This window comes from Anopheles nili, chromosome 3, assembly GCF_943737925.1.
Source record: "Anopheles nili chromosome 3, idAnoNiliSN_F5_01, whole genome shotgun sequence".
Taxonomy (NCBI): domain Eukaryota; kingdom Metazoa; phylum Arthropoda; class Insecta; order Diptera; family Culicidae; genus Anopheles; species Anopheles nili.
The window spans coordinates 56,752,712-57,036,455 of NC_071292.1; the positions used below are offsets into that span (position 1 = coordinate 56,752,712).

The 283,744-nt window shown below is 48.2% G+C and overlaps 18 protein-coding genes and 1 pseudogene across 20 annotated transcripts; 11 read left to right on the plus strand and 8 right to left on the minus strand.

Annotated features, from left to right (window-relative positions):
* Nucleotides 1-3,913: 3,913 nt before the first annotated feature.
* Nucleotides 3,914-5,456, minus strand: LOC128724663 (probable chitinase 2). Its single transcript, XM_053818385.1, has 6 exons — nucleotides 5,369-5,456; nucleotides 5,117-5,296; nucleotides 4,946-5,046; nucleotides 4,762-4,869; nucleotides 4,444-4,698; nucleotides 3,914-4,381 (listed from the first exon to the last, which is right to left on the minus strand). The coding sequence occupies exons 1-6, from the start codon at nucleotides 5,454-5,456 to the stop codon at nucleotides 3,914-3,916; spliced, it is 1,200 nt and encodes a 399-aa protein (XP_053674360.1).
* A 1,172-nt stretch (nucleotides 5,457-6,628) lies between these two features.
* Nucleotides 6,629-7,801, plus strand: LOC128725833 (ADP-ribose pyrophosphatase, mitochondrial). Its single transcript, XM_053819605.1, has 2 exons — nucleotides 6,629-6,989; nucleotides 7,066-7,801. The coding sequence occupies exons 1-2, from the start codon at nucleotides 6,686-6,688 to the stop codon at nucleotides 7,716-7,718; spliced, it is 957 nt and encodes a 318-aa protein (XP_053675580.1). The 5' UTR covers nucleotides 6,629-6,685; the 3' UTR covers nucleotides 7,719-7,801.
* Nucleotides 7,802-10,200: 2,399 nt separating this feature from the next.
* On the minus strand, nucleotides 10,201-11,215 carry LOC128726109 (CUE domain-containing protein 1). The gene is made up of 2 exons (XM_053819897.1): nucleotides 11,054-11,215; nucleotides 10,201-10,989 (listed from the first exon to the last, which is right to left on the minus strand). Exons 1-2 carry the CDS (start codon nucleotides 11,213-11,215, stop codon nucleotides 10,201-10,203), a joined length of 951 nt encoding a protein of 316 aa, XP_053675872.1.
* A 2,531-nt stretch (nucleotides 11,216-13,746) lies between these two features.
* Nucleotides 13,747-107,329, plus strand: LOC128724665 (netrin receptor DCC). Its single transcript, XM_053818386.1, has 10 exons — nucleotides 13,747-14,014; nucleotides 101,466-101,777; nucleotides 101,867-102,623; nucleotides 102,710-102,825; nucleotides 103,731-104,337; nucleotides 104,406-105,187; nucleotides 105,254-106,537; nucleotides 106,604-106,805; nucleotides 106,888-107,021; nucleotides 107,091-107,329. Exons 1-10 carry the CDS (start codon nucleotides 13,747-13,749, stop codon nucleotides 107,327-107,329), a joined length of 4,701 nt encoding a protein of 1,566 aa, XP_053674361.1.
* A 2,582-nt stretch (nucleotides 107,330-109,911) lies between these two features.
* LOC128724666 (uncharacterized) lies at nucleotides 109,912-119,949 on the minus strand. Its single transcript, XM_053818387.1, has 7 exons — nucleotides 119,890-119,949; nucleotides 119,762-119,812; nucleotides 119,569-119,679; nucleotides 119,221-119,497; nucleotides 119,107-119,157; nucleotides 111,900-112,006; nucleotides 109,912-109,920 (listed from the first exon to the last, which is right to left on the minus strand). Exons 1-7 carry the CDS (start codon nucleotides 119,947-119,949, stop codon nucleotides 109,912-109,914), a joined length of 666 nt encoding a protein of 221 aa, XP_053674362.1.
* On the plus strand, nucleotides 113,951-117,834 carry LOC128726296 (probable cytochrome P450 301a1, mitochondrial). Its single transcript, XM_053820098.1, has 7 exons — nucleotides 113,951-114,252; nucleotides 115,757-115,907; nucleotides 115,983-116,095; nucleotides 116,446-116,841; nucleotides 116,909-117,074; nucleotides 117,163-117,411; nucleotides 117,497-117,834. The coding sequence occupies exons 1-7, from the start codon at nucleotides 113,951-113,953 to the stop codon at nucleotides 117,821-117,823; spliced, it is 1,704 nt and encodes a 567-aa protein (XP_053676073.1). The 3' UTR covers nucleotides 117,824-117,834.
* Nucleotides 119,950-120,237: 288 nt separating the features above from the next.
* Nucleotides 120,238-121,235, minus strand: LOC128726093 (uncharacterized). The gene is made up of 5 exons (XM_053819882.1): nucleotides 121,114-121,235; nucleotides 120,993-121,034; nucleotides 120,812-120,922; nucleotides 120,464-120,737; nucleotides 120,238-120,395 (listed from the first exon to the last, which is right to left on the minus strand). Exons 1-5 carry the CDS (start codon nucleotides 121,165-121,167, stop codon nucleotides 120,337-120,339), a joined length of 540 nt encoding a protein of 179 aa, XP_053675857.1. The 5' UTR covers nucleotides 121,168-121,235; the 3' UTR covers nucleotides 120,238-120,336.
* A 1,460-nt stretch (nucleotides 121,236-122,695) lies between these two features.
* On the minus strand, nucleotides 122,696-124,622 carry LOC128724667 (uncharacterized). The gene is made up of 4 exons (XM_053818388.1): nucleotides 124,611-124,622; nucleotides 124,431-124,547; nucleotides 124,061-124,351; nucleotides 122,696-123,007 (listed from the first exon to the last, which is right to left on the minus strand). Exons 1-4 carry the CDS (start codon nucleotides 124,620-124,622, stop codon nucleotides 122,696-122,698), a joined length of 732 nt encoding a protein of 243 aa, XP_053674363.1.
* Nucleotides 124,623-125,419: 797 nt separating this feature from the next.
* LOC128725818 (uncharacterized) lies at nucleotides 125,420-126,521 on the plus strand. The gene is made up of 3 exons (XM_053819590.1): nucleotides 125,420-125,650; nucleotides 125,717-125,974; nucleotides 126,051-126,521. Exons 1-3 carry the CDS (start codon nucleotides 125,426-125,428, stop codon nucleotides 126,339-126,341), a joined length of 774 nt encoding a protein of 257 aa, XP_053675565.1. The 5' UTR covers nucleotides 125,420-125,425; the 3' UTR covers nucleotides 126,342-126,521.
* Nucleotides 126,522-128,175: 1,654 nt separating this feature from the next.
* On the minus strand, nucleotides 128,176-138,736 carry LOC128726143 (palmitoleoyl-protein carboxylesterase NOTUM). The gene is made up of 7 exons (XM_053819932.1): nucleotides 138,695-138,736; nucleotides 132,676-132,678; nucleotides 130,175-130,604; nucleotides 129,791-130,087; nucleotides 129,502-129,708; nucleotides 129,041-129,431; nucleotides 128,176-128,941 (listed from the first exon to the last, which is right to left on the minus strand). The coding sequence occupies exons 1-7, from the start codon at nucleotides 138,734-138,736 to the stop codon at nucleotides 128,176-128,178; spliced, it is 2,136 nt and encodes a 711-aa protein (XP_053675907.1).
* A 22,253-nt stretch (nucleotides 138,737-160,989) lies between these two features.
* Nucleotides 160,990-165,575, plus strand: LOC128727630 (molybdenum cofactor biosynthesis protein 1). 2 transcript variants are annotated; one of them, XM_053821559.1, is made up of 2 exons: nucleotides 160,990-161,512; nucleotides 163,896-165,575. In XM_053821559.1, exons 1-2 carry the CDS (start codon nucleotides 161,107-161,109, stop codon nucleotides 164,579-164,581), a joined length of 1,092 nt encoding a protein of 363 aa, XP_053677534.1. In that variant the 5' UTR covers nucleotides 160,990-161,106; the 3' UTR covers nucleotides 164,582-165,575. The 2 variants fall into 2 exon arrangements, 1 of the variants encoding a protein (XP_053677534.1); XR_008410846.1 differs by lacking the exon at nucleotides 160,990-161,512 and adding an exon at nucleotides 163,572-163,712 and having other exon boundaries at nucleotides 163,896-163,934.
* On the minus strand, nucleotides 164,663-165,295 carry LOC128727631 (B9 domain-containing protein 1). Its single transcript, XM_053821560.1, has one exon. It carries the CDS (start codon nucleotides 165,293-165,295, stop codon nucleotides 164,663-164,665), a length of 633 nt encoding a protein of 210 aa, XP_053677535.1.
* Nucleotides 165,576-166,219: 644 nt separating the features above from the next.
* Nucleotides 166,220-167,458, minus strand: LOC128723332 (probable prefoldin subunit 2). 2 transcript variants are annotated; one of them, XM_053817061.1, is made up of 3 exons: nucleotides 167,427-167,458; nucleotides 167,119-167,351; nucleotides 166,220-166,953 (listed from the first exon to the last, which is right to left on the minus strand). In XM_053817061.1, exons 2-3 carry the CDS (start codon nucleotides 167,277-167,279, stop codon nucleotides 166,641-166,643), a joined length of 474 nt encoding a protein of 157 aa, XP_053673036.1. In that variant the 5' UTR covers nucleotides 167,280-167,351; nucleotides 167,427-167,458; the 3' UTR covers nucleotides 166,220-166,640. The 2 variants fall into 2 exon arrangements, with proteins under 2 accessions (XP_053673036.1, XP_053673035.1); XM_053817060.1 differs by having other exon boundaries at nucleotides 167,119-167,445.
* A 2,077-nt stretch (nucleotides 167,459-169,535) lies between these two features.
* LOC128724668 (uncharacterized) lies at nucleotides 169,536-171,840 on the plus strand. The gene is made up of 2 exons (XM_053818390.1): nucleotides 169,536-169,661; nucleotides 169,743-171,840. Exons 1-2 carry the CDS (start codon nucleotides 169,536-169,538, stop codon nucleotides 171,276-171,278), a joined length of 1,662 nt encoding a protein of 553 aa, XP_053674365.1. The 3' UTR covers nucleotides 171,279-171,840.
* A 497-nt stretch (nucleotides 171,841-172,337) lies between these two features.
* LOC128725502 (uncharacterized) lies at nucleotides 172,338-173,216 on the plus strand. Its single transcript, XM_053819255.1, has 3 exons — nucleotides 172,338-172,464; nucleotides 172,533-172,730; nucleotides 172,808-173,216. The coding sequence occupies exons 1-3, from the start codon at nucleotides 172,380-172,382 to the stop codon at nucleotides 173,125-173,127; spliced, it is 603 nt and encodes a 200-aa protein (XP_053675230.1). The 5' UTR covers nucleotides 172,338-172,379; the 3' UTR covers nucleotides 173,128-173,216.
* Nucleotides 173,217-174,205: 989 nt separating this feature from the next.
* Nucleotides 174,206-174,819, plus strand: LOC128724669 (uncharacterized; annotated as a pseudogene).
* Nucleotides 174,820-175,444: 625 nt separating this feature from the next.
* On the plus strand, nucleotides 175,445-176,216 carry LOC128726609 (uncharacterized). The gene is made up of 2 exons (XM_053820424.1): nucleotides 175,445-175,532; nucleotides 175,603-176,216. The coding sequence occupies exons 1-2, from the start codon at nucleotides 175,445-175,447 to the stop codon at nucleotides 176,157-176,159; spliced, it is 645 nt and encodes a 214-aa protein (XP_053676399.1). The 3' UTR covers nucleotides 176,160-176,216.
* Nucleotides 176,217-176,623: 407 nt separating this feature from the next.
* Nucleotides 176,624-177,862, plus strand: LOC128724670 (chymotrypsinogen B-like). The gene is made up of 2 exons (XM_053818391.1): nucleotides 176,624-176,966; nucleotides 177,060-177,862. The coding sequence occupies exons 1-2, from the start codon at nucleotides 176,624-176,626 to the stop codon at nucleotides 177,860-177,862; spliced, it is 1,146 nt and encodes a 381-aa protein (XP_053674366.1).
* Nucleotides 177,863-178,118: 256 nt separating this feature from the next.
* LOC128724671 (uncharacterized) lies at nucleotides 178,119-178,898 on the plus strand. Its single transcript, XM_053818392.1, has 3 exons — nucleotides 178,119-178,200; nucleotides 178,268-178,465; nucleotides 178,549-178,898. Exons 1-3 carry the CDS (start codon nucleotides 178,119-178,121, stop codon nucleotides 178,896-178,898), a joined length of 630 nt encoding a protein of 209 aa, XP_053674367.1.
* Nucleotides 178,899-283,744: the final 104,846 nt, after the last annotated feature.

The following is a 283,744-nucleotide window of genomic DNA, read 5'->3' on the forward strand; positions in this document are numbered from 1 at the left end:
AAACGGAAGCACCGCGCACCGGATGTGCTGGCGGTCGAAATGGGTTAGAAGGCGGAAATGGAAATCCCTGCGCGCGCGTGAACCCAACAAGGACACGAGCTGGCGGGCCAGGCATTTGCAACCCTCGGCACACGAAGGGCATCGCTAGCTCGCAACAACCGACGAAACCGTGGCTTCAGCCACATGCGGGGGTGGGTAAGAAAATAAGAAAAAGTTTTCATTTAAACTTTTGTCCTTGCAACCCGCGGATTCGATTGTGTTCCCCGGGTTGTGTGGGTGGGAGCGCCTTCGGTCTACGAGGATTGTTGCCACCGTTCAAAATCAAGCCCGCGAAAGTTTCCACCGTAGAGAGAAGGAAGATTTGTGCCTCGCTCGTTGATGAGTTGTTATTGCTCGTTGCTCGATTCGTTGCAGATGCAATTTCAAGTGTCGTGGACAATCTCGGCGCCGGAATTGGCACCGATCAGCTCGACGTAGAGCCGCCGTCTGTCGAACGAGTCGTCTGTTTAGAGTTCAAGTGGCAGCTCCCGGATGCCTAATCATGTTATAGTTCGTCAGCATTCAGTTTGTTGCTCGTGATGGTTCGGACTTGGCTCAAGTGAAGACTCACTTTGCAGCGAACGGTTCACGTCTGTATAAGAAAACGAACAGCTGGTACCGGTGCCGCGTTGGACGGTGACCATGTCGAGTTCCTTTTTTATCAAGCCATCAGCCCACTGGAGAATGTCTGTTTGGGAAGGTTTCCACCGGTTATGTTTTTCGTGCTGGTGCTGGCATGAATACCCAGAAAAAAAATTCGTGAAAAGTACGTTTATCTTTTAAGATAACTTTGCCCTACTTCATGAACAGTGAGAGCACATAGCGTATTCAACAAGTGTTTTAAAAACTCGAATCCAATTGTAAATCCATTTTGGCAGCGTTTGGCTCTTCCATTGCCCATGGTGTACGGTCGCACGGTCAAACTAACTCCGGTAAGCAGGATGGATGCCTTCATCCATCTCCATCACCATTTGCTGTTGCATACAGAAAAGGAAAAGCGAAAACCGTGCAGCTGGAACTAAGGAACTATCCGCTAACGCCGTGTCCGGGTGCTGCATTTTATCAGTGCATCCGTTAACGGTTTTTTTGTTTCCCTTTTGGAACTCGACTTCTTTTTATCGGCTTCACTCGTCCCTACGATGGTGAGATGGAAATGGGTTACCCCATTCGTCTTGGCGGCCAGCACGAAAAGCGCCCACCACCGGCACAAGGACACGGCCGTGAGAAAACACCCATCCTGTGGGGATCGTTGGGAGGTTAACTTTCAAGCTTCCCATTTACACGGTTCTTCCGGCTGGTCGGGTGCACGCTCCAGGCCAAGAATCCAAGAGGCGACCCGGGCACTAAAACAAACTGGAATGTGCACCGGGCTGCATGATTTGCCGTGTGATGCAATTTATTTCGCTTCCCGCTTTACGGTCACTGGCCAGTACAAGCCACGGGTGAAGGGAAACCTTCCGTGCGGTTTTTATCACAAGCTGGATGTGTACGTTTTATGGCCGCATACACCCTGGTATGCTCCCGGATGGAATCCTTCGAATGGGTGAAAGCGAACCAGACACTCCGCTCGATGAATGCACAAAGAACGGATTGAGGAAGCTACTCTCCTTGGTTCCGAAATAAAAACGGAAGTGGTAAGTAAGCAATTTTTTTTAAGCGAGCTGAAGCGCATCCTTACAGCTTTTACAATCACCGAAATGGAGCGAGGCTTAACAAAGCCCCGTCGGACACTAACAGGCCTGATGTAGCCTTGCTTTTGAACGACCTAGGCCGCATTTGAAAAGGCTAAAGTCGGCCACCTACCCCGGAAGCTCACCCAACGCCATTGGAATGAATAATGACGTCCATGGCCGGGTTACTGTTGGGCTCGAGTTTCACCTTAACGCCTAGGATGCCATTGCCGGCCACCATCTATCACATCCTGCATTCAGCAGACATTCCATTCGTTCTGGGAAAACGCAACCCACTGGCCAGAGCACCGACGGACTTCCGACGGAAGCAATAACGATTTAATTGTTTCAAAATTAGCCAAACCGTCTTCGGCTCGGGCTCGAGCGCTCGCTCAACAGCTCCCAGTTGCTTAAGATTAATATACGGGAAGGAAAAGAAACACAACGGAGCGAGTTCGACCCGGAGAAGAATCACCGACGTGCGGATTGTGGGTCGTTTCAGTTGTTTCAGTGCACTTTTATTGCTCTTTCAACCTGAATGGGATTCATTCCCTTTCCCCGAGGAAGCCCACAAACGACGACGGGCCTGGGAAATTGGCCAGTTCCTGTTGGCGCTCTTTACATCTAGCCTAATTAAACGCAAGTTGTTACAACTTAATTAAGAGTAATTCCATCTGTGTGAATCCGACCGGTCTCATCCCACAACGTTAGGTGAGATCTTGCCACTAGCCGCTACTGTTGGCCTACTGCACCAGTCTCACACCGATTGGGCGTGCTCCAGGAGCCACTCGGCGCAGTTCCTCTTCATTCTTCAGCTCTCGGATCTGCACCTGATCACCCTGCTCGGGACCAAGCAGCGCACGGATCGCCTTCCGGATTTCCTCGTTCAGTTTCTCCTCCGATGGGTTGCCTTTCACCACAAGCACCTGCTGTTCGTACTGGCGTTCTGGGGTGCCTGGACGGGCCGCGGTTGCTGGTGCAGGAGATGCAGCCTTCACGGTGCTCCGAGTAGCCAGTGGTTGCTGCACCGTCGTCCTTTGCTGTGGAGCCGGTTTGGCCGCACGCATCGCTCGTACACCGGTCCTGGAAGGGATCACCGGTTGTGGCTGCTCCTTGGCGTCCGTGATTTCCGTGACATCTTTGGAGGTACTTTTGGCCACCGCCATTGTCGCGAACGCTGCGATCAGCAGCACGGCGAGCGGCAGAAATCCTCGGCACGGAACCATCGCTGATCAAGTGGGAACTGGAAACGCGAAGCGAAACACACAAAACAGTGATCTTCCGTGGAGCGGCACCGAACGGTAACTAATGGCATCCCGGGACGGATCGGTTCACTTTTATAGAGTTTATTCTGGGCGCGCGCGCACACCGTGGGGAACCAAACCGGCTTTCTGCCACACCACGCGCGATCCGGGCGTGCCGTTTTTACTCCCCGCTTGCTTTCGGGTTTTACGTAATCTGATCGATCTGGCCGCCTCGCGCAAATGCGCGAATCTCTCGTGATCGATGGGAAAGCAAATGGTCACCAGGGGGCTGGTTTGGAACGAAGCAAAAGATGAACCATACAGCAATGGGGACACATTTACAGCTGTTGAAGCGTTTGGAAGCCTTTTGCAAGACACGAGACGTTTCCGTGACCACGGCAGGCAGAATGAAAGTAAAATCTTGTTCCTACCAAGAGCGTCTTCGTTGGGGGCATATCTCGGCCTGATCGTTTGCTGATTCTTTGTGATTAGAATACAAAAAAAACCGGTTCTATCCCCCCGAAAGTGGAAGCTGGTCCAAAAACCTCGTATGCAAATAAAGGATCCATTGCCAAGGTTGGTTCGGTGATCCGGCTTGTTCCCGCCGAAGATGGGACGATTCGAGCCACATAAACCAGAACTTTTCAACCACCGATCGATACAGGTTTCGAGCGGTCACAGTAGGCTGTATGTATAGGCCGAATCAAAGGAAGGATCTACTACAGCCTCACTTGGCCGGGTTTTCTATTTGCTCAGCAAATTGATGCCCCCAGGCTGTTTGCATTCGAAATCTTGCCAGTGAGCTAGAGTAAACTTTCGTCAGCCAATCGTTCGCACACAGGCCTGATGTTGGGCGCTTTCGATTGCTCAATAATAAGAGAATGAGAATGTTTTTTTTGCTGAATTCATGCGCCTACATTTATTGTTCTCTTGCAAAAGTTTTCTTCTGGGGAACCATCTTTAAGCTTTCTTCACATAACCAAGTGTTCGGAGTGCAGTCAGCAACAGCGGATACGCCTCGTTATGACAGTCACCCTGGAAGTCGTCGGTGTCGATGGTCCAAAACATGACCCCACCAAGCTTCTTGTCCATCGCGTACTTTACCTTCGTGCCGATCGTTTCAACGCCGTCGAAAGTAATCCACTGATCGTCCCGGTACGCGTACTTGACGGCACTTTGGGCCACCAACTTGACGTTCCACGGGTTGGTGGCGGTTCGATTCGGTTTAAGCATTTCACAAACCTCGTTGTAACCGAGTGAACCTTCGCTGCGAGTGTACGGTCCCGCGAGGCCAGGTCCAAGGGCGTTAATGCCCGGAGCCATCAGCCGCCCCGGTACGACGGTGTACGTCTTGGCGTGGGTCGTTATGCCGAGTGTGAACTTGCCCATCGGGCAGCCACTCCTGCTGATATACGCGATCGTTGTGTCCTGAGAGAAGATGAAGTCGTTAGCAAGTGAAGGAAAACAATTCGGCCCTCAAAATGACTCACAATCGATTCACGCGTGTTGGAGTCCCCATAGAGGGGCGCATCTAGAGTGGCCTTATCTTTGCTGGAGTAGTCGTAGTTCATGAGACTGATAAAATCAAGCTCTTCGCAGAGTTTCGGTAGATCGTAGCCAGCTTCAAGGATCTGCTTGGAGGCACTGATGGCCGCTGTCAGGAGCTTCTTGCGAGGTGCAAACTTTCCACGCAGCGTCTGGACGAGGAGTACGAAGTTTTCGCGATCCTCTGGAATTCCACCACGCTAGGGAGACACATTTGTGGACGTTAGAAAATGACACAACGCGTTTTTGGCCGGTTCACGCACCATCGTAGGGTACTCCCAATCCAAATCCAAACCATCGAATCCGTAGTGCACGAGGTAGCGTAGCGTTTGATCAGCAAAAGCCTCCCGCGTCGATTCCCGTTCCGCCATCTTGGGAAATTGTGGAGAAACAAATCACGATGTTATCACCTCTTGATAGTGAGCACATTTGCAGATGATAACGCACCAGTGAGTACTTTTCCGAACCCTCGTTCCATCCACCGATGGCCAGCATCACCTTCAGGCACGGGTTCTCTTCCTTTATCGCCACAACCTTTTCATATCCCTCTGGGGTGCAAAAAAAATTGGCGAATTATGTTTTAATTAAATGTTTGACTACTCGAACGAATTGGCGTACTTTTCACGTTTATATCGTTGTAGTAATCAAGGGAATCGATCCCACCACCGATGTTCAATCCTGCAAACGTGTATACCAGGTGCGTGCAGTGATCCGGTACGATGTAGCTGATGTTGAACGAACCGCTTCCTTCGCGGTACGTTGACCAGCCGGCCAAGTAGCACACAACTCGGTAAGGTTCTGTAATTGAAACGGGAAGACTTATCGATGGGTAGAATAAGAACTCTGTCTCCCACGCCAATAGATCCTAACTTTTGGGACATTCCGTGGCACCGTAGGCCAACACGGCGAACCCACAGAGCAGGAACGCTCCGATGATGATTGATTGTAACGGTTGCATTGTAACTAATTGACAACTTGCTTACGGCATGCTTATGAGCCATTACGAGCGTCGAGATAAGGAACTATCATTACCGAAAAGCACATCATTTCATTGGTACAAGATCTCCTCGTAACACTGATAGCAGTACTACACGATGATAACGGTGGCATGGAAAATTGTAGCGTTTTCTGTTGAATTAAAAAAAACCGCCAATAGTCCATTTCGTTGCCCTTATAAGATCTCTACCGTGTGGGCATCCGCGATTGTGGAATCGTGCCAGCCGCTCCGATTAAACACAACCTTGAAACAGATACCCAGAAACGGGCAACGATCTTCGCACGTTTGACATTTTCGCGCGTTTCCGCGAAACGTCGTCACGCGACCCGAAAAAGCTCCGGGAGCTGCTGAACTCGTTATTCGAATGCATCCATATCGCGCATTAGCGGCGGTCGTCCCTCCCACGGCGGTGCAATAGCCGGTTTTGTGGCCGACTAGTATGAGCCCCGCAAACGATGGCATTCAAATCAATTTTCAAACTGGCGCAGCGTGCTTTCGTGATTTCTTTGGCGGGCTATTTTCGTTCCACCGCACGATGGGCGATTGCTTGTGCAATTCGCGCATCGTGCGGGAAACGTGCATTAGACCGACACGAGAGATGTAGATATTCAATGTTTTATAAGGCCAATAAACTGACAATAAACTGGCATAAATTATTCCATCGATTCATGTGGCGTGATTGATCGTCAGTTAAATAAAAACGAATAAAACTGCATCGATTCGTGTATAAAAAGCTCAGCTGCAGTTTTGGCTGCACTGCAAGAAAGCATGTGTGCGTGCCCGCAGCTTGGAATCGAAGCGATTGTAAACACTCCATAGTCGAGCCCATGCTAGGTAGCGCATTTCAGCGTACTGCCCTAATGTTAGAGCAGCACAGCAAGCGTGGTAGCTACGCGACCTCGCATGGGGTTCGACTGCGGCCGTCACGAAAACAAACCCTACAGCACGTAAACAAACGGTCCGGGTGGCAAGGACGATGCCGGGTGAAATACGAGGCGCGTCATAAATCGTACTCATCAACACGGAACGGCGAATCATTCTTCGGAATAAGTTTCACGGCTCGGTTGAGCGACGGCCAGCCAAGTTGCCTGGCATTGGTGTGTTATTTATTTTCCTATTGATTCCGACACCCGTGCCTCGCGGGGTTATGTAACGGTGCCGCAGGATAATCGGCGGATACGCGATACCCGATGGCGTTACGGCAGTCCGCGGCCAGACTGCTCTCGGCAGCCGGTGAAGCTGGTGTGTCTATCGTTGGTGCAGCTGGCGTTTCCACACAGTCAGAAGCGAGTTGCCTTTCGGCCATGGCACGGATCATACCGGGAATATTTAAGCACTCGCGCTGCCGCAACGGTGTCTACCCGCAGAGTGACGTCCGGCGGTATCCGGTGCCGGACGAGTCCGTGTTCTGGTCGCAAAACTACTCCGACTATCAGCCACCGGTTCACGAGTCACCCGTGCTGCAGGGCAAAGAGTGGGCTGATTTGGATGTCGGTAAGCGCCGCGGGTGCAAGGTCAAATGCATCCTAAGGACACCGTTTAACGGATCCTTTTCTTTCTCCCACCGTAGAAGACCCAGCGTTCGCTGCGAAATGGAACGAGCTGGATGGCAAGGTCAACCGCGTTAGCTTCGTCGGGACGTACGAAATACGCGACAGCTGTCCGCTGAATCCGTTCGGTCGCACGGGAATCCGCGGACGAGGTATCCTAGGCCGGTGGGGCCCTAACCATGCGGCCGATCCAGTCGTGACGCGGTGGAAGCTGGACGAAGCCGGCCAACCCGTACAGCACCCGGCTAGTGGCAAGCGCATCCTGCAGATGTGTGCCATCGAGCGGCAGGATTGTGGCGAGTGGGCCATCCCGGGCGGTATGGTCGATCCGGGCGAGAAGGTGAGCGCCACGTTGCGCCGCGAGTTTCTCGAGGAAACGATGGATAACGACGCCGGCGAGATGGCGGGCGAGGTGGAGCAGTTTTTCGCGGCCGGCACCGAAATCTACAAGGGATACGTGGACGATCCGCGCAACACGGACTGCGCCTGGATGGAGACGGTGGCGGTGAACTTCCACGACGAGTCGGGTTCGGTCGTCGGACGGTTTCCGCTGCACGCGGGTGACGATGCGGCCAAGGTGCGCTGGATGGATGTTGGCGAGGAGGTGAAACTGTACGCCAGCCACTCGAACATCGTGAAGCGCGTGGTCGATATGCTCGAGGCGCACTGGTGAAGCGCACCATAAAAATGTGGGCGGGTTTCTGGGTTCAGGGAAAACGCGCATCACTCCAAAGGGGTGGGCCCCACGATTTACACCTCGTTTGTGACGCACGGTTCGGTTAAACCGCAACAAAAACACTGTGAAGGACTGTGAATGCGTGTTTGTTGGTGATTAAAATAATCGTAACATGTATTTGTTTCATTCATTTCAATCTTCAAACTCCCTGCGACATGACCAATCCGCCCTCAGCTGGCGATTTGTTGGCCATCACTTCTTCCATGATATATCTCTTCCCTCGACATATCTTGATACGATACACGCTTGTTCTTTGCATGAGATTCATTATATTAGATTAGTTTCTTCGCTTATACTTGGATTGGAGATTGTTACTCTACGCGCTAACGGTTGCTGGAGATTTGCTCTGTTCCATCGGTAACCATCGGTTGGGGTTTAGGTTCGCGGGGTACACTGATTCTCACTCTCTCCTGTTTGTGGTTTCAAGTGGCCTTCCTTGGGCCACTTTCCGCACCGTCATTATTCTTTCTCTCAGAGCCTTCCGAAGCACTCTGTCTGATGCGAAGCTTCCATTGCGTTCATACACTATTTGGTTGGGTTTGTTTCCTTCGCATCCTTTCGGTACGTAGTACAGGTATACCCCAGTAGTTGTGGTTTGTTAAGTTGGGTGATTGATTGTGAAACGATTAAGACGAATTAGTAGCTACATCAGCGGCTAAGAACGACGGTTAACTAAACGTGTAAGCTAGGTATTCTCCTACATCCTCTTCGCTAAGGTATGCCAGATTTCTGCAGGGGTTTTAAAATAATTCTATAAACCGTATACTAAATCATAGCCCGCGATCTATCAGTTTGATATATCTGCTTTACGGCGATGCAAACGATACAGCTAATTTCTGATTAAAGTAAATATTCGACCTCAATCAATAGGATTAGTTAAACGTAAAATTTGGCTTCGAGTTGCGTAAAGGATTCGGGTATATCAAGGTTCGGCTAGATTCTATCATCGAGATTGCTTAGTTTTTTTTTGTTTTACACATAATCCTCATGTCCCATCCAGCTTCCGCCCCGTGTTTTGAAATGCAAAACTGAACAATCACACGCAAATTAAAATTAAATTTACCGACTATTGCACGGTTCGGTTAGTTATTATCGTGTGCACTGACTGATTGCACTTGTTTTTGTTTGTTTGTTTAATTTCCGTTTTTGCACTATCGATTGCGGTGAAATGTCTGACTACAATATGCTTCATGCCCGCTCTGGTTAGTGACCAAGCCGGGTGCGACGGCTCACGGCCGTGTATCTCAGTATGACTAGTACCCATTTCCATCCATCCACTACGTTCATCGGGGGTTTGCTGAATTTCGACTGTTTGGTTGCTTCAGTTTTGTTTTTGCTTTAAATCTACCCTAATTGCATCCATCTATGTATATATAATATATATTATATATATTTGATTTAAATATGCATGTAAATGTTTCGTTACTTGTTTTTTCTCTCTCTTCCTCTTCCGCGATCGTCCTACCTCCTTACGTGATGGTGTTGACTTAGCTTCGTCCTTGGGGACAAAGTGTACCGAGGAAATCAGCACAATATTAGCGCTAACGGTATTTTTAAGTAGTGTAAAATAATATTACCAACAAAAACTAAAAACAAAACAACTAAATTTGCTTATCTACCCGTCGTAAAATGTCAAATGAATGTACTTTCAAGGCGCGTAAAACAAACCAACTAAAACTCAACAAACGGCATCGAGATTCGTCCTGATGGTGCTATGGCAATAGCAAATTATGCGAAGAAATTTCGCCAATCGGCTATATATAAATAAATATGAATAAAATACAACAGAACGGAAAACATGTAGGCAACGCAGGGAGGAAAACTGCCCCAAGATGCTTAGGCGCTTAGGACTCATTAAATTATCACCATCAACTATCACGCTTTAGCTCCTTCATCTCATGCTACCCTCCTTACACGCTCGAATGTACGTAAAATACTTCTTGCTCCAGTCTCCGGCGCTTTCGTCTATCGAACGCCATTCAACCGTTCCGAGATTCGTTTACATAATCACCACGCGCTCGACATTATTAGGCTGCTTGCCGCGGTATTGGAATCGCGCTATCATTTCATGTATAAAAAAAGTAACGTTTTGAAAACGGACTGCAGAAGGGAGTGAAGTAGAACGAGGAGAGAAAAACGCAGTCTCTTCATTGCCTAGTTTAGGGAAATTCGTACGCACTACGGACTAACAAACAAGGTAAGGATTAAAAATTAAAACTCTAAAATCGATTGCTAAACTCGCGGTCTCGTGCTTCGCGCCCCGTTCCTTTCAAAAACATTCCTTTAGAACCGTCCGTTTATCCGTCCCTTTTCTTGCGCTTCACTTCCGGCGCCTTCCACCACTTCGACAAGGTGGTTTGTGCTGCGGCGGGCGATGAGTTTCACATTCCGAGCTGCCCTTGGGTGGTGAGGCGGTGTTCTACTTTTTGCCCGAGGCCACTCGTTTCGGTTCCGCCTCGTCGTCACTGTGTTCCTCCTGCAGCAGCAACGAGTCGGGATGTCGCACGGCGCTGGCCTTTTTGTTGCCGCCCCGCTGCCACGTGAACACGCGTGCCAGCTGGGCAAACTTCTTGCGTGACACCTTGCCCATGTGGCGCAGCCGCTCCTTAAACGCCGCATCGTCCTGCACCTTACCTTGCTGGTCCTTCTCGAGCGCGGACAGAAATTCCTGATTCCACCGCAGCTCCGCCATAAACTCTTCGTTCTGCAGCATCATCGCAAACTGCTCATCTCCGAGGTCGAACTCGGCGCTCCGGTAGGTACCGTCTGGTCCGATTGTGCCTCCGGCTGTGCCACCCAGCCGCAGAAACGTAGGTGGGAGTGGTCCGACGAGAGGTGGATTCCAGCGGCGATTCATCGTTGGTCTGATCGTGGAGAATCCGCCCGGGCGCATCCCCGTCCCATCGCCATCCCTTACCTGTTGCGATGGCAACGCATGGCCAGCGTGTGCCCGGGGACTGTTGGAGGCGCTCCCAGTCGCACAGCCGGCGGCCCCGGTAGGTGGTTTACGAATTTTTGGCGAAGCGCCCAGCTGTTGCGCAACGATCGAACTGGCGGCCGCGCTTGGGGATGTGCTGAGGAACCGGTCCGTGCCGGGACCGGCGTCACTGGACAGATCGAGTAGTGGGCGATCCGCGGACTGAGCGATCGCCACACCCGATCGTGGACCACCCGAGTCCGTTTCCAGCTCGTGGCGCAGCTTTTCGTTCTAAAATTAAACCAACTCCATCCGAGTTACGACACGATTTTCCTCGCCGGAATAGCGCCCTTACCTGATTGTCCGTGCTCATGGCCAGCAGCTGATCGATGGTGGCATCGACGGCGCCCTGGTTTGCGCGCAACACCGCCTCGATCACGTCCCGGTCCATGTCGGGGAACATGTTCTTGAAGTCGGACATGGCCTGCGAAAACTCCAGCTGCATCGTGGAAGCCATCCTGTGTGGTGACCTTTGGGTGACTTCGTACGTTTTATTTTCGTTCGTCACCTGGGTAAATGGTGCCACCGGAAGGTCGAATGGCAACTGGCGCGACCTTTCACACTTTCGTATCGCACGTTACGTCGACCCGGGAAGAGCAGGAACTAGAACGCGAGCCACCCTGAGGAACAAACGCGTCGTCGTATCGACCGCGTTAAGAAGACCAAATTGCACACTTGTGGCGGAAATTTGCGACACAGGCGAGTCAACCCCAAGGCGAGTCATGCGACGGTTCCCGGATCATGTTTGCTCATGAATTACGCTCGCATCGCAGCAACCGCAGCCGGAGGATAAGAACGGTCGCTTCTTATCGCTTAATCTACGAATCACACCGGAGGTGGGTTTTTGTAAGCAGCTGGGACACCTACCGCCTCCAGTGTTTACTTGCGCATACGCACGCACCTGCACTGGCGATTTCGATGACGAACGAAAAAGAACAACACACTGCACAACTATTGCGTTTAAAAAACGATGTTCACCCTGGCGGCAGATATCCCCGAGAGACGAAGGGTGTACGTCGGGAAAGCAATCAGAACCTTATGGAAAAAAAAGATTTTCCTGGCTCATAGTCGTTGACGTGACCACTTGGCTCGGGTACAAATTTTTTAACAGAGAGAAAAAGACACTTAACAGTCGCAATTCGATGCAAAAGAAAGACCAAAACGCAAACACAATGTCGTTCGAATAACGATCTATAGGTAAAGTTGCTGCGATAGATTATTCGAACAGTTGTCGGATGAATTCGTGCACGGCTTTTACTTGCAATTGAGATTCGAAATGGGAGCAGGGATGGAAATTTACTTATAATCATGAAATTTACAAATTCTCCTATCTGACAACAATTCTATCCAAAACAATCGCACCTACACACACCTAGGCAAATCATGCCAAACGACTCGTCTTGTCAAACGCGAAGTATTTAAATAGTGATTTTGTCAAATATATGGTCAGTAGAAAAGCGCAATCGCAAATGTTTCTTATTTCTGTTCACAAATTTGAGAGATTTTAAAAAAGTACCATGGTTTTGCAATTTTACTAAAGACACTCGAATCAAAGGTACAAAATGGGAAGCCGATTTAGAGTAGCGAGATTTAAGAGGTTAATTGCTTTGAACTGAACAATGGTACTTCTTGGTTCGTGGTTTAATTTAAAGCCCTAACTGGTTTTTTATTGTTTTATTGACGAAACACAGCTGTTTTTCTATTTCCCTACCGTTTTTAAATAACGTTGAAAGTTTACTATTTTCTGAGTTGAAAACTGTTCCGGAGCAATTAGTTCCGAATTAGAGCAGATTGGTTAGCTCTTGTTGGTGTTCATTTCAGAATTTGGATGAACTTTGATTGCTTATCTCTATTAGTATATTTTTGATGATTTCATTAATGTTTAGCATAATGATCAGTACATAATTGATTTGCAATAAGCAAATTTTTACAGAACGTTATTATAAATATTGTAAATCGTTTACTCAGCACTTTTTTTGCGTCATGAATGAACACTGTTCCGGATGTTTCTTGGGAGAAATGCTTTTTGTTCAATTATGTACACTCATATGTACAGACGTCGGCTGTCAGACGCCGCCGTTGCTGTCACTTTTGTTGTCGAGTATTGTTGTCATAATTCTGTTTGACGCCACGCGAGTTGGACGTTGGTTTGCATGTCGTCCCGTCCGTTTATGATATTGTGAGGTTTTTCGTGTGAAAATTCAATCATCGCAGCCCATGCATAGCTGCAATCGCGACGGACATAAGACGACGACATCCTGTGCGCATTGGTCACGCGAATCAACGTCAGGTGTTTGCGACAGGACTGCGCCCCGTTCCGAAGGTGTCAGTGCATCAGTGTCCCTCCATAGCGGACGCCTATTTCAATCAGATGGAGGTAACTTTTCCATAAGCCCAGTACGGTTTTGTTGAAAATTGAAGCATTGATTCCTGTCGGGTTGTGATATTTGTCAAGCAAAGTGCATTAGTCTTCGGTTCGGTCCGAATCCTACTAGAAATCCGGTGCATCTAACAAAGCGTGATCTCAAGAAGAAAGGTTGAACCTACCGAAGGTGCTTGGTGTGGAAAGCACCGTCCCGAAACGGGCAACAAGCAGGTTTATGCTGCTCTGCTCAGTGCAATCCAAAACACGACTGCGGTCCCAGTGCGTATCGGTGAGCCGGGCGTAAAATAAAATGGCCAATTGAGAAAAAGAAAAGGAAGCAATTCGGTTGGTTTTGTGTTGTGATTTTCCGGCGTTTTTTTACAACACCTCTTGCAAGGTGATGAATTTATTGAGTGGCTGAGTGGCGATCTTCAGATCAATATCACTTCAAGCGGGCGAAAGAATTGAAAGTGTGTAATGTTCGTGTAGTGAATAAGTAGCGCAGGGTTCGAAAAGAAATACCTCCAACTCATTCTAGGAGTGCAGTGCGTGAGTGCGTGTAGATGTGCGGTGGGGGTGGTGTAGTAGGTGTGAGGGAAGGTGCCGACAGAAAACTGTCCACCATGCGTCCTGCTACCGGTAGTGAGGTTATGTGCCGTACGGTCGTGAAATGGCAGCATTCAGTGGGAAATAATCGTAACCACAGCAACGGTAGTGCATTGCCTAGCAACGACACCGACAACTACGACAGCTGCAGCATCCGTACCGGCAGTAGCAGCAACAGCAGTCGCATACGACAACGTTCCAGCAGCACCACACGGTGGAGCCTAATCGTATGCATGACGATGGCGCTGTTTTCGCTAATGTTTACAAAATGTTATGCCAGCCAAGGTAAGCCAGGGTACAGAAGTAGCTTGTCCGGGTGGGTAGGGAGAGAGCAAGGAGATTGTTGTTTCGTTGATTGACGCCGCTGATGGATGGCTGGCATGCTGGAGGGATCGGTGGGGACCGAGGGGCCAAGAAGCAAGGCCCGTAGCAGCATAGATCGATAACCCACACCGCCGGGAGGTTAGCTCCCCATCTGACATCGGTGGCGTCTGAATAGGGTGAATAATTGCAAAGCCAAACAGACTTGCCTTTTTTGGGGAAAGAAGTTTGCGTTTGGTTGGTGAACGAGCGGCTGGGAGCCTTGTGAGGGGTTTTTGTGGTTCCTCCCTAGTTATGGAGCTGGTTTTTGGAAATCCTGAAAGCAACCGGCGGTCGCATGTCGCGCCGTGTTTGAAAACAAATCCTAATCCCCAATGGGCGAATAAATCGAGCCCTGGCGGGGGGAATATTAATTTCGAAGCAGAGCTCCGCTTTGATGAGATGGAGTCGCGAGGTGACAAAAGCCGCACGGGGTGGAAAGGCGGGAGCAAAAATTGATCCCCGAGAAGTTGCCACGAAGGAGTTGACACGTTTTACTTTGGATTCACAAAACTTTCTAGAGAGTTTATTACATCACGATGGCGCAATCATACTTTCGAAAGCAGTTTTGGCATGATTTGCGCACTGGAAAGGTGCGGTGGTTCGTACAATTCTTGAAGTATTCGCACCTCTTGCATACGACACTTATACGAGTTTCCGCAAGCTAAATTATGCATTAGCAGATGATGATCTGCTTTTGTGGCTCTACCGTCCATTTTTGGGAACCAACGTATAATATTTTCTCATTTGTGGTTTTGCACGCCATTTGCCACGATTGCTCGATGGACTTCTCGTCGCAGTCAAATGTGTGCCCAATCGAGGGCAGAGGACCTGTGAGTCGATTCATCTCGGATGCCGAATGGATTCAATAAACCACCGAATACTTCGATGACGCACAGTCTGAGGGTCGAAGAGAACGAAGCCGAAGCCCAGCCAGGAGCAAGGAGGTGTTTTTCCAGCACCGCATTATGTCGCAGAACGTCAGCCACGGTCGAGACTTGTTTGGTTGCTCTGTTATTGCCTTGGCGTGTTTCTCTCTCTCTCTCTCTCCAACGACCCTTACAGCACCAATCGAACGCTGAAGGGTGGTAATGATCTGCTGGAAGCTGTGGCCAGAAGGTTGGCTACGGTTTCCCCATGCTGGAGAGACACCCAACCCGTGTGCGGGATTGTAACAAATGGTAATAAAATGAAGCAATTAGCCATGTTCGGACCGCACTGGCACCGATCGCAGGTGATAATCGGGCAACGGATCGGCTAAATATACTACTTACGCCCCGGCTTTTATCGTCGCTCGGATCGGGTTTTAAATAAATAACTTTCGAACCGACACCGGCGTGGAGAGACGCATTAATTGAATCGCTTGGAGTTCGCCAATTGTGAAGGACAGCACGATCGCGCTCCCCGCTAGGTGGAGCCATTTAGGGTTCCACTGGTGAAAGGCAGCTACCGTGGCGGTATGATAGGGCTAATGTAACGGCAACAATAAGTGTCCCGTCTCGGTGCGATATCGGGGAGCGTTGGCATGTGTGTCTGGTGGCCAACGGCGGCCGAAAACTCCTGCAAACCCCACCAGCATGGAGAGTCCTATTGAGGGCGCGCCTAAAAAAGGCAAACCCTGATTGCGCATGGCTTCCTCCTTTCGTTTGGTCAATCTGGAGCACGGGGCATGTTCTCGTGGCGTGGTCAGTCACGCAAGTGGTGCCTGCGAATCTTCGAAAGTCCCGACGGGAGTACAGTCGTCCCCCATGGGTCCAGCGACCGCGAGGGCCAAAGGAGACAGTCGGGAGAGAAGAAGAACAAAAAAAAAACAAACCGGGCATAAATTGAAACAATTCGAAAGTCTTCCCCGGGAGACTGGCCTCGTGCAGTGGCGGCGACACTCGTGCGCCTTGAAAAGGCGGAGGAGGACGAACCAGTTTTGCCGTGTGCCATCTAAGGGACGATTTGTTGTCCGGCGTCAAGTCGTCGCCACCGTCGTCGCCAGCGGCTCACAGGAATGGTTGCCTGGATGGCGAGATATGATGGCAGCTTCTTCGGTGTGCGCTTCTTGCGGCGTTGCGGAAAATGCCGCACGTTTTGCACGTGGAACTCTTCTTGCGTCTCTAGCGACCCTGCAACAGCTTCTCGGCCGTGCCCACTCGCGGGTTGAAGCTTCATTTTTGAATCCTAACCGCCGGTCTCCACAAACCAGTTCCATCGCGGGCGCTTCTCCGGAAGAATACGCACTCCCAACCTGATTGTGAAGCGTGTTGGGATGCCACCGGGCGTGTTCGTGACCGCGTTGTGCAACGTTGTAACATGCATTTAAGATTTGCCATTCGCCCTCAGGTTACTCAGCTCTTGTTGGCACTGCAACAACGTAGTAACATGCAGATAGGCACGGTAGGACCATGAATGGGGCAACATCATCATGACGCACCGAACGACGAGCCCAGGGTGATTCGTTTGGGTAGCGAGTGTTCATTGACGGGCAGATTTGCCTAAACGATGCCTGCCGATGCTTGAATAGGGCCATTCCGACCAGCTGTTGTTTGTGTGCCGGCTGAGATAAGAAATGCTATCAAGTGGAGGGCGCGATGCTGGCATGCCTGAAACGTTTAAGCTGCTTATGCTTAGCAGCATCAGGAGGAGCTGCAGGATGTGTGATTCAGCGTTAACTGGCCTGCTGCATGCTCGCGTGGCTAGTGAGTCGACCGAAGATCCGTTGCGAGGAGATTTCTTATCAGCGCAACAGCCGGTTTTTTGCTGCTATTGCTGCTGTTGCCTCTAATTTATTGATTGAGGAAGCGTAGTTGACTTCTCACCGAACACGGACGCGTTCCGTGGCATTACGTCAATCGGTTCGATGCCTTTGTGTGTGATGCATTAAGCTTTGTTTTGGTTGATATTGAAAAAAAAAGAAATCGTTAATCTAACGCCAACGTTCTCAACGGCGTGTCCGGTCGCCGTTCGCTGGAAACAACAACACAAAATATCCCCGCTTTATTAGTGCTCAGTCATATTAATTTTTCCTGCAATAAAAACACCGTAAAAAGGAATTATTCAAATTGCTTTTTATGTTTTGGAACGATATCCGGTCCAGAACAAAAAATGTAGCCTCATCCGCACTGTACCTCGGGCTGGTGGAATGCTTCCAATGAAGCGAACATCAAAGTTTTGGCTATAAACGGAACAGAATTTCGTTCCGCAACCCGCAAAGACGGAATTATAATTTTAATCAAATAAACCTGTCGCCATGAATACGACCGAACCGGATCTCGCTGTTCCATGAAACCTGGAGATCAAAAAATTGCTCGATGATGTTTTATTTCGATTCTCGTTTCCGATGCTCCGCTTGCCGCTGTGATTGAGCCCGGGTTTGCGCGATGGGTTTTAGGGGCACGCGCTTCAGTGTCGTGCTATTTTGTTTGCCTTTTTTCTCATCGCCCCTTGAGCAAGTAGCAGTGAAGAAAAACCCGGCCTTGGTTTGCAGACTAAACTTGCCACCGCCTTGCATCCGCGTCTTGGTGGTCGTGGATGGCGGTTTTTGCGAATCTGGCGCTCAATTGGGTAACCCAAATTCCGCGAAGAAAGCCGCCGTTATGACCCGCTAGAGCCCTCCGGGATGCCGGCTTGCTTTGCGGATGTTGCTGCTGCTTTCTTGGGATGGGTTTTGATTAGAAAATCCACTGTTTACCGTTCGGTGGGATGTTTAGCTTCACCGCCCTGGCTTATCACACAACCATGGGAGAGCTTCAGGCTGGTTGGAGCTGGTGAAGTGACGAACGGCGTTGCTTTGGCAGCTGAGATTGCAGTGCGGACGGTTTTGATAAGCCGATTCGAAGCCGACCTTCTCCTCAAGGTGTTAATGCGAAGCACCATACCAACGGCGAGAATTTCGACAATCTTAAGGTCATTGTCAGTGATCTAGATGGGCTCGGTTGTGCTGCAACTGCTGCCACAATTCATTCCCGTTGGCAGTTATTGTCCACAATTTTATTTGGGGGTTTTTGGATTTGTTCCGATCAAGCTGAAATCTGAAATGCTTCAATGACAGCAAGTATAGGTATGCTGCTATCATGAAAATTCGATTTCTTCACCCCTGTTCTTAGGACATCGTGTGTGGCACGTGTTTTTCAAATTCTTGTCGCATATGAAGTATCAATTCTTCACTTCTGTGGTTTTCCTTCATCGTCTTGTTTTCAATGCAAATCGTTTGATTGATGTAGTTTCAATATTATTTCGTTGAGTTACCCTGTCCCACAGCTGGCGGTGTGTTGAGATAGTGTTGGTTGGCTGATAATTTATGCCATCATGCCAAAAGTGTATGCTAACAACCACCCTCTTTATGCTAGCTCTGGGGCTGATGTTGGAAGCGATATCGGAGACATGCTGTAAAACGATGCAGAAAAATGGAAAGGAGATCGATGTTTGCTTATGATAATGTGTGATACCCCTAGTATTCAGTCCCGATACCTGCCAGCCGGTGTGCGTCGTGGCTCCGTATCCGTATATGGACATTTGAATTTTGTTATGATTTGTGATTTGTTGGTAGTGAAACAAAAAGCAAAAAACACCTTTCAAAATCCCTGTTTAGCCACTCACACACAAGACAACACAAGATGGAACAGATTGCAGCTTAAATAAGCTTTGAAGAAAAGGATAGTAATAACATTTGCAATAAGTTTGTTTGACGAGCTGTTTCCGAAAGATACCGAATTTGTCATAAATGTAAAAAGAATTTCACACTTTCTGATATCAAAGGAACTCTTCAACATAATGCTCTTATAGTTGGTTGATAAAATAATTTCATTTTCGAGTGTTAAATACGCCACTCTTTGTAGCGTATAAACTCGGTCGAGTGTTCGTTGAAGCGTCGTTTCATGAAGTGCTAGCGCCAATTCGTTGGGAAACCAGAAAAGCGTGGCCAGCGCGTGAGTGGTGTGTCGCTCTGCATTAACAATAGCCAATCGTCAAGAGGACGAAGCAGATGAAGCTATGTCGAGCTCATCAAACGTGCCCGTGGCACCTGTCCGTTTGATAGCGCACTGTATTCGATAGCTTTTAAGAGAGCTGTGTCCTCAGCGACGATTATTGTCTTGCCGATGGTGGAACCCTGTAAGACGAGCACCGTAAGGGGCACTCGATAGAAATGCGTGTCACCAAGCAGCTGACAGCCACTCGGGCACTGCATTCCCGTAGGTCAAATTCGATTATCATCATCATCGTCGATGGTGACGATGACACAACGCCTGATAAGAAAACCGCTCAGTGAACGCTTCCCAATCGCTTGAAATCACGTCCCGGCCAGCGGAATTAGATCCACTTAATCCCCTGTTTGCTGTGGCAGGATCAATTCCGACGGCATTCGGTCTGCCGAGGAACTGGAAAAAAGAAAATCACGTTCACCGCGCGAAGGGTTACCGCACATGTGAGGTTAAGCGACGTTTTAGGGTGCGTGCTTTTCGAATCGCGGCAAACATTATATCGAACGAGCCGTTGGTCTTTCCGCGGCTAATCGATCGATTTTGATGGGTAGAGGGCGGTCCGCGAAGGTGTTGGATTTCGATTTGATTAGCTTTTTATCGGCTTCGCAACGTTTGCTCAGCGTGTCAGAGGGGCAGATGGCTTCCGATGGGAATAGATGGTGGCAAACTCGGGTGCGTTTTAGCTGCAAGTGCGCAAACGTGTCGATTATGTAAAACGAACACGTAAAGGGGGGTCTCGCGAGGGTGCTGTGGGTTTTTTTTCTATTTATTTTCGGCGAACTTTATCGCGCCTGATATTGTTGGGTTTTGTTATAGACGAGCAAAGTTGCATTGAAATTGATCCAGGCTTGAGTAATTTGTAGTTTATGTAGTTACAATTTGCATACCTTGGTTGGTTTACCTCTATGGATGGAACATCTAAAATTAAGCAGTCCAATCGTGCAGTAGAAGATACGTGTTGTGGTTAAACAAGAATTGTATATTTTTACGTATCTTCCACAGATTTACACAAAATGTGTCATTTTCTACTTACTTATTTGATTCGTGGGGGTTGTCTAGTTTTTGCTCAATCTTCCGCGTTCTCAAGCGAAAATAACCGTTGTCTGTTCATAGCATACGTTTTCTGGCATTTGAATGCTTCAATTATGCAGTTCACTCCTCGAGTGTCGCCCAGGCGGGCCGCAAGCTGCCTTCGTTAAACTGTCTATGTCCGCTGACCTTCTGCTATGGTTGAGGCGTTTGTTCTAGCTCTCCGTTCTAGCTCCTGCTCTGAACGAAACCGTTCCATCAAATTGCAAGGGATTGTTTCGTCTATGTCGTACATGCGCGCATCGATTAGCATAACGGAATTGGTTGGTCTTTCGCTCGGTTAGAATGCCATTTTCCGTCTGTCGCTCGTCTTGGGGATCGCGCGCGCACGCGGGACGTCAACAATTCAATTTGAATAATTTTTCAGCGCTTAAATCGGGCGACGGTATATTTGTTGTGTGTCGTCGGGCGGTGTCTGTCCGTCGTTTACATGTACGACCCTGTTAGAGGGCGAATTTATGCAGCGTTTGCCCACGGGTAACCGTTAGGGAGGATGTCGCTTTGTCCGTTGCCCGTGCATTCGTAGGTAGTCGGTGCAAATCACCCTTTGAATCCTGCGAAAGAGCGGCTCGCGGACAACCCCGGTTGATAATAATCGATGTCCGGAGTGTGAAATGTGTTCCGGAGGTTCAATTCCCACTCGGTCCGGCGTTCGAGGCTTAGTTTTGCGTACATGTCACACAGGAAACGAGCGGCGTTGTAAAAGTTGCTCATGAATGTCCTTTCGGTTCTTTACAACACCCCAGGCCCGCCCGGGATTGGGGACAGAATTGGTTCGTTTTTCCTTCGTCCATTCCGGCATCAGTTCAACTCGTACACGCGCCCAGTTGCGCAGAAGCGAACGGGAATTGGACACATTTTTGTTGGTTGGAAGGGCCTTTATGTAGAAGGGTTCGATGGTGTCTACTGGGCGCTTTTGGGCAGTTTTGCGGCGGCAGTAGCCAACATCGACTCACTCTTTCTCTCGTGCTGACGGCTCATCAAGCCAGCGTAAACATACCCTCAAAAAACAACACGCCACCATGCCAAGTTTCGTTGTTTTTTGTTACTTTTTCCGAGGTTCCTTTGCTTCCACATCCTTCCGATATGCCACCCGACGCGCGTGAGTGTGATTTTCGGGCACGAATTGCCCCCAGGCTTACGGGTGTGTAGGCATTTTATCCTCGAACGACAAGTTCGCCCCGGCCTGGACGAATGGGCGACAATGTCGTGGAAGTTGTTATTCACCCTGTGTTGTAGGCGCTTGGCCTTTTTGTTGGTCGCTTTTTTCCTTCGCACAAGCGTGATCCTCGTTTAACCGAGGCCACAGAAAACACATGTTCTATCCTTCAATGGACAGCCCGTTCGGAAGTCGGCCCTCATATTGAAGCCACCTTCTACGGTTGCGAGGCATCGTAGCACCGTCCATAACCGTGGCTAGAATCCGCCCGGGATAGAAAGCAATAAAAACCAATTCATCAGCCGTTGTACGCCTTCACTGGTGGATTTGTGTACCGGGACGTTCCGCTGCCGGGACGACGCTCTACAGTGTGCGACGAGCGAATGCACCACATCTCGACTAATTGATGAATATTAGCTCGTGTTTGCGACGAACCTGGTCCTACCGTCCTCTCGTACGAATTGTGTTTCTCTCGCAAAAGCACATGACGTGCTATAAAATCTTTTTGCATGCTGAGGCGCTTTGTTGTGCCGGTCCCACCGTAAACGGGCTCGTTGCACTTGTTCTGCGGTGTATCTGGGTCCGTCGGCATAATATCTGCGTGTCGCTGCAGTAACGCGAGCGTGTTCTGCATCTTTCGACCTCATAGCGCTGTGAATGGGTCCGGACACAGGACAACCCACTGACGATGATGAGCTGCCTTCCATCTCCGGTTGACACTCGTATCCTGCTACGCTTGGACCGGTCCAGTAAGGATTGCAAGCGCTTGCGTGGGCTTTTGCGTTGGTAGTATCGCCTAGCGGTGGTTGGATCATGGTGTTCCGTGACACTGCTCGGGTTTGCACAGGATTGGAAGATAGGGAAGCAACATAAAAAAAGCAGATGTGAATTGCTGTTTATTAGCCGGCTGGTGGTGGTATTGGAAGCAATAAATCAATTTCAGCACGACAATGCGCGGCTCGACGCGATGGTCCGTCCGTGCGAGTGTGATTCTAAGAACGACAGCCTGTTCCATTTAGCCAGCGGCGGCGAGTTGAATCCGCTAACGAATTTCGAATGACCATTTTGATGGTGCGGTCGTAGATAAACCGGGACACAAAACACGGCTGCATTGGTGGCGTGATCGGGGCACGTGATCCTGCGCGTCGGCACGCATTAGTTTGCATTTTCGCCCTGCTCGAATCGAGGCACGGAAAATAATGCACCGGGAGCTGGAAAATGCAACAAAAAATGAGCACTTCTCGCTCAAGCAGCAACTTTGCTCGCTTCATCGAAAGCGACGCGTTTTGCATTCGGTTCGGTACCGGCGAGCAAATTAGATTGCATTCGCGATTCGCATTGGTGGTCCGAAAAGCGAGTTTCGGGATGCGCGAGTTTTTTTTGTTGAATAAAGTGCAAACAAATCTACCTCCGCGTGCATCTCATCTGCTTCCACGGGGACAGGGACAGTATCATAAATGAATACGCAATTTAGATTGCATTTAGCGAACCATTCAAGGGTAGTTTTTTTATCTGTTCCGTTGGGAGTGAAGAAATTAATAAACGCAAATACCACCACAGAGCCTGCACGGTCGGCGTTGAGCGCGAAAGTGTCTTTCGCTTCATTTACCGCCTAATCCTTGAACTGGAATAATGCCTGTCGAATGTTTTCCGTTTGCATTAGCATGAACCTGGGAGGGAAAGCTCGAGCCCCCTGAACGACACGGCCCTTTGCTCGTAATTAACAACAATGTATCGCGTGTGCGCCCTTCCACTCCGATGGCACCATTACAGCGCGCTATTTATTCGGTATCGGGTTTCGATTGGCGGCTTTTCCGCGGAAAGCCATCCCTGTCGGATGTGCCATGCTGCTGTACAGTGTTTCCGGTGTGCGTCCGGGCGTCGTCGATCGTTATCCTACCGCGTTGCGATAATCCGAGCAAAAAATGCAAATTAGCAAATAATTATATGAATTGAATTTCTATCATCACCGCCACCACCACTATCACGGTCTGCATCGCACCGGTTCGCGTCGTGCACAGAGGTCGTCCGTTGTTTGGCCGCACCGGAACGGATGGTACAGGATACGCGAAAGGACCTGCTCCGCTGTACGGGGCCCGACGAGAGAAGAGGGCATTTTGCGCGCATCATAAAACCGCCATGCTGTTTGCATCGTGCAAATCGCGTGAACGCCAACACGCAACGCGATGGTCCCTACCGATGGTGGCATTATTAACCGCCATCCTGGATAGCTCCGGTGGTATACGTGGTGGGCTGGATGGGTCCATAAAATTGTGCCATTATTATTTGTTTATTAAGCGTTATGGCAGTGGTAAGGGATGGAAAGTGGGAGCATAATTTGTGCCCGGACGTTGCTACCGATTGTGTGGTCCTTTCCGAGAGGGCCGCTAGATTCGGTCTCTGAAAGCTAGCGCCAATCGTACCGCAAGGATTCGATGGTTGGTCCTTGTCGTTATGGCGATGGTGCTACTTGAATGTATACACCTCACAACTCACCGATGCTTTGGGTAATAAATAGACTGGAAAGGCGTCGTGACGTGCTGACGCGGGCTTGGAAAGCTATGCAAATCATACGCATGTCATTAAAAATGAGGCTATGGTACACGGTAATCCGACGAAAATTGATATTAATTGCTTTTTGATGGATTTGCGAACGTTATTGAATGTCGATCTAAATATTTGGCAGTTAATCACCGGCAACATTGCATAATGATCGACACTTCAGGTCGTGTAACTAGAGCCATTATCTATAGTGCGTGAATTTGTGTGCTTCATTGCTCCTACGGTGGAGCTATGTTTCTTTCCAAACGGAGAAACTGTTTCACACAGGTCGGGAAAAGTTCGTCGGAAGCAGTTTATGAGCATCCCGGTTTAACTTCGATGCTAAGGAATTCGGGAAGTTGCTTTAGCAGCCAGATTTAAGGAAGACGATCGGACCACTTGCTGCTGGGTGTTCCTTCCATACGGTCATAGTTTAAAAAGTTCACTCGAAAGTTTTACTTTGGTGCACTTTTTATTTTCCTTGAATGCTTTCGCCCGTCGGCGCTTGCAAGGTTCGTTCTTGTACAGCTCCAAACTACATTTTCTGCATCATGTGGTAGTTTGAGATAGCGGATCTTTCTTTTCCGTTGTTGTCGCAACGGTGTCGGGGTTATGTTTTTCACCCTTTACTTCCGTCCGCTCGGCTAAGAACTTCACTGGCTAACTCTTTGGCATCGGGTCGCCGCTGAGTCGTCCGGTCGCCAGTGCATGCCTTTTGGCGAAAAGGTGAGAGCTTATCAAATATTCACTTTACTATAATGGGTTTTCTTTTCCCCCAGAACACGGCGGACTTGAAGTGGGTTTTTTGGTTTTGGTTTGGCGTCCAGCTCAGGGGGTGAAGAAGTGGCATTTTTTCCGGAAGTAAATTTGTTTCAATGAAGTGTTCCGCATATTTAAGTGCATATCTCAAACAATTAATGAACATTTTCAAACAATGTTCTGAACAATGTTTTCCTCGTTGGCTGTGGTCTACCAAACTACCAAGGCATAAATATTACACAGTCGTGTGTGCTCGTGTTCGCCCTAACTTGCGGGCACCGAGTGCATAAAATGGAGGTGAATGCAGATCATGTCCTGGTGTCTCTGTTGCAGCTTTGCGATTTAATTTAATTTGTATCACCCAACATGTGCGGCACGGTAGAGGCTTTGAAGATCATACATGCACGTTTACGCATACTCATTACGAGGCGTCGATGAAGATGCTCTGATCATGCGGATGCGCCAGGCATGGGTTGGAGTTTCCACTGGCTTTCTGTTGTTCGTTTTCAAGGCGCTTTGATGGCGCTCGCACGAGCCATGCTCGTGGCTTTAGATTAGTCGTGCATGATTATTAATTAAATATCCGTGGCACTCGAGTACATACCCTTACGGACGGGGTTGCAAAGCGAAGAAGCTTTCGGTCTTCTCTCCCATCCATACGGGACTGGAGGATACGGTTGTTTATGGTTATGCAATTAGCACAAATTCAGATCCGTCCGCGCATATGAGATAACTCATCCTGCAACATGTTAGCATGGTCTTAAACTATAAGATGGCTTTGTTACGAATCGCTCAAAAATGCTCACAATTGAACTGAGCAGAACATTTCCTGTCTCGAAAATGAATATTTCCTGCACTGGCATGTCTTTCGGCGGGTAAATTCAATTCAATAATAATTAGCAACCCCCATCCATCGTGCTACCGGTCGTTACGCCATAATGAGCAACGGATCTATGGGAAGTAAACAGTAACCTCACGAGCAGTGCGTGATTTATAAGCGAAACATCAACTTCCGCTTCCGAGAGTATGTTTGAGCGCGGAGGAAGGAAGTAAGTAAAAGGGATGTTTCTCCCGGACTTCCCTCGTGTTGTTGGGAGGCTTCCATCCGAGCCGTAATACGACCGCTAGAGAAGTATATCACACTCAGGGTCTGATCAACCTGCAGCAACAGCAGCACCACACATCAAAGAGACAGACGCGCTCTTGCGTCATTTTGTCGATTCAGGCACAAGACGGGACTCCCTCGGGCGGGCTGAAGAATACCACGGCGGGCAAATACTGTCAAAGTTGTCAATACACGGGAACAATCAGCCTTTTGGGCGGCTCCATCAGGCGATGGGTTGGTAAGACGTAACGAAAGTGGTCGGAATTCCACAGGAAATCTAAATATCTATTAGCCTAATTGCTCGTGCTTGAAGCGTGCTGGGTTGCCGTATGTTATAGCGTTGAGAATTTAGTCTGCGGGCTGAAAAGGACGACCGAATTATTTCCTCCACCTTTCTCTCTTGTTGTGGAAAAAGGGACGATGTTCTGTTATCCCCACGGAGCGCATGAGTGCCAGAGAGGACAATCAACGGTCGGAAAAGTTCCTTTTGCGGTGACAAATCTAAATAGAGGAAGATGCACACATGTCACGTCACGTCAGGACCATTTGCAGGAAAGGCAAGGACCTATCACTGCACTACTGTGGTCTAGAAATATTTGAAGCATATTTTTGGTTTATGATAGTACTATTTCAAAATGAGAGTGCTTTTTCAAGTAGTGCTTTGTCTTATGATACTTTATTTCAACTAATTAACCGTGAAGTTTTCTCAATTAATTTAGGTACCTTTTGATTTATGTGTTTTTCTAATTATTGTTCTTATTTTTCTCTCTTGTTGCAGGTATGTTCGCAATGGAATGGGTGTGGTTCGGTAATGTGTAGATCTATATTTATCAGAACTGGTACATTCGCAATGATAAACGTTTTATATTTGCATACGTTAAGCTCTCCGGCGAAGGTACTGGCAACCGAGCGATAGCTTATTCCATTTAGCTGATTGACTGCTTAACTTTTTTTTTGCAACGTTCTCTAGTAGGTCTTTAACATTTTCCTCGCCTGAGGTGACTCTATCGGCGAGGCGTGAATGTAAAGGAATTAATTTGCCCACCTAAGCGTGCGGCGGGAACGTTTTTCACGCTGCATCATATCAAATTACCATACCGTTTTCACAACTGAATGAATCTTCCGGTTCGCTGCGGGTCGCTTTCTCGGGTTTGGATTGTCCCTTGGCAAACCCCTCACCCAGCCAGGATCCCACCCGGTCGTCACCCGGTCCGTCTCGAGCTCGCTGTAAAAATCCTACCTCCAGGGGGAAATAAAGATCAAGAATAATTTGCACTTTTGAGTCCGCGCCGTCGCTCCAGTGCTCGGTGGCGGGCTTTGTCTCCAGTTTTTGCCGGAGCTGATTCCGCGCGGAAGCATCGCGCAGGGAGAGAAGAAACGCGAAACCCTTCGTAGCGCGGGCAAAAGTTCGCCCGGGCCACGCGGTAAGAGAGCCACTCAAATAAAAGTCAAAAAGGCGCACAAAAGTATGAAGAAAAATAGAACGGATCCTTCGCAAGCGCGACTGCGAAAATTAAACGAACCTAGCGGAAACTATTCGATTCCGGTAGGAAAATTCGTCTCCTCGTCCTGCCTGTAGTGGAAGCTTCCGTCCGCACGCTCGCACTGTCGGGGTGGCGTTGCTGTTATTTCCGTCAGCCACCGCGGCTTCCGCTCGACCTGGGAATGGTCCTTTGGTGCTACGGTTCTCGGATAGCATCGCAACCAGCATGACACGCTCGCGCTGGTGTCTGTCAGGCGGAATTCCGTTTCTTTAGTCATATTTTTTATTCGCCCATTACACGCCAACTTTTCCACCCGGAGGCCCAGCGTTCTTCCTTGCTCCCTTAGTCGGCCTCTGGTTAGTCCGTTTAAAGCGATACTAAGGCTGCGGGTTTTGGCCTGGATTGTGTGTTTTTTTTCTCTCATCCGTTGTCCTGCCCAACGACGCTAGCCCGCAGGCTTTTCGCCAGCACCAGTTTTGGGCAGAAAGGAACGCCTGGAACGTTCTCACTCCCCAACCATTGGCGCGTGGACCAGTGGGCAAGTATTGTTCGGACCGGGAAATGCCGTACGCCCGTACGACGGTAGCTGGCATGTGGTGTCGTTCGTGTGGTTGAGGGCGAAATAAATTATTTTCCCACCAGCCGCCGGGCTGGCACAGAGATGTGAGCCCAGCGCTGTGCCGTGCACCGAGGCAACGGTTGCCATCGCTTATTTACTTGGGAACGTTTTAAATTCGATCCTTCGCCTATCGGACCGGGGCTCCACGGTGAGAATTGGCTGTATGGTCGCTTTCGGTCACGGTCAAGGATAACAATGTGTGGCACATGCTCCGGAACACCGACCGTACTGCAGTTGCGCTTATTTCGTTTAACAGCCAGGTAGGATGCGGAAGGATCAGTCCTTATAAGGATTCAGACCAGACCAACGAAGACCGTGCTGCAGTGGTGATTTCCGGGATGACAATTTACCATCGGCTTCGGTACGGTTGCAGCAATCGGCTTAAAAGCCGGTCGTCTGCTGGAAGCCTCGCCGGCGTGCTCTCTAAAATCAGGCATAATTTTCCACCGGCTCGGCATGGCGTCGTTTATTGTCGGGGAAAATTGCTTCTTATCGACGGCTGAGCAGATGCGAACAGTAGCGGTGGCGTACCCGTGACAACGAAAATACCACGGCGAGGGTCTACTTCCGTTCTCTTTGTTGGCAGGAAATATATGTTCATTTTTCTTTTCTCTGTATTTTTTAAAGCGAATGTACCGTCTTTTCCCTTCTAACCGACGGGTGACGGTTAAGGCAAACAACATCACAACAGACTCCATCGTCGTTTGTCGTGAGTGAAATTACGATTTTCACCATTTTCTCGTCATCATTACGGTGGCGTGGTAGCGATAGGGGTGCCCCAGGTGCTGGTAGTTGGGGGCGCAGGATTTGCTGCGAATGTTATGCATTGAACTTAAAAGTTTCCATCCTTTCACGCTAGCTCGTTTTCAGATAGAGCAACATACTGTTGTAGAATAAAATGGAAGTAAAAAACCAAGACCCACGGTGCTCGTTCGCCGGGATGCGGAATGTACACTGACATGTAATGGAAAAGTGGAAAAGTTGTGTCGAACGAGTGCGCGCGTATCGTCGAGGCACTGTGCGCGTCTCCGGAGCGTCTCGAACGCACTGGAACGAACGATATGGATGGGAAGCTAAATTTGACGGTTGCAAAAGGTCGTCGTCATCGTACGGATCCGCTATCGCTGCCTGCGCCAGCCACGGCGGCAGGATCGCAACCGAAGGAGACGTGTTCGCGATTGCCCGTGCGAAGGAAGACACCGACCGGAGGTCGGCGATACGGTTCTTGAACGCGTCGAACAATTTCCTTCATTGCACTGCACCACTCGGGGGCCGGTTACACGGGCCCTTGACACGCACACTAGAAAACTTGCCAGCTTTTCCAGGCACCAGTGGCACCACCGTGTACATAGCTGGGGAGACGCCTTTTTTCTCAGACGAGCTGGCGTAAATGAAATTACGTGGGGTAGATATGCAGAAATGCGCGACGCTAAACGTCTCGCAGCAATGTACCCCCGGGACGAGCTTCAACGATTTTTGGATGAGCGGCGAGGGAAAAAGACTATCTTCATAAAAAATGCTCATGTCAATCAACGGTATGGTGGGCGTGGAACGAGATTTTATTGAGCGTCAATTATTACCGTTGTAAGTCATTGCTTAAATGGAGTTTACTTTGAAACAATCTTCACCGTCTCTGCATGCATATGAGGGTTTTGAGTAGCTTTAACAATTTCATTTCCTTGTATGTTTGCCTTGTTCGTTCTTTTTTCTCTTATGGAATTTTCCTGACGTGATTTGAAAATAAATGGCAATTATGTACGATAAACTGGCAACTTAGAACGTTGGCCTAAGGCAAAGCATTTGACGAGAAGAAAAAAAAATCAAACAATCGTTCAATTGCGTATTTGCTGTTGCGTTCATCCAGTTAAATCCCTTTCCGAACGCCGTAGAAAGACTCGATTCCTGCAGTCGGTCGTCGAGTTCCTCATGTACATGCCCCCAGGAGTAAGCCTGCATGTGGCTTCCGAGTTCGAATCTGACACAATCTCGAATGCAACCGACAGCAAAACCGACACCAACGCAAACGCGCTCCATAAACACACACTCAGCCGGCGATTACGTCTGCGGTGGCTGCAGTTTGTGGAATCATAAGTTGTTTTTCTCTCTATCTCTCGAGGGAAAGATGATGGGACGATGCCGATGCCAGGGTCCCGCCCAGGAAACCGACCGAGGATGATGATGGCAATCACGATGCCGCCGATGCCAGCGATGTGGATACGTTGCAGGCTGCTGCATGTACGCCTTCCGTCTAGCACCGCCACCGTTGGTTCATCGTTGGAAACTGCAACTTTGACTTCGCTAACAACAGCTGACAAATGGGAAAGACAACCCTCATCACGGTGCTGTTTGTGTGTGTCGGTTTTTAGTGTCCGCCCGACGGTGGCCGATGGGCGGATGTCGCGGGTGGTTCCGTTTGGCGGAAGAAAGCATGTTTTCCTGCTGCTGGCTGCTGTCAAAAGCGAGATAGCGGCGAGATGGGAAAAGCGCACCGAAAAAGTGTTAGCATTTTACGAGATTGAGTAATTGCGTTTACATTTCCCGCCTTCCGAAGGCGGGCGGTTTTGATGCTGTACAGGACCTGTGAGAGAGACTCCAGGGGAGTGGGTGCGAATGGTGGTGGAGCAAAAATGTTTTTCCAAAGTCGCGTTTTTCTGGTTTGTTTATTTTTGTCCCATCGCTTGCCCCAAGCCGTTGTCCCTTTTTAGCCATCGCCATTCGTCTGGAAAGTCGAGCCTGCTTTAGTTTTCAGGTATGCACGGCCGGCCTTTGTGGCGTTTGCCTTCACGCCGTAACACAAGTCTTTGAGTAAAAAAACACAATAAACACCTACGAAGAGGGGTGTTAAGAGTTCGGTGTTATTTTTCCCTAAAAATTTGGCACTGGCATCCTGGCTCATCGATAGGAGAAAGGAGCTCTAGAAAAGAGGTTAAGATGCGTTCCTGGAAAGTCAATAACACCACGGTAACGCATAGATTCACCGGTGAAGACTGATTTGATTATGCCTTCTTGGCTGAACGCACGTGAACGCATTTTTATTCCGAGCCGCCGAGTTTATCCAGTCCAAACAACAGTCCCTTGCGATCTGAGTCGATCCATCTTGAGACCACCTAGCACTTTCGCTGTGTAAAGCAGTCCGTTATTCATGTCCTGACATCGGAGTCTGGGCTCTTAGAACGAGCAGTGGTGTATGTGTGCTGTGGAAACATAGGTGGAAAAGCGCTTTGGATGCCTCGTGTGAGGGTGTGAAATATTATGCAAGGTGCTTTTTTTGGTGAATAATATTAGCATGGAATTAAATTTTCGTCTCGCGCGTTTGTTTGTTTGGCTCGTTTTCCTGGAAAAGGGATGAATGGAAAAAATTATAGGGCAGATGTTTTTCCATCCACCTGGAGCTTTTTTTGTTCTATTGCCCATCGAGCAGTCCTCATCAGTATTGCATAATCCGACGTTGAAATATTTTCGACAAGGGACAAATGGCACAATTTCATTCACTAGTAGTGACGTTTCGTGTAACTTCATTGGGCTTTAGACTTCCTAGAAAATACAGTTATCCTTACGCGAGTTAAATGTACAAATTGCGACATGCGTTTTGCTAGTATTCTAGCATAAAATGTAGCAATTGCTAGAACGTGACCCGCCGCCGAACTAAAGTAGCATCTTCAAGAACTTTAATGATGAAATTTCAACACAATTATGCCAGGCACAAAGATTATCGCCACTGGTGCTCGAGCTTTAAGGCTTTAGGCCGCCTTTATTGCCTCCATTCTGCAACAGATTCGCTCTTCGATATGGCTTTAGCTCGATACGCCAACCTCCTCGCGTTTTTCGCTTCGTCCAGCTCATCCGCAGGATGCGGTTCCGTGTCCAATGGCGGTATAATGCAACAATTAATATTCTCGTTCGCCGGTCGGCTTTCAAAGAGCGGTCGGCAACGGTTTTGCGTTTCGAGCGAAGAAGGCAATCCGAGGGTTCGCTACGAGTGCTCCTCCGAACGTCCTACGCAGACTGTGATTTCACGGTAGAAGCTTACCAACTGTAACCTTTGGCTGATTTTCGCGTCTTAGCAACGCTGAAAGTTCGTTGCGTCCGCCCAATAACTTATTCGGCGGCACTTACTCTCCGAAGAGGCTTTGCAAATTGTTGAGCAAGTGGTGTTATCCTTTCGTCGTAGGACTCGGAAGCGAAAGGTCTGCCCCACCAGCCGCTTGATGCTATCTTCGTTGGCAGAGAAAGGAAACACGGTCTCATCCTTGCTCGCTTGTTGATGAATGATGATGAACTCTGCGCCTGTCGATCGATAAGCACCGAAAGAGCAACCCGACCGAGAAAACCGAAACTGCTTGCTTCCTAGCAGTTAAAGGCCTCGTAATCCTTCCCGGATCGGATCGGACGGATAAGGCTCGGGGATTCCTAGATTCGATCGAGCGCTTTGCTAGATGGCGTGGTGGGGTTTCTTTGTTGCCGACCGGGAGTTAAAGTGATTTCCTCCGTTTCGCACCGTGCTCCTACCCTCAGACACGGAGGTCCTCATGTTGCATCGTTCGTGGCATTACACTGCTGCTGCATCCCGTCGGTGTTGTTCTCGTTGATCGTGATAAATCTTTTCAATATTTTCCTCCACATCCTTCTCGGAGGGATCTGTTGGTCGGATTTCCACCGTCTCCAGGCTGGCTGCGGCCGTCGTCCCGTCCGGAAAGCCGGGGATGGTTAATCGAGTCGACTAGTTTAGTCCCGGGCGAAAAACCCACGACGTCGACGGTCCATGGTCACAGCAAAGGTTCCAGGGACTCGGGAAAAGGTTCTCGTGTGCCAGCAAAAGCTGCCAGGAGGGATTAGTAATGTACGAGCAACGCCGTTGTCGAAGCCGGTCGTACCGGGCCGTTTTCGGGTTCGCCCGGCTATGGCAGAATTATGCGTGTACGGTCCACGACCATGGTAAGCCACGACGATGGTAGTCATTACTTGGGGCTTTCTATCTACTTATGGTTCGTTCGGTTTCGCCTCGATGTTTACCCGAAAATTGTGTATGGAAACAATTATTAATGTAGAACATAAACTATTAAAATAAATTACAGCAACATTTGTAACCGCCTTGCACACTCGCCGCCCGGTCGCGGGTATCTCCACACCGGTACAATGTGAAAGCTGTGTAGCTTGTCGCTTTTTCTATCGGGTTCTCCTCCATTGGACGTTGGATTTTTGGAGACAAACATAATCCGTGTGATCTTCGACGATGCTGCCTGCTGGATCGGATCGCTGCTCTAGGTTGGCGTTCTTTCTATCTAGCCTTTGGCTGCCCTTCGCTCGAGGGGAATTTATGTTGTGGATTCGGAGGAAGCGAAGAAACCTCGTAGACTAGACATTGCTGAAAGCATTCTGTGCGGATGGTATTGAATAAAAAGAGGGGAAAAATGAACACGGCGATTAATTACGTACTTTTTCCAGCGGTGATACATAGCTGGTGGTGAGGCAGCGGTAGGAGCAGTGCACAGTACTTTGATACTTTTGGTTCTGGTCGCAGTGGCTTAGTGTCGTTTTGCTTTCATACAATGATAAATTAAGGTGTTATAAATTACCTTGAGAATTTTACTGCATCCGAGGCATACTCAATGTATCGTTTGTGATTAATTTATTTTGATAAATTGCATAAAACGCATAACAAACCGCGTAATATAGCGTAATGCATTTTGTCAACACATATCAAAAGAATCTAATTCGATAGATGAGTTCCGGAACAAATTACAAGCATAAAATGTTCAATTGTCCATTCGTTACCGATTGGTGGTCATCTTGAGCTTTACCTTTGCCTCAGCCGGGCAGATCCATCGGTTATAACGCAATCACGGGAGGGTTTCTCTGACCCATGTGCCAGAAAAGAAATATTTCGGTACAAAAGACCTTCTACTGTCGTACGAGCCATTGGGTTCCATTTGTCAATTTAGGCCAAACATCGGGTGTCGGCTTCCCCAACGGGCGGTCGGTCCATCCGTTTCGTATCGGTCAGATTTGTAGGAATTCTTTCTTCTTCCTGCATCCCTGTGGCAGGACCTCACGCCAAGCTGCCCGCATTCGACACCCCCGAAGCCGGTCGTCGCGCTAGACGTTACGGTTCGAGCCCGCAAGGGCAACGCCGGAAGAATCACAGCCGGTCATCACCGTGACACAACAGATTCCTTCCAGCCACTCGCTCGCCAGTGGCGCACGCTGAACAATTGGCTTCGCTGACCCTTGGTTAATGGACGTGCTGGAAGCCGGCCGTAAACAGAAACAGCTGCGACCGACGGAGGGCTCGCATAGACAACTGCGCCCGTACGATGGTCATTTGTTAGCGCGCCTAAGAGGATCAGCGATAATAAAGTGTCAAAAATCTATTTACGGGACTTGTGTGCGGTGGATGCCGTGTATCAGAGGGCTGCCGCACAAGACAGCTTTAGCTGCACAGCGGTGCTGTTGATGAAGCACTATCGTTCACCGTCGGCGGTGGGCAGTTGGCCCAGTTCAAGTGGCGGATTGCAAACGAAGGCGTCGTTTTGGAAGTGTCAAATTTCCCAGCGGGAGTGAATATCCAAAATCGTTTTCCTGCCAGCTGTAGGCTCGTACATGATGCGAACACGATGGGTACAGGTCAAACGAGCCCTCTACGTATATCTGGGCCGTGCGAATTTCGCCCGTGTATTTCGACTCCAGATGGTGGAGGTCCCTTCGGAGCACTTGGCATCGAGAGATAAGAAAATTGAATGATGGAAAGTAATGGGCAACGATTTTCTCATACAAACGGCACCGCGCCGTATGACATTGTGTTCGCCTGTGGGTGGGTGAAACATGGGACAGATATTAGGTTACGCCACCGGATAGGGCTTCCTCGGGTTTAGCTTCGGCAGCGCGTGGTTTCACTTTCGCCATCGACCAGAAACGGACAGACCCACGATAGCATCGCTCTATATTACTTGTCATAAAATGGATTTATCGAATTGATTGTGGTTTATGCTTCGCCGACGATGGTGTCGAATGGAGGCCTATTCCGTTGGCTTTCTTATCGCCCAACGAGCGCTGGGAATGCCGCTAATGGTTATTTAATTTGACTCCAGTATCGCACGTGCTCAGGCGAATCGAAGCGCCCGATCGACTATTGAAGTCCATGCTGTAGCGGCCTATTGTCTTCGCGTTTGGCTCCGTTCGGCTTAAGGACTTGCCGATATGACAGCAAGGAAGCAGACCGACTCTCTCGTGAATGGAGCTCGCATTTATGAAGTGGAAGCTCGTTTGCAAAATAACAGTAATGAAATGAAACGGTGAAAGATTCGATCGGTGGTGGCGGCATGATATCTAGATGCTATCTTGGCAGAGGACGCCGTGGAACGCTTCGGTACGCCGGAATTCGTGCTCGCCGTGTGCCCAAACGTGCCGCAGTTGGGCCCGGAATGGTTCCAAAAACCTGCCGTAGGCCATCTCGAGGAGAAATGTCTATCGATGAAAGTTTACGAAAGAGGTACACGACGCCACTGAAAGGCGCGCGCCGTACAGCGTACAAAATTGAAGTTTCGTGAGATCTTTTGGCACCTTTTGGCATTCTCCCGTGTACGTGCGGAACACTGGAGGGAATGCACAATCGAATTCAGTACACAGTGCCCCGGTTCAGAAACCATACCGGGTCATGCCTCCGTCGCTCCGGTAGCCTGCGGCCGTTGGAGGGATTATGCTGCTGAATGGTAGCGTTTCGCCAAAATTCACCACTTTGCCTGCTTTTTCTCGTTTGCTTGCATGTGTTTGCCATTAATGTGTAATATGGCGCCACGCTTTTGACCGTTCGTCGTTAGCTTACAGGCAATTTTGTGGTGGGCGGACTAGACCGGACTCGAAATCGTGTGAGCCAAGGGGATGGAAAACGAGAAAAATGTGAAGAAAGTTCGTATCAAAGCATCGTAGCATACTATACCTCGGTTAAATTAGCCTAAAAGACAGGGTGTATTTGTTGCTTGGTGGATTTGTACGTATGTTGAATGGTTAAGTGGTTTCAGTTTTAAACTGCACAACTGGCTTCACTTACCAAAGTTTTGACCTATCTACCACCAACGGCGATTGATTTCAATGCTCTGGCATTTGAAAAAGGTAGCAGTGTTGACAGATTTAATCTTTGAATCGCACCATGAATTTATATGCTGCGGTACCTCGAAGGCGTCTAATGTATGTTTCACTTTTTTGCATTTGACGATTAATAGAGTGGAATTCAATTTGCATTTATAATGCCAATAGCGCACAGCTATCTTTTGAAGAATCTGTACCACACAATGAGTGCGTTAGCATGTGGGGCGTGCCCTACGTGCACGTGAGCACGTTGGATTTGTTATAAAATATCAAGATTTGCGCTTGCTGGATTACCGCCTTTCGGAGAAGGCATATTTCATTTGCTCCATGGTTACAGTTTTCCTTTCATTTGATGAAACATTTGCGTAGGTGGGTGTTTTGGATAATCGTAGAACACGTGGGGGCAGCAATGACTTTCAAGAAAGGCGCAGCTGATAGCAATGAAAAAATATTGTCCTGGCCTACTTTAGTTGGAAATGTCAACGATAAAAGAACGATATTATTTTAAACGGAATCGAGATCCAATCTACTTCTTTTTTGTTGATTTGATTAATGAATCTGAATCGATTTGTTAGTTAAGCATCTCTGAAGAAATCTAATCAATAATTGATAGTTTTTGAAAAATTTAACTAACTCATGGACTGTTCGTAAAATAATGGCTAATAAATATTGACATTAAATAGATACATGGTAGATATTAAATTTGAATGTATTTCTGCTTTTGCCATATTCATTCGGTTGTTGTACAATAACCTTTAATTATGATGCTGCTACTAATGCCGTTAAATCTGTTCTGCTTGATGAAAATGAGGGCTTGAAGGGTGATTTCCTATCGGTCAAATTTGCGTTTTTGCCTCTCATCCGGCTTGGCGATTAGTGACGGAATTCCGGTTCAACACCAGATTGTATGAGTAGACCAGCAATAAAAACAGAAACCTTAACCTTAGTCCAATGCTTTTAATTTTCTCCACTGGCAGTTCATATTCGGTTGCCTTATTGCCGGAACTTTTTTTAATCACACCCCATTTGACAGCTCAGAGCTCGCAAGATTTTTTTTCACGCGCATCTGATTCCGCTTATGCAGTGGTTTTTGACATTTGCCGTGCCCCTCAAACGTTCGTTTTTTTTGGGCGTCGTAACTCAACTTAACCGTGTGTATTCCCGATCGCAATCTTTCGGCGGAACTGTCAAATGAAATCTTAACGAATAAAAAAAAGCGCAGGAAACAAAAGGAATGATAAAAAGGGAAACGAACCGAAAATGCCCACTTTGAACGGGGGCCCTCGGGCGATGTATGGCGATGCCGGAAAGCCAAACGGAACGGGCGGAATGCATCGTTTCGTGAACAAGCGAACGGGATTGCGTTTGCGACCGCAGCCATTCACAACGTGGCCAGCCCGCGGCACTCTACTGGGGAGCCAGCTTGAGGGAAACGTGCTGCTGAATGTGGCCGCATGCCACCGTCGCCTTTCCGAACCGTGGTCGCGTTGGCAATAAATAATTTTTATTGCCGTCACAATTTTCCACCAAGGGGGCTCCAGATAAAGGACGGCTCCACCGCCGAACTCAATTAGTCCGATTGGTGGGTCGCTCTATGCGCGTCAGGAGCTATCCATGGATAGGCTTCCGTAGGCGTTATATTTCTAAAGCGCTACTTTTTACATCATTTGGCAGTCCCGCTTTGTATGCCAAAGATGGAGTTTGCTTTGTTAATTTTGTGATTATTGAAGTTCGGATGTCAACTAGAAATTTTGCCTTTCGAATAAAAAATATAGAATTTTACCTTTATTTTTATCATTTTATTCTAGCTTCTAATCCTGTTGCTAGATCAATCTACATAATAGGTTTTTTTTTTTCATTTTTGTTTTCATAAGAAAATGTATCCCTTTTGTCTATGCTACCTTTTTCTCTTCCGGTACGCGTTTGCTAACAGTTATATGTCCTTGTCATAGGCCTAGATTTGTTTTTTCCACCGGAGCTACATGGTTCTAGGTGTGGTCTCGCCGATTAATAACCTCTCGTGCCTACTGTCCTACCCAGCAGTAATTAATGTTCCGTTCTTTTGCTCTCTTATCTCTTTCGCAGGTCAGTAAGCTTTTCGTCATCCTGCTTGGAGAAAACATAAAAAATAATGATACCATCTAAAGGGCGCACCATAACATCCCTTTTGGTAGAAGCGGTGCGAGATGCCTTCCGCTCGCAGTCTCAGACAATGCGGGAATTAGGTTATTGGTTTTGTAGAGCAAACCAATCGAGATCGCGCCCGGAGTGCTCATCACGCGACAAGTACTTGGTGGAGGAAGCAACCGACACCCAACCAAAGAATGTTTCGTGGGCGCATCCTTTTCTGGTATCGTCCTTCGATCCTTCTAACCCCGACCGTTTCATTTTCCCATCCGGAACGACGTTTTCATCCTGACCGAAGTGACATCATCTGTTGATGTGTACCTCGGGAGAGACTGAGGGTGATCTGGGTGTTTCTGGGTTGATGGGATAAAATTATGCTTCCCTTCTCGGGCATCCTTGTTATGCCGCTCGGCTCCTCTTCCTGGTAAATGGCTCGGGATACTTAGGCCACAGATCCTTGTTCCCATTTCTACAGAGATGGGCATTCGATCTGGTGCTTTTCCGGTAACTGGGTTAATAAAGCGATGGGTTTGTGTCGTCGTTTATTTTTTTTTTGTATGAGTGTGCGATTTGATTGGATTTCGGCTCCCGTTTTTGCTGCCGAAGGCAAATCGATATTTTTCCCTTCGTTCTTACGAATCAGTGCTGTGTTTCATTGCGTGAGATTGTGCTGCCTCTTGAAAATTAACGAGGTGGGTTTTATACCAGTTTTACGATTTTCAAATGTAACGTGGTGATTCGTTTCAACTGCTTATGCTGGACGATTTTTGCAACGAATACAAATTTGTCGATAAGAAAGTATTTAAAAAGTTATTTCATCTTTTCTGTCAGCCCGATAAAGATTATATGATTGGCATTGTCTTTTAATCATTATTTTCGCTCTATCACTTCTATCACGTTGGTTGTGTTGCCGAGCAATTCCATACGTTTCGCAGCATTCTATGCGAGAGCTTGGACGTAGAAAGCAAAACGACACAACTAGAAGAAATGGATGATATGAACCGAACATTCTTCAAAGTCGTGAAACGATTGTTCGATAGTTTCTGCCCCCGAAATGGGGACTGGGGACCAGGGTGACATGAAAATCGAACGTAAGATATTAGGTGAGGGACTTTTGTGTCTCTTGGTGCAAAGGAAACTTCCCGAAGTTGCCGATACGGTTCCATTGGACTGGGCTCGCGTTCGATTGCAGAGGACGCTGTCAGTTAAGTTTCTTTGACATCAATAGCAGCCTGCTCTGTGAAGGTTCGTATCTAACGGTGAAAAAGCAAAGACTTCGAATGCTTCATATACCTTGGTTGGATAACATATCTCACTTTTTTTCGTTCCATTTTCGCACACGTTTTTTATAGCTCGTTCTACGCTATTCTGCTTTTTCTCTTGATGTTTGTCGTTTGAAGGCTTACCTTACATCTCGAAGGGTTACAGATCGATGTCTTATCGATTAGTTTTTTTGTGGATATTTAATATTAAAGGTATCGTTTTTTCCCGTCAAATTTTGGCAAGGTGTCTCAGTCTCGATGAATTTTGACATCATGCAGATGTGTAAATTTACCATTTTAATGATGTTCTTGATAAATATAGATCAATATTATAATGCCAACTTAAGGGTTATTGGTTAATATTTTCCTTTAGAAAACGGAGTAAATAATGTTTAATTTGTTAAAACTTCTCGGAACATTTCGGTATTATTTCTTACGTCTACGCCTGAGACCCAAGGTTTCAAAGATTCACCATTGTCGTATTCGTTTTAAGCACTGCACCGAATTGAAACCTATAATTTTGGAAATCACAGAAGGGTTATGATCGGAAATCGGAATCTCAACTCGCCATGGTTCAGTGATGTGCAACGTGACGAGAATGAATATTTTAAGGGGAAAAGATACAGTCTCAAGGGATGTTATCTGCAAGCGAAGGAAAATTGATGTAGCTAGTTTAAAGGAATTTATACAACGACAATGTTTTACATTTTCCAGATAAAATGGTGTAGTTTTTTTTTCTAATACTACATCTATCATGTGCTTATAACAGAATCCTCGCAATTGTTTAGCTTCTTATGCTTTTGTGGTTTGGAATGAAATAGTGGTTCGTTTTCCTCATTTTGGTAAACAGTCATGGTCTAGCAAAAGAAATCCATTTTCTGCCACATCCTCAAACATCTACAAACACAAATCTTGCTTGCATGGAAGGCTAGTATGTTGTAGAAGTATATAAAGTAAGTTTTAAATTTAAACACGCATTCGGGTGGTGAAACAAGAATTCGGTCTATCACCGAAAGTGACCCTTAATTTTCTTTTCGGTGATGTTGAAGCCCTTCGAAACGAGCGTGTATCACTCACCAATCCTGGGTGGTAAAAATGGCCTTTCCTTCATTTTCCGCATCGTATGTAGGGCAATATTTAAACAAAAAGAAATCTCTTTACTCCGATCGCTGAAAAGTCGGAATAAAAACACCGCAGCTCCCGTGTTTTGGTTCATTTTCGGGGTGAATGTTTAGAACTGAATGCAACATCGGTTTTTTGTGAGAGCTATTGGGTGGATTCGACCATTTGAACGAAGTTGGTACAGGCGGGTCCGCGAGTGGTGGACTTTTCTGGTGTTTTTCACGGGTCTAACGCCCCGAGCCGAGAGTTCGTAAACAAATAAGCAAGCAACATAATGAACCAAGCGAGAATTTCGAGGGAAAAAGCTATGTTTTCTTTTCAATGGAGCGCGCATGCTACGGATTCGACATTTACTCAATTCTGCCTGTTTCTTTCTGCCACAGCTTCCAGAGCTATTGACACAGCATTCTAATGGGCCATGTTTCAGTGGCCAATCGGGACGATAAAACTCATTAAAATAATGCCTCCCTGGTTGGTTCTCGAGTTTTCGCGGGGGCGTTAGTCGACCTATCGTGGCTGAAGTGTATCGGAGAAAAAATACCATTCTTCCGACCACGCCATCGTTAGGGTGAAGCATGAGGATTCGGTAAACCTATAGGTCGAACATGGGCGACTGCGCTCGGCGGAATTCATTTAGAATGTGTCTCATTAATTAACGCTGCACGTCTTTGACGCTCGATCGAGCAGCTTGATTACTTGGGTTCTTGTCACTGTCGCCAATGCAGTGCTCGGTGTTGCAGTAAGGCGCCGGATCTATTTTTCCTGTGTGCGTGTATCGGTACGTAAATAATTTGAACCGGAAAAACCTTGACCAGTGCCCGTGCCGCATGCGCTAATGTAACAATTTTGTCTAGCGATGATACTTCCTAACCGGCGCCGGCTTGAATCATTGATTCAATTTTCCTCCTCTCTCATCAGTGGAATTGCATCGGGCGCGCCAGTAGAGTTGTTAAGGATCACAAGATTGCGCTGGAACCGACAGTATCCTCGTCACTCGCTGAGAAGAGCTATCGACCGTTCCGTCGTACGTGACTCTAGCTAACCGGAGAAGCGTTTCTGCGGAAGCAATAATGATGTTTCCCACCCAACCGCCACGATTTTCCCGAGATAGAATCGAGACAGCTTCCATCGATGCTAATTTTCTCCGTAGGCAACCTTCGCTATCGATTTTTGTCGTTGCTTCTGCCACTAATTAGCTCGGCCCGTTGCTGGAGCTTACTTTTCCAGGGTGTTCGCTGATGTTGAAGCTGGTGGGTGTTAAAAGGACATAACATGTTGCTGGGTGGTAGAGTGGATGCAAATTCAGAAATGCTTTTACGGTACTGCTTCTGACGTCGGCTTGAGGTCCTTTGGAATACGCCCTTTATCGACGGTGCTTCGGGAGAATGTATCAATTGTGGGTGGTTCATCGAGTGGGCCAACGCTAATAAGAAGTTTTTCGTTACGTATATCATTAAGGGTGCACATGCTTTTCCGTCGTTTTGACATCCCACTGTAAATTTTCCTTCAAAGTAAAATCATGCTTAGCAGAAAAACGATAAATTCTTCTGTTACGCTACTACGCATTATGCATTCTGTTTCCGCTGTACAGATGCATCTTCCGGTAATTATGCAAAGGATGCCAATGCCATTCTTTCTTCGGATGTTGGGATTTCGTCAACGTTGCATGTCCTACGATCTTTTTCCTCTCTCATTATGTTTCTCGAGCTGTCAAATGCATTCATGTGTCATCACAATGCTGGCACAAAACTTCACGGAAGATTATTCAAAATCGGTTGCGTGGCAGTGGAAATGGGTTGTGGCTTTATTGTTCCGAGGGATGTCCACAACGACAATGGAGCCTTCATCAGGAACCACAGAGTAATGCTTACTTGCTTTGCCAAGAGGATCTTATTATCCTTTTCAGCGTGGAGGCTACCAAAAGAAATCAACAAATGAGCTCGACCGGTTTGAGATATGCGTTGACATTTTTTTCTTTCTCTCGTCACACCCTTTGCGTTCTTCGGAAACAATGGCGGCATTAGATTTAAAGCCGACTGAACGAGCAGCAAGTGCTGACTAGTTTGGGGATCACCGGCTTGATAAAACCTTCTAAAAGGCGTATAAAACAATGAAAAATATACCACGGAGTATGACGAAAGGAGAAGAAAAAAAGGTTGTAAATGTAGATGGAATCTTTTATTTTGCCTTGGTTTTGGCACAAGTATTGAGGGATGATGGTGCATTGTCCGCTCTTTGATGACAAAAGATAAAATTCAGGAAAAAAAAATTGCCACCATACACCGGGCGAATAGAGGTCCTGTTACTGAAGCTACCGTCGAATGAATACCGTAAAAATCTTAGTCAAAGTACTGTACAACATTTCACCAACAGCGTGCTTCGTTCCTGAAGAAACATTTTTTTATGATTGCTCTATAAGTAAACTAAATTTTCAAATTATTCTGCGAACGATCTCGCAATAGTTTCAGGTTGCAGCAGATTTTTATGTCTCTTGGAATAAAATTATTAGACATTTATTGAGACCCTCATTTCAGATGGTGCCTTTTCAGATTAGGTATTTTCGGTTCATTGTATTTGCGTCCATGAGGGTGTGTACCGAAAAGATCAGCCAGCATCCTTATGGTGTTGTCCCATGAGAGGAAACCCCGTACGGTCGAACATAAAAAATAGGACTTTAAATAAATAATGATAGAAAATCTTACGGCACATGGTCGGGAGGAAAAAAGGAGTCGTGCCGTGAGTATTGTGCACGATTTCAATAAACGCGGAGCAATGGGAAAGGGTTGAGTGCCATTCCCAAGGCTGAAGGTTAACGAAACCGAATAAAAGCCTTCGCAGACGAAGGGCGCAAGGCAAACGAGAACCAGTGATGCTCACTGCCACCTCTGTGCCATAAAATGGGGTTGACCGACGCTGTCTGGCATGTGGCTGGCCGTTGTAAGTCCTGGGTAATGATTTCGTTGACAGCAGGAAATGGTGATGGTGGTAAGCAAGTGTCTTTTATTTAGATTTTGTGCTCTTTGAATGGTTGGGATTTTTCTTTTTGTGGAATATGATCGCAGGAGGCACCATCGCGACCTTTCAGTGCTGTGAGGTCGATGCCAGAGGATCTTGGTGCCAGCACAAAAAAAAACGCTTATAATGTTCGGGGAGATGCTCTCCATATCGTCCGCAGAATTGCCTGACGACATCGCCAAAAGAGCATAAAGTATGGAATTAAATGTATTCTGTCTTTTGTTTGCAATCGTTATCCCGCTTGGTAAACGAACCAGGGGATTTCTTTAGTGTTTCATCGGTCTGTCGCTGTTTCGCCGTTGAACGAATTGCTTAATGCTCGTTTTCAGATGGTAAGCGAGTATCGTAGGCGTTTCGATGGTTTTTACGATCAACGGCGCAAATTCCTGTTGCTGTTACAGTGAAACCTAACTAGCAGAACGAAAAGCCCCTCCAAACAGCCTTGCAGATTGCTTGCTGACTGTCCAGAACAGTTGGAGTCAAATGACAATTCGTCAAGCTGGTGTAGTGCGGCCAGAAACGTACGGAACTAAATTGAAAAATCTCGTTTAAGCTGGCCATGGGCTTCTCTGCAAAAAATGGATCCATAATGAAACCATTTGGAGGCTTTGAAAGATAAATCGTGTTACGTGAAGAATCTTCAATAGGACAAAAATATTATTCAAAGCGCTAGATGCAAAATTGAAAATTGTGTGTCTGAAAGCAACAGTTATCGCGTAAGCTTACATTCGCTTGGACGTCGGATCCTGGGAAATATCTGTGACATTTCTTATTTCTTAGAATCATTGCAGTTATCCGTAATAGGATTTGTGAGAGAAATGTGTTGGAGAAAAGAGAGTGCTGAGCAAAATTCTAGCAAAAAAAAACTTTATTGCTACTGAACAAGCTGAGAAATGTGATGAAGACTCATGATGTGATCTGAGCGTTTTGTTCATCGTTTCCAAGTCTATAATAGTGCTTCACTCTTAATGCTAAGCTTATTACAAAAGGAGTCTTTTCGAGCAGTGCTTGTGGGCTTGGATCATTTTTCCAGTAGACTGTGTTCTTCGCTAGATAACTCTCTAGCATTTCCACATTGAAATATGAATCCTATCTTTGCATGTCATCTCTACTGGGGCAAATAAATCATCAAAAGACTCTCATTACTAAAGGCATTCAGTTAGAAGACATTTATCATGTTATCTCTTTAGAAAGCTTAACACAAACTAGTTACCCATTCCGTAGTAGTCGTTCATTTTCTCCTTTGAACGGTAACCCGCACCCTCGCGAGTGCCGCTTTAGTGAGTTAATTTACACGCACTTGCTCCATGTTAATTGTGCCTCAAACCGACAATTATCCCGGGCGGGATGGCGCCCTCTAAACAAAGACACTCCATCGTCTTAAGGTGTGTCCCAAGGCTCGGCTTTTTCGCTCACCGGTTTTCATTAGCGAGGGTAAATAGGCGGGAAAGAATGGGCATAAATTACGAACGGGATGATATGCTCGTGATTCTAGCGGAAAATCCTTTTGCTCTCCTGTAGAGGAAAGGCATTGCGGTGTCGCTGGGACGTGGTGGGTAATGAAGCGGTACTGTTGTATGGAATTCGTTCACGTGCGCTATTCTGCACGTGCGAAAGTGTAGCCCACGTGCGTTAGCACGTGGATGTTGCATTAAACTCGACGGGTGTCGGTTTCGAGTGTTTGAACATTAAAATATTTTCTCCCCTTTTATATGCATAACGGTGCGTTCCGAAGCAACCATGGTCGATGTTTCTTTGCAAAAAAACATTGGTTATAAAGACACCGTATTCTCAACCTTGGGGTCGTGCAAACATTTCGGCCTGCCATGAAATGGAGTAGGTTCCCGAGGTACATTACTCAAGCCTGCCAAATGGTAAGCATACTCCGGTTTCTCTAAGAAAGCGCTGTGATTAATTAACTGTGTACCGATATCTCAGATAACTTTCCTCGCTTTTTGGCTTCGGTTGCCTCGGGTTCTGGCACGGGGCAAGTGGAAAGTTTGAACTTATTTGCAAACAACAGATTCCCTTTGTGACAGGAAAGGGCTCCGTGCTCGCTCGATCCCCGGCCCGGGTGGCAATGGTTGTATTTGCGCTGGGATCAGACACGCTATATATTTGCTGAACATTTATCATCACTTTTCAGGCGGCCACCGGGTAAGGTTGGTCGGCATTTGGGAAAAAGGGGTGTTGCCAGATAAAGCCACGATGCGAAACGGTAGCATCAGAAGCCGACCGGCTGAATTCCGTTGGATAAAATTTCGTTAGAAAAATAATCAGATTTTATACCACGCCGTTGCATTAGAAGCGATGAGTTTTTCTTTGCCGTGCAGGATTAAAGAATGTGAAGCCGCGCGTTCGGCAAACGGATTCGCAGTATATCGAAACGGGTACGCCGTCTTATGGTGGAAGGAAGCGTAAAAATCCATAGGCTCAACCGGGGCATGCGCCATTGCCGTTTGTTTGTCCCGAGCGGTATACGATGGGACGGAATTGAAACATGGAAAAATACTTACAACCCAGCAAGCCGCAGCCGTTTGGTGGAAATTTGCATAATGAAAATGTATTGTGAATCGCTTTCTTACGTCCGTTGACTGTGTTGTCCAGGCTGTGTGCCACGAAGAGCGATAGATATAGCGCTGCTGGTGCTTTATAGATGGAGTTTTAAACGGCAGCGGAACCGAAGTTTTATTAGAACGATAATTTAGCAGCTAAGCTATCCTTGCCGCCAGAGATTTTATGTTATTGTGGATTATTGTGCACCGGTGCGATGTTCCAGCGAAGTTTAGGTGACAAAGTTTCCGCTAGAAGTTGTATTCTTTCTTGTCAACTTAAATGACATGCATTAAGGGTGCCGCGGTAGAATGATTTTCTCTAAATTGCTGGTTCTATAAGTTCTACTTTTATTTTGATTCGTTTATTTTCTACATTTTTCTTTGAATCGTCTTTTCCAAGTCAATTTCGACATTGCTGAAATGTAATATTATATTTTGCATAATCATACCTTGTCAAACGGCCTGATGGGAATTTTTACTAAAGGTACCACGGTGTCGACAACAACGACGAAGGTCCACCTGCGCTGCCTGTCGTGCTGCAAAGCAGCAACCCTTTCGCACCTTTTTCGCTTCAGTCAATCAGTTGGTGGTAACGGGCCCGCTTCGACGCTGAAGGATGCTCTTCACCTGTCATCAATATGCAAATGTGACAGTGTCTGATGAAGTTACTGAACCGGCAACGACGGTTCATGGAAGGGTTTTCCCTCATCTCACTGCCTGGACGATCACGTTACACGCGCTCTGATGGTTACGGCCGTGGAACGCGACCAGCACCACCAGCTCTTACGATGCTGGTGGCGTTAAATGTGTTTAAAAAAGCAAACTTCACACCCTAATGCAACACCACCGAACCACACCCTAGAAAGAATGGTGCAGGAAAAGTAAAGTCCCTCGTCCCTCTAACGGAGTAAATATAGCGCTTCGTCCTTCTCGCTGACAGTTTGCCAATTTTGGACGACAAGTTGCGAGTGCGTTCGATGCATATGGCTTATGTGTTACTCCTATCCATGCCGACTATGCAATGGTAATGATGTCTTTATCGTTTGTAATTGCATTCTGTTATCCAAGATATGAAATTGAGTTTCGATGTTCAGAATGGGGTTAAGAAAAGTTTCCCCCCTGGTAGCAAAATAAGAATCATCTCCTTTTGCAAGCGCGTTGTTCTTATGCGCAGCGATGGTAAACAACTGTCCACCAGCTGTATTTGATGTGTGTTTGTAATAACGTCCTATGCATGTGTGACGCATTGGGTGCAAACATCAAACGCCTTCGACTGAGCTTGGGGGAAATCGTTTCGATTTTCCAACCAGGCCCCCGACACATGGCGGCGGGTTGTCTCTCGTCACTGTGGCAGAAAAGATACGCGCCGTCTTGGTGGAAGTTGTTTGACAACTTGCTATACATATTTCATTCGCGGGATTACACCTCGAAACAGGCGATCGATCGGACCGACACGCTCTGACATACGACATGACGGAAGTGAACATCTGGTAGGCTAGCAAATTTCCCTTTTCGATTTCGACCGGTAATATTGACGAAACCGCGCACTCGATTGCATCGTATCGTGGTGCCAGTGTTGATGGCACATATTCGCACCCCCCATGACTCGCTTTGGTGCAAGTGCAATCGATAGCCGCCATGACGCCCCAGTCTTGAGAAGTCAGAGACCGTCTGTCCGGCACCGCAGGCAAGCATTGCTTGTCGAAGGTGCGCATCATAATTTATGCACCCGTGGGAGATTCTCCGATAGCGTGTCGTTTGCCTTTCGATTGCACATGGCGCGATCCTTGCCGGTAAACGATGGATCGCTTGGCACTTTATGCATTCACTTGATTTATGTGACGGCGTATATGAGGTCGAAAATTGCTGATAGTGGAAACGTGTCGGGTTGGAACTTTTCTTCCTGTGCTGTATCTGGGCGCAATTTCACAAGGCCAAAGAAGCTATTTTGAGGCATTTGAGCATTGTGAGTTTCTTCTGTTTTTATTAAAGAGTTTTTTTGCTGGTAGAAAGCAGCAGTTCTTCTGAGTTTCTGAGAACCTTGACGTGGTTCATTTTGTTCAGTTTTGCTTTGCCCTCATCCCATCACTCGGCACTTTCGTTCGCCTGCGCACGTTCGTTGGCATTTGTTTTACATTAGCTTTACGGTTTAATTACCACTCCTACTGAGTGAAAAGCTTATCTCGAGCACCAATGCCGAATCGCGGGAAGTCTTAGTGGCTCCCGACCGCGAAATGTGGAATGAAGGGAAGCGTCTATTTTAAGAAACGCCACCGAGTGAAGGATTGCCTGGGAAGTCTCGGCGGGAAATTGTGGATTCGGTAACTCTAGCCCGAGCGCACGTGCTTTCCAATTAACTTCCCCAGTCGACGACGGATCCGAGATGCACCGATAGCAGCGCAAGATCCCAGGGAGGCGCTTCCTGCTGTTCATGTTGACGGCGACTTGGCGTTGAAAAACATGCCCTGTGATCTTCATTACCGATTAGACGCGTTTTTCGTACGCGCTTAGTTGCACTTTCTCTCGGATTTGTTCCACGGTGCGGGGCCTACGAGACTGGATCGAGTCAGGAGTCTGAGATGATGTCGGGTGTGTAGCAACCATTCCTCGGGGGTCATTCATTCTGGGGCAAAGTATCGCTCTGCATTTACCTACCAACCCATCAATCCAGCCGGAGAAACCCGTGGTGGTGTGCCTTACGGTTTCGACTCCCATAAAGGGAGCCTAGAGGAAAAGTTAGCCAGAGTAGGAGCAAAACACACCCAACATAACGGAGTGATGAATGATGCTAGCCACGCTGCTCGCTTCTGGCGTTGCCAAAATTCACCTTTGCCATTCGTTGATGGGATCGGACGGGAATCCGATGCTGTGGTGAAAGATGGCTACCGATCATGGTGCGAGCCATCATAGGGTAGTGAGTTATGTGGATGCAAAGAGAAAACCCATTCCCTGCGTTTGCGAGGCCAATGGGTTTGAACTCCCCTTAACCCGGGCGCGTTGGCTCCGGGATCTTGTGCTCGTTGCTAATGCATATCGAATGCAACACTCAACGGATGTTTACGTCCACCTAATTTACCGCCCGTCGGTTCGGCGATACGATGGAGGCTCGATGACCGTGGAAGGATGTGCACTTACGCTAGCATGGATGCGATCGCAGATTGGGAAAGGAAATAAATTACGTTGAAATATGACCGAAATGCAAACACGTAAAAGAACAAATTATAGATGGTCGGATGATGATAAGTGGGGGTTGGTTTTAGGAAAGCAGGATGCTTCCAATCCGTCAAAAGGGTGTGTTGAACTTTTCCTTCAACATTTTTCCTTGATTTTCAAGCGTCACAAATAGCATCCAATAGCCTCCTAAATTACTAAGAACACATCGCATATTAAATACGATTTTAGCACCTCTAAGCAGTAAGCTGTGTCGTAATCCATTAAACCACACCACAGTGGAAGAGTTGGCAAAAAGTTGAAAACACACAAATGGGGTAAACCACGCAGGATGTGCTAAGTTAAAAGCTGACAGGGGACGAAGCAAACATTGACTTGTCGAAGTGAAACAACCGGGCGCTCCGTGCGACGATAAACGATCGAAAGTTTGTTCCGGCAACAATCGGCATCGTTTGCTCTGCATAAACTTTGCGCCCATCATCTTACGGTGCGGTTCGGTGGTGGTTTTGCCTCCTCCCTCACCGAGGACATTCTTGCCTCGCAGGGCCACACTTCAAACTCGCGAAAACAGAAGACTTCCCCGCGGCGTCGTGTCCTGTCCGAATGCCACGGCCGGGCGCGTTTCTCGAGCGCTTTCGCGCCTGCTGCGTGCTTCGGAACGGCGGGTGGAGCTTTAGCGGATTTGCACAATTACGGTCCATCACGGTTGCGGTGATTTTATGGGACGAATTCCCATCAGCGCGAGCACCATCTCATTCTTCATCGCATCTGACGTTTACACCACCATGAATGTCATCATATGATTTGTGTGTGCTTGTGTGTGCGAAAGGGCGCTTTGTTCCAGCATAGGTCGGGGAATAATGACCGCAAGAACGGTGCTGCCATCACCGCTGATCTTCCGCTTCCGGTGCATCCGGTGAGCTTAGAGCCGTAAGCCCCATCATGCAGGTTCATGTTGGCGAGCTTCGTATGCTGAACTGTTGCGCTTTCGAGGTTATTTTTTGGAACCCTGCCAACAGATATTGCGACCCATATGAACTCCATTCGGGTGGCTTTTAAAATCACCAAAAATTAGGAGTAATAATTTTAAATATTGCCCAAAAAATATGAATTGCCAGAATTCGAATTCTTTTGGTTTTCATATATTACTCTATGCGTAGCTTCGTTTTTGGTGTAAAAGAGAATTTTAAGATTACACAACGAAGCAAAATCAATACTCTGCCTTGTTGCAGCGAAATTTATAAATCGACCAGCGACTACAGCTTTGTCGCTACCGACACAATCTGTCGCACAATGTCACGTTGCCGCTACGTGCGGGGTAATATTTTTACATTAAATCCATACATAGATAAACGAAGCTGACGGTTGGACATCGCTCAATGAGATACAATGAAGCACCGATCAGGGCGCTCCTTCACCACCACACTGTGGGCGTGTGGTTTATAAAAGATGCAACTTTTTGTTGTTTCTCTCGCGACTCCATCGCACATCCGGCCAGTACCATGGGTTTTCGAGCAGCAATGTGCACATCAGTATGCCGGAGAGCAGCATAACCGATGCCGACACAATGCCAACTCGGAAGCTTACCGTGACATGGGCAGAACGCCCGCATCGCGGTCACTATCTCCGGTATCGCCGTGCATCGGATGCACCCAGCGGCTGGGCGACTAGGCGACTGGCCTGATGGTGTCATCTGCTGCGGTGGCATTGTCACCGAGTCGGATGAAGTTAGTTCAGCTCTTCACGGTCCGGTCCGTATGTAACCGCCAAGCTAGCGCTGTCACCCACACACTGGGGCTCCTTTTTTTGTTTCTTTAACGTTTCAGTCCCCGGCGACGCAAGGGACTGACGCGAATAGTAATCACTTCCTGGAATGCAACTGCACCGGCGGTCGGAGACAAAGTTCGTCCCAGACTGCGGAGTGGCATTGCCAGCAACGGGTGGATGTGGAAAAAAAAGATAAATACTTGGCTTATCAAGATAAACGCCATCACCTAAATCTGGCACCGGTTGCACCGACGTTTTTTCTCGCTTTTATTCCCTGACGTTTGGTTTACAGCCAAACAGCGTTCTCTATGGCTTTATGCGACCGCGCTCAAATATAGACATTGCTCCGACATCCGTTTCGGCTATCGATTCCCCTAATAGTGTGGGGCTGGGGGTTTGGTACACATGCCGGGCCACACCACCGCTAAACCGAAGGGATCGAACCCCAGTACGTGACGGTATTTCAGATGTATGCCATTTTTCAGCATTTTCCTCCGAGCAAGGGAATGAATTTGGAGATTTTTTTCTTGTCGTTTGTGTTTTCTTTCGTGTTCGTGTATTTCGGTTCCTTGATACTAGAAGACCGTGCGGTGGAGAATCTCAACACATACCCGCCGTCGGTTGCTGTGCTGCTAGAGATAACTCTAACAAAACCGTTACGTTGAAGTTATGGAATTTAATAAACTTTTACGGCATGGTGATATTGCTTGCGGTGAAGCATATCGAAAGGGATGATAGCTCCTTTTGTTTCACCGGGACGGTCGGAATAAATTCCCGCTGTGCCGACGCTATGGAATGGATAGTGATTGCGAGGATTGAAGGAAAACTGTTGTTTTGTATTTAGAATAGAAAGTTTTTGTTTCATATATCACAATGCCGTGCAGTGTGTATTCAAAGGCAGCTCAAATTTTAGACTAAAATTGAAAATTTACAACTAAATTGGAAGTCACAGACATAGGAGCTAATACGAATATTGTTTTCTTTTCATTCCAGGTGTGTGTCTTACAAAATTGAACAAACGTTTCAAAATAATCCAACGGTCAAGTATATGCATGGAGTGCAGAGGAACTGTTTCATTCGTTTTCCAACCAATAATTTATACATATCAAAAACTTTATTTTATATCATCGTTTATATTAATTCCTCGTCTTGATTGCCACTTTTCATTTTTCCCCTATTTATCGTTCATTATTGATCCGTTACAGTAAAACAAAATGATAGGAAAATGGATGAACTCGAGCATACAAAAAATATAGCGCCTCAGTCCGGGCGTAGGTAATCTTTCCGTTCACACTCCCAGTTTCGGCATTCTTGCATGATCCCCGCGTGCAATTTTTGAACCCAACCAACCAACCAACCATTTATCTCACGTCACATTTGTCACCGTTTGAATGGTTTATGGTATGCCTCCGGGAGGAAGTAGCCGTGGCCACGCCATGGGTGAACGCTGTGCCCATGCGCCATGCTAGTATCGCTGATGGTTCTGGTGAAAAAAGTCCTGCCGGACAGGAAATGCCCGCTGGTTGGAAAATATTTACCTACCTACAATCGATTTGCTGGAACCGAGGGCGACCCAGTGCAATTAGGGAAGGGCATATGCGCGCTGTAGCGTATTTATACTTGGCCTAGTACTTAACGATTTTCCCTTCACCTTCTCGGCTGGTCGGAGTTGAGTTTGTGTTGTTGTCGATGTCGCCGTTCGTCGCTACTCTGTTGCTCGAATATTTATTTATAATTTTCCATCACAACAATTTATGCACCCGGCAATATGCTTGTTTTCTTATCGCTAGCTAGGAATATTTCTTTCGAGGTTCTTCCCTGCTGGGCTGCATCGGCTGGCGAGCGGTTTATTTTGCTTTCGATCATCGCTAAATCCAACCCAGCTCAATGGAAAATCAATCGACAAACTGAGCCCCGGACCAGCCCGGACTTGCGTACGGTTCCGTCATCGGATGACATAAAGTTTTTATTGTTTATTTATTTGTATTATTTATATGACACTTTTCTCAGCCTGCGACTGCGATCGCTCAAGTGGAAGATTAAATGCTTCATTGGTTGCGTATCAGCCAAGGAGCCATCATGTCCTTTTGCTGGTCGCTCGGTAGGCGGGGACATCTGGTTGGTCGATCCGTTTGTTGTTTGTATTATTTTAGGATAATTTCGTCTACATTTGGCGTAAATATTTCCCCCAAGGAAACTCTACCATCGTATGTATGCTTTAAATGAAAAACATACCTTAGCTCAACAAATCAATTACAGTGCCTGCACCAACTCACAATGCAAAGGGGACATGACAAAATCAATGCTACATTTTATTATGACAGTTAATTGCATTCAAAAATTGTTTCAGTAACGATCGGTTTTTTTTTCCGAGGTCCGAGTTTATTTCATAGTTTTTAAAGGACCCTTATCAGAATTGCCTGTGGTGCCATATTTTTCACAGTCTAGCCAACTAATCATTTTGATGGTCGCACTGCTCGCCGACACCGCAACCGTAAATTGGTCAGTGCGGAAACCACTTCATGGGTATTTTCCATACCTCAGCGGCTGCTGCATCATTGAGTAGAAGTAGAATGCTGCATGATGCAGTTCTGCGTTGGTTCGATTTTTTTTTGTTTGAAGCCTATATCTATTGAACCGTGTTTCGGTGTCGATGTGGAGTATGGGGTGTGAAATTTGATATTTTCTACGATATGGTTCGCTCTTCCACAATTTTTCCTCTCCTCAGCAACGGTGCTCTCACGTATGCGTGCATGCGCGGGGAACCATTTTGTTGCAGCATATTTTTAATGCTCGACCCGCTCAACTCCTCTGCCCGGTCGTTATTCTCATCCGATTTGGTGCCTGTTCAGTAGGCTTAGTTGGTTTTGTTTTTCCAATTGCAAGCGAAAGTATCTCTTTTTTTGTAAAAGGGAAAACACTCCCATGCGGTTGATGTTGGTGTCTATCGTCTGGCGCGGGTTTCTAGTTTTATTTTCCAATTCACCCTCTCTCGAGCGTTGCCGTGGTTATTTTGTTTTACGCCCGTTTTGCCTGCACTCGAACCAGCGCAGGATGGCGCGACCGCGGCGACGGTGGATAAAAAAAACCACCACCGTGTGGTTTTCCGATAATAGTACGGGAAAATTTTCTGGAATAACAAACGGAATTATTTACGACCCGCGAGACTAGAGCGTGTCTGCGGCGTTTTTCGGTTTATTTTGATGAGTGCGGTTTGGGGGTGGCTTTTTGCTCCATCGTGCATTCGCCGCCGCTAGGCATTCAGCGTTTAAACCACGCAACAATAACCCTAGGGATGGACGATGGACTCATCCGATCAGCATCTGTTCATACGCGCTAGGATTCCCGTGATTTGACAAAAAAGAGGTTTCCACCATCCAGTTGCGTGGTTTGGCTATCCTTTTATGCGTGGTTTACGCAATAGGCGTGTGTGGAATATTGTGCAAATATTGCCAAAGCTCAATGTTGAGAAATCTTCCATTGCAGCTGGATGCAATCATTGTAATGTCATCAATCTTCGCCTGCTTGCTTACCGCTGGGTCAATCCATTAAGCGTCGCACATCTCAATCGGTTAGCGATTGATTGGTACTTGACCTCAATCGGCTGTAGTTTGCCATCGACAGCCGCGAAAATACACAAACCCGCCAATGGCCGGGCATCAAACAGCTGGAACCGCGCGCGTTCGCAAAGTTACTTCAGCACGTTCGCCCTGAGGGACCAAATTGGCAGGTCTCGATACACTCGCTTAACACACAAAACCGAACATGACACACTTGTCGCAAAGTCATCTCACCGACTGGGATGGCTACATCGCCGCGGCTCTCGAGTTGTTTTAATTCAATTTTGTCCTCGAGTACCCAGCTAAATTGCGCTCGCTCGCCCATTTCGCTGAGTATATGACGCCTCGGGCCCATTTGCAAGGTGTTTGCCACGATCGAAGATGACCGAGTCGATGGGATATCGAGCTCGAGTAAACAAAATCTAGAAAATAGGATTCGTTTGCAATCATCTCACCTTGAGCGGAGTGTTGAGCCCTGCCGAGAGGAGAGTGTCAGGTAGACCCCGGCACAGCAAGCAGCAGCTGGAAAAAGCCATCCATGCTGCCGGAGATGATTATCTTTGCCGACGGAACGTGTGCTCGGCCACATTATGCAGAAGGTTAATAAAGTTTCAAGGAGCGGAACGAAGCCATTCACACATTGACCACTGAACCAACAAATGGAGATGATACCCAATCTCTCGCCCAACTCTTGCATTGTCCTCGTCGCCCTGGCAGATCCTGTAAGCTCGCACGTAATGGAGTGAGGGTACTGTGCGATAAGCCTGCACCCGGAGGCGCGAATGGCCTGGGAATCGGGAACCAGACCGGCAGACGAATGAACAAAGTGTAAATTTATTGTGCTCATTGTCCGGTGTCGAGGGACTCCTTGGGACGTGAGTGCGAGATAGATACATCCATTATGCAGGCGTATGCAAATTCAAATTTAATCTGTGAATAACAGTTTTTCGAGGCGGCTCTCTGCAACCGGCAAAAGGGTAAGCTTCGGCTAAACAAATTCTAAAATGTAAATAACAACACTGGGCCGAATCCCGAAGAGGACGAGTGCTGCACGGGCGCACGCAATGGTGGCAGGAGTTGAGTAAACAGCCACGAACATGCCGACGACTCGGCGCACGACTGGTTGACTGGTGCAGCTCGTGGTTGTGGCTGCGTTATGGATGGTCATGTCGATACCTCGATGTCTTTCGCAGTTCTCGCCCGGTGCCTTCGACCAGCGGGCTGGCCCCATGTTGGGTTCGACCGAGGCCATCGCTGTCAGAGGTTGGGCACAACGCCGTCGCACGTTCTTTCGGGGACTTCGGAGCGCTATCTGTTAATTCAATCAATTTTAATTGAACATTGAATTGATAATGGGCATGCTGGGGTATGACCGAACCATACTGGGATCGAGGAGAGATCCGCTGGCTTGACCCAACCACAAAAGGGTTCTTCGGTTAGGAGTCAGCTGGGATACCAGTGGTGCAGAACGAAGGCTCTCTCGAGGATGTTCTTTTGTCGAGCTGCCAGACTCGTTGTGGCCATTGTGGCCTTGTGCTCCACACGCTAACGCAGTCGCATTCTAGGGCTATATTGTATGATTATGTCGCGGCGAAGGTATTGTGCCGTTAGGGTGCGCTACATTCTGTATCGTTCACTACCTGCGGCGTATGATGCCTGTTGCCGGCACGCAGCTCCTAATCAGCATCCAGGTATGAAGGTACATGCATCAACCGACGGCTGGAGTTCGAACCGTTTGGTCAACTGTGCACGATTTAATGACATTAATCCTTCCAGACAAAGATCTCAAATTGGGTCCGTTTTTGTGCGCCAGGTTCCGTTGGCTTTTGCATACGCAGGAAGAATAATGGCCTTAATATGCTCCCAATCTTCGAGGCGTTTCCATTGATCACGCGCTGGCCAACGTAACGATGGCATCCATGGATGTAAACCATTTATCACAAAGGTTTCTTTGAAGACAATAGCCAGTCAGTTAACACGATTTGTTGGTGAATAAATTTGTAATTCGCTTCTGTGTTGGCTAAAAGGTTACCAGAAACAAATATGTTACGCACCGTTTCGCTTGTTGCTGAATATTTTAAACTCTGATGGCTTCAAAAACCCGTGTTTGTAAGTTGCTCCTTCGTCACGGATATGCAATGTGTTGATTTACTTTTCGTGCAATAAACAATGAGCTTACCCAATTTTCTGCTGCATCGCTTTTCCTCACGACCAATTTTGTTACAAAAAATGCAGTACATGCCAGCACAATCGAACGAACAGCAACACCGAAAGGGTGAGAATGAATTAATGGAACTTTCCATTACGGGAATGCTTATTACAGCTCTCCTGGCCACGTTGAGGATCCGTTGTTGTTCCGGCGGAATTCATGATCACGATTGTAGCAACGTTCTTAGATAAACCACCGAATTTATGAGCTCCTAATTGGAAATGCTTCGGTCGTTGTCTTAAATCAAATTTGTTATAATCGTTTTTGGGGATAGCCACGGACGGCGAAACGCGGTAACACGGCCGGGCAGGGTGTTGGGTATTACCCATTTATCTATTTCCGGTTCGGGGTGGCCATCGAATGTGGTTTGAATTTTTATCCGCTGCTCCGCAGGGTTGCTTGAGTTGAGCACGAACGAACCGCACGAATGGTTGCACTTTAGATGCTTTTATTTTTGTGGCCCTGTTCGTTTTGCTTCCGATCGCGGGTGATTGCACGGGAAGCAAACGGGTGACTAGAGCTGCTTGGGTGGTCTGCGGTTTTATCGCTTCCCGCCCAATATTTGTACGAGGGCAGCATTGATTCAATTAATCAAAGTACCGCCAATTTATCGCCTGCATTCGTTCGCTCGTAATGCGTGCTGGTTTGATTAGCTTGTTGGTTTTGGACGCCGGTCACGGTGCTATGCAACGGGTTTGGGATGGCAAGGAGACGCCTGCTAAACGTACCCAACGAGTGCAATAAACAGCGTGATAAACTTTCAACATAAACGAAGCAGCGCAGCTGTTCCTCCCGCGAGCGGTCGGCTGCAAACCGACAGCTGCATTTGTAGGTGCCGATGCAGTTGTGGCCAGTTCACACTCTCTTCACCACGCCTGGTACACAAGAGCCGCTCGAAGGATAGCGCGAGGACGACTATCTAACAATTTTTCATGCTCCTCGGCGCCACCTTTCAGCGGTGTTCGTGCTATCGATGCGCGAGAGGGGCTGGTCAGTCTCGCGTGCATGTCCGAACAAGCGGCAAAGAGATTATCATGTGCTGTGTTTTAGCGTGTTTTTTCCTCGCATCGAATGTTCCATCCATGTTCGATTCTGTCCCGGCATTCGATGCGGTGGAAAAAGTTTTCGGAACCCGATTTCGGATCCTTCCACACCACGGCACTATCCCGAATTCGTCTCCCATCCTTGCCACGCTCTCCAGCCCGAAACGGGCGCACTTTAATCCAACACTATTGAAGCCCATCGGCACCATATGTGTGAGGCATGTGCCTGGTGTTCGATTGAAAAACGATGCGCTGCTAGAGAAGGAATGGAAGGCGAATGAAACCATAAAAGCATATTTCTTGCTCTCTGCCGGGCATGGGTTGGGATTTTGGTTTGCATTTTTATACCGCTCGAATGGCTTAGGGTCCTTCCAAAATGGTGGACCCCTTTTTTTCAATGGAAAAACAAACGAAAGGCGTTACCGACGGTGTCGGTCGAAGCAATTGTTGGGAATCATCCTTGCATACGATGCACATCCAGCAACGGCACCGCATTCGGCGCATTCGGTTGCGAACCGTTTTCCACACACGCTGACAGCTGACAACTGTTTAACAAACTGCATATGCGTGCTCTCGCATGTTGCACCTTCCATATTCCCGAGTTACCCCGTACCGAAATGCATGGTGCACCGCGATGCATCTCTTGTTTTGTATTTTTCTTGTTTCGAATCGTTTGGTACCCGTCGTCCTTTAGGCGCTCGCGGTGTTCGTAATTAAGCCTACTGGATATGGAACCACCTCGTGAAACGAGGCAATGAACTTCTACATTATTCTCATCCCTTTCTCTTTCGCGGATTATCAATGTAGTGGAACATAATATCCTTTTTTACGTTGCGCCCATATAATATGTTTTAATGTGGCAATTTGTAATGAAGTCGTGCTGTTTTTGCTCGTGCTCTTTGTTATCTGGTTCCGTTGGGAGGTGTGGATGTCGAATTAAATAATTTTGTGGAGCGCGTTTTTTTTACAATTATTGCAAAAATCATTATCCAAGTCGTGGTTATATTGTTGATGTTATTCAGCGAATGATTTAATTAAATCTAAGTATCGAAGTGAGGTGTCGGAGAGTCAACCACCGATTTCTGTCAGTGTCACCACAAAGAAATAAACCCCCCTTGGTTGGGTGTTGGGTTTCATTCAAAGAACTTCGTCGACTCTTTGGTTTATTTACAGCGCACTAAAACGCACTCGACGCATCCGTTGAGTAGATAGTGTGGTGAGAAAGTCGATAGCGTATGGTAAAAGCAGCTCATTGATGGCGAACGTTTCCTAAAACTGTAAATCTCGAGGCTCTTTTGAATAGCAACGGTTGTGTGTATAAAAATTGCTCTTCAACCCTCGTTTTCGTAGGCTGCTGAGATCGGATCGGATTTCCAATCGAGCAGATGTAAGATTCGGTTCGCAGGATTCACTAAACTGTGCGCATGGTTAGGTCGACTGATCGATGTTGAAGGCGAGCCTGTTAGCATCGTTGCATGAAGCTGACATAAAGTATTATCTTATATTTGGCACGTGTCTTTGATGTGCAATAACTGTTCTGTTTGAAATTCAGGACAACATCCTACACCGCAAACTTTCGTCAATGGAACAACGCTACACAAGCATACTGTTCTAGATGCCTTGTTTTTAAGTACGAATATTCTGAAGCACGATTAGAATAACGACCAGACATAAGTCTGTCGCATTAGTCGATTCCCATACCCCCTGAAAGAACATGCTGGCTATCTTTCATCTACCTCCGGTAACAGAATCGAACCGTTTATTGAGGGTTAAGTGAGGAAACAGCGTGGTTTCGTATTTCCTTATCTGTACGCTGCCCTACTTCGTTAGAGAGCAAGGCTCTTGAATGGCTTCTCGGGGGTGTCAAGCAGTCTGCTGGATCGTTTGGCGCATGTTAGCTGACATCAAGAACAGGCCACCGAAGTCTGTCATTCGTCACATGTCACTACAAGATGAGCTATATCCGATTGGGTGCTAAGTACGAGTTGACGCCTTACGTGAGGTATTGCATCGAATTCATTGTTGCAATGTCATCGGTCGCTAGTGTGCCGATGGCCTTTCTGTCTTTGGTTAATCAACACACGCTGTCGAGTGTAAATTGTTCCATAGCACTCATGCGTCGAGCGTCTTATTGGACATATTTTGTTCAATTACACACTTTCCGGACCTTATTTGGCACTTATTCTGATTGTTCATCGGAGTGATCTCTACTTTCCAGCGAGCTATTGTGTGTAGTTTTCTGTCAAGTGCCTAGAAGAACGTTCGCCCACAATGACACAGATGTTCTCCGTCCATCCAACACCCGATGAAGCCGGGAGTTCAATGTTCTTCTGGGAGTAGTCGTGGGCGAAGGAGCAGAGATAGATCAATTGAGCTACGCACCGTGACCTAGCGCACTGATTGCAAACCCACGCCCGGTAGCTATCGTTCTTCTTGTTGGCCATCGCTTGACTCTTGATGTTTGCTCGAATTCGTGACCAAGCAGGGTGGAGCAGGCGTTTGCGAAACAATTTGTAATGGATGAGTAATTATCGGTTCGGTTCTTGCTAGGCCAGCAACCATCACCGGCCGGTCGAAGAGGGCAGATCAATCAGCTCGACCGAAGGGAGAGCACGATGGAGTAAACTTTCCGTTCGAGCAACTCCCGCAACTTGGCACGATTGATTGCATCGATAGCTACGCCTCTGCTTTTGGATGGATTGAGCTCTCGGTAGCGGCAAAAGTGATCCTGGCCAAGTTTGCCGTCATGCTCTGCCGAGCACGAGGCGTGTTCCGTAAAAGGCAGTAAGTTTTTCGTTCTGCCATTGTGTTGCGGCTGCTGGATGTTTCTCATCATGCCGAGACATTCCTTGACGAATTGGGGAGTGTGAATTGTTGTCGATTTTTGAACTCTGGTTTACTGGGGAAGTAACCCAGTGCCCTTTAATGCAGTGTGCTGAAAAGTTTGCGGATATTTGTAGCGGCATAACTCTCGTTACAACTTTCATTTCGCTTTGCTGTAGCCTCATTGCTGTCAGTGAAAATTTCCAGGAAATTTTAAAGTGGATAAAAACATTTATTTTCCATTCAGTTTTGATCAAACAACGCCCTCACTGACGCTTGCACCGTTCCACCAATATGCAACCGTCGAACAGGAAAGGTAAACCAATTCGCCCCGGATGGTTGGCCACAATGGTGTCCGCTACCTTCCGTTGCAGACTGACCACCACCATCCCGGGGGTCATCAGCTCACTCCACCCTGAAAATTAATGATGTCGAAATACAATTATTTGCTTTTAAAATTGTCATAATTTCGGCGTCTCCGGCGTTTCCGCTACGGCACGGTGCGTCCGGACGCTGCCAGAGTGTTTAATTTATTTATTTGATAGTTTTATTTACCTCTACTCTTCCGCGTAACGCATCCCGAGAGCGGACTAGCGAGATACGGCCAAATGGAGATGACGGGTTTTTTGTTTTGTTTGGAGTTTCTCTTCAATTGGGTTGAGCTGTATTGGGGCCTGGGCATGGCTGGTGGGATCCCTCATATCTCCTGCGTCTTTTATTTTCTCATTTGCATTCAAATGCATCCGTCCGCGTGCGCTATCTGCGTCACCGTCGTCGAATGCACTTACACGGTCTCCACCGCTACATTCCTCGAAGATGCCGGCCAGCCATCGGACGGTTGTGCACTGGTTTGGCTCTATCAGTTTCACGTTTCCTGTGGAGCTCGGCATCATCGATCCACGCTCGTTATTACTATTGTTGTTGTTCTGCTCATCCTCAGTTTAGTCAAACGCGTGACCCATGGCGAATGAAGACATTATCGATGATCACTTGCTGCTAGCAGCGGGAGGTCGCCGTGTCGAGAGAGAGCTCCATTATGAATCCTCGTTCCTAGACCCCACTCTGGGGTGAGAAAAAAAGAAGGCACCACGCCACATAATTGTCAGCCGCACACGCCCGAAGCGTATATTTTATTGAGAAGATTTTTTTTCCTAGCCCGTGGATGATGTTGTTTTTATCGCAATGGAAGATTTTCTCGTGTCTTCCAAAAAAGAGAAAGAGATTAAACCGCAGACAACAACCGGGGAGGAAGCCCAAAGGCATGCAGTCGGTGGGATAGGAGTTTTTTTTGCTCGTTACATTCTTCCGAAAGCGCTGCTTGAAAGCGGATCCCAGCACTCCCCGACCGTGACGATTATGGTGGAGCAGATTTCGATGAAAACGATAGCCCACAACTAACGACTACTGCAAGCTTACAGTGTCCCAAACAAACCCACGCCATCGCGTTTAGGGATAGGTTTGAGCAGAATTTATTCGGCCCAACATTGCTACTTCGCAGCGAAATTGTGTATGGGAAAAAGTTTTCCCCAAGCGTTTCCGACGAAGAAAGGTGTCTCAATGAAAATTAAATTCTTTTTCCCGTTCTTGTTCGCGCGCGCGCGCGCCAAAAGAAAACGTTATTTATTCGACTAGAACTTTATTGCCACGCTCGTGTTAACTTTTACATCCGAGACACCTCACCGAGCGAATTATTAAAACGAACGAATTTATGTTGCATTGTGCGGAGAATTGCTGTGGGCTCATTTTTATGTAAATATGGCCTATGCTGGCCTATGCTGGTCGAGAGTTGGATGGAAAAGGTCCGATGCAAGCTTGCGGGTGTTGGGCGAAACAATGCGGAATAAAAATACTAGACAGACGTGTAACAACACCACCGTCGTGGCATTTGGGAGTCAATGTTTCAGCATGAAATGCATTTTTTATGAAGCCGAATGGAATCATTTTCGAGGCGTACTGTGTTTCTATTCCGTTTGTCTAATGCGACTTCGCAGGGTTGTTCGAGTTGTTGCGGCCCATGAGCCAGCGTTGTACGAGAAAATTTGTTGATTTTGGCCTTATCTGGCGGCCCCCGAAAAATGAAGGCAATGAAAATGAAACCACCGTGTGCTGTTTGCTTTCTCGTCTTTCTTGTGTGCGAGCGCTGGCTTCCGGAAACGCGAGAGGAATTATTTGTTTTTCCACCCGAACCGGGAAAAGCTGGCTAGCGCAAGCAAAGTCTCCGAATTTAATGGGTCTCCCGGGAGGCGGCTCGTAATACGTCAGTTTGCTCAAGCGACGATTTGCCGAAGAACGATCTTCATTGTGGCTTTCCGGTTCCAAATTCCACGCTGCCTAAACTGCCCCGGAATGGAACGTGAGAACTTGCCCGGCTCGCTAGTTTATGTCACTTCGTTGTGCGGTATGCTAGCTGTGTAGGCGGTGAATTTTTCCTCCGTACGATCCGGTTGGGATGGTGCTACGAACCATTCTAATTGCTCTTTGTTTGTTTTTTCTTCCGCAGGTGAGTGTGTGACGCTAAAGTTTGCGAGGAACCAACATTCTTTCCGTCCATTCCGACGATGCGTGCAAGCAAAGAGAACAGGACGCTCGTTTATGTAAGCCGCTAACGGTGCGCTCCATCGCAATTGGAAAATGGGTTGGTTTCCTTGGAGAGATGTTTAACGTCTCTATCGATCCTCTCCCCGACGGTAGCATTGGCTCCAATCAGCGATAGTGAAAATCCCCCAAAATATACGGCCTCCCACTCGGTCGGGTTGGGGGCTTTTTTACGAGGTGGCTTTGTTAGGAGACATAAATAAGATGCTTTGAACCATCTGTTGCCGCTTACCGGTGTTCATTAAATCATTTTCATCCTACTGGCGCATGATTGCAGCGCCCGTGCCACGGTTTGCAACCGTTTGCCGCATCATCCCGTGCGTGCACGTTGCCTCGTAACGCAAACCCACCCAGTAAGTGGAAAATAAGGTTCGAAAATTGAGTCCGAAGTCGTGCCGCTTCGAGGAACGGTGATAAATGGGCGAAAATAAATCTTCACCGCCTTGTCAAAATACCCAACCAAAATGACTGGCTCACGTTCGTCTCGGCCGCGCTATCTGGCTAATTTGAAGAAGTGCATCACCAGCCGCCAGCACGTGACGACCAATCAGCTCTTCGATTTTCCTCCCGAAGACATTCATCGCATTGCAGCCGCTTGCGAGATGTGGCATATGTGTTCGAAAAGAAGCACATGAAAATGAGCCCGCGACGTGCCGCGAGTAGCGCGCCATGGGTTTAGAGATTGCTCTGGCATGATTGATTTCTGTTTCATCAGCCCGCGTGTGCGTGTGGCGTGGGTTCGCTTTTGGGGGAAGCAGCAGAACGTAGCAGTTGTAACGAATTTGATTTACGTGTGAATTTAGACGCAATAAAACCGCCTAACCACGCCGAAATTTATGAAGATGTTACCACATGCTTGACCTCTGCGTGCCCTATTGGCTTAGTCCTTAGGCGCTTGGAAACGTTTGCTGGGTGGGTGCTGTTTGGTCGATGAAATCCATGTCACACACGCGCGCTCGATATGCCGAAACACAGAAATAGGTCCTGCAGCGGTTCTAGCACTCCGCGCGGCATGGCTGGGTTGCACGGTGGTGCGTGCCGCTTTATGATAGGTTGGCCTGCAACAGCACGACGAAATAACCTTTTCTATTTTACTAAAAGCATTTGTGGGGAAAGTTTGAGCTCTGATGGTTTTAAAGAAATGGGCATGCTTATGAGCATCCAGCAACCGGTGGACGAAGCAAGCGTTACTAGCCCGGTAGCCCCTTTTTTGAAGTGAGGAAGGCCTTTACGACCTAATTTTACGAGGAAAGTGCAAGAAAGTACCGTCGCTGCCGTAGGGACGTCAGGCATCGCTTCTGCAAAATGGTTCACGCGAGAAAATGGTGTCAATATGTTTCTTGCAAGAATCGTGCCCCGGCATTTTATCCCTTTTGTAGTTCAGGCCTAAATGGCTGCTCTTTAACGAGCGGTGGTAACAGGCGAAAAGTGTAAAAAGGTTTCCTGGGAGAAGAAAAAAGTGCCCATTATGACGTTCATACATAAACCAAAGTTATCGTTTACGTACGGTTCTCGTTTACATGTTGAGAGAGAGAGAGAGATTTTAAGAGAGCTCATAAAAATCTGTCACAGCATCAGACGATCAAAAAAGCGTGTGCGGTAGGAAAATATGCCCGCGGTGGTGTAAATTCGAACACTTTTCCACGGCACGTAAACAGATTGTTCGGATACTTTCAATTTTTCCGTTCAAAATTACCGATCAACATGCGCATGCAAGTGCGCGCTCCTTCGGCATCGATACATAGATATCCACGGACTTTTTATGCCAAGCTTCTTTATTTTTTGCTCCCATTTGCTTCAACGACTTTGGGTACATTAAATTACAGATGCACAAGCACACATTCGCTCGAATGACGAAAAAATGGAAGATGCAATGCTCCAACCCAAGCGTGCATGTGGTCGGTTAAACGAAATGGAGCTTTGTTCCTTTGGGAGCCCGCTTGTGTGAAACGAGTGGTGGTTCATTCAGCGCCATAAAACGTACGCGACAACGGTTCGGGACAACTTGTGCAGTTCTTCTCGTGCACCAGTCTCCATGATGGCGATATTTTTGTGCTTCGACGCTCCCTGTCGCGGACAATCGAACTCTGCTTCGGTAGCCACTCAAGAGCGGAATAGAGAAGAAAAAAGCCATCAAGAAAGCGCATGTGTGTGAGCGAGAGAAAGGCACTTTTCTAATAATAAAACTTTTCAAATCGACTGGAACCAAATCGATCGGTATTTATATCGTTCGTACGCTGGGTCTTGTGCGTTCGTAGTACGCCGCATGATGGTGCAAACGGTGTGCTAAATGGAATATGCTTGGGATGAGGCAATGCCTGCCGATAGAGAAGGTGCCCGTAACGACACTCACTTTTGCGGTCAGCAGCGTTGATGTTGATGCTCCCAGCGCCCTAGGGCGCGGCGCGGCATACTCCGAGAAGGTACAGAGAAGCATAAAGAGAAAAGGAAAACTTTTCACTGCACGAAGGACTGCTGGCATTCAGTCTCTTTCGCGCTGGTGGTGGATAATTTTTCGCCCTTTGACGACGGCGCATGATGTGATCCAAGCTTCAGCCGGGAGCAACGCACCGTTGATGATATTGGGGAGGATCCGCGACCCTTCGTTGAGGATCGATACCAACACGCGGTTCGGGCTGGTGAGATGATTTTTCTCCCTCATCTCCGGCCACAAGACTGGTGCTGACCCAGTGCGATGAGCTGGCGCGGCCGGCTCAAATTGGCCGTATGCCTGCAGAACTCGCTTCCCGCCGCTGCCGCCGGTATGGCTTGGTTTCGCCTTTTCCGTGCTTGAACGCCGCGCGACGAAAGCAATTTATTTGATGGGTTTTATGTGCGTTATGATTACGATCTCACACTTGAGCCTCGAAGCGGTTAAGGATGTCGGCTGGGGCACCGGAGCCGAGCGGCCGTACACCAGTGACGGATGAAAGCGCTACAATGTTGATGAGAGGCGGTTGCGGACCCCCGAGACGCCACCGTGGCGATTGCAATCGGTCGATTTGATGAGGGCAATATTTTAAGAAGTTTTACGAGTGCTTGAGTATATTTTGCCGAATGATTTGGCGCGCTCGGTGGCCAAAGGCGAAGCGCGTGCTCGTGGTGAGGAAATGGTGCAACGCACAATAAGCAGGAAGTGATGTTTATGATAACTAGCTTCTCCTCGGGAATGGTCCGCGCTCGGTCAGGGTATTAATTTTGAGCGCGAGTGTATGGCGGATATTTATGAAATGTGCCCGATTCAACTCGTCGCGAAGGGGGCGGACGCGTGCTCGAGTTGAGCAAACGACGGCCGTAACATTATTTAGCATAGTTTATGAAGCATAATATGCGATTATAAATCAATTTGTAGCTTTCCTTATCAATTTGTTGTAAGTATGCAATAACGCCGTCAATGGTTGTCTGTTTTGAAACAATCATCCGATTTTGGTATGCTTTCATTATCGTCTCCACCAAAATGGCTTGCAATCATCGGTAGATCCAAATGAGAATGGACGCATATTAGCAACTTTCCACGCGCTCTCCATTCTAACAATATCGATGACAAAAGAACCACTTAAGAAAGTTTACTTGGCGTTCTTATCGGATGCGACCATTCGCAGTCATCGTCTCGCTGCTCCGTTCAAAACGGATATTAAGCGCACTTTTGAACTCTCGCGCGCTTTCTCTCTTCACCGACGACGCCATTCCAGCAAACTGTGGCAAACAGTTCTTTGTTTTTCGTCGCACCACCGGCAGCACAGAAACTCGTTTAAGACACTTGGGGGTATTTGACGGGCATCAGCGTCGCACTTTTCATTTTCAATCACTTTTCCTGTGTCTGCGTTGTCTACGCCCCGCGGCCCATCATCTGTTACAGTTTCGTCTCGTGCACCGTGGCCACGAACACCTCCCGGGTTTGGCGGTACGGTGATGATGGAACAGCTCCCGGAGCTAGGTTTATGTTGATCAGGGTTTTTTTTGTGTGTGCCTTTCTTCTGCGCCCATCCGGTGGGGATGGCGACAAAGCGTGCCCTCGGGGCGGTGACATTCGCAAAGCAACCCTGAAGTGCATCGATCAGATCGATTTGTGCGCCGTGCATCTTGCGCACCATAGTCTCGTTCGGTAGTCCCTACGGGGCAACGTGTCGTACTGCTACTGACGCTTTGAATCACGGAGCCTTCGGGTGGCAGGATCCTTGCAGCGGTACGTGAGCAAATAAAATCCGAAAAGCGGTGGGCTAATCCATGGTCACACTGCGGGAAAGAAATGTTCAGCAAAGCCAATTCAATAAAGCAGCCTGCTGCAGGACCGGAAGGCCCCGGGTGAAAATAATCCGCCGTCGTAAGGGCGCATGAAAGCATCGTTACGAGCCGTCGAAATAAAGGCTGGCAGAACGCCTTTTTCATAACTCCCTGTCGCGTCGGCTCGGCATAATCGGGCTTGCGTGCCCGGTCCATTCCAGACGAGCAGACAAACACGCGCGCCAGGCCGGGTATGATGGAGTTGAGTGGCGTCGATGGTGGCGGTGGCATGTGTTCGATTTCGGCACGGTGTTAATGATAAGTACCGTTGTTCCACCCTAGTGTTGGAAAATGCTCAACCAATCGCACCATCCAGGATTCGGAGTTTGAGCCAAAAAAAAAAAAGGAAACGTAGAGGGTGACTAGTATATGGCGGCGTTGGCGCACCCTGTTCATTTCATCGGGTTTGCACTCGGATCCGGAGCTGGATTCTACATCGTAGTGGAATTCCCATTGGGGGAGATTCCTTCCCATGGATCCGTCGCTCAGACTCATTCCGATTGCAGTTAATTCCTCTCTCTGGCGCCGTTGGCCGTAGGCGATTGAACCAGGCGTTTCCCTTAAAACCATATTGTCCGTGTCGTGGCACTCGCCGCAGGGGGTTTGCCAATTCTTCTCGTTCTGGTGGTATCAAGCTTCGAAAAAAGGGGTAGATTTTGAAACGCCGATATCCACTCCCCGCTGATAGAAATGATTATTTGGTGGATTTCATTAGTGCGATTGTTATCGCCGTTGTGGATTGTCGCATGAATATGAATAAATATACGCATTCTTGTCGCAAAGCTCGAAATTTATTTATGGACAATAGAATTAGATTTAATGCGTACCCTTTCACCACGGCCGTTTTGTCCTGTCAGGGTTGACAAAGTTTGCTAATTTCATTAACTACCACCTCTATAATGATTACCAGCTAATGTGTCTGTTGATACTGCTTTTCATATTACTGAAATCTATCCTTTAATGGTAACTGTACGGTATAAAATTCTGATTTATGGATCAGTTCCAACATGCTGTCTGTAGGCGTGGTAAATTTATCATTTCTTATTCCAAGGCCAACCATAACAAATGCAAATAAAGGATCTTGTCCTTGAGTGAGGCATTTAGAGCAGTCGAGCGTGCTTAGTGCTTGCATTTTTCAAATCATCTTCCACCACACATGACGATGATGATGGATAACGATGGAGTCATTTTTCTCCCATTTCTTCATTTGATGGAAAACATTCTTTCGCAGGCATTGGATTGACGTTTTAGATTATTCTGCAACCATGGACTGATGCTGATAGTCATGAGCATGAGAAGCGGGATTATAAATGATGGTTTAACGAGTCTTGACGGTGGTACGAATCATATTCATCTTCATTTATGGCACTGCTTCAACCATCATTTCCCCATTGGGTCGTGAAGGAAATGATCATAAAACTATGTACGCAATTCAGCTGTGAGATAGGTTCTTTCTCTTTCCATCTCCAGTCATAATTTAGACTCATGCTCCAATTTTTAACTCAAACCATTCGCATTCTTAGAGTAGATATCATTGCTGTCACTACGACAGAAAAGTATACCTTAAATGCCAATGAGGATGGCAATTTGCTCAAATCCCTTCGATTGTTGATTAGCTAGCTGAATCCAAAAACCCATGCCATCCCACCTAAAAACACACCGCTTAGTAGGAGAAAGAATTTATTCTACCATACCCAACGACGCAGTGTGAAGGTGGGCGGAGAAATAAATAAATAATCAGGATTAGAGGGAGCATTGTGAAAGTCAATTTAATTTCCCATTTTCCCCCCTGAAAGGAGAATGTACCTAGCCATCCGTGTTCACCCTTATGTCTTATCTAAAACGGCGTTTTTGTAAATCCAAGGGAGGGCCAATGAGGTTATTTTAAAAGGTTTTTTTTTGCTCTTTGTTGGAAAACACTATGAATTTTATGCTGGCCGGTTGAATGTGCGCCCTGCATTTTCATGTTCCCTTCTATTGTCTAACATTGTAAGACTTCGGTCGGTGCAGGCGTGCTCTGACCGGGGATGATGTTCTTGTAAGTTGAACCTAATTTGGATGTATATTGGATATTTCCCGCGGTGTTGCGAGTCATTCATTTGTGCAAATCTAATTTGAACGTTTCCTTGATACGCCTTTCTCGTTCGGCTAGCTGCATGGTGCAGATTGTAGGCGGATAGAATATTGATTTTTTTTTTATTTTAGGCTGAATGCAATTCCGGTTTGGTGTTTAGAAATGGGTGGACGTGGGCTGATCCGTAGAGGGGAACTAACCTAACTATGCCGTGATTATAATTTAGATATGGCCCTGGCAATTTGGTGTCTGATCTGAACCCTAATATGAGCCTGGATGATGTCATATTAAATTACTCATGCTCGGCGGAGTGCGCGTTTATCAAAGTTCAATAATAGCTTTAGCAGGTGGAAGCAGATGAAACCGAACGATGAGAGGATAAATGATGATGCACGCATTCCATTTGTGCGGTAGTGGAATAATCATGCCTATCAAATACATTTAGTTAGGCTGGTACTTGCGTTGTGTCGCTTGTGACGTCCCCAGCAGATGTCCTTTAAATAATATTTTAAATAAATAATGAGATAAGTCCCCACGGTTCGTTAGACTTCGCACCTTGATTCGTTTAAAATTCATCCATCCGTTGCAGGATCTCATCAACTCAGGTAGCCCCTTTGGCAATTTGTTCATACCTGAGCGATAAGCTCGTGAACTGGTAGACTTTTTTTGTCTGACAACGCAATGCGAACTAACTTGATACTGTCGGCTCGTTGAGAAATTTGACTCGCCTTATTTTTCTCATCCGAGCAGTCGAGTTCATCCCCACGTGCGCAACTAACCGCGTTAATCGCAAATGAAATCATCACAAGCTTTGCTTGCCGCCGGTGCTCGGGTGATATCGAAATAATTTCGTTCACTTTCGCGCGCTTTTGCGACCGAATCCTATTTCGTGCTTATCGAAGGAAATCCGAAATGAAAATCTCTGCACCGATGATCTCTGCTATCTGTAGCTCAACGGCCTGGAGAATGCGGGCACTTCTTCTGTGCTGCTTCATCTCGCATTGTCGTTTCGCATCTGCCACAAACGGTGGCCTCTGGTGGAGCTGGAGTACGACGGAAGATATATTCAACCTGCCGTCATCCTTTGGCCCGAATTGTTGAGCTCGGCATTCGCTGCGCCTGGCAGTCCGCCCCCACAGGGGAGAGTACATTAAGTGAACACTTACGCAGGGACGGTGTGCTCGCGCAATACTACGTGTCCTCACGCCATACAGATGCTTTGGCACACCGCGCGCTGCCAACACGGTCGGAACGTAATTTATTCTCAATCAGTGAGAATTTGAAGAATTTGTCAAGTAGAAATTTATTAATTTAATAGAGAATCTCTGGAAGAAGGAGACGCTGGCAGAGTGTATGTGTGTTAGATTGGGTGGGCGTTCACGTTACTCGCCTGCGTCCTGAAAACGGGGAATGACGCCACGCGGAGATGCTCCCGCTGTCGGATACCGTTCATGCATGCGAGTTACTTTAAATTACTTCCATCGTTTACGTCCGCTGGAGCAGCCCATTCTGCATGTGCGCTAGAAATCGCCGAAATGCGTTGCGCGTAGGAGGGGATTGAAAATGGGGGGCTGAAGGTGAAGATGAGATGACTCAACGCAACCGACGACGTATCGTGCCGGTAATTCCTATTCGCTGCAAGATAAGGGAAGCACTCTGGCGCGTGTTCTGTGTCGGTCGGCGGATGGGTCCTTCATCCTCCAAATCCTACGCCCCGTGGCTCCATTCGAGCACATTCTAATGGGTTGCCGTGGAGCGGAAGCCGTGAGGTGAAATATTTCGCAAGAACCTCGGCAGGGCTGGCGAATTTCCTCAACATCCCGAAACACAGAACCCCCTGAAGGGGAAGCGTAGAGATTGGTACCCGAGTTCAAGTGGATTGCCTCCCGGACAAGACTGCAGACCAGTGGCAGGGGTTCGCAAATATGGCGACCTGAAAAGGGGGACCAGTCTTCCGCCGGGCTAGGGCTGTTCGGATCCCGGGCAAAATGATTCCGAGCGCGTGGAAAGCGCGAACGGGCAAAGGGTGTCGTAATGATGCTGATTGTTATTTTAGGGGTGGCTTCTGTCGAGTCATCGGATGCTGGTATGTGTGAGTGTGTGCATAGGTCGTGCAATTCAACCGAGAGGGATCGGTGCTGCTGCCTAGCGGGCAAATAATTGATCCCGGCAGCGAAGGTGCTCGTCTGTAAAATCCTGTGCCTCAGGCAACGGCCTGACGAGGGGCCAAAAGGTGGTCTCGAGTGGACGACAATTTCAGCTGCAGGGTTGTGCAGTCTCAGGACGAACGATTCTAATGGTGGGGAAATTTAGTTACTCATTGTTTCATTCCAGGCATATGCTACGGTCGTGCGTATTCTGCGTAGCATGACTTCATTTTGTAAGTTGGGTCGCCATGTTTCGACCTTCGAGTATGCCTTCACATCAGTGCAATTTTTGAGTTTCTTTAAGTCCTTGAACTGTTTTTCAAGTTCGTGGTGGTTCATAATGCCTCCAGCACTTGCTACCAATTGTGCTCGATAGCTATTCGGGGTCCGTTACGAAAAGTTTCAAGCACCGCACTGTAATCGAATCGCTGGGACCCGAACATAATTTCTTCATATCATCAGCCACGGTTGAGATAGGTTAGAGAATGCCTCGTTCCTCGTTCCGAATAGGGAAACACAAAAACCCATTTTTGCCGCACACCGACACTTGTTCAGTTGCCATTCAGCACCCCTGGAACTCGCGGTAAAAAGCGTGACGCTGCTTTGCGGTTCATGCCTCTGCTTCCTCTGCCGACTAGGGAAAATGAATGGAAAATTCTTTAATTTAAATTGTAGATGGTGCGAGCCATAATATATCGCAGCATATTTCAACTCCTGCGACCGTACTTCAATTTACCGGATAAGCTCAACGGCAAACTCACACTCACGAACCCCCGTGGTCGCGCCATGGTGCCAGGAAGAAAGATTGGTAATGTTCACCACCAACGCCATTTATTCCAGCGATGTCGGGGGTGCTTTTTGAAATGCAAACGATCCGAACACGCGGGCCGTTCTCGGTGGTGGCTTTAGTCTGTTTGACGTATGCAAACCGTATGGTCGGATCGGCAAATGCAATAGGACAAGTGGCATGTTCCTTTTTTTTGGTCAAATGTGTGCCTCATTCCCGTGAGTCGTGGAGCATGTGGAGGGTTTTTTCTTTTTAGTAGCTATGTGGTGCGGGTTATGCAAGCAAATATTTCATATAATTTTCTTTTTTTGAAAACCATGGATTGCCCTCTTTTTGCATTGGCCTATAATCTTGTGTATTCTCAGTAAACGGTACGGAAGTGTGGATTGAGAGAGTATTTGGATAGAGCAAGACCCATCGATTTAATTATTTTTGGCAGGTGTATTCAGCCGAACGATATATAACCAAAAACCCTCCAATTTCATACCAGGGAAATATTAAATCATGTAAAGGCTTTACCCTCATCACTTGTAATCCAACTACACCCTGCTCGGTCTGTGGTATATATATCCTCTGCTTTATCGTGTCGAAGCGACGGTAGAAATGATCAAGAAATTAAATTTTCATCCCGTTCCTACAGGACAATTCTGTTCGAAGTAGGGTGGAATTAATGGGTGGGCTTGCTTTCCCCTATCAGAAATTTTAGGAAAAAAGGACATGGTCAAGTAATGACGCTCGCGCTGTAATAGGATAGTTTCATCGAACCATAGCCAACCGCGTGTTTGTCAAAGACGTATATTATATTGCCCTGTTATGGGATAGGGTAGCTGTGAGACTAACGGAGCGTTGTAACTATGCACCCTTGTGGGATATTCAAATTGGCCACTGTAGAAGTTTCAATGATTGGTCCCAGGAAATTGAAGAAAAGCGTCGAAGGTATTATCGGATAATGTTTTTCGTTGGGCCGATAAATAATTGCAAGTGATATGAGCTGTCAGAATCGTTGTATTCCATTTTCGTTATATATACGTAGATATGCCTCTTATTACGCTATAACGTCTCATCATAATTGTAGATTGCCAATATTAATTATAGGTTTATTAACATTTATCATGACGGTAAACTATCCAGTCTTTTTACATGTAATACATATTAATTCATGCCAATCAAGAATTATGGCTGCATGCTGCAAATAAAACTAAAAATTGCTGCATACCAATTTTCTGCATCCGTTCCCTTGATCAGATGGTTTTCCTATATGCAAGGGTCAAAGTGTTTCATCCTTGTGGTGAGCTTCTGCCAATTTATCACTTATAACATAACCAATGTGTCGGGAGTGAAAGGAGTGGCATTCTAATCGAATCATGTTATTCCGGTCTGTGCGTTTTAGAATGTATTGTTTTCATTGGTTTGATGGCTAGTGCTGGGTTGATTCTTGGCAAGCGACGATAACGAAAATTTGATTGTATTATCACCATAGCTTTTATTTCTAACAATGCAGAGTAAATCGGTTCGTTACTTTGCATATTTGCTGATGAATCTTGTCGATATATTATGTGTCTTCGTTGCGACATTTGATGCACTCTACATTTTACCATACTATTGCATCTCTGTTTGATAACAAGGTTAACAGGACGGTTTGATAGTTGGAATACTTGAAATCAGTAACCCAATGAATAGTAGCTCAATGATGCCAAACAGCTTAACAGAATGAATAGTTTTTAGTTTTATCAGACCTGATTACTTTGTGAAGAAATTTAATTATTTATTGAGTTCTTTAGTTGATTGATTTTAAAAAGGCAAATGCAATGATGATGTTGTAATAACCATGAGCTTTTATACATATAAATTATATCGTGTTATTACCGTGCAAGATAATTACGCTTATGCATGACTGATCACTAAACTAATTCGTATACTCTTCGCAAGAATTTCCATCCCAACCACAGTGCACATTTCTTAAGTGTATCTTAGTCTATCTGCTCCCGGCTACGTTCGGATTGCATCTCAATTTTCTGTATTCACAAGTTTTGTTGCCAAGATATAGCTTAGCTATCTGCCATAGAGAAATTGCTTGAAAAATGTTTTCCGACCGGGATTTTATTTGTGAAAAATTAATTACTTTTCATTGCAAATTTTGTCGCTCTCGCTGAGGAAGTCCTTTATTTTTCCACTCCAGCTATGGAATCTTTTTCTACTTTCCTGTCTTACTGTCCTCCGGCGCTTTGTGTCTATTGCCGCGAGATTCGCTTGCCGGTCGCAGCCGCTCTGTGCTCCAGGTGATAATTAATTTCTTCCGTTTTTCTCGTGGCTCGTTCTATCTCTTCTTTTCCGCTTTCCAAGTAAAATAGAAATCTCACCTACTCCCCGGCGTGCACCGCCGTGCTACTGGCATCGTGAGCGCCTTTGAGCCGGCTCGAGAGTGTTTCAGTGAGCTTGTTAAGGTGTTGCTATTGCAAAGTTAGTTTCAGCTGCTTTGCCAACACACCATGGACGAGCCAAACTTTTATCAAACTAATGGCAACGACAAACGAATCGGTTGCCGCTTGCAAGCTGCAGACGCTTCTTTGAAGTAGTTAATTTATCAAGTGGATTACGTGGATGTGCAGCATGCTCACTCTTCATGAACCGCGCTGTGTTGCGGTATTCTGAAATGGAAATTGCTTTGGCATCAAATTGTGTTCTTTAATTATGGGAGCTAATGCAAAAATGACGGCTAGTTTGCTCTGCAATGTTTTATTCAATTCCATCAGCTTCCGAGAGTAACGAATAAAATTAGACAAGAGTTACTTAATTTTTTGTTTTCACCATAAATTTATTCAATTTTTACAGAAATGGTTGAGTTGTCTTTTTTGACTTCATTCATTTTCCTATTTTATTAGAGAAACTGATAGGAAAATGTGAACCATTTGACGACTGTGTGTTGTTCGATAAACGGAAATCAATTTTTCATTCCACAACCCTATACTTCTAGCTTCAAAGTAGGTTAGAGCCTAGCAGTATACCCCAACCATTCTGTCGGAATATGTGGGCAAGGAGCAATAAATTCAAACAATACCTCTTCGTCGATGGGATATAAATGTTCTAATTTATTGTCACGACAGATGGTAACGGTGTGGGATAGGGTGTCCTGCGTTCCATCTTTAACTCGTGCCGGTGTGATGGGCGTGTACATCCCGGTTGCGGTTGAGTGTAGATGTTCCTGATGGCGCTCTCCGTACCCACCTCAACCCCTAATCGTTACATGACCGATTAACCTGGGGCTTGGTCGTGGTCATTCGTATCAGGAAACTTAGTTGCAGCCGTTTGGCGGCTTCGCACGTTACGTCACGAGAGCACCGCGTGATGTTCTGCCGATAGTTATCGAATCATGTATGCAGTCGTGGGAACTTTAGCATTACGTGTTGTGCCATAGGTTGGTGTGAATTGATTGTGGCTATTGTTGTATTACGTTCCGCGAAAATGTGTTTTTATCCTTGTTACAAATAATCTAATTAAAATGAACTATTTTTTTTATGTTGATTCCAATCATAGTAATCAGAATGTTTCGGTATTATTCTACACCAACTGATTTGCTATTCACTTTGGTTTCTCATTACGCTAAAGAAGCTAATTAGTAGCAAAGTTTCAAACTCGATATAATTATTAACTCTCGCAAAACGGTCTGGAAAGTTTTCTCAAAATGCTATAAAAAGCGGAAAATATTCTGAAAGTTCTTGCGTGTACTAGTCGCGCGATTTGTCAACATTTCACTCGTGCCCGTCCTGGCGGTTCAGGTGAAAGTTGATCGTTTTTAAATGAATGTCCTTTCCCCGACGATGAGACCACCGTGTCCGGTCGTTTGGCGAACCATTCGCACGGCTCGTGTGGTGAACCTTTAGCTAGAGCTGCTGAAATCATTCATCATGTCCTTTTTTCAAGCAACCGTATAATTCCCATACCGTACCATGCCATCAGTAGCGTTTGCTGTTTGGACCGTGGGCTCGATGATTTTGTGGAACCACACCGTTCCACCAACACGCTTGGGCGGTGGTTTTTGCCTCACTCAGTTGTAGTGTCTTTGTGGGCGCGGATGATGCGATGTAATGCTTTGTCAGCCATGCATTTCCCAGTAAGAGGCTTTTTTACACTCCGTTTCGAACCGTCGTCGACGGCAACGGTTCGATTGGCACAAGGATCAGAACATCATTTGCGTTTCCGTTGTGAGCCGCCAACGGCAGGCAATGCTCGTACGCAGTACGCAGCTGGACAGTCACTCATTTATCAGCGGGACATTGGGTTTTCCATCGGATGAATCCGATAAAAATCTACCCTTCCATGGTAGTTTATAATCAGCTTTTACAATTCATCAGCATATCGTGGACTGTGCCCGATGCTTCTGCGTTACCCTCAACTTAATCTGTGCATGTTTGAAGTTCAATTTATTTGTGATTTTTATGATTGAAATTATGAATGTATGACTCCTCTCGGTAGGGTTTTTTTCCTCATTAATGTAAACGGATAAAAAATATAGATTTACGATATATTTTTTCTTAAACCGTGGTTTCTTGTGATAAAAAAATGATGACAAAACTAGCTAAATGTAAAAAATCTAAGAGGTGATAACATCGAATCAAAATGTATAAAAATTAAAGCTATTAAAGTTTATCTCCTTATCTAGACGCAATGTTTTACGAGCGGTTTTGAGCTGTCATATAAGGGGACTCGTTTCACCATTCATAAAACGGAGGCATACGACCGTAAGGTCCTCGTGCGGGATTCGATACACTTGTGGTGAGCTTATCTCCATCACAGCATCACGCATAATGGCTTCTCCAGAGGCAAAACAAAACCTAGTTGCCCTAACCGTGTGCAGCCCTGACGCCCTTGCTTGCGTCGGGCATGCCGTCGGGGGTGAGCTTGGTTTTCCGCAGCCCTCGCTTTTTCCCCCAGCGGACTGCATGTAAACATAGCCGATAAACAATAATCAAGTATGGTATTTGCTCTTGCCTCAGATGGAGATCATGAATGGGTAAACATGTCTGCTTTTTCCGAGGGGTGTGTCGTCGGTCATCCACCGATGGTTTACGTGGGCCTCGGTTCTAGAACGGGTGGCTTGTTAGTACGATGCGGCAATAGGGCTTTTCGCGGGTTGAACGAATGCGAATGATTGACAGCGGTTTCGCAGGAATGTTTACATCGATTTAGCGCTACATTTTTTTTTTTCTTTCGCTAGTTCCTTTTTGCACAAGAAAGAAGCTTCATTAGTCATGTCATATGAATTACGCGTCTGGATTAAGAACTTTGCCGGCAGCAATGAACGTTTTCATGTACACTACGGAAAATTAATAGAAACAAATAAACTCTGACACCAGCTCATCGCGCTTTAATTACTCGAGAATTTTTAATGGAATCCCCTTTGCGTACACAGCAAATAAAGCATCTCTTGTAGTATCTCGTAATTGGACCCTAAACCTTTGTGGCTTAATCTGGCAGTATCGCTTTTTGGACAACTTGCAAAAACGAAAGCTCTGCCGAAACCAAAAACCAAAGCTTCATAGTTCACAGAGCGCAATACACTGTGAAATGGGAATCCCTTGCAAATCCGTTTACTTTACTCCGGCACTCCAAAACATCCCACTTCGAGTAAGTGGATTAGGGGTTGGTTTCGTCTCGCAAGATTAATTAATAGTAATCCTTTTCTGAGTGGTGGTGCATTTTTGGTTGCAACCGTGTAACCGAATAACCACACCCAAAAGCGATTTCGTTGCACTCGCGTCGTTACTGCTGAGTTTCTGCAGCACTTTACCAAAGTCTTGCAAGCGTTAGAGCTCCTAAATGAGCTGGAAATTGCGAAAGTTTTTCAAATGAAAATCCTTTGTTTCGCGTGCGTTGCTTCGTGCAGATTTGCTTCTGCTGGGAGCCATACTCTTTCGAGTTGTCGCATAGGCATTTCAAGCAATGAGTGTGTTTTCGGGTAACTACTTTCCAAGTCATTGCAATGCTAGAAATCGCTTTCCGCCTCACCTCACTCTCTCGTTTGGGTGTGCGAAGGATATGGCTTTTGTAGCCTTAGCTTAGCAAACGTATATGAGGTGTAATGTAATAGAATCCAACTAGGATGCTGTGAAGAGCTCAACATTACGGCAACAGCTGGTGCGGGGCCCATTTCTAGGTGGTTTTATTTTTAATTAGTTTTTGGAGCTATTCAGTATGTGACATTAAAGAAAATTGCCGTTTTTTGTGCTAAAACTAATGCGTTTAAGCAAAAGCCCTTAGAGGGTTACAAAAACTGCGATGTATAAGGTATTAAACAGCTTCTTTAAATTGAAATGATAATGTGCTCAATATACTTAAGTGTGTTCATAAATCCAATGCTACTCCGTCTGTATGACTAGCAAAAAAGCACGACTGCACTTTCAGCAACCATTCATAATTTATCTCACGACCGGTTGTTAGTTAAATGCAATGAATCCCCACGGACAAATCGTCCCAAGTATCCTTGCGTACAATGGAACCATAAAACGCTTACCATTTGTAAGGAAGCGTGAAGCTTTTATGAAGCACATTCAGTGTTGTAAACACCTTCGAATCTCATCTCAGTCGCCTGCCAACCTGCCCGGTATGGCAGCATATAACGGACGTTTACTTCATGCAAACAATTTTCCGCTGTCACCATTAGACAGCCACAGGTACCGGTACATGTTAACTTACTTTAACGTCAGCCGAATGAAAGCGCGCTTACTTTCGCGCTTACGTGCGACGTGAGAACGCTGTTAGCGTAAGCACCGTAGTGCTACGATTTGTGTGGCTTCATATCGAATAACAGCGTTTCAAGTGAGACGCTCTGTATCCAGGTATATCAAAGGTGGGATCCTGCGCCTGCGACAGTTTATTCTAACGTAAAAAATGCCTGAAAACTAATGCTGTCGAAAAACTCAACCACACCAAAAACCAAAGCTTTCGTTCGACGGTTTCATCCTGCCCTTTGGCAACAAAATCGGCAGAACGTTAAAGATACTATTCGGTTCATCGCGGTGCGTCGTTAAGCAGCGTTTTTTTCTTTTCACCCCCGAGGATCGTCCCGGCAGCTGCCATCATCATAGTACCCCGATATCCATAAAAGTATTCCATGGAGCTCAAAATACAGGTGAAAAATAAACATCCACCCGTCCGGAGGGCAACCTATTGGAACGTATCGAGTCAAAAAAGTATCCTTCCCCCGTTCATGGCAGCTGGAAGAAGAATCCGGTCGGATGGAGGAGCGGGTTTTGTCCTCGGGCTTAAAACCTGACGCAAGGTGCGCATGCCGGGGTATTAAAGGATATCGGTGTGTACGCGCGGTGTGTTATTAATATTGTTATTGTTGCCGTGTCGCTATCGCCATTACACGAGGGCTTTCCATCCCGAAATGTTGCCGAATCATGTCATTTGCAAGCGGAGGGTTTGCGAACGTCTTCCAGCCTGGGGTGAAACTTTTGAGCCAAGGATTTGAGAGTGGTTCGTTTAGTCGAGCCATGATGTTGCGATTCGTTACGGGTGTGTTTTATCGTATTTTCAGAGTGTTTACAGTTAAGACAAAAATGTACATATGTTTATATAGGATTTCACTTATTGAAACTAATTGCATTATATTAGACAAAATTTTATGCTTTAACTGTTGCTTATTTGTCATTTAATTTTATGAAGTAATCCTCACAAAATCATTGCAATCCTTCGTAAGATTTGATGCAGATCAACTCGAGCCATAAAGTTATTACATGACCAACATCCTCTTAGAATTTCAGATATCTTTCTGCTCACAACATGCAGATTTCTAAACATGCTCACAAGGTTAATAATAATCTTTATATACCAGTCCGTGTAGAATACTTATTTAAAGCAACCCTCCTTTTATGCATTCGCCTTGTTCAAATTTGCCACCAAGCATCAAATCAAATGTAAAAAAGAACCCCTCTGAGTTTGCTTTTTCAAGGATTTAAACTAAGAAACTCCACTCGACGGTATCAAGTCAAGTATAGATACGGTGTTCACTTTGGGTTGCGTTTTTTGTTCTTTTTCACGACAAAAACCCAACGACCAAAACCTTCTCGCACATAAAATGACCCACTCAGCAAATCACGCGTTTTGCATCAAGTATGGCGTCGACGGTGAAGACGACAACGTCGACGACGGTAAACGACGATTTGGTCATTATTTACTGTCCTTTATCGTGATGTCATTTGCATCATCCGTCTGGCAGGACCTTCTCCCTGTCTTCGTTCCAATGTGGTATGACTCCGGTTTAGGAAGAAAAATGTGGAATCGCGTACCTTTGCAAAATTCATTCCGTTCACGGTCCTTTTTATTATCATCCTTCGTGTCAAAACAGTGCAAATGGGGATACACAGAGAGTTTGAAATGGAAGAAGAAGAAAAAAAAAGCACAACCCTCATCCGCCATCTTCGACTTAGATTTTTTTACCCACCAAAAAGGACAACATATTTCCGAAAGAGAGACATCGTTGGAAGGGAGGCTAAGTGAAAAGTTCGAGGCTTTTTAGCTGGTGGAAAATTTGTGTCAAGGGAAATGGCACAAACATCAGCTATCGGCCAAATATAAGACCATCGTTGGTTTATTTTCTTTTTCCACTTTTTTTACGCTCAATATAGGGTTAAGTACTCCCCTGGGTCAAATGTATCTCGAACTAAAATCATTCCCCTGTGCAGGCCATTACCGTTTCTATGAAGGTAATTTACAGCAAAAAAGAGCTGTCAGGAGTATCCCTCGTTAAATAATTAGAGAAGAGGTGCATTTTTTCGAGCAAAGGAATTGTGCGCGACCAGTGGAATGTTTGTGAGGAATTGACCAAGACCCAGAAACCAGGGTACCTGCTTTCGACCGATTCGCGTGGTTGGAAGTGGCATGAAACTGTAAAATGCCTAAAAGAAGGAAAGTTCGTATATTTTTATCGACACACTGCGCGCCTTGTCCGTTTTGTTTGGACGGAAAATGAAATACACAATAACAAGAGAAAAAGGTGCCAACGGGAAACAACGTGTCCTAGAGGAAAAATAGACAAAATTCAGTTACCGGAAAAATGGGCTTTTCAGCACTGCGGTCCTTCTCCGAAAAATGTGATGCACTAAACTGGTAGAATGTTTGAGGGAATGTGATGGAAAGTGTATTTAACTGATGACCGAAGAAAATGTTTTAGCGATGGATTTTGGAGAAGGTTTTCACTTCTTATGCTTTCATGCACATTATGATTTTATGTAGAAGGAATCATGAGTAGTTTGAAGGAATTTTGCAGCGGGTTACAATTTTATATATTTTCGTTTACTTGATACAGTGCGCCATCCATATATTAATACACCCTTAATCAACTTTTGCTTTACGCTTAGAATCACAATTCATTGCGGGAAGATTCTCTTAATGGTTCTAGATCAATCTTTGTGCGTTAATATCGGAAGTCAATTTCTATGCAAATGTTGGGACCTTTTCTCTGTTCATTCCCTTAATTATCTCGGGTCAATGTTTATAGTCGTGAAAAATGGCCTGTCGTTTTTCGTTTCGCACAACGAATGATGGAAACATGACATTGGGTCCCGTGTGGTTCGACTAATGGTTTTTTGAACCATTTTTTTCATTCCGCTTGCAAAAAACGAGCTCCAAAACAACACATCAAGCGAAATTGATTTCCATTTTCCGGACATTGGCAGCAATATCCGATTGATTCGAGTCACGATAATTCCACAAACTCTACGTCGGTGTTTGTTCTACGACACTGTTCTTGTGTCAATCAAAATAAATAAAAGCATTTCTAGATCGTTTAAGTGTAATGACCACCGGCGGTTGCGGTGAAATATATGAGAGAAAACTGTTCAAACGAAAAAAAAAAACAATTCAATTATTTATAAAGTTTCTAATTAGTTTCTGCTGTCTATCAATGTCGGTTTTATTGGCGTTTTTGCTTATGTTTTTGATTTATTCACTAGAATTTTGCCCATACAAGAACTCATGTTGGTAGTTTAGTTCAACATTTTCAAAACGAAATTTCATTCTTCTTTAGTTTACTATAATATTTTCAAGCGCTTTTGCATGTAATTCACATTAAGTCGTATGTTTACCGCATTATTGTGTAGCGTGCTTGATTAAACAAAATAAACCAACTTCCTGTTGATTGCCATGAAAGTGGGTGGGACCATGAACTCTTCAAACGTTGTCGTATCAGTCCCCCTTTTTTCGGACTGTGTTCTCCCATTCGAGACGGTGTCCCTTCCGGTTTCTTTTAATTAAGTTTTCATTGTTTCATTTGGGCACCCTAGTGAGTTGAAAGTTTTCTTCTTGGTCTGTTTGCTTACGTCTATGTTAATTCTTTTCATTGCTGCCTTTTCACTCCGACTTTATGCATCTCCTTTGGGAATGTCTGAACCCATTCGAAACGATTATTGTTTGCACATAATTAAGCGCATTTAACTTTGTGCTGGAATTGCAAACAGAAAATACGCTTTCATATATGCAAACAATGCACAGGTAAAATTGTACAGTTTAAACATTTTTTTTAATCTTTTCAAAAATTAAAAAAAAGTTGAACCAAGCTAGTCCTTTTTTTTCAACGGTTATTTCTGTGTGTGCTAGCTTGTAAAAAAAATCAACAATCTTTTCTTGTGGCGTTTCTGCAATTAATAAAAAGGATTGGCCTTCCGGTTGCGAGTAATTACAAAACAAAACCCAAGTAACGTTGAACCTTTAGAAACACTCCTTTTGGACTCACCCTGCCCCAAAGGGAGCGCCGGCACTTTCAAACGAAACTTTATCGCTCAAGCGTTACGGTGGAGACGCCTGGTAGCGCTCTTTTTAAAGCGAATCCAACGGAGGTGTCGGCATGTCGTTGCCAGTTGTCTAGCCGGCTAGCTACTGGGTGGCATGGTCATGCTTCAGCCGTAAATTTAATTAGGGATTATGGCCCGTTGGTCATCGGCAGACAGCCCGCGATGGCAATCTGTTTCAGTAAGCAATCCGCAAAGCCGGTGGCATGCGTAGCCTTAGCTGCCACATTTCGAATGCTGCATGTCGACCGCGCCATGGTCATGCGCAACCATGTTGTAGCAGGGCGTCTTGAGCGCGTATGTCGGACGTGCAGAGAAAATTAGTAGGATGAATTATTGAACGTTTGCACACACTTTATGTGCACGGTTCTCAATGGGGCGTGCGGTAATCGGGCGTTAATATTTACGCGCCATTTCCGCTGGCGGCGTTTGCTTCACGCCTTGGCCAGTCAAAAAGGAGTTTGTGGAGTGTTGATTTTTCTTGGGACGATTTGTTGCTGTGTGCAGCGGATCAAATCGAAATCTGAAGAACCTTGAGGCAGTAATGCATCTCGTCGGGTCACACACGCTGCGCGCTATCTTATCTGTGCAGCCCTGAAATGGTCATGTGAACGTGGTGTGAAGCATGTGGCATGTGAATCGCCTCCAGTTACTCTTTTTTACGCTGCTGTTAGTGACATCATCGTGGAGTGAAAGTCAATGAAAAAAATACTATATCAGCCATATTGTTCGAGCAACTTTAGTTTTGATTTGTTAGCATCGACCTACGGTCCTAGTAACAAACTGTCCCAAGCATCTTTAATCCACATTGCACAAATATTCTCCGGCAGCAACGGATGATGACGAGTGGCGTGGTAACGATTGTAAAGCAGATGCAGCAAAATCATGCGTTCTCCTTTTTGTTGTCGTTCCATCGGAAGGGAATTTAAAGGGTCAGTCTCGGAGGGGCGTTGGGGAAGTTGAAACAGAACAAGCTAAACATGAAAATCCTTCCAATGATCACTGTCCCGTTTGTCGCTGACCGGGCTTGGGCGCTGTTTCGTTTGTCCCGACTCGGAACAGTCCCCGCACACCGCCGAGGTTGAGCCCCTTTAGCTTCGTCCGCGCTGCTTACGTTTTACATGCGGACATTTCCCTGCGAAATCGGTCGTCAATGCTCGTTAGCGAGAAAACCTCTGTCCGGAAAGGGTGGTAACAAAGTTGTTCCTTCTGGGCGTCCCTCTTTGCTGCAGTGGCCACATTGTTTCTACGTCGGCAATATTCTCGACAGTGTATTATCCATCCATCTGCAACATAAGGTTGCCGCTTCCGCACAGCTGCAACCATGAAGGGAAGGCGTGGACACACGTGTGGACATTAAACTGCAACCCGAAGGACCCGCCCGTAGTGTGTATGCTACTGGTTTTCAGTGAGCTTTTATTTCTACTGCTCGTGTGACCCTCGTTAGTCGTGTAAGCGGGGGAGGGTCTCACTACAGCACGCCATCTCCACCCCCCAAACGGATGCGAAGCGAATACGCACCGGCAGTTTTGCTCCTTCCATCCTATTCGTCTATCGGACCGTGATCTGTGCCCGTGTGTGCCGGAATGGGGAAAATATGCCAGCAAACGGTTGTTAGCAGCCATCCGCCTACGACGTGTCCGTGTCCTGCGGGGATGGGACAATCGAAACCGTTCGAATTGTTCCTTATTCGGCAGATTTGTGTCCCGTCTGCAGCTGCCAGCAGTATTACTTCTGGTTGTTTAATTTTATGATTTATACTATTTCCTTCGTTGTGCGTCTTTGGGGAGCATTTCGCTGTGGTGGGGCAGCTCTGGGTGGAGCTCGGTGGGGCTTGAATAAATTATGGCCTGGATTTCGTCTGCCTCGACTCGTTTTGTTTTCGCTCGTTTGGGGTTTTGGCGTGCCGGAATGGAACGCACGCTTCCGGATGCGACATTTGAATGTGATACGATAAATGTTGAAGCTACGATAAAACACGTTTATTGTGTAAGAAAGTGTGAAATTGGATTTGCAAACAGCATCGATGAAGGTTGATTGCAGCCCTGGTGAAAATCCCGCATGACACTGTTATGTTTTTCCAAGTACATGTTTCAGATTTATTTTTTTACTGATGACGAAATTTTGTTTATCACACGATATTATCGCATGCAAAAACAGTGCTAGCCATGCTCAATATTTGTTAAACAACATTATAATATAATTAAAAATAAAATCCTACAAAAAGTGCATTTATGTAAAGCGATCGGCCCTACCGAGACTGAAAACAAAAGCGAATGTTGGCATTTGGGAAAAAATTGTGGAACAACATCGCATACACATCGAGAGTCGATTAATAATTTAATTAACTCGTCCCACCACAGGCACGTATCGATCGCCGAGTCACGGATTGACGCGAGCGCCAGGGTGTGTCGGGTGAGATTTATGTGTCCGCAAACCAACGACCAACGGCCGGCCACCCCGTGGTCGCATTGATGCAGGTTGCAAAATGTTATTGCACCTCGGTGACTGCAGCCACGCTTATGATGGTTGCGCCTGAAGTAATAAACCTGTCAACAAACGGCTTGGTCGGGTTTACGCCACTGGAATACAAAATACGAAGCTGAGCATGTGAAGCCAGCGCCGGACTTCAGAAGAGTCCAGTTATATTTGCCAACAAAATGTTCCGACGGTAATTTGATTGCCGATTATATGGCGCCGCAATTGCTGCCGGTTGCCAGTTGATGGTGTTGATTCGAGCCAGTACCCCCAAGTCAAATTATCTTCGGACCATCTCGGAGGCGCTTTTTCGGGCAGCACACCAGATGAAAGTCAATCCCCGTTCCTTGCATAGTGCCAGTGGATGTGCGTTCTGTTTTTGCTTTCTCGATGCTTCGGTTCAAGATCCACATCAAACAGCCAGACTGTGAGCTAGGAGCTGTGGCTCCAAACTTTTACCGACCATACCATATGGCTCCGACAGGTGGATTTATCTCGTCCACACCACTGGTTACAGCAGCCGAATCGAAGCCTCCTTGAAGTCGGCTACAGATTCTGCTGTATTGATCTTCGACATTCAAAATCAAAACATCGATAGCGATTCGAGTAAAATGTATTTATTTCTCCCTTCCTGCTGGATGGCCGGCTCTCCCAACCGTACATAATCGGCCACGTAGATCATGCCCCCCTCAACGGCACTGGAAGGAAGCACTGGCAGTGGGGAGTTGGGTAAACACTGAAATGGTATCAAAATTGGATTTCTGCATCGTAGAAAATAATCGTTTGATGTTTAAAGCTGGTGTTGCTGCCGCTTCCAATGCCGGTTCTAGCGCTGGGCCAGAGCATAACGAGAGTGAGTAGAACGTGCGATGAGTTTCGTTTATCATCTACCGCCCGTGTCCGATGAAGCGAGACGAGCAGTTACAATCCTAATGCAGTGGAGTATGTTCCATAGGGACGCTGTTTTTCGATTTAATGCCGCTGTCTAGCGTGGCACGGTGAGGTCTTCAATTAGAAGCTAATTTCAATTTGTTTAACGTTTTCAGTTCACATTGGGATGAATTTATTGTCCAACAGAAATTCGTTTTTTTTTGTTATGAACCATTCATATTTTTGATGAAAATGAGTTTTTTCAGCTAGTTGTAGTATTTTGTATATTTTGGAAAATAGAATTTTCAATTTAATTGATAAAGCCTATTATTTTTAAAATTTTCCAATGATAAAAACATGTTTTCCGCTTGCCAAATGAAATGGTCATCTAAAAGCACATTGTGCGTTTAGCGAACATGGGTAATACAATTTATCCTGGGCGTATCCTGGTGGTACAACAGGCGGTTGTAAGTCGGTGCCGTTTCATTTATGTCGAAATTAAATTTTTATTACCTCTCCAGCTCGAGCAAATGCTACATCAAACGAAGTGCAGTAAGTCGAACCGTGTGCGAAATCGCTGACTTGTTCTGCTCCACTGCTTTGCTCGAGCTCGTGATTGCAGTAAAAGCATTTATTTAACGTGTTTCTCTTCTATTTCACTTGCAGGTAAGCATCCGCGTTCCAGGACGTTATCGGCCCCCAGTACCATCGCAGCCATTGCAAGAAGCATCGTTACGTGAGTTTTTAAGTTTATCTTCCGCACGGTGCTTGCGCGTGTGCTGGTTTACGTGCGGAATGATAAAACCAACTGTCGTAAGAAATTAATCATCGTCAGTGAAATTGTTTGTCCACATAAACACAGTGTGTTCTAAAAACATCGTAAGAGTGTTACGAGCCTTGGGAAGAGGGAGAAAAGCAAATTAAAAACATTGTCAAGAAACAGGACCGCTCTGGAGATTTAATCGATGGAGCTTCCCATCAAAAGATGTCACCGAGCAATGGCCGTTAATGCGCGATGAAAGTTAAGTTTCGAATTTTATGCGATAGCCATTTGGGTGTTCGTATCGAAGACGATGACAGCCCGAGCTCGGGTGCATTCGATGCCGTTCCCCTCGAGCTTGATTGATGGAACTGCAGGCTCAGCATTAGCATACGCGTAGTTCTATTTGTGATCATATCTTCGAGAGCGTGTCATGTTCCGTGTGTTTTGACAGCTAACGACGAGTTTGATCGTCTCGTAAGTTTTGTTCACGCCCCTGTATGTATCTAACTTTCTAACGTTTGCTTACCGTGCTGCTTCTTTCCTGCGGTTGAAACGTAACCCACTGACAGATGACAAGCCACGATTGGCTTTTGTAAGCGGACGGAAGCGATGGGTTTGACATCGAAGCATGTCGTTAGTCTTTTTTTTTTGTATGGGAATTTTATAATATTTCACATGACTGACAGCGACTGGGGAACTCCTGCTTCGTGGTAACCCTTTTTCCCTGGGCGCGATCAATTCCCTTTTCGAGCGAAGATCCCACCACACGGCGATCCGCTGGTATCGATCTCAAAAGGGTCAAAAGAGCTACATTTTCGAAGCTTCACGACGACGCACGGCGATGACCCCACAACCAGCATCAGTGCTCCAGATCGGGTGCCGGGTTGGCGTTTTGGGAAAGAAAATTCGAACCAAATGCAGAAGCCCGACCATCTCTAATAGCTAATCGGAATCCCGTTCGCCGTGCGGGTTAGCTGCTTCGAGCAGCGCTCCATACATAGCTGGCGTGCATATGCTGCACCGTCGTTGGCGAGCGCGCTACTGCAGCTGGATGGAGGCTATTTTTGGAGTGAAAACAAAACATAACTGGTTCGGAGCCGCGGTCACAAATGCCACCGAACTGCGTTCGAAGGGGCGGAGAAATATGAGCAATTGACTGCGGATCCGCCGTGTAGCTCCTTAAAAAGGCGACCCGAAAAGGAGCACAACGAACGAGCACGCTACCGGTCCGGTGGTACGCTGTCCGCGTATACGGTACTGGCATACGCAGCCAGCCGGTTTTCTGCCACAACGCGGTCACAGGACGGTAAACGATGCTGCGATACAGGCATGTAAGACACCCGCGGTACAGCGCGACTGCATGGTGAAGGAATGCAACTGCATGCTGCACGGTGTCTGTAACGCACCCGTAGCTCCTCGACGGGGCGGCTCGTGGGATTCGTTGCACATGCGAGCACTGCAGAGCGGGATTAGATGTTCTGAGGTGGTTTGCTTCACACGGCAATTGTATCGTTCGCGGTTGCTTCCTTCCGTTTGTCGGTGAAACATGACACCGGCAAGCAGAAGCGGAGTTTTGGGCGTAATTAAGAAACAAATGTTTAGGCTTTGAATTTCGAGATTCTTCGTATTGTGCTCCAAGCGTGCGGTGTACGTTGCACGCACATTCCACCATTCATCTTTTGGCCCGAGTTTGGCTTCGAGGCGACATCTGCTCGGGACAAGTTGGAAAGAACGGATGGAAAAGTTTAGCGAGTATTCTAGGCATGTTTGGTGTTTTGCTTCTGATCCGCATGCGATGCATAGGAAAAAGTTTTCGTTTAGTTTTTAATTACGGGATCTGTCTCGTGGCCTCAATTTAAATGCTAATGTGCTTGCGTCGTATTTTTATTGCTTTCATAAAAACTATGCAAAAGTTTACTTTGCGGAAAAATTGGTGAATATCAACACCAATTCACAGGTAGTTGTCTTATTTTATAACATACTTTTTTTAAAGATTAGGTAACCTCATACTGCCTTCAAAGCATCGCCATATTATTTGTCAAAAGCCTTATTAGCTCTGCTTGGTTTAGTCTGTTTTTGCCAGTAAATTTGTATTAAAAAGGGCGATTGGTTTTCCCACGCCTACCTCCGTTTCCGTCTCATTCGATGACAATGCTCTTACAACGGTTCGTTCTACAGCTGTTGTACGAATAACGTCATCATTTCATTCTACGTGGCATACATGTTATTTTGCCCCTTTGTCTCGAACATTTTTCCCACCCAATCGTGCATGGAAACCATGCTCACACACACACACACACTTTCGCCCAACATGGGGGGATTCGGGCGAGAACGATCATTCGGGTTTCTAAACGGCATTCGGTCACGATTTAACCTGACCATTTCGTTGCCACTATATGGCAGGGGTGTTTTTTTTCTCTTTCTCAACCAAGGATTGATGTCTGCAAAATTAAAAACTCTCCCACCATCAGGACTACTCGAATGCGAATCGTATGGGCTGCGCTGAATGGCTTCCCTTGAAGCGGATATGAATCCTGCAGCGTGTAGTAGATTAGTTTTTAATAAACGAGAACGTTCAACTGCACCTGTTCGGCTGGGAAGTGGTGGTGGCCGTTTGCTGAACCGACGCGACAACGGCAGGCATTTGGGAAAATCCTCATATGAAACAGTTTGCGCTTTTGCTTCCTTTCAAACAACGCTAAAGTCTGACCCTCGAGGGCTCGACAGGTGCGTAAACCCTCCGTCCAGCGGCGAACGGAGTAAGGCAGCCATCAGGAGCATGGGCGAATGTGCGAATTCGTTAAGGGAAAAAAACAGTGAACCAGAAAATTGGCTACCCTGAGCTCCAGCGAAGGTGCTGACAATAAATGTTACCGTGGCATGAGAGAACCTCGTCCGTCGACGGATCGCTTCCAACCGTGGCGAAATGCTTCCCGTTCTCACGAAAACAACACTGCTGGTCATGGAGAATTGAATAAAGAAAAAATACACGCCTGTCGAGCAACAGTACAATTAAAACAAACAGAAAGATTAATTAAAGCAATCGGTTTAAATTTGGCGAGCACGCTGTGTGCTCGGTCCGTTATGTGGGAAGGGCATTTGTGAGGGCCCCGGAAAGAAGTGGCAAAAGTAATAATCATTTGATTTTCCCGCTTTCCTTCCATCCTTCTATATCCTCCCATGAAGGAGGCACCGACCGGCGAGAACCGGAAGTGGGCACGCTGTTTCTCGCTATCAGTGCAATCGCTTTAGCACATTGGGGCAATATTTTTTCCTTCTTCTCGCTGTCTCTGCTCATCGGCTGATCCACCAATTTCACATCGCTCCGGCTTGGGAGCCCCATTTATTTGCTGCTCAATAAATCAAAATTCTAAAGCGGCTCATTATTTTTGTACTTTGTTGCTCGCTTTTTGCTCGCCGTCAGATGCTAAACAGTGGATAAGCGCCACGGCCGGGCACGGCTCACGCCTCTCATGATCGATTATCTTCCGTTGGAATCGCAATCATTCATAACACCGCTGACAGCAGTGTCAACAATATTTGCGTTCGCCATTAGAACGGCCCTTCTCCGCTGGGCATGGCGCTGGGCTCTCGGGAGACAGCGAGAGAGGGGCTAATGTTTCCCAAGTAGCATAAACCCATCGTCAACGACAGCCATCCCAACACCACGATCTTGTCTTGTCGCCCAGCCAAAGCGAGTCATGGGAGCATCATCACCGGAATGGCGGGCGACTCCGCAGCATGGCGGCGTGCTCGTGATCGGTTCCAAATATCACAGCGTGAACGTGATTAGCACGCGTTCGACTTCTCCCCGGGATGTGGCACACTGGCGGCAGACACACATTACCATACTCAGGGGCTGGTTCGATGGCGGGCGGCACTCGAACTGGAAACTAATGCTAATGCTCTTTTGGCATGCTGCGAGCAGAAGGACGGTTTGTGGTAAAAGCGTATTTTTTGCGCCACCCACCGCTCCAGCCATGCCTCGTGAACTTGGTTTCGTTATCTTCGCCGGCGACGTCGTTTGTGGTTTTGTACCGGATCCGTTTATGGTGAAGTCGTGATCCATAAAACAACATATTCGCTAATTTAATGACCAAAAATTTGATCAACCGATCGCCGCACGAGATTTCACAATAATAATAAATTGAGTTGATTCTCTCCCGCGGATAAAACAGACAATGTTGTCATCTATTCGCATCATTAATTTTGAGTTTATACCACATTTTTTTGTTTATGTCCAATAAAACAAACTTGATACATGCAAAGTATCGTAAGAGAGATAAAATTGATGGATAAGTAGCTATGATGCCGTGGTATAATGTTCAAAATATCCGCTCAGTTAAACAATTTTTCCAAAATTCACCTATCAAAAGCAGGCCACTATGCTAAGCATGATGTTAAAAAGCAGCGTTTGCAAAAGCTGCTATTACGTAGCTTCTTGTGACGGTGAATATTTTTTCGCGTCTAATTGACAGGCTCGTTAATCGTGGTAATTGCAAACTATTTACCGGACCCTGGACGGGTGACTTGCGATGGTGTTTTTTCTCGTGCTCCAGATCTGTTGCTGATCCGGTTGATGGCTTGTTCATTTTTTTGCGCTTCACAGCACGACCCGTCGGTGCAATTTTATCGACAGCGTGGAAAGTGTTATAGCAAATTTCTGATCCTGCAACTTTGTTCATGCATCCTGCAGCGTCCTTCCGTGTCGCCCTGCGTCTGCCACGCGCCTGCAGGATGGGTTTTCACCTCATTTCAACCTTTTCGCCACCTTTCAACGCATCCACACTGCACCGTTGCTAATTTGCAATTAGCGGTGTGCATGATTCGACGCCAGCAGGCTCCTGAAGCGTAGCCGAAGCCATCATTAGTCCATCAGCAACAGCAGCAGCCGCTGCAAACATAGCGCTGTCCCCGCGCGTCCATTCGATTCAATCAGCTGTTTCCGCTGATTCGACCTGATTGCGCTTTTTACCGTAAATAAATCAACTTCCACACGGCTAACTAACCGAAAATGCGAACGCCCCAAACGGGCGCACCAATTCAGTGGCCATTATTTTGCTGATAATTTTGTAGTTTGCTCTTCAATTAATAATTCTTTCCTCCGTTTCTCCGGGGAGTGCACCGGCAGCAATGTGGTGGCCGGTTCCGGGCGCGAGAAACTTTTTCCTCTCGCCTTGCACTGTCTGCTTTTCGTGCGGACTAGCAGGAAGCCAGAAAACTACCAGACACGGACCGGGAAAACCATTGCTCCCGGGTTTCCTCCCTTGTTGGTTTGGTGCTAAGTTTGAAACAGCATTTTTTTTTTCTGCGTCTGTTGCGTTCGTTTCATTGCTTCTGGTTCGTTTCCGTAATGGTGGCGCGAACAGAAACACAAACGACAGTCTGTCCCAAACTGGACCGGAACTAAGAAGAGAATGAGAATAAAATAAGAAAAAAAACAGCACGACAAATCTTGAGTTTCACGCTACGAAACATCATCCACAACTGCGATCGCAAGGTAAAAGAGAAAGACGAACGCCGGCCTAGCAGAGGGGAGTTGAATTGGGGATTAAAGAAGCTGTACAAAAAACTTTATGATAGCCCACCTATCGCAAGAAGGATCTCTCTTTATTTTCACTCTAATTTGGGGTTTTCGTTTCTGATCATCGTGAACGGGGTTTTATTCTCGTTCCAGCGTCTCCGTGCAGTGAATGCAAAGTGAACGAATCTTACGTTTGAAATGGTTTTGCCACTGAGCTTTAAATTCATCGTTACCGAATTTTTCCTTCCCACCCACGGAGAAAGTGTTTGTGATTAAAGTAGTGGCCCTCCGAAAAGCAAGACTAGCACAGATTGGCTCGGGAAAGCATATTCATTAGAGCAGAAAAACTTGAAGGAAAAATAGTGCCGAAGACTGGAATAATATGGCACCGGGTGGCTTTTCATTTTCCTACAAACACTCACAGCCGCTCCGGTAGCAGCATATGAAACTGAGTGTTGAAGCTGACCGGAAGGAAACGAACGAAGGCGCGTCGTCCCACGCTCCCACCGGTCGCCGTATAAATCCTTTTCGTCTGGGCGTGTTTCGAGTGGCTCGAAATAGTTTGCACTAGTCTCCCGAGCGCCCGGCAAACAGTCTGTGGTCTGTCTGGTGCGTCTGTCGGGGCAGGATCATAATTGAGCCCGGAACTTTTCTGCGTCCAACTTCAAAACTCGAGTGTTCCGATTTCCGATCCGATTCGGGTGAAAGTGCCGACTCAGCTCGCCCCGGAGCCGATCGAAATCAGCAATGGAGTTTGGTTTCTCGTGCCATACCGATGATGGTCAATGGTTGTCTAAGGTTAATGGCCCTTTGGGCGAGCGCCGCAGGGGAACCGAGTCACCATGAGTCGATTCATTTACCGACCAAAGTCAAGGGGCATTTATGGGGTGCTTGAATCATTCTGTGTTGACTTTTCGCAAAAGATCCACGCGATCGGCGAGTCCTGTGGCGCGTGGAGAAGACCCGACGGGCAGACTTACAGTGTATAGTGCAGTACGTTTGAGAGGGTATGATGCTCTCGAGATGCCGTATTCACTTTGAAGTGCTACTTTGCAGCTGCAATAAAACTGCGTTGCAAAAGCTTTCTAGGAAATATATTATTGACACCGCAGATGAGAAGGAGATGGGAAGCCATTTGATTAATCCTTTGATTATGGGGTGTACATTTGTTACAGCTTAGCTCTTTGGGAATGTCTGCGTGTGTTTTATTTCTCGATTTTTGCAGTCCATTTATTACTCTTTTTGACTATGCATTTCGAATATCCTGCACTCCTTAACGATATTCCGGAACCCTTGCATAGGAGCGTGTGATAAAAATATCAATTCATTTGTGAAAGTCCTTCAGCCGTACGAATAGTGGTACCGTACGAATCCTGCTCCTGCAGCAAACGGGACTCTTCCATTCCGCTATCGCCACGCAAATGGATGTGTTTTCCTGTGCGAGTTGACAGTTTTATGCGGTATATTTCTTATTTATGCACATTCTATCACCCCATTAATGAAGAGAAATGTTCCAAATGGTGGCTCCAATCCCTTCCAACCGACGGGGCCCACTCGCTAGGAAAACGACCAATCGCTCTGTGCACACATTCTCCAAATGGTCCGGGAAGAAGGACTCGCTCTGAAACGTTACCATGCGTTTGGTCACTTGACCATCCTTCGGTGGCTGCACTGGATGGGAAAGTAAATGGAATGCCAAACCATCACTGGCAGTCCCGCGCGCTCTCCTGCCTGTGCCGGACGTGACGACATCGTAAAACGGAGAGTGCTGGAGCAAGGAAGCAAAGAAAAAACCCATCACAATTGTGGCCGCTGCACAAACGACGTCTTTTGCCGGGCGCAGTGCGCGGTGATGCGGTCAGCAGCAGCTGAAACAATCTGCTGGTAAGCCTCTCCATCAGGAGCGGTTTGACTCCTGGATTCCAGCGACAATGGGGCGCCTCCATCTTCGTGTGTCGTTACGCGTTTCTACGCGACCCACGAACCGGAGGGTGCAATAATTCTTCATGTATCGTGATTTTCCATTTCAATTACTTCGGCACGCCCTCGTGGGAAGAGGGTGCCGACGTTTCGGACGAATGTGTGACCACCCAGCACCGATAATGGCGGTTGGGCGGTAATTTCTTCGCTTTTTCCCCAAATAGGACGCTCCGTGTAATGTTTGATGTTTGGCTTTTGCACAGTCACATTCCGGGGGCGAACGTATTTTCTTACTCCACCCACTGCGAACGGAAGTGCCTACGCACTGGCAAATCCCTTGTCAATGACGGGGACACGTGCCGTCGATGTTGTGTCTGTTGTTCAAACAAAAACCCGACGGGCTGGAAACAAATGGCGGGCTGCTAACTGATCGCGTAGTTCTGGTAGTGATGTTCTTTCTAGTTGCACCGGAAGCGGCCAACTTTTATTGGCACTTTTTGCAGGAATTAGGAAGGGGACTTTGTAGCGAATGTGTGCTGTATGTATCCCCATTAACAAGACAATCACCTAGAGGCTCCGAAGCAGCGCTACACAAATGAAGATGTGCTCGATTAATAGCATCTCTTTCAACGTATTCAACCGCACGTGTGGATTGAAGCAGGGATTCCAGCAAAGCCACAATGAAGCATCACGTTCGATGCGGCCCGTTATCGGATTGTTAATTAGTATCTTCCGGCAAAAGCGGCACTTTTCCGAGTTGCTGGCTAAAGAGAACGGAACCCACCTTTCTTCAGTCGTTAAATGTTTGACTAGCCGTCAAGGCGTAGGCATCTGCACCCACATACGTGAGGTAAAATATGGACTAACTTTCTCGGCGCGACATCCTGTGGACGGTTGCGAATCGGTAAGGGAATGTTAAAGGCGTACGGCTTATGGTTGACAGGAGGAGGCACCAAGATTGCTTCTCCTCTGTCGCTCGTGTACACAGTTTGCCAGTCGTCTACTATGCCTCCGCGAATGTGTCGGTAAACAACTGGGCACGCTGGCATTCCGGGAGAACCTCGGGGCGGCTGAGTAGGTAAAAGTTTTCCCGTTCCCGATTTCATGGCTCCCCGGGTGTACCACGAGCGGGAGCGTCTATTGCATATGCGAAAGAAGGTGAACCATGCATACAGAACAGCAGCAGCAGTAGAATAAAAAAGAAAGGACGAGAAGAGAAAAGAAAAAAAAAACCACACATACACACACACGACGGAACCTTGCCAAAAGAAAAACAACGGCCCGGAAAAGCATGGAAAAGTTTTCCTTCCGCGGGAAACGAATCGCGTCGGGGGCGTTGTTTCGTCGTTCCTCCGTTATGATGGTGTGCCCGGGGGTTGTATGGCGTTTGTTTACCGGTTGAATAAGAGGAAAATGAGAAATTGATTGCAAATTCCTGCACGATTGGTACCGCCGTGAGGGCGCAATGTCGACGCCCGATGGTTTGTACTCCCGGTTTACGCTGATTTCACCGTCAGAGCGAGGTGGTGGCTGATTGGTTCCTACACCCTCGTCCAGCCAGCTTCGGGGATGAAGCAAAAAGTGATGTAATTTAGATAGCGCAGCAAATGGAGAATAAGCTAACTGGCATCCCGGGACGTGGCGTGGATGTTGGAGCGCGTGCCTTATTGAAATAAAAGTGTTAAACATCGTAAAGTTGTGCAGCAGTAGTGGCCCCTCATCGGCCACATACGAACCACATCGGGCGCGTAATGGAAAGTTTTTGCCTATCAAGCTCGTAACTTATCGTACCGCTGAACGAAAGGGCGTGCGCGTCCGGTGGCGGCCACATTCCTTTGTTTGCGGCTGGCATTCGATTCTAATCAGTGCTTAGGGCAGCACAAACAGCGGGGCCTGATGACTGTCAGAAAATCGGGAAAACCATGGTCGGGTAGCGGTGGGCAGCTAAAATAAGTTTTGCGGTTAGCTCCGCAATGACCGCAGGAATCGCTTTTCCACGAAGCGACGGCCTGGTTTTCCACCCCCACGTTCCAACGGAATGTTGGAGTGCGTGCGCAGTGCCCTCCCAAATCATTATATTTCATAGCACCAGCCCCGAATGGTTTATGCATGACTTTCAGCCGGAAAAATGGGAGCAACCGTGTGGATGGGGAGAAAATTGTGCTCCTTTCACTTCACTTCCGGGTGAACCGTGACCCCTCGTCGATGGACGATATCGTGTCAGACACTCCCGTCTCGCTTTCGGAAGGGGAAAAGCGCGAGTAGAATAACCCCTCAGCCAGTGTGTGAGTGCGAGTGCGACACATCGTGATACTCTGAGGAACCATTCTGCAAAGGAATCTGTGTTGCTGTGGCCCATGCGATACCACCCCGGAAAGGACGAGGATGCATCCTTGGCTGCGTTCGGAAGAAAGCCTCCCAGTTCCGGGTAGAAGTCTACCTACGAAGCGAGGTGGGAGGAAAACCTCTCACCCCCAGCTGTCAAGGCTGTGTTGATGCGTGAACCAATAGAAAGAGATAAAAAAACATCGAAAAGAGCAACTCCCGCGGCGCCAAGATTCTGCCGACGGTCACCGGAAGCCAAGACGGCGCTGCTTTCAGCACAGCCCGGAGGGAAGCATAAGAATTCATTAAAGCACCATCATTTGTGCTGCAAAGTAAATAAAAATCAATTTCGATGAAATGGCACCCTGCGGGGAAGATGAAGAAGCGTTCTTTCCTGGGAGTGGGAGCTTCGTGTTTCGGAATGCACGTTGCCTTTTATCCGTTGCGTTCTCCTCTCGGCTGTTATCTTCGTGTTTCAGATTTTTGATTTGCTATCGATACTTTCCCCGCTACTCCCGGCTCCTTTTTGACCACTCTTCCTCCCAAAAACCGATTGATCGAAGTGCGTAACCGAAGAAGCGACGCCTTACGATAGGACGCACACCGCGTTTGATGTTGGCTCACCCCGGGTGAGACTGCCCGGGGCGAAACTCCAATTATCGAAACAACCATCGAAAGTGAAATGGTACGGAAACTGCTCCACCGTAGGGCACCGTATCTCGGCATCTCGTGGGGTGTAGACAAGCGGACGGAGACAATCATTCCACCGGCTTCGATACACCAAGGCTCACATTCGATCACCGTGGTCGCATTCTCCTGCACCACGAATGGTCCACATTCGGCGACATGAATTTGTAATCGAACACGATACGAGCGCGGTAGATCGTATCACCTCACACACTGACACCCGAGTTGGTTGCCGAAGCAATAGCTAGAAAACCTGCAACACACGGCGGCGGTGCGTTTGGCTTACGAAATTTCCTATTAGTGTAGACTGTCAATCAGAGCCCGTCTGGTGTGGTGCCCCCATCGTCGAGGTGTGTTCGAGGCGGACAACTGTCCCTGTCGGTGACGATTTGTATCACACGCGAGTTTTAACGCGCCCTTTCCCGAGCCGGCCGTTCCAAAATCGGTGACCAGTTATACAAACCATCCGACCCGGGTCTCTGATCGCTTTTGGGCAATTGAAATAAATTAAAGACTCGTCGCTACATGCGAGTCATTTTACGCGTGCACAAATCACCCGCTCTGGAATGGAGCTCTGATGGGCTGCAGGGTGGATGAAAGAAGAAAAAAAACACATCGTTTAACTAATGAACCGACATTTTTATTACGCTGCTGGGGGACCATTGTCATGCAAAACCGGGCGTCTGTCAGCGACAATCGAACTGCATACGATGGTTGGAGGTTGCGCTCTGGTTTAAAGTGCGCCTTCCAACGGCGTACCCCTTTGCGTGGGGCTTTAAATCGGACAGATAATTTATCTTAATTGATAGATTGGAAGCGATTTACGCACCGTCGCGTACCCTCGTTCCAGCCGAGATCCGCTCGATGTCCGCCTACCAGCGTTTGATGTTTGGGAAGTGATTTTCATTCCCGCCACACGTGGCCACAACCTCGAACGTGGCGGCCGTCTCCGGTTTCCCCAGAGGTACCGACTCAGCCTATCGGTTAACGATGAATAATGGCAGCAGGACGCATCGAACGGACGAACGACATTGTCGAGGAGGAGGACACCAATTTCACAGAACGCCGTGGATGGACAAGTGGGCAGCGCACGCTACTTATTAATTACCGACCGGAGGCAATATGAATTGCGGTTTAAAGGGCGCCCGGACCCGTCAATCAGAGCTGCTAAACGAAGGGAGAACGAAGAGACAGAACCCGGGACGGTCTCTCGGGAGTCCCGGGGACGTTCAGATTTATAAATTGGCATTGAAAATTGCCAACAATCACAGACAATCCTCCGCCCGGGAATGCACCTCCAATGACCGGAACGTGCTTATGCTGGCTGAGCGCATGATCGAGCGGCAGAATATTGAATGCTGCACCCGGTCTCCGAACGTCCGGTCTCCGGCCAGACAACGCCGTCGGCATTGAGCGGCTTTGCACGCGGGCTCTGTTTTGTTTCCCTTTTCCCTGTCAGAACGTAATCTGATTTTCCGCTCCGATGCCATTCGAAGACATTAATTTAATTGAGAAAGCAGAGCCGAATGCGCACCAAACCCTCGCGCCCGCCGATTAGTGCGCCTCGGAAAAGTGCGCCGAAACGTGCGCCGGCAAAGGGCACACGAGTGCGCGGCCACGGCAAATGCCACATCCACGCGAGAGTAGTTGCCTAAATAACAAGGGCCAATTATGGTTGCGGCTCAAGATCGGTGATAGTTGCCGGCACGGCTGGGACGTTCTATCCGAGCGCGCGAGGGCTTCAGTCGAGAGATGCTTTAAGAAGCAACCCATTGCGGGATTGGGGATTGCGCGCAGCATCAGCGTGTTGTGTCGGGGCCTTAAAGTAGGTTAATTCATCATGCCCCGTTGTGGGTGGAACGCTGCCTGCTGTAAGTAGAGTAACACTCAATTGATGAAGTTGAACTATTAGCTGAAGCGCTAGAACGGTAGGCATTCGGGTCCGTTTCCCTGGAGCTCGTTTTCCGTTTCGGCTTGAGTGGAGAGTAATGAATCAAGCCTAATTGTGTAATCGTGTTCCGCTTTTCATCTAACCCGTTAAGCATGTTTTATTTGATTTACCCGTGTCTGTGCACGGATGCGGACGTTGCGAAATATGACAGATGCCCAAAATGGAATCGTTGTGCTGTATTAATTCGCATAATAATTATGCCATTTAGAAGTCTTGCTAATTCCGTTTAACAGACAGTACTAAAGCCATCATGTTGCGCTCACGTCTATGCTGGCGGCTTAAACATGCATCAACGTAAAACGTGAACTTTGCACAGCTAGGACGAGTAAGGGATTTAATTAACAGCACACTTTTACCGACCAAACATCGTACGACATCCACTCACTTTTTTTGCCTATACGACATCCGTTGATGCGAAAGTCCTCGAACCTGCAGCTTAACTGCATCATGCTTCCATGCTGCGCAGCCTTTTACAAATTCGATCTGATGTGTGTGGAACATTCTTTTTTTTTTAACTCCCATCTCGGTAGAGATAGCTTTCCCATCGTATCAGATGCAAGCCCTCCAGCGTGCGTATAGGGCGACGGGCACGTAATGTTGTTTGTTGTTTGTGAAATTTTAATCACCTCAACCGCAGGATTTTGCACACGTACAAACACCCTATCAACCCGCCTCCCGTCCCACGGGGATATGTCACCGTCCTTCGTTGGTGACCGCTGTGACAGGAGAGTAATTCCCAAAACTAATTCCAGTCATGTAAATAGTGCTGCAAAACTTACCACTTGTGCGAAGTGCAACAGGCTCCTCTCGGTGCAAAAGTACACTGGGCGTGCCGATCTCCAGCTACGGTTGTATTGCAACGGATATGCTTGCGGTTGAGTAGAGTGTCCTAAAATTAGACGTTCGACAGCCCCAGCGTCAAGTGCTTGCGGGATGTATTACGAGATATATGTCCGATAAACGCCCAACCGCGGTACATGGAATGTGTGTGTTTGAAGGGTGCGCTGTTTAATTTCCACAACAGAGGCACTACTATTGCGTGTTTTCCAAGCGGGGGAACATATGCTTGCGAAAGCACTTGTGATTAGGTGGAATACTAACAACAAGTACGTTTCAACTATCAATTAACACCTGTTCGCCTCACGCCTGTAGAAATGTGTTTCATGTTTGTTTGATGTAGCTATGCAGAGAAAAAAAAACTCCACATTTCTTATGCTGTCTTCAGCAAACATGCCATATTTTTCACACTTTGAGAGAATTCGCTTTTTGCTTACTGTTGAGCGGGAGCATACATCCTGGAATGAAAAATCGAAAACATATGCTTTTCATTAGCTTTCCTTGCTTAGCACCCTTCAAAAGAAAGTGCATTTATATATGCCGACGACGATGACAGGACAAGAATCAACGCCAACAGTTTAATGAACATCACCCACGGTCAATGGCAAACGTGGAAGGAACACGTCGTCCCATCTGCCGTCGGGTGCCCTTGTTGGACGACGCGAGCTGCGTGTAAAGATAGACCACAGAAAATGAAGCGCACGATGCCAAACGGCCGTCGGAAACCGGAAGCCACTCGACTAATCGCACCCTTAATTGAATAAACTCCGCGCCATTGATTGATTAATCATCCTGCGAGGCCTTGAAGCTGTGCGAACCAATATAATTAATTAGTATTTCTTTTTCCAATTTCTTCCGCTGCTTTCAATTTTCCCTCAGCCCTTGAGTTTACGGTGGAACCTTCGGATGTGATGGTGCCCGAGGGCAATTCGGTGATGTTGCAGTGTGCAGGTTTGGCCGACCGAAAGGTGCTGCAGGATGGCAAAACGGCACCGAACATTCGGTGGCGTGGTCCCGACGGACAGGACATCGGTATCGTTGGAGATACGTTCCGGTCGCAGCTGACCAACGGGTCGCTGTACATCAGCTCGGTCGAAAGCAACCGAGGGTTGACCGGATTCTACCACTGTCTGCTGAGTGTGGATGGTATCGGGACGATCGTGAGCAGATCCGCTCGCGTTACGATAGCAGGTGAGAGTGAAGTCATTTGCTTGCCACACAGAAAACCCCTCTAATTATCCTTGGAAAACGATAACGTGTGCTTCCTTTTTTTCGTCCAGATCTTCCCGACATTAATCAGGACTCGCACGAGATCTACCTGTACGCTGGCCAGACAGCCTACTTCAAATGCATGTCCAGCCTGTTGCCTTTCAGTGTTGAATCGCGCTACCACACCGAGTGGCTGAAGGACGATCTACCTCTGCGCATGGATCTCACACGCATGCTGTTGCTCCCGTCCGGTGCGCTAGAGATCGACGAAGTCGTCCCGGCCGATCGCGGGACGTACCAGTGCAACGTGACTGCAGGCACATTTTCGCGCCTAAGCAGCAAGTCAAACCTCAACATCAAGTCTACCGCGGGGCAGCCGCAAAGTTTCGCCCCACCCGCTTTCGTGATCGTACCCCAACCGCAAACGGTGCGCGAAGGAGACACCGTCATCCTGGACTGTGCCGCTAATGGCAACCCAAAGCCGACGATCCGTTGGTTGCGAAACGGCGAGGACATCGACTTGAACGACCTGGACTCACGGTTCCGCATCATGGGCACGGGTTCGCTGCAGATCTACTCCATCCAGGACACGGATGCCGGTGACTACCAGTGCCGGGCGAGTAACACCGAGGATTCGCTCGATGCTTCGGCCACGGTGCAGGTGCAAGTGCCACCGAAGTTCATCCACAGCCCCGAGGACAAGGTCGCGTACGAGAAGGAAGAGCTCGAGCTGGCTTGCTCCATCCACGGCAAACCGACGCCCGTGATCCAGTGGCTCAAGAACGGCGACCTGATCACGCCCAGCGAGTACATGCAGATCGTTGGCGGGTAAGTGTCTCGCGGCGATGGCGTCTTGCGTGTGTTCGTCGTTCATTAATCATTTTCATTTGCTCGCTTCCTGCGTGCGCCTGCAGCCACAATTTGAAAATCTTCGGCCTGATCAGCTCGGACGCGGGCATGTTCCAGTGCATCGGCACGAACCCGGCCGGAAGTGTGCAGGCCGCAGCCCGGCTGGAAATAATCGAACCAGGTAATTGATTGCTCCGTGCCATTTTCTCTCCGCTGGGTCGCAGACCGAGCCCCTTAGCCACGGTAACACTCTGACGAAAGGGACCCGTAGTCTGGAGCGTGTGTTTATTATTTTGTTTTCGGTCTGGATCTGCCTCCTTGCCTTTTAGCAGAATATTTTCGCAGACAATCATTTTAATGTATGCTTTTTTTTCTTTATCGTAATTGTTTCTTTTCTTTTCTTTCGTCTTTTTTTTTTCTTCGTATGATTTACCAACCATCCACCACGGCGGCAATCGATTTCGTTTATCTTCCGTTCGAATTGTGTCGTGGTCTATTCCATTTCACCCTCGGAACCTCCGGTTTCACGCTACCATCCGGCGCACCCGGCTCGTGGATGAATTCATCGTTCCTGGCAAACAAATCGACTCCTTCTCTCGTTGATTATGATTTATTACCATTTTGCCCATTTGCTGTTTGGATGACTTTGCATGCAAAAACGATTTTCTTTCTCGTTTTCGTTGGAACCACGGCATCGCTCATGGTTTATGGGCCTTTCCGCTCCATCCTTTGATCCCCTGGGTGGCTCTACGTATCACACGCCCGATATAACCCGCTGTGTTTGCGTGTACGTTACTCTATCTCGTTTCGTTCGGGCCAAACTCTCTCACTTGGCTGTTTGCAATTTATTTTGTGTTACGTGACTTGTTACCGATTTACCCCGTCACGTGTCTCGGGGGGGAAATGGATGGTTCTTTCGTTCGGCTGGTGCTTACCGAATATCGAACCCCTGCACGTGATACGCCCGTGCCCTGTCTGTCTGCGCTCTGTGTCCGTCATTGATCCTTGACCCACGACCGACCGACCGCACTAACGGACCGAATAACTCCATCTAATCACGTGACGCACTCGACGTGGCGAGAGCAGGTTCACCGAAACGACACAAGGGTAAAAAGTTTCAGCAGACGCAATCGAAAACGAAATCGTACGAAAAGTCGCCACTGTTGCTGCAGTCCGACCCGAAACTATCGAAGTCGGTCCTGGACAGCCTGGTGTCGCGAACGAAGGAACGGCCCAACGTCAACCGGCATCAGTTCCAGTACAATGAGTACACCGACGATGACTACGCCGATCACGACCGCATGCTCGATAGTGACCACGACGAGGACGGTGACGATGACGAGGAGGACGAGGACGATGACGATGAGGAGGAGGGTAAAATCTACCCCCTGCGACCGAACGAGGACCCGAACAAACTCTACCAATCGCTGACCGGTTCAAAGTCCCGGGAGGATGGTGAGGTTGGCCATTTTTCTAATCAGAAGTCTCCCGTTAACCCTGTCACACGGAAACACTCCAAACCGCTCGTAGACGGAAATGGTAAGTTTACGGCACCGCTTCCGGGACCTGCCCGGGCTCTGCAGGCCCAGATAGTGCAGTCGCGCTTCATCACGCTGAACTGGTTGGAACCGACGAAAAATCCGGACGAGGTTATCTCCTACTCGGTGTACTATCGGATGCACACAAGCGATAGGTGAGTATTTACATTCATGCTGTGGAACGGTAAGCACAGTATATTAACTTACTCGTGTGCCTTCGTAGGGAGCGGAAGATAACGACGAAGTCACGCGACGAACAGGAAGTGAACATTCAATCGCTACAACCCGGTAAAAACTACCACTTCCGAGTGGTGGGTAACAGCAACCACGGCCCCGGTGAATCCTCGGAAACGCTGGAAGTGCGAACGCTATCCGAAGAGAATATTGCGGGCTCTCCGCAGAATTTGCGCGGCTACGCCATTACCGAGAAGGACATCCATCTACAGTGGGACCCGCCGATCGTAACGAACGGGCTGATCTCGAAGTACCGAGTGTACTACACCGAAACCGAAAACGGAGCTGAGTTGTATTCAGACACCACGACGACGGAGATTATTATCAACGAGCTGCGACCGTACACCAAGTACACGATGTACGTCGTCCCGTTCAACCACGTGGGCATGGGCGATCCGTCCTACGAACTCGACGTTAAGACTTACTCGTCAACGCCTTCGGAACCACCCGCAAATGTGACGCTGGAAACGACAAGTGCCACGACGATCGCGATCCGTTGGGAACCACCGGCGGTGGAGGATCGCAACGGGCAGATTACGGGATATAAGATCAAGTATCGGAAGAACAAAAAACCACTGCAGGTGGAGACTACCTCAGCAAACGTGCGCTACTACATACTGAAGAACCTCGAGAAGATGTCCGTATATCAGGTGAAGATCGCTGCCATGACGGTTAATGGGACAGGACCGTTCACCGAGTGGCATCACATGGAGACGTATGAAAATGATCTAGACGAATCGCAAGTTCCCGGCCAGCCAGCTTGGCTAAGAAGTAAGTATTTAGATCGCTTGAATCGCTGTATGGTTTAACTAATCAATTGCCCCTTCCTTTTTGCAGCCCGGCCCGGTGCCGACAACATAACGGTTTCGTGGAACCCTCCGGTGCATCAGGATATTAAGGTGCGAAGCTACATCCTCGGTTGGGGTAAAGGCATCCCAGACGAAGATACGGCGGAGATTGAGGAAAGGATGCGCTCGTTCGAGATTACCAATCTGGAACCGAACAGCGAGTATGTCATATCTCTCCGCGCTCGCAACGCCATGGGAGATGGTGCGCCCAAGTATGACACCGTGCGTACACGAGAGGACGCACCGACCGAAGCTCCGACTCCTCTGGAGGTGCCGGTAGGCTTACGGGCCATTCCAATGTCGGGAACGTCCATCGTAGTATACTGGACGGATACGACGCTCAGCAAGAGCCAGCACGTGACAGACAACCGGTACTACGTTGTACGGTATAGCTCGAATGGATCGAATCGGTTTCGGTACCACAATACGACCGTCTTGAGCGGATTAATCGGTGATTTGCGACCCAACACGCAGTACGAATTCGCCGTGAAGGTAGTCAAAGGACAACGGCAGTCCGCGTGGTCCATGTCGGTGTTGAATTCCACCCAGCAAGCCTCACCCGTGTCCCCGCCCAGAAACCTAGAAGTGACGCACGATCCGCGCAATCCTCTCACCGCGATTTTGAGCTGGTTGTCGCCAAGGCACATAAGCGGTACGATTGTCGGCTACCAGGTGTTGTACACGATCAACACCACCAAACGCGATCGAGATTGGAACATCGAATCGACGACTGGTGAAGAGACGTCTGTGGAAATTCCTCACCTCGAAGCACACACAACATATTACTTCAAGGTGCAGACACGTCACTCAAAGGGATTGGGTCCGTTTTCGGCCATGGTATCAATGACGACCGGCGACGAGGTCGATTCGAGCGGGAACCTCACGCTTGAGAAGCCCTTTTCTAACGAATTGATCTACGTCATCGCCGGTTTCGGCGGGCTGCTGATCGTCGTAGTGTTTACAATCACGATAGTGAAGTGTCGCAGTAAGGGCCCAGAGGGTACTCCTGAGCACGCGAAGAAAAGCTACCAGAAAAACAACGCGGGAATCATTAAACCGCCGGACTTGTGGATACACCACGATCAGATGGAGCTGAAGAATCTGGACAAGGGCAATCACAGTACGACGCCCGGTTCGGTGGATGGAGGCGCTTCGAGCAGTGGGACAATGACGCTTCCTCGATCAGTGGGCGGACATGATTATGACAGCGAAACGCCTATCACGCACGTCACCAATTCGCTCGATAAGCGAAGCTACCTGCCTGGTTACAATGGTAAGTAGATGAATTACGGATGTCACTTTGGCTTTGCTTACGGAACTAACGTTGTGCCTTCCTTAGGAACTACGACACCGCTCAGCTCTACGATGGAGCGACCGCAGTATCCCCGCACGCAGTACAGCATGGCTGCTAGACCTCATATAGCGATGGATCAGCAAACGCTCTCGCAGCAAAACCTTCTCCAGCAGCCTCCGCAGCTACCGCCTGCCAATCCGCTTGCACAAACGCCGGAAAATCCGTACACTTACGACAGTAGTTACAGGTAAGTCGGTGGAAATACGTACGATCCGATGAAACCTCAAAGCGGGAGAGAATTATGAACTGCTTGCATTTTTATTTTTTAGCCCAAATATTACCTACGCACAAGGTATAACGGTTGACGCCCCAAAACGTGGCCAGGGACATCCACTGAAAAGCTTCAGCGTACCTGCACCACCTGCCTCTACTCCGATCATAAGTGGTCAAATCAAACATGGCAGTGAGTATCCTGGTGTCCTAATGAACAGATTCCGAATTGGTGCAATAACGCGTGCTTCTTTTTGTTCAGCTCCGACGCCTGCCGTCACGATACGTCCACAGAATTCGTCTCCTTACAAGAAACCCTCGCTCTCATCCGGTTCGCTCACCAATCGGCTGCAGACCGGTCCGGTGGTAGCGCACTCGAACGACGAAATCCAGCGGCTGGCTCCGTCCACCTCCACCGAGGAGCTCAATCAGGAGATGGCCAACTTGGAGGGACTAATGAAGGATCTGAGTGCAATAACAGCGAACGAGTTCGAGTGCTAGATCCAGCAGTCTTCGAAATTCCCTGGAGAAGAAATTCACATTGGTGGCATACTGAAGGCGGTGCAAAAACACGCGTGATGAAAACTGATTAGTCATTATTAATTTTAATTTCGTGCGAATGAGTGAGCCAGTGATCGAATGCGTGAATGTGTATGCAAGCGTGTTGCGTCTTGTACGGAACGTGACTGAGTCTGCACGGTTGTTTGACAGTTTTAGCGTTAATATTAGTATTGCGATAATTTCGAAAACAAACAAAACTATTCCATCGGTGTCGGCACAGGTGTGACAATACGGCACAGTGCATCGATGGCATATTGCATTATGTAACTGACATTAATTTATTGAATTATCTTTAAGGTCTAACCCGTAACCCTTTCCTGTACTCTACGTCCTAATTCGGAAAGACGCCACTCTAGAAGCGCACCTCTTGCAAGTCTTAGATGATTTAGGGAAATTATTTCTCATGCGAGAAGCGATACGCGCAGCGAGCGAAGGCACAATTATTATAAACGGAAACTATTCGCGCGGTTAGGTTAGAAGTACAATGCGAATTATCCTCTGGAAAGCGCACGTGACTCACCGATAAGGTGTTCCTGGGGACACATGTACTCTAGATTCGGATACGGCTCTCTCGTAGATTAGCTACTCACATCCCTGCTTCAGGTTGTACATATATCCGGGCGCAGAAGAGACTAGGTAGCTTTTGTGAACGATTTGTGTTTATTTAATCGATTTATGTTGCACTAGTTTAATTGAATGTACCTAGCCGATGCTAGCATAAGGTGGTGAGACAAACGAAGTTCCCGTACAGTACAAGCGCATAGCATGGTTTAGATTACTATTTTATTTGAACACAAATGCAATGATTTTATCGCAGTTGTATCACACCAATCGTATACCAAAATGCTTAGGCCCAGTGATTTGTTTTGTACATTTAGTCTGGTTAGTAGCTCTTCGTTTTGACGGAAAACTTGGAGCGGATTTCAGGATGCATTTATTTTGATGCTAATGTAGAACAAGGACATGATACCGTGCAACGTGCGAAACAAGCGAACAAAACAAACAGGGATCAATTTTACATGCCGCCGCTCCATCGAACTCTCCAAACTGCCATACTATGATGGAATGAAACGGTGTTTCGGTTGTTTAGAGTAGACTAATCAGTTGAACGGTTCCTACAGCTTCACTACCAACTTTTTTACGTGTTCCCAAATTGTGTTCGTGTTTATTTCACTCACTGTCTTTACGTTCATAACATTTTTGTGGTGTGCATTGTCCATCATATTTGTATAGCATATATGTCACTAGCGATTGGGAGCTTAGATCCCGATAGCCACCGTCTATGTAACCCTTATGTATAACATGAATATGTAAGTGTGTTGTAAAACTTTTGAACGTTTTTACACTGGCCCGTCGGCATTGAGCGGATGATGCCCAATCGGACTGGAGCTGGAGTGAAGAAGGAGAATCTTACCTTATTTTTATACACCGACAAAAGAACTAATTACACAAATCACTCAACCGTAGGGCAGGCAGGCAGTACGCCTGCGGCCGCCAACCCTCACGTACATCACAATCACACCAAGAATAGCTAGGGTACATTGATAAATAGGAACAAAATGAGTGTGTAGCTCTCGTGGGAAGTGGCCGCAACGAGTCTAACCATACACAACATGGAATCGAATAATCTATCACCGACACAGCGAATTTATCACGAACCATAATCACAGTTTTCATAATGGGGTTTTAGGGGAGCGAACCACTGCAAAAAGGATGTTCTGTGCAGTGATCAGCTAGCTCATTTACGAAACGAAAAATAATGCTTCTTTCTGCACTTGGTCTGTTCATTTTTTCATATATATTTATATATATATATATATATATATATATATATATATATATATATATATATATATATATATATATATATATATATATATATATATATATATATATATATATATATATATATGGGACTACTGTTTTTCGAGAATTCGTATCGATGCTTAACCGATCGCCATTTGTCTTGACATCACCTCGTTCGAGGGCCTAAGGTTTCTGCATTGTAAATTTAAATTCATTCTCACTCTCCACATAGACAAATTCTTCCCACATTTCATTCCTATCGGCGCTTATCGTATAGTAATGCTTTTCTAGCCAGCAAAAATGTACGTTGTGATACAACCGACCTGTTAAGTATCGTGGCGAAAATCGCACATTTTGTATGATTTCCGCACGAACAGGCTCCCGATCACATAACTTACATGATTTCAAGTTTGCCCAAAGGATCGTAATACGGTGTACGGAGAAACGAACACATCATGCGCGCACTATTCTATTTTGCAAGTAAGAAGCAAACCCGCTGGGAAAACGAAATTGCATTGAGATTCATCTAAGTATCAAAATCAACTGCTCTTTAGTGTATTCAATCTCGAGAAAGTTCCCGATGCAACCACAATACCTAACGATATCATAAATGCATATAGGAAGGAAAAACAAGAATGTTGCAACAAAGGATATAACGAACGCCAACAAAAAGCGTTTGTTTTGACGAGTATGAGCCTAAACTGGTAGCATTTTTTCTAGTAATACTGTATTTATACACAAGTAAACACAGCAAGAATGAACAAGAAATAGATATGAAAAGAAAGTAAAACAAAAATTAAACCAATTCGAAGGCAAATGAAATAAAAAAAATAACGTAATGATACTTTTGCTTGCTCGATTGCTTTACATTTGCTTAACTTCTGTTAAGCTATTTTGGTTCTGTAGCTATTTTGGTTTGCATTTTTTCCCTAGTTTTCTTTCATTTATTTTGTTACAACGTACACCAACAGTCCGCCCCTGTGCCATGAGGGTTAACACGCGTATTTTCTAACTTCACAACGTAGTATCGCTCTCTAGACTCACAGCCTAGTTTTTCTCTATTTCTCTCTCTCTCTCTCTCTCCTCAACACGCGTTCCCTTCTTTTGGGCTCCATTGGGGCCAACCGACCAGCCCCGTTGGGGATACGCCACGCGAGAAGCAACCCCATGCGTTCAGTGTTTCTCGTGCGTTCGATCATTGAAGTCACTCGTTTCGCGGTCTCCGCAAACTCGTTAGTGTTGTGTGAGTGGGGTTGTTTATTTTTTTTGTTGCTTTGCTGTGCTTCCATCCCTCTATCTCGTCTCTATTTCTATCGCGCGCGATCGCCTGAAAGGAGAAATTGAGACCAAACGTGCGTGCTCCGGTGTGGCGGCGATGGATCGATTTCGCAGCCCCCACGAATGGGCGATTGGGCCTGGCTTGCTGGCATCCGGTTTTTTGAACCGTACGGTGTCCAAGATGTGGCTGACGATTTCTATTCGACTGGGGTGGATATACGCCTCGTTGTGTGCCGTTGTGACAGCATGTGACTTGACCTCCAAACGCGAATAAAAACATGCCCCATGAATGAGCCAGCTCGTGTCGCGATTGTGTCTCTAGAGGGGCTATTGTTCGAGTGGAACTAGCTTGGTTGGTTCAGGCGTTGGCTCGCAGCTAACGGCCACCAATTGCGTACCGCGGTCAAGGTTGATATTTCGAGTTTAACTCGAAGGTGACGATGGTTTTGCGATGAGAATGGCATGTAGTAAGGTTGTGTGCAATGTTTCTATGCTCATGGTACGCGATCCCGCTCCCGAGCGGCCAGGAAACCAGTTCTGCAGTGCGTTTGCGAGTGCGCTGGATTAAACCGTACCTAGACGAAGTAATAAGGTTTCCTCCCGGAACGCACCCTTTCGTGGGGCATCACATTCCAAACCTTCCAACAACCCTCTAAGGGGTTTGTTTGCCCCGCCACGTGCGCGCCCGTACCTTCAGACGGGTTGTTGTGCGCTCGATCAAACAATCTCGCGCCGCGCAGAGTGGTCGACCCCACGGGCGTGGTGAAATCTTCGACGACCGCGCGAAAGATGGCCCCACTCGATATATTTTGGGCGCGACGTGGCAGCAGCAGATCGTGGCAACGCAAACTTTTCTCACCCCGCTTTTGCGTCCACTGGCTCGGGTGGTGGCATGGTGTTTGAAAAAGTGAAACTTCACCGTGATCACCACCACGATCGTCCGAATTCACTTTTCTAACGCAGAATGCACACAACACTGGTGGTTTCGTGAAGGAGATTTAATGTGGCTTCGTTTGGCTTTTGTGCAAACATTCTAAATCATCAGTTAGCATACCGATGCCACCGTGATGGGGATGGAGAGGCCGGTAAAAGGTCTGTCTATTGACCGATCAATTAACACCTGCAACGGTACGCGATCGCTAAATGAGTTTACTAACGTTGCGAATAAATAGCAAGCGCGACAACAGGAACTCTCCTGACACCTTTAGGGACAGTTTTGGGCACTAAACTAAAATTAATGAATTTGTTTCTACATTTATATACATTAAATGTTAGGAAACAGCACCGCAAAAGTTAACCACTTGGAGTAATATGTAAAAAAAAAACATTTTTCTTTGGTATACATCGTGAGTTGACTACTTGCATGTACAAACAATTTCCCACAGCTACAGGGAAGCATTATTGGCATTATCCAATGAGTACGTACGTACTCGAGTGTCACTTCAACCACGGTGGAATCACTTTCATTCGAAAGGCAATCCAATCCCTTCATGGTGTTACCTTCTCGAGTGTTGACGGCCTTCATTTGCACCCGTTCCACGCCACCTCAAATACAATTGTCTTCAGCGCTCTCGTTCAGAGATGTACCATGCTGGCTCGCCCGAGATGTTAACCTGCAATCCGTTCACGGTCGGACCGCTTCCATCATTCGGCACCAACCCAGTGGGACACGCTTAAATTATCGCGAAACAATAACACCTGACGAGGCGGCGTACCAGACCCCCCGGTGTTGTTGCATTACTTATTCACCATTACCAGTTCGTCCAGTTGCAACGCGTTCGTGCACCAAAACGTGCGTTTTTTTTAAATCCACCCAACTTATGCTGCAAATGCATGGAACCGGTTGTATTGCCGTGTTCGGGAACCAGTCTTTTTTTTTTCTTTTCCAGCCTCGCACTCTGGCCGTCTCGCGTATCCAATTGAAAGGGAAATTGACTGGTTAACCTTGACTCGCTCCAAATACCAATCGCCGCACCGGTGAAGTTGCACATCAACTCGTGATGCTGCCAATGGGCCGATTACTTCATACTGCCGCTCGCGGGCTCAAGAATTTTCCCCTCGATCGTGTGGTGCAACTTGTGCTGCTGATCTCCTCCGGCTTCATCCGATCTTTGGCGATCGGGCTTGGGTGGTTGAGCAAGAGTGTTGCAGAAATGTTCCACGATCAAACACAGGGTCTGGGTGAGGGTTGCGAAATTTAAATACGTACTGGCTGGCAGTCTCTTTCTGGCTTTGGCTGTAATAATTGCGTATTTTCGAAAATCAAAAAGGTTGATTTTGTGAAAGTACCCGCATTACGTAAAATTACTCATTTTTGAAAGCACAGCGTCGTCGGCATGGCTTCTTGTAACGTATATATATATATTTATGCGTGAGGTTTTTACAAAAAAAAAACCAGCTCGTTGAATGCGAAACCTCCAATTGTTCTGAAACCCAATTGATGAACTGACCGCACGCACTTTCAACACTTTATCATGTTTCTTGCGACACTGGAGGGCAACAGGGAAAAAAATCAGTCCATCAAACCAGTGATAAGTGGCCCAACCAAACGCGCCCTTATAACGCGTTTGCAATTAATGGCGGCGCGCGCGCAAATTGCATATCGGTGAAAGCTGCGATTCAATGGGTGAAGAAACTCGATTCCCCGAGCCGGTCGGTTGCCGTTGATATGAACGGGCAGCTATGTGGTGTGCTTCGAATTTTATCACGTTTCGCCCACCCCACGATGGGCGCATCTTTTTTTTCTGTTAGTTTGTTTTTTTTTCTTTCAACCCCCATGAACGCCACAAACGACGGGGTGGCGAATTAAATCATCCGAGGAAAACCTACAACGATCGCTTCGCAATAGAACATACCGGTGGCGCATTCTGGCACGTTGTTTAATCACACCGTGTCGAACCACATAATGGTGTGCTAACAAATTAATAATCACCGCCTATCCAGCCCGTAGCATAATGCTGCTTCCTAGGCCCTTCGTTTAGCAGCAATTAGCGCCAAGGTAGATGTGTCCAGCGAATATTTCCTGTCCCAAACAGGGATGCAAAAAAAAACAAGCTATAGACACCCTTCGGGCATCTGTTGCGGATAAACCGCGAAGTTGTTCAAACCAGCTTACTGAATAACGTTCGAGGAGGGCACAGTTCAAGGTTAGCGCCTGAAACAATCTCAAGTTGAACCTTCATCTTCGTGCGTGTGTGTTTGTCTTTCGGTGGAACTGCAGGTTTCGGCTGCAGGGAAACGTTTCTCGAGCAGTTTCACGTTTCATGGGTGGTTTTTGAAAAAAAATTTCAGTTTCAGTTCATTCGCAAACCAAACCAGTGCCTTCCATTAGGTTCCCGTCGGTATCGGTGCCCGGGTTCCGTTTTCTACTCGTGCTTGTGCCTGTGACAGTGATCCGTTGCGGTGTTTGACGACTGGGCGCATCCATTTCGAATCGCTCCTTGAAGTGCCGTGCCGTGAATACCTGTGACACCAACAATGAACCACACCCGGCAACGGTTAATACGTGAGCTGACTGCGGCAAGGACCACGTCCGTACAGCTGCAACAGCAACGCCTTCGGCAGCAGTTCCGTTGCAACAGCACAGACAGACCGATCCGGTACACACACTCTACCGCCTCCTGTCCGCACATGGTGGAGGCGCTAGATGTCGCCGTTGGAACCAACAGCCAGCAAACGCCCGTCAGCAGTGCACGTGGTGCGATCCGGCTGGAGGATGCACGACCCTACTCGGAGGTTCCCGGTCCGAAGCCACTGCCGATATTGGGCAACACCTGGCGGTAAGTTTCACGAGTGGTAGTAGAGAGGAGGGGGTTTTCTAGAACAGGTTTAACGAACATCGAATTGGTATTTGGCGTGCGGATTTGCGTCACAGCCGCTGGAAACCCGCGATCGTGATCCACAGGGGTTGTGATATTTGCTTTTGCGTCACCTTCAGCAAGAAACCGAAAGCATCGATTTAATTCTTGATGAAATGCTCCAGCCAAAACCAACACCCATTTCCAATCGGTGTGACGCAATTCGGATGGTTGGAAAATTCATAAACGTGAAATCCAGGGAGCGTTCAAAAATACCTACCACTTGAAATGGTCAACACCGGTTGGGCTAAAGAGTCAATGACACGGAATGAGGACGAAATTCTAGAAACCGGTATCGGCGTGGAGCGTTATGAGAACACAATCATAGAACACGCCGACGGAGAGATTTGATAAATTGCACGCCATTAGGTCGTTACGCAATTTACCGGTTGAATCAAATACGTTGCCATCATAAGCGTTAAGTGTGTTCAAGAGTGATTTTGTGACTAAGAGCGGTTTTCAAAATTCAATGTGACAGGACAATAACTATACGAACATTAACCATTCATCACTTTTTTGTAGAGAATGAGGAGAGAAGTAAAAAAATTTTAGTTGATGAAAATGTCATCAGTGATTTCGATAGTTGCTGTGACGGAAAGAACGGCAGGAACTGAAGAATCTGTGATGGCTCTCGTCCGTACATCAAACGTGCCGCATTACTGTGTACTTTGAGCTGCGGCACGTGAATTTGATTTTTTTCTTGCTTCGTGAATTCGCACTACCGGTCATTAAAAATTCATTACATTTATCTGCTAGTGAAGCACTGAAGAGCTGGAAAAATTGTATAGACATAGAATACGTAAACCGGCATGCCTTTATTTTGACGGGTATTTTTTGCATTGAAAATGTATTAAGCTTTTTGCGCTGTTTGTCTCGAACGAATCGATATATTTGTCAACAAACACAGTGTTCATCGTACGAAATCATGCTCAGTAGGCCGTTCTATTGGATGTGTTTATAATTTTTCCATTTAACTTTCTGACTTTAATCATTTTTCGGTTGGGTCTTTTAACAACCAAATTCATGATAAATTTCTACACATATGTTTTACAAATATTTAGCGGCTTGCCGGTTTACATACCATACATTGCCATATATTTTTCAATTGCCAACTGCATCGCCTTCTGCACGACTATCATCGTCTAAACGCTTGTTTTAACGCTCCATTAGCCACGTAGGGCGTTCGAGGTTTGCAAAAGCTCCCGCAGTACACAACAGCAGCTCCTCAAAACTTGGCGTTTCTTTGCTGTAACATCGACTAGCCAGCAGGGCATCGGACTGTTAAAAATGAAATTGAAACCGTATCATACTAGATTCGCGTGTTGCTTGCGCAAGAAGCCACGTGGCGCTGCTTCGCGCAATGAAACCATATCCACACCTGACGTGAATGTTCAACTAACGCTCTTGATTTTTCCCTCTTGCACAGCGTTTTTCCCATCATCGGCCAGTACAAAATATCGGACGTGGCAATGATATCGTTCCTGCTGCACCGTGATTACGGCCGGATCGTGCGTCTCGGTGGACTGATTGGCCGTCCGGATCTGCTGTTTGTGTACGACTGTGACGAAATTGAGAAGGTAGGTCGTCGTGTGATGGATTCGAAGATTCAGCTCCTTTTTAATGACGTCCGGTGTGCTCCATTTCCTCTGCAGGTGTATCGTAATGAGGGCCCAACACCGTTCCGCCCGTCCATGCCGAGCCTCGTGAAATACAAAAGCGAGTTGAGGAAAGACTTCTTCGGTGAGCTGCCCGGCGTTGTCGGAGTGTAAGTGTCTGATTTAGTTGCCGACTTGTGGCCACCGCTAATGGCCAGTAATTAATTTGGTGCTCTGCAAAATGAAACCGCCGGATGGAACGTAATCCACTGTTAAGTTCGAGGCTCTCGGCTGTGATGAGCTGAATTTCAGTTAAAGATTACGAAACGAGCTTTCCCAGCGAATTATCGAAGGCGTTTTTCTTCCAGTGGCCTCTTCTCTTGCTTGTTACTCGAGCATTGCACAGCTAAAATGAGATGAGCCACTCACTTAATAAATAGCAATAAAATTCCCGCATTCCGGATTATCCCACATTTCGCTATTCTAATGTTTTTTTTTATCTTGCTATTTACCTCTCCAGGCACGGTGAACCTTGGCGTGAGTTCCGTTCGCGAGTCCAAAAACCGGTCCTTCAGCTCTCGACAGTCCGGCGATACGTTGCTCCGTTGGAGCAGGTAACCGAAGAGTTCATCGATCGGTGCCAGCAGCTGCTGGATGATCGCCAGGAACTTCCAGACGATTTCGACAACGAAATCCACAAGTGGTCCCTCGAATGCATCGGACTGGTTGCGCTTGACGCACGACTCGGTTGCCTTGAACCGAACCTGGACCCCAAATCGGAACCGCAGCAGATCATCAACGCGGCCAAGTACGCGCTCCGGAATGTGGCCACGCTAGAGCTGAAGGCACCGTACTGGCGTTACTTCCCAACGCCCGTCTGGTACAAGTACGTCAACAACATGGACTACTTCGTAAAGTAAGTAAACGCTTTCGGTGCACGCCATGATTGAACTTGAAAAGCTAATACCTTGACCTTTTTCTAGAATTTGCATGAAGTACATTAAAAATGCCACCCAGCGGATGCAACTGAACGAAGGACGTGCTCTGGATGGTGAACCATCGCTGTTGGAGCGTGTCATCAAGAGCGAAAACAATGAGAAACTAGCCGTCGTCATGGCGCTGGATATGATCCTAGTTGGCATCGATACGGTGAGTTAGAAGGACCCATGCTTCTGGGCACAAATTGTTTTCCGACATCGCCTACTATTGCCACGTTGTACATTATGTTCTTGTGTAGATTTCCATGGCCGTGTGTTCGATCCTGTACCAGCTTGCGACACGACCCGCCGAGCAAGAGAAGCTGTACGAGGAGCTGAAGCGGCTAATACCGGATCCGAAAACCCCACTCACGACCCAGCTGCTTGACCAGGCGCACTACCTGAAGGCCTTCATTAAGGAAGTGCTGCGGGTGTACAGCACCGTCATCGGCAACGGCCGCACGCTGCAGGAGGACACTGTCATCTGTGGCTACCGCATTCCGAAAGGGGTAACTAAGAAAAACCAAACGAGACGTTAACCTGTGATTCAACAACTTGATCTGGCCGTTTATTTAACACTGTGTGCTATTTCAGGTGCAATGCGTATTCCCGAATCTAGTCCTCGGCACGATGGAAGAGTACGTGTCCGATTCCCAGCAGTTCAAGCCGGAACGCTGGCTGAAGCCGGCCCAGGGTGGTTCCGGTGATCGGCTGCATCCGTTCGCGTCACTTCCGTATGGCTACGGGGCGCGTATGTGTCTCGGACGACGCTTTGCCGATTTGGAGATGCAAATACTGCTGGCAAAGCTGCTGCGTTCGTTCAAGCTCGAGTACCACCACAAACCGCTCAACTACGAAGTAACGTTCATGTACGCGCCCGAGGGTGCCCTGAAGTTCAAAATGACGCCACGAGAGCATTAGGGGATAGGTCGCTGTATCATTTTGCCTGAGGTTGCTTTAGGTTTTTGTTTATGTTTTAATGTACTTTAATAAACTATTGGAAAGGACAGAGTAACTGGCCGACACATAACGAAGGCTCGGAAAGAAAGGCTTCAGAGAGGGCTAGGACAGTGCAGGATAAACTGTTTCAAACTATTGCAGTGTTCACTATTGTTCCACCGATGCGCAGGACAGTTCTAGAAGAAGATCGGAAATAGACACCTTTGTACAGTTCGGAATGCGCCTCCAATAAGCGCTTAGGGAGTAACTGACCAGAAAGTTCCGTATGTTGACACAACCGACAAAGTCCACGCCAAGCTTGCTACAGCCCGGATTCTGATCGTACACTCCGTTCGCGACACTCTGCATGCAGTGCAGGGTGCTGCTCTGGAACAGCTGCATGACGGCCGGATCATCCCGCGTGGCAGACTCGATCACGTGCAGAATCTTCGCCTGGTCCAGCAAACCCGCCACCATCGTTCCCGTTGCATTGAGCGCACACTCGACGAAGCACTGCAATGAAAAGGACGTACATTTCGAGGGAGATGATCCGTTTATGGATACGACACGCCACCTACCTTGCCACGTTCGTATATCAACGTACGCTGGAGCGGTTCCCCACCGTACAGGGTTTTGCAGTTCCGCAAAAGCTCCTCATCGATTAGGGACGGCAGCTGACAGCAATCTTTCGGGTGCTAGAACGTCGATACCATCACGCATCGTTAATATCCGTTGTTAGATTTCCGGCGCAAAATGTGGTTTAATTACCGCTTCCAGTGGTGGCTGATTGCAGTTTATTTGATCGGTGCCAAATTCGATGGGTACTGCGGTGGTTAGGCACGATGTGGCAAGCAGGAAAAGTAACAGACCGGCCACTGTTCGATGGTCCCGGACCATCGCAGATACCCCCGCGCGTCTGTGCGGAGTGGCGGACAGGCGATGAATGGATGTTTGACACAATTCGGGGACAAGTGAATGTCTCTATTTGTTGCTGCGCTGTGGTTTTCCCACCACCACACATGATAGTACATAGAATATGGAGAGTTTTTTTAACCATTCCCCTCGAATAATAGCCTCAAAAGTTGGCGTCACGAGCAAATAAGTTTATTGTCCAAATTTGGTTCTATACAAGAAGAACAAAAAATATTATCCACGCCGCTATAATGCGTTTTCATGTGCCTCAGGGAGGCCGAGCCAATAACACGTGCCGCCGTGCCACGTTCAGTGTTAAATTGTGTCATACCCGCGTGGTCAGAGTATTGCAGCCTTGCCATACTTCTGTTTCATTACTTCGATCAATTTGTCACACATTGAAGCTACAATTGAAAAGTAAAAAAACGGGTTAACCAATCGAGCTGTTCCTTCCCAGTGATTCTCACAGTTCATCCAGCGATCTTTCGGGCAGTTGACGACATCGACCTCCGACAGGCACCGGTTGTAGAAATATGGTACCGGGCTGCACTTGAACTGCTTCACGCGGTTGCCCAACAAACGGAGGGCTTTCGAGATGAACGCAGCACAAAACGTCATTGCGTGCGTGAAGGGCTTTTGTAGGGCGGGTTCAAGCGAATCTCTGTAGGCGCGATATTTATCCGCCTGCAGCTTACCACCGTCGGTGAACATCCCGATCGCTTCGTAGTAGCACTGTTCGAGACACTGGAAGTAGATGGTAGAAACGAAAATGCACAACTCAAGTGGAACCGGTTGCAAAATGGGGCAATCTTTACAATGACCGTGTCGTTTTCCATCTCGGGCGTTTGGTGCTTGGCGTAACACGCGTCGAACGGTTCCCGTGGGAAAGAGTGCTCCACCATGCAGCACAATTGGTAGTCGGATTTCTATGAAGGGTAGGTAGGTTTAGCAAATAGCAAACAAGAGTTCAGGCGGTCGGGGTGTGTTATGGTGCGAGGACATACTTACAGGGTCATCGTCAAAATTAAAGTCTAGGATCGCAACCGAATGCAGCGGAAACTGCAATAGGCATTAGGTAGCTCATTAGCACGCTGGTTGAAGATCACTTTTTTGTGCAGAAAAAAAAACCCACTCACCCGAACGAAGGCAACCATCATCAGCACCGTAAGCGCTCGCTCGAGGACAGGTGGATGCATTTTTTCGAACTAAACCCAAACGAATGCCTGCTCTGTGGTCAGGGTCTCCACTGGAAACGGAAGCGATTGACAAATCGCACTCACAGTTTATCGCATTTCGCTGTCATGCGGTAGCGGGCGTTAATAATTATAGGGCTATTGGTGATCGCCGTTACTGATCACTTTGCACGTGTCGATTTACGGTTAAAAAAAAGATACATGTGCTTGATGGTAGCCCGCTAAGCCATGAGCTCAACATTTAACTCAATGTCATCGGTTGGAGAAGAGCAAACTCGTGTTTGAATTGATTCTTTACAGGTATATAATGTATTTCCATTTCCATCAATCGTCCACCTCGTCTGGGATGATCGTTTAGGCCATCGTTGGGGCGCAGTCACAGCTACCGCGCTAGTGACCACCGCGTTTTTTGAAGCACTCGCCGCTCTTCATTTTGTTGCAGAAGTTGGCTGTGGGCGGATAGAAAGGGCAACATTATTAAACCGTTCAAAAAATGGAAAACCATGGGTGGATGTACTGTTTTGCCACTTGTCTGCGGGACAATTATCCATCGTTTCCTTCAGGAGGCACATCATCAGTATGCCTGCGACTGGCGAACACTTCATCGATTGGCCGTGTTCCTGTATCTTGGTGCTCACAATGTCCACTTTCTCGAGACAGGTGTTGGCCACCGCGATCGCCTCTTCCTTCCAGTCCTCGCTTAAACGGTTGGCGTACTCAAGCACCTTCTCCTTCACAAGGTCCTTGCCGTTCATCACGCCGATGGACTCCAGCTGACACTGGATTGGGCACTGCACGAGAAAACGGGCGCGTTCAATCCCCACTGATATCCTTGCGCAATAAGTGCATTGACTTTCGAACTCACCATCATTTTTTCATGCTTATTTGTCGCTGCTTCCGCGGCGGCGGAACAATCGGCTGCCCCGTCGAGCGGGATGATCGATTCCACCTGGCAACACTGAGCCATTTCATCTACCTAATTGAGCACAAGTTGTGAGAAAGGATTACGCATTGTGGGCGGAGGATCGCTTCAGGATCGGCCTTACTCTATCGTTTAGACCTTCGCAATCGGGATCGGCGGCGGCCAGCTGCGAGATGGAATTAGTGTTAGGGAAATGATACACCTATAGTATCCTTTTAGTCCTTCCATCGCCTACAGGATCTTACCAGGAAGCACGCTAGCAGTACGGCTGGAACCACAAAGCGTTTCAACTGACCCATGGTGAATGAATGTCCCTTGTAAATAGTTACACACGAGTTATCAAGTACCCTGCAAAGACACGACTCGTCACTCGGAAATAGTGTTCATGGTCAGGTTTTTAACGCTTGTTTTATAGAACTCCGTCGAACGGTGACAAAACGGTTCCCGTTGCATTAATGAGTTCCGCCCACGAGCACGGATGCCGATAAGGAAGTCACGAAGAGACAGTGACTAATTCGTTTGGATTATATTTTTTAATACTCTTCCCTTGGGTATGGTTTTATTTTTTGACTCACGCTCATTATCGGAGCATGGCATGAACTCGTACAAAACGAATCGATATGTTTGCAGGTGACAATTATCATTTAAACAACGGAGTTGGAAAATAAAACGTGTTTATGAGTATTCGTTTGTGTTTTACTTTATAAATTGTATAACAAAACGTGTGTTTCAGTTTATGGAAGTTAAAAAAGATGTAATTGGTAATGGAAATAGTTAATTTTACTTTACTTTAATTCTTGATGCGAAATTTGTACAATAAAACGTGTCCTTTTCTGTATTTGAATGTATTTTATTTTAGTATACTTTAATTGGAAATAAGAACATTTACATCTCATTAGCTGAATGTATTTTATTATATTTTATATTACGAAATTAATTGAATAATAAAACATATTTTGTTACAATATTTAAATGTATTTTACATTAATTATAACCATCCCAACTATCGAAATCACGGTTGAAAAAATGACGCATAAAGGCTTCCCGCGCAGTACATTTACATCTCATTATCTGAATGTATTTTATTATATTATAAACTACGAAATTAATTGGATAATAAAACATTTTTTTTACAATATTTAAATGTATTTTACATTAATTATAACCATCCCAACTATCGATATCACGGTTGAAAAAATGACGCATAACGGCTTCCCGCGCGCATAAATCGAGAACGCGCGCGAACCTCGTTTTTCGTCTTTTCGGCGCTCGCACGAAATTGGCCCAAATCAACTACACATTTTGTCGAAGTAACAGGAGCGCAGGGTTTTAGCAGGTAGCTACGACAAACGCCGCGATCGGCAATGCGCGAGAAAGAGAGAAACGATAAGCCGGTATCGGCTCGTCACCGATGAGCGAGAGCGCACGTCAAGAGAGCGAGAGCGCAACAGGCGGATGGCGCGTGAGCGCGACAGACGATGAGACGGCTAGCGGTATCGAGCGCACGCGAGATTGTGTGCGTGGGCCTACACGTGGTACCAGCCTAGTGAGACCTCCTCGATTCCATGCAACCCTAGTACTTTAGCAAATCCCGCAACGCGACCGAGCGCATTTTGGTTTTTCGCCGTTTTAGCGTTTTTGAGCGCGTTTGCGCGAGATGCTTGCAGCGGCTCGCGCGTGTGTCATCATGTCGGAATAAAGACAGTTTTAAGGCAAATCATGTTCATTAGCGTAACAGCAGCATTTATTTTCAAGATTCTCGATTATATGTGATACAAAATATATTTTTTAAACCATATTTCAGCCCCCCCCCCCCCCCCCCCCCCGTTAACAGTACGCAATGCCGCTGCGATGCTTGTTGCAGGCGATGCTTGCCGTCCAGCGGGACGCGGGACAATTCTCGAAGATCGTCGTGTCCAGGCAGATCTGCACCATCCGCCCGAGGGGACTGCACGGACTGTTGACCTGTTTGATCTCTTCCATGACGCGCCGCAATCGTATGGTGCAATCCTCGAGGGCCATACGTGCCACGTCCTGGAAGTCGGGTGGAAATGCATCCGTCAGGTGGTGCAGCTTGCTCAAATCGATATCGAACCCATTGATGCCACCCAGCGTCTCGTACATGCAGTTGTGCTGGCACTGGTTGTGATAAAACGATGTTCAAGATAACGTGCAAGTGGCGGTGCAATTGCACCGGATTACCAATTCGTAGAGAAGCGATCCTGGGTTATGATTGACCGATGCCGCCTCCTCACATTGCGTGTAAACGTCCGGGGGCACCAGCTGTTCCATTTTGCAACAATGTTCTATTTCGGATATCTTTTAAAAGAAAAAAAAAACACAGTCAAGCTCCAATGCCGTCAAGCTAAGGTACAAACACTCGAAGGTTGTCTGATTTACATTACTCCGTGGTATGCAGTTGTCCGAAGGCTTGAAAACAAATCAACAAAACCTATTAGTATCTATTCTTAGGCGCGCGAAAACACTGCTCGTACCTCGCACATGTAAATAAAATTCAAAATAAGCATGACGTTAAACACCTGAAGCAGAGTCATGTTGATCGCAACCGTTCACGCAGCTTACTATACTCGATTGGGTGCTAAATGGCAAAATATATACACTTTTCCTACCGGAAATTCAATTTGCTCAGGGGAAAATCAATTCCCATCCTTAGCTAACTGATTGATAACGGATGAATACATTTTAAATCGCATTTAATTTAAATAAGTATGCAGCATTGATCTAATATACATTGTCAATGACAAGGCCGGAAGGTAGCATTCATTTTAGGACAACACCGCAAATACATATCGCATTTAGCAACTCAAAATTATTTAGCCTTCCAGAACCATACGATTTCTGCTATTTTCAAATCTCTTCTGTCTGGTTTACGAAAGAAAACTTGCATAATTTGAAGCTAGCTAAGCAACGATGATAACTTACTAATAAACCAAATTATCTAAATACTTTTACATAGAGCTAATAGCAACCTATCTTTTTATAATACAATGGTTTCAATTTCCAAAACTAAAAATGAAGCGTTCCGTTTACTTGCGTATTTGGTGAATACAATTCGTTTGCTTTATTGATTGGACTACAAAATTAACGAGCGCTGGTTTTCATCGTTGCCATGTGTTTGTTCCCTGGTTGCTGTCGCCATCTTCATTCGCATGGCGGCGTTCCAGCCTTAACCATCTGGCAGATTTCACTCGGATTCCAGCGATCGGCCGGACAGTACCCGATCATCACCTGGCGTGTCACGCACATGTGGTACATGAACGAGAACGCACTGCAGCTGGACCCGATGCTTTGCACGTCCCGTCTGATATCGTCCTGAATGGAGGCGCACGAGGCAACGGCCCTTGCCACGGCTTCCCTGTAGGCGGGATCGAACGACGCATGGTACGAGTTGTACTTGGCCTCATCGACGTCCTCGTGTGCCGTCACCAAGCCCATCTCACGGTACTCGCAATCGATATAACACTGAGAAGGAAGCAAAGACCATTTCCATTAGATAAGCCGATCATACTTTTCCATTGCGTCGAGCGGTCTCCGATCTTACCACAACGAAATCTGTCGTACCCGGTGGAAACTTAGCGCTGACATCGTGGAAGCATTTCTCGGCAATGGCTTCGTCGAAGAACGGCTCCATTCTGCAGCATCCGTTGACTTCTCCGGCCTGAAAGAGAAAGGGATTTTTTAGTATCAGAAATTGACTTTCCTAGACCAAAATAATGCTTACATGCTTTTCCATATCTATGCAGTGGCCAGAGACATATTTCCATTCGTGTTGGAAGGCAAATAGAAGTAAACCGCTAACCAGTAGCGCGTAGTTCAGGTTGTACATGATGATAATGTATCCAGGACTATTCTGAAAATGGGCTTACCTTCCATGGGGGGTCTCATACTTATAAGCTTTCCATCGGTCTTCATCTAAACGAAGACATTGCGAATTGCTGTTGAACCAGAGTTTTTTTGAATACCAGCTGGAAAATTTATAATACGACGTAACGAAAAGTTTCGCATTGATTTAAACTCTGATCTCTCGATGGAAAAGCCCGATTTAGATACTCAATTTAAACTTAGTTCAAGCTCGGTATTGTTTTCGGTTGAGTTTCTTTCTGTTGTTTTAATTTCCTTATTTTTTTTACTTTCTTGCATGTTTTTTCAGGAGCATTCAATAGGGTAACGCATACTCATTCAAACAAAACTGATTTAAAAAATTGAGTAGCGATCATACAGCTGTAATCAAACACTTCCAACTGAGTCACCATCACGCATCGAGCATCCAGCTTATCTGGAGTTTCCCCAGCACCCAAAGGTAGGATGAATGCGCTCTGGTCGATCAGTATCACCACACGGTGGAAATGTCATGCGCAAACATGCATAATTTAATTGCCAGCTGTTGCAGCTGCAACTACGCGGTTTGCGCAATCGAAGTGCGAAACGGTTCTATCAGCTTCCTGCGATCGAATCCAGCACGCCACAAGGCCCCATAAATCACCCTGCTAGCGTTCGTCACTGGGTCAGTTTTCGTTTGAGCAAGCCTTGGACAGAATGTGTTGGTTGCGGATGTTCACCGCGGTGCTCGCCATCTTCGTGTTGGGAGCCACCGCAGACAGCGAGGAACTACTGCGTGGCAAAGAGCACTGCCTGCGGCACAACGATTTTCCCAGCCCGAACGAATGCTGCTCGAAGCCACAGTGGATCAACCGGTATGCGGTCCGAAGCTGTCGGTACATCCACGCCGAAGTAGACGGATACCGGTACGAGCGAGGTTCGGTAAGGATCAAGGATGTCACGTCCGTGTGGCACACTTCTAATCGAGATGTTTCGCCTCCGCGACAGTGTGCTGCAAAGTGTGGTCTGTTCAAAATCAACATCACGATGACGGATCGCATTCACCGGGTGCGTATTTTCCGGCCCAGGCTACAGACACGCGGTGTCGATCCGGCGTGGATCAATGTCGTGTTGAAGGCGCTTAGCTACTGCAAGCCAAAGGTAACACAGCTGCAGGGTCGTCATGTGCGCACGAACGAGGAGATGGAGCAGTGTGAAATCGCTGAAGAGATCTTCGGCGATTGTGTGCAGGCGCAAATGTTCATGGTAGGAACAAACACTACACCCGCACCAAAAGCACAAGGTTTCAATCCGTATTCTTCTTCTACTTCCACCTTTGCAGCATTGTCCACAGACGACCTGGATCAGCTCAGGCACGTGTGACTCCATGCGGGAGTTGCTGGCATCGGGTTGCCCGTACAAAACGCTTGGCGATGTGATCGTACTGAACGACGAGGGACACGTGCGAGACTACCGACCACTGGATGACGAATACGATCGTCCCTATCATAGCGGTGGACATGGAGAAAATCCCCGGTATGATGATGAGTACGATCGTCGGGATCAGAGAAACAACAATCCGCGTCGAAACGATGGAACCTACGGAGACACGGATGATGGATACGTCGTATAGTAAACGTTTCGTATGATGCATTTTGTTCGAAATCCAAGTATGCGCGCAATGTTGTGTGAAAAGTTGCACGCAATGCAGCTTCTTCCATGATCAAGCTGAACAGCAAGAAAAGTGCCGAGAATATAAACTAATGTGCTGGTGGAGTTTACCTAAATTTTCTCTCTCGCTTACTTGAGACTTTCCCTTATTCGGCAAACATTAACCTATCCTAATACAGTCGACTAGTACCTGGTACAGATTAAATTTGAGTGTTTTTTTTTATTATTTTAAATTATTTGTCAATTACTTGCCGGTGAGTTTGTGTGTTAGCCATCACCAAAGAGCCACCCACCGGAAGGTGCGCACTTAGTAATGGTCGCAGTAACGACACATACTACCGGCAAGCTCCGTCAGCCTAAATGTAACACCGTGTTGGGTTGCACTGTCTCGCTAACTATAAATAACGTCAACACTATATTTACAAACCGCTACCTATGGATCGCGAAATCGTAATCGCACCGCTGGCAAATACTTAAAATCATGCTGTCTGATTCGGTCGCTCGCTACGAAATATTACAGAGGTTGAGTGCGTGAATGGTGTAAGTGGAGAAAACGATCCGGTCTGTCTTACAAAAGATAAAATAAAATAAAACACATATCTTCCGACTCGTAAACGATGCTGCTAAAACGTATGACTAAGCGCAGGTACAGATAATACAGATTAAACCTATCTTACATAAACGCATACATTCGCTAACTCGCGCTACTAGATACCTAGCCCTAGCGGACGACAGCCGCCATGAGATAAGTCGTTAAGCTCATTCGCACATGTTCGTTCATTCATTCGGTGAGGTAGTCATTTCGTTCGGGCTGCCTTACAACGCTACGTGGAGGGGGCGATCGTGCATTACAATTTGTACTTCCTACTTTTACCGCTATTTACACTAAGCGCCTTTGTTGCATTCGTTGCAGTTCATCTCCTCTCCGACGGATCACCCCAGGATGGTGGGGTGATCGAAGGCAGTGATCAGAGGGCAAATAAATATCGGCTGCCACACCGGCGGGGATGTGAACTAGAACGAAGCTGGCGTTTCGCCGCAGTTAAACCTCACTGCCGATGGTGGGAGGCTCGACTGTTCCTCCTCCATATACTACCTACAAATACTGGGTCTGGATTTACATCTTGAGTTCGAATGGAAGATATTCGCTTGTCACTTTTACGCTCGGGAGTATTCACAGGTGACTGTGCTGCATTACATTTAAACATCCCTTTTTCACCACTTCTCTCACTCTCGCTGTAATATCAGTTTTTTTTTCTTCCTTAAACAAACGATAGAGGCAAATAAATATTTCGTACATGATCTTACGCAACACTATACACCTAAGGGTTTAAACGCACGCGCGCGCACATGTTCCTCTTCAGTCTAGGAGGGGTTCAACGAGCAACACTGCACAGGTACTGGCGCGACACGTACACTGGAAGAAAAAAGGGCTGAACGATGGCAGCTCCACAGGCCATCTAGTAGTCATTGGGCAGTGCCGCTGACGATCGAACCCTCTCCCAAGAGGATGCTGGGACGCTCGGAAAATGCGGAATACAAGGTAAGTGATCATTGGAGGGCAACAGTAGTAGGTCGCGGGAGTGGGCACTTAACGCTTAAGTACGATCTTTTGGCTTGTTTTGGAATGATGAAGCCGACGTCCTGCGGCACGGTCCATATCTCCACCCCCGCCCAAAGAATTGGGGGTGGGAAAAATGGGGCTGGGGTGGTTCAATTTTCTCTCTCTCTCTCGCTCGCGCTAGCTGTCTATCTCACTCTTAGTTATGTTTCGGCTGACGATGAGCTTCGCCTCGCTACGTCACCTGCTGCGTGAGCAAATTAACCAGCTCGGCCTGGTCCATGTTGTTGAGCGTCTGCATGTCGACCCCGAGAGCCGTCGCCACCGCGTCCATGTCGAGCCCGAACGAGGCCAGCAGCTCGAGGAACTTCATCTCCTCGCCCGTCAGCGGGTTCGTAAGCGTCGGGCAGGAGTGATTACACTGCGGCCAGCTACATCGCTCCAGCAACCGCAGCGAGCACTTCTTTGGTTCGGCAATGTTCACCGCCTGCGGTGCTCGATTCCGACCGCCTCCGCCGCCGCCGCCACCACCGTTCCGTGCCTTCCGGTTGCGATTCCGGTGGCCATTCAGCCGCTTTTTGTTCTGGTTGCGCAGTTTGTGAGGCGTCTGGTCGTTCGATTGCGCTGGCTGTGGCGAGTTCAGAGTTTCCAGTTCCAACTGCTGTTGCGGCTGGTGCTGCAGCTGCTGTTGGGCCGGATGGTGGCGATGGTTGTTGTTGCGCTTCGGTTGATTGAGGTGACCGGGGTTGCCGGGGTGATTGCCGTTGGGATGATTAAGCGTGATGGTAGTACTATTTTTTGGCGATCGTTCTAGGTTAGGAACTTTCGTTGTGTCGGTCGTCGAGCCGGCGATTGTGACCACGGCCGGACCGGCACCGTTCGACTTGCCATTGCCGTTCTGCTTCTGACGTTGGTTCTGCAACTTGCGCCGTTCCTGCCGCCGTCGCTCTCGTTCTTCTTTGGTAAGCTTCGGACGGGGCGGCCGTTCCGAGGGCGACGACTCCGGGTTCGCCGGATCGACAGCCTGTTTCTGCTGCTGCTGAAGTTGTTGTTGATGAAGCTGTTGTTGCTGTTGCTGAAGCTGTTGTTGCTGTTGCTGGAGCTGTTGTTGCTGAAGCTGTTGTTGTTGCTGTTGCTGAAGCTGTTTGTTCTTCCGACGGGCGCCATTGTGCTTGCGGTGCAGCTTTTGCGGGCTCCGATTGATCGAGCGCCACTGAGACTGACGTTCATCGACGTTTGCCTGCTCCCAGCACCGGAGTGCGTCCGCGAGCGAGATATCATCGATGCGAATCTTCATCCAGTCGCGTTTGGTCAGCACCGAGTGCCCAATGCACGAGGGCGCGAATACCGCCGACACGTTGTTGAGTGATTCTCGCAGCGCACCACCCATATCGTGGATGTAATCCCACTGTTGGGGTGTTACTGGTGCTCCAACACTGTCCGCTCGCATCTGCGCCTCATCGAACAGCCATTGGAACACGAACAGCGGAGCTAAAGCGAAGAAAAAAAAATGCAGTCAGCAAGGAACCGTTCTCTATTCAGAAACCATGCGGTTGCTTACATTTCAACGTGTTGTAAAGCCGATACCCGAAATAGCATCGCCACGGTTCCTGAGGGTGTTCAGCCACACAAGCCTGCGGTAGGGCGCCATCCCACATTTTCCAGCCCTGCCGGACGGCTTCGGAAGCTGCGACCGCACCGGGTGTGTACGGTTCCCGATCGAGGAACCATCCGGAATCGCTTACACCTCGTACGCTTACTTTCAGACCTACGGATCACGACACACGATTAGAAGGAATCTGCCTGTAGAGATCTCGATACGGGGGATTCTTTTCCCTCGGCTAACTTACCTCGCTCATTCTGCAGAAACGTGCGCACTTTGTCCAGGTTCAGCATCACGCCTAAACCACCAGCCGACGAGCCGGCCATCAAAAGGTCTGCGCCCTGAGAATGCCCTAACCCCAGCGGCACCAGATCCGACATCACCTGGCGCACGATGAGCGATCCCATGAACCGCAATCCGTCTCGCGTATCGGGCCGGATTTTAGTACCACTCCACGAGTCACTGCTGCAGTACGGCACGAACACGTGATTTGCGTTATACCAGTACGGATTTTCGGATGGCAATGCGGACAGTAAACCACCAACTGCAAAAGAGACATAGAATCGAAGGTAAGAGGTTGTAAAAAAAAGGTCCTTTTTTGGCCTAATGAGCAACTAGCCGACAAACTCACCATCACGCGTTTCTGGCCACTGCACCGAGGTCATGAGATGGCGCTGCTTAAGCCACCGCGTTCGGCACGACTTGTGATCGTAGCAATGCCAGCCACCCTCGAAGAACACCACCCATCGGCGGGAACCGGGCGATTTCCGCAGGTAAAAGCCGGCCTGCGAGCCATCGTTACAGGTGACGGTTCGGTTGGAGAGGAACACGCGCTTCAAGAGCGGTGGTTGGGTGGCCATCGCGTTGTAACCACCATTCCCGTGATGTCCCGGCTGCCGGTGATTGCCATATGCGTCCAACCGCTGGATAGAGTTGCTCTCGATGGAGATGTTTGACCGGTGGTGCCGGCTGTGCGGGTGATTCGGGGAGTTTACGTTGACCGATCGACACCGAACGGTGGGAAGGATCGCGTACGCCACCAGAAGGACCAACACTGTCGCCTGAAATCGGAGTTGAGAACGAAAACGCGAAGAAATCGGTGAGTGCGTTACGTCCGAGAAACGAGAGACTACAACGATCGCGTAAGCGACGAACGTCGATCACGAATTTACGAAAATCAATATGAAGCATGGAAAATACTCAATGATTAGAAAATAAACCTCGCTTTAGAAGATGCATTTGGTTGCTCTAAAAAGGTAACGAGTGTTTGGAAGTGTACGTAGACATTTTTAATCAGCTCGTTTTCGTCGAAAAGGAAAACCCCATTGGTGCCACCGGATGTGGCGATTGCTGCAAATGCACCTCAGCTGGTGGTGTGGCAGTTTTCAACGCTCCCCCGTCGGCCCAAGACCGGGAACATCTGCACACGCTGCGTGCTACCCCCGGGCACTCGAGACCCAGTCGGTACACAACAAACGAAATAGCGGAGGGCTATCAATCCGTGCCGGCCTGTCTGCGGGAAACTCAATCGCGCCGGTACACATCTCGGCGGTGGATGAAAACTCGGCGAAAACCCCAGGATATCCTCCTGCTGGCTGCCGCTGAAATTCTTCCAAATCAGAACACCGGAGAGAGAGAGAGATAGAGGGAGAGAAATTAATCCGACTACCGTAAGGCGGCTTTTCAGGCGGGCCGTCCTCCGGTAGCAGACGCCATCGGACAATAAATCAATCTTCACGCGCACCCCACGAGGGCCTCCACACAGGGAAGGCAGTCGAAGGCCGGCCGCCTAAAGGCCGATCTTGCCGCTGCTGCTGGTGCTGGGTCCGCCCCAGGGACCGGACATAAACAAACGATTAATTTACCTCTGTTCGTCTGTCTTATCTTTGCCCACTCCAATTTATCTACTCTCCCGCTGATCGCGAGACGGCGGTCTTTGGCGGCCGCAGGTCCCGGATCAAAGAGCCCGGCTCCTGGCTCCGTTGGAGTGGCGGGGGATGAGGATCTTTCAAGTGCGGAGGCAAATCCGGTGGATCGTCGAAACATGGAGGATCGGAAAGATCACGACACGGATCAGGATCGGAGGCGCATCAGGACGCCTCGCCGCGGGTAAGCCGAAATGCGTGTGTGTTTGTGCAGGAACCCCCAACCGGCGAAAAAACGAGCCGGTTGGCTTCAGGTGAAGGTGGTGAAAGAAATCAAAATAAACAACTGTGGCCGCCACTTCGGGAAGGGTTTTCGCGCAGCCAAACTCACCCTCGGTGGGAGGAAAAAGGAACCACACGGTGCCGGTTATGGAAGGGGGGGGGGGGGGGAGGGGGTGGTTGGAAGCGTAAGGGCAATGTTTATAAATCGCCTATCGCCCTCCCCAGACAGGTAATTAATAATACCGACAGACCGTTCGGCGGTAGTGTGCGCCATTCCATTTGTTGATCCGGTTGCGTCGTCGCCGTCTGACCCCGGGGGTGCGTGTGTGTGTGTGTGTAGTGGAGTGGGTGTGAGGGGAGCAACACTCGGTAGACACGGCGGGAGCGCAAACAAACACACGCGTTATCGGGAGTTGGGGTGGATTCCTGTTTACCAACCGTCTGACGTGCTGCTGCTACCGAAGGTATTTTTGTGTGCCTCTTTTTTTTGTTGTTGCTGTTTTGTTTGTTTGTACACCGGAATTGGAACACGCTCTGGCACGTCCTCCCACCCACCCTGCGAGAAGGACATCTCGAGTGAGGTAGCGTAATTCAACCCGCTACACCCGTAAGTGGCGTTAAAGCCCGACAAACAAACGGCCCCACTTGGAGGTGTTCTAATTTAACGCAGTGTCGGTGGCCTCGTGGTGACTGTTGCAGCATGCCCCATGCAGATGCAACGTTCAGGTTTCATCCTTCTTCCATTTCAGCTGCGTGGTACCCCCTGTTTCACGCGGAGATCACCCCATCGCACCTGGATCTCGACGCGATCTTTTTTGAGCGATGGATACATGCGCTTCTGTGCCGGGGTGGTGTTCGCAGCGGCAACCCCAACGCAAGAAATACCGAAAACAAAAAGGCGGCAACTTGGAGCTGAGGATGAGGATGAGAAACAGAAAGAGAGAGAGAGAGAGATCCGACGGCGAGAGGGCAAAATGATCGAAACGGTCTCGCGTCTCGGTCGAGTTCCGCCGCCCTCTGGAAGCACTATATACAGCCCCCGGGCCAGTGGCACCAAAACGCGCAGACTCGAACGCGAAGGATAGACTGGAGGGGAGAGGGAAACCGGTGGCCGTGGGGGGGGGGAGCACCGAAACCGAAACATAACAAACCGAAGATCAAAGAAAAATCACCGACAAAATAACACTCGACCGGCACCCATACCAGCAGGCGATGTGCCTCGAGCCCAGGCAGGATGTGGAGGGGGGGAGGAGGAGTAGAGGAAGAACCGACGGAGAGAAACAAGAAAAAGAAGAAGAAGTGAAAAGAGGAAGGAAGAACGGACGGCAGGCTCCTCAAAAACCGGCCAGCCCGCCGTAACCGTGGCCGGCGTTTCGTGTAATGGGTAAGGGGCAGGGGGGGGAGTTGGATGGCGCGAGAGGAGTGGAAAAGGTAGCGGGGAATCCCTTCCGTCTTCCCGCATCGATACCGGGCCGCCCGGAGGGGGGGCAGGCAGCAAAAGGGTTTCGCGACGGAGAGCGATTCTCTCGTTGCGCGGGTCAAACTTTTACACTAGCCCAAGCGCTGAACGCGGGCACGTAAACGCGCGATGCCACCGTTCGCCGGTGCGCTGCTGTCACGCACGCGCTTTGCATCGGGATTGTTGTTGTTTTGCTTGCGAGTTTTCTCTCTCTCTCTCTCTCTCACACCGTGGGTGAAGGGTGGCTGGCGCCGGATGGGTTTAACAAAAGACAAAAAAAAAACAAAAAAAAAAAACGGAAGCCGCGGAAACGATCGCGATCGTTGTATGGTATGTGTGCCATTAGATGGTACACGCACTTTTCCATCCTCACGTGGTGCTCTCTGTGCACACGCGGCGAGGTTGTATTGTGTGTTATTTTTATCCTCGCGCTAATCAACACCGCTGCTGGTGTTGTTTGGCGGTTTGATACGATGCCCAGGAACGAGCACGATTATGATCGATCGCTCGAACGATTGATGGCACCACGTGGCGTGAAGTGAGATAAATGCAATGAAGGCTATTTTTGGAATGTCTTTCGGCTGCTTTTAATACGTTAAAAATGTAACACACAAAAAAGACACTAAAATGTGCAATCGTGATACCACAACCTGCAGCCTGCCCGCATCCAGTGATGTAGCAGGGAAAAAAAATGATCCCAGCTTGGAATGAAACATTCCAAAAAGAGTACCAGGAGACCGTCGGGCAGCTTCTCTTGTCGGTGGCAAAAATCCACCCGACAGCTTGCTTCTTTTGTCCGTGCCGTCCCTGTTTTGTTCCCTTCAACCGTACACCTTTTTGTACACCTTTTTTCCCCGCACTCGAGATTTGCATTCGCACCTAAGAAGACACAAAAGAGAGCCAAGGACGAACGCGACGAAGCAGGAAGGCGGCCAGACACGCGAGTGTGCCCGCGAACGATCCACGGAGCACACCACCAGCAGCAGCAGCAGCAGCACCCGCGGTCGGGTTGGGTGCTTTTTTATTGTAAAGCTAAAATTGCACGTAAATTACATACATTTGCACGACCCTGACCGTATATTAGCGCGCGGCCGAGATGCAGTTTTGCATCCCTTCCCGGTTGATTTGCCGGCTGCTCGAGCCCACGGCGGCCCACGTCCGGAAACTTCTGCAAATCCTCCCAGCAGCGCCCCCAGTAGCACGAATTCTGTTTATGAAATTGCCGACACTCTCGACCCGCCAGCTCGCACCATTTGCATTTACGCGTGCACTTCCCGGGGAAGCTGTTTGCAGGGCGATGGACAGGAGCGGCAGGATTCCATCCCACCGGGACACATCAACGGTGGGCCCCTCTTTCGGGTCGGCAAAAGTTAAAGCACAAAAGCGGACCGCCGTTCCGCGTGAGCGTGAGCAAAAAAAAAAGAAGAAGAAAAAAGGGCCCAACAACAACAGGTGCAACCAACAGTATATATGCATGCCTTCTTTGAAGCTTCCGCCGCCGGACTTGATGTGGTAGGATCGAACGGGGCGAAGGATCTTCTTTGCCAAATCGGTTTCCTTCGCGTGCGCCTTCGCCGTTCATCTTGCCGCGTGCGAGCATCAACTCCACATGCCTGCCTGGGCTGTTGAAGGTCCATTACATGGTCAGCCAGCCGCATTTGTTGGCTCGCGTGCTTCGTGGACCGGATCGCCGGATTTAAGGACGAATCCGGTGGGGCGAAAAAAAAACAGACAAACCTTCCGTTGAGCTTCTCGAATTTTTATGGAGTCCTTTTGGCCCACCGGCAAACCAAATTGGCGATCAATTCCGTCACTCCAAGTGCACGGTGGCACTGACAATGTCGCACTAAGCGCCACTCAGCTGCATCTGGCGCGCGCGCAGGTAAATGCAAAATAAATGCACCACAAAACAATCACAAGTGCACAGCACCTGTGGGTTAGCTGCTGGGGATGGGACAACGTTAAAACGCGTGCGCCAACGTGCGATTAATCGTCTTATAATTGGCCACCCTCTCCCGGGCTCGAGCTGTCGGTAATTATAATGTAATTTAAATAATTTTCCATTTAATTAATAGCTGTCAGGGGTGCAACCATCGCGCGCGCGTTGTTGTTGTTGGGAGCCCTTCTCGGTCGAGGTTGCCTCTCTCACAAGGATGCTAGCGCGAAAGCGCGTGGCGTGACAGATCAAAGCAAACTGCGATTCCTTTGGGCCAACGACCACAGCCACATCTGCGACACCGACGCCGGGAGTGATTGCGCCAGTTCGTCGGCCCGTTTTTGCGCGCTGGACGCGCTTCGGAACCTTTGGGCATCACGCGCACGCGTAGCACGCCGACCGTACATGGCCGTTGCATGTTTTTATTCGCCGCTTGGCTTTATTTACACGAGCGAGACACCCCAGGGATTCTCCCTGACGCGCTCGGGATCGTTTGATCCTCCCGGGCGCGGAATGCATTTCGCTCGGGAACATTAAAACCCAAAGGGGGAAAAAACATCAAAGAGCATTGCACGGCCCCGTGCGAACGGTAAATTTCAAAGGAGAACTCTGTCTGTGCACGCACACGCGCGTGTGTGTGTGTCTGTGTAAGATGATCTTCGTTTGAATACTCAAAAATTAACCGGACCGTAGCTCGAAGGGCGGGCCGTCTTTTCCTTGAAATGTGTAGAGCTCCATTCGAATGATGTCCTTAAATTTGCACACCCCGAGGATTGCTGCAATTTTGCACTCCCAAAATAAATTTAGACCTTTGCAGTCAACTGGCTGTTGGTAAGAAATTCCACATAATTTCGTGTTGATTAAACCTCTAATCGATGCGCCGCACCAAAAAAGACTACTAAAGGACCAATAGTGCGTGAGATATTTTTGTTTTTTCGCTACTCTACTGTCCTCCCCCCCAAAAAAATGGGAAAAACTCCCGATCGTCACGCGCCTCCAGATGGAAACTTTGTAAAGAGCTTTCGCTTCTCGCTCGCACGTTTCTCTGCTCCCTTTGTTTTTTCGGGTGCTGGACCCATCTCGAGCCACGCATAAGTAGATATCGTTGTACGGTCGGTGGGCGCACGCGCTTGTCTCGGCCGCGCGATCTTGTAATCAAACGGTGCCGCCGACAAAAAGCAAGCATTCGGTGGACCCCGCCCAAGAGGTGTGAGAAAGGGCTCTGGTGGGGGGTGGGGAGAGGGGGTGGAGGCCCGGATGGGACGCATTTTTCGGTGCGCATCAAGATTGCGCGACCGGCGGGCCATCCCCTAAAGGTTTCCGGTTTCAGCGCACGCGAAAGAGCGAGAAGATCACTCCACAAAAAGGGCTCCGAGCGTCGGCACGGGCATGGGGTCGTCTGGTTTTCTCTCTCTCTCTCTCTCTCTCTCTCTCTCTCTCTCTCTCCCTTGCAAGGGACCCTCCCGTCCACCCTTTCCCACCCACTCATAAACCTTGCTCCCTCTTACAGAAGGGGCGCCATCGACCGATCGCCGCCGATCGATTGGGAAACGGTTGTCAACTAGCGCTAATGATCACACACTGCCGCCGCCATAGTCGCGCGGATTTTAATTGAAACATCCTGCCGACGACCACGACAACGACGACGCGCCTTGGTCGAGCGAAAAGGGCCCACCACCACGGGCATGCGCGGCGAGTATCGTTAATCATAATCCGCCCGCCCCTCTCGGGAGAGACCTTGGCGGAGGGTGAAGAATTATGGGTGGTGGGGGGTGTTGGGAGGGGGGGAGAGGCCATGCGGCGCATCGGATCAGATGGTAATGGCGGAGAGCTCGCGAGCGAACTCGTGCCCTGGACCTCAAACGATACGACGATCTCGTTTGGTTCCAACCCAGCCTTGCTTTGCCTTACCTGCCCTGGTACGTCCCCCAAAACCCCACCGGTTGGCGGTCCCTTTTTGATCTGGCGGGCCCGCCGACTTTCCCGTACCTGTCCCGCGCGCGAACCGGCCGGCCAAAGATCAAAGGGTTTCGTTAATTTTTCCTTTTTTGCACGGCAGCTCGTTGCGGTGGCGTGCGCGCACGTGCCCTCGCATCACGCCGTCCTTTTCTCTTTCTCTCTCCCACTCTCTCACTCTCTCGCTCTCACTCTCTCTTTCACTCACGCCACGCCACAGTTTCCCTCTTCTGGGTCTTTCGCTGGCTCGGAATCGGTGCGCGCCGTCTCGCTCGCTTTTGGGCGCATTTTTCCAATCGATCAATTTCATGGAGCCGCGGTTCGCTCAAAGCAAAGCAGAAGAAGAAGAGACCGATGCGGGGCAGGGCGAGACGGAACCAAAGGCGCACCGAATCGTAATGGCGAGAGCCCCAGGATGGAGAAGAAAAAGCACGGAGAAGAAAATGGTGAAAACCGGCAGCCGCCGCAACAACAAATCGGTAATTATTTCAGCGGAATCGAATCCGCGACCGATTTTGCGGCTCCCGAGCGCGCGGAAGCCACAGCCATCGCCGCCGACGGAGATTGGGCTGGGTTGGGTTCGGTTGGGGAAAGGCGTGGAAAGGCCTCTCCTCCTTTCCCCGGTGCAGTGCCTCAACCTGCTCAACGAGCCCACGACCGGGCGGGCGCGCGCGCGCCATCGCAGCACACACAAAAAAAAGGAAAGGGAACATCATTAATGATATAATAATGATAGTAAACTGTACCTGAAATTATACATAATTTAGTAATAAGTGACCGGCCACGGTGGTGGTGGTGGTCGGGGTTGGCGCGCACGCCCGGCATCTTCACTTTTCAAAGGCCTACCAGCCGCTCTTACTCTGCTGCCCGCTCTGGCTGTAGGTGTTGCGAAGCCGAGTTGATTGCTGCTGGCTGCCGCCAAAAGGCGGCAGTTGCAGCTTTAAACCTCCTCACGGCCACCACCGCAGGGGGAGTGGAACCATTTTAGAACGATTTCTGCACGATGAGGATTTTCCACCCGTTAGGGTGTATTCGTTTTTTCTCCCCCCCAAAAAAAATAGCTATAACCGACCGGTGGTGTGGCTTTCTTGTGATTCCCAGCCACAGTCACCACGCGGAAAAGCGTACATCAAAATAAACAACTCGATTGCGATCGTAAAGCGAGGGTGGACTCATTGGCAGTCCTGTGGGGGTGGCTGAAAAGGTACTTCGGACCAAAAAAAAAAACACCACACACATCGCCTGCTGATGGTGCAATGATTGGCGTCGTCGGCAGTAGCGCGAAAAAGGGCAGCTCCAGCGATAAAAACCCATGCGCCACACGCACGCTTGGCGAAGAACCTGGCGGTTTGTTTGATCTTGGGCACCTTATCATGGGTTCGGTGGCCCCCAGGCGATCCAGACGCACAACCTTGCTCCCGCGCAACCCTTATACGCACGCAACATAACACATTCCGCGCCGTCATTGCCACGTGGGTGTGAATTGGATGCAATCGACGCGAGTTGTCTCGGTCCTCGGCCACCTGTTCCGGTGTTGAGAGGACTCATGGCCGCAGGTGAGTCCTAACCGCAATGGTCAGGAGGGATGCTCTAAATTTAACCAGCAAACGGGTGGGTTTTTTTGGCGCAAATTTGGGCACTACATTCACTTACCAGTGCCGTCCCGTGGGTGCTTTGTCGACAGTAGAACGCCATCGCTATGGGCGGAGAAAATTGTTTCTTCTGCTGCAACGCTCACTGGATCTTGTCTCGAACTTGACACCACGACGGTTTGGTGCTTGAGATGTTTTGTTTGAGATTTATCGCCTCTCAAAGCATTACACACGCGATCGCACACGCACGCACTATCGCCGGTTTTGGCGATTTTTCCGGACAATGTATTTTTATGTGTATTGCTTATCCTTGCTCCTTCGCTCACTTCGTGCACTTATTTGCAACGATCCTTGGGGACCCTTCGAACAGCGTTTAGTTAGAGAGAGAGAGAGAGAGACTGCGCGCTCGCACGTGTTGAGAATTATTTTTCTGGATAACCTTAGCCAACAGGCTTCCCAAAGCCACACGACACCTTCTGGTATACTTCGAGACACTTTTCACAGCATCCACCACCTGCGTACCCGTTGGAATCACCCTCGGTGGCCATTCGAAGAAAACACACCACCTAACAGCTAAGCACGCCCCACGGTGTAGTGATGGCGGGTTTTTTCGCACACTCGAAACCACCCTCAAGCATGCTAGCTTAGATCGGTTGCTATGGTGATGCGACAATTACCACTTCACGTTTTCTTTTTGTTTTACGACACCCACATTCAACACCGTCGTTTTGATTGGTGATCACACAACACTAGAGCTGCTTGGGAAATCATCCTTGCCATAGATCTACCTTTAAAGCGCGCACCGGAGAGTACGAAGGAAAAGGTTCCCTTTTTGCAATGTAATACCACGATATACCGGCTAGTGGACCAGCTTGCCTTTAGAGGAAGCAATTTTACGAAAGCATCGAAGTATCGATCATTTCCTCGCGGGATGCTGGATGCTGTTTTTCCTTCTCGTAACAATTTTTCACTGCACCAAGCACTCTCACTTATACCTTTCGATCCTGCTCCGCGCGATCGTAGTCGCAAGGACACTTTGTGAGTTATGTGCGTTTTTATTTTTTCTTCAGATTTCTCGAGCCACAAATAACGCTCCGAAAAGCGCGACACGCGGAACACACCACGGGGCAGGTTGTGGCAGCCTCTGCCGGACGATGAAACACACTGAAATTCCGCTTCAGAAGCGAACCTCACATCTCACCCGGTCGACGGACGGTTGGAAAGTGCGAGCGAACCGCCGCCTCTGGAAGCGGCCGTCCGTCCGTTCGGGGGCCCGTTTTATGCTTCTTCGGGTGCCGTTTTCGCTCGTCTCGCGCTCTTCTCGCACAACGGGAGCGTAACGCTCTCGAAACGGTCAACGAAGGCCCGGGTCCCGGGTCCGGAGAACGAGGAAATTGAACATGGTTGGTTCTTGCTGGGGCTTTTCCGCTGCCTCCGCGGGAGTGGTTTAAGGATATTGGATTCATTTTCAGTATCGGATGCAAGGAGGATTTGGTTGATTGTGAGCTGATGTCTTCTTTGCATTTGATGGTAGTTTAGCTTGAGTTTTAATAATTCGTAAATCATATTTTAAAAGCGAGGCTTCACGTTAGTTGATTGTGAACTGATATCTTCTTTAAATTAAAAGATTTTGCTTGTTTAAATTTCAATCACATATTAAACGCGAGGATTTACTCTAGTTGATTGTGAGCTGATGGTAGTATTTGAATTGGTTTATACCGTGAATTCAAATATTTTTTGTTTTAATCCCATTTTGAGAGACATTTTTCATAGTTGTAGCAACCATAAGATGGGATAATATTCCAGTATTGCTTGTACCTCGCACCTGTAAAACACATCGTACTCACAGGTAGCTAGCTGATGATCAGGGTAAAAATGTAGGGAAAGTCCAATGGAAAATCCCGCAGAGTGGAATAATTTTCAGACGAATTACCTTTAGGCAGAAGTTAACGAAAGCTGCACATACTGTTTGATTCCCTGCTCAGTCGAAAATATCTAAAACAAATAAATAAATAACAATAAATGAATTTAAATATGCTTTTATTTGAAACATAAATTTGAATCTTATCCTTTCTGTCCACATATGAATGTGCTAATGTTTTCATAAAAATGCTCTCAATTTACTTCAAAATAACACACAACAGCAGCCTACCAAAGACGAGAGTTATGCAGAAAACCTCTGCCGTCATCAAAACCTGCCCACAAACCAACGTCCCTGCATTGCAAAATTTAATTGACACAAAATAAGACCATAACCGTGATTGTTGCATCGCGATCGCGATCTTCGAGCAAGTACAGAACTGCGCCTTACTGCTCGGGCAACGACATAACTCTCCTGCCAAGCGAGGCGCCCAGGAACAGTTACCAGGTAGAAACACAGCCGACCAAGAAGCCGGCGAATGTGATCAATTTCACCAACCGATCAAACGCTTCTAATGATCGTGTGGTTCGTCTCGGACGAGTTTAATGTACCCATCACGCGCTCTCTCTCTCCCCCGGGGAGCCACATTGTAACCCGGCTGGAGGAGGCTGAATCGGGAGATAAACTATTTTTCAAAACGGGCTTGCGCAACCGACTGACCCAACCGGATGCACCGGAGTTGCATCCCCCACTGTTAGGGAAGGTTTTGAGCTGGAGAAAAGACGTGACGACGGACGAGAGGCCGCTGCCGTAGAACGTACTTTACAACCGGCCAATGCATCAAACGTGCATTACTCTCTCGGTTGGCACACGTACACGAGTCCCGGCACATACACACATACATACGTGCGCGAGACGCATGACCGCCAAAGGCCGAGCCGCCAGCCAAAGGGCGGCACGATAAAAAAGCTAACTTTATGTCTATTTTATATATATTAATTAATGGTGATGATCATCGTTAAAAAATTTAAACCCCCATCTACCCCCGCCACGCAGGGCACAGGTCCTTTGAGGTGCACCGCAACCGGTACATCGCCACCGGCATTAATGTGGCGTTCGAGTTGCGGACCGGAAAAACGGTGCACACCCCCGTGGTGGGGTGGCGGGAAAAATAGTTTCCCGCGTGTGCGAACTCGTTTGCGCGAAGAACGCGAGCGCGCGCGCGCGCGCGCGTGAGCACGCGCCTCATGACGGCGGCGGTGGCGTCGGAGATGCAGTAATGAAAAGAAACCCACCCAAACCCTTAAGACCCTGCCAATGGAAGAGACGTGTGTGCTTCGAAAGCGGGGGGAGATCCGCTAATGAGCGCACGCTTTTCTCGCGTCACATCAATCCACCAAAGCAGCAGCAGCGAGAGAAGGTCGATTGTAAGTGACTGGGGCTTTTCGTGGCGGGAAAAATGCACCACCCCTTTTTGGGTTGCACTTTCGTCACCGACGCAGGAATTCACACCACTGAGTGGGTCTTCACTTCTTTCTTCCTTTCTTTTTTGTTTGCCCATCAAATATTCACATTCCCATATTTTACGATCCTCGATCGCCTCTCTGGACCGCTTGCGAGCGCGCCTTTGCGGGTGAAATATATGGGCCATTTTATTATTTTTAATTCCGTAACGCGTCCATTCCGGCCGGCCATAATCCCGGTTGTAATGCGTTTTTAATGTAGTTTTCATTTAAATCTAGCTTGGCCGCGCCAAAGAGGTGGCCGAATCCTTCCGCCCTCGGCCAGCTTCTGTCGGATGGGGACGGAACATTTTGACTACTGAAGATTATAACTCGCCTTCTGGTGGAGCACGCGGTTTTAGGTGCTTGGTTTTTTTTTATTCTCCTCTCACCTAACCGAGGAACCGGGGTGGTGGTGGCTCTCTCCAGTCCGCTAGAGCCCTCCCCCGTCCACACCGAGAGGAGCCCGCTAATGACGCTAATAATCTTCGCCCCGAAAGCACACCTTCGTCCTCCGCACGGAAACTTCTCCGTGTGGCTAGGGGTTGTGGCCTTTTCAGGAGATTATTGCGCGCATTTACGGGCGGGAATGGGCGGGAGAAGCAAAAAAAAAAGACGAGATGGGGCCGGGCCAGGTGGATGAAGGCGAGCGCTCGGGTGACGCGTCAGGTTTATCGCGGCGTATAAAATAGCTTGATGAATATACAATCAACTACTAGTTTTACGATTTAATTTATGCTCCTTGTGGTGCCGACGCCGCCGCCAGGATGGTTGCAGCCGGTCGAGTTGGTCGGTGAGGTGGTGGAGTAAAAAAAAAAAAAACGGCGCCCCAGCTCGCCCAGGGCGTCAAGGTGACGCCTAGGATTCGTCGGCACTTGACTGATGAAGACGAATTGATCAGGCTGGCTGGCGGGCATTATTTCGATAAATTAAACTTAAACTTACTGAGCAAGCAAGTCGGGAAAATCCAAAAAAATAAGGGAGCTCGGCGTTTTTTTTTTTGAAAGCACGCCTACGATCTTCCTGATTTCGCCCAATCTCCTGGCACGCTCCGGGTGTCCTGGTACGGCTGATGATCGCTCTTTTGTGCCATTCTCCATCAGCTTACGAACACGTTAAGCTCGCCGTATTTTGGTTCATATTTTGCCGCATTTCTAACACTTCGTCTTCAGCGTTTGACATGCCATTTGGGAAGCCCCTCGCGCGCACGGCCACCGCTCAGCATCCTCTTTCCGCTCTGGTGCCACCAAAAAGCTTTAGCCCCAGCATATCCCGACGACCGGTTCCCTTGATGAGCGCGAGTGGAGAAATCTCCCACCCGGGGAAAACGAATGAAAAAAAAAAAACACGGCGATCTACCCACCGAACCAAAACGAGAGCAATCGATAAGCGGCCACCGAAAGGGAAGCAGAGAGAAACCGGAGAGAGAGAGAGAGAGAGAGAGAGAGGAGAACCGGTGGGAAGAGTGCACCAAAAAAAAATACAAAACAGGTCGTTAAAATGAAATAGTAATATTGTATAAATGAGACGAAAAATGAGTCCGTCCGACCCCTGCCCGGCTTTTCCTCCTGACTGGCCACCTCCTCCCTTCCTGCCACCCCCCCCCCCCTCATTTATCTTCCATCACTTTGCCCACACGTTGGCCCGCGCGGACGTGCGTGCGTGTCGGTGCCTTTTTATATGGCGGCAAAGTTCAAACGGCTCCGTTGTTTACATAATAGTGGTCTTTTGATACGGAAACAATAGACTGACAGGATGAAAGAAAAACCGCCGCCAACAACAGCTGTACTAAATCGCTCACCTTTTTATACCGCCAACTCGTTCGTTCTCTCTCATTTTCTTCTGGTTTGCGCCTGGTTGTTTTGTGTGGCTCGGCGGTCGGCTCGTGGAGTGTAGCCTTTTTTTCTGTTCTTTTTTTCCTCACACATCTCTTTGGTTTGATTCTTTTCGTTCACTCTCTCTCTCTCTCTCTCTCTCTCTTTCTCTTTCTTTTCCTTTCTCTCGTTGTCTCTCTTCCGTTTTGCACGTCTCTTGCTCTCTTGGATTTATTCGTTTTCCTTTTGTTTTTCTTTCCTTCTCGTTTGTTCACTTTCCTTCTTTCTATCGGTGGGTCCTCACGCAAGAGGAGAAACGATTTAACGCTTTTCTCTCGTAGTTTTTCTTCTTTTTCCTTTTTTTTTTCTTATTTCATCGTTATCGATCTGCTTAGTTTTCTTTTTCGTTAGCTTAGTTTCATTTTCCTTCCTCATTGACACGCTGGTTCGAACGTTTTCTACCTTTATCACCGTGATGATTTTCAAACTCGACCGCAATTTTCATATGGCTTGGATCGAAGGCATTAGGCACGCGATAAGTGATAAGACGGTGAGCGATGAAGATTAAATACCGCCTGAATGTGCTCGTTTTATCGTTAAATTACATTACATCCTCTCGTCTCACGGAACGATCGTTTCCGATCGAGTGTGAATGAACTAACTGGCCACTGTATGTTGATTTGTTCTTTCGCATTTTTCCGAAAACAATTTAACATTTTTTTTGCGCGCATTCCTTCTTCCTGCCCTACCATAAATCGCGCATTGCTCACCACACCACATTCCATTAACGATAGGAAACAAATTCCACGTCCCCTAAATCGCCGTTCATGGAGGAATGTTAATTGGGGCGAACGAAAAAGCCACCAAACGAAGGCCAGAAGAAAAAAAAAACCTCCCCAACCGAGGGAGGCGCATGGTGATGCATGTAATTACGCTCCCCGATCGAACCCCGGCTGGCCCTGGTGTCTTACCGGCTTACCGATCGGACCGGTGCTTTGCTCTTGCTCCAAGAGGGGGCGCGAGTAGCTCGAACGAGCAGCCTCGTTAGCACTGCCCTGGGCCGGCTCCATCGGGAGAGGATATTACGAATTAAGCGCGGCACATCCCACCAGAAAACAACAACACCCAAAATTCCACCGTAAACCCAAAAGGAAGCCCCCACCCAGCTGGGGTGGTGTATCTTCCTGCTGGCTCCGCACAGGGCACGATAATTGCTCGTCCCGCACGAGCTAGGGGGGCCCAATTTTGGCTGGGAGCCGTTTTGGGCTTTCGCTCTTTCGACAGAGGATGAAGAATTTCCCGACCTGACCCGCCACCACGATCGCCTCCGATCGCTCGATTGATCAATCTTCAATTACATCCCTCCCGGCGTGGCCCGAAGTGGCGCTTACGCTGACGGCGGTTCTGACGGCGTGTCGGAAGCGACGCTTAGCGCATTCCACGGATGCCAGCGGCGGGTTTTTGGCGGGAATGTCGGATGTTTTCCGGGCGCGGAGAAATTCCCAAATCAAATTTTCGTTTTCCTCTCCCGCTTGGGTCCCGATTTCCGGTGCTAATTGACGCCGCCCCGGTGCTGAAGGGCGCGCTATAGGTTCAGCAGCAGCAGCAACAGCAGCAGCAGCACCAGCAGCAAGCGAAGGGCAATTATGGTGCGGTAGCAATTATGGCGCGCGTTGGCTCGTTATTGTGGTGGCGCGGAAGCGGACCCGATGGCGTCATGCCAATTGCTTTTGGGCCGGTGACTCAAACTTTCGGCACGTTTCGGTCCTTCCGGGTGATCGAGGGTGATGGAAAAACCGTCGATCGTGAGAACGGACTGGGTGGGAAACTGTCGTTGGGTGGCTTTTTTCACGCTGGTCAGGGTGACAAGTGTGTGTTTGCTGCATTTAAAGGAAGATCTGAAATTGTTTTTCACCGACACACGATCGTCCAAACCGACAGGGTGCCTGCCCATGAAACGAGGGAAAACTCCGAACGCCAAAAAGAAACTCGAAAGCTGCTCGAGTTCCAGCCAAACTGACTCCAGCTGACTGACGACACCCTTGCTTGTTGAGCGCACCTCTAATGGGGAAAGCCCCCCCAAAAGCAGCCCCACATCGAGAGGCCATTGGGTTCCGTTTCGGTTTCGTTCCGTTCCACTTCCACTGGTGCTGGACGGAAAGGGCGCGTTCTCTCGCGCGTTGACGAAAGCGAGCGAGAAAAGGAGAGAACATTTCTGCCCCCGTCGGCTGGTTTTCCTTTGATCTTGAAAATGGCGTGTGCCCCGTTGAATTTATACCTTATTTATTCGTTCCGATACCCGGTCCCGTGAACCGAGCCCCGCAGCTCCTCCCAAGCGAGGGGGTGGTCATCTCCACCTCTGCGACCTCACACCCCGCTCGCGCATTGAAAGGGTTCAGGGGCAGGGCCGCCGAACGCCGGGGCCGAATTTGATGAAGGTTTAGCTCGATTTCGATTTAATTGCGAGCATCGGCACAACGCGCGGTGTGGCATATGGGGCAGCAACGCACTCACACCTGGTTATTATGGGCCGTGAAAGGACGATAAATTAGAAACGCCAAACGCGCGAGGCAATCAAAGCGACGATCAAAAGAGTATTAATAATTGCGGCCAAACATGTGGCCGTAAGCGGGTCAAGCGAGCTGCTGGGCACAACAACCGGGATCAGGCAACTCTTCAGGCGCTTCAAAACTGCGGCAACTTATCAATCAAGCAAGATCACACGCAAAGGACCAACCTGAGAGGGCGACAGTGGTCAGGGTTGGGCTGCTGATCGCTGATCACCATCGCGTGGTCCTCGCGCCCTACGGGGAAGCGTCATCAACAACGGCAACAACGACACCACCGGCCGGTGTGAAGTGAAGGTAAGCGCGAGAAAAGAGCAACCTTCCGTCCTCGAAAAGAAAAAGAAAGAACCGCCAACCAGAGCCGCCGCTTTCGTCGCATTTCGTTCGGGTCGGGTGTTGGCAGCAACAGCAGCATCAACAGCAGGAGTAGCAGCAGCAGCAGCAGCAACAGCAACAGAAGCAAGTAGTGTCGGCCTTAGCATCATTTCGATGCTGCGACCGAGGAGTGACGATCGGTTGATGCGGTTTTAATGCCGGCACAACCGCGTAGAGCATACCCTGCGGGCTCCAAACCCACCCCCAGTCGCCGGGGTTGCCCTGGGGTTGGGAAATGATTGTGCATAACTTTATCATTGTGACCGTTTCGGCGTGTGCCTTTGATGTTGGCGTACCGGCGCGGCCCCGTTCCGGTGTCGGTGGCGACTGTTCTCTCTTTCTCTCGCACACTCCCCCCTGGGTCGCTGTCGTAAAGGAGTCAGTCGGAAGCATAATATCCCTTTGGGATGGTGCGGTGAGTCGCGATGAGATGGCTGGTGGTGGCTCCGGAGAAATTGACCGGTTTAATGTTGTTTTATTTCTCGCTCGCCGCCACAGTCCGCCTTTGACCGCTAATATTGCCGGCGGTCCGGCCGCGGAGCCTGTTGATTTTATTAATATTGCCTTTTTCTTGCCTTCTGTACTGTTGCTGTGCGGAATTGGTTCGGAATTCGAGGCCTAGGTGGGACATTTTTTCGGGTCGGACGCGAATTCGCGCCTTTGGTGCCACCGGAGCCAGCTATGCATAAACGAGCTGATGCGTTTCGGGTTGACTCTCACTTTTTATCGGGCACTTCCTATCGCAGGGGATCTTTAAGGATGCATCTAGGGATGCATTTAGATGATTTAATGCCACCATGCGCTAGAAACCGGCGTATCTTTGCTGAATGGAAGCTCCGAGAATGATCCTCCCACTAAAGATCGATGGTTGCATTGAAGAGCGACAAAATTATTATCAAATATCGGTGATTTGAGCTTTCATACCAAAAAAAATTGTTCTAAAACCCGAAATGAATCAAAAAATGAAACCAACAGCCGTTACCTTCAACCCGCTGCGTACAGCTCATTCAAAACAAGTGACCAAAGCTCCGATTTTCGCCTCTTCCATCCATGGCTCATCCTCCTCACAGTTCCCTATCTTTGTTTCAGTCATTTTCCCCGTGTCCCACATTAATGCTCATGCCCCGGTCCTGCCGATGCTACTTGTCTTGTTTTTTTTTGTTGTTGCTGTCCCGTTTCGTTTCCCTGCCTCGGCTTCACCAGATGCAAACCCATCCGGCCGGCTAATGCTTCGGCACCGATCAAGGCTCCGGCGTGGCCGTGGCGCGCGTAGTACGGTAGCTCTAGTGACTAAATTGCTTCTGACATTAAGATTATATGTGTATACATATTACCTCGTTTGGCGCACCCCGCCCGCCACCACGCAACCCTGGCGGTAAAGTGGAGTGTAGAAAGTCGTTCCCGTCGGTCCGGTGCTCGGAGTTCGTTTTTTTTTCATCCACCTCCTTTTTTTTTGTAACTCCATCGTTGGCTCTTTCCTTCCCGGCGTTATGTTTTTTTTTTAACTTCTTCTGTAATCCTCATCTCGGCGGCACCCTTGCGCCCAGGCGGTGATTTTTCGCTTTCCCGTTTCATTCTCGCGCGTCCCGCGGAGAGTAAAACCGGTGGCAGAGGCCCGATGACCCGCCCGATTCGATCCGTCGCTGTTCTGCCTCCTGCCAAGCTCTTGGCGGGTACCGGCGGGTTACCTGGCGGGTTCCAGGCACTGGCAACAGCAGCAGGAGTAAGGCGTCATCGATGCCGATGGATCGCTGAGTCTAGCGGTTACCCAGCGGATGAGGGAAAACGATGCTGCAATTTTAGGAATTAAATTCAAGTAGGTGTTGGGAGTTTCGCATACACATTGAAATACGTATAAAAATATATGTAAATAATTTAACAAAAGAGCCCAAATTCAATGCTTTATATTTGCTACAGCATTATGAAAATTACACCGCTAGATGAAATGAAACAGTTACCCCTTTTAATCAACGAAAAAAAAACTCATCCTAGCCACTCTCAAGCCAAAAAAGAATAGTTTCCTAACCCTAGTCGATCTCCTGTCGATCCTAGCCACTCAGGTCACTGTTCGATCCACCCTCAGCGCGCCCCGATACCGAAACACCAAACAGAAGCCGGCACTTGCCGCGGTGCCAACGAGCAAAAAGGACCGGACAGGGCCCGGGCCGGGCCGGCTTCCCGCCTTACGCACCACAAGGAGCGGCTGGAACACGAACGAAGCACCACCAAACCGGCAAGGAGAAGGAAAAAGCCGGTCCTTCTCTTTGGCTTTGCCGCGTTACCGGCTTAAGACACGTACGGACGGTTGCCAGCGCGCGAGGCGAAGCATCGATTCGACACACTTCATTGATCGATTGGACGCATATATACGGTGACGGTGATCAGAGAGACAGAGAGAGAGAGAGAGAGAGAGAGAGAGAGAGATCCCCTTTGGCGGAACTTCAGGTGGCTCTCGCCACCCTAGGGGTTCCTGTTCCGAGGCCAAAGCGCAACGGGACGATCCAGCGCGCCACCGGCCATCGCTTTCGGGCGAAACTAATTATGTAACGCATGCCTGATGAGCGGAGCTAAGTTTCCCATTGCTTTTCCTGTGGATGCGTGCGTGCGTGTGTGTGTGTGTGTGGGTGAAGGACGACGATACCTGTTCGACATCCGATACGGTTCCAGCCAGCGTCGTGGGTGGCTGGTCAAGTGACGATCGGCTCGGCTCGGAGATCACCATCAGGACGCTCTTTCGTCCTTTCGTCGTTTTATAGATACATCAATTCGACTCGCTGTCAAAAAAGGGAGGACGACGACAGTCCTTTCGAGGCTGGTTCTTAATGCCGTGAAAAGCGAAACACACCATGGTTCCATTATGCAGCACTGGTACGAGCCGGTTGACGGTTTACGCGTTGCAATCGTCCCGTGGTGTTGTACCGTTGGAATGGAATGTTAATTTCGGCAATGCCCAATATCGCGATAACCGTGAGGATGTTCAACCGTGGCCCGCATATGTCGCTTATTACGCATGCCCGGGAGCTGCAGTGTTGCATCTGCGGTGTCTCGTAAACGGGTGTTTCTTGGCGCAGCATTTTCCCCCACAGGTTGGCCAACAAAAAAGCCATCAAAACCCAGCGTCCGACTGGTGGACTTTGGATGGGCTGGAGGAGGCATAAAACGCACGCTATGCGGAGAAAAGCGATACAATAACGGGCCAAGCGTAACAGGCGTATTATACGTGAAAATACTACACACGAATCACACACACGCGTGCACACACACGCACGCTAAATAATAATGAATATACACCGACAAAGTAATAAACCAATTACGAAAAAGATCAAAGAAGCCGCCGACTCACCCAAAAAAAAAAAAAGGGAGCGAGAAAAGTTTCCCTCCGCTTCCCGCTGTGCCGCCGCCGTCGTCGCCACCACACCGACCCCGAAGCCCTTTTCTCGAGGGCCCTTTTCCGCACCCGCTGGGCCACCCCACCCGGGGTTTCGCTCCTCTTCCTGCGTTTGTGCGCTCGTGCGTCCCTGAAAAAGCCGCTTTTTCTTTCTCTCCATCGCTCCCGATCGCTCATTTGTGGGCCCTTATTTTTCTGTGTGTGCGTTTGTGAGTGTGTGTGTGCTCCCCCCCAGCCATCCAACGCTAGGGCAGTGGGTGTGAAGGAGAGAGAGTACCTTTTTCACAAAAAAAAAACACACACGCATGACGCGGTGCGTATGTGGTAATAACGAAATTGCGTATTGCCTTCGACCTCCTCCTCGCTAGTGGCTAGTGACTTTGGGGCTAGGTTTCGCGATCGCCAGCATCAGAAAAGGGCCGCTACATAGCGGGTAGCTTGATTGCTCGTTTATTGCTCCAATAATACCCACCCCCACAATCATAAATCATCGCGTTCATACGAGCATAGATAAGGGTGTTATTTCTTCTCCAATCGTGTGATCTTTTGTCGATCGATGTGCACGATCAAAGCATCAAAGCCACCTTGTAAAGTGATCCTGCACCACATAAGCCCCAAAAAAGGTCTACCTTCCCTTGTTACGCACCTAGCGCAGGCCCGATGGGCTTTTACCGGTCGCCTATCGCGTTGGGAGGTGAAAATTTTGCCGCATTTAACGCGCCTAGCGTGAGCCGGAACGTTCCCACAAACGCGACAAAAGCCGCTAAAGCCGCTGGCTCAGCCTAGGCCTAGGACCCACAGCCGGGCGGCGGATAATCGCCTTAAGCTGGCAACAAAAATCCTTCCCAAAAGCTTACCCCACCGGCTGCTCGGTTAAAAAAGGGACGGTTATCCTTTGACCATTTCCCGACGACGACGACGACGACGGCGGCGGTCATTCTTCAGCGGTGGGAGTGAGCGAGACATTCAAATTTCCCAACATCAAAGACGCGCCCGACACATCCGCCCACGACCCAGGTTTGAAGGAGTCACATTAGCAAAAGCCGTCACCGGTCATAGGGACTCTCGTCGACCTGAAGGACCGCGTGATAAAAGTCCGCCGCCGTTGCCACTGCCGCCGGTGCTTATCTCATCGAGGGCAAAGGGGGCTGGGAAGGTGCGGCGGACGGAGTTTTCCCCGCTGGGCGTAATTGCCAGGGGTCCCTACGCTCGATAATGCTCCCGCGGCCGATCCCGACGACCACCCAGGAGACCGTCTCGGTCGCGCAATTTCCCCCACGATCGGTGGTGTCCCTAGATGGTACGGGAAGTGGCACGAGGGGGAGAGGGAAAGGAAGTGTGTGTGTGTTTTTTTCCCAACCGCCCTTCCGCCTTTTGGGCCCTTAATCGAGTGCTTCCTTCCTCGCGTGCGCGCGCGTCCACATACCGCTGGAGTTTCGTAGCCATGCGGTGGTGTTCTTATTCTTTCGAAACGATTATCTCATTTGCGGCATCAAGTTCCGGGTCGGGAGGGGGTGGAGAAGGGGACTAAAGAACAGGGCTGATGGGTGGAGGAAGATAAACAAAAACCGCAAGAGAAGAGCCCTCTCCGATGCGGGTCCCCGGAGATGAGGGCATCTGTATGTGTGTGCGTGCGGAAGTAAAGCGGAAGTAAAAGTCGGAACTATCATTAAAGATCGGCTGGGAGGAAGCTGCGGTCACCTCTCGCTCCCGCCCTCCCGTCCAACCAGGTAAAGGAGGGCGGCGGTGAGACGAGAGAAGAAGAAGAAGAAAAGATAAAAAAAAAACAGAGGACGAGGCGCAAGAAAAAAAAAGAACAAACGAACGAGCGGATGAGAGAGGGCCACCAATAACAACACTTCTTCCCCACCGAGGTATTTATCTTCGTAACCACCGACCAGGGGCTCTCTTGCTCTCTCTCTCTCTCTCTCGCTCACTCTTGGCCGGCTCTAGCGGGGCCGTCAAGCGAACCGGAACACAAAAGAACCGGACTGATCAAGGGAAAAGGCCGCTGAAGTGCGCCCGGATTTATTTACAATCGAGATCAAAGGAAAATGCCGCCCCGTGTGTGTCGCCGGCCGTCGCTGCTGATGACAACGGGCGGGTGTAGTGTGAGAGAGTGAGAGAGAACCAGAGCGAGAGAGAGAGAGAGAGGGGGTGTCGGAAAACTTAGAGAGAATTAATTTACAAAGAGAGAGAGAGAGGGAGGAAGAGACACGAAAAGAGAGCAAATGAGTGAAATGAGCTCGCGCTCAGTTGGTTAGAAATTTCCCGGCCGCAAAATAGAGCATAAGAAACGAGGATTTTCCAACCGGACCGCATTGTAAATGATGGAATTTTCCAGCAATAAAGCGTAATTAAACGGGCGGGGCAGAGTGCGGACTTGAGCGCAGGGAAAACTAAGCGTTAATTAGGGGTAAACACGCCGTCAAGGACGTTTCGTTTGGGCGATGCGCTTTTCCTGTGCTGCGTCTCATTTTTACCTCGGCATGTTTGCTGGTAAAAAAAAGAAAATTGGTAGGATTAAAGCTACATGCGAGCTGGAATTAACGCTGTTGATTAGCTACAACAATGTTTTTTTTTTTATTTATGCCAGCGAAATTCGAGGTACTAACATATATGCTTTCCAGGAACTGTAGATAAAACATAACACATTGATCCTAGCTGTTGATTAAGCGTCTAAAAAATTAAAACGTTTGTGAAAAGCGTGAATAAAAAACTAAAGTTATGACAATTTGTTTTTCTGCTACTCAACGCGGGATATAGCGAACTTCAAATCTAATCAAATGCACAAAACGCGCACCTAACTTAAGCTGATCTGTTGCAGAAACACCCGGCTCCATGATTTTGATCATTTGAACATGATCCTTCCCGAAGTGATCGCTCTCGAAGTGTTACGAAATAGATGCTCTATTTGCGCGATGGGAAAACCTTCAAAACGGCCACCACGGCCACATCATAATCCTTCAGCTGAGATCGGCTCGATTGCGGTTGGCCACACCGTGCGTTGATCTAGTTGCGACGAAAGTCGACACCATCAAAGAGAGGGCGCACTCCGACGCCCACCGGGCCAGAGGCCAGGGTAATTGGTATTTTGAACGGTTTCTAGAAGCAAAAAGGAGGAGTGAGAGAGAGAGAGAGAGAGAGAAAACAGACACGCCACCAAAAAGAAAACTGTCCCGAACCCGGGGCGCACGCTCAACGGGCCCTCGGGCGAGATGATCGGCAGCATTTCAGGGCGCAAGCACACAAACATCACAGAGAGATACCGACGGTCCGATTACGGCAGCAGGGCGAAGCTTCGCAGGGCGGGTGGAAGAAAAAAAAAAGAGGGAGAAGATAACAAGCATAAATAGATTATGTTCTTGTTTTCCTCCACCAGGGCTAAACCGCGCGCGATCTCAAGCTTGATCTCGATCGTCGGCAAACTCGCCTGTTCGTTAGAGGCCCTTTTGCGTACGAGGCCTCACTATCTCTTCATGCTTCTCTTTCGCTCTCTCTCTCTCTCTCTCTCTCTCTCTCTCTTTGTTCAGGCGTATCTAAAGGGTTTATAGCGTGAGTGGGGCAAAACTTTGAAGATCTAAACCCCGCGGTGCATCGGGAAGCCGAACCGGGAGCCTCCTCAAACGAGCGCTAGACGGCGATCGCGATCGGGCAGTTTAGAAGGCGTCTTTTCTAAGCCCTGCAGGAGTCACGCGGTGAGATTTGAAGGTTTTCTGCGGCTGCGTTGTTTTTTTTTGGCAAAACAAAAAAAAACCACCCTACTTTGGGTTCGCCTTCCGCCTCACAAATCCCCGAAAGCCGTAGGTGGTCGGTAAACGATCAAAGGATTGAACGGCCCTTTTTTTGCCCTCGTGGCCTCAATTTATCGTTGTGGGTTTACGAGCACAATCGGTGATGTGATTGTGCCGCTAAACGGCTGACTGTGCTGCCCATCGAAAGCCTGGCGAATGGGGAAAAAAAACAACCATTCACTTTCCAATCAGCTATCCCGCGAAGGCTCCACTGTTCGGGAGGGTAGCAATCTTGGTCAGCATAAAATCGGCCACATGATTTACAGGCCCGAAGGGGCTCATCCCAACGATCACTATCTCGTGGCGCCGTCTAAAGGATACGCTCGCTCAAAGGCTGCGGTGGTGGTGCGTTACTTACTCATCAGTTCGGGCATCAGTTATCGGGAACATAAATCCACCGGAAATGCTTGTTAGTCGCTATAACCGCCATGGCACGCTTTGTTTATGCGGTATTCAAGCTATTTCTCATAACACACACGCACACGGGGCATGTGGTCATAAAAAGGGGCCTTCCAAGAGGCCGCCAGAAAGGAAACGAATAAACCAAAAAAAAAGAGAAGATGTACAGCAAAATCAATAATCCTCCCTGTGGAGGTGGTCCGCATCCTGTGCGGCACAGGACGAGGGAGAGCCTCGTCGGGTGGAAGTGCTCAATCACCCGAAATCACCTGCCGGGCCAGGATTCCGATGCCGCGACGCAGTTGTGCCCGGATTCCCGGTACTCCGCGCGTACGTTTCTGGCACCATTTGGCCACCACGATGGAGGAGTCCTTTCCACGAAGCCCGATCACCGGTTCCGATTGGATCCCACAAGCCCACCAGGGCAGGTGAGTGAGTAAGCCAGAATCCGAAGTCCGGTCGCTCGGCGGGATACCAAGCGTGGGATGAAATCGGTACGGTTGAAGTCACCGAAAACAAACAGACTGCGACGGCGGCGCGATCGATGACGGCGGCGACACGATCACGGCTCCTTGAGCCTTGGTTTCGCTCGCTCTCTCTCTCTCTCTCGCTCGCTCGCTCGCTCTAAGCCCTTCTAATGCCCCCGAGCTGCCGCCGTCCCGGGGTATTGCCGACATCCCGCTGGGTTTCTCAGGAACAGGAACACACGCACGCACGGTCTTCTCAACGCAATGCGACTCCGTGTGCTTCCATTTTCCGGCCGGCGAAAGAGAGCGAGAGGGTCGACGAGCGAGAGCGATCGAGGGGAGACAAAGGGTGATTTATCTTGATGTCAAAATATTTAACGAACCATGTTCATTTGCCTCATAACAACAGACACCTTTTGCTAACGATCGCCGCGGTCGATGCCGGTGGTAACGCGCGGCCTTTCGATGCGTTGGGCTTCTTTTTCTTACGCTTTTTTGTTGTGTGTTTTTTTCCCCGATTTTTATTATTCATTTCACTCCACCCGCCGAGATAAAGGACATCGCCGCCGCCGCCGCCGTCCGGTGATGTGTCATACCCTTCGCAGGGGACGAATCCCCACGAACCAAAAGGAACCATATTGAACGTCTTAATTTACAGCAATACCGTTGGGACATGTTTGCCATCCGTGAGCGTTACCGAATAAAGGTCCTTTTGTCATGATCACATTCTCATAGATACATTGTTGATTTGTGTTAACAGTCAGGCAGTTTCAGGGAAAGCAATCAAACATGCGAATCGAACGGAAGATCTCTCTTTCGATAACTTCTACGTCCTATTTCCCGATGAAACTAAGCGAAGTTAGATCTTTCGAGCTTTTAGCACAACGCAGCCGGCATATACCTGGCACGGTTTCCACCACCACCGTATCACCCGTGATTGATGTGTTTGTTTAACGGAGGTTTCTGCTTTCCGCGATTAAAACGCGCTCACTTTCCCGGGCCCGCCATCGACCGGTTCGCCTTTGGGGCGGCCTTCGTGTTTGCGAAATAAAATACCGCTTGACAGGAACATATTTCGCCGATCCAAACATACATTGTTGCGGAAGCCGGGACGGTTCCAGCAAAGCCGTGGTTTGTTCACCGCGCGAATCCCGCCAACCCGAGCGCTAACCTGAATGAACAAAAATCAGAGCAACCACCGAGCCCAAAGGCTCCTTTGATGGTTCCGCCGCGTGAATCAAGCGGTGTGTGCTTTTTTCTTACTCTTTCTTCTTCTTTTGCGATAGTCCCACCAGGCGGCTGCAGCCTGCAAATCCTGGAGCGGTCTCTGACAAATGTCCTGGCATTTGGCGCGACCGGCGAAGGCCGTGTTTCATCCTGCGTGCGCCCAACCGGCAGGATCAATTTATGTTTTGCATGCAAACAAGCGGAGAGCAAGGGGATTTGCTCGAATGCTAATTCTCCCTTCCGTTGGCTTCGGTTGGCAGCGAATAAATCATCCGCGATTTCGACTGCCGATTTCTAAGCCTTTCGGGACTCCTGTGATGGTGGTTCGTCCTTTCCTAGGCATCGGAGCCCCCTCTTCCCTTGGGGAGAGCCACTTCTGGGCCGGCCTGCATGTCGTGTACTGCGCCGTATTGAGTTTCAAATCACTCCGCCGTTTGCCTGAGCCACTTTTCCTTTTCCCTTTCACAAGACCGCGCCCGATGAAGCACCGGAGAAAGAGCGCATCTTTTCGATGGTTCCGTGCGCGGTGAAATGTCGAGTGTGTGTGTGTGTGTGAGAGAGAAAGAGAAAGAGAGAAGCAAGAAGAAAATGCAAGCACGAAAAAGAGCCCCGGCGAAGCGAATAATGAATCATATCATCGGCGGAGATGAGGCGTAGCGAAAGAGGGTAAAATGTGTCTCTCTACGCAACGTTTTTCCCCCTTTGATCTCGTGCCGCCTGTGACAGATTGCGTATTTTAGATTTTCCTCCGACCCGGCCCGTTCCGCTCGCTTTCCCCTGTCAGCCCTTCCCTCAACGTGCGGGTTTGCCGCACACTTGGCGCGCGGGGTAAGACCCGCTCTTACGTTTAAGGCATCCTTTTTTTCGGTTTCCTCACGTTTCTCCGCACACTCTGGAGCAGGGTGAATGCTAGGAAAATCGTTAAGTGCGTGCCGACGTTCCCCGTACGCATTGGGCCCGGCCAGAAGCGGCCACTACGCGGGTTTGTTCTCTCTCGCTTGCGGTCGGGGGGTTCGTCACTTGGATGAAGTTTTTTGTTTGCGTCGTTCCGTCGGTGGGTTTTGGTTACGTCGTACGATTGAATGCCGATAGAATTAGCTGGCAGGTTTTGCTGATGGAAACCGGTGCGTTTTAGTAACGATAATCAGCACCTAATTGTTGATACTTTATGTCAGTGAAATGTTGCCTTTCACATGCTTGGAGAGAATGTATAATTCAATTTTGAGAATTTGTTTTTGGTCCCAACGTATTATATTCATCCCAAATTTCGGAATCTTTTTCAGAAGTATTTGTTTGAAAGATTTTTACTTTATGTAACAGCCCAGGAGGATTTATTCGTTACTTGTTGACGTGAAAATTCAATAAAAATCGTCCCTCGCCGACCGAGCGGCGTTTTGCGACGCAGTAAAAACGTACGATCGGAATTTGCCAGCTCAGCCGCACAGCCCCGAAGTCCAGGCGTTCGCACCATCATTTCGATGCCGTGCGGCGGTGTTTGGCCACACGAAACAACTGTATCAAATTTCAATTGTTTTATTGCCAATAAGCCAAAACGAGAGGAATTACGAGATTCGTATGGGATATGCCGGGGTGGGGAAGGCTCGTTCGGCGGGCCGTTTTTGACCGGTGATGGTTTTCGGCCTAAGCATTCCGTGGACCGAAACTACCATCTGCCGCCGTCACAGCCGATCCGCCGGTACCGAACACGGCCCTTGCCGCAAATGAAGCAACATTTTCCCAAACAAACGCGGCACCGCGCGGCCGAGGGAGCCAGATTTATGGCCCTAATCAAGACACCTATGGTGCGGCTGTTTGATGGGACTCGCATTTTTTCGTCCCGGGTGTTGTCTTTCGCCCGGGCGAGATTTAGCGGTGGTGGAGAGGACGACCACGGCGGAATCCAGTTTGATCGGGTGAGTCGTCGGTTTTTTTCGCCGTATTTTTATTTTTTTATTTTGTCGTATTTATTTTCCATCCCGGTGTTTAATTTTGTAGCAATATCGAGATGCTGAATCCGAGATATGATGGATAGATATCAGGCCGACCCCAACGCATTCGACCGTTGGGTAAAAGGACCGCCACACCACCCGGGAGTCCTGTGCGTGCGCAGGGTGAGAGCCGGTCCGTTGCGGCGTTTCTCACGCATTCAATCGGAAAGCCGGCTTCGGAAATCGTGCGACTGGCCGAACCGTCATAAATTTTGCAGCTTTAATATCTGGTCCAATGTTATCAGCGGCGCGTAATCTTTGCTCGTCGATCGTACGTTTTACATATTATTTGGCACGGCCAGCCGCGTCCGCTTGGGAGATTTCGGTAAGATGAGACGATTGTAGCGCTAACAAGCCGCCCGCGTCCAAAGCTAATCGGGTGAAGCACACGGACGCCCGCCGTACCGGGATAATTAGATACCGAATTTTACATTTCATCAAGCCTTAATGAATCATCCGTTTTGTTTTCGGTGTGCTCATCCTGCCCAGTGTGAGATTAGGAATGGAGAAATGAAATAATTCATAATCATCCCTCTAAAACAAACGTACAGGTTGATGAAGCAATGTAAATTCTCTGCAACGCAATTGGATTTAAATCGTTTAGATAACTTTGAACAAAAATGAATAAGTATACTTGTTTCGATTACCGTATAAGCGATGTTAATATATTTAAAATCATACGCTGTACTGCTTCCTCTGATAATTGAAATAAGCCTTATTATTCGAAACAAACAATTCAAAATAATCATTAGGAAAGACGTTTGAAGGGTCTTTACGACAATGAAAACCTTTTCAAACACGTGCTTGTTCCTTTCCGTTGAGCGACAGCGTGTTTGAAATTCACCACGTTTTGGGCCACAGTACCAACCGGTTGAGCATCCCTGACTGAAAACTGACAGCATGTTTCAACTGTGTCAAACCCACATTGACAGCACGCTCTGACACTTGTTGCTTTGAACCCCGGACGAAGTGCTCTTAAAAAACTCAATGTGGTAGAGAATATTGCGGAAGTTATGCTTTAAGCAGAACGGTTTTAAACTGATGTGATTTAGCGTAGCAACAATGTATCAATTGTTGAAAAATTCGTGCCGTGCGATAGCCGCAAACGATAGCTCCAAGCGACGATGGGTGGTCCCGGTCCAGCAAATGGGCGCAGCATTTCTTCACACGACACGACGGTCGTGCTTATCGGAAATCGGCGGCAAACAATCGCAACCTTCGGAAACTTCTCCGTCATCGTCTGCGACGGAATCTTTGGCAGTTGATAACGGTGATAAGGTAACGATAGAGAGCATCTTCTTTGCGTTGCGGAACGCATTGTTTACATGCTGTGAGTTTGTTTACGTCGTTCGATTTGCCACCCCCAAAACACCACCACCCCATTGCGTCGTGTATGTGGAACACTTAAACTCCGTTCCCTTGAGATACACGTGCACTGTTGGGATTTGGCCACGCTGCTAGTGGTCAACGTAATTTTCTGCTTTATTTAAATTATCTAAATTCTCACATTTCACTCAGCCAAATTAAAATATGCACAACAGACGTCCGAAATTCACTATTTTTATAGCCAGTCGATAACGTGATCGCTTTAGCTTTGTATTTTTCAAATCTGCTTGAGATTCACCTTGAAAAGTGGCATCAACAAAAAATCGACCTTGTAAACCTGTTGCACATAAGACATAGGTGTATGCCTCAGATCCATCGTATGCGTCACTGCATGCTTTCTAGCTACCGTGCAAGCGATTCAAGCTGTGTTAGTGTATTTTGTTTACAAGCGCGATCTGAATCATAAGTAACCGCAACACGCTCGCACTCCAAAGAAAACCGACATGGTAATGAATTTTGTAAACTTTTGCAAATGCAAATTGATGGCACCCTCGTCACAGAGTCTCTCACTGTCGCTAAGTGCAAAGTCCGAACGATGAGAAATGTTTTCTCATCGGGTTTTCTCCCCCTCGTTACCAAGTCCCAGGGTGGCCATTAACATCGGGCGATTGGGGAGGGAGCTAAATTGTGGTCTCATTCAATTAGCTGCCGCTGTTAGCGTCCACATGCGATGGAAAAGCTGCTCAAATAGTCTGTTACCAATCTGATCGACGGGCCAAGAGCCGGTGCAGAGCACGTAAACATCAATATTTACCATCGCTGCATTGGAGACGTAGACAAAAAACTGGCTCCGGAATGGCAAAAATAGATCTGCTTTCATATTGGTGGGGGCTCTTAAACTTCAGCCATCATCAACAAACCAAGGCTTTTCAACGGGTCACGGAAAAAAAAATAATCCCATTCAAAAAACCGGCCCCTCACAAAGCGCGTAAAGGCGAACGTAAACACAAGACGCAAAAGCAACAAGAAACAAACTTTGTAAACGCGCTCAAAATTTCGCAGTGTGCAGTGTGTTGTGCATTATGTAATACGCACCACCCTTGCTGCACAGGGGGTTGTACATAGGCCTACATACACACATTCTCGACGACCGCAAGCAAAGTAGGCGCCGGTCGGAAAAGAAGAACACGCAACGCAGCTGCATTCCCTTTTGGCCCTTCTGTGCACTTGGTCACGTCTTCACTTTCTTCACGGCGCATGTGTCTCGCTCGCGCAAAGCATCCCTCATCCCTTAAAAACGGCTCGCTTCTTGTTCTTCTTCGCCACCTTCCTCCGGGGGCTGGAGGCAGCTTTGGTGTGCGTGACGCTCCGAGTACGGCGCTGGTGTGTGCGTACGTGCCGGTCGACATGCAACGCGCCGTGCGTATGTGGCGTTGTTTACAAATATAGCGTAAAAACGGCCATCATCTCTCGGCCAGCGGAAAACAGGGGGTGCGAAAACTAAGAAGCCCCCGTGTGACCATGCACCACACCTTACCCCCTCTCTCTCTCTCTCGCTCTCTCGCTTGTCCCTTTGATCCAAAAACGGCAACTCGACGCTTCCACTCTGGTTGTTGTGCGGTGTTTCTTTCAGAACCACTCGGAAAGTCAACGCGAACGGAAGCAACGTCTGCTGACCTCACCGCTTACCGACAGCTTCGGACGGTTTCACAGCTATCTGCGGATTTCGCTCACCGAACGGTGCAACCTACGCTGCAAGTACTGCATGCCAGCGGAAGGCGTGCAGCTCACCCAAAAGGATCATCTGCTGACGAGTGCTGAGGTTGTGCGACTCGCGAACCTCTTCGTAACCGAGGGTGTACGCAAGATCAGGCTCACCGGTGGTGAACCGACCGTGCGCAAGGACCTGACCGAGATCGTGAGCCAGCTGAAGGCCACCAATCCGCTGCTCGAAAGCGTCGGCATCACAACGAACGGACTCATGCTGACCCGGCAGCTCGTTGGCCTGCAACGGGCCGGACTTGATGCGCTCAATGTCAGCCTCGATACGCTCCGGGCGGCTCGGTATGAGCAGATTACACGCCGGAAGGGCTGGGACCGGGTAATGGCCGGTATCGATCTGGCCATTCAGCTTGGCTATCGTCCTAAGGTGAACTGTGTCCTTATGAAGGGTAAGTAGTAGATGCGGTGTACAGTGTGTGTGTGTGTGTGTGTTTGTTTGTCGTTTGTGTGTCGTGCAAGTGTCCTTGATCATCCGGGTTTTCGGAAGGGTCCCGGTGGGCGACAGTGAAGGCAAAAAAGGGACACGAAACGGTGTTTGTTGCGCGGACGAATGCAAAAAAAAAGAACACATACGAAATCAATCACGTCTAAAGACGAGGACTGGATGGCAACGCCATGTTAGGAGGGTGGATTTAAAGTACAACAAGTACATTTCTCTCGCTCTCTCTCTCACTATCGCTCTTCCTAATCCGGTCCACCGTGGGCCCTTGGGAATGCAGTTCAGGTGGTGGTGCATCGATAAGAGTGAGGATCGGGCGATAAGAAAAGAAAGAATGCGCCCAGACAAGTTTAATCAGCGTCGAAATTGGGCCAAACACACTCGCTGGTGATCAGTTCGAAGCGATAGGACCGTACACTGTCGCTGTGTGATGATAAGTGGGACGGTCCATCAATTTAAGGACCGGAAACCGGCCCATTCTCGATGCGTTTGTTCGGTTGTTTGTGCATATCATCCCAGACGCAGTAGTGCCCTTTGAGCAAGTGGCATTTGAATATGAGGTTGACACCGTAGGGCCCGTGACCCTCGGTTGCACCTTTCCGAAAGGGCAGTTAAGCGCCTACTTCGATGGTTCGCCTTGCTCGCCTTCGATGTTGTGGCTTTGCCCCGGTCCAGTCTTTATTGCCGTGAGGGAATTTGTTGACCATTTGCACGCTCGTGACGGCGATCCTGTTTTTTGTTGTGTCGAACCCCACGGGTCTCACCACGAACCCGGGTTGTGATGGGTCGCTGGTCGCAGAAGGGCTGACTGACAAAAACAAAAACAAAACAAAAAAACCTCCCATTTTCCGCAGGTTTTAACGACGACGAGATTTGCGATTTCGTCGAGCTGACGCGCGATCGCGACGTTGACGTGCGGTTCATCGAGTACATGCCGTTCACCGGCAACCGGTGGGACACGGACAAGATGGTGCCGTTCCGTGCCATGCTTGACACGATCCTGGCCCGTTATCCCGCGTTCGAGGCGCTCCCGAACGGACCGCACGATACGTCCAAAGCGTACCGTGTGCCAGGCTACCGGGGCCGGATGGGTTTCATCACTTCGATGACCGAGCATTTCTGTGGCGGATGCAACCGGTTGCGCATCACGGCCGACGGGAACCTGAAGGTGTGTCTGTTCGGCAACACCGAGGTGTCCCTGCGTGACGCCCTTCGCAGCCCGGGTTGCTCCGAGGACGATCTGAGGTGTCTCATCTCGGCCGCCGTCAAGCGCAAAAAGAAACAACATGCAGGTTAGTGAGTGCGACGGGCGAACAGACCACGAACCCCGGCCGGCAGAGGGTGGTGGGTGGTGGTGAAAATGCACACCACCCGTCTCAGGGGTGGCCGCAACAGGTTTCGCAGCGGTAGCTTCCCTCTGGGCGAAACGTGGCGAGCCCTTTAGTCGTTGTTGTTGTTGTTTTGTTGTCGTTTTTCTTTCAACCCATTTTCCTCCGCAGGCATGCTCAATCTTTCCCAGATGGAAAACCGCCCGATGATACTAATCGGCGGGTAAGAGTTCCGGAGGCACTCCTCACATCGGCCCTCCACCTCCCCATCACACGGAGACACAGCATAGGTTTAGCGCGAGAAAGAGCAAGCAACAGGGTAAGAAGCAGCAGCAAACGTGCGCTTTTAATGGAAGCGATTGTCGCCATATTTGCCGCCACATAAACGGAACCAAGGCCTGAGGCCGGTGTCTGTCTGTACGCCATTAGGGAAGGTTCTATGACCTCGTTAGTGGGGTAGGGAAAGGCCACCCCATGCGCTGATCAGCGTGTATGCGTGATCTTCGCCGCCATCGATCGTGTGTTGGGGTGTGCGTGCAAACGTGCGGTTTGCGATCAACAACAAAAATGGAGAGGCAACCCCCAAAGGCAAAAGCGATTGACTGTGGGTGTCGAAAGGGGTCATGGGGGTTGCGCAACCGAGTGGAACGAAAGGGGAGGAGTGGTGCACATCTTTGCAACGGGGGGTTGGTGCAAAAAGGTGAACCGGAAGCAATCGGCAACCCCTCCCGTTGACCGTTATTTCAAAATGCATATCAATGCACTCGCGCGTGTCAAGGTTGTGCGATTAAACGTGCTGCGCAAAAACACAACGTGTAATCGGTAACTTTGGTCGGCTAAACAGCGCAAGAGAAGACTTTCCCACATGGGAATATGATCGCTTGTTCACTTCCCCAAACGACGGTGCCCCACCTTTCGTGGGTTGCGTCAATCCTTCCGCCCGGTTTCGGGATGCATTTTGTCGTCTAATTAATGGCCACATTTTCTCCGTTCCATTCGATGCAGGAGCACCGGCACTTTCGACCTCATTTGTACAAACACACCACCGCACCACCTTCTCACTGGCACAGTTTCAGCGCCCATACTCCTCGCTAAGCCACGTAGACGAACACACCGGCCGGGCGACGATGGTCGACGTAGATGACAAGGTGTCAACCAAACGTGTGGCCAAGGCACAAGCCACCGTGTACGTTGGCCCTACGATCGCGGCATTGATCGAAAACAACGAACTGAAGAAGGGCGATGTGCTCTCGATCTCACAAATGGCCGCGATCGTGGCGGCGAAGAAAACCTCCGATCTGATACCGCTCTGTCACAACATCCCGCTGTCATCGATCAAGGTGGAGACGAGCCTGAACAGTTCCACCAACGAGGTGCACATTCTGGCGAAGGTGAAATGTGACGGCAAGACGGGTGTGGAGATGGAGGCGCTTACCGCGGTTTCGGTCGCGGCCCTGACCGTGTACGACATGTGTAAGGCGGTTTCGCACGAGATACTGATCAAGAACATCATGCTGGTGGAGAAAACGGGCGGTAAGAGCGAGTTCTACCGGAAGCAGTTTAATCACGAACCGACGCTGGAATCCCGCACGATCGAGACACGTGAACGGGAGCAAATGCCGATCATCACGCGTGGCTACCGGACGGATCCAATCGTGACGAACGAACCGTTCGTGCCGATGCACATTTGAGGTGGCCCCAATTCAACAACTGCATTCATCTAGCGTGTTAAGTGCCTTTATTCATTAGCAGTGGGTTGTCAGTGGAGTACGCTAGTATCGTTCGTCCGCGGATCCTTGTCCCCAGTCGAGTGCCATCTGGTTGCTGCCTCGTGAAATGGTCTGCAATCGAACCACCAGCTCGCCGTACGTCTCGCACGAGAGGCCCTTATGTTTGGAACCGTCGGCCAGAATCTTGGGGTCACGCATTTCCGGATTCACGCCGCTTATCCAGCTCATTGCCGCTGCGCACATGTTGGCGTACTTCGGGATGAACAGTGGCGCACGGATGGTCCGCTCGGCCGATGAGTCTCCACTTCCGGTGGCACCACTGAGCGGACAGTGTACCCGTGCGTATCCTCGGTTCGTTTCCACGTTCCACACGTTGGCACCGTACAGGCTGAAGACGATCTGCGGCCAACCGTACGGGTTGGTGGATTTCATCGTGAACTCGATCGGCATGTTGAACACCACCGTCCGGTAGTCCGTCTCGGTTCGAGCACTTTGCGTGACGGCAGACCGCAACCCGGACACGAGCTCCCAATCCGGACCGGCTACGATGTCGTACCGGCAGAACAGTCCGTTCCCGTCCGGACCCATTGGGAAGTAGGCTGACTCCAGCTGCCCAGTGACGGTGAGGTGGAAAAAGCTTTCACTTTCACCGGAAGTTAGCTGTAGCTCGAGCATAACGGCGAGAATTAGATGCAAAAATTCCAGAGAAAAACACTCACACACTAACACACTATAGATGCGGATCGATTAGATGCGCGGAAACAGAACGAAACGCAAATCCACCGAAAGGATGCCGACCCTGTTGTGTTATGGTAATGCATAACAATTTCCATGGCAACGCACCACATTAGACGTAAGACACACATTGCTTGGGAATAATTGGGTATTTGTTAGGCGTGTTTCACTGTACACGAGAATTGTAACACGGACTATAGCATTTAACGAAACAAGCGAACCGAACAAAGTAAGTGAGTTCGAGTTTAGTTTAAGCTCTTAATTCATCACAAAATAAATCACCACATCAAAAACTAAAGTAAAGTCCGCTCAGATTGTTAGTTCTTATTTGTGAACTTATTGTGGCAAACCGGAACCGCTTACGATCGAAATCAGGATCGCAACCAATCTGTTATTTTTGGTGAACCTATCAACTCTATTTTCCATCTCAATTCTGGCCTACCATATCGCTCTTGTTCGGTCTAAAAGGACAAACGGAACGAACGACCAATCGGAGCCTAACAAGACGGTTTCGCTGCAAAAACGGAGAGTATATCGTGCACAAAGCTAGACATCGTAGTGATCCGTCCATTGGTTTTCCACACATACGGAGTCAAAAATCCTTTTTAGCATCTGCTTCAAGCGTGCCTAAAATAGGTTTCATCCGCATTGGATAAGGTACTTTTTTTAGGCGTCTGTCACTATAAATGACCTCACACTGAAGTATGATCCGTGGCAGAAGTAGTGAACAACTTTAAATGTACGTTTATCTTTACGTCACCCTTGCATAGATTTACATTTATACCCGTCAGTAGAGCTACACGGTACTGTGATATGACATAGTTCATAGTAATGCAAATAAATACTCAATATATTTTTGCTTATTCTTCTCTTTTGTTCAATGGTTTTCATTAGCTCGTTAGGCGACCTTAAAGTAACAATCAAGAACAACACCTGGTGATTTTTGTTTTCGTCTCCGTGAGAGCAGCAAAGCACGAGCCGATCCGTGAACGAGGAGGATTCCAACGAGTAAGGAAATTGCACAGCATGCGATCATTTTTGCCGCCATATCGTTTCGGCGGGCCTGCTCAAGCCTTTGGGATAAGATGTGGTGTAAATGTTGTCTTCATGATCATGCGTTAAGTAATGATCTGTTGCACATCATCGCCGTGCTGGTGTAACGTTGCCGCCGCAAGCAAACGGTACAGAAATACATGATATAATGAATGCGGTTGGGGATTAAACAGGAAACAAAAGCTAGCCAGCTGATCGGACGGGAGAGGAAACACGCGGCTCTCGCAACCATCTATAAGTTGCCCACCAGTACGTTTCTGTTGGTGGTAGGTTTTTCCTCGCTTGCGTCTTCCTTTTCGCTGGCCGCCGATTGAGTCGGTTCTTGGCCTCGCATTTTAATATTGTTTTCCTCTTTAAACTGATTGATCTCCAGTCCCTTCTTCGTGATCTGTTCCTTGCCTTCATCGATCAGCTTCTCCAGTTGTCCTTTGTTCAGTTCCAGCTGCGGCAGGACGACTTCGACCGTCTGCTCGACTAGCACACCGCCAATTAATCGGAAGCATTTTCGACTAGATTCGACTGTTTTCAATGTATCAATCACGGTTCTGAAACGAGCAATTCCACAACATTACCAACAACCGATGGTCTAGGGAAATGCGGCGGCATCATAAGAAGACTCTGGGAAGAATATTCTTCCATCCCTGCGCTCCGCGCCCGATAAGGCAATGGAACGAAGCTGCACGGGACAGTACGATTTAGGCCCCACTTACTTGTGCTCTTTGAAATCCATCTCGATGGTGCTTAGATTATTAACCAAATTTCGCTGTTGATTTCGCAGCTGCTGGAATTCGGCATAGATATCCTCTTGACTTTTCTTTTCTTTTGGTTTACCGCTACCGCTGCCGGCCGTCGAGGCAGTTTGTGTTGCCATCGTTCAGGAGTAATTTACGCACCGGGATGCTGGATTGCAGACGGAGTCAAAGGCTCGCCTATTTGCCGCTGGCTACAAGGGGTGCGGGATGGGATTCCTTAATTTGGGAAGGTTATTTTCACGCCGTTTACGAACTATTTTCTTTACCGAAACGGTGTGATTTTTTGAGCACTGTTTCTTCTTCTTCTCACACTAAGAAATGTCACATGTAGAGGCACAATTCGATGTTGCTGCGTTTTGTTTATACTTGCAGTTCAGGCACTGTTTCGGTGCGTTTTACTTCGGCGATATTAACGTTTCGTATGGTGAGAGACGATAAATATCGCTGATTGTTAACATTACATATTCATATTGATTACACAGCTCACTCTCAATCAAACCTAATGTAAAATGCATTCAAAAAGTGCATCCGAGACAAATCTGTTGTAATTTGACGTATCGGTAGGAGAGTGTCGTTCCGTCTGAAACCATATTCACATCACCGTCGCGTCAAATCGGTTGATTTCTTTTATTTATTTTTTATGATTCGTATGAGTAACACAATTTCTAAACATCCGATTTATCACTAGCACAAGCAGGGTCACAACACCAGTAGGGAAGAATTACCACGTTCGATTTGGAGGAAGCGAAACCGACCGACCCCACCGACCACAGACGGCATCGCAGCAGTAAAATGAATCAACTATTGGACAAGGTTTTAAGTTTCATTAACTACTGGTGGTTTAGGTACCTGATGATAACCGAGCTGTACATGGTTGAGAGTTGGGAACGAGTCACAATACGTGAGTATCCGGGAATCGAGCATCGAAGCATAGTAAATAACGCCATTTCACGGATTCCCCAGATTTTCTTCTCTTCGCTATTTTCCTTGCCCAATGGTATTTCAACTGTAAGGTAATTCTTCCCTTTACTGGAAGTCTACTGGGCATTACACCCGTGGACCCGCAGAGTGCCTCGGTGTCTCGAATATAGGCAATCAAACAGAGTGCTGCAGTGGGTGGAAACGCATTCCTTAGCCGGCGGCACGAACAAGGAATCTTCTCGCAAAGTATTTACACATTTTTCGCGGATTACCACGGACAGAACAAACCCAGTTAAATCTCATCGACTTTAGCAAGGATCTGATGTTTTGTATCGGCTTTGTTTGGTTTAAGTGAACATCAATATTTGTGTTTTACTCTAGTGTTAACGAATGTGTCTGTCGATATAAGTGAAACGAAATATAAACAAATGAAAAGCATTTTAAACATTCGCGGTCTCTAAAAGAGCATCTTGAGGAAGCGATTATTTTTTATCCACAACCCCTACGAAGCACCAGCGCTATTGCAATTATGCTTAGGGTTAAAGCTGTCTTGCTCTTTCATAATACACCATATGGTGGGAACCCCGATAAGGCGATAGCAGGGCGGGTGGAATCTACGTAGAGCGTAGATTCCCAGGGCATTTGGAAATCAAGTTTCCTTATCAGAGGTTCTTTACTTTACACGTTGATTTCTTAATACACCGTAAAGATAACGGTTAAATAGGTTGTTGAATTAATCCCATATAATGATCGATGATTTTTATTTTTATCTAACAGCATTTGATGAGAATACATATAAAACTGCAGCAATATGCTAATATGTTTTACTATGAAAGGATTTATCTTATTCCTAAAGGGTTAGGTTCATTCCATATACTTTAAAAAGTTTAAATTGAAAAATAACCATTTTATGTTTTAGAAATTTTTGACCTTTTCTGGAAGGTGTCTGAAATTAAAATGCATTTAAAACCGCTAGCAGACGATATCAAATATACATTTCGTATCAGGGTGCCTATTGTATAGAAATCTAGGAATCTAGTTCTGCATTTTTCTTTTCTTGTAAAATTAAGTTAATTTCAGAAATAACAGCAGAATGTTTCCATACATTTGATTCATTATTATGTAATTAAGCTTTCTGAGCAATAACTTGTGAAATTTGAAAAGGTTTCAAGAAATGCTCAGCACAGACAATCTGGCTACCGACGCGTGGAGTATAGAACTATGCGTATATACAAGAGATGGCAACAACAGTTTTATTATTTTTCGTCATCTATTTTAATCCATACTGAAAACAGTGCTCATCAGCTTCTTGTTTTTCATAAAAGTTGGAATTTTGTTGCAGTTTGTGGAACGCACTTAACAAAGAACAGAAAAACGGTGCCCATACGCTGTAACTGTGGTAATACTAAGAGCACTGCAAAGGTCGTCGGCTTCGAAACAGCTTACTGGCCACGATGGACCTAACCACCAGCGGTGTGGCCCGATCCAGCGAAAGCTTAAATTTCCTCGATTTGCCCGACTGTATGATTGAGCAAGTGTTGGAGAATTTGACTTACGATGAAATAGCCAAGAGTCGAATAGTAAGTAACATAATGATTAGTAATTAAACAAGTCCAACATCTCATCATATCATTAATATTTGGGGTTTGTTTGCATTACAGATATGCATGAAAATAAATATCATCTGCCAGTCGTTGCTGAACAGGGGGTTTGTCAAGATAATCCGGCGGCACAACGCAAACTTCAAGGCCATCAAATCTCAGCTACCTCGGCGTGAATCGGAGCGGCGGAACCATCCCCTGGCAAAGCATGCCGACATACTGACATGCATCGAAACACGTATCTCCATGCTCTCCATGACCTACTCTAAGTACATCGAAAAGGAGGTGTGTTGTTTTATCCCGGGCAAGGTGATAGATGAGGTAATGCAAATTCTCTTTCTGGTCGAGAACATTTCGTTTCCTCTTCGGGCGCATGATGTGCTACAAGAGTTGCGTGACATATCTTCCATGGCAATCGAGCACTTTGATGAACACATCGTTGACGGGCTGAAGAGGTTGATTGGTGAGCATATATGTCCCAAGAACGCATTCGGCCATCCAGATCTATCATCCTTCAACTTCGATAGTAATATTGAAACGCCAATCCCTTCTACGCCACCTGCGGAGCCGTTATTCGATTCCAATCTTTCGATGCCGAACATTATTCGGCAAGGAAATTGTTCGTTTTACAGCGCCATTTCAATGTTATCAAACAGACTGCCGCAGAATCCTTTTACTTTGAGTACGTGCAACCAGAGTTCGAAGAACCACAGCCCGTACATCCCGAACTCGTATAACCAAGCTTCGAATAGCCAGAGCACGTATAACCCAGGCACGCTCGGCCAGAGCTCGTTCAATTCAGGTTCGCTCGGCCAAAGTTCATTCAGTGCAGGAACGCTTAACCAGAACACGTTTATGCAGTGTTCGCACAGCCAGAGCCCAATCAACCATGTTCTGAACAGTCATAGCTCGTGCACTGCGAGTTCAAACAGCCGCAGTTGGTTGAATCAGAATGGATGCCATATAAGCTGTAGCAATCCGAGTACATTGATTCAGAGCTCGAACAACCAGAGCTCTTTCGGTATGAGCTCAAATAAACTGAGTGCTAACAAGCAGACCTCGAGCAATCAGTGCTCAAGCACCCAAATCTTGCCCAGCTATAACTCTAGCAGCATTGCAACCAATGTGCCGAGTGGAAAGGTGTTCAAGAGCAAGTCGCGAAAATTGCGCACCGATATCACTCGCATCGATCAAACGATCTCCATCTTCAAGGCGGAATTTCGCAACATGCGTCAGCAATTGCTCCGACAGAGCACGGAGATAAAGGAGTTGCGCCGTCGCCTGGACGAATCGGAATCGAAGAATCTTGAGCTGCTGGCCAACATCAACCAGCTCGGATTGGGTGCTTCACCGGTTGGGGCTGGTTCCGGATCGGCGTCCGTGGCCATTACGCGGTGCTCCATAAAGTCCCGTGCGTCCTCGGGCATGCTGAAGCGTTTGTATACGGAAACAGAATCTCTGCCGATCACAATTGCGGTTCCTCGCTCTCCTGTCAATGTGCCATTGCCAGTAGAATTGACGTTAAACGAACACGAGCAGCAAGTGGCATCAACTAGCGAAACAGGTATACTTAAAAAAGCAAAGTTGGACAACTAGACAAGCGACGATAGCAGGGACGAGCTTTGACTTACTTTGTTCGTATTACTCGATCGTGGAAACTAATTTGCTGGTTCACTTCCCAGCTTTTATTTAGTCTGCAACGTGTTCCGTTTGTAGGAGCAAGCCGTTCCATGAGCAAACCCTTTTTTATGAATTGAATTTTCTAGATTTTTTGTCTCGAAAGTACGACCCAGCTAGCTGTCTGGGACGTGGCAATATGTATACTAACACTAGTTTTTAAGAAACAAATCATCGTATAGGCAGCCAACTATCCTGCACAGGTGAACGTGGAAATTACGCACTGAGTTACACACCTCGTACAGAAAGATGCAGCATGTTAGATGCAGTTACTAGCATAAGCAACAACTAGCGTAGTAAAGAAAGAAAATACGATCACAACAATGTTGTATTGTGAAGCTAACCTTTTTTTATAACATTTTTTTTAGATTAGTATCATCCATATTGAATTATGCATATTCAAAAGGCCAGAATCGATTGTATTGCGTATCGTTTTAATGATAACACGAAAAGCTCGCTACAAATTTCAGAACAAGCAATTGCGAGCAAAAACAAGACACGAAGATAATAAAATTAATTTTTTCGTGCATGGATTGTGTTTCAATTTCATTGAGTGTAGTAGAAACCTTTTTTCTTACGAAATGCGATACGCCTTGGTCAATCGCATATCAATCTGTAGTGGCACACGCCATGCGCCATGAGTGCTTGTTAGTAAAAGTGCAAATTTACCTAAATTCCGTAAGCGTTTTATCTTAGTTGGTATCCATACCGATAATTTCATAGTGTCTTATCATATTTGTTGCACCTGCGTTATCATTCCCGGCTGGCGTGTGGTGTGTACGGATAGTTCCTCTCCGAGTACTTCCCAGAATTTAATCAAAGCTCTCAATAAACGAACAGTTGTAGTATGCTGTCGTCTTCTTGTTCAAAGAAGTGGATTGATTGCACTGGTTATCAGCGATTCACGTGTTAGAATTTCTAAGATGTAGAGATTCTAAATTTTCGTACTTATAAGGCAGTTCGAGCTGAATGTGGTCACAGTTTCCATCGAAGCGCTGCTGATTTCAAACCAAACGCGATATGAAGTCACTTGCAGTAGTTTGTATGCTGGTGTCGGTTTATTTGCTGCACGTAGAAGCATTTTATAACAGGAATTCTTTTGATAGTAAGTAAATGCACCAGCCATACTTGTTAGCAAAAAATTATACCTACTCGCTTCGTATACTATTCTAGTAATCGCAGGCTGCAAGCAACACGATCATGTAGTCGGTTACGACGGGTCAGTCCAATATTTTCCCACAACAAATTTAGCTAACGTCGGGCGGACAAGCAACTCGAAATATTTCAGAATCGCTGTTCTCGGAGCTAACGATGGAATCATTCGATTTGGCGAATCCTTGTTTCCGTATGACAGGGATGTTGTAGAGATCGGTAAGACAGAGTCATACACTTCCTATATTTATGAGTCCTTTTTTCATTGTGGGTTCCTTTGAAACTCTACCATTCAGTTCTGGGCGGTTGGGGTAATACAAGAAGTGCCGGAAGACGGCAACGCCGATCGTCTGCTAATAGATACTCAAACACGGTACTTTCCGAGACGAGTACGCCTAAACTGCTGTCTGAGTTCCATGCTACCATGTTCGTACTCGAAGTGTTCAACAATGGTACGGTGCAAGTGAAAAAGGACGGACAGTTGCATCCTTTCCTGTCGTTTTTCGACATCAATCGGATTCCCGTCAATTACATGGCCCTCACGAGGTGGGATAAGCAGGTGATCTACTTTTATGATTGTCCTTTGGAGCCACCAAGAAACTGCACCACCCCTTAATAGCGAACAACACAAAAATAACAACTAGATGGGAGCCGGCATTCCGTATTCAAAAATCAAGTATCATGAATATATATATATATTGTAGAAACAGCACATTAGAGTACCGTAATTAATACTAAGAAAGAATCTATACGTATTAAAAAGGGTAGTAAAAAAATTTCAGTAGAATGGTTTCATTTATCTAGGGTTAATATAATATAATATAATATACGTAAGCTTGCAACCTCCAGATTTATTTGACACCATTCAGAATTTAATTATTTCCAACCGCAATGACGCGATCATGAGCTGGCTACGATTTTCCTAAAGAGTATCGATATCTTACTCTAAATAATACGTATTGAATAATGAAAGATGAAAGTGATAGTTTTCACTTTACTCACGAGGTATACTTTCTGATTGTAAAGCCACTAAGCGTCGTGCTTAAAGCGTTCTGCTACTGGAAGCCCGTACCTATGATTTTATCTCCTAGTTCAATAAAAAATCTTTTGCCCCCGAAATATAGAATTATGTTGCTCTTATGCAATGTGATCCTGCATGTCAATTGCATATCAGTTTGTAGTGGCACACGTGATGCACTTGATTGTTTCTTTGCAAATACTGTAAATTTACCTTATGTCCATTAACGTCGTATCATAGTTGCTATCCATATTCAAATATTTTGCTAGCTTGCTATCATATTTGCTACACCTGCGTTATCACACCTAACCAATGTGTGCGGATAGTCCGAATACTTCCATGAATTTGAATAAAACTTCGAACATTTCGTGTACAGATGCTACCATGTTCAAAAAAGTGTATTAGTGATACTGGTTAACACTGGTAATTTTATCGTTATCGTTTGTTTTCGGAGATGCGAAAGATCTCCAAACTTCGTACTTATAAAGAAGGGCACGCCGGACGTGATCACAGTCTGCACAGTTGTGACTTCGTTTACAAATCTAATTCGATATGAAGTCACTTTCAGTATTTGTGATTGTGGCATCGGTTTACTTACTTCACGCAGAAGCAATTTATAACACAAATGCATTTGATAGTAAGTAAATGAACATAAGCATACAGCATACATAAAAATATGAATATTATTCCAGTAATTGCAGGCTGTATGCAATACGATCATGTGGCCGGTTACAACGAGACAGTTTAATATTTTCCCATAACGAGCTTAACTAACGTTGGGCGCACAGGCAAGTCGGTGTATTTCAGAATCGCAGTTCTGGGAGCTAACGATGGACACATTCGGTTTGGCGAATCCTTGTACCCATATGACAGGGATGTTATAGAAATCGGTAAGATAAGGTCACACAGTTCTGACCTGTGATCCCCATTCTTTATTGTGAGTATTTTTTTTAAATTATACTTTACGCAGCTTTGGGAGGTTGGGCAAATACAAAAAGTGTTGGACGACGACAACGCCGAACGTCTGCGAACAGTTACGTGAACGAGTTACTTTCCGAGACGAAGACACCCAAACTGCTGTCGGAGTTTCATCCTACCATGTTCGTGCTCGAATTGTTCAACGATGGTACGGTGCAAGTGACCATAGACGGGCAGTTGTATCCTTTCCTGTCGTTTGTCGACATCAAGAGGATGCCCACTAACTACATGGCCTTTGCGAAGTGGGACAAGGAGGTGGTCTACTTTTATGATTGTCCTTTGGAGCCACCACGCAATTGCACCAGCTCTTAAAGCTCGTGGAGGCTCAAACCCCCAAACTTTTATGCCATTATGTTCGTGCTCGAAGTATTCAATAATAAAACGATCTATATAAGAAAGGAGAAGCGACTGTTGCATATCATTATGTTATACGACAACGGAACGCCATCTCCTGTTGACTACATATCGTTAAAGGGTTTTATGAGTTAATCTACTTCTACGATTGTTCACTACAAAACAAGTACGATCCAGTGATGCTAAACTGCGATGTTGTGTAGATTAATATAAAAATATAGCTACTTGAATCGTTTTTATAGGTTTTTCCAACAAATTCTCCGAAGGCACGTAAACAAGACTGTTTAAAGTCCTTTTATATATTCAAACCCATTGGGAATTGGTCCCTTTTCTCTTCCCATGATCTAGCTGATCCATTGGAAGAACAATGTTTTCTCAGCTTATTGTACAAACGATTGCAATACTCATTCATGCAAATGATGAAACAAGCAGATGATACATCACAATATTTTCCTGTATTAGTAGTGAGTGTCTCTTGTACGCTGTAGACTCTACATGCTGGTGTAGAGCAGCGGCACTTGGAATTTCAAGATCATTTCGGATCGCAGTTCAGCGGCAGCAGTTACCTAGAGCTAAGCTGAAGATGATCGCGTACATTTCGCTTCTGTTGACGATCATTTTGTCGCTCAATCCCAGCACAACCGCTACCGCCCACAGTAACTCCTTCGATGGTGAGTGTGATCGGTTTATGCTGCAGCGATCGCGTGACGTGATCCACATTTTTTGTCCGTTTGCTTCCAGCAATAAAAGGATGCCTTCAGTTCGACGATGTTCCGGGCTACAATGACTCGCAGATGTACTTTGCGACGAGCAGCTTCCGCAACGTGGGTCACACCAGCAACTCGCGGTACTTCCGGATCGGCATCGTAGGTGCCAACGATGGACATATCCGTTTCGGGCGATCCGCGTACCCGTTCGACGAGACCGTCATAGAGCTTGTGCTGAGCGGGTGGAGTAACACACAGTCCGTGGCTCGACGGCAGACACGTCGCCGGAATCAGAGCTTTAACAATGTGCTGCTGAAGGAGGCTTCCACGCCAAAACTGTTGTCCAAATCGCGTCCGTTCGTGTTCCGGATGGAAGTGTTCGACAACGGGCGTGTTCAGCTGACGAAGGATGGCGAACGGTATCCGTTTTTCGAATACAACGACACCCAGCCCGCGATTAGTCCGGATTATATCGCGTTCACCAAGTGGGACGTGGATATGATCTATTTCTATGATTGTCCCCTGAATGAGGATGGCGTGAGTGGAAATGCAAGCGAGGACTCGGTGCTTTTGCGGTGCAGCTTAGCATAAACCCGCACGGGGACAACGAAGAAGATCTTTGGTGCGAATGAATTTAGGATGCACCCACTTATGGTGTAAGGGAACAACAAAGGAGTGCATTTCACCCAATAAACTCTGCTGATATGTCAGTAAAAGGCGTAATTTCGCGGATTACTATCTCCTCTTGCTCAACCTCTGACCCACGGGGGATTTGGTTCTGTCTCTGAGTTCCGCGAAACAAATATCACACAAATCCGCGTTGTGTTCGTGCGTGGAAATTCCGGTCGTTAAACAAACTCCCGGGAGTTCTGGGGCTTTGGCAAACCGGTCTATCTCTTCGGGTGTGTATGTTTACGTTTCTGGCTCCAGCCGACTGGATGCCGGCGAAACAGCTGATTTGAGCTGGATCGACCGCAACACTAACACGTGCAGCCTCACGACGCACGTCACTTGTGTGTGGCTGTGGGGATTCCTCTTTGGGATGCGAGCCAATCATGCCTACGATCATCAGTAAGCTTGATACCGCCGCTTTCGTTGCCGTAAGACAATGTTCCACTCCATTCGAGGTTAGTCAAGTGATCGGCAGCAACATGGCGTGTCGCCGGTGGAGCGTTGTGTTGCTTGCAATCGCTGTTCTTTCGGTGGTGAATGTGGAACTGGGGGCTTCCCAGCGATGCGGACAAGTGCAGGTCCTGAAGCAAGGACTTATCTTCGGTGGTACGAGTTCCTCTCCGGGCATGTGGCCATGGCACGTAGCTCTGTTCCATCGGGAATCGATTAGGCGAACGACCTACAAGTGTGGTGGTACCATCATCAACACGGACACCGTGCTGACGGGTAGGTTAATGACGCCATCAACCGCTCAAAGGCCGTGGCCACGCAGTCTGATACGTTCGCAACCCTTAATCTACGTTCCCGTTTGCATTGTAGCTTATCATTGTGTCCAGGAAAACCAGCGTCCAATCGCGGCGGGACGGCTGGTGGTTCGAGCAGGAATATTTGACCTTGACGTCGGTGGTAGTTCCGTGCAGGAAAACCGAGTATTTGACGTTATCTCGCCACCGGGAGCAAGCGCACGCACCTTCAACGATGACATTACGATCCTGAAGATGCAAACCCAGTTCACCTGGGACGACTACGTGCAGCCCGTCTGCATTCAAGGAGTGTCCGAGGACATCGAGCGGCTCGTAGGCACGTTCGGGACGGTGGTTGGGTGGGGCTGGACCGAGTACAATTCCACCTCGGCCACCCTGCGCCAAGCCAGCGTTCCGGTGGTAAGTGCCGAGGATTGTCTGAAAAGTGACCGGAACCTGTTCAGCCAGGTCCTGACGACGAAATTGTACTGTGCCGGCAGCCGGAACGGTACCTCAAGCTGCAACGGTGATAGCGGCGGTGGCATGTTCTTCAAGATGCGTGGCTACTGGTTCCTGCGCGGCGTGACGTCATTTTCCGCGGTGGACGAACAGCAGGCCAATATCTGCAATTCGCGCAGTTACGTCGGCTACACCGACGTCGCCAAGTACGTCGAATGGTTGCGCGAGAAGGGCGTTCGTTTCGAGGATCCGCTGGAGCAAACGGTAACGACGCGAAAACCTGTTCGAGGAGACGCCAACACGGCGCTACTGCGGCTGTCTGTGGATCCTAAGACGAAGAAGTTTCTGCAGCAGCATAAGGGCAATGTATTGTTGAGAGTCCAATTGAACGGACGCCGGGTGGAGAGCTTGTTTCAATAAACGAAGGAGGGAGGAGCTGGACGGGATGCGCAACAGAATGTGACCTTGTGGTTGTGCCGGTGGAATAATTCGAAACGTTTGAAATAATTCGATTCGGAACAGGTTTAGCAGGTTTTCTACCACGCCACCGCGTGGTGTCATCCCGTTTTAAATAATACTGTTTGATCTACTCTTAGAGATCGTTGTTGGCCCTCTTTTCTGTAAGGCCTCAGTCGCTTTCCGCTGGTGCTCGAGTCAAGTTCAGAAGAGCGGCCTGATGTCGTCATTTTCGCGCAGCTTCACTGTGTTGGCCACTCTGATTGTGTGCATTTCCGCTCAATTTCGTAATCCATTCGAAGGTAAGCAAACACTGTGTGCGAAAGAAGTCCATCTTCTCAGAGTAAAGCTTCGTGTGTGCATTTTTAGCGGTTCGAGGATGCCTACAATATGACACCGTGCCTGGGTACAACGACACGCTGGAGTATTTTGCGACAGACAACTTCCAGCACGTCGGTCGCACTCATAATTCCAAGTACATCCGTGTCGGGATGGTGGGACCCACGGATGGGATCATCCGCTTCGGGAAATCACGCTTTCCCTACGGCGACAGTGTTAGCGAAATTTGTGAGTTCACTGGAGACCGATCAGGGGGATCTTACGATCGTCCCGCCATAATGCATCTTATTTGGGCGTGCTTTTTCCTGTAGGTCTCTCGGGGTGGTCTAACCAGAAGACGGAGGTTAATCGCCATACGCGCACTAGTAACAGTGAATACGTGAACACCCCGCTGAAGATCACAATGACGCCCAACGTTCTGTCTAAGACGCGCCCTTTCATGTTCCGGTTAGAGGTGTTTGACAATGGTAACGTTCAGCTGACAAAGGATGGCGAAAAGAGACCGTTTCTGGAGTTTGACGACAATCACAGTAGGCTGGATTTGGATTACATTGCGTTCACCAAGTGGAACCATGAGCTTTTCTACTACTACGACTGCCCGCTGGAGGTGAATTCGAACGGTGCTGATGAGACGGTGCTACTTAGATGTAATTTAGCGTAGTTGCATTAGCAGTTTTAATGCATTTTTCAAATTACAAACGATCGTCATACAAGCTATACTATTGAATGAAATTTAGATGACCATAAAATGTTTTTTTTTTCGAAATTAATTTGTATACATAGTGCGCCATGTTTTTTAGAGGTTTTTATATCTTCAACCCTACGATACGTACGGGACAGGAAACGTATAAAATAACACCTTGAAAGGCATGTTTTTTGGGCGATTCAATTAACCACTCAAACACATAACACCATGTGGCAAGGTACGCATCAAGCAACATGTATGTCTCTAGCGTCTGGCTGCAAAAAAAGAAGCACAAACAATTGAGACCAAAATCATACACTTGCGTGGCTTCACGGACCATGAAAAAAAAGACGCCTTTGACGCAAAGCTTTCCTCCCCACCTGTCTGCAAGGTCCATCCGACAAGACAATCGGCCACCACTCCTGGTTCTTCGGCGTCCGTCAATTGGTTCCGTTCGGTTGAAAGAAAGAAAACCCTCTTCGGCAGCAGTAGCACAACCTTAGAACCTTGGCAACACTAATTTTCACCCGGCCCTGCTCGGGGGAGGCGTGCCGACTTCCGAATGGGTGGGCACCCAAAGGTGGAACGACGTGGCGAATGTCTGATTTTACGGCACACCTGAAACGGAACCCGTTCCCGAACAGCCAGGGGCCCGGTGGCGCAGGTTCTGGTGGTGGCAGCATATTTATGCTTTGTGTGTGCGCGCCTGCGGTCATTGCTGTCACCGGCGGTGGTGATTTGCTGGACGCATCCTCAGTCGACCGCTGGCAACGACGGGCGAGTGTTTGCTGTGTCCAGCGAGCCCGGAATGGATTGGAAAACAATATTCTACATTATTCCTTCAATCATTCACCATCGTTCCCGAACGCTAGGCGTAGTTTGAGTGGTTGAAGTGAATCGCGAAAGTCGCATAAATTCTGTTAAACATTCGAAGCCTCCAGGGCAGTATGGCCGGCTTTATGGATCACTTCCTGATACTGCTGCACACCTGTCACGTTTATTGCAGTGCTGCAATCGACTGGTTGACCGGGTTCGGACGGAAGTGCGCCGACAGGACGGATGTAGTTTGGCAACACGTTCTCCAGAGGGTAAGTACGACCGTTCTAGTCCCGAAACCCCTCATTACGACACGTGCGTTACATGGACGAATGAATCTGCCCGAATCGATGCGATGAAAAGGAAAGTTTTCACCGGGTTTGTGCCCATTAGAAAGTGAATTTTCAAGCCCAATTGTAAAATAAGCAAAGGCGCTGATGGTCCGTACCGTGGTGGATATTTTTCCATAGCCCCAGCGAGACCGGAGCGCGTGCTTATGCCGGGTTTGCGTCCGTGTGTGCGTTTTGGAGGAAAAGTAGCGATGATTATTAATATGCCGATAGCGGTGGCCATGCCCGGTTATTTGGTGTGCTGAGGACCGGTACCAGTACGTACAACACCGTGGCGGTCCCGGAGGGAAAATAATGAATTAATCAGTCAATTGATTAACACATTAATAATATGAGCGGGCGCGATTTGGAGGGGGATCCAATGGCTTTAAACTTTCTTCCCAACTTGCATTAATGGTGGCGAGAGGATAATGCGTGTAGAATCAGTCTTTTGGTTATGCGCTATCCAATCAACTACTGCACTGGGTTGCAGGTTCGAACTTTTTTCGTTAAGTGTTCCCTCAAATTTTGAAGGTGATTCATGCTTAATTGAACTATACAACCCCATCGCTTGCCCTACACAGCGCCCATCGCTGATTCCAGTGGCTGGAATCGAGATGGGCGGTAGAGCAACGAACTTTATAAGCGAAACAATTCGTGATTAGCATATTTAGCAAATGCCAGAGCGCGTCCCATAATCGCTGGCCTTCACCGTGACCGCCGGCGGGTCATATTGGCGGAGTTTAGCGGGGTGACTAAATGGTTTCCGGTTTTTCTCGCGAGAGTTATAGATTTCGAGAGGTTTCAGACATTTTGTATCGAGAGACATCAACTGTCAAAATTGTAACGTTAATAATTTAAATTACTATAGAGGAAAAAATCGTGATAATATCTCAAGAAGAGATAGATATAAAGCGCAACATATATGGATTAGGTGTATACGTTTGTAGATGATGATGATAAATGTAAGAACAACGGCACAACCGTTGTAAGATTACGTCTAGACAGTGTTATTCTGCCGAAGGCAGCAAATTTAAACAAAACAAAAAAAGGAAAATTTACATACCAGTTCTAGCGCCAAATACGGTGCAAAGCCATTTGTTGACGCATGTATTACACCCCCGTTCCGGACACTCGAAAACGAAGAGAAGCAAAACGTCGGGATCGCTTTCCACCCTCGCGCAGCTGCCCCGGTGGTCCATCCATCGCTGGTCCAGCGTGTGTGTTTGTGTGCTCCCCTTGGCATAAGCATAAAGCAACATTGTTCGCTGACCGAACCAACAGTAGCCCCGGTGGTCAGCTAGTGCGCATCCGACTGGCGATCAAAACACAAAACTCCCCAAGAGGAAAAACCACACCGCCCTGCCCGGCCACCACCTTCTGGCCAGCAGCAAGCCGACCGTGCGTCTCCCCTTTTTTCCACCACGCCATCGGGCGCTTTAATTCGCTTTTGCGTGGGTCCGCAAGCCGGGAAGGGGCACGTTTTTGTTCGGCTGCTGCTTCGGCTGTTGTGGAAAACCATCGGACCAGGTCGAGCAGAGAGAAGAAAATAGAAAAAAAAGGCAAAACTGGGTGGCGCCGCCTGTTTCGATGCGATGCTTCTCCGCGCGCGCACGGTCGATTCAGTTAGCGATTTGATGTACGCCACGGACGTCCACGGACGGACGGATTCGCGCGAACGATAGTGACGCGACCGCGCGGCGTGCTGTACGGCTTCACCGACGCGTGCTTTACCGGCAGAAAAGAGGGCCATTGCGCTGCCCTACGCACGGTACGATCGATTCACTAAATAACACAAGACGCACAATACAGCGACCACGGTAAGGTGCAGGTGGTGCACACCAAAAAGAATCACAAAAGAACACCTTCACTGCACTGCACGAAGAACGCATTGCACGCGTGACGATCGAAGCACGCCATGACACCATTTTGAAGTGACAGCCTCGAGCGAGTCACCTGTTTTTTTTTGCGTTCATCCGGTTCCGAGCCACCCTGTCGCTGAGAGTGACATATCGTTGATCAATCGCCACAGTGCGCCGGTGGTAGTGCTTTTTGGGATGAAAAGAATCTAATTTGTGCCGAACTTCCGCCCAGTATGGGTGCCGTTGCCCCTCGCCTCCCTTTCCCTTACGTACTTTCTTTCGTGTGCGTGCTGTCAAAGACACCGAACGCGTGGTGTGCGAGCGACGGAGCGTGCAAGGCTTCTCCATCGTCGGTGTGGTGCGCGGATCCTGTAGGTAAAAATCAATTAGTCGCCGGGTCGGGTAATCGTACCGGCACCTACCGTGACGTTGCGAGGTGTCGGGTGAGTTTTCACGGTTCGAAGCATACGGCTCGCGGACTCTCGAAGGAGTTGCCGCCACAAAAGCAGCAAGCAACAGAACAATAACAAAAAACAAAACTTACCGCTCCTTCTGCGCGGCCTTCTCGGTGTGATGTCATAGGCGCGCGCGTGTGTGTTGTGCACTTGCGGGTTTTTACTAATCCAAACCCTGTTTAGTACGCCGTACTGCGGCTAATCTGCGGATTGTCCGTGCCTGCTTTCTTCAGTTTCTGTTCTCGTGGGTGCGCGTGCAAATGGGTGCCCGGGTCAGCGACGTGACGGTGCATTTCGTGCTCATTAATGTATTGGCAACGCACCGGCGAAGGTGTGTGATGGGTTTTTTCTGCGTGCACAGGGTGGCCTCGACTGCAGGTGCCCACTTTAATTGAACCTCCATCAAACTGACAGATGACGACCGGATGAAGCGTTCTCAATGACAACAGAGTAGTGCATGAATGGGGCACTCGATAGCAACCTGGTGACTAAGTACGATCCTTTCAGTAGCCTGCGTAAGTGTGCGTTCGTTGGGAGTTGCTCCATCCGGTAGGCGTTTGGCGGTGCTAAAATTAATCCACATCAATCCGATAATTATGATTGCGCGCAGTGAAAATATAGGTTATGATAAGTGTTTACCGTGAATCCGATGGCTACGGTCAAGCAAGTGGCCGAGGCAGCGGTGCGTCCGCATTAGCCGAAACCGCATCGCAGTGCCGTGTGGTGAAATGTACGTGATTGTGTGTGGCAGTGCGTGCGTACCGAAAAGTGTGGATTGTGGCTTAGCGAGCAAAACAAAATAAAAAAGAAGATGTGAGCAGCGAAAAGGAAATGGCGCGAAAATTTGATAGAAATATCGAGAGAGGCAAATAAAAGGAAAGGCCGTGGGCAACGCGTGCGCGGGGCGGCCAATTTACGGTGTGGCGCGCATTGGGCAAATTAGCGGTGAAAGAGAAACGAAGTGAATTCGGAAAAGCGCCCACCGGGAGTGATAGTGGCGAAATGCGGCGTGATTAGTGCAATCGGTGGGCATTTTGCCGGTGTTTTGGCTGATAACGTTGCGTTGCCCCGAAAGGGCCGCGATCGTGTGTGCGACGGATGAGTTGGAAAGGAAAAATTAATATAAGTACAAGTGAAACAGAAGCAAAAAACTTTAATCTCAATCAAAACCTAAAGTGTAAGCGGTTGATTGAGCTGGCGCTACGTAATGGATGTTTGCTAAGAAAACTCACTATTGCGAAATACGTGCGAAGTACCGTAGCAGATAATAGCTAAGCAAGATGGCGTACGTAGTTTGGCGCGTGCTTTTGAAGCAATATTCAAAGGTGCGGCTGGGCATTCAGCGAAACCCATCGGTGGAGGATGAAGTGAGTTCGATCGACGCTACTCTTGGTGATGGACTAATACTAGCTTTAGAGTGAGGCTTAAGTAAGCTTCCTGCCACTATGCTAACACTTTATTTCGTCTCCTGGCGTAACGATAGCTCTTCCTTCGCTTAAATGCACAATTTATTAAACACTTTTAAACAATTTACGGTCTCCATTCCGCCTCCATTACGGGATTCGCACATGGGGCTGCGATCCCGGAACCACTGCCCCAATTCGGGCATCATTGCTGCGCTTAATTGGTGAAATGGCAAACAGCTCGTCCCAAACCGAGCTGCACCGCAAACTGTCTTCTCTTCTGTGAGGCCTTACACAGCAAGCGCGGGCGACAATTATGGCATGTATTTTCTCCTGCGCTGGTGCAGCGAATTTTGCGATCGCCAGCGATCACCAGTCATCACTTTACCTGCGAATGGGGGGTTCGCAAGGTTAGCATGAGGGTGCGCAATTAATACGCGGCGGCAGAAGTTTTGCTTCCGAAAACCCATAACCTAATATCCAATTTCACGGCCGTGGGCACCAAGCCGCGCGCAACGCATGAGAGGATTCGCTCTTTTCCACAGACCCCTTGGGGCTTGCTGCTCATTTCCGTGCGCTCTTGCGGTGCTTTGCGGTTTGCCTTCCATGGCTGAAAGAAAGCGCCGATGCAGCGGCGAGAGAAGGAGAGCGAGAGAAAATTAGGGGCGGAAAAGCTTGCTCGGTTCGGACAAACGCATGGACACTTCTGGCACTGGTAGAGTGGTGGGACTAATAAAAAGAAAAAGAGAAAAAAAACATCAATAAGAAAACCACACATTCCACCCTACCATCGCGAGACGCAAATGTGCACTTTCCCGCCCAATCGAGCTGAAATGGAAAGATAGTGAAAAACAATAAGTAAAGCCTGTGGAGCAAAAAAAACTCTCCCTCACCAGCGCGTGCAGAAGATGCAAGTGAGAAGATGCTTGCGTATGAATGGGGCCGCCTGCGCGTACCACGTGCGATCTGACCATGTGGGCGATCCGCGCACCATGCTTGGACTGCTATTTGTTTGCCGTCCCCAAAAATGGGACCGAAATCATCTTCGCTCAATTTTAGGGCCATTTAATGGGTCCACGCCGCATGGCCACCCTAATGGTGATGGGGAGTGCACGCGGTGGACGCCCGACTCGGCAATGGATTTATGATTTCGATTTCATCCTCCCGGGGGTTGATGATGGTACGCCGGTTTGTCGTTTTGTCGTGGCCGCTCCACCAGTTAGAAAGTGCGGATGTGAAACGGTACGAGAGCCACCCAATGCTGGAAGGTACCGTCAGTCGTTGATTTTGTGGTTCAATTTTCAAAAACAATGTCCAAAATCAAATGGTTCGACTAACGATACTAAAATTGCGTTAACCCCGATTTGTCGTAAATTGCTGCTCGTCGTTCCTTCACGTGTACTATTTTCACTTAACCTTCTTATGATCTATCCTGCAATCACGCAGAGAGCTTAGCCCTCAAGGTTGGCTTTTGGAAAATCAATTTTAAAACCTTCTGAACCGCTCGAAACAACCGTACATTTCCAATCCGGCTGATGGATCGCCCAATCAGAACACCAAAACTACTCCCCGTAAAACGTATTATATTTCCTTCCATGAAGGGCCATTTCCTGCCTGTGCTAATAATACACAGATAATAAAGGTGTGCCCGCAGAAGTTTGTCACCGGTTGCAGCGGCATTTGGTTCGATTGAATTAGCATATTATGGCTCTTTTCCATTACGCTGATGAAGAGTGCATGTGCGATCGATGGAGCGTAGGAAAATGCTCACCCCACCCGGGGCCCGGTGAAAGAAAGTCGGGGGAAAAATTCAAGAGCATTGAGTGGAAAATGCCGCTCGAACGTGACACAGGGCAGGGCGATTGTTATGCAATGAGCATGCGGTGCATGGCGTGCCGGAAGAAAGAATGTTGCACGGGGAATGTTGTGGGTGGATACGAGGATTAGGGGGTTGCAGTTATCTGATCAGATCCCTTGCATGGCATCCACGGCTTTTTCACTCGGTGCCCAGTCACCCCGTTGGCCTTGGGGACTGAATTTCAATGCTATACCGGCGCGATCAATATATGCTGATTGTTGTTCGCGTGCGGAACGAACTGTGAGTGAAATTTTTCTTCCGCAGAAGCCAACCGACCACGGACCCGCACCACCATCACACGGTTGCCTGGTGGGGGTGACTTTTCCCACCCCAAAACGCAACCACTCCCCGCGAACCATCGATCGCGAAGCGCGCTAATGGTGGCTTCGCTGCACGCTGATGGACAGGCCAAATAGAACGGAAAGTGCTCCACACCCAAAACGGACCGCGGTCGGTGGCGTCTTCAATTTCACTGAACCGTGGCGCTGGGGTAGTCACCGAACCCCCTGGGGGGGAATTCGCAGTATTTTTCCGTTGCCGCCTGTTGGTGCTGCTATTATTGTGGCTTAGTTTATCGCCCCCCATCCCCAATAGGTCCATCGCGACGGCCCACATCGCTGTTGGGAGGGTGTAACGGATGTTCCCGGGTGGTGTGGAGGTGAAGTTGGCCACTCCCGAGAAGAAGCCGGCCACAGTCGACTGGACGGCCGGAGGGTTTCCTAATTGGACGGTGTTGTTTCCAGCAATCCTTGCAAAGGATGGTCCGGACGGCTTCTGGGTTGTGCGGGCTTGCTGGTGCGTTGGGGGTGTGATTTCATGAGCTTTCTTCTTTTTCGCAACACCCTCGTTGAGGAAAATGTTCGATTTTATTTCACCTTTCCACGCAACGCGCGCGTACTCTCATATAGTAATGGATGTTTCACGTGTGGCCAGTACCGCCATGTGGGAGCGATTGCTATCTATGGGCTGGTTTTCGCAAGGCGTGGCGCAAGTGGGTTAAGAATTTTTGCTACTATTTTTGTGATGCGGCTGTTGCGTTGATTGATGGTATCGCTACGTGTTCGGTGGAAGCCGTACATTGTGCTGTAAGTGTTCTGCTATTTGCGCAAATATAAGCCCTTTATGTGGGGTGTTTCAATTTGTATTTTTAGGTCAATTAAACAATTACTAGCGTACCTGTTTGGCACTGTTGTAACTAGTTTATGGAACCTTTTAGAACGTTTAAATTGTTATGTGCGCACACGAGTCTGATGGCCGTTTAATGCGATATATGTAATGCTCCTCAGAACTCGTTAGTTTTAGAAATATTGTGCCGTATACTGAAGGTGTACGGCGAGAAGCCTTTCAAGAGGCAAGGTCTTATTTTCAAATGACTTCTCAAGACATAATCGATACCCAACCGCTGGACGAACACACAGAACATACAAATGGCTGTGCAAACAATTTGCATCTCACCAAAAACCGAATGTTAACTCCACGATCCTCGGTCTATTTTATTTGCACTTTTAGCCACTTTCTAACGAAGGGCTCAGGGCAGTTTTCCCAGCAAACATTTTCTCACCTCATCATCGTTCCCTGTTCCACTAGGCTGAACATTCATTCTTACCGAGGGGTTCGGCAAGGAAAACAAAAGGAAAGTTTCGCCGATATTTTGATAAACGAGAGAAATCACGCTGCAACGAGCGGTGATCTCATCACGATTTATGATAATGAAGCTATCGATCGATTTTCGCACATCAACCGTTTTGTCGATGCCAGCGGCGGCGATCGGGGCGATCATGGCTGGTTGGGTGGTTGGTTGATTTGTTGGTTGGGGCGCCAGAAGGCAGATACAAAGCGAGACGCCACCCCCTTCTAAAGCCACCCCATCCGTTGGGTGGTGGGAGGAAAAATACGAAGCGCAAGTAAGCGATCGATCGAGCGCCACTGGTTTCTGCTGCTTGGGGACCATTTGCCTTACGGCTTAAATGTAGGTGAGAGTGCACACTGACGTTCATCGATGCCGTGCTATACCGTCACTTCCTTTCCGGCTAGTTGAGCGTCATGGCGTAGCGTGGAATGCGAACGTCAGTAGAGGTCGGCCTCTTTCGGATGTTCTCCAGCGCGTTGCCTGTGAGTTGGGCGAGCCCAAAGGGACTTCGTCCGGCATTAGAATTTCCCCCACCGAACTAGAGAAGATAATTTAGCAACAGGGCGCGTCCGGACGGTAGTTGTGGCGACCACTTTTAGACGCTTTTCTGCGGTCCCGTTGGGGTGTACATTTTCTAAGCGCGGAATATGAGGCTATAATGGTGCCCAGAAGTTCTGAGAACTGTGGCGGCGGCCCCATATACTTATATTTACGAGCCGCGTCTTCCGATCCGCACGGTCGGTTGGGGCGCTTATTTGCCAGCGTATGTTTTACATCTCTTTTCCACGTTCATTTCCACCGGTTTGAACGCGCGATCTCGTGCTCACCTTGTGTCGTCCGCTGGAAAGCAATTCCATCGATTGGCGGTGCGTTTATGGTCACTGGACACGTGAAATAAATGCAAAGTTTAGGAGAAAACGGTATCCATAAATCAATCGCGAACACATTCATTAAGATAATGAACCTAAAACGGCAGTACCGGGACCGATTGCTGCTCGGGCTACGGTTGGATGGCGCTTGGTTGCACCACGTTTACATGAACGAGTGGAAAATAAGGTGGTTTCGGATTGGGCCTAAAAAAGGCACTATTTTTTTATGCTACATTTTTAGATCCATCGCAAGCTGTAGAATTTATACAACCTCGCGTCCTACGAGCGCATATAAGCCGTTCTATTGCAAAATTGTTCCTTCATGATTAGTAATTGCTCAGATGACGCCGAAGGTCGGTGTGTATCGATATAAATATTGTTCGCTCCACCCTTAATGGCTCACCGACTGTGCGGCAAAGTGAGCGATCAATTTAGGGCAATTTTATCACTGCTCATGGGTCGACTGGAATCGTATACGATAATTGCAAGTTAATGTTACACTGCAATGGATCGCCGTTGTTGCAATAACAATGATCGCATGGGTGAAAGTATCGTGAAACGGTAACCTAAAAATCAGATTCCTGCCCCTAAACACACCACTGATAGCGTTTAAATGTTAAGGAAAATTAATGGAAAATATGTATTGAGTAAGTGAAGACGTTACCGTGTGATGAAGCCATGCATTTTTTCCCAGTTGAGCCTTGAATTATCGTTGGCTTACCATATCCGATTCGGGGAAACATTATTTTCCTTTCCGAACCATCACCCTAATTATCGGATAAACGTTTCATCATCCATTGTAGTGATACATCATCATTCCAAGGCACCGTTTATTGCGGACATCTTAACCCTTTCGAGCGCCGTGTATAAGTTTGCACCACCGAGGGCGCACGTAACGCAGCAATTGTATCATCTTGGCATGCACCGCATTGCAGCCCGCAATACATATTGTGGGGTTCATGAATTAAACCTCCCCAGGTTAATTAACACCTGGTGGCTTGGTGGCCTTTTGGGTGTTTTTGTGTTTTTCGCCCGTTTGACTCACGTTTCCAAACAGCGGCTCTTACCTCGATGGTGGTGGGTCGACAAACGTCGGTACACATTGTCAATTGTCGTCGAGATTGTTTGTCCACCGCACCGGGTTTGTGTGAAGAAAGGTGAACTTTTTCCCAATAAAGCAGCCTGAGTTTAATGGGGTTTTTATGATCCTCAAAAAATGGTGATAATCATCCAGCTTAATCGCGGTCGTAAATCGACACTGGAACAGCAACTGTTTGTTTTTCTCGGCGTAATGATACAGAATATTAGGTGCAGATATTTATAGGATGCTACTACTTTTGAGGATGCGATAGACCTTGCAGCTAGTTTTAGGGAACTACAGTGAAACTGTCGTCGTGATAGGGTTCATTTTAACATACTTGTAGCCAACGGAACATCGTGCCTGTTGTGACCCAAACGGATCGTGCCATGCGAGGTTTATGAGTTTATTGTGCTATTATATCGTCCCATTCAACCGTTTAGCGGGTGATGGTGGTTATGAATCATACCGTGTGATTTAGACGCGTGTATTTGGGGCAAACGGGAGCGGCTTGAAAGATTTGTCTTGTACCAAACTACGGGCTCATTATGCATAAGCGTGTTTACATGTTTGGTTTGGATCAGAACCCGTTCCATCTAGAACGCAGCAGCACAGGCTGCTACCGGCCATTCTCTAATGCCATGCAATTAGTTCCCATCTCGAGGGGTTCTTTTAACATTAGTACCGGTTCAACACGCTGTACCGTTCTATGTTTTACCGTCGAATGGAGGAAGCGAGGCAAAAACCCCGACAGCCGAATATGAAAATAATTTGATGGTTTGTTGTGTGTCGAAAAAAAAAAGAGAATGTCCCTTCTGCAACTGTACACCGGTGCAAGGAATTGCAGACGGAAAGGAGCGACACAAATATTCCCAGAGTAAGGGTTTTTGTGAGTCATGCCGCCGAGTGGCGGCTGCTGATGCTGATCATCGGGCTATGATACTAGTTAGTGGCACGCTGCAACTAGAGCACCCTCTTGGGACTGTGAAGCAGCTTGCGAAATGGTTCGCAGGGCAAGAGGGCAACTTGCGTCCATTGGACGTTAGGGCGGGTGGTTGAGCATTAGTAGCTGTGCGGCACTTCGGTGCTTAATGTGCCAACACGCTGGCACGTTGTTCTTGAACCTAATTAAGCTTTGTTCCGATCAGTCATCGGTCGGAGTGTGTAGTAGATCTGTTTTTTGTTGTTGTTGAAGTTACTGTTGCTAGCTCGTGTTTTAGTTCCGACGATGCCGACTCACATGCCCTAAACGCTAGCCATGCGAAAGGGAAAGGTGGTTACGCTGATTTACGGTAATGGTTATTGTCAATTACTACGTGCTAGCTGCTACATCCGTTTGGGATTGCAAAGCTCACGGCAGACCATGCTGCGCCCGTGTAAGCCACAGTGGGCAAACAAATTCATTAGCAGTTGGTAGCGCGAACACAATAAAACTCGATACGGCTCGCGATTGATCACGCGATTGCAATCTGCATGCTATTGTTGAATTGTTGAACATTTCCATTTCCAATTCGAATTTTCACGTCTGTTTATCCGTATTGTTTCGTGAATTAATCGCATATTAAGTTTGTGTGCTTCGGAGGAAAAACAGGGAAAGAAACGCATAAAATAATCCGTAGCCATTTTCCAACATCCTCTCTAAAAACCGATTTGTTAGTTTTGCTGCCGAAGCTCGTTCGTCGAGCAGTGCGGCCACATTCGAGCAATCGTTCGAGTAGTGTAGTCGCGTTTCCAACGGTAGCTACTAGAGGTCGCTAGTGGCATGGAGGAGAAATGCGATCCAAGAAAAAGTGATGGTTCATTTTCCGGAAAATTTTCTAGCAGCTTTTCCCTCGTGCATGGTCAGAAAAGTGTGAGTGAGAATTCCATGCGTTATGTTTACGATCATTTCGAATTTTTCACTAAGAATTACGATGTTTGCTCAATGAAAGGTGGGCTTATAAGTAACGTATACAATAGTTTTAAATTGCTCAAGTATTAATTAATTGTATTTGATGTTATTTTTGCGGGAAAATATGGATATACGGATAGGGAAATGGTAGGATATTGGAGAACATGGATATTGTGGAGTATTTTTGTTTAGTGAGATTAGTAATGTAGAGATAGTGTGAATAAGAAACCCAGAAAAATTGTTCTCAAAATGAAGTTAAAAGTATGGGTTATATGCGGGGACGTTTTATACTAGATTACATATTTATTTGGCGATTAAAGTATAATGCACGTCAAACGGAATCCCTACTAAAGCTAGAAAAAATAACAGTATGACCCTTGATCAAAACCGTTACCTGGATGGGATATGATTTGACAATTATCTGCATGCCGATGCCCATTTGAATGCAACATTGTTGACGAAAGGGCATTTAAATCGAGAGCAGAGGCCGGCTTTATAATTGGCTTCATGGCCGAGGTTCCAGGGTTGGGTGGGATCAATTCGATCTTCGCGCGCACGTTAGTCATCGCAAAACCAGCCTTACTTCGTTTCCAGCCCAATCGGGAGCGCTAGCTAACGGCAATAAATTATGCCATTTTGAATCCGAAAAATTCACCAACCCCTGAGTGCCACAGCGGTGGCGTAACGTGTCACAATTTTTCCAAACCATCAGCAATAGCTACGACGGTACCGGTGGTAACGATCGATCACGAGATCACGACGAAACCTACCGCCCGATGGTCTGGCGAGGCCTATTTTGTCACCCAAAGCGGAGCATTTCGGCATTTCCTGGTTTTCTCCGGTGTGACCGTGCGGCTTTATGGGTGGTTTTTTCATCGGAATCGGGTCGGCTTACACCTATGTGGCCTGCTTTAAGCCCATACCAAGTCGTCCGCTCTCTAGTGGCTAGCTTCTCTCTGGCATCAGAACGCACACCCCGTAACAGGCCCGGATTCGTCCGGAAGGTGCGCGACGTGCTGATGGTGATCTGCCATCCCACAAGCCCCTTATTGTGCGTCTCTTAGCTCGCTGCAAGAATGCAGCGGATGCCCCGTAACTGTGTCAATCCGGGAGTCAATGCAAACATCATATTTACCCGGGCATACCGGCATGCGGCACCCCGTGACGTTTTGGCACATCTTCGGCGAACGGCTGTGCGGCATTTACACATGCTAACGAGCTTCGACAGGCGGACATGAGATGTCAAGATGGCTATGGATGGCCAGTAGGCGCGCGCTCGCTTGCGGATTTGAGGGTGTACATTTGTCAGCGCGGTGGCGAAGTGTCTCAGGTCGGGTGCTGACAGGCCGGTTGGGCATTTCGCGCTCGCCGTCGGTGCGTTCGCGCTCACGCGTATCTTCGTTTGTCAATGTGACAGATCTTAACGAATTGCCGTTGTTAGGTGCAGCCGTCTCCTTATTGTTGGGCAGCGCGCCGCAGTAGCAGAATGCGCACACATTGAATGCACCCGCGTTGCAACTTGTTTCCCGCTGCAAAATGCAAATTTCGATGCAGAACTAACAGGAAAGGTGAATGGTGCGTTGAGTGTCAAGGAGATTCAGGGAGAGAATGGAGATGCTGCGTTGAAGAGATGGATTCCTTTCTAACGGCTCGGACAAACAATAGCTTCTTGTGCGGGTGAAAAGTGAAAGCAGCGATCTTGAAGATGAGCCAGAATGGTCACTGCGAATAGGCGAGCAATTGGTTGTTAGATCGGACGTTACAGGAGCGATTGTATGTCAAGGGAGAATGAATACTTTATGTTTGCTTTGTGTCTCGAACGTACTCGATTGTTCCTTGACAATCGACAGGATACTTCCTCTTACATTAGTGTTTTCCGATAACTGCTCAAGATCACTACTGAACTTTAAGGGAAATAATCGAAAGGATTTTCCAAATCATAACTCAGCTGCATTGAACAAAGCAGGCCTTCGAAAGATTCCGAGCATGCAAACAGCTTCTACTTTATTCGAGCCATATTTCACGCTCGCCATCCCTCGAGCGCTATCGTCGTTTGGCACAGATCCTGAATCCGACATCGCGAACTTTATGATCGGCCGCGTTGACAGATCCTAATGGATTCGAGTGCGTAAAAGTAGGTTTGAAGGTTATCCGACCCAGGCAGCCGGCCGTGCCGCGGCCGAGGGTCATTAAAATGTAGAACAAACTATCGCTTTCCGCACGGGGGCTCGCTGCCGGCATCCTGGTGAGAGGCTAAGCTTGATGCATTTGCACCGCGTGAACCCATCAGCGGGCACACCAGGGGTGGCGGCACATTTCGCCTCACCGTGTCCCGGAATGATGTCCCTTTCTACGGGCGAACCATGGGCGCTTTCGCCTATCGACGGTAATTCACTCAGCTTCCTCGATCCCGCGTGCCGATCATTTATTATCTCGTCCAGGGGCGCGAGATATCGCCATATCGCGTAACGGTGGCAGGATTGGGTGGTGAGATATTTTCTTTTCTTCCTTTTTTCCTTTCTCTCTTACCCTCGCAACTGTCGCTTTCTGCCCGTTCTGGGAGCGTTTAATTTCACAGACGCCAGAAACTGCTGGTCCTTGCGATGGAATATGGGCTCTTTTTTCTCGCCGAGCTTCACAGGGCCAAAGGTACACATGTTCATTTGCTGCCAGGGCAAGGAGCTTCCCGAGAGCCCGCTAACTGGACCCGTACGGATCGTTCACTGCTCCTGGGGCTGCCGGAACTGGCCATAACTCACTGCGTATCGTTAATGCATTTTTGCTGCGGCGCGCGATCGCCACATTTTGCCTCACAGCGCCACCCATGATCGAGTGATCACGAGTACACACACCAGTGAGAAAGAGAGAGAGAGAGAGAGAGAACAAGCACACGAAAAACAAACAAACCGAAGCCCCAAGCAGTGTGTGTGTGTGAAGAGAAAGAGGAGAAAGGAGGAAAAATGCAGGACAATGAGGTGCAAGCTGCACTTGGGAAGCAGTGCACTCGTGCAAGCATCGTTCATTCATCATTAGATGGCCTAGATTTATGCGCGAGCCCTTTGGCCGGAGGGTGATGGGTGACTGGGCGACCGAGAGCCCCCAAATCGATGCTCACCGTCGATACCTGGCTGCGAAATCTCGCCACCGTCGTTGTCGTCGTCGTCGTCGAGTGCGATTATTTTTATCTCCACTCGAGCCCGCCCGTCGCGAAGCGGTTTAACCTCGCACAATGTGTGTCTTGGCGAGAGTTTCATTAAAAGGGTTTTCCCACCGGTGCATGCACCCGGGATCGGTAGCGTGATAGTGAAATTGGCAGCCCAACGGAACAGGGGCGATTGCGTTTCGATAGGTACAACGCGCTTTGTGATGTGTTCGGAACACAGAGTGGAAGCTGCAGCTGTTTTAGGGTCAGTAAGAAATGTTTTGCGTGCATTTCCAATCGCCATGTTGGCCACTTTTATGTTGGCCGCGGTTGTGTTCTTAACGACGTGTGAATAAACTTCTTTTGATCGTGCTCAATAGAAGTGGAACATATGTGGTTTTTTAACGATTTCATTTTCATCTCGTAATATTCACGGGTTTCGCGCCACCGCCACGATCATAATGCTTTTTCTTTTGGCTATGTTGTGTCAGTCCCGGTCATGTCTGCGCCTTCGCCAATACAGCCCTAGCATGGGGGTGGTCTATCCCGGTTGGCATATGGGGTAGGTTCCTTACGTGGAAAGCAAGCGTGGCCACGAACCGAAACCGAGCTGATCCATATCCAGCGATGCCACTCTGCCGGCATTCGTGGTCCCGTTTTTGTTTTCGTTTCGTGTGGGCCTCCACCATACGAGATGTGATCTTTCAATCGCTACCGAGGAAAGAGAGATGCTGCCTATCCCGTACGCTGACCGTCGCGGTAGTAAAAGTTCTGAAAGTGTACTCACTAGAGCCGTGGACCCAGCTGTTTTTGCTTTCAGTGGATGGGTTTGGGTGCGCTTTTCCTTTTGCAGCAGTTCTTTGCGGGGTGCACATTCGTGCGCGAATGCATGCGCCATCCGATACGGGGTGGGTGGCATTGGGTGCCTGGTGATCATCCCCACCATCTTCGGTCCAATGGGATACCTTGCCATTGTTACCGACGCGCAAAGGCGATCTATCTATCGCACCACCACAAGCGTTGGGCGCAGGCTTGTTATCATTTTTGTGCCATAAAGGGTCGAGCAATGGGGTGCATCGAAATTGAATTTTCCAACCTTCGGTAGGGAAGGACATGGGTGCATGGGAGGAAAATCGTGAGAATAGAATTGAAAGTGAAAAATCTATTCGACCTGCCAGGCCAGCTTATCTGGCGTGGGAAAGCGTCGATTCTGAGCTGGACGCTTACATTACACGGATAACGAGCTTTCTGTTTGGTGGAGCTTTTCACTCGATTGGACGGGATGGATATCGTCCGACAAGTGATTTTAGAGAATATAACTTCAAGGCTGAAGATGAACAACCCCGATTCTGAGCTGAATCTTCAATTCTAATAGCACATAGCATCAAACCATAGTACAACGAAGTGTACACCCTTGGTGATAGGCTGTGAATTTAAACGGACATGCATCTTTCCTGCAAGCGGATAGAGGAAATCTTTAAGCCATGCCATATACGTTCACGTGGATGTGGAACCACTTGGATCATAACTGTTCCAAGCGTGTCAGTCAATTGTCAGAATTAGAAATCCTCGCCCGTCGACGGCGTCGTCGGTTGCCTCGGTTGTCAGTTGCTTTCCGCTTCTGAAAGCGTACCGCGTCCGGCTAGTGGCCAATCGCTCCAGAACGGTGGTCACTTTCTGGCCTTTGAGTGACGCAGGCGTGTGGTTGCACTTTCTGGCGGCACAAGAAGGGCTTAGCACCGAATGCGGCGTATCTACGTGGGGTGGACGGTATGATGGTTGCGCTTTTGTCAAAGGAAAACAATAATTCATGTCATCTGCCAGGTCATGTCTAGCGGCACGGCGCGGACAGTCAGCTGATGGCATTGGATTTCGCTTTTACTGGATGATTGGAGCGTGAGGGGAATTTGAAATAGCCACACAGAGGTTGTTTGACCTTTAAATGTATGCCACTGTTGCTGTCTTCCGATCAAAAAAGTGAACCACACATAAAAAGGTTGAGCTAAAAATTTATAGAACGAGATATTTTAGCAAATATGGAACAAAAAAAAAGATCAACAGGAGATTAATTCATTAAATTGAAACGGTACCAACGCTTCGAAGTATGTTTTTCGTATTGTACACAATAGTACGTTTTTTCGATAAGAAATGGAAAATGGCTTCCTTTTACGAGTCACGGATATAAAACCATAAATCGCGGAAAAAACGGTTGATAACTTTTCGACGTAAGTTGCAGACAAGTTTGCGAGCTGAAATAAACAACCCAAAACGTGCCGGTAATTTCCTTTCGCGACAGTCATCCTGGCACCGGGTAAACACATTAATTTTGCCCTAGCTTGTTGGAGGGTGATAGGTGGTGATATCGAGCAAATATAGAACTGAATTATTATTCCTCCTTCTACGGTAGCCTATGCGTTGTTAGGGCCAAAGTGGGTTGGGTGTGGAGGAGCCAATATTTTTCGCATGCGATATGATTGGGGTTTCCCGCGGTTAAATTGCTGCCGATGAAAGCTTCCTTCTCAGTGACGCTCTTGCTGGTAAACAGCTGATCGATAAACCGGGGATTTTTGCTCATGCTTGCATCACAAGCCTACCAATGTAATATTGTGAATCGGTTATCGTGGTTGGGATGGGTATTTTATGGCGTAAAATTTAATTAAAACCTCAACGTCTGTGTTGTGGGACATATTTCCTGACGACGTTGCATGTTGCGGTATTCTTTTTCCACTCCCGCTCTGGTGCCGACGCTTGCGCACCAACAAAAAGCTCGTTGTGAAAGCTCCCTCAGCTGTCACCCAGAGATTCGCTTTGATATCGTGCTGGGGAAAAAGTAAACTCAAGCAAAACAGAGCGGTTGTGTAGCTGAAAAGCCTCTCAAATGTACAACCAAATCACTGTTAGCGGTTTTTTATCGCCGCCCAGTTACCTAACACGTACAGAACCCTTCGGTTATCCTGAAGGCGGGACTCATTTGTGTGTCAATTGGCTGATAAGTTTAAATTCCTCCATTCTGTGGGGTCTGTTTAGTGCAAACTTTGAAAAAAATATTTTGTCAAACAAGTGTCACTAGTGCGAGAGAAGGTTCGAAGAGAGTGAGAGAACGATCGACCTCTAAACGTTATCAGAACAAGCGGGTTGGGAGAAAAATAAATCCTCTACTGAAACGCATATATCGTACGTTTGGCTCTATCCCTGATTTTCCGCCACCTGCTGGGAAAGCCCCAATGAAGCAATTTTAAGGTCACCCCACAGACACAATGAGGCGCGGTTGACCATCTGCGATGTTTACATGTTAGTGAAAAGTGGTTACTGGATTTGTGGTCATGGCATTGGCCTTATGCTATTAAGACAGTGAATGTGGTTCAAGCAAATAATAAATTGTCGAAGGAAAATTAAAAAAAAAACCTTTAATGTGCCACAAACATGAAAACCTGGTGGCAATAAAGTTCCGACTTTCCGGAAGACGAAACATGACATACTTTGGCAACCGCGGTGAATTGCTGATGGAATAATTTCAATTTATTGCGTATATTTTGCGTGACGTTGACAGTAGTTAACATGGACTATCGCCCACAACTCTAGCTGCTGTATTGGTGCACAGTTGAGCAGCTTTAATGAGTTTGTAGCTTGGCTTGGTTGCCTCACGACGTGTCCTTCCAGCCGTTGCTGTTGTTTTGGGAGTGGTTTGCCGAAAGTGACCCCAAATTCGAACAAAGCGTCACCAGTGTCTTCCTTTCGCAGTGATCCTTCAGACTAGTTCTAGAAAAAGGAATCCTCAGGGTAAAGTGGTGTGTTTGGCTTGTATATGGTGCACCAGTGAGTGTTGCAAGCACGGTGTGTTTCTCCAGGGCATTAATGATTGCGGGCGTGTGTGATTTATTAATATTAATGCCCAGTTTTGTTAGTTCCTTGATATAAAAATATATGAGAGTTAAGATTTTACCAAACAAAAGATCTAATGTTCACTTCGAGTGGGTTTGAACACATACTTGAACCATGCTTGGATCCTGACCTGCTTGTGTTGGTGGTAGCTAGTAAAAACGTGACGTGAAGAAAACGATAACCCCTCATTTTTTACATGGGCGTTTTTGCCGCTATAGTGTCTTGAGAAGGTGTGTACATCAATGTAATCTAGAAAATATTCGGAAAATTCCGTTTTAAATAAATGATACTTAAATAATGTTGGGAAACTGAAATAGACAGATGTAACGTTATTGGTTAAGATTTTCCCGTCCCTTAAAAAACAATAATAATAATAGTTCAGATTTTATAATATCATTTTGGTTCCATAATTGTTTATTAAAAAGTTTCACAATAACTTTATAAATTGGTTTCATCATCTCCACAAAAATGCAAAGAATATAATCTGAGTTGTTATACAACGGTTGGGCTTAGTTTTTCGCTTGCGAAATGATAAAAGAAGCAGAAAGAAAACCAGCACTTTTAAAGCTTTCAACACCCACCCTGGTGGCGTGGGGTGTCCAGGACCACCACCCCGTGGTGGTATGGCAAATCGTTTCTACACACGTGAACCATTTTTCACGTTGTTTTTCTGCGCGGTTTACCCGGCACCAACCGAGCGCTGTTGCCGGGGAAAGATCCATAGTGGCAAACGCTGGAAGGATGATTGTTGAATATTGTATTAAAATAGGTTCTCGTTTGTTTCGCAAGCTGAACCTTTGATGAGGATGCTCGGTACCAGAGCTCAGAGCCAATTGGAATTCTATTTTGAGAAAGCTACGAGAGTGTGGAAGCCATGAGTGCTGTTACCGGAGAGTCGACCTAGCTTTTAGGTGACAAGGTTTGATTAAAAATCATCACCAAAATCGCTTCCCATGAGCATGATGCTGATGTGTGAAGATGGAAAAGCTACGTGGGCACACGCTTTCGATATTTGATCTAAATTTATTTTCGTTCTCCTTGTTCTTGAAATGTAAAAGAATATTGCTTTGTTTGTTGCAAAAAGGTGTCTATGAATTGTGGTCCCATTGCATGCAAATTCCTCCGTTCAAAGGAATGCAACCTTTTTTTTATTTCGTTTTGACGCAGTATGGCAAACAATTGCAAACGTGCTCGATAGTTGCATGATGTGTTAACCGGAAATGAAAGAGAAAAAATAGAGGAAAGTCCTTGAAACCCGGTTGGAATTTGAATATAATTGTGATTGCATGTCCTTATAGGTTTAACGTTTTGTTTGTTCTTCTAACTGCGTTCAGTGCAACGCGAAGGTTAACTGCTAATGGAGCACTTCGCGTGGCATTACTTTAATGAAACTTAAAGATATCGCCTTTTTTTCACCACATGTACATAAGCTGCTTTTCTCGCTGATTTATTTAAACGATTACTGCATGAAGGTGGATTTTCCCATTAGCACAAAGTAACGCATCCGCAACGCATTGAGCTTCTCCCATTCTGTGACACTGGACGACACCGCCTATCGTTCTATTGAGGGGAAATTAGCGTCCGTCGCTTTTCATCCGGTGCTTTCACGTTAACCGGGCGGTACCTGTCGCCGCCCTTACGACCCGCCGGGCATATGTAATATGGCTCGCGGCGTGGGCTCCAGGCGTTTCCCGGTGGAAACCAAAAGTAATTTAACTGTCTGTCGACGATTGCGATCGGATCCGGGCGGCGAGAGGGTCCGCGCCTAGAATACAACCGTCATCGTTCGCGGTGCACCGGAATGCATCGGTCGCGGTGCACAATAGTGCACCTTCTAGCACGAGTGGATAGGGCCAGTGTGTTTGCTACTCCACGGTACACTTGGGCGAGGCACGCTAGAGTCTAGACTCTAGCGGGCGACAGGCAGGTCGAGAGCAAAAATCAATGCACCCTGGAGTCAACCTGTCTGGAAGAAGGGGAGTAAATTTTAATCTTTCTTACGTCCCACGGGCTTCGCGAAAGCGGGAACCCTGGACCTGCCCCAACAGGCACTAGCTTGACCTGGCCAAAGGCATCCGGAGGACGTGTGCCAGCGAAAAGCCACGTTCTGTCCGAGTTTCAGGTAATTCTATTAGATTCGCGGGATGTGCGGCACTGGTGGCGAAAGGAAAGGACCGAGTGACATTGCAATGCCAGACCGTACCGGGTGGAGCAGAACTACAGGACCAGCTCTGGATGTGTCCTGTGCGACAAGGAAAACTAACACTAGCACACCCCGCTAACGGGGTGAATGTACCGGGAAAACCGTTCAGTATATCACTGTGTCGACAGTTTAAATACGGACGCTCGTTTTGGGGTAGCTTAGTGCCTTTAGTTCGCACTCCGACCCAGCGGGGGATGTGCGTTTGCACGGGAATAAATCATTCCGAGTCCCAGATAGCAGGAAGCGCGAGGGTTTAATTTCAGCGCAACCCCATCGGTGGTGTGGCCGAGTGCAGGATGAACTTTTGATTTATGGAGGTCCCCGGAAACACTTTGGGTATGGTTTGCTGGAAATGGGATTACGACTCGTGCAAGCTCATTCCGGTTTTCGCAATCAGAAGAAGCGTTCGCTGTGCAAGCTGGGCTTTAATTAATTCCCATCGTTGCACCGCTGCATGAATGGGAAGTGCTTTTTTACAGCGGGCAAGAGCAATTTTCTAACGCCAAAAAGTTCTGCAACCGATTTCATTCATTGCCGACAGCAATAAACAGCATTTGAATGTTATTTAGGACACATGTGGTAAAAGTTCTCACTGATCGAGGTGTATCACGCGTGGAAGCGCGCTAACAAGACGCAAAAACGCTGGCAATGATTGCTGATAGTGTCTCTATGGATCCGTAGCTTCATCAATCGTCGCCGGTGGTCCTTCCGTAATGGTGACCATCGGTGCCGCCTCCGTACACCATCTTAAGTCATCGATGGTAGCATCTTTCGTTAGCTGAAAACACGGGAGAGTCGCCCGCCGGTGGACATCGAAAAATGACCCATTAACATATGTTAATTCGAGTAGTTATTGGCAGTTGCAGTGCCGGCGGGGAGGGTTTTCGCTCATTTGTTCCTCATAAGGGCTGGTTGTACGACAACCATGATGTGGTCACGAGCGGCACGGCTTGTGAACTGCTGAGAACCGCCCGCGTGCTTGGGCGAGCGCTGAGGACCCGCGGCTCGATTAAGGAAGGATATAAAAGTTTATGAAATTTTCGTGAGCGAATTTTGATGCTCGGAAGCGGACGCCCGGCGGGAGGATCGCGGTAACTATTAGGTATCGGAATCATTTCACCTTTTCCCGCTTAAGCAGCTGTACTGCTGATACAGCATAGCACTGCGGACACGGTGGTGAACCGATCGTGCACGATTTCGCCACGATAGGGAACCATGGGGACGGCAAATATGATAGAGTAGAATGACGGAACAGATGTAGCATATGCGATAAGCGTCTTTATTTCGTCGAAACTGGCCGGTTACACAATAGGACGCATTTTGAAAGCGAACGCCACCAGAAACGCAATTACCCTGCTAATGGCCCTACGGGGAGAAACGGAGAAGGTTCCGGAAAATTAGATAACTCGCAAAAAAAAACCGCTAAATATATCTGTCCAGAATCTACTGAACTGGTGAACACGTGCACCTTGTGTCCTCCGTATGAGCGTACTCCGGTAGTGGGTTAGAGGTACAATAGCCGTATTTCTCTCTTTCTTTTTCTCTCTCTTTCTCTTTCATTCTTTTTTACTTCTTTTTTAATGTGAGGCCGGTCGACGGATGCGAAAATTAATTAAAAACTGCAGAGTTCATCCGCGAGATTAACCCACCGATTTGCTTCGGTCGCGCGTTTCTATTAAGATTTTTGATACTCATCTCTTATCTTCGCGCATCTCTGATCCCGCGAGTGGTGTGGTGAAGCCCGGAAAAAAGGTACGAGATGAGTATGAACCGATCCCGTCCGTTAGGAGCAAGGAGAAACAAAAAAAAACAAGGGGCAAACCCAACCTGGCGCTGGTGGTTGTTTTTTTTCACTTTTTTGGGTCGTTCGGCTATTTATGCTGATGGGGGTAAAAGCGAAAAATATGCTTTAACTTCCACGGTCAAAACCGGAAGACTCCCGGTTAATGATGGCGTATGATTGCATGCGAGAAGCTTCACGAAGAGGGACCTCCGTTTGACCTCACGGCTGGAAGGAAACCAACCTACCGCTGACATATCACCCGTGTTGCGCCTGTTCGGGGTATCTCTGTCTTGCACGGAGGTCTCAGGACGTGGAAGTGCTCGGCAAAATATGGATATGAATGAATGGCAAACATATTTAGCGTGTGGTTTCACTTTCTTACCCACCCCAAAAACAAGCATCCCAACGCGATGCAAAGAGCCCAGGCAAAGACCGTCGGCTAAGAGGAGACACCACGACGATGGAGTCGCCGTTGCTGCAGTCGGGCAGTTAAAATTTCGATCCCCCGCGGCCAGATCGTTCTCGATCGGTCGTCGATTTGGTCGCGTTTTTTTTCGCTTCTCTCCCCACCAAAGCATATGTTTCGGGCGCACTTCCGATCGTCTAATGTGCTTCACGATTCCGCGAGGTTGGAGCATCGAGCGCGGCCATCATGGAGGGCGGGCTGCTAAACGTTTGCAATTCGAACGCTACCTTTTTTATCTCGATTTCGTCTCGCGCGCGTTCGAACCCCGGGCGGCTTTATGACGATCGATCCGCGCGCGTCCGCGAACACCGCCACGGGCAGCGATGCGCGACCCGAGCGCGAGAGCATAGCGAACGGATCATTACTGGGGTTAGCAACCTGCGGCTTTTTGCTCTTTGTTTGGCGCACTTTTGTCCCCGCCTGTGTCTTGGCTCCCTTGCCTGCCCGCCGTTGCCTCAGGCTGCGGCTGGTGAGATTCGTGTTTCTGCCAGTGTCCCAAAGCCACAGCCCTTCGTGTTCCGGATCCCGCTCGGGAGCTGGCTGGGAAAGAAGTGCATGCGAAAAGAAATTAAATTACCTTCCATCTAATGCTGGCGATGTTGGCGATGGCCGGGGATCCGCGGGTCTCGCGACCGACCGGGCGCGCTGGACCACAATCTTCCGGGGTATCGATGCCGTATTGGCGGAATGCCACCACCGCCGATGGCTTATTATGATTACTGTCATATTATTGTAAGAGATTAGAGCGGCTATTCAAATAAATGACTTCCTTTCGGGAAACGTTCACCTGGCCGTTTTTGCTGGGCCCCTTAGTCTTCGCCACCCTCTGGGAGGGATGGAAAAATGATCGGAAAAGGTGGCCGAGAGACGGAGCGGCCGGGCGATAGATTCGATTCCCGATCGGGAGCTTGCGGTGCGCCAAATTTGGAAAGCCCATCGGGAACTGGTCACTGGTGCGTCGCGTAAGGAAGCGCCGTGCGTGCAGTGGATTTGGTGAGAATGCATTAGGCTTTGGCAAATCGATTCGATACAACCGAATCGGAAAGGGATGCTTGGGGGGTGGTCAATTGCGAGTACATGTGGTCACAATCGTGATACAGATTGCATCGTTTGCTGCTGGTCGTTGTAGAGGCCAGAAAGCAGGAAGCATGTGGTGACTTGATTGATTCGTAGTTGGGACGAAGGAACAATTTAGCAAAATCCATTGAACCGTTGGTGCCAACGTTAAGGTGGTGATAAATCGAATTTACGATGGTCCGATAAGGTATTGGAAAAGTACGTTAAATCCTGCCAGGAAATGCGCAAGTGCTAACTGTTGGGAAAATTCGTGCTATTATATAACCATATCCTCCTTTTTTGGGATCATATTATTGTTGATTTTTAAAAGTTTATGAATTACGCTTTTTCATATTTTCAACAGTTTCTTTTTGCATAATTAAAATGCCTCATATTCAAATAACTAACACGGTAAACCGGTTCTTCGTTGCAATGCTTCGCTTCAATTCTTATGCCCATCCCACAGACGAATTATCTCGTTTAATCCCAGGCAAATGATCTCTAGAAGAACCCTGCACTTCGATTGAGATCAGCTACGGCGAAGCAGTGTGTAGGCCGTGCTGCAGTTGCAATTTCCGATCGCATCAACGGGTACCGGTTCCGGTATCGTCCGTCCGTTGTGTCATCGTTTTGCTGATATTTATCGAGTGCGATTAGTAATTAATTAGTTTCTCTTTACGTCATACAAGATTGTGCTGTTAATTGCCCGACAAGTAGAAACAACGAGCAAACGTGTACCATTTTCGGATCGATTCTATATCCCACATCCCAAGTGAACCGGTTCACTCGAGGCAATTTATGTCTTCCCGCATTTTGTTTGGTGCCATATATTCAATTTGCCGGTCGTCCTACCACGCGCGGAAGTGCGGCGAGAAAACGGGTTTCGCATGGGTTTTTCGATATGGAAAATTGATTTTCGTCACGATTTTTCACTCCACTCAGCGCGGTAATGAGTGAATCCTCTTGCTTTTCGCCGCGTTTACGTACCAAGCGTTCACTTCTCATGTCGTCCTCGGCGGAAGCATGCACCGGGGCGTGACTTTTCAGACGGCCACTGATATTGGGTCAATGGAAATATAACTCATTAGAAGTTCGTTAGCCTTCGCCGCAAGCGAGCAGTCGTGCATGATGCGACAGTGCGAAGGTGTGACGGGAAAACGAGTATATGATACTTGGTGGAGTCTTACGGGTGACCATCAAGCGCAAAGGGTATGTTTTGTGGTCTGGATTAACCTATTAACGATTAAATGAAATCTTTCTGCAGCATGCAAGAAAATCGTAACACAGCAAATAAACGTTCATCATTCGAAACCACAGGACATTCCACGATTTAGCATCATTTGTTTTGCGGCACCGACTAATGATTCCTCCGAATGCAACAACCAGCATCTGGACTACATCAGCATCCCGTGCAATCATACGTACTTTTACTTGAATCGATCGTAAATGCGGTCCCTATATTCGCATTCCACCGCACCACCGGAGCTCGGGATCGGTCGGTATGAAATAAAATCCGCACAAATTACCTGCTGGTACTCGGCTCGTACTGCAACGTGCTACCAGCTTCTGCGTAGTTAGTTTTATGCATAACACCGTTTGGCACATGTTGTTTTTGCCGCCACACCGACCGCCCGGGAGAGCGTCCGTGGCGTAATCGCTGCCGCACCGGGCAGCGTGGCCAGATTTACGGGCTTTTCTTCGGCGTGATTTGCTCCCGGGTTTGTGGTACGCGGTCTCGATCTGCTGCTGATGGTGGCCAGAGTGTGTGGGCACAGGACGCCTCCGACAGGGCGACACTTTGAATTTGTCATAATTTACACGCCGTGTCTATCGTTCTGCCGAGGGTGTCTTTGGGAGGTTAGATAGGAGGCGTTGTGGACGAGGCTTTGGATGGGCGAGCTTTACGACCCGTTCGGTGCACGTGTTCCCCTGCTTTTCGACCATGTGGTGCAATAAGATCTGGTGTTCCGCATACCGATGTTTGGCTTTCGGTTAAATTTTTGATTTGAATCCACGTAATGGTATTTTTAGCCGTTTTAAGAAACAACTGGAGAATTGTACTAACTTAAGGCTCTTTAAATGAGGGTCAACAAAACGTGGAATATCCTCATGATCACGTTTTCCAACGTTCTCGTAATTAAATATGCACGTTCTTAATTGCACAACATAAATTAGCTCGCAAAGGGTGTTCTGCATCTCGCACGTTCCTGTTGAAATATTGCTCCATTCTTTACCGTGCAGCCGGCGAACGATCATTAGAGCAGGCTCTTTGGCATTGACATGAGCATCACCACGGGTTCACGATCACGGTACTTCTTCGGTTTTGCGATCCTCCTCAATTAGCGAGAACTTGTGTCAACTTCCCAGTTACAACGGTCGGCACGGGCGAGAGAACGTTAGAGTGATGCGCTTCAATCGTTTGGCGAAGAACTGAGCTCGAATATAGGGAGGGATTTCGAAGGTGCTAGGAATCGGTGCGATTTTTTTCATCCTCCTCAGTTCGCGCTCGTGCTCGATGGCTCCGAGGTGCGAGATCATCTAAATTGGACACCGAAGCCCTTCCCGCGTGGTGGTGTCGCGCTGAGCGAACGCGACAAATCGTGATGGAAATGCAATGAACGATTTGTTTATTTTATTACTGTTTGAATAATAATTAAATTAAATTAAATCAATACACCCATTCAGCGGGCTTGAATGGCTTCGCGCTCGTGCTTTCCATCCTTCATCATTCCGCTCGTGTTGCGCGGGTTGCGTTAGAAGGTATTTCCGCACCGAGGTCTCCAGTTTCCGCAAATGTGAGGCCGCACCCCGGAACGAGCTGTTTGGGAGAAGAAAAAAAAACACACACACCCCTGAATAGTGGTGGTGTAAAACAGCTGTTTCTGTGCACACATTGGCGTGGCGAGGCTTTAAAGGGGACTCTACACTGATAATTGCTCCCGATTTTGTCAACACACCGCGGCACGATTTTTCCCAATTCTTTAGTTTCACTTTTGAAATTGATCACGAATTGATCGAAACGCGGGGCGAAATGTACGACCGTTTGTTCCGGGCGGTGGAGTTATTTTCTTTTTTTTTTTTTTGAACTGGCCACTGACCGACCGAGAAAAGGCTGGCTTTTGCTTCGTCCCTTCAGGGCAATGTTACGGCCGCTTCTGTCCGTCGAAAAGCGATTCACACTGTCACCGCGGTGGCCGAGATCGGACGCGAGTTCTCGCGACTTCGAATTCAATTAAACGAGAGCTTGTCCCAAGGGTGCCCATCTTTGGGCCGGCCCAACGAACGCTGGAATCAGAACCCTTGGCCGCAGACGGGTGGTGGACTTTCGATTTTTTCGAATTTTCGCCTCTTTGTGCCGTGACCGTGGCGGCGTGTTGGCTTTCGCTTGCACACGCGCTGGCCTCAAGTTCGGGAACTTTTTCCTCCACTTCCTTTCTTTACTGCACGATAAAGATTTGGAGCTTTATTGTGTGCCACAATTGGCACCGGCCGCCAACTTCCCGGAACAACGGTTCGGCGCCTGGGGAGATGAGCCGGCACGTTCCGGGTGTCAGTTTTGGGACGGGTTGTTGCTGTTTTCGAATTTTTTTTATGTCCATGTTTGGGAGTAAAACCCGAACCGGAATTTGGGGATGGGAAGGATGGTAGTTCGCGCTGTTCAACTGTTCTTTTTTTCGCCTTGTTTTGGCTGCGACCATGCTCGTGTACTTGCGTGCGCAATCATGACAAGGTATTAATTGACTCATTAGCATAAATCATTCGGTATTCTGACAACGTTGAGGAAACGTGACCGATGCACTCCGGTAATAGCGGAGAAGAAGTTCATATTGTGTGATAAATGTGACAAGCGGTGCATGTTTGAATTCATCATGCATATTTTTTTAATGTAATTTCTTTTTATATGATTTTTTTACTAAACGATATATGCCAAGATTTAAAAAGAGATTCAGCATGTTTGAAGCAACAAATAACTTATGTAACGTTATATTTTTCTCATCTTTCTGCAGATATCTCCAACAGCTCGTCGATCAAAATCTTACGACGATCAAACGTGGAAGGTGCACGACGATACGGTGAACCTATCTGCAAACATTTCCGCCATATCAACAACGGCTCTGGCGACCCGCTCGCCGCCAGTAGACTGCAAACTGGAGTCGTTAGGCTCCCGGGAGCCTCGCTCACGTTCATCCGCCTTGAGCGAGGTGCTAGTGGTAGCGACCGGAAGTGAAGATCCTTCCAGTGATGCGTGCAGCTCGTCGTTGAACCGTGGTGAGGTGCGTAAGAGTCGTTCTAAAATGAAAAGCTACCTAAAACGTTGCAAGGATGTGCTGATCGGTGGTGTAGTTGGACACGGTGCAAGTGCACACGGTGGATCGGCAGGTCCATCGAGTAGTGCGGCCGATGATAATCGGGAAGTGGTCGAGTATCGTGCTCCAGGGGATGAGTCCCAACCGAACAGTGCATCCTGCTGGTATCTGGACGATCATCTGATGGAGCTGCGACCGGAGGACAACCGTGAGCCGTACTCCTCGCTCGCTTCGGCACGGCTGAAGCTCGAGTCGGAGGAGTCGCGAATGGCTAGAGAGGCTCTGAATGCAGGGAGACAAAATGTAGATTCTAATATACCGACCGTCATCATTACGACGACGGTCACCACAACTTCGAGTAGCAGCATGGCGAAAATTGGTACCAATGCTCAGTTGCCGAATGAGAATGAGGTTGAAGGCAATGCCCACAACGCCTTATATGATACCGAATTAGCGCTGAAGGTGAGTAACTTTAAAGAAACACGAACATTTTCTGGAGCAATCTCATTACACGGATTACTATGCTTATGTTTAAACCTGCGCTTGAATGGTGGCAGTCAACTGGCTATTCTGCCAAAATAATGAAGCCTTTTTTAGTCGTTTTTGGAAGGACTGTGTCTCTATGTTCTTGCATTGCAGGGACGATTCTCACAAAGTCCTGATCTACCATTCTCTAGAAAAGTCGATGCACCCTAAGAGCCATGATGAATGATTGTAAGACGACGATGCTCGGTCATGAACGTCGTAGACTTCTTCTGAAGCTCTTGCACCAGTATCACGGATGCAATTCCTTCCGCCTAGATATTCAACGAATGCCTATGGTGCCTCTATTTAAGGATTGCCCTCGGAAGCGAGCAGCTTGATTGCTAATGACGTCAGCTTGTGCCGAAGCAAACACAATCGATAACTTCGTTAGCGAATTAGGCTGGCGGTCTCGTGCACCCGGTGGGCCCATGTTTTCGGGGTTGAAGAGGTTAACAACATCATCACGGAAAGTCGTCCGATAAGTAATGGGCCACGCGGCCCGTTCCCAGCGCCACGATGCGCGCCCCCAGCCCGCTTGGCTTTCGCGAATTTATCTTCCTGATGTGGCGAAGCCCCCCATCGGTGATTGAGTGTGTGAAAACCGCACCAAAGCTCGCGCGATCCTCGGACTGTGGGAGCCGGTACAATGTATCGATATGTTCTTATTATCGATGCGATGCGGGAAACTCTGGCGTTGTTCGACGGGCCCGTAGTGAGGCGGATCGCGTTGCCAGTGATCGCCTCCGGGACACACAGGGGGTTTCGAGTCGCGATCGCGTTTGATTGCCGCCCCGGCAGTATCGCTCGTGCGCGTGCGCTCCCGTACACCCTCGAAGGGTCCCCGACTTTGCTCTTCCTAACTTTGGAGCGTTTGCAACTTTCTAACCTATCCTGCCCCCGCAGCAGCAGCAACAGCAACAGCAGCAACAGCAACAGCAGCATGCCGGAGTTGAAACGCGCGCAAAATCACAGCACGCCTGAACCGCCGTGAGTGCGTTCGTTGCTCTACCCACAGGCGCTAGGGAGCCCGAAAAGGCGGATAGTTGGCCACGGAAGGGCGCGAGACGCTCACAAAACGCAATTCAAATCATTATTACCATATATGATTTGTTAGTCGAAATGGCGCCCGCTACACCGGGAAGCGCGCGATCTTTGCGATCTTTCGCTTCCCAGCGAGCTCTCTCTCTCTCTCTCTCTCTCGCTCTATTCCATCCCTTTTGGCCACCTGGAGGGCATCCATCGTTTCGCCCATCTCACGGGCCATTTCCCAGTCGCCCTTCCGACCAACCCGAGGGTGCTCAAACTGAACAAAAAAAAACCGAAAGGGATCGCCGCCAATCCAATCAGCGCGCCGCGGTTAGTTTGGCGTTTTGCGCATCGTTGACGGCTCACCGATCGGGCGATCGGTTCGATCGAAATCGAAAGTCCCTGCGAATCTGCGTGCTGCGTTTCGATGCCTTAGCGTCTGCCAGCTTTCGCCCCCTCCTCCCCTGCCCCTCACTTGCATCCTGTGTCCCTTGGCCGTAGTTCAGTGTGTGTGTGTCGATCGAAAGTGATGGACGATCGGGCAGCGAGACGTCCCGGATCGCCTGGTGCCCGTGCCATCATGCTGCTAGTGCGCAGTACCATCCGGTCGATCGATCCGACCCATGTTTGGGCTAAGTGAGCCTGAAAATCGCCCATCACCAGCGAACGCATGGCGCGGGAATGTTTGCCCGCACTCGAAGGGACTCCTGTCCGTGGCGGTAGATTAGCATCGATGGTGGCGGTTTGGTTGGTTTCGTGCCGGCGAGACGGTTTCGTTTGGAATGTTTATGCGCCTTGGTCGTATCGATCATCGTGCCGATAGTTGAGCGATCGGCACAGTGATTGGCGCCCGGTGGCGTGCGTCGAGTCGCGGTTTGCCGCGGTTTGTGTTTAGGGGACGCATAATTTTCGACCGTCCCGTGGATTCCTTTCGGTTTTGCGGAACCGGTACGGCGTGCGGCAAAGTGTCGTCTGATGCTTTGAAAGTGAAAACGGCTCCTTCACTTACGGCAATCGGGTGGGATATCGTGGAAAAGGCGAAAATTCAATCAATGCTGCCTCCCACCTGGCCAACCGTTGCGTGTGTGCCATGAAGGAGGGTTCTCTTTAATAGGTTCCCCCTCTGTTGCGGGCCGATAAATTACGCACAAAACAATCACCCGCGGTTCGGGTTTGTTGGTGCTTCTGGAGGTGGGTTGGTAATATGATCCTTCCCATCTCTTTCTGGCCAGGTACACTTGCGATCGGTGCGAGCGTTCATGAATGGTAGTAAATGAACGCAATGCTCGTACATATGCAATTATGCTGCGTTTATCACACTGCTAGTGCGCGGACTCGTGGTACCAAGCACCACCGCGGTTGACATTGACTTATTTTCCCCGGGGCAGGGTCGTACGAGGGACTCGCGATGGTTGATGAAAAATGTAAATAAATAAATACTGCAACCCGATTGTCTTTATCGACACCGGGCGCGAAGCGAAAGTAGGTGAGTGGATTTACAATGGAACGGTGTGTGCGAGAGAGAGAGAGAGATATATAGAAAGACACAGAGACCAAGGGAAAAACACGAAGGTTGGAAGGAAACCATGGAATCATGGGAAAGGGATTAAGCGAAATTAAAGATGGCTACAATCGGCACCGACACCCGACCGTAGCCGTGCACCACAATCGGAAAACAGTGAAATCATCCAATAAATTCGATTAAACACGGACACACGGATAATTTGAGGGCAGGGGCGTGCCTTTTTTCGGGTTGGCCTTGCTCTCGTCTGCGAATGTGTGCCTCGGTCAGACAAACCACGAGAAAAAATTGGTGGGGGGATAGTGAAGAGGATGCAAATTGCATTCATTACATTTCACCGTAAAGTGTGGTTTTGTTTTTAAAAAGCGTAATTGAACCCGGTGGACGGCTCTCGAGGATGTCGTCTGCAGCGGGTTGTGGGGTTGCTTTCGCCATCATGGCGGGGGCGACCGGGAGATAGAGCTGAAGCTTTTTGCTGTTTATGAGGGAGCTTTTTAAAAATTAAGGCCTTCTCTTTTGGGTGCAATTTCGGCACTTGGAAGCGATTAAACTGATACTTTTGTTAGAAATTTAATGAACAATCAACTCATGTCGCTTTGATGCTGTGAGCTTTTTGTTTGAAGATTTTTGATTAGTAAAGTTTAGATATTTGATACTTTTCATGTTTTAATAAAATAATTTCATAATCTACCAGTTTTGTTTTGTACACGACTAACTACCACTGTGAGCGGTGAAATTGGAAGTACAGTTACATATATCATTGTAACGAATCGAATTCCACGGAATTCCCCTCTGGGAGTTCATTCTTTGGCCCGTGTTTGCACTGGTGTGCATGGAAACCATCGATTTCCAGCAAAACTGCCGGCTAGTTTCGATTACAATCCTTCGATTCAATTCACATTCGGGAGGGGAAGCTTGAAGGATGTCGGTTATGGTGTCGATTCCGCGTTGCTGTTGCTGCTGATCGGTTGTAATTCTACACGCTTACAAGCGAGCCGGGTCCGCCTGATACGTATAAATCTTTTCGGTGAGTTCACCTTCTGCTTGCTGCCACCCTGAGGTGCGTTTCTTTCTGTTTTGCGTTGATTTAATTCCGCGAGAGGAAAATCAACCCTAGCTACTTTGGTGACGTTTGCTGCGCATTGAAACCGGTTACTGGTGCGAACAAGACGTAGCTCATGCTCTTGGGCAGTTCTACTTTATGTGTTGATCTGCTCAACACGACAGCTAGTACTAAAAAACAACTAAACCCATATTTTAATCCTGCTTTAGCTGACGAAAACTGTACCGTATTATCTTATCGATCGCGATATTTTGGTTCTCCAAATATCTTAAATATTGTACCAAAATAAATCGATACGCATATTTAATTGGAGCGTGCGGCATATATTCAAGTAAATGATTTAAATGCATGGGTTTCTGAGACACTTTTACTTTCACCTGACCTGCCGGTTGTTAATTGCAGTATCGAATTATCTACCAGTTCTGGAAAATCCGTATGATGTAAAGGTGGTTTTTCATCTGCAGATCAATCGTGTTCAATCTGGCTCTCCCTAACCGGGCAGCCCCATTCGCTCAATGTCGGCTTCGCAATGAAGTGCACCGAACCCATGGGTGAAATGTTCCAGGCGCACCCGATCGTGCCAGGCATTACATCCACTTGCGATCACCGGGCTGTCGGGTTTGAAGGTGAAATCATCTAATTACGAAAGCTACCCCGATCAATACGCCAGCCTATCACTTATGTAAAACGTGACTCATCAAGCCGCGAACGAAAAGCGTCACCGTATGCGACGCACCCTTCGGTCCGGCCCTCGGAACGCCGGTGTTGGTGTTCCTGAAAATTTGCAACTAACGATGCAAGCTTCCCCAACTGACTCTAGGCCCGACCCAGCCCGGTTCGCCTGCGATCAACATACTTCCGCAGAACCGTCGGCAGAAGCCCGCCATGTCATGGGTAGTGACTTTCAATGTCACGAACTGATACGTGAGTACCGGTGTCAGCGGTTCGTGTTCCGTGCCGCATTTTAAGTCGACCCCTTCGCGTTTGCCGTCAGTTGGCGCCTGGGCCAGGAGCACTATTTGGCAAAACGGGTGGTGTGACATTGCGCTTTAATTCACGTGCTCTCTCACTACGCGGTGGCTGAGGTGGCCACCTCTCACCTCTTTACCAGGAGCTCGATCGAGCGGTGGAAAGAAAAGTCGACTCGTTTACCATGCACGCAGTAGCAACGGCATCGTTACGTCGATTAGGAAGCTTGGGGTGCAGGATACGTTGCATTTAGGACTTTCCCGCTGGGACGGGTTGCGTTCGTATCGATGTGCTATCAGCGCTCGCAGCAGGAATCACTGGGGCTTAGAGTGTGAATAAAAAAAAACTACTTCAAGAAATTGAGTGGTGGCTTAATATGCTTGTAACGAATGATCGATTACTTATGAGGCCCTTTTAGAAATGATTTGAAAATGTAGCAAGGGCTTTAAGCATGATCAGCAAGTAGCTTACTAGCATTACACGCGAGATGCGCGTCAGGTTCGATGCGCACTACATTGTTGTGCATGCGGTTTGGTCTTTCAAACGCGTGCGTCTGGCGCCCCAGCACGCGCCTTCATTGATCTTGTCGCGGATGCATAAATCAGCCGTTAGTTCGCCATCGTGTAGCCGCAATCGATGGCGTTTGGAGGCGATTCGAAAAAGAGAAAAAATAATAATACTCGGACCCCACGATGTGCACTCGGACGGGGCTGTTGGACGTCGGTGTATGCATTACGGCTCCAGCTGTCGGGTCGGTGGACGTACGAAACACGCCGGTTCACCCTCGTGGTTCGAAGGGTTTTTTTTTTTCACTCCTTTGTAGGGTCCATCGTGAAGCTACCTATGCCATTAAAATTCACTTTCCGCGCCGCATGCAAAACCATCGCGTCGATGTTCCCGCCGCGGTTGACACTCGGTCGATTTCACGCCCCGGTGGGGTCCGGTGTTGGATTTGTTAATTGAATTTAAATATATTCATATGTGGCCAATAAAATTATCTGATAGTTTACCGTCGGACGGACGCGTCCGCAGCACACCGAGGCGTGTTGCTGGTGACGCATCAGTGATGGTGACTTATGCTCGCGTTTTACTGTCTCACTGGCTGTATGTAATATCGGATCCGAGGGGAGAGAAAATAGGGATGGATCATGCCTTGACCGGAGGTGGCACGTTCGAACAGTTGGACTGATTTTGCTGATTCATGGTGAAGTCGCACTGCTAGCCATCCATTTACCGAGCGCTAATCTAGTGGAGTGGTTGTGCTTCAATATATCATTGAGTGTACTTAGCCACCGTCACGGTGCCCGAGGGATCGCTGGCGTAATTAATTATATTATTTATGAATAAAAGCTTCTTTGTGGAGCGTCGTATAGGAGTTGGGAGCCTCTGTATCACATGGGCTGATGGCAGTGTTATTACTTCTTCTCTCCTGCCAGCGACACACTCGAGAAGCTGCTATTTATTTCCTATCGAGCCGCCACGGCCTGTTGTCCGGACGTTGCATGGTTTATGTTTCGCTCGTACAATTAAACAAACCCGGAGGTACGTAAACGAACGACTCGTCGTGGCAGCAAGCGACGAACCCGGTGGTGTCCCCGAGGTGGCCCGTCGCACGGCAACATCGCCTGGTTCAAGCATATGGTGACCCCGGTTACACGATTTCCATCCGATCGGCCGAGTTCGCTGCCGAAGGGGTCGAACCGTATTTTTAGAGCTTTAGGGAGTCCGTTTGTCGTGCGCAGTTGGTCCTTCTATTCCACTCCGTTTGCTTCTCGCGCGTTCCCGCGTACGCGCCACATGGCGAGAAGCGAAACGAGGTGTTTATCTGGCCGTGCGATTTTTCGGGGCGTTTGGCGGGCGTTTCCTTCTAAGCGATCCGATGCTGCCCCTTTAGCTGCCCCATTCGGCTGCCGTTGCATCGGGATGGAATATTGGCTTCCGCGAATGGCAGGGGCCTCCGTGTGACTTATTTGATTCTAAGGTTATTGGGTGTCGGTACGGCTCGGGGCTGAGGTTTTGTATGCGAACGGTTGTGGTGGTGTTTCGGAGCTATCCCAAGCAGAAGGCCTGCAGGGAAGATCGCGATGCTGCCGCTTGGTAGCTTTCGCTATCCAGTGAAAGTGAATCGTGCATAAATGCATAACTCGCCAAACTAGGCTACCCGACTAGATGGTAAACCGTTGATAAAGATCAATCGAGCTTTGGGGAGGCCTTTTGTGGGGGGCTTAGAGCGAAAACAAGCAGTAAAGGTTTCGATTGCAATTATTCAGGATATATTCGTTCCGTTCTGCGACGGTGCGAGGGTGTGTTACATCGATCGAGTGGTGTTGTTAAATTTAAAGAAATGTCTGCTGTTAAACAAGTGATTGAAATATTGTGGAAGTTCTACACGACTTGAGTTATACGGTTTTTGCTCTCATAGAATATCCAGAGGATGGCAAGGCTGGACATTCGATGGTGAGAAACCTCGTCATTCCGTAATCGCTTTCGTAATAAGTTACAATCGCGATCAGCGGATCTTGTATGCATCAAATTGTCACCAAATGGCGTCCGGTGGGGAGCTAATCCTCAAAAAATACCGTTCCAATGCTAGTAAGATTTAACCGCCTAGCGATCTGTGTGGTGTTTGGCATCAACGGGGAAATAAATTAATGAGATTCAGAAGCCACCAGCCAATGCATTGTCAGAGGGCGCACTTTGTGTGGCATCTTCCGTATGTTTTCTCGGAAATTGTCTCCCTTGGAACCGGACCGGCTACCGAACTCGTCGGAGTGGATCGTTCCATCTGGGCGACACGGGCCGATCGCGGGACGGAATGCAAGAAAATCCATAAAATTCCCTCCTCGCATAGCTTTAATCGATCGGATGGAACGCGATGCACCGTTTGAGATATTGGCCTCCGGGTGCAGTATCGATGGAAGGGATTAGAGGTTGTTCGATCAAGCGCGCCGTTTGTTGTTTTTAATTTGAAGGATATTTTCAAACACGTTGCTTCTGTTAAGCGACCCAACCCAAACACGCAGTGACATACGGTTATAGGGGATTACAGGCTTTCTGAGAAACCTCCACCAGTGCGCTTAAAGAAGCGTTCCCACGATGAATGAATTTTCTGTTTGGAATTCAACATGTCTAATTTGGAGGGATCGATTGAGAATGATGCAAAGTGCTACGTTTTCGTTGCTAATTATTCACATTAATTATGAGGTCAAGAATATAAGTAAATTTTTTGCTAAATAATTCTACTGCAATCCTGTGCGAGAGAAAATACAGGCAAGTAAATTAATCATCGTGGACTTTATCGAGTTTTACAAACATTTCATCTAACCAATCGCGCCCAACCCAGTCCCGGAATCAATTAAACGCTCATAAATAATCGCCACAACGCTGGGAGTCGAAATTTAAATGAATATGAATATTTAGCTATGTGGCAGTATCGCTCCATCTCGGGCAAACCCTAGGTCCCTTGCTCCCTTGCACCCGAGGGATACCGATATACATAGCTACACCACCCTTCAGGGCAGGCAGTCCGCATGCAAAACGGCATAAATCGCACCAACCATCGCCCAGTGTGCTGTGCAGCGCGGTAGTTGCCTTTGGAAATGCTATTCCAATCTTTCCAATTGTCAGTATGGTGGCGGTGGAGTTTGTTTTTCCTATTCTGTTGCACCTATTCCGCCGCGAGCAGAAGCTTTCCTTGCTGCCGTGCGCCAGTGATCGTGATAGTGTGTGAGTGCGCTGGAGCTTAGCGGCTCGGTTTTTCTCACCGTTTCCGATGATTGTCTTGCGTTTATTGACATACTGTTATTGTTATTATTATTTGCTGCAGAGGTTATTAATCGATTTTCTAGTGCCTAAATGCCACCAGGATACTGCACAGGGGCTAGGCGGACCGAGACAGAAACCGTAAAGTTCCTTACCTTTCCCATATTCTCCCATCGCTTTGGGGTTTGTCTGTGTTAGCCGATTGGTTGGTACGAATCTCTGCAGACCGATCCATGGGTGGAAAGCTCGCGTTGAAGTCTTTAAATAATGCACATTGCTCCCTTTGGCGCACCGTTTTACTGATTTCAGTTAGCTGCAGCATCGGTGTTAGCCCTCTTTACGCTCTTGTTCCCGGCCGGTTTGTGTGAGTGTATGTTTTATGGTTTATGTTGGTATGTCCTAGCCCGCGGAGTTAACGATCCTTGCAGTAGTGGTAGCAATTATGGCTTACTGATTCATAACTAGCGCTAGCAAAAACAAGGTCGGAAGATCTTCTCCCACTGCAAAAACTACCGAAACGCTGTGCTCGTTGCGATCCTCGGGACAAAAAACTCCCAGAGGAGTGCTCATATATTGTCAGAGGCGTGACACCGTGTGTGCCAGCAATCATAAATGTCGAAGAAAATAGTCCAGCAATACGCTCAAGTACGCTCAAATCGTGATCGGCGTGAAATAGAAATCCACACGTCGACAAGTCGTCATTGGCAACTGGCGTCGAAGGTGCAGCTTGGGTGGAGAGCGAAACGAAACGGTCCATTACGTAGAACTTTTCGCAAGGAATGCCTCTATGCCATAGATCATGCGTTGTTCGGGCACTTAACTGTCACCGCCGGCGGCATACTTTTGAGAAATTCCATCCCAACGTTACATCCCGGGTCTGGTCACATTGCATAGAAGTTGCAGGGCTGTCGGAGTTGTAGAGCCATGCTGGTAATCGATTGCGCCATGCCGACCGAAGGGTGGTGTTGTAAAATTTAGTGCCAATCAAGTGGATACGAGTGGTTGTTCTGGATGAGGCGTTAAGTGGATTTAGGTGTTATAAAAATATTTAACCACCACAGTGTTCGGGATGATGATGACGATGCATGCGATAATTATGCAATTCGAACAGCTCCTCAAGGTAGGATGCGGAAAAACTTCCATCTTCTATGCCCTGCGGCATAGTCATTTAACTTCTTGTTTGAGCAAATGAGCTGGAACGAGCGCTAGAATCGTTTGCGATAAAATCTTCTCTAAGTTGCATTCGATTCCTGATTTGTGTGTTGGGCAAAGAAAGATCGATGTGATGCTCCTTAAGAGAGCTGGGTAGCCAACGTTGGTTGCAAATGAGCGAAGATGACCCTTTCAAAACTGACCTATATCCGGTCGTAAAATCTCTCTCAACTTTTGACGCTTTCCATGCGCACCATGCCACTTCACTTGAAGGGTTCGACTGATTAGCGTACCATTCCCAGCATCGTCCCTGCACGATGCTGTACACTTTCACGAACCGATATTGACACACATTGGTGCGTGCGGTAGTGCTGGTGTTTTTATGCCGCTTCCCGTGAGACCCCAGCTGAAGGGCGGTTGCTGCGGAAATGTAAACCGATTGAGTTCGCGCTTGTCCAAACATGGCCTGATTCATCGATTTATTGGTACACGCCGGTGTGCCACACGCCGGCTGCTGCAGAATGCACTTGAACCGATGCAGCGCCTGATGGTGGCACCGTGGAAATGGGATCTTCTCGAGATGGTCACTCTAGCCGAATGGCCCTGGACCAGGGAATGGTTTGTACAGCTGGAAGTCAGCGCCGTTGTCCAGCTGTGCCGGGCGAACATGAATGCAAATCGGTAGAACATCGAAAGTACAACCTGGCGCACCGCACGCCCACCCAAACCGAAATCGAATGGCATTCGCGATTTGGTGTACCATTCCGTTATCGGTTCGAGCGAATCATTCACGCGCGCGCGCGCGCGCGGACACACAAATCGAAGGGCCTTCGGTGGTTTGCATCCGCTCTCTGGCTGCTGGCTTCGATTCTTGGGCGTTTCGCGCGGTCCCGTGGCGTCCGTTCAATGTCAACGAACCGATGGGGGACTATCTCGTGGGGAGATCTCCCGGGACGAAGGATCGGCGCAGAATGGTGACGCCGATCGCGTGCAAACTCGTGACTGGGTCAATGGGTAATCGTGTGCCGACGGAACAATGCACGGCTTTTAGCACGTTTTGTAGTCGCCTCGCGAGTAGTCGCTCACACCGCGCGCCAGAAATGGCCAGGAAAGTGTTATCCGCGTGCTCCGTTCTCTTCCTGTTTGCGATTTCGTGGCGAGGCGATCCGAGGCGAGCATCGGAAACAAGCCATTAGGGATGCCGTGTGGCCACCCCATGAGCCATGGGTTTTCCATCCCGACCGTGGTTTCACTTTCCACCGGCACCGCGCGAAACTGTTACAATTCGTGCAGCACGCCCGGCCGCAATATCACACCTGCGGAAAGGAGAAGGCTTTTGATTTGTAGATAGAGCGATGGAGGGATTCGTAAATTCGAATCGATGTCACCTCGATGGGGCGGTCATTGAACGGGCGAAAGTTCTGTGGTGTGCCGTGGGCGAAACCGAGGAAAGTATGAGTTTGAGATTTTTCCCAAAGGCACGACTGCAATGCTTCAAATAAAATCAAAATCAACGAGTAAATGAAAGAGGACCAGTTTTTATCCATTCAATTTTAATTTTGAATATATGATTTACTGGCTTTAAAGTGAGTTGATCTACGAACGATGACAGCTAGTCTAATCGTACAGCTAGTATGTTTGTTTCCTGCCTCCATTATGCAGATCTGCAGAACTGCTTCGTGTTCCACCGTGACATGTGCACACCATTATGCTGTCCGTGCATATGGCCCAGTGCAAGCAGCTTTTTTTTTCGGACAGCCCGTTCGGTTTCGATGGGTTTGCCCGCGGTGCAGCGCATTCCTTTCGCCACAACCGGCCGTTTGTCATACACGTCTCGGGCAAACCGACACTACGAACAGTTGATCTTGACCCATAATGGTTGTGCACCGGTGGCTCCCAGGAGCACTCCGCCCATTGCCCACGTATGGTCACGATAGCCGGTAGCAGGCAACTGCACCGCTTTTGGACATTTACACAATGCAGCTTCTTTATGGGTGTGCAAGCTTTGGGCGAACCTGTTCCGTCCCGGGAGGGTGGGCACTTTTGATCACCGGTCGGTGGTTTTTTTCGGGCCAGTTCGGGAAGAAAAAATCAATCAACTGCAGGCAACAATTTCGTGTAATTGATACAGTTCCGCATGTAAATGTGGGGCGCGTCATGCGTCGACGGCCGGTTCCATACGTGGCGGTGCGTTCGCTTCCCGATCCGAAACCGCGACCGTGTTCTTGGCGACCCACTGCCGGAGGAACCTGCTCGTTACGGGCAAAGTCGAGGAAGGAGTTTTAATGAGTGCTGCTGATTGCTGCGGCGTCGATGCGCACCCCGAGGGAGAGGCGTTTCTCCCTCGAGGGGATGCACTGACAAAAAAAAGCCCTTTTCCGAGCGGACGGCTTTCCATTTCACTTTATCACGCAGTGTGTACGGTTTTGTGATGATTTTTATTGTAATTTAATTGGCCAGCAACGCCGGAGCACAATTCTACGTGCCCGATCGGGACAGGCGGTGGAGAGCTTTGTTGTATATATGCACTTTCGATTTTGTTCGATTCCGGGATGTGTTCCCTTCAGCTGGGGGTAGCTCCCGTACGGTAGTTTACGCCGGTAACGGTGTTACTTTTAACATCCTCCCGGTCCGTCGGGGAGCCCGCGATAAATTGAATTTCGATCGCAACCGATCCGGGGAGAAGTAAAAAAAAGCTATCTTGACGGGAAAACCAACACGCGCGAGCGAGAGGCAACGCACATTGACAAACACGCTCGCACGTAACCGCCCGTCGGTAAGGTGACGAATGGTTAATAGCGAAAGTGTTGAGTCAATTATGGCAGATCCATAATTCTGTTTTGCGCGGTGTAACTTTCGAACGAAAGCGAAACGCGGCCTCGCACGCATGCCGGTTCGGTGCCGTTTTAGGGAAAGATTCGGCGCTCGATCAGGCCATCCGCCCAACAGTTCCCTGCTGTTCGCACGAGAAAGTCTCCCGGTGACGGGGTGTCGTCTGGGAGTTGAGAAGAATGAGTGAGAGAGAAGGAGATAGAGGGCGAGTTTCAATTCCCCGGTGGAGAACGCTTGATGCGTGGGTCCACGGTTAATTAAAGCGGCAGGGAAAGCTGTCTAAGTCACCCATTGGGCGGCTAGAAGTGTGCGCACTGAGGCTTCGATTATTTGCCGGTACATTACCAATTTGGCCCTTCAGCCCTCTAGGATCGAACTCCCAAAGGACCTGCGCAGCGATTTATGCGATCGAGCAAATATGCTGAAACCTGCTGCTGTCACCGTTATGTTTTACATTTTGCAACAACCATCCGATACCGCATGGCGTGTGTGCGTGTTTTTTTTTGTGTTTTGTACGTTAGTACTCTTGCTTGCTGCAAATGCCGCATGTCCGTCTGGGAAAAGGTAGGGGAAAATTGAAAAATCACTCGATCGCGATATCGCAACCTTAGCGATCGCCACCGTCGATCGCCGTTGTCGTCGCCGGTGGAGCCCAGCGGGAGAACACATTTTCTCCACTTTGTTTAAGTCCTTGCCAACGGTCACCTTGCGCTCTGTCGGTTTCTTTGCAAGCGCTGAGTTCTTGTAGCCCGACTGATCCCTTTTCCAGCCCCGGGAACCAACTTCATCCCACGAAGATGCCGATATCGCTCTTACCGTCGACATTTCGATAGTTACACTTTTCGTGGGAGGATTAAAACCCGAACCGATCGCCACACGATGACAAGTGGCAACGCGTTGTTGGCGTGTGTTGCACAGTCGAGTTGAGCCACATGCATCACATTCCGGCGTTTGGGGGTTGTGTTTGCTGTCGTGTGATTCTCGTCGTAATATTTCGTTGCAAAAGCAATGCATCGGCATGTGCATGTGCGCGGGATTGGCGATCCAAATTGACGTGCATGTGCGCTTGCGTACAAACACGGGAACCGTACGGGTTTATGGGGTGTATACTTCTGACAGATTCAATTTGTGTGGTGGTCTAAGAAAACCGGGACCTGAATCGATCGATTTCCAACGCTGCCAACTCGGGAAAAGGTAGCCGTCGGTTGAAAGCGACGCAACTGGAGAAGGCATTTTGGGAGCAGATTTCTTAACACGATTCCATTCGAATTCGGTTTGGAAATCCACTTTGCACAGGTATGCTGCCGCACATTCCTTTCCCGATCATCTCGATCATCACTTCCCGCAGGCTGCAGCCCCATTACCATTATGAACCGTTACCGTTGTGAGATCGTCGGTCGCTACCACCAGGGAGACGTGTTTGCAAAGGTTTGCATCCATTTTTTTTGGTCGCTACTCTTGGGTTTTTGCCGTTTGCGTCGTTTGATGCTTGCCCGGTGCTCGATCGGTAACCTCGTGGACACACAGCATCCCTACACTTGCACTCGCGTTGCATTTCACGTGCGGGAGATGGAAGCGCGCAGTCGGTTAATGAAAGAAAGTGCAAGCCGACATCGCGCGAACGTGAGCGGCGCGGGTTCATCTCATGAAATATGCAAATTAAATTAGTAAACGTGAAACTAATTTTTGTACCACGGCCGTTGGCGGTTTGCTCGATTCCGTGGGGTCGGATTTCGGCGGTGGTTTCAGTGTTCGTTCGCGATCGGCTGGATCGGACAGACGAATGTGCCGATTTTGGCGTTGCATAAGCGAGATGCGAGCGCGGTAGGAGAACTGAGCGGGTGGATGTAGCATAATGCCGCCACTGCTACTACTTTTTCCCATCTATCTGCCACCCTGCTTACGCTGGTGATGCAGCGCGTGGTGCAGGAATGGGGCCTTGTTGAAGCCGACGCTGGCGGGATGGATGGGCCCGCTGGTGTCCGTGTTGTGTCATACCGAGGACAAGACAAAATTCAGATCTCTTGTATAAATTTCACGCTCCATCGTGCGCCAATTCAAGGGGATCGATGGGATTCGGCATAAAGCTCTCGTTGGGTGCGAAGGAGCACAAAGAGGTAGCCTTTAGACGGAGGGAAAGCGCAAGAAATTGCACTTTGTTTCTGCCGCGAAATTTCCGCCACACATAGTGCATTACGAAATCACAATCGGGTCGAATCTGTATCGGTTCTGTGGCTGATCTTTTTGGTCGCTTTTTTTTTGCTTCTCCCCGTGGATTTGTCGGTTCCCGATCGATCGCACGGTTGCCCCGCCAGGATGCGGGAATTATTTGGCGTGGCGGGAATTGAACGACATTTCGAGCCATTTCTCACACACACACTCATTCCGTGGCGTGTATCTTACCGGGCGGGATTCGAGGCCTTGCGGTTTCCGTAATCTTCCGGTTGGGTGGTTTTGGTGATTTTGCTTTCATAGAGCTGTTCAGCCAGGGGGACACTTACCGAAGGGGTTCATTTTTTTTGTGGGTTCGTTAGAGTGAATCCGACCTGCGGCCACTAAATTTGCATCCGCCGAAGAGGAAACCCTTTATTTCGTGCGAAAAAAGGCACTACCACTGGTCGGTGCCATAGTTTGGGTTGTTACCGTTGCTGCTGTGGTTTGCCATACCACAGCGGCTCGATCCGATGTTTGTCGCCCAGGGTACGAGACCGCCTTTTATTGCCTTTTAATGATAAGGCGGTGTTTGTTTTTGTCCGGTGAACGGTTGATTGGGTGAGCTTTACTGCACCCCCGAAAGCAACCGGTGGTTTTGGGGATGATGGATTGTTTTCGGTCTCTTTTCCGTATTGTGTCGACAGAAGGTTGCTGCGATGGCAGCGATTGAGAGTGAAGAAATTCACACGTTTTGTGTAAGAGCGGCGACGCCAGCAAAGGTGTAATCAGTATGATAATTTGGAAGCTTAAGGCAACCTTCAGTCGGATGATGACGTAATTAGAATGTGTTTTGGAGATTCAATAAAATTTGTCAAATCTTAAGGTCTTAATTAAGCGTGGATTGAGTTGTCCACAGAAAATCAAATAAAGGTCAAAACAAAAAATCGTGCGATACGAAACGAACGAAATATTCGGCAAATTATAAAATTGCTTTTTGTTAGTTTAATGAAATCAGTAAACTCTATACTTTACTTCATTTGTTTACGCGGGCGTATCTTCCCAGGCTATAGAACAAAATGTATGTTGCAAAAGTACTTTCGTGATTAACTGCATTTAATTTATCCCAAATAGAAAATTTTCCCAGGATACTTTGGGAATAGTAATCCATTTCCTGGCAAAACAAAAATTAGACACAGCTAGCGTCATAAATCTTTCACTTCGTGGTGCGAAATTATTGTCGTCGTATGAATAAAACACGACGTCCGCCTGCAGGCAGGACGAGCGCTGTGTCCTAATCAAATAAAATATTCAACACCCCTTTTTATCCCGGTTCCGGTGCACGTGGACACATTAGGACGGTTCTCTCTTTCGCGCGTATCCCAGCTTAGGGTTGTTCAGAATCGCGTAATCCACTCGAGCTAAGTTAATAAGCGGGCTCCTGATAGGGTCGAAGTGCAACGATCCTAACCCCTTTTTTGCTGGGATGTTTTTTTATTATAAATCGCCTGCGGGATGTGCTTCATCGCCATAGTGAGGGGGTAAAATTGCATTTGGTTGTGCAATTAACAAACGAACCCAAACTCACCCCTTGTGGCGCAACACGCAGTTTGTGTGCGGTTTGAAATAAATTTCGAAAAAAAAGTTAATGCGTAAGGTTTTTCTTTTTCACCCCTTGGCATGGTTGTGGATTCGCTTGAACGCCTTTAATTCGTGTGCAAATACACCCGAAAATGACATAAATTACCAATCTCTCGAGGCAGCCGCAGTCTAGTGAAACTGGTTAACGTTGCCTATCGCACGTGCTGGATTCGCTTCGGGAGGGTACTATCGTTTGTAATCGTTTGTTTACATTGTGATTGCAGGCGCGATGCGTTCTGTGGCGGTGTTGTGGCCGGAAAATTGCTCAGTTTTACTGTCATTCCCGCAAAACGTTTCATCATCTTCATCTCCGCCGGGCGCTCGTTGTGTTCCCGATGGAAATCTATTTGGCCAGATTTGATCCCACACCAGCCACGAGCGAGTGAACGTTGCGGAGGCAATAAATATTATTTTGTGAGAGGTTAATCGACTGCGTGCACGTGGCGCGTTTGCAGGACTGCTGAAGATCATCTAACGGCTGGGAAGAGCTCTTTGGCTTCTTTGGGAAATTTATTGGCACTCTCGGAGTAGTTCGTTCGTTTTTTCCTTACGCTGCTGAAGTCACCATGAGCCACCTATCCGTCTGCCGTATCACACGCATCGCGGATTCTACAGCTGCTAGTTATGGGGCTCCTCGATGGTGGTAAACGACAGATAGGTCAGAACCTTCCACATAAACATAAAATTTAATGGCATCCTTACTCGTCCGCCCAAGTGCGCCACATCCCCTTGGAGCCATGCAAAGAGTGCGTTTTGGTTATTACTCCTTGCTTGTTCACCCATCCATTGAAGAGGAGCTGGTGGCGTGCCTTGTCCTACATTAACTTCGAAACGGTATAGGCTTTTCCCGGACGAGTAGAGCACCAGCAGCTGCATTAGCACGAGCTCGAACCCATCGCTAGATGATCTTCGTACGAGCCCGGTGGAGTCGTTGTTGAGCTCCGAGAATCGCAGTCATAGTAGGGAACCCTTACTTTTTGACTTCGGCAAATGTTGTATCACAAAGGTACGATCTTTCGCGGCTATCGGGCTACTAATCATGCCCTTAATGCCGTGCCCAAAGTCGTCCTCCAATGCTGAACGACGAGCTAGTGCCAAGCAGTTTCGTTCTACGGCGATTGCGCCAGGTTTGTACTCTTTGGTCGGTGCTTAGCAAACCCAGCGTCATTATGATCGCTGATAACATGATTTACTATGCAGGCTGCCTATGGATGGATCATGGAATTGGCTCCTGCTGGCTTGTCACTCGCTGGCACCCTACAGCAGACGGAGTAGGGAAAAGTCACTCCAGAGTTCGTTCTTATGCAAACTAGCTTCTTCTTTGGATCGACTCAAGATGAAGTGCTTTCTTTACCCGGTTTGTTTCCTTCCCTCCTCTATGAGCTATGCCTAACCGTTCGTTAAATTGCTTAATTAATTGCAACGGCTTGTGTCGTGTCTTTGCAGGAGATTTGATAAGCGAAGGCTCCCTGGGGAGAGGGTTAATTGATGATGTGTGTTTCAACGGGTGTTTATACTTAACTGCACATGATGCTGTGCGTTTTAAGAGTATGAATGAATCGACTAGTTTACGCAGTGAATGAAGCACCCAAGATTAAGATGTGCTGGGAATGCAAGCATGAGTGTTAATCGATTGCTTCCTTAGGTTAAAGTAGGTTTTTCGTTAATTGCAGGGTTGCGTTAATTGAATTAGAATTGATTAAGCTTTCGTTTAATGGAATCCTTATCTGGCTTTTGAAATTATATGGATAATTGTATTACTGGCCTGAAATAAGATGTGATTGTCACATCATCAGGATCCTTGTAAATAATGTGTTGCTCGACTACTAGGTTTTTAAACTGTAAATATAAATTTTCTATTTTTTTCTAGTGTCCTTAATGCTTATTGTGATGAAAGGTACATAATTTCGCTCGTGGTCGCATCCGTTCTGAAATGAAATAGAAATGATTGCGGTAGACGAGCCATACAGTGGATTGTTGTGGCCTCAAGGCTAACCACGGCAAATCGGCTACGCTCTCTTCCGGCCGCGTCGCTTTTGGGCAGCACAACGATTTGGGCCGTGGCTGAGGTTCCACCCAATTTTCATCCACAATGTGTGTGTATGCGACGCCCGGTCAGTGTGGGATGAAGCGCGAGCATCCCCAAATATGTAAAAAACCCGTCGGTGGACGTTTGACGATTCGGTTCCGATCTCGCGTGCGGTGCGTAGCGATCGTTAGGGGTTTTGTGATGCCAAATCAAATCAATACCAATAGTGCCTAAACGGGGTGGAAAATCAATCGCCCTTGCGCTAGCTTCCTTCGCCCGGGCCCTAGGACCCACCCGTGCGAGCGCGGCGTTCTCCTTATGCGGAGCTCGTTTCGAACCAATTGAAAGTAAACTTTGAACTATTTGCTCTGACCCACTTTTGCGCGGGCCCAGCTGGGCATAAACAAATAGGAAACCCTGAGCCGGGAGTACCGGCGCTTGGCGACGTGGTCGTCGGCGGTGTTGTCAGCATTGTTATTGCCCTGTTATTGTGGATGATCGGAACGGAACGAAACCGTGGCCACACTCACGACACACGCCGGCGCCTTCGCCGCGAGTCCGGGTGACAGAGCGTTCCGTAGTCCGTGTGACCCGTGCCACTCACTTTCGCCCTTCCCTGGGAATCGCCCTGCCATCACCTTCTTCGAAAACGAGAGGCTAACCATGCAGACACATAGGCCAACGAAAAATAATCGAAAAATAGAAACAAAACTCCCCCAGACGTGGGGTTGGGTTGCTGCCGAAGGGTTTCGCCACCCACATGCCCAGCGATCGGCGTTGCCGAGGACTCACTCGTCGGAGTTATAAATCAGTGCAATGAGCTGCTGAAAGGGTGCTGGTTTTGAAATTTTTTGAGGACCATTTTGAGATGCATTGATTGGTTTGGTTTATGGGTTTTTGTTTTGGAAGGCAGCGTCGACTGCGAAACGCCAGGATTGAGAAACGCGCGCAGAACTCGCCTCGCGTTCGTTGGAGGTTCTTTTTTTGTCGGCAGATCGACGGAGGGGATTATGTTGATGATTTTCATGTCGATTAATTAAGATAATGTCGGCCTTGATTTGCTGTACATTGGAGATTGCTTTGTTCTTGCAGTAAAGCACTTGGCAATGTTATGATTTATTATTTATATTAATTAAAGGATGTTTTTTCTCTTGAAAATTCACAATAGTTTAGTAAATGTACACCCTTCCCTTCCTTTTTTTGTGTATGGTGAAAAATGAATTCGTTAAATATCTATTTCTAATGACATTAAATATTTTTAACACTCCACCGGTGGTCAATTCCATTCGCATCCTGCAGGCGCTACGGGCGATGTAATAAATTTTCATTTTAGATATAATATCTACAACGCTTCCCCGCTGAGAGCGACTCGAATTAGGGATCATGGAAAAGTCAGGCAAAAAAAAATATCCACTAGTGCTGCGGGTTTCTCTTATGATGCAGGAGCAACAACGAAAAAAAAACCCGCCCCACTGATATGCAACTTTCAATCTCACCCTGCGCCAGCACCATATCTCGATTGGTTTCCAATTTCTTGTCACATAAATTTATTGACACACTTATAAAACTGTCCAACATCAATTAAGCCAAATGGAGTGGTTTTATTGATGTACAACTTTCCGATTCGCGGTCAGCAGGAACGGGTGCGGATATTCGGCAGCGCGCGGGCGCGTCTGGTTTTTCTATCGCGCCTTCCAATACTTCCTTCCTGTTTGCCGTGCTCGGTGGGTGGCGACACGTGTTTTCCAATGCTTCCTGACGCACACACGCACGGGGGTGATTTATGGAAAAGGGCACCCAATCGAGCGCCAGAGTGAGTAGTGGATCATAGAGATGAGGGTTTTTTTTAATTTCAATTAATTCATGTTTTTTTGTTTCATTTCCGTCCACTTCTGCATTGAGAAACGCGGGCGGTAACGGGAGATGGATATCTTTTTCACCCAAACGATATGCGAAACAAGGAAAAGATAATGAAGCGATTAGCATCGTGAAGGTGATCCATCTTTCGTAGCTATGGGTGTGGGTTTGATCGATGCAAAGCTGGATTTGTCTAACGATCGTTAAATTTAAGTTGAAAGTTTCAAGCACTAAATTGCCACTAAAATGCGCGATTTAAAAAATTTCTCCGTCATTAATCGAATGATTTAAGGAACTGTTTGAGTAATTGGGGGCTGGTTTAACGTTTCGGTTTTCATTTTTCCAATGTGAAGGTAAAACATGCTATCGAAATTAGTCCGGCGACCATTTCAATAATCGAAATATTCAATCCATTTCGTAATAATCGACGAAGGTGAAAGTTCAGATCGCGAGTTTGATTATTCGTTTCCCGTCTTGTTTGATTCCGTTTTGCTTTCGTTAATAGTTCCATTTGGCCTGTAGAGAATGAACAACGACAACCAGAGAGGTTACGGCAACAAGTAAAGTAAAAAGATCGGTCGACATTCAGCTCAGCTTCTCGATCGATCTAACCGTTTTCTGTTTCAACATCCTGCCGAGCCTCTCCAGACACTGAGCATAAAATGTAAATGCACCGCAACGCAACCGGTAATGGAATCACAAATGTAATTAAAACAATTCGTCGGCGGCAACAAATGCAACGGGCTCAATCCAGCCAACGATGTTTACGTCGAGTGGAAGTGCATCCTCAGTTGCATGGCCTGGTATGCAGTCGGGGTGTCGAACCGTCTCCCGGAGCATGTTTGCAAAAGTGTAATGAAAACAGACCGTCGAAAAAAACGCAACGGCAACTGGTAACTTATTGCTACGTTCGATCGTCTTTTAATTTCGCGTCCTGTTGCATCTCAGGAAAGCTGGCCCAACAGGCGTTGGGTTTCGGGTGAAAGGTTAAGAAAATGATCATCCAAATCAGATTAAAATTATGTTCCCGGTTCCACGGTGCGCTTGGGATGCACGTGAAAGATACGGGAAGTCGAGTTAAAATTTAATATGCGACCCCTATAATAAAAGCTGTACGTTGGGAATGCGAATTTTTGGGAAATAAAAGTCATACCAAATTGCGTCTTTTTTACGAAGCTTATTCCTCCTCTGGGCTGCTTCGCGTTGGTTGGTTACACTGCTGAAAGATTATGTGGAATTGCTTGGGGATGGCGTTCGCAGAACAAAAAAAACGGCCCAACAGATCCCACTGATTGCATGGAGCACCATCTTGGCACGTAATGCACCTCGTTGGAAAGTCGATCGCTTCGGACACCGATGGTGGCTCCGAGTCGGGATTTTCATACTGTCCTGCGGGCTTGAGTCCGATCCGATATTTTGAGGGTCGCACGTCACCAGTAATGGCAGATTATTACGTAAAGAATAGCAACAATCAGGGCGTCGATTCGACGAGCTTCACCCGTGCAGTGGATATTTTGAAGGTCCTCCTGCTGAGTGGGAGACGGTGCAGGATCACCCAAGGGCTTTACGTGAATTGTTCTCGGCGGGATTACGGTGCCACCGATTACCCGTCCAAAATTCGTTCGTAGTGCAGCACGCGCCTCCAAAGTCACTCTTTCGTACCGCTTATTCACTGCACGTAATGAGCGGTTTTCACTTTCGATGCGATCGTTCAAGGTGAGGCTAGAAATTCTACCCCATCGGTTGGTGTTGCGCAATCGTCGCAGTACACAATTTTCGGCCCATACTCTCTGGCCACACTTCCTGCGCGTGCAGCCGTAGAAGAAGTTCAAGGTGAGCCTGCAACCGGAATGAAGAACCGGGCGCCCGACTATTGCGGTGATTGACAGCAATCGATCTACTTTTTTGGGGATGAAAGTCGCCCTGCCGGTTGGGCTTGTCATCTCCGGTTGTCTAAAGATCATGACCAAGCAGCTGGCCGGCAAACCGAGGGCGTCGAAGGCGATTTAAGTTCGTCGCCGGACCTTCGCGGTAGAGCAACGGTACAGTTATGAGTTGCGAAAGATCACCGTTGACCCTGGTTGGGTGAGCGTTCTTGTAGCGAGCTGCATCACGGGCATACACATAATTGGAAGGTTCGATTTTTCTCGCCGAGAACGTGAGATTCTTGAACCGCAGGCACGCAGGGCGGCCCATATTTGGTGAGCTCTGACACCCGTTTAATTTTGAAGTGTGTTGCTCTTTTTTCCGACCCTGTTGCCGACGTGTAGGCTATTATGTACCACGCTACATTTTAGTAACGGGACTGGGAAAGGAAACCCATTCTTCATCCGCCGAAGGTTTCCGCTACCGCCGAATCGTGTTCTTTTTGCCGGCGTCCTAACGATTCTAAAAATGGCATTCTACCCGAAATCCGAATCGAACGCCCGGTGTCGATAAACTTCGCTTGGCCACGACCGAAATTCGCGCACGCAAACGTGTGGCCGTGGTCGATTTCTCACGCACGTTGCGTGTGCCAAATCAATGCGGCCGAAGAGCAAAAAAATTCGCCAAAAAGGTTATCACCGGCTGGTAAGCGGACGCTCGTGGGTCACGTTTTGGAGGGCTGGCCGGCGTCTGAACGTTGGAACGGAAGTGACGGGACCGAGAGACACTCCGGTGAGCTAATTTATAGGCAGCGTTTCCAATGCCGCCAGGGCCCATAAAGATAAGCACGAAGCAATTGGAGCCGATGCCCGCGCCCGGTAGGATGGGTAGCAATGAGAATGAAGAGCGCAAAAGTAACGAAAAATAGTAAATAAATCGTTGCTTTATCTTGCGAGATTTGGGTGACAGTTTTGAGCTTTAAGAGAAAGGAAGTTATAATTATTTCGTATCGAAATGGTGTCAGTTGATCAGTAAAAAATAGCTTATTAGTTATAAAAAAAGCTCAAGAACTCTGGCATGTTAAGGATCACATTTTTTTTACTTTTTCACACGTCTTCTTGAAATGGCAGATTCTGTTTCATTTATACTACCAACGATAAATGGTTCTTAAGTTTCACTACACAATTGTTGGGTGCATATATGGAAATATAAATGGTTTCTAAAATAACGCTTTAAGCTCTTTTATATGATATTGAAACCAATTGAGTGATTATTGTACAATTTAGTAGAACACTTAGCAAAATCCAATGCGGCATTGATAGACCTATACGACACCATAAAAATAAGCAAATCACGTCGTTATTCTCGAGCTGGCAGCGAAGATACGTGTGAAGAACGTTTGCTAGAGTTCTAGCAGGGTGTGACTCACCGAACATAAGGTGCGGAATGCAAACAGTCGCGTTCGCATACCGCAAGGGTCAGCTCTAAAATTCTTCCATTACCCGACCCGCGGATCAATAGCTAGACCACCGACGAAGGCGCGACTGGTGCCAAGTAATACCTGCAATAAACCGACGGATGCCGTTCCCTCGAGCCCGTTTCTTGCCAGGACGCTTGTACCCCCGAAGGTCCTCGATCGGAGTGCTGGGCCGCGTGCCACTCCACATGACATGAAATTGATTTCAGTTCAATTGCCATTCCCGTTCCTGGCGATCGGCGTTTGTGTGCGTCCGTTCGCCAAAGGGATCGGTCCGTCTGATTTGTGGCGGCACGGGTTCGATGACACTTTAATGTATCGGTAGTGCCGTCCGATCGCTGACCGACGAGACCACGCTCTTCTGCCCTTTTTCTTGGACGAAGGATCCTCCAATCTGCTGAAGGTTCCATAAATTTCGACCCCAAGCTCCCGCGATCGTCCTGACGCGGTGATAAATGATGGCGCTGCTCTTATTCCATTTATTTTTCCTCCCATTTCGCGAATGGCGTTGCCCCTCTAGCGACACAACCCGTTCGCATACTCAACGACTCCGTGATCGATTTTTCGTTGCAGATGCACACCGATGCAACACTGGGCTGCTTAGCGATGCCATCCACCGTCCAGCCAACCGGGGGCTGTTTATCATCGGCACATGGCGGTAGCATCGAGAGCCTGATCGACCACTACCTCGGGCCACTGTATCCGGACTACGCGGACCACACGCGGCCGATGCTGATTCGACAGGCGCGCGATTTGCTCGTCTGCACATTTCACGGCGATCTGGAGCGCTTCGAGGCCGACTTCCTGTGTCCCGCCACCGACATCGTGCGGGAGCTGCGGACCGCTTATCAACGAGGCAAGGTAAGTCACTAGGGCTGGATGCCGCTTGGGCCGGAAAACCCGTCCACGCGTACCCGAGCATTTATGTGGGTTATGTAATTTGCATAATTCCTATTGCCTCGATGAGGCATATGCACACACACACACTCACGCACCCTCGGGGTATGGAAATAGGCCAGCTCGAAGCAGTCTGGTGGTGATCGGAAGGGTGGTGTTTCATCCCCTTGGTAGGATGGCATTTCTCCCGAAACTAGTCCATAGAGTCATCGCGAGCAGCCCCAAATCGCGCACCGTGCAACCGCAGCTCTCTGCCGGGTGATAGCGAAATCGCCGCTGGGCATGGTTTTACGGGCTGTGTCGCCGATCGCGGTGACCGTATCGTAAAGAAGCATGAAAAGGAAATGGGTCCTCATTAGCAGGTTAGCGGAGTGGAACAAGAATTTTATGTGAACCCGTGTTGAGCTGGGCTCGTTTTGGGGCTGGACTCGATCGGTGTTCGATGGCCGGGGAAAACATTCCACGATCGGGGACAGTTTTCTAGAGAAAAGATGAGCATTTAGGGCAAGTTTTGAGGGTTGCTTTGCGCCTTTTGGGGTTTGTTTTTCTGCACCTTATAAACTAACATGGATTGTGTGTTATGTCTCCGAATCAAGGCTTCTAGGGAAGCATAAATGTCATGTAAATGAAATTCATAAACAACTCTAGGAAAAAGTTTGAACTATTCGATTTTATGATTTTACAATGTCTTCAATTTAGATCTCAAAGACCGGTGAGAAAGATCTCATAAAATTGGTGTGGTTTTGTAAAAATTCAACCTACTTAGAAGCGATCGTGTTTACCTACCGCGCACAAGATAACACCCGAAAAGGCACAACATGCGCCTGCTTGGATTCGTGTTTCGTGTCGTTGTTTAATCGCGGCAAATTAAGGTTTTCTTATCACACCTCTGCCGCAGACACCTTTGGTTTCGGTACCATGTGCGGCGGAAGTTAGAGTTCATCGTCTTGGAAACAAGATGCTACCATCGCTCTCGGGATACACGCTGCTGTGCGTGGCTGGCTCAAATGCCGGTTGACGTATTGCTGCTCAACTATTCTCCAACACCATGATCATTAGCTGTACGTGCTGCTTCTGCGCGCTGGTAAGATGACATGGCGCGAGTCAAGAACCCAAGAACGAAGTCCTATGCAGAACGAAAGAAATCGTGCCTTTTTTAATGCAGACACGCCGTAAGATTAATGAACTTTTGGCTGTGGAAGAAGGGAACACACAGGTTCTGCCTCGAGCCGGTGTCGCAGTCGGTATATTTGCACAGGTCGCAGATGGCTGGAAGATAAGCGCGACGAATCACCAGCCCCGTGCGTCGTCTTAAACATCCTCCGAAAACCACACGGTTCCGATTCATCATCTCTGTGTGAAGCTCCGGCGCTCGTTGCAGGGCTCGAATGAGGGGATGGCGATGCGTTAGCGTGTGGCTTTTGTCGCCTGATAACATGCGCATGTTGACTCCGATCCGTCGCCGCTTTTATGCAAGTAATAGCAGCATCATACGTCCGCTTGCTAGCGTTCTTCTTTCGAACCGTTCGTTGACAGTTACCTGGCCGAGGGCTGGGTAATTTACTTTGGTTGTGTGTTTTTTTTATATGCTAGGGCTTGAGAAGTTCTGTCCCTTGGAGTTCAACGATCTGCATCTTTCGATGCATGCTTAAGATGAGGGACAAAAATCGTCGCGTATTAAAACCATCTCCACGACAAGACGAGTGTCGATTGCGCGGAGACGATTTGCAGTCGAAACAATCGGTCATCGGGCGGTCGATCGCTGGCACATTATTTGGCTGTCTTGCATCCGTTGCATGTTGCATCCCGATGCACCGGGGTCGGTTCGCGAGCGGCGTTGGTCACAGATTACCACAGCCACCCGACCCAAACAATGGTGTCATCATTTATGTTGCTCAGCTATGCACGGTTCATGTTTAGACGCTCGCGCTGAACGCATTGTTCTTCGCGCGAGGCTCAATTTCAGGTATGCAACATCAAAAGGAGTAGGGGAGGTTTCGAGAAATACGAAACAGCTTCCCAATCCGTTGACAAAACACTGCCGTGACCCATGATGGACGCGCGCGTGCTTGAGCTTCGTCCATCGAGTGGAAAATTCTGGGAACGTCGGACCTTTGATCTTCGCGTGGCATTTTGAAAAGATTTATCAGCCGCGTTTGAGCCGAGCTGTCGATAAAATCGAACAGCTTGGTTGGCATTTTAGGCTGGTGCGTTTTTTTTTGTGTGTGCAAGCGATATGCTTGCACAAAATTACACTTAACGATTCAAAATGTTCACGTGCCGTTTGTTGTGTTCATTATTGTGCGGTTTTAGCACCTTCCGCTGGAACATGATCATTGCCGAGAAGATGGAATGTTTCTGATCGGAACCAGCCAGCTATATCGGCCAAATACGTGGGCTTAATAATGTGAAAATGTGGTCCGAGAGCTCACCTGCGTTGACCCTGCCTGTGTACCATTCTCTATAAGCTCTTCGTGAGAGTCCCCATTCAGATTGCTTTATTAGCGACAGTGTCAACGCTTGCACACGCTGCACACAATTTGTCACCGACAACGCGTTGCCACGACAAATCAACCTGGCAACATCCAAGGTCTAGTCCGGGACCATGGCAAATCGTTCGGCCTCGTTTTAAAGCTCTCCATTCCGACGTCCTGTGTCGCGCGTGGCTGGAAAATTGTCCGATTGGGGTGCCATTTTCACCTGCCCCTCCAAGTGCAGCGTGTAATAAATTGCATCAAACTGCATCGCGCGCGAATCAAGGGCTAGATAGGCGAGGGAAATAAAATAATTACTATAACTGTTGTTTAATTGAGCCATTTCACACCTGTCGCTTAGATAGTTTCAGTTTAACGTGATTTGGAAAGTCGTTTGAATCGACAAATGAACGCTTGGGTCGCTGGTGGGTCGAGGATGCTGTGTACGTTTGCTCATCGATTAATCCTGCCCCAGACAGGAAGAGTGTTATCGCACGTGGAGCTCGATCCGGCTGGCAAACGCGCGATGCACGACTGGTATGAGTACGCGAGACAGAACCAGCATTCGTGGAGGTGAATCAAGGATCCAAGTCGTACAAACGTTGATAGAAATTGCCATCGGCGACGACGCGACTGATAGGGTATTTATTTATTGATCGATTGAGCTGAGCCTCACGAGTCCAGGCGTTCGTGTGTCGATGCTGAACCACTCGCTGGGAGAAAAGTGCACTAAGCATCCCATCGCACCATAACTCATGCATGACTCTCCGGACCCGGAGTGTTTGAGCTGAGGTTTGACTGCCGCATCGGTGAAGTGTTGCAGCATAACTCTCTCGGGAACTTCGTTGGCATTTTGTCACACATGATGCGCGTACGATAAGTGAGTCGCGTTAGATAAGCCGTTTCGCTATCGCGCTGCTGAAGTTGTTGCAGCGGCTCGACGCTACGAGATGCGCTGGATGAGCGAAAGGTATCGATAAATTAATGATAATTATTATTTGCACCGGCGAGGGCGATATTTATACGTGTTGTGATAGCGATCGTTTAATCTCTTGCTCTAACAAGGTGCTTGCAGCTGGTACTTGCTCACGTCCTATCCCATCAGCGACAGGTCTGTCGATAGGTAACGAAGTCCATCGACAAAAACTGTGCGGTCAGTCAATTTGTTCCCTCGAGAGGAGATCCCCCTTTTTTTTCTCTTTCCTGCACATGTGCATCTTGTCAGCGAGTGAAGGTAGACGTGCATCGGCTATTTGTCACCGCGCGATTTGAGCAATGTAGTAAAGAGTGCCATCGGGAAAAGGCACCGGGAAGTGTATGCTACGCTAGCGTGATGGGGCAATTTATTGCAAACGGCAGGTGCTTGATTCGATTAGTGTGTAGAGCTACCGCTATTTGTTGATCCACTCCGATGCGTCCTTGGAATTAATGGTTGGTGGGATGCACATAAGGAAAGTATTTTTTCACCTATTTGAAGTTCATTCATTTCATTGCTAAAGCGATATCTTCTTTATTGCTGACATACATTTTCTGCATAAATCGATTGAGGTGTACTGGTTTTCAAATTTGATCCGGTTGGAGAGTGGCTACTAGGAAGATCATGTTGCGAATTGATCTGTAATGTGCGGGTGGTACTTGGAATTATGCACAGAGGGTTGTAAAAGAAAGTCAAAAATGAAAGTATTTTTCTCGTTTTTGATAAAGTAAAGCAATTTTGAAACGGGATAAATTTTCTTTTAAAAGTCATACCTACGTTCGCTGATGTTCAGTGGAAAATCTTTCTGTTTTGAATGAGATACCTCCATGATAGCATAACTTCGTGTATATCTTACTTTAAATCGAGAAGAATAAAAGATAGGGAAACAAAAAATACGTTAAAATACTTGTTTCTCCCATTACGATGAAGTGATTTACTGCACGCGTAGCTGTCGAAATACGTTCCTGCCCACTCGCACGGACCGGATCGACAACTGGGAATTATCCGGGGAAAAATAAAAATAAGTTCCAGCCTGCTAGACAAACAACAACCTGTCCTGCTGATAGCGCCCGAGGAGTACCTCACATTCGTTCCTAGCGGAAGATCAATCGGAAAGGAGTACCAGCATAGACACGGCTATCATTATCGTTCGATTTCGTCGCCCTAGGGAACGAAACCGCCGGAGAAAGAATGGCCACGATCGCACGTCATTCTTACAGGACGCGCGCGCGGTACCGTTCGACGCGCGGGAAATGTCATACAAGGGAAGATAATTTTAATAACAAGCACACGATCGCCCGGTCTCACCCTCGAGGATGCAGAAGGTGTTTTTGAAGTTCGACTCGGCGGCGGCCCCGAGCCGCTCGCGAGTTGGGCGCGTATATAAGTATAGCTTCGATCGTGTGTGGTCGATTAGGGGTAATTTTCATTAATGGTCGTTCTCACCTTTAACGGATCTTTCCCGCTCCGGTGACTTCCACCGGTGGGTTCCGTGGGACGGGTCTTTATTTGATCTGGGCCCGCATCAAGGGTATTGTTTCGTTCTCATTGAAGTGTGTGCGCGTGCCCTCCAGCTCCCAGCTAGAATGGAGATTTCACACTTCCTGTGGTGTTTTATTTTTCTGAAGGATTTAATTCTAGTGTGAAGCACGGCTTTTGATTATGCTGTTGCGCGGGCTCGACGAAGGATCATCGAGTGAGCATAGAATTGGGTCATTTTAATAGATGGTCTGGCTCATTAAAACGTTTGTTCTTTCTCGACCGCCTCGGCGCACCCTCTGTTCGGCGAAGGTTTCGTCGAGCGGTTGTCTTTGGTGAGATCGAAAGCGCCGAGGAGGCGTGCGATCTGATGGAAAGTCTGTGTCGAGCAGCAATGCGCCGTAGCCAACGCCGCCGGTCAGTTTCTCTTGCTCCAGCGCTGATTGGCTTTTTATTGATCGATAAATCTTTCCACAATTTGATCGCTGGTTGAATTCTGACCCACCGATAGGGAGAAGAGGGCATAGAGAGAGAGAGAGCGTGTGAGAGAGACCCTTAAATGGTATGAAATCGCGGCGAACGAGTTGGACCGGGAGTGAGTAAAGGGCGGAAGATGAAGAAAAAAAAAACGCTCAATTCAAGACACATTAGGCTTTTGGATGCGGACGCGGATCGGAGGATTCCGCTCTGCGTGGTTCTAGTGGTGCGCCGCGGTTTGGCTTCCTCGATTAGGCCACATAAAATCGTGTTGCGAGGTTCAGATTTCGGAGCTCGCGCTTCCCTACCGCATCGGAACGTCCGCTCGGTGGTACGGTCCGTTCGTGGTCTTTTCTCTACTCATTTTCCTCCCGTGTTTTGTGGGTCAGAATGAATTTATGGGCCATGCTCTGAAACCGATCGAACAGAAATCCGCCAACGAGCAGCAGCTACCCCTTCATTCCGAAAAGATGCCCATGATGGGGTGAAGTTCCCACCACCCGTGGTCAGTCTGTCCCTGTTGCGCTTTATTGCCCGTGCTTGCGCTATCTCGCGCTCGTTCTCATCCTCTTTCGCTTGGCAACCATCCTCCTGTATCTTTCGAACAATCATACCGTCACTTCCGTTTGCGGGGATTGCGTCCCCGTGGTCGCGCTGGTTTTGAAGCAACAAAATTACAGGTCTACATGGTTAAATTATGTCAACAATAAGTTAACAAAATTATTCGGCTCACTCGCGGGCAGCGCTATCTTTATGGTGGCAGCCGGGATAAAGGTTACCCATCTTGGACGCTCGACCGATCTCCCGAACTATGCCGGTGGTGCCGTTTTCCCGTAGTTTCAGTGAAGAAGGGAGCGATTCCGGGGCAAAGTTTAGCCCACTGCCATCGGCCAAGTTCGCCGCAGAGATCCTGTGCGGCACACATCGTTAAGCTGATTGAGGTTGAGGTTGATCGGCCCTCGGGACCGGGTCAAGACACTGGCTGCAAATTGCTAAATAGAAGAGTACAAAAAATAAACAGGTCGCGAATCACAGCTCCGGCGGCAGGCAGCGCACCGGTTTTCCCTCGTTCGAGTCACGACCGTTTTGATACGAACCGATATTGCGAGCAATCGGTCAATGGTGCGATGCCAACGCCGTTCAATCGAGCGCTTGCGATGGCTTGGGTAGTTCGCACGCGTTTAAATTACAATAAATTTATGATTTATGATCATTGTCTTGAACGAACTACGGGCCGTGGTCGTTGGGTTGTTTCCATGCCACCGGGGTTGATGCGCTACTTTCGGGCTTAATTTATTGACAAAATTTAATCGAGCTCTGTGGTAGCTCTCTGGACTCTGACGCTTGCTGCAATGGTCACTGTGGTGCAGTATTTTTGCCGATATTTATGATCTTCATTAAGATCGTATAAAAATGATTATTATGTTTAAAATTTAAATTGCTTGTTTGGGGCTCTTTTAAAGCACACGATTATACTTGTAAACTTATGTTCGTTTTTGTTATTCTTAAGGTTGCTTCAATGGTGTGAATATAACATTTGGTTTTGTAGGTTTTGTAGGTTCCGCATTTAAATGTATCTATAGCTTTTACCTGAATAGACATGATTGAAGTACATTATGTATCCTTGAGAAAGCTGGCAATAATAGGCTTGATAATGAAAAAAAAAAAAAACATAATCATACTACTTCTCATGACAGCAAGAAAGTGACCTTTTTTGGTTCGCGTAGTTCAAGCTGATAAGAACTGCTCTTCGTACAGATCTTTCGTCATAATCTTCTGCGCGGGGCGAACGTTCCCATTGCATACCACTTGCATCCCAGCTCCGGCGGGCGTGCAGCGAAAATAGCATTAATTTATAGTCCTCAGCGCGGGTAATTACACATTGGCGACGAGGTTAAATGCATTCGATGATGAATTGCTTCCCAGATTGATTTAGCCGGAACCGGTCGGTCGATGCCGTGCGGTGGCTCCCGCTTTTGCATGCATGCATGCGTTTCTGCCGTGCGTTTCTGCAGAAACGTGAGCACATTTCTGCCCCTGACATTGGTCACGCATATGGCTGAATGGTTGGTCGTTTTGCTGCTGTTTCATATATATATATATTCATCTTATCTTTCCCGCGAGCAAAATGTGCTCAAGCAATCAACCGACGCAGTTCGAGTGCAGTGCGTGTGGAGTTGATATGAAAATTGCGTCTTAAGATTGCAAATCAGGCGAATCGCTATTCCGTGATGATAATGTTCGAAGGATTCCGTTCGGTGTTTAAAAGATTTATGCATTGTTTATATTGCACCGGATGCGTGTGCATGTAATGTAATGCAGTATTTTATTGATTGCGATTTTGAGAGTGATCTGCACTTCTCGCAATTACGTTTATTGTACATTAAATCAGCCATCAATGCCACCACCGCTAGTGAGCCTCTCTAGCATGTAGCAACTCAACACATGTGCGCCATTTTCCGATGAAGAGCTGGCGGATTCTTTCGTCACGGCATCAGGATGTAACAACTTATGTTGTTACCGCATAATGCGATGGTGCGCTTTTATTGTGCCGCCAGATGGCAGAAGCCTTCATTATTATCTCATTGATAGGACACCATTAATCACGTAAATGTCAGGGCAATGAGAGATAGTAATTAGTCAAACTTTCGAGCAGTACGCGAACAATTAACGAACGTCCGACGACGAGTGAAAGAGCGCTATTCATCGTACGGTAGGTGCGCGAGATCTGGCAAATGCGTCACTGGCGCATAATTTCTACATTTAAATACGACCAAATGGCATGAGATTTCGTTAACGTGCGAGCCCGCCGGCGACTGCGCGGTGTATTTTGCAGAATCGCTGAAAAGGTGAGCCAATTTTCCGTCGGGACCAGAAAAAAAAACCAAAACAAAAACATTCAAAAAAGCATGCTGCACAAAGTCAATCATTTCGTTGCAATTTCAAAGGCAAAAATTTATCTCATTCGTTTAATCATACCCAAACCGGCGATCCGCGGCAGGATTGTGGAAAAATCAAAACGTAATCAGGAAAAAGACAATGGCTGCGTCATTAAATTTGATTAATTATTATCTCTTCGCTTGGGATTTCTCTGGGTTTATTTTCTTGTTAACGTGTTGCGGGTCAGCCTACTGTTTGCGGGGCACAATTGGTCCAGTTTCCATTCGTACTTCCCAGATGAACGGAGGGAGAACTGGTAGCTGCAGAAAAAGGTTCCCCGCCTGCGTCGTCTTCAGTTTTTTTTTGTTTTTCTTTCATTTACCACTTTGCTTCCGAAAGCTTATCTGGAATCGGGTTGTGGTGCGCAAACTACGAATCCGCCAGTGAAATGGAAAACGATGACTGAAATTGGGCTGCCAGGTTCGCTAACCGTTAGCTTTCCCTTTCGGTTCGACGCGGGTAGGCGAGATTCTTATCACGAGTGTCTGTTTGCGCCGTATGCGGGAAGAGAAGCTGTTGTGTTTGCCCCTGAATGTGTGCCGGTTGGCCTCGTCTCGAGAATGGAACGGTGCGGCGCTTCTCCCAATGGGCCAGGACGATAATTATGCATACTTTAAGAAGGCTTTTAAATTGCATCGAGCGATCGAAACGGATGCGGGAAAAAATTATACCCACAGTCAATCAGTTGCAAACCGAGAGCCTTGGGTTGTGTACACCTAAGTTGTGGCTGTGTGCGTTCGTGCTTCAGGGGACAGCCAGTCGGACAATTGGCCGCAGCAATTTAAGGCTGGCCCGAAATTGCACTCTCATGCGGCCGATGGTTTGGGTCTAAAAGGATTCGGGATGACGCTAATTGTCCCACACGACTGACGCTAATTGGCCACCCGGCTGTGCGGGCATTACAGAAATTACTTTGTAGTAGCGTTTTTTGGGACGATAAAACACATGTGGTGCGGTTTAAATTATGTTGTTCTAAGTCACAAATCGATGATTAGCTATAAAGATATGCTTAACTTAATCAAACAGTATGCATACAGTTTTAGAAAATCGCTGGTTTTCATACAGTTTTCTATGATGTTTAGCCAAATAATTCTATATCGCGTCGTGCTATCATAATCATAAGCTAAAACAAGCCACTCTCATGTATTTTCTCTACCTTCATTCACTTGGTAGGCACTGTAATTGATTTCTCTTTCGTCAGCTTATTATCCAGTCTGAGGCCCTAGCAGCTGTATCTGTGGCCCAGCATACATAATTTTACTCTTCACTCTTGAGTTCTAACCATCTTCAGCTCCACCAGCTATAATGGTGCGTGTGGTCTATGCTGTGGCAAATATGTATAATTTTCTCGTTCTGCACCATCGCCTTACCATCTGCACGCAAGGCGGGCCCACTCTGGTTGAGGATGGATTTACATTTCTGCTACAAAATGGCTCAAAAAGTGATCTGCTTAGAAAGACCTATCATTACCCACCACGCTTTGATCCTGCACGAGGGTTTGAATTGTGCAAGGAAAAGGCAAAACGATCACAACATTGTCTTGCCGCCGATAGCATCCGTGAGGCTTTAAAAACGCTCACCGACCGATGATTAATGTACGCGGGCGCAAGCGCCAAAGTCCTCGAGCGGCTTTCATGTTTATGTTTAAATCGTACAAAACACGTTGCCTCCATAATGCGATCCTCGTTTGGCGGTGGTGCATTCGCGTATCAATGGCTTGTTGATATAAATGAAGAAATTAGCACCCGTTGACAGTAAACGAATGTTGCACGGAACGTCGCGATCGTCGACCATCGTGAGACACGGTTGTTGGCAGAAAATGCACTCGATCGCGCGAGAGAACAGTTTTCCCATGGGCGGCTACATTGTCGAATGTGTGGGCTGCCGCATCTCGCGTTCGGCCGCGTTCACCGGATACAAGGCGGTACAGGCAGCGCGATTAGATTATTGCGTGTCTGCTCCCGGTTTGTCCTGGTGGTCAGTGATCCTCATTTGGAGCACGATCGCATGGGTTGGGTGACTATTTAAAGCCAACAGCAGCCTAGATTCTGACGCTGCCGATGGCGACGGCGTGCGGAGGACGACAAATCGCCTATTTGTTAGACATTAATTTAGATAAACTGTCAAACATGCCCGCGAGAGAGTTGCCCCGAGGTGGGGCAAGTTGTTTGGCGACGTGTTCAATCGAAATTATCAGAGCATCCGGGGTTAATTTATTCCGATTGAGAAAGCAGGCTTGCAAAATGGATAACGTATTCTAACGGGACAGATAAAATTGCAAGGGGAAGCAAGGTAGTGAAGCGAAAAATCCTTCCACTTAATTAGTTGGAGTAGCAGTTTCCGCAATTTATTCGTCCAAATGAAATGCGAAATATTTTAATTTTGATCTATTTTTGCATTCACATGAGCTGTAATTTATCTCCGTTGGAAAAAGACGATCCTGTATCGCGTTTCCCATAATTCGACAAACTTAAATCGATAGCTTGGTAATAAACCTTTCAAAGCGGTCCAAATGATGCCATTTGGAACTCATCTAGTGTTTCAGTGCCTTCCGATCGCTCGGTTGCAGTATGTATATTGCTGGGCGAATTATGTGCTAATTCAAGCACGCCACCAACGTCGCCGGATACACACGACAGACGACGGGCACAATACAGCAGGTGCGTGCAGCCGGCTCAAGATCCGTCTTCCTGTGCGGGAGAAAAGTGCATGGAAAACCCAAAGCGCAAATCCCCAAACCGGCTCGCATAATGAGCCAATCAAACCACCATCATCGTTCGGTGGCGGGCGGAACGTTATGCTACACCCGATACTGTGGCACCGGTTCCCGTTGGAGATCCGCTGTGCTGGCTCCCGAGCATCCAGCTGTAGAAATTCGCAACCAGCATGCAACACGATGATGCATTATGAATTGCACACAATTATTTTGATTAGATCATTTTACCGCTTCGCCGAGCATCTCATCCTCCAGGCACCAGCTTAGGGATAGCGAGGTTTTGTTTGGAGCAGGGTGAAAATCCGTGCTCCTTCAGCTTGAACTCCGGCGGCGAAGCGCAACAAATGGGAGGCACCAAACGATTGGCAACAATTGGCTTGGTTGGCGCTGGTTAAACCGCTTGCTTCCATCGCTCCCGGACGACGTGGTGTATGAAGGGCCGGTTTTTGGTTTAGAATTGCATGCGGGAGCTTCCTCTTTCGTGCCAAATGACGAACAAACGGGCGATGGGATGTGTGAAAACATACGTACGATTGTGTGTCCGATCGTCATATTAGCGGTATATGTACATATGAGCGGTTTCCCTGCTGGCAGGGAACTTTGGGTACAAAAAAACAACACGATCCAAGCGAAAACGTCGATGACGTGTGACAGGCGCAGAATTGCAAGACAAATGGGTTGCATATTTAATTTGTCGATGATGAGCGTGTTAAACAATAACTCACCGTGTCAGGCTGGTTGCGGTAGATGAACACAACACGCGCGTCGATGATTTAGAAGGTTGATTTGATCAATCAGCAACCGGTGGATGGCTTTCGCGTGCTGTGGCTTCGCGATCGGGGAGATTGCTTCATTTATCGAGAGGTTCCGGTGGTCACAAATTATCGACATTTGATTGGCAATCGGTGGGGAATCGCACCGGTGCGCCAAGCTAGCAGCAAGGGGCCTTACGTTTGGACAGGCGAAATGTGTGGCTAGTAGTCCCGCTTGATCGCGAGATCGAGGTTCAAATGGTGGAGGTCAACCTGAGCCGCCAGGCAGTGGAATGTTTGCTTTTCCCGTTTTTTTATTACTCCCGCCTCGACGAACCGTGGATATGGTGGCTTTGTGCCTGCGCCTGCACACGGTCCCGGTTAGCCCATTCACTGCGGCGCCCTTCGCTACGCGCAGTTGGGTCTGCATTTGTTTGACCGGCAGCCCTCGAGCGGCTGGCGAAACAAATTGACACCGCGAGTTTATTATGCGACAAGTGGTTTCGACGTAACGCTTTGAACCCGAACCAGCGCGGGAAGCGTAATGATTATTGGATGCGTTATGTGATAGCGGGAGTTTTCGCGAGATAATTGAAAACGTGTTTGCTCGCTTGTTAGTTTATGTTTTCATTCCGCTGCATTATTCACCCCCTGGACTGGCAATCCGGCGATCCCGTCTGCAGGCAGGATGTGTAAGCGATGAATTGAGGTATAAACATTACGTTCGCACTATTTGTCATTGCTCGCAGCTCACATGATTGCTGCATGCCGCAACGGAATGTGCTCATTTCGAGCAAATCAACACGCCGCATGATAAATATTTCAACTTTCAGGCGTTTGTTCTTGTCCCGTACTCGCCCAACCGGATGCGCTGCGAAGGACATTCCGGATTGTGGTGAAAAATCGCTCGCTGCATCCCTCCCAACAATCGGTGCCCTTGAAAAGATGTCGGTCAGTTCTTGCAGCAAAGCAACGCCATTTGCTGCTAGCCTTCGACGCCACCCAGCATACAGAAGAGCGGACACACTTTTTTGCACATTCCTCACGCGGGTGGATTAATTTCCACGAGCCGGTGAAAAACGGCACTCGGTTGAATGAATCGCTCCAACTGGTAGAACAACTTTTCTACTCCACCGTTCGTGTTACGTGCGGCGTCAATGAAGATGACGGCGAGAACGCCGTCGCATGCCGACGCGCAGAGGTGATAAAGATAAATGGCGTCCCCACGGTTCGTATCGAAGATAATCAATTTGGAAGCCCCGAGTCGCCACTCGATCGGATCGCACATCCTTCCACATTCCGCGACGTCAGGGTTTTGCGCTTTTCTAATAAGATATTATTTATTGACGAACATTTGTCACCTCGGTGCTGCTGGTGCCGGAGCTCTTGCGGTTGCTTCGAGCCGTGGACAACAAATATCCGTTGCGCTCGTCAGGAAGTGGCGTCGTTCCCCCGATTACTGTGCCTGGATCGGGGTTTTGAAAGAAAGAGGCCACACTGTTGGTCGGTCAGTTTTATGCAAACACGCTGTCAAGCCAATTAATTTAGCATAAACAACGGAACGGGTATTTTAATTATACCGCCCGTGAGCTTCGTCGGTTCTGTTCGATGTAGTGCCGATAAATGGATTTATAATATGTAATTGGAGCTTTGTGTGGTTAGTTTAAGCAATTTTAAAGCGCATGCCTTGTTCACGCCTTGTCTTAAATCCGCTCGATATTATAACATCCGCGCCTCATCATTAAGTGTACAAGTAAACAAGTAAAATCTGTCTTCGAGGTGTGTAATGATCATATGAATGTGCTTGTTGAAGGTAACAACTCAGTCATAAAGCAACTCGCCCACCACTGGTACGGCGGATTGATGAGCTTATGAAATTGTAATCCATCACCAGGGACAACCACACATCCGTTTGCACCACACGGCGTGGTTTATGTCCTCGGGGGACCCGAAATTGTCTTCATTAGCGGTAGCGTACGGGAAAACAAAACGACGAACAAAAAAAAAGCAACCAACAACTTTCGATTTCATTCTCAGAGCATAATCGGCGCCTCTTACAATGGCGACCCGCCTGCACATTCTTTGGGGTTAAATTCATATTTCCCTCCGGCCGTCGGTGCAACATCCGGCCCGGTGCTGTATGGCCCACCTCGCCGGGCAGCATCGTAAAAGACCCACCGCCCAAAAGCGCGCACACCGCCTCCGTGCAGTGCTGGTAATTGCTTTCGAAAGTGCAACTCCCTGATTTACGGCGCCGAAGCGTGAAGCATCCCGGCTCGTTTCAGGGAAAAATCGCTTCAAAACACCCACCCGCCCTTTACGCCAGGGGAAAAGTGAAACGATCCAAAAAACATACAAACACATAATTTGTAGCGCCCCCCCCCCAAAAAGACCCCTGCTCGGGCGCGTGGTGATCTCTTCGCAGGGCTCGTTCGTCCGTCAGATGTTACCCCTTCGCGAAAGGGCCGAATGACAATGGTTGTGTTTGCGGTGTTTTACGGCGCTTTCCCAGCTCTCGGGCGGTGGTCAGTGTGCCGTGGGTTTGGACACTGGCACTCTTCCGTTTGCTCCAAAATTTCGCCCTCTTCAATGGTGCCCGATGTCATTTACGCGCGGCGGTTCGCTGTACATCAAATAACGTGTTCCTCCGTTGTGATCCCCGCAACGAGGCGCAAGTGTAGCAGAACATTACCGATTGGCGTGGTATTTGAAGGCTGTGGGCTTGACCGAAGCCGCCATCACCTGGCTAGGATCAGGGCTAGGACCGGTAATTAGGTGGGAACACAGCGCCCCGGCCACTTATCTGGCTGGAGTGGCGACGTAAAGGGCTCAAGGCTTCGGGACGGGCCTAGCCCTTGACCGGTTGCGTTAGCGTGTAGGTTCGGGGCAGGGCCGAAAAGTGCCGGAAGGGATAGTGAAAGTGCAGCGGGCGAATTCTGGCACCGCCGGATGGGTGCGAGACGCAAAGCACAAACATTGTTCGAAGTGATACTTGAAAGTGCAAGTTATGAGCTTAACGGTGTGCGATAGGTACGTCTCTTTAAGCTGGTTTGAGTTTTTTTTCTTCCTTCCATATAATGGATGGGATATTGTTGGGTTGATTATGTTTTACGTTCTTTTTTTTCTGCCACTCCATTCGTGTTTGAGTTAATTCACAAAATGGATGATTTTCCTTTTTTATTGCTTTTTTTTTTCTTCCACTAATCAGTAATTTGGAACAATCGTTAACGATTCCGAACGCCAACTGATTGCCGATCGTATGCTTGCGGTTCCGATTCATTTGCGGTAAAAGTCACACAACGGCAGGAGACGCCATTAGAGGCGTTGCGTTGCGATGGTGCTGTGATTTCGTGAGCCAAACACACGACGACGCAGGTTCCGCATTTTTTTTTACGCACGAACCGGTGCGGTGTCGAAACGGGTGAGCATTATGCAGTCCCGGTCAGGTCCCTCCGGCGCGGGAAGAGCGATCTTGCGGTCTGTCAAGCCCAACTAACCCGAAACAAAAACCCACAACCCACCCTGCAGCAGTCACCCCAACGCTGAAGATGATTCATGTTGTGCCATTTGTTTGTGCTGCTCATTAAATCTGGTATTAACGGGCTTTGTTTGAAAGCGCACGCCCCGCCGTGGAGGGTGGTTTGGCTGCCCTCGGGGGACACTGTTTTGACTCCTGGCGCTTCTGTTGCCTTGGCCGGGGTTGGGAAGTTTTTCGTAGCGCCCACCGTAAGCTGCGTTCGCCCGCGGGATGGAAGTGCGTATTTTCGAGCTTTTATCCCGTTGTGACCCACCGAGCGTTCGAAGACAACGCATCCCAGGGCAGGAGGGAGTGTGTGATTTTTTTTTCTCGTATTAACCTCAAACGAGTGCCGTCGGTGGAATCGTTGTGTAACTTTTCGTAGCTTCCCAACCGCTCGGAGTGGCACAAAGATGGCCAACGGGTGACCGCAGAGGATTACGTTTTTGAGTGCGGCTTTTTTTATTATTTTTTTTTTGGTTTTGTCACAGTGCAAAGATGCCACACTTAATCAATCATACGGCTAACGCGCCGCGGTTTAGGTCGAGCCCTCTGCCGTTGACACTTGAGAGGAGCTTTTGTGGGTGGTTGCGGGTGGCCACTATTATGAAACCCGGAGGTACCGTTGCCGGATTGACCGATTAACCGCGAAACCGCGGTTCGAGCCGTCCGCGCAGCATCCGCTCGATCCGTTGGCCGTAACATAGTAACGGAGTATCACACATGGCGCAACTACCGGTGTGCGCATTCTGAGCAGGTTTTCTTTTTTTTCTCTTCTAAGTACTCTCCCCATTTGCCAGAAGGCCGCCACGGGTCGTTCTAGAGACGGTCGGTCGCACCCACCCACGGGGAGGTTGTCCGCTTCCGTCAATTCGTTCGATGCGATCTGGACAGACAGCACGGCTGGCAGCCGATCGCGGATAAGCTAAACGAAGCCGGGGGAACATTTCAATTTCAATTAATCAGCGAACCAGCGCCGGTGCGGTGGCGTTGCATCCAATTTAATTTTGCTCTCACGCTCAAAGTGTAGCCTAATCGGAAATCTCCCGATTAGCTGCCGCAAATGGCAGTATGCTTTCATTACTGCAAAGTGGCTTGCTAGGGTGTAGAAATTTGCTATTAAATTAGCTGCGCCCTTGATCATAATGGTTCGTGTCCTGTGGGGAGTTAATTTTAAGTTAGACAAACCCAGCCTTCCTCGTTGTAATAAACCGACACTTAGTAGCAAAACAAATATTGCAAAAATGCTTGAAGCTTCTCCTGCTACATGGGACAGACCCTTGCGTTCTTTGCTTCCGGGCGTCCGGGGCGAACTTTTGTAGCTTGATCCTGCGCCGCGGCGTCAAACGAATGCCAATGTCGCGCTGCTTTGCTGTCCCATTTGACTAGCGGCATTCGAAAAAGCAAATTAATTTTAATAACCACAACATGCCGCCTCGGTTCAACACGCTCGCACCTTCGTCCTAGCTGCCCTTTAGCCAAGGGGTGCAGAAAAATGCAACCCTTATTGTGTCGTATCTTGACGCAGCGGCAGCACACCTATCCTTCGGCGGTTGTGTTCGTGTGTGGGATGAAGAAATCACCCTACAAATGCCGTAAATTGTCTTGTTTTCGAACGTGTCACATCGCCGTGGACGTTTAATTTTTTCACTGCTGCCCAAGAATGAAACCGAACCATTTGGTGGTCGGTTCCATGCTCGTCTACCAATGACAATAACCGCTGAAGTAGAATATTCTCGTGTCACCGTGTACGAGAGGCTGCGGAACAGATTTATTCGTCTGATTAATTATCCGTCATAGGTACTCACCCGAGAGCCGGCATATTAGGTGGCTCGTGCAACCAAACAGATCCGGCTTCCTTCGAGGTTCAAGTTTTTTTTCTCCATCTCCACCCTTATTCGTGACCATGAAATGCAGGCGCGGGAGCGTGCATGAGTGAGTAGCACGGATCAGTTGCTCCTGCGCCAATGGGTTGAGGTTCGTCCGTTGGCCACGATTTTTCTACCCACAGGCGCACAATCGATCGCCTTGGGTGGTAACGCAACAAAAAAAGGGTTCCACATAGGTGACACATTTCACGGTGATTTTCAACTAGACGAGGGCTAAAGCCGAGGTGTAAAAGATCCGTCTGAGAATGTTGGGCTCGCTTATGGGCGGGTATCTTATCGAATAATTGACCTTTACACCTAGTTGATTGCCTAACAAGCAGGCTAGCGAATGGTTAGATATTGAGCACCATTAGTGTGACGAATGTCTATATTTGTGTTATATTTGCAGTGGGATCGGGACCAGCTTTTAATCCTGTGCAAAATTATCTTCAATGTGGCTTAATCTTAATGCTAGCGGTGGGAACGATCGTTCATTTGCACTAAATAATCGTGTGAAATATTAGCGATAATCTCGTTTGGTATCCGTTAATATGCCTCTTAAAATTGTGCGTTCGAAGCAGAAAAGTCCTTTTGAGCTTATCCTTTGGGGACACGTTTTAAGCGTTCAAGATATCAATTTTGACCGCGTATATTCTGACATCGGCTTAAGGCTACAATAGCCATCTATTACTCGAAATAACCAAAATCGTTTAAATCCGTTATCTGGCCGCAACCCAAATTCGAGATTTTCTCCCTACACCATCGATCCCGGTGCGTTGCGAACGTGTGGAAAAATATGATCAGCTCTCCGACGAAAGCACTCCGAGCTCCAACCGAATGCTCGCTGCACCGTCATGGTGAGGCGAGAGTGCGTTGATTATGTCATTCCCCGGTTGGCGTACGCAGCCTGAACCATGTTTGACATCGATCCTGTAAGGGTCACTCGCCACAGCATGCTCAACACCCATGGCCCAGTACGGGTGTCGCCGAACGGCTCGAAAGTGTTTATTTTAATTTAATTTTGATTTGTTTATGTGGCGCGATATATCTCGCGATTGGTCGCGTCCGGGTCAGGTCGGGGCAGGACATACGGGCGTGTGGCCGAGTGACCGAAATCGATCGGCTTTCGATACGCGACGGGGTGCCTCTGGTCGCGCGTGCTCCGGTACCGTACAATCAGCCGAAAGCGCCCTCGATAAATTTGTCTCAATAATTGGTGGGCGCACGTCGGGCAAGTCGCCGGCTTTAGGTCAACAAGCATCTCGGGCACCGGTGTCAGCGAGAGGTCCTGCCACCGAGAAGAGTGGAATGTGGAGCGATAGGAGGTGTTTAGTGGCATTCCAAGCGAAAGACACCTCTCTAATGAACGCCTTGCGAATGAGGAAGCCGCCCGCGCCTCAAAGGATGCTGTGAGGGTTATAGACACACGTTCGAGAAGGGGTAACATCTTGTGCAAGCTCCCATTATGAGCGGTCAATGGCTCGTGTTAGCAGCTTGTTTCAGAATCCCCGTCCGGTCCCGCGATTTGACCTACTCGAACGCGCACGGATTTGTGTTTTATTTTTTCGCCGCCGAATGGAGGTGACTAATATACATCAGGACTGTGCCGAAACTCGGCCGTGGTCGCCATAGTTTCAGAGCAGCCGCGCTTCGGCGCTTGTTAGCGCTGTGTGTCTGTCCCGGTCGTCTTCCAAAGTGCTGCAGGATCTGCGGCTAGGCGAGACTTCCAGCCTGGGTTGGCGATGACGAGCGATGATTTATTTGGCGGGAACAAAATGCTCGCGCGCGCGCATGTGCGCCTTTAGAAGCGTTTAGGAAATGCGCATAGAACCGGGTATGATTTACGAACATGCACCCCGTAACCAATAATGTAATCTTGCCCATGGCTCTATTATGGCCATTTACGGGCAAGTTGATGACCGAGCGCTGGCCTGAGCCCAACGTTGCGCAATCGAGCTCGCGACCCGACCGAACAGTCCTGCGGCGGTGTCGAAGGGCTTACGGGGGCGGCAACGCCGACTATTTTTGGACGGATCGAACGAACGAGCGGCGATAAAACATGACGTTACACGTGTCAAACCGGGCGATTAGGTGTACAAAATTGACCCGGACGATCATTATCGGCCGCCGATCGTCGATGGGTCGTTCGTGGAAAAATAATTTTTCACATTGACATCTTTACGTAGTGGAAATTTTATCCATGTTTTAGACTGATTTTCAGGCCAGTTTTTCGTAGGGAATGTAACCAGCTGGCTCATGAGTAGCAGTATGAGGTAAAAGATTGGCCGATCTGCCCATGATCAGCGCTGGTAGAAATGGATGCATCTGTCGGTTGTACTAACGATGTGGATGAGATTAATTTCCCCGCGTTCAGCAAACATTGCTCTTGTTTCCGATAACCTGCCTACTGTCCCGCCCATCTGTTGTTGGTTGATCCATCGCACATTCTATAATTTTGTACGCACGATCGGTACTGTGCAGTAGCCGCGCTTCGTCGTCTTGTGGTCGGCTTTGGCGCCAGATAAATTAAAACTTTTTTTCTTCTTCATACTCGCGTGCTCGGGTGCCGTCTGCTGCAATAATACGGTACGCTTCAGCATGCATACGCGCTGCATACACGATGCACTCAAACCGCGTGCATAATGAGAGCGCTAGCTTGATCCAGATGCGCCGATGCGTTGGGCTTGGTCGCCGGGCGCCGCCTGATTAGCCTTGGGAGAGAAAGTAGCCGCTACCGCTGCGATTTGTCCCAATTTGATGGTTGATAGCGAGCCGATAAATCATCCTGTCCCATGGCCGGTGGCGGCGGAAGGCAGCTTTTCCCGACGTTCACATTTTCGTTCTACTCGCTACGGTAGCACTGGCACACTTACTCTAACTACTTGGGGTTGTTGTCTGACCAAGGTGAGCTGATGGCAGCATCCGTATCGTTACATTTAATCCACTTCTCGACTGGATGGATCCAATTTGCATGCTGACGATTATGGTTTTGAAGCGTTTGAAAACTCTCACGCATTATATGCAAATGCGTTTAGTTATTTTAAAACGCTTTTATAATCAGCCCGTTAATTAATCATCCCAAAACAAGAAGCGCATTTAAATGTGACAACTACGTAACTGCTTTTACACTTTGGTTGTTGAACCACGCGCGCGCGCGCTGCTTGCAGTCGTGAAAATTCGCGCGGTTCATCAAAGCCAATCTTTTCCACCCGTAATGAGTACATGTTTATTTATTTCAGCCCGATCCCCGTGACAGGGACATGCGCGTTGTGGTACACGTGCAAAGGGCGCACAAAAACCTGCCGCTTGTTGTACGACGTGTCCTTTCGCTTGGCGTGCCTTGTTTTTTTTTTGCGCCTACCCGTATAAAGGAATAACCGGGCGGCGGCGTGCTGTCCGAACGATGGTGATGAAAGTACGATTGATATGGCGACAAATTGTTGATTGTGATGGGAAGGCGAGTTGAGTAAAAATAAAGATCTCACGCACGGGGTGAAGTAAACGAGTAAACGAGTGGCTTGCTTAATGAATGAAAAAATAACTAAAAAATAAAACATCCAACCAGAGAGCAAGTGGCAAGCAAGATGGGAAAACAACGCAAATAAGCGATGGGAAAATAAAGCCAAAAGAGTTCAAAAATCTTCACCCGTTTCCGAAGGGGGCATATGCCACATAAACATATCGCTGTGGACGATAAAGCCACCCCAACCGGACTGGAGGCAGTTAAGGAGGAGCCTTTCATTGTTGCCGATGGGTAGTGCTGGCGCTGGTGCTGTTGCATGGGTTGAGGCGCTAGCTGACGATGAGATTGATGATGATTGATATTCCGTACTGCACACGGAACCGTTTGGGTGCGAGGGTGCACGGAAGTACAAAAACAGCAAAACCCCCGAATCGAGCTGCCATCTCTTCTCCGTGTTTCGGTGGGGTGTTTTTTTTTCGCCTCCCGGAATAGTTCTTCAGAGCTTTCTTTTGCTTGCGTTCCGCTACAGACAAAAGCCGAACCCCCTCCCTTGAGAACGAGTTTACATTTATTGAGCAGTTGTTTGGATGCGTGTTTTTTTTCCTCGATCTCTTTCGCTCCTTCCCACCCAGTTTCCCACCGCAAGTCACGCCGTGGAAATACGGGGTGAATGATTTTGGTGAAAAAAAAGCGAACGTATCCAGTGCCGATTGGCGGTCGACTTAATGGACACCCGTCACTCGTCGGCCATGTGAATTCGAACAAGTGTTCGCTTGGGTTGTGTTCCCTTTCGAGCCACAGCTAAAACATGCGTAGCGAATGGGTATGAGAGTGACAAATGTTAATGGAAATTGCGTGGCCGTTTTGGTTAAGCTGCGGGTGCGTTTATATGTTTCGGTTAAGGCTTGACACGCTGCGAGTTAATAGTACAATCAATTTGCGTGATTCTTTACCTCACGCAATGAATTTGGAAGCGTTGTTGTTTTGCATTCGACAGAGGTCGTTTAATTAATGCTTCGCATGTTTGCATAGGAACTATTGTATGAGTTTAAGCTGTATATGCTCGTTGAAAATTGTATAGTTTTCCAATGTTTCAGTCAAATTTGATCACTCAAACCGCAGCGATGAGAACAGAACTGTCACTTCCGAATGATAAACATTCACTTTCTTTTACCCATGAGTGTGATGCAATCAAGATCGCGATCGATTTTTAACGCCTCTCATCATGGAGTTTGTTTTTTATTTACATCATTTCCATTTGCTGGCTGGTTTTTCTCGCCTCGCCGACCTCCGAAACCTTGGTCCGGAGAACGATGCAAGCTTGCGAGCTGATTAATTTTCCCTCCCTACATGCGGAAGTGATCGAATGGGCCGCGTGTGGTTTATAGTAGATCCTTATCGGTGAGAAGGTGTTTGCTGCTACACGAAAACCCAGCCATGGCGCTGCAACATGACAAGACAACAACACAAAAGCAACATTTGCTGAAAACACACGCTCGGCACACACACACACACACATGGAGAGGCAAGCAAACACGCCCGGCGGACATCGCGTGAATTTTCGCCGCAATCTTTCGTCCGCGAGCGAGCGCTCGATCATTGCCCTGCAGGAAAACCCTTCGTCGCCGTGTCTGTGTGTTTGTGTGTCGAGGGTGGCGAAAACTGTTGTCGGAAGCAGCCGATTTCGTCGCAATCGAAAGTGATCGTGATTCACGGAGCACGCGGGCAGAACGGTTCGCCGCATGTACGGTGCTTGCGCGATTGTGGTAGATCAGTTTCAGATCCCGCCTTGGACGCTGGCGCTTCATTACTCCCCGTGCACGCTATCGGTGCGTTGCGATCGCCCATCGGTGAGCCGTAACACTCCCGTGTCGAGGGCCACGGCCTCCCTATCGATCGATCCGACACTTTGACGGGCCTGCAGACAGGCCGAAAAAGGTGGAAAAATAAAGTTCCGGGCTCAGTTTGGGTCAGAGCCGGAGATTGGTGGAAAAAAAGACGCGTGAAACGCGCGTGTGACATGCTGTCCATCGCGTGAGGAAGAAAGCGCACTCGTCGACTGCTACCCTCCTGGGGTAAGTTAATGTGTTTGTGTTTTTTTTTTCGCGGAGATCGCCCGCGTGTCCGAACCGCGGAAAAGTGTGGGAAATGTTTCATCAGCCAATCTGACCCCGGCACGGCCGACAGGGAAGGCACACATTTTGCAGATTAAAAGAAAGGACCCTTCTCGGGCTCTCTTCAGTTGCGCGTGGTGGGTGGAAAATTTGCGCGGTAGATAATCTGTCACCGGGACGTCGCTTTGTGTCATTTGTACCATCGGCGGTCAGTGGCCCAATGCAATCGCACCCTCTCCCATGGAGTAGGGGGCCCTTTTTCCCGTCGGTTAGCTACGATATCGCTTCCGTTCGTGCGGAGGGCTTTCGTGGGTGAGATGGATGAGCCCGAAAAGAAAGAAAAGAAAGGAAGAAAAAAGGCTACGCAAGCTCAACCACCTCACCGTCACGAAGCGTCTGCGGGCGCTGATTGTCGACATTTCGACAACATTTGCGCGATTTGTGGCCGACGAAATTCCGAGATGCTGCTGGCGTTGTTTGTTGGCGGATTTTTTTTCCTCTTAGTTCATCACCAACTGCCGGTGAATGAATGAGTGAGTTTCATCGTTTAGATGACTAGCATAGATTGGGCCGACGCGCATACTATTGTATGGTTATTTTATGCTTTTTTCTTCCATCTCCTTTTCTCTTGCTTCGTTTCGGGTACTCTCTTCTCATCGCTGGCGACTTTTCGCACCGCAGCGCCCGGGGGTTAATTTGCTTCGGAACGGCTGAAGGTGGGGCACAGAGTTGTTGCGGTTGAGATTCGCTCTACAATTGTAGCGACTGCATTCCGCGGTGGCGTTAAGATCGTGGTAAATAATCCACAATAAGTTACGTTCATTAAAGCCCGAAGCCCATATTAATAGCGGATTAACGGGCCGACACAATAATAAGCGCGATAAAGTTGGCTGGTTTATGCTGTTTTTGTTTCGGTTTTCTGGTGCTCCCTGGCGCCGTTTCTGGGTCACCTGTTAACGATTGAGTAATTACAGTAAACAGTAAGAGCCCCCTTGGGTCGGAGAGGTGAGCCATGCTTTCCTGGCAAGCTGTGCATTTTCCGGCAGGTTAATGGTGTGCCTCTCGGAGGAGATTGTTTTATGAATTTCTGACACGCTGTTTTGCTGTAACAAATACAGATTTTATAACGAGCCCCCAGACGGTGTGACGAAAGTCTTTCGCGGGAGTATTTCAATTAAAAGATGATTTATTACGAATCAATCGATCGCATAACGGCTTTTCTTCGGAATGAAAGGAATGAATTCGTGCGGTGGGATTTCTTGTTTGGTTCCCTAATTTGTTATTCCATTTTTTTAAATATATTTTCGAACATTTCCCGGCTGTAAATCGTATATTAAAGTGTGCTTTGTCAAGACTTCCCCTGTCGGCGTGATACCAAATTATTGCGTAGAAAAATCGAGTCTCCTTTGAAGCTAAATATCAACCGCAGATATTCCATCCAGCTAGCTCAAGGAGCACTTACGGCTTGAAAATCTTACCCCTTCGCAACGGGATTCTTGAAGTCCTGATGGCGTGCAAGCCAGATTCAAACCCAACCGGAAGTTCCTTTGTAAGTGCGTGTGTTGAACATTATTACCTTCCCGAGTGCGAGACCTTGGACTGTTGTAACTTGAGATTTTTTCCGAGAAGTACCGAACGAAAGGGATTGTTTACCCATCACAAATAGCCCCTCACGCAAGTAAAAGCGAATGTTCCACTCGCGAAGGGTTCATTGAACACGACTGCTGAATGGATGATTATCGCACGGCGTAGTTTTTCCTCGCACATCTCCATTACTCCTGGAAGTGTGACGAGTTGTTTTCCTATTTAAAATCGATAACCTATTTTGCTTTTTCTAAAACAATTATTTTTGCTTCATCTATACTTTCAGGTATGTGGAAGAAAACTTGATGATCACTTTCTCATTCTGGCGCACAATCAGGTATGAAAACAATAGCAATGGTTTGGCAAAAAGCTCGTCCAGCTGTTACACTTTTTGCAACAGTTCATTAAAAATTGCACTTGCGATCGCTCTGGTGCCGGTGTTTTGAGAGGTAGTGTTCCCTCAAGTTCAGCGATACCACTCAAAAGATTCCAATGTCGAATGTTTATCCTACCCGCGCCTTTAAAAGCCACCCAAATTCAATTAGAAAGAATGATGTGGCTGTTTGTTGGTGGTGACTTTTACTTTCTGGCGTGCCCCAGTGCAGCGGAATCCGCCCTCTCAGGGTCCCAGCGAAGGCAGCAAGTTTCAGTGTCTCACCGGGTGGAATCTTGGGAAACATGGTCATGTCCCTTACCCTTCGCTGCTACACTGAACTTGTACGTTGCGTGCGCACTGACCACGCTGTCAGCGACGGGTTCCATAAACTTCACTTTCTTTTCGGCAGGCCTAAAGATCGCTGCATAAGGTCTCAATTGTTGTCGGGTCCTCGCTGGTGCTGTGAGTCCGCGAATTGGGCTGCCCTAAACACGGGCAAACGGTCGGCTTGCTCGGTCGTGTGGTTTTTGCTGGATCGCTTGCAGACGAACCGGCGCTCCGAACCACAGAGTGGGTGTTTGGGCGTAGAAACCGCTGTTGTTTTTTTATCTGCGTTTGAAGTGATTTCGAAATGACGAGCAGGAGGGCAAACCAATGGATTGGTGACCCTCGGCGCTCTACCACATCCGGTCAACGCGTCCTGGGTGGTCACTTATGAGCAGGGATGGAAGTGGATGCTGCCATTGCTGAAAACTGAACTCTGACGCATGCTCGCTCAAACACGCACACCTATCGGGTTTATGACAACTAAAACCGCTTGTCTTTTTTTTTTGGTGGCATTTGTCGGCACGCCTCGTACTACTTGATGGAACGTGCGTCGTTTTGCGTTTGTTGTTATTATCGCTGTTCCCTCGCTCGATCAGATGTTCGTGCGGTTGTGCGGCTTGACGCACGAAAACATGAATCCAAAAGCGTGCCGATGCCCTTTCCGGTATCGATTGTGTATCTGGTCGATCGCCTCGATCGAACAAGGATGATTTTGTGCGTGATGGAAACGTTGAATCACCGCAAGCGAATGAGATATCCTCTTTGGTTGGTGTATGCCCGCGGCTCAGGGACAACTGTGTTCGCCCGAGTGTGATACGTTTCGGAGAAAATTGATTCAAGTCACTCACCATATAATGGAAACGGAATTCGACGTCCCGTCGTGCGTCCGGTCGCATAAATCATGCAGCATATTAAGGGTTGCTATTCATAGCGCACTGATTTCATTGGACTTCACGTTTAACCGAAGAATCTTGAATTGCAAGTCAACTCACAGTGTAAATTGAAGCTTTTTTACTCTACGAGCATATTGTAGTGTGATTGATGAATACATTTTCAATATGTTTCCTTTTAAACTTGTGATGTTATACTGCGTGGTTGTGTTTCGGTGTGATGAAAGATTAACGCGAATGCACTTAGGATGCATGGGGTTTTAAATAGTTCATTGAAAACGCCGCTTCACCAGCAACACTCAGAGCTGTAAGTATTGTGCTGCAAAAATAAAACTTCTTCGTGCAGTTCGTGTGCTTTCGGTTGCATAAGTTATGCTCCCCCGCGGCCATAGTCTACGATCGCGGTGTTATGATTTTGACGATCGAAGGGCTCCTACGGGAGCAACAGTGTGGGGGAGAGAGAGAGAGAGAGAGAGAGTGAGAGAAGGAGAGCACCCTAACAATTCCTTCAGCCCGTCTGTGTTTTTGTGATCGACCTGTAAGGGTTGGTAACTTACCTGGAACATCGGAAATTCAGGTTTATGGTTGCCTGCTGCGACCGTTTGTTCATCAGCGTTTAATGTTGGGTGCTGTAAAAACAGAAATTAATCTCAGATAAATTAATCATACACTTCTAGCGCCAAGCGGAATCAATCTTCTCTTGAAAACGAATTTCCTCATCCTTCCCAACTAGCGCGCTGAGTCTTCCGGAGCCAGCCCAACACGCACGCGCAGACTCCCCAGCGATAGGGCTACTCGTTGGAGAGTGTCTTTTTTTTGCGGTTTGTGTGGCAACGGACTAGAGGAAGCCCTTGATCGTGCGTGCCCTCATGCGACCGACCGTCATTTGGGAAAGGGTCGACCGATCGACCCCCCTTTTGCCAAATGTCATCCGCCACGGTGTGCGCCACGTAACCTGGCCGTTTCCTACTCCCAAAAGGGCTGCACGCCTCGTGAGGCGGTTTGTTTTCGGTAACCGATGAAATAATCCACCGAAAACACTCTACTCCAAAAAGGCCCTTTTGCGCGTTGCTGCTGCTGCTGTGGCTTAGAGCCGCGGAAATCCGACCCCATCGGTGGCGGTCGGGCCCTTCAAATCTTTTCTTTCATGTGCACCTCCCGCGGGCACCTTGCCGGGGCGCATGCGCGTCTAGAGCGCACCGAGGCGGGTGGAACTTGATCCCATAAACGGTGCGCGAGCAGCTTCGAAGCGGTAGATTAATATTTAGCCACCGCACCGGTTTCCTCCCGCGAGACCGCGCTGGATCACTTGCGCAATCGATCGTTGCAGTTTATTGTTTTTTTTTTTCTTTACTTCTCCTCTCCCATTTCGGAGGTTTGTCTTTTACGAGTGCCTGACGCACAAAACTGCATACGAAGGGTTGTGAGCAAGCAAACTCGCGGAGAAGTGACCGGAATAAGGGCGCACACTCCGCTGGTGTAGAAGCATCCCGTTGTCAAAGGAGCGCCATGAAGCAATTTTTTAATTTCTGATTCGAACCACCGTGTGGCTCGATATAATAGTTATTTTCGGGAGTTTTGAGGGCTTGTTTTATTGGGCTGAACTTTCCATGCGGTCGGCCCTCCATCGACACCGGCCAACAGACATTTCCCTTTGGCCGATGCAAAGTTTTCCGTTCGGCAGTTTTTTAATCACGTCGTTTCGGGCGCGCCTGGAACGTTATGGCAGCGATCGGAAGAAAGATGCGTCCGCTAGGTTGTAATTGGGAAAAACGACCGAACGGTGCGACAATATTAATAGTTGTTAATGGGGGTATTTTATGGAGCCTAATGATGGAGCTTGAGAGGGAACGGCTTCTCCTGTCTTTTTTTTCCTCCTGTACTCCTCGCGAGCGAAGGTCGTCCGAGACGTGAATATTAATGGTCGCGGTGTTCCTATCCTACGGTTTGCACAAATTGATGAGCTCGCGGTCAGTTACATAAAGTGACCCGAGACGGGATAATAGAGACATTTTTATTAAATGCTGTTGTTTTTTTTTTTTTGAGACGGTTTCGGTTGAATTCATTCCATTAGTACTATTGTTTCGGAAATTAAACACTTCATTAGGGGTTGTATCACGCTATTAGGCAAAATTATGCCATTTTGGTGTGCGCAGATTTTTCCGCTACTCTTAGTATCATGTAATTGTGGTGATATTTATAACAATGTATAATTTACATGCTAGAACTATATGCACTTTAAGTTGCTTATCAACATTAAAGATTCTAGCAGCCTTTGGCATCGCTAACCCTCTAGTGTTTGGCTCGCATGATTTTTTACTTTCGTTCGCTTTGTTCACCAGTTCTATGCAAATCGACCGATAGCTTCGATCGCTGAAGGCCGCGGTCAAAGTTAATGCTCCCGCTCTGAATCAATCAAGTCATAGATTGAATTCGTCCAAGAACTCGTTTCCGCTGTTCATCCAGTGAGCGGTGTGTGCCCATTTGAGATTATCAATGCGCCTTTTTAATGCCAGTGAAACGGTCTCGAACCTTTTTAATGCCATTGGTCTCGAACGGTGCGTTTTCTATTTAGAACATTTTCCGGTCCATCGTTCCGGTTTCATTTCTCTCCTGCTCTATCCTGGTATCCGAGGATACCAGAAGAAAGTCAACGACAACGAACGATGCGTCGCTACAACGACCATCACTAATTAGAAAAACAAAGTCCTATTCTTGAACGAGCGCGGCTGTTAGGTCCGTTTTCTCTGTCTACAGGTTGAGCGTTTCTATGATTTTACTCCCGCCCGGTTCGATTGCGCCCGGGTGAAGTGAAAACGATCATCATCGTTGATGGTTCATAATTTTCTCGCCGTCGTGAAACGTTCCGGAACGTGCGGGTCAGTCGGCAAAGCCGTTGTGTGTTCCCTTTCAGGGAAAATCCAGACCATCAAAAGGGGAATCTCTCCAGAACGCGTGTAGGGAAGCCGAGATTCTATAAGCAGTCCCGCCCAACTCATCCCATGACTGACCCGTTCCCTTCCGAAGAATGCTCCCGTTGGATACGGCGGCGTTAAGGCGAGAAGATTGTTTTCCACCTTTTGGAGTACATTGATTAATTGCCCGACTTGAGACGCCAACGAGCGCACTGCATCGCCCCATCATCATCATCAGCGACACGACGTCGTCGTCACCACGCGCAACCCTTGGCAACGTAATGCCGGTGCGTTTTCTTCGTCATGGTCCACGAGTAAAGGAACGATGGGGTGTATCAAGACCATGTGTCGGTGGGCGTGTGTTACAACTTTTACAAGAACTTGTTGATGTAAGCCTGCGTGTCCCGGCCCGACGAGGCCGTGGATCGAAAAGTGACGATCGATCGACAGGTTGCTGTGCTGAGTGGTTGATATCGTCTTACGGGTTGCGGTCCAGTGTGAAGCTGATTCTTGCTGCGGAGAATGCAGACACGACGTGGTGGCGATGGCAAAAATGAAAGCGGTCGAAGTAATAAGAAAATGATTAGCACACACACGTCCCTTGATTGATGAGGCTCGAGGTGAACGCCAGCGGAGCATGATTGATTCCGGAATGCACCTGCATCTCGGCGCCGAACGGGGCACCCTCAGAATTGGTTCAAAATTCAAATTTGGCCGATGGCCCCGGGGGCGTAACATAACTTTGAACGCTAACGAAAACGGTAACGAAATGTTCGATGATTGCGTCTGCCAAACACGGCTGCTGAGAACGAAGGAACCGAATTTTTTAACTATCGGTCGATCGGCCTAACGGATGAGGCTGCATCAATCAATTTTTGAATATGTAGACTAAAAGGTTAGCAAAACAAACAGGCGTGTAGGTTTTACTGACGAAATGTGAGGTGATGTGTATAATCAAGCTTGTTCTGATCGTAATTTATTGATATTGGTTTACGTGGCGCCGGTTTTTCCGCTGCTATTTCATGTGACGCGGCGTTGTTATTTGCAGTACTTATCATTTTACATCATTACTAACAAATCATATTTTAATGCATGAGTGCATTTAACATTACCAAAACGTCTTTGCCTATTTCCTAAACATGAATCAAATGGTCAAAATCAGTTCGTCTGAATTTTAATGGCATAGTGATGGCAGGGAAATTACACCACCAAGTGGAATGCATTTCATTGATGAATCGTGTGGTGTGAATTACGTTACACCACCGTTTTCGAGCAGATCTCAGCTCCGGTTCGAGCAGTCGCGAGATAGTTCTCTCTTTAGAGCGCGAATTTAATTCTCTCTTTGTGCGGCTCCTTTCTCTCGCGCGACGAACAACATAGTTTTTCGAAGCACACAGTCTGGTCGATGGAACACTAGTTCGATGCATTGTAGAGACGTGCTTCTGCAACTTAGAAAAATTTTTAGATAGCATTTGCTATACTGCCTTAGCTATCTGTTTGATGCATTACAAATGGTCCATTATGATTTGTACAAAATTGTATGTAAAGTAATTTTTTCAGTGATGATTTATTAAATTATTAGACTTTTGGAAAGCATTGTTTTTGCTAGACATATAATTACATGTGTTACATAATTTGTATGTTTATTCAAAAAATCGGATTGATAATTTTACGACAAAATGGACAATGTATGCGAAAAATCTAGCACTGATGTTCAATTTTGGCCGTTTTAACCGTGAGATCACCCAACTTCCACTGTGCCGGTGCGAGAGCGTGAGTCCAAGCAACATCAAAGCATAAATCCATCCGTATAGAGACCCGAACGAACGGCCGATTCCACGACCGGGACGGTTAGCTGGCTCACATTTTCCAACCGTCCGTCGACCGGGTGAGATGTAAAGTTCGTTTCAATGCGGTTTTCATTTTCCACCGTCCGAGAGCGTGCCGCGATTTTTGTGGTTCTTGATGAAACGGTGTAAAGTGCGAGGTGATAAACTGGAAGTTGTGATCATTGTGAGCGAGAGAGATTATTAATGTGATGTATGAAACAGTATTGTGCATTTCAAACTGTGAAAAAGCATTTAAATTGTGTTAAGAGAAAAGAAAGGTTTCAGTGTGTTACACTACCGATCGTTAATAGTTGCGGGTGGATAAAAAGAGATTGTTTCTCCAACAACGTTCTTCTCTACGAGTGAAGCCCCCAACCGTGAATCATCAGTTCCGGTGACTGTGTTCAATCTGTTGTGCCTTGAGATTTTGTATGTTTTTTTTTGCCGTCGCGAGTTCTCGCGTCCAACCGCACTGAAAACATTTGCTCGATACAATCAAACAATTTTTCATGCAACGTGCACTTTTGGCGGGTGCAGCAGAATTTAAATTAATCATTGAATAACATTACCCTCTTTGTGGCTGGCTGGTTTGTTGTATCAAACCCCCGGTTAAGAATGTGCCTTCTTTTGCGGGTTTGCTCCCGTGGTGTGCCCAGTTACGAAGCTGTTTTGAAGATCTACCCCCGATAGACGCGAGTGCCGTAAGTGGAACGGAATGTTTTAATTTAAAGCTGAATTTCAAAGCACACACGCGGCTTCTCCATCACCATTAACCTTCGATGGGGGAAGCAAATGTTCCCGATACGCCGGTGTGCAGCACCGCGCTAAGTGGAGTGGGCCCTTAGCCGTGACTACCGAAAGTGAAAATAGAAACATCCTTACGCTTACCCCGTGCCGGTATCGAGCCATTGTGGCCCCGTCGAGGGAGTGAATACGGCCCAAAGTGCCCCCGAATCAAGTGCATCAAGTTGCCGAGACCGTGCCCGCGTTCCGTGTGTCTTGACGCCCTGCAGCCAGCAGCCAGCGGCCCAACCAGCATCAAACGCACGTCATCTTCCGGCCGCGGCCGTAAATTATGATAACGAACGTCGGGGCCACCCTTCGCTGCCGTTGAAGTAGTGCCTAATCGCGGTGTGGTGTCTTCGTCGGGGCTCATCTCAAGTGTGTGTCCCTGTCCCTCTTCGGGCCCTTGAGCCCTTGAGCAGCGCGGAACCACCGCGGACCGATGGGACGATAATTGCGATCGACGTGATCCTTCTCGCGGCCCTTTTCGCCTGTTCGTGGTTCAAGCTGGTGCCTTCGAGAACGTGCGCGCTCGTGTGAGTGTGTTTGTTCTTCGATCTTCGAAGAAAGTGATTAAAACCTCTTATCGGGCTGTGGAGAATTTACGGTCAGCCACACAAAGACGCAACATACGCTGCAGCTACGAGCCAGAGGGCTTCGTCCGTGCTTCTCTCCGTTCGCATTCTGGACGACTTCTACAGAGCGTTTGTTGCCTCCCCCATAAGGGAGAAAAAGTAGAGGCAAAAGAAAACGGGAAAAAAATAAAAACAGTGCCGCTCGCCGGTGAAGTGCTCGAGTATTTTAGCTCGGCTCATTCCATACGCAAAAGGTGAGTCCTGCTCCTGCCGCGGTCGATCGCTGTGATCGAGTGGATCCGGGTACTTCTCGGGAGGCTTCGCGTTCTAAACCGCCGCGTAAAAGTGGAAACTACTTCAGCCTGCCATAGACACCCGGGGTCGGGAGAGTGATTCATCACTCCGCTCCGTTTGCGATGGAGCTGGAAAGTGTTAAAAATAAACATTGTGTAAATGAACTCCGGTGTGGAAGCGTCGCATAGTATTTTTTTTTCTCTCTCTCTCTCTCCGTTTATTCCCAACGCAACCGTTTACCTCGGTGCAGGATCCACGCTGCAGCGTGTTGCCCCTTGAAGTGCAGCGTAGTTTCATTCAACAAGCCTCACTTTCCTCAGGGCCAATCGTGCTGCCAGCTGGAAACGGTCCGGGCAGATGTACGACAGAGAAGGCATCGTGGTTTCGTCGCGCCGTGCCCTCGGTGTGTGGGGTCTTCGTCCATTTTTACACTCCGCGTCCCAGCTGGGCCCTTGCTGCTGCATTTCGTTTGCATACCGCGTGCGGCCAAAGACGCTGCTGTTGTGCCGAGAAGAGTGTGCGTTGGGGGTGGCTTCCAAGAGCGGTTTCCTGAGGACCCCGTTTAAGGCGTCCCTTCGTGTACACGTCGTGATCTATGCGCTCGATCGCGCTGACGCTGTGGCTGGTTTGGGAAAATGTGCATCGTGATATGCACCATGGGAGCGGATCAAGTGGACGGACGGAACGAAGGCACGCGAGTACGGCCCTGGAATCGTGCGCTGAGCGATAGCTTATCCAATTGTTCCGCTCCACCGCGTGATGGGTGATGCGTTTGAACAGCTGTTGAATGATCGGTCCTTGTGTTCGGGATCGGTGGTAATAATCCCATCGAGCGGGTGCTTGAACGCTGGGCTGAGGTGTTTGAGGAAATGGTACCGATTTCAATGGCCCCTCGGGAAGTGTTTTCGATTTCTTTAATTTGAATCTACGCAATGCATGGGCCTCAACGTAGGAGCTGCTTGACACAATCGCTCACAACCGTCTAGTGTGTTAACTTTTTTCTACTTTGATGGAATTAAAAGGGTTTAATTGCCTTCAACGTTTTTGATTATCATTAGAATTATCAAGCCCAGAGAGGATTACGGGATGATTGGAAATGATCATGTGTATTAGTGTTTTAAAATACTATTGCTCAAAACATTAATTTTATGCTTGCGAAACACTTTATGTTGCAGCTCAAACACTTTTTCCCTTCCACTGTATTGAAATAAAGAAATTTTTCATACAATCCGCGCCATGATGCATGGCCATACATTTATCTTTATCAACACATACATATTGTTGATTCATTACATTTTTCACCCTTCCTCGGTAAAACCCAGGATCAACCCAACCCACCGAAACATCCCTCCGGTCCTGACCAAATGAAAGTGAATACTTTCGCGTTACGCACCGGTGAAAACTAGGCCACTCGTCAAACCCTATCGCCGATCAGCCAGCTCCAAGCGAAACCAAATCGAAGTGAAAAGTGAATCCTATTCTCCCTTTCGCAAGCAAAACGGTCAAAGTCAAATCGCGCCGTTTCGCCCGTGTCTAGTTCACGGTCATCGCCAGCAGCACGGAAGGGCAGGGTTTCCGGCAGAGTGGGAGAGGCAGAGGGGGGCGGGGCGATCAAATGAACCAAAACCTTCGTCATCCCGACAACCCCCCATGCCAGGAGATCCGCTGCTAAAACCATTTGCACAAATTATCCCTCCCGCACGGCAGCTCCTTGCGTGCGGTGTCCTAACACGGGCGCGGCACCGGGTCACTGGCCCAGGAATTTCTACGACCCCATACCACCCCCTCGGGGGGTGGCCACCCAAACGCACTCATACGAACGTGAACGCGTAGACTCGCGTCTAGGCTCTCGCTCTTGCTTTAATTGGATTTACGCGAAACAATCCGCACGCTGGCGCACTCGCTGACGGGTGCCCATTAACATCTTCTAAGGGCATCCCGGTGGTGGAGAGTGAAACCGGGCCTCGAAACGGGGCGCGCGAATCCGCGGAATGCCGTCGAGGCGCTTGATGGATTTCCAAATCAACCACCCGATCGGCTTATTATTAAATTGAATTACAAACGTGCCTTTTGCGAAGGGATTAGCCCGCCAGCCCGCGGTGAAACAGCGTTTCGGGGGTTGCCACCAAAATGCCACCCCGGAAAATGCCATCCTTACCTTGGGTCGGGGGATCGTTCGAGTGGGGGTTGGTGCAAAATTTGACATGGGCGCGACCGAGAACTTGATCGGTCGGTGAACGCGAGCTCATATGCCTTTTTTTGTTGTCGTTTTGGGCCCTGCGTCGAATTGACGACCTGCCGATCGCGCTGTCATGCGCTGGCAGCCGACTGCTTTCCTTCTTTCTTTTGGCGCGCCTTCAATTTTCAACTCGAACGGAGCAGTCGCCGGTTTTTGTGTTGGCCAACACAAGGGGACATCACAAAAAAGGGCGTGCGTGTGTGTGCTGTGAAGAGATGGCGAAAGCGAAATGATTCGCCGTTTGACAGCCGAGTGCGGTGATGCTTTTTTTTTCGCATTTGACGAATGCTGGCCGTTCCTGTTGCTTTTATCTGCAGGTTGTGGGTTGCTGGACAAAAGGAAGGTTCCGATTTGCAGCGGGTAGCCAGAATCCTAAGACCTACAGATGCCAATCGCATATCAAACGATCCCCAAACGATCGGTGGAGATGGGTGTGAGGGCTCTGTTTTGGCGTAAACCTTTCCACACCCAGCTATCGTATCGCGATCGCCATCATCTTCAATGCCAGGGTCGAAGGGGTTAGGCAATAGAAAGCCTGCTTCGGATGTAGGATCAACAGAAATCGATCCAAAAGCGGGCTGACAGGTGCCGCATTTTAAGCGATTGATGTATTACCAGTGGGCTTTTGTTTGAGGTTGCAAAAAATGCCTTGCTTTTTTGCGCTTTTTAAGAAAGGATATATGCTTTATACTAGGAGTATGTTTCAACAGCCGATTTTGGTTTTAACTGCAAGCATGGACAAATAGTATTAATTTATTTTTAAAGTTTAATCTAAAAATGGTACATATTATGCATTCACTCAAAGGATTCTGTATTCGCGATCGATGTTCTGGATGTTTGGCAAAATGAACGGTACCGAATGTATGAATTCCCTACTCCGTTCACTGTATGGGCGACCCTTTTCCGGCAAAAAAACTTGCGCGCCCTTTCATCCATTGCCATGGAAGAAAAAATGTTTTGTTTCGGTGTCAATCATCACTCCTCGATCCATTAAAAAGCGGTGTGGTACTGGCGGCAAAAGTCACCTTCCGCCCTGCTAACTTTGGTACTGCCTTACCCTCGAAAAGCCAGGGCAGGGCCTCAGTCAACCGAAACCAAACAGAGAAGGGTGCCCGGCAACCCGGAACGCAACCGTTCATTCAGACCGCGATCAATGGCCGATCCAACGCGTCTTCCGGGCCCGTTGCGAGCGATGGTTGCGAATTATGTCCACCGAAAGTTTAAGCAGCCTCGGGGCACGGCTTTTCGTTGACGGTTTTGTACGCACCGGCCAGGGACAGGCAACTTGCCACATTTAATCCCTTTTTGTGCCGCGCGCCAGCAGAAAAGCTGTAAATGGACCTGATCTTGATCTTAATCACCCGTGACGACGTGCCAAAGCACTTCATCTTCACTCGCGCGTTCGGCTGGCGTGGCCGTGCGTGCGTACGGACGTGAGAGGACATCTCGCCAACATCTCGTCCAGTCGAAAAGGCTTCTCAAAGGGGCTGTGGGTTGCTGCAAGGAAGGTGTTTCTGAACAGGAAGATTAATGCAGCTTTTCCATCCAGTGTCCGCTGTCCTGGTCCCAGGTCCAAGGATCGCCGGGATTAACGCAATGGGACGAACGGTCAGTACAATGCACTGGCCCGATTCCGAAAGGAAGCCCCGGTGACGATCTTGATGCTAGTTTCGAGAGGATCGAGCTCGTGTTTCCCGGTCATGTGCGTGTCCTGGCTGGCGAGGCGTGAAAAACAATCCGGTAGGTCCAACGACCTACTTCGGTGAGTCTTCGACGTGTGCCTTCGACGGGTTGGGCTGCCGCTAAAGCGCAAGCGGTCAACGAAACGGAACCGCGGGCGGTGGGTCCATCAACGTGCCAAATTTATCTTAATATTCATTCATCGACCAAAGCCGCTTTTAGTGGAGCCTTGCGCACCACGAATTGACAGCGATCACACTTTTGCGCGGTCGCCGTCGCAGATGTGGGCCAGCTGATTGCGCAGGTTTGGGCAGGTTTTAGACCCCAGCGTGCGCGCCGTTACGCTCCAGCCACCGCCGGGGACCGATCGGCGACTCGAAGGAAAGACTAATGGTTATGATCAATTGATGGAATTGACCACCATTATTCATCGCTTAATCAGATTTGGCAGATTTGCCGTTTCCAGGCACCACTTCCTGCTTAGGGCGACGAGCAACCGACGGTTGATGAATCGCGCGCCGCGGTTGCCCGTTTGGCACGGAACATGGGCAAGGGCACATCACAAAAAAAAAACTGCTATAATGTATGCAAACACAAGAAGCGTTTGTCGTAAAAGTTGCTTTCTTATCAGGCTCACTTTCATCGTGTTTCGGCCGGGCGGACACGGGCGCATTTTGGCGGGGTGTGCATTGGGATTGCTCATAATTGTTGTACAAAAGGGCAGGAAAGCCACAGGGTAGCATGATGGATTTAGATGTGATGTCAAAATATGTCGAAGATTAATGAGATTACTGTCAACGTAATGAGTGGAGCATTTGTTTGTTTTACGATTTCGAAAAGTTCCATCTAATGCTTTGGATGCGTACGTTGCTTTGCGTACTTGTTTTTATCATTTTTCATATTTCTAATTTATAAATATTGATATGAACGCATAATAATATAGCAGCTGTCTTATCATTCTCACTGTTTGTTCTGTGATACTTATCGTCTTGATTTAAAAAATTTGCATATCGCATCTTCTACGAGTCACAAGACTTCCGCGCAAAATCTTATCGCTGTTCCCAAGTGCAATTCGGATAACAAATGAAAGAAAACCTCATAAAGATAGCTCGCAGATAGGTACTCACGTTTAATATCGCGGCAATGTTTGTGCTTGCTTTATAATCTACTATATGTTAAACGGTTGCCCGCCTGTGGTCCTCGAGACCGATTTTCCGTTCCATTTTAACACATTTTCAAGGCCTCCTCGTGGGTTGGTGGCGATGCTTATCATCGCACACAAATGCAAACGCGCCCCGGTCAGCCCTATGATTATCCTTATTTGTAAACCCCGCTGCGGTATTTGGATTTTCGCTTTCGAAATATTGTAATAATCACTAGCGGGCACTCGCGACGCCAATCAAAAACCTCCAACCACGGCTCGCGGGATCCAGGCGTTAAGGACATCGACGTTATCAGCGTATCACAATCTCGCTCGACCCGGAATATGACCGGAATGTCGTTCTACGGGGTGGCTTGCGTAATCTATAATTCACCCCTACTTGGCGCCTGGCATATCCGAGTGCATTCGGGAGGACAGTTGGCCCTTGGCGGGTGGTTGGCTTACTGGCCCAGATTTCCACCCGGTGGTCGTCGTTTCGCAACGCCCTAACGTGCTGCGATCGGTGTGGAACCCATCGGGTAGAGAAATGACTGCATTTTCGTGGGATCCCATGAAAACGCAGAGAAGGGAGTTGAAAATAACCATCGAAGTCAGCTTGACGGTCACGTTTGGCCCAGAGATTGACCGGTTTTGGTGCGGCACGTTACGCGTAAACGAAGTGTGTAAATGTCGAGAAGCTTCATTAACCGTTGCTGCACCATCGGATGATGATGGAGGTAGCTGCTTGGTGCTGTTAGTAACACCACTTCGGTGACAATCGAGAGAACATCTCGCTGAGCAGCATCATCGGCTACATGCAAATTAAGCAGCTCGTCTCTCTTCTGCCACCGGTGTTGCCACTGAACAGGCTCGAGGGCAGCACATCGGCCACAGCATTCTACCCTCCGGCTTCCACGTGAAAGGGTGGCCCTGCCGCGGAACGGATGCATGTTTAGCGAACGTTTAACGGTGGCGGGCGATTTCATACATATTTTGCGTGCTTTCCCGCTCGACCCACCCGGTTTTCGGGTGCGCTGGGATGATGACGGTGTTGTTTTTATTCTGCATCGGCAATGGCGAAAGAAGACGCGTCCTCGCAGCGTGTACCGTGTGATTGGCCGTTGCCGCCACCTCGCGCATATATATGTGGCGCGTATGTTAATCATATAATTACCCGCTTGATGTCCCGCGAGTGTGTGTGCGCGCGCGCGAGGAAAACCTCATTTCAGGAGCGCCGATCCTGGCCTCTAAAGGCGGGAGTGACTGCGACTAAAAACACCTTCCCTTGCCGGGACACCGGATTGCGTATCGTGCTGTGCCGGTAGCTGAACCTGGCTGACTTTTGCACATGCCCATCCCACCCGGGACAGCGTATCGGTGGCAAACGGAGTGTTATTATGCTCGAAAAGGGGGTTGCTTCCTTCTTTCTTGCTTTTTTTTCGGAACACCCTGTTCATGATACACCCCGCGCGCGAAGAACGTGGCCTCTGGAATTTATCATATTAAGTCCCGTTAAATGGTTTTGGTCGGGGTGGCTGTATCTCTCTTTTTTTCTCTCTTTCTTTCTCTCCACCCGGTACAGACCCGCGAGAACCGGGGCAATGGGTAAAAGCCGGCTTACGCGCGGGTCGTCATCATGGGGCCGTTCTTGGGCATCGACGGTTTTAATTTTCGCACCGTTTAGCAATTCACGATTCCTCCCGGCGAGGGCTGGGAACGGATCCGTCCTATCTAATCCGCGGCCAGAACAACGGACCCTTCACGCCCGCCGTGGTCGAGGGCTTGCTTGATGGGTTGCGTATTGTTTTGGCATGATACTTCAAAAAATAAGCTCTTCCCCTGTGGCGCGGGATGCGGGCTTCGTAGCTAACGCAACCTCGTTTTCACGGAATTAAACTTTGATATCCACCCTCCGGTACCTGGTGAGGCTATGTTTAGAATAAACTGGCGGTGACGTGAACGTTAGGGCATGTTATTGGAACTCAAACGAAGCTACCGATATCAAATGTTAAGCTTTGGGGGTTTTCAATATCATGGATTTATTTTCTATGTTTAAAATTAGCATGAGTAAAATTCGCTTTATATTTATGGCATTTCATTTTGCTTACAATTTTTTTTTCTTTTCTTTTGCAGGTAAGCTGATCAAATTGCCATTGCTCAACCCGTATTCAGGGAAATTCATTTTGGTAAATATAATTCCGAGCGTGAGTCATTTATCAAACATAATTTTCAAATCATATGACATTCGTTCGAAAGCCAGTAGCTTGAGCAAACAGCTCGAGTAGCTAACTAACAAGCAAAACAACCTGAATAATAAAGATCTCCTTAACGGGGGACTACCAGCGCTTGAACGGTAGCGCCGTGTGATCAAGGTTTAATTAGGCTGTGCAGAGAAGAAAGTCCTTCTACTAGCGCTTGCCGTGCAGTCAAACCAGTTGACACGTTTATGTGCTTTTCATAAAATGTTTACGTCTATCTGGTGCACCTTCTCGCGTCTGCTCTCTTACGTAATCACGGCACACGTCAAGCATAGTCTGGTTCGTACCGCGTGTCCTAGTGATGGTTCGTGCACCTCACTGAACCTCTAAACATAAAACTCTCGGTGCGTTATGATGACGCATCGTTAAGCACCGGCCTCTAGGTCTGGAAGGAAATGCACAGCGCTCAAGCAGCGTAACGGCGGTAAAAAAGAAGGTTCTTTCTCTTATGTGTTGCTGTTACATTGCGAGCCTTTTTTATCACTCCTCGACCGACCGTTTCGAGGTTCGGTGGAAGGTTGGAATTTGAAGGTGATAAAAAAAACGATTGTCTCTCCAGAGGGCGACTCTTATTAAAATTAACCAAAACGAACAACAAGTAGCTCCTTTTTGACCTCCGATGTGGTGTGATAGCTTAAGGTTAAGAACCAGCGACAGTCAGCAAAAGTGCACCATATTGCATTCCATGTGGCTAAAGGAGGTGCACATGGACCAGTTTTTTTTCTTCTCCATGCTGCTGCAAGCAAGGTGACAGGTTTAACGCCGACCGAGTGGTTGACTTACGCCGCACCAATTTACGGTCTTAAATCTATCACCATTTCTAGCCCCCGGTCGAGAGATAAGCTCCCGGGAGGTAGCCGAAGAAAGCCTGGCGTCTGCGTGATATATGGCAAATTTGTGTTCCATATATTTCTTCGCCAAGGCGATCGGAGCCTGAGACCAGCTGGTGGGTATTAATTCTTCACCATATTGCTTCCGCGAAACCGAGCAAACATGGCAACGACGATGGACAGCCTTGTGGCTTTGGGCAGACGGAGCGAGCGAAGCACTTGCAATGCCGATGGAGGAAATGAGCGATACACTTTCCTCGGCCGCATGGTCAGCATCTTTCCTGCTTTCGGGCTCGTTTGAATATCAAAAGCGCGGTGGGGCGGAACTCAGTGACCATTTCGGTGTTGCCGTTATGCAACGTTACGCAGCCCGATATGGCTACCGCGTTGACCCCTGGCCTCTCTCTCTTCCTCGCTTGCCCTCTCCAAAAGAACCAATCGATCGAAACCCCAGAGACCCATGTGTGTGCGCTTTTTTGTGCGCGGGTGTGAACAATGTTGTGCCGCTACGATGTTGCGCGATAAAGTGTCCGCTTTATGGATGCGCTTTTTCTATTCCTTTTTACAGACGGTTTTTTTTCTTCTTCTGTTGGTTGGTTAGTTTGTTTGTTGTCGCCTCGATGCAGTTATGCCACGACCGCGTGTCGAATGGATGCTGTTTGCGGTTCCCATTCCTCTGGAAACATCTCTTCGCTCCCGGTTCGGGAGGCTGGGGATTATGATGGATTGGTGTTTTTTTGTTGTTGTTTATTTTGTTCATCTATGATGCCTTTTTTTCATAATCTCGAAAACATTTCCGTGAGAGCTTGAACATCGGCTCCTACGACCAAAAAAGGAAATCTATAGAGTGTCAAAAAAGATACTGCTTTTACGGTAGGGTCATTTTATCAGCAGTTTTATCACGTAATATTTAGTGACTTTAAGATTTGTCGTTTGATGCACTGAATGAACAATATGGATCACTATATAGGGTTCCACTGTCGATATAACCGCCCGTTAGTTCACGAACGATCGGTATGTTAAATGCTCCTGACAGAAATGCTAAAACGCTCACGGCAGCATAAATTCCAATCCTGTTTTCATGAGCAAAAAAGAGTAACTTTCGCTATAAAGAGTATCATTTGCAAATGGACGCGACCGCGAGGAAGCGATGGCGTTGAGAAGAAGCTGCTTTGAAAAGGAACACTTCTTTGTATGGAGCACCGAAATGAAATTCCTCGACTGCATCTCTCCGACCATCCTTTCCCGCGGTTAATGTATGCCGAAGGCTCACCAATTTTACGGTGCAGTTTGTCGTCGTACGGTTTTTTTTTGTTCCCCTCAGCTCCTTCATTAGTTTCTTTCTTCTAGGCTATGAGTGATGTTTACGCATCGCGAAAGAAAGCGCAAGTACACTCCTGGCTATCCTGGCCTAGTGCTCGAGCCGTCCCGAGTACGATCAATGCGGTTGGGCTTAACCGATGGGTATAAATATTAAAATGTTGTCCAAAGCAGAAATAAAAAGATGCAGCCCCTTTTTAGCGCTAATGGAGTTTGGCAAACTTTCCATTTTCTATCCATACGGTTCCATGGTTTTGTTGCTGCACTTTTTATTTCGGTGCAAATACTGTTTTGCGTGGGCACAACTGAGCGTTTTGCATAATACGTTTCCATAAATAGCACAGTAATGTGTCCGTAGGCATGCGCACTGGTGAAATGATCATAAAAACATTCAGAGTGAGGATGATTTCCACTTTCCAATGGCGCTACACAAAGGGGTGACGGAACAGTTGTCACCTTTGCCAAACAAGGTCCTACTTTAAAATTGTTCATCTTTTGGGAGTGCCTAGTTGGGCCCGGGAATTGTTGCAGTCATTAATAGCTACGAGTTGAGTTTTTGTCCATATTTGGCACCTCAGAACTCTTCGGCTTTTGGAAAGCTCTGACAGTACAAAGGCACTTCAAAAACTTCCGCAGAAAACGACCATTACGTAATGATCGTGTTCTTTCGCTGTACGTGGTTTTTGTCTTCCCGGTAGCCAAGCATAAAAATGGCGCCCTACATAATACCTGATACTTTCTTTTATGCTATTTTTTTTTCTCTGGCTGCCCGGCTTCCTATTCTTCGTGCTCTGCAAGATGAGCTGTCCGGGTGAAAACTGTTCGCTATTACATCAACCCGGCGTGTGAGACTAGGGGCCGCTCTCGATCGGCCGGTGTGGGCTTCAGACTAGGTGCTTTATTTTTGCCGGCTTCCGTTGACAATGGGCCCGGTTCATTATTTAGCCCGCCTTCGAACGGTTTTGAGAGCAGGAACATTTTTCGAAAGGCTGAACCGATTGTGAAACCACCGCCAAGAAGGAACCAACGCACTTGCGTCTCGCGGCGGTGATCGGTGTAAGGTGTGCAACGAGCTCGATCCAGCGGGAACGAATTAATTGACGGACTGCAAACCGACCTGGTTGGTGTGAAACTCTCTCGAAGGATGTTGTGCCTTCCTTTCGTTCGCAAAACAATGATTGCAGACTCGTTGTCGCGGAGGGTGATAAAACAAAACAGCAGAAGAGGGTGAATTATTTCCGTTGACTCATAATGAACATTCCGCTGGATGATTTATCGCTTTCTGGAATTCTGCACAAGCGGCGATTACGCTTACAATCTGCGCACGGTGTACTGCACACAGGCACCGGAAGGAAGCGAACAGGCTCGCTCGTGGATCGAAATGGGTCACAGGAAAAGCGCGCTCACCGTGATGATTTGCGCCGATCTGCAAAACAAGCAATTACTTATCGACGCCGTGTTTATTTTGCTCCGTCCGGTAATGCGTAGCACAACGCTTCGCTCAAGGCTTGTGTTGGCTGCTGCTTGGGATGATTGAAATATAATATTTTAATTGGTCACAGTTTCATGGTCAGGGTAAATTAATCACCCGATCGCTCGAGGAAGTGGGTTATTTGCAGCCATGAAACGAAACGAATGCGCTTTATGTCGCTACATCATAAAAAAAGCAACTCGTATGCAAAAATCGTCGGTTCCCAGGAATATCGACTTCAGGAAATGAAGGACACGTGTTAAGTGAAAGGATAACCACAAGAATGAAATGCGAGAAACAGACTATTGTAGACGCTTAATTTAAATTTGTCACATGCTACCAGTTGTTAACATGTCGTTAAATGTTAGTAAAATCAACCAGCGAATCGTGTTTAATGTGAAGCCCTTTTGTCAATGCGAAGCTGATTTAAACAAATTCATCCATCTGATCATCTATCTTGGGTCCCATCGCGGACAAATTGTGCACGGCGCCCCGAAGCCCTTCGGTGCGATTTGCATTCATAATGCCGCACGGTTTGCGGAAGCGGAAAGATGCTGATTCCGAACGGTTCGGTCCGCCCATCGGCCAGACCGTTATCGGCCTGGTTAAAGAACTCACTTATTCATGAGATGAGTGTGTTTTTTTTATTCAACGTCTTCTTTACGTTCGCTTTTCTCTTGAGTCTTTATTTTTTTTCGGTATTTAAATAGTCGGCTACTATGTCGGCTGCTGGGCCCGGGTCAAGCTCCGCAATCGATCGCCGTTGGTCGCTTCCCTTTGCGCGTCAACGTGAAGCCCTTCTGATGGACCGCGCGACGAAGATCGCTTATGAAATTTATGCAAATTCGGTCGGGTGGAAATGATAAGTTTAAAGTGGTTGCACTTCAGGTTTCCCGCGTCAACGAGGTGGGGCCATTATCTTCGTTGGGCGGGATGGACACTCCGGTGTCTCGTTTCCACTCCGTTGCAGGATCCGCCTGAAGCTTGTGCAGTGAAAAATGAGAACTGCTTGGCCCGTGCCCCGAAAGTGTCGCGTTGCGGCTGTCCGTTCGTGTAGCTGGAACGACCCGAGCTGTGGCCGCGAGTGATGGGGTGAACTTTCGCGATGTGGAAAAAAAAGTAACCAACTCATTCCAATTATATAGAGGACGTTTGTTTTGTGGCCCTCAGGTGCTGGGGTGGTGTTTTAATCTACGTTCCAAGCCCGTTCGTTTGTGGATGTTTTCCCGCGCGGATGACTCATTTGATTTGCGAGCCGTGGCACCTGCGCGGCCATTTCGCGCCCCGTAACTACATAACTATTCAATTAGTGCTTTATCAGACCGCACTGCCGTTTGACTGGTTCGTTTGCTTGATTGTTTGCTTTATTTTTTCCCGTCCACTGACGCGAGAAGGCTACGCAACGGTGCGCCATGGATAAAGGTAGCTTTTGTTAGCCGGTCTTTCTCAGATGAAGGCGTGCTTTTGATATCGGCTCCGAGGCTTATCGATTGCCTTTTTGAGTAACTGGTTAATGCTGCTCTCACCACGCGATTCCTGCAGCCCCCGTTGCTTCGAGTTGCTGGCCACCACTGCGAGCGGTTCTGTAGCACTTGAATCCAGGCGTTGGGCGTTCACGATTAGGTTACCACCACCCGCTCGAATCGTGGCCCAGCCGCAGGTTCTGGAGCGCGAGTCGCACCAGGGCAGGTCCTTCGTCCTCGTTCTCACGTTTCAGGCGGGACGCTTCAAACGGGCCGCCTCGAGGCCGAGGTGTAAAAGTGATACATTTTAAGCTGCGAAACGGTGACCGAAAGCTCGCCCTGTGCAAGTTTAATTTACAATTAGCAATTGCTGTCCGATTCGACTGGGAGGTGCTTCGTGGGAGGTTTTCCATTGCATAACGGCATGGTTTTTGGGGCATAATACCGTGGTGACATGGATATGTGCAAGACAATTGTCTCTGTCTATTCTTGCTGTTATTTCACGCTGATGTATTGTCGTATCGTCTACAAACGCCAATTAAATTTCCGCCGCATGATCTCCAAAAAAGCTCGCGCCAATTACGCCTCATGGTGGGCCCGGTTTATTTCGTCAATATTGTTTAAAAATTCACCATCGATAATATCGGGGGCCGTAAATCTTGTGGTCTACAAGCCATCGGGTTCTGGTACGATCGATTGATTGATCGATGGCATTTCGGGTTTTGCGGGTTCATCGAACTTCTACCGCTTTGTTGTCGTCCCAGCGCGCTCGAGGCGCAGTTGAGACTGCCAGACAAAAATCTGAGACGCCCATCGCGCGCGACCAAACTCTCGACAGCAAAATTGTCCATTTCCTGGGAAAAAATTTGAACTCATTTAAAAGCGGTAACTGGTTTCGGCAGTCATATTGATTTCTTTCTTCGTGCCCGTGGTGTTATTCGCCTGGTTTTACATCAAAAAGCCCATTGTTGTTTGATATTTGCGCATACTTTCCGGACTGCACTGAATGATGGCCGCCTTCGGCGATGATTGGGCTAAATAATTTTCGCGTGCGTATTGCCGGCGACCTGTCTCGCTGTGCTGCAGCGTATGCCGGGGCGAGAAAAGGAACACCCCAAGGGTGGCACCGGCGTGCACGGCTTGGGAACGGAAAAGGTCCAAGTATCAATTCATTCTTTTCTTGCGATAATGGCCCTTTCGCGACCGTCGTCCTTCCGTCGTGCGGTGAAGTTCTTTTGTGCTGAACATGATGAAGATACCGTCGAGATTGCGCCCAGCCTAACCATTCGCCACCGGGCTCATATGTGCAGCGGTTGGCAAGGAAAGATTGTATCATTTTGTTTCTCGTTCCCGACATGGCCCTTTTTCCGCCCGACCTACCTCCGGAGGTTCCGTGTTGCCTGGCGGGAAGAGAACACGATCATAATTATTATTAATCGGTTACCCCAAAAACCTACCACGGGCCCAGGACGGGCCACCCCGGCTTAGGGTCTGTTTTCGTTTTATTATGCTGATGAATGAAAAATGTGCCAATCTCGCGAGCGCCTCCACCGGTCAGCGAAGAATGGAGAAATAAATGAAAGATGGCTATCTGAAATCAATAACGTGTGTGCTCTCTGTCGCTCGTGCTTCGTTTGCGTACCGGTGTGCTTTTGTCTTCATTCCCGGGAGGTTGCTGTCCAGCTATTTCGTACCTATACCAGCGCCTTAAAATAAAAGAGAAGAGGTTCAGCAAAGCGACCATAGCATCTCCCGGCAACCGACGAAAGGATATCGCGAAACAACCTGCAGCAGAATCGCGCGGCTCTCAGCGTGCGGCTCTTGCACCGTTGACCCACTTGCCGGTGAAATTAATAAATTAAATTTAATTAAACTCTACGCCTCCCGTATTTAAATTCCTTTGGCTTTATTTTCGCGGCATCGATACGCGCGGCTTCTCTATCCTTCCACCACCGCCGCATGGGCGTTCAATTTCGCTGAATTCGCTTCGCGGGCGCTCATCATCATCGCCGCCCAACGCCCAATGGCCCGATAGAGTAAAGGTCTACCCATAAAGGTACCGTTTTGCTACCACCCTGAGGCCCGGTTCCCTCGATTTTTTTTGGTTCGGTTCCACCGACGAACGGCTTCAATCCGCGCAGATCGATCATACACGATCGGCCGATCAAGACGGAAGCAAAATTATGCTTTCTTGTTTCGCGACGACGTGATCGGCTTTCCGATGGCGGCCCGCGTGGCCCACCCTGGGCATGCTTTTGCTGTCCCACATTTTGGGCGGTCGTACCACCGTTGGCCCACTGGTCAAAAACGCATCCACCTTTTGACCTCCCTCTTTCTTTCGACTGGGTTTTCTCCGGCCACTCGTCCTTTCTCCAGCGAGCCTCGTTCGCGGGGGCATAAATGGAGAGAAATGATTAAAAGTGCACGCCGGGTAGCGTTGGCAGAGCCTGCAAGGTGCGTCGATCATGTTCGCGTCATGCAGGTGATAATGTGCTGATGTTTGCAGGCTCTACGCGCGGCGGTCCCTTGGCTGGTTGCCACCGTAGAGGAGTCCTTTCGCGGATGGTTGAGCGGGCGTGCCCCGAGGCGGGCATGATCGTGGGGATGTGCAGCAACCAACCAGCTTGCCTGCCAACGTGATTGAGAACGCCGATGGGATGGAACCTATCTGGATGAGAATTTCTCAATTACATGGAGAAATTTTAACCCTATCGGGGTGAAATTTTTCAAATTACGCCGTGCATGGGACGATGATTGTTTTTGGCCGAAAATAATGACATGTTTGCGGATGCTTTACATATTTTTCCACTTAATTGAGATGAAGCGTTATTATGCTGCCCGGCGTGTAACCGTAACGGTGTTGAATGTGGTTTTAAAATTAAAGGTTGAAATATGCAATACAACGTACGTAATTTTCCCGCTGGTGTGTTATAGTCCATTCGCGAACCATTTATTGTTTGTACAATGTATCTTAAAATAATGGTTGTTATCAGTACCGGGAAGCTTAAGCTCTTTAATTATAGATCAATAACTTCCCAGACAGTTATATTTTGTAAATGTTTATGTTTGTGCATTCGAGTCAAACGATACTTAAACTTGAAATTTTAAATGTAGCCTTGTGGAATCGTTCCCATCATTTCGCGCTTGGGTCCATTGCTTCCTGTTCACTCTCTGTTTTATTCTGTTGAATTCCTCTTCGTTGGGAAGCATCTGTCCGCCTGGAATATACCGTTTCTCTTCCATCCTACAGCCGATGTAGACGGAAAGTGAGTTGAAAGCTTAGTCAAAACTCAACTATAAATAGAAAAATTATGCAGCAGAGCGCGCATTCGTGGAAGTAGCAAAAGTGCTTGCCCTGCGCTACCCGTTGAGCGGTTATGCTCAGGCATGGGAAAATGCTCATATTCCCTTTCCACATCCCCAATGAAGGCCAATTGTGGCGTTGAACGCTAGACGTCCAACGAGGGGAGTTGACAAACGCATCGCGTCTCATTGACACGAGGCGTATGTGTTGTCGGTTCGGCGTCGCTTGCGCAATCGCAAATACTCCGCGAGCTCCTGGGGATGGTCACTTGGGGCGCCTGGGAAGGCTGGAAAAATATGGCCCCGCTTGGTGACGGATGATGGCAATTTCCGTGCCGAAAGGATTCAAGCGCGAGCTCGCCTGGTGCGATCGGGAAATCGATCGTGGTGGCGCTTTGTGATCGCGGTCGGTCGGTTGAGAAAATTGACCAGTTTACCGGGTGAGAAATGAATGTCATTGATTTTGTACCGCTTGTAAGGTTTATTTGGAGTCTTTGCAAGGAGATTTGAAGTGCCGCTAAAGATCGGAGGCTCCTTGTAGCTTGACTAGCACCGCGATGCTTGTCGACATGTTTGCCGTAAACGATGCATTATTTGAAATGATTGCACTCGTGTTGCGAACGAACAGCTCGAGTATGAATCGGAAAGCGAAATGGAATCGAATTGAAAGTGATGTAAATGCACGATGTTTTTTCTAGCATTCGGTTCCTTTGTTCTTGAAAGTTCAACTCCTTGCTGATGTAGCGTGTGTTTGTCTAGTGAAGAAAATGATAGGTGATAATTAGTGGAAAATTCTGTGACCCACCGTGGGGTTTGCATGTTGGAGACACGCAGCAGAGTCACAAATTACAGCGCTGGAAGAAAGTATTAGAAAAAACGTAACCATGTGTTCCGCGATGAAAACCAGGCTTTGTCTTTGGATAAAAGCGTTCCAACGAAAGCAAGAGCCGCGTTATGTTGCTTCGATGAGAAATTAGAAACTTCCATCAACAGCAAAATATGTTTGTAATTTCGCCTCCTCCTTTACGGCTCCTTCCGGATCCTCCTGCTTGCGCCCAGCCTGTCTGCCAGTTCGTCAGATTGCATTGCTTCTGTTTGGGCGACTAAGTGCTAGAAAATGCCCTGTTGACGGCCACCGGAATTTCAACACTGAGCATATTTGTTTTCGCTTTGTCTTTTCGTTTTCGTTTGCCCTGCGAGCGGTGTTGCACTGGCCGTTGTTGCTGCACCGGAAGACGCTTCGTTACTTTCCACGGACAAAACCGGGCTATTGTAGGTCGAGCGGATCAATCGAAAGTATGCAAATAAGCGTTTCTATGTTTTGCCTTTAAAGCGCGCCGGTTAACGCGGTTGTTGGTGGTAAATTTTTGTTTTTTTGTTTGAAAATTGCATAAATCATTCCCATGCAGGTGTTGATAAATCATTTGCTACGTGCGCACTTCGTAGCTCACTGCAAATGGGGTTGCTGGCATGAAGGAATAGGAGTTTAATTTTAAAGCCACATCATCAGGCATCTCTTGTGATGGAATCCATTTTCGAAGCAGATCCACCAATCATGCGTTAGGAAAGGATTGAACATCGTGCATTCAAGCAATATAAAGCCGTTCGGGAGGGAAAAATACTATTTGTAGGGTCGCAGTTTCGGAATCGGAGATCGTACCGTAATTATCGCGTTCCATCGCGGATAGCGACCGCATCCGAAAAAAATTAAACCACACACCAGCAGTATCTCATTTCTCGGAAGCTGTAATAATTCCGTGCGTGCCAGCAGAGCATAAGTGGCCGGAATTCGTACGGTTTCAAGAGCGCACATCGAGAGGAGGGGGCCCGTCAATTTGGGGCCGGGTTTTCTCGTGCGGGTGTCTCTCGCGCAATGACGCAGGACGCACGGGAACCATAAATCATGCGGTGTGGTGCGCTGAAAATCAGCCCCCCAGCGCATGGTTCCATTACGCGAGCGGGAAGAGACTTCATAGTGTTCATTCTTCAAAGTCAATACTTCATTAGGCTTCATCTATTACGCTTGGGGCTCGCTCTCACCCGGCTCCGGGCGGTCATTGCCACGATGAGAAGATCCCGGGCTCGGGTTGTGTTCCGACCATCGGAAGAACTCATAAACGTCATTAACGCAACGGCGGCAATGCGTTAATTGGGAATTAGTGCCCGCTCGGGAGAGGGAGGTTGCACATAAAAGAACAGTTTCGGTCACCAGGCCACGCATCGCGGGATGCATCAGTCGTCGTCCTCCCCACCCAATGAGAGCAAGCTAACGGTGCCGGTAATAAGGGAACGGCACGCTGACAGGAACAAGTGTTTCGGGGCTTGGCGCCTTTCTCCGGTTGCATTGGGGGATGATTTTTTTTTATTGTTTGAACAGATGTAAAACACGACTGCCCGACGTCGCGTAACCGGGCGTGCGAGCCGTGGGTGTGGCATTATTCCGCAGAATTAAAGACTTCCGAGAACTTCTGACACAAACGCACTCCAGCTTGCTGGAGGATCGGGTTTATCGAGAAATGCACTACGGCGCGAACTATGTTGCACCAGTCGGCGGTTTGATGCACGAATGTTTGTTTTACCGCTCCCGCTTGTGGAGGATCGCTTGCAGCTCCTCTTGCCCACGCCAGCCTAGGTGTGACCGGGAAGTCCTGAAGTGGATCAAATTGCAAATACCGCAACAATGGCTTGCAATTGCAGTTGTGGCGAGTTTTCCGCCCACTAAGCGGTTGCTTTTACCCTTCGGCGGAAGATACCCGTTGAGTTGGGGTTGGATGAGGATGTAGGCTTGAATTGCGACTTGGGCAGGTTGGAAAGAAATGCTGGCGTTTGGTTTTGACAGCGATGACGGCATCGAAGATGACGAAGTGGAGCCTTTCTTTGAACGGAACTTCTCCGACAGAACTTGTCTCCTCCGGTACCGGGGCCGCTGTTTGCCAAACGCCATTTTCTTAGGCGTTGAGGGTCTTGGG

Excerpts from the sequence above, each read along its gene's own strand:
- LOC128724665 (XM_053818386.1), top strand. The coding sequence starts at position 13,747 with ATGCGTCCTGCTACCGGTAGTGAGGTTATGTGCCGTACGGTCGTGAAA. Across the intron at positions 14,015-101,465 it reads AAAATGTTATGCCAGCCAAG|CCCTTGAGTTTACGGTGGAA; the intron begins GTAAGCCAGGGT and ends ATTTTCCCTCAG. Across the intron at positions 102,826-103,730 it reads GCTGGAAATAATCGAACCAG|GTTCACCGAAACGACACAAG; the intron begins GTAATTGATTGC and ends TGGCGAGAGCAG.
- LOC128726093 (XM_053819882.1), bottom strand. The coding sequence starts at position 121,167 with ATGGGTCAGTTGAAACGCTTTGTGGTTCCAGCCGTACTGCTAGCGTGC. Across the intron at positions 120,738-120,811 it reads ATAAGCATGAAAAAATGATG|TGCCCAATCCAGTGTCAGCT; the intron begins GTGAGTTCGAAA and ends TTTCTCGTGCAG. Across the intron at positions 120,396-120,463 it reads CGCAGACAAGTGGCAAAACA|CCAACTTCTGCAACAAAATG; the intron begins GTACATCCACCC and ends ATCCGCCCACAG.
- LOC128724663 (XM_053818385.1), bottom strand. The coding sequence starts at position 5,456 with ATGCAACCGTTACAATCAATCATCATCGGAGCGTTCCTGCTCTGTGGG. Across the intron at positions 5,047-5,116 it reads CAACGATATAAACGTGAAAA|AGGGATATGAAAAGGTTGTG; the intron begins GTACGCCAATTC and ends TTTGCACCCCAG. Across the intron at positions 4,870-4,945 it reads GTTCGGAAAAGTACTCACTG|ATGGCGGAACGGGAATCGAC; the intron begins GTGCGTTATCAT and ends CAATTTCCCAAG.
- LOC128724671 (XM_053818392.1), top strand. The coding sequence starts at position 178,119 with ATGTCGTCATTTTCGCGCAGCTTCACTGTGTTGGCCACTCTGATTGTG. Across the intron at positions 178,201-178,267 it reads ATTTCGTAATCCATTCGAAG|CGGTTCGAGGATGCCTACAA; the intron begins GTAAGCAAACAC and ends GTGCATTTTTAG. Across the intron at positions 178,466-178,548 it reads CGACAGTGTTAGCGAAATTT|GTCTCTCGGGGTGGTCTAAC; the intron begins GTGAGTTCACTG and ends TTTTTCCTGTAG.
- LOC128724670 (XM_053818391.1), top strand. The coding sequence starts at position 176,624 with ATGCCTACGATCATCAGTAAGCTTGATACCGCCGCTTTCGTTGCCGTA. Across the intron at positions 176,967-177,059 it reads CACGGACACCGTGCTGACGG|CTTATCATTGTGTCCAGGAA; the intron begins GTAGGTTAATGA and ends TTTGCATTGTAG.
- LOC128725818 (XM_053819590.1), top strand. The coding sequence starts at position 125,426 with ATGTGTTGGTTGCGGATGTTCACCGCGGTGCTCGCCATCTTCGTGTTG. Across the intron at positions 125,651-125,716 it reads ACCGGTACGAGCGAGGTTCG|TGTGCTGCAAAGTGTGGTCT; the intron begins GTAAGGATCAAG and ends CCTCCGCGACAG. Across the intron at positions 125,975-126,050 it reads TGCAGGCGCAAATGTTCATG|CATTGTCCACAGACGACCTG; the intron begins GTAGGAACAAAC and ends CCACCTTTGCAG.
- LOC128725502 (XM_053819255.1), top strand. The coding sequence starts at position 172,380 with ATGAAGTCACTTGCAGTAGTTTGTATGCTGGTGTCGGTTTATTTGCTG. Across the intron at positions 172,465-172,532 it reads TAACAGGAATTCTTTTGATA|TAATCGCAGGCTGCAAGCAA; the intron begins GTAAGTAAATGC and ends ATACTATTCTAG. Across the intron at positions 172,731-172,807 it reads CAGGGATGTTGTAGAGATCG|TTCTGGGCGGTTGGGGTAAT; the intron begins GTAAGACAGAGT and ends TCTACCATTCAG.
- LOC128727631 (XM_053821560.1), bottom strand. The coding sequence starts at position 165,295 with ATGCTCGAGCTACAGCTAACTTCCGGTGAAAGTGAAAGCTTTTTCCAC.
- LOC128724666 (XM_053818387.1), bottom strand. The coding sequence starts at position 119,949 with ATGCATCCACCTGTCCTCGAGCGAGCGCTTACGGTGCTGATGATGGTT. Across the intron at positions 119,680-119,761 it reads TTAATTTTGACGATGACCCT|AAATCCGACTACCAATTGTG; the intron begins GTAAGTATGTCC and ends TACCCTTCATAG. Across the intron at positions 119,158-119,220 it reads GAAAGATCGCTGGATGAACT|CTTCAATGTGTGACAAATTG; the intron begins GTGAGAATCACT and ends TTTCAATTGTAG.
- LOC128727630 (XM_053821559.1), top strand. The coding sequence starts at position 161,107 with ATGCCAGCGGAAGGCGTGCAGCTCACCCAAAAGGATCATCTGCTGACG. Across the intron at positions 161,513-163,895 it reads GAACTGTGTCCTTATGAAGG|GAGCACCGGCACTTTCGACC; the intron begins GTAAGTAGTAGA and ends CATTCGATGCAG.
- LOC128725833 (XM_053819605.1), top strand. The coding sequence starts at position 6,686 with ATGGCGTTACGGCAGTCCGCGGCCAGACTGCTCTCGGCAGCCGGTGAA. Across the intron at positions 6,990-7,065 it reads GTGGGCTGATTTGGATGTCG|AAGACCCAGCGTTCGCTGCG; the intron begins GTAAGCGCCGCG and ends CTCCCACCGTAG.
- LOC128724667 (XM_053818388.1), bottom strand. Across the intron at positions 124,352-124,430 it reads GTACGACAGATTTCGTTGTG|TGTTATATCGATTGCGAGTA; the intron begins GTAAGATCGGAG and ends CTTCCTTCTCAG. Across the intron at positions 123,008-124,060 it reads CGAGTGAAATCTGCCAGATG|TGCCAGCACAACTGCATGTA; the intron begins GTTAAGGCTGGA and ends TATCACAACCAG.
- LOC128723332 (XM_053817061.1), bottom strand. The coding sequence starts at position 167,279 with ATGGCAACACAAACTGCCTCGACGGCCGGCAGCGGTAGCGGTAAACCA. Across the intron at positions 166,954-167,118 it reads ATGGATTTCAAAGAGCACAA|AACCGTGATTGATACATTGA; the intron begins GTAAGTGGGGCC and ends TGCTCGTTTCAG.
- LOC128726143 (XM_053819932.1), bottom strand. The coding sequence starts at position 138,736 with ATGGCGTTCTACTGTCGACAAAGCACCCACGGGACGGCACTG. Across the intron at positions 130,088-130,174 it reads GTGGCCAGAAACGCGTGATG|TTGGTGGTTTACTGTCCGCA; the intron begins GTGAGTTTGTCG and ends TCTCTTTTGCAG. Across the intron at positions 128,942-129,040 it reads CAGCTTCAGCAACAACAGCT|GTCGTCGCCCTCGGAACGGC; the intron begins CCAGCAACAGCA and ends GGCGAACCCGGA.
- LOC128724668 (XM_053818390.1), top strand. The coding sequence starts at position 169,536 with ATGGACCTAACCACCAGCGGTGTGGCCCGATCCAGCGAAAGCTTAAAT. Across the intron at positions 169,662-169,742 it reads AAATAGCCAAGAGTCGAATA|ATATGCATGAAAATAAATAT; the intron begins GTAAGTAACATA and ends TTTGCATTACAG.
- LOC128726609 (XM_053820424.1), top strand. The coding sequence starts at position 175,445 with ATGATCGCGTACATTTCGCTTCTGTTGACGATCATTTTGTCGCTCAAT. Across the intron at positions 175,533-175,602 it reads CCACAGTAACTCCTTCGATG|CAATAAAAGGATGCCTTCAG; the intron begins GTGAGTGTGATC and ends GTTTGCTTCCAG.
- LOC128726109 (XM_053819897.1), bottom strand. The coding sequence starts at position 11,215 with ATGGCTTCCACGATGCAGCTGGAGTTTTCGCAGGCCATGTCCGACTTC. Across the intron at positions 10,990-11,053 it reads CCATGAGCACGGACAATCAG|AACGAAAAGCTGCGCCACGA; the intron begins GTAAGGGCGCTA and ends GTTTAATTTTAG.
- LOC128726296 (XM_053820098.1), top strand. The coding sequence starts at position 113,951 with ATGAACCACACCCGGCAACGGTTAATACGTGAGCTGACTGCGGCAAGG. Across the intron at positions 115,908-115,982 it reads ACTGTGACGAAATTGAGAAG|GTGTATCGTAATGAGGGCCC; the intron begins GTAGGTCGTCGT and ends TTTCCTCTGCAG. Across the intron at positions 116,096-116,445 it reads CTGCCCGGCGTTGTCGGAGT|GCACGGTGAACCTTGGCGTG; the intron begins GTAAGTGTCTGA and ends TTACCTCTCCAG.